Here is a 288,358-nt window from a genome sequence, read left to right on the forward strand (position 1 = left end):
TGTGAAGGATGTATTTTGGGTAAGATGCAGCATTCAAAGTTTCCAAAGGATGGTTTAGTTAGGGCCACATGTAGGTTGCAATTTGTGCATAATGATGTTTGTGGGCCCATGCAAACTCCGTCCTTGGGAAATTACCTTTACTCGTGACTTTTATTGATGATTACTCTAGGTATGCATGGGTGTTTCCCCTCAAGGCGAAGTCCGAAGTGTTTTTGTGCTTCAAGCAATTTCGGGTTGTGGCTGAAAATGTCTCAAAATGTACTATGGACACCATCCGTTCCGACCGGGGGGGGGGGGGGGGAGTATATGTCTCATGAATTTAATGCATTTTTGGCTAGTTGTGGGATAAGACACCAATGTACACTTTCATATACACCTTAGAAAAATGGTGTTGTTGAGGGGAAAAACATGTCTCTTGCGGAAATATCAAGATGTATGGTCAAAAATCAAGCTTTACCACATTCGTTCTGGCTAGGCTATTATGTGTGTCACTTATGTACTTAACAAATGTCGTACAAAAGCTTTGCAGTCTATGATTCCATATGAACCATGGCATGATAGAAGCTTTCGATTGAGCTCATGCGTGTTTTTGGCTATTTGGCATATGCTTTGGTGCCACAAACGCAGAGCAGAAAATTGGATGATAAGGTTGTCAAATGTATTTTTGTTGGTTATAGTGTTGAAAGCAAAGGTTACAGGTTGTATTATCCACAGACAAAGCGTATCTTGGTTTCACGACATGTTGTGTTTGTGGAAGATTCTATTCAACCCTTATTGTCATGTACTAGAAACAATAATGTAAGCTCACATGACATTTATGACACTTTGTTGCCTCTTTTCAACGGTGTGGATGTAAATTTCAATGAGGCAAATGTACAGCCTATGGAAGTTTTTGAAAATGTTATAGATCAGCCTATTATTGATGCAAATGTACATGATATACTTGATGAGGAAAGGGCTGAGAATGAGCAAGCTAGAGGTATGCCTAAATGGCTGGTGTATACTTTGCGTAATAGTAAATTGGATGCACCTTTTTCTAGTCCTACTCGTTCAAGTTCTCATCATGCAGCTTATGCATCACATTGTTATGCTTTGGCTGTGTCTAGTTTATGTGATGTTGAGGAACCTATCTTTTGATGAAGCACAAAATTCAGAAAATTGGATGGTTGCCATGCAATCAGAATATGATGCACTTATAGAAAGTGACACATAGACTTTATGTGATTTGCCTCGTAGAAAAAAAGTCATTGGTACAAAGTGGGTTTACAAGTTGAAATGCAAGCTGGAAGGTGAGATTGATTGCTATAAGGCTTGACTTGTTGCAAAGGGTTATGCACAACAAAAAGGCATAGATTATGAAGAGACTTTTGCTCCCGCTTGAAGTATGACTACTGTGCATTTTCTATGTGCATTGGCAGCTCATTTTGGTTGGGATGTACATCAGTCAGACATTGTTACTGCTTTCTTGAATGGCGACATATTTGAGGAGGTTTATGTAATGCAACCTCACAATTTTGTCAAGAAAGGACAAGAGGATAAAGTGTGCAAATGTAAGAAATCTTTGAATGGGTTGAAGCAATCTCATCGTGCTTGGTATGAGAAGGCTAACACTCATCTGGTCAAACGAGTCTTTCGTAATAGTCCAACAGAAAGCACATTGTATGTAAACCATGAGGGTGATATACTTCTCATTGTCGTTCTCTATGTGGATGATTTGTTGATCTTGGACCAAAAGAGAAACATATTGCTGAATTTAAGGCTGATTTGAATGCTATTTTCAAGATGAAAGATTTGGGGTTGTTGCATCATTACTTGGGCATACAATTTAAGCAGTGTGATGGTGGTGTTGCCTTGTGTCAAACAAGTTACATAGAGACATTACTATGTAAGTTTGGACTTGAGGATTGCAAACCTATTGCCACTCCCATGTAAACAACTTTGAAATTGAGTCTTCATGATGCTGGTGATCCTGTCGATGTCACTCTTTACCAAACTGCTATTGGCTGCCCTATTTATGTATGCAATACGAGGCCAAATATTCAGTTTGTAGTCTCAAAGGAGCAGATTTATGTATAGCCCAGGGTCTAAGCATTGGCAGGTTGTCAAGAGATTTTTTTGCTACTTGAGTGGCACTTTACATCTTGGCTTGTCTTATCCCAAGGGGGGATCATTGCCGCCAGACTTACATGCTTGTTCGGACATAGATTGGGCTGGTTGTTTTGACACATGAGTGTCCACGAGTGGGTTTTGTTTCATGCTCGACAGCTCGTGCATATCATGGTTGAGCAAGAAGCAACCTACTGTGGACATTTCTAGTTGCAAGGATGAGTACAGGGTAGTCTTCACAGCTACGGTTGAGTGTGTATGGCTCAGGCGCCTTATGGCTGATTTGGGTGTTAGACATGACACTGCCACCAGCGCATTGGCAGCTATGAGGAACCCAATTTTTCATGCTCACACAAAGCACATTGAGGTGCATTACCACTATGTTAGGGAGAAGTTCAAAGCTTTTCGCAAAGCTTTCGGCTTACTCCCCTTTATGGACTGATCATGTCCTCATAGGGCATGGCACTTCCCTATACTCTATGTGCCAGCTCTCGTTCACTGCATCACTCCGAGGGGGGATTTGTTACCATATAGATGTGGTAGTGATGTGTGTGAACACACTTAGGACCGTCGGGGCATTTTTTGCCTCACTAGGAGGTTTTTTCCCCCGTGCATTGTATATACGCCCATCACTCTAGGGCTATCTATCTTTCCATTGCACACTAAGTAATACTCTCTCTATTGTGTGCCTTGAGCTTCCTTCGTCTTCTCCAAGCTGTGTGTGTTTTCTTGCAACCCTAATTCTAACAGAATGGCACAACTGTTGTAAGAAGGAGAGGGTGATAGGGTTGACTTGAGCGAGAGAACTGCAAGATGGGTATGTAGACAGTATAGTTGGAGACCCTTCCTCTCCCAAAATTCCTTGGCGGTAGTACTTTAAGGGAACACCGATTACTTTGTCAACATGAGGCTTCTCATTATAACTAAAGAGAAGGCTTTGCTGGCATTGTTGTAGGGTTGAATCAAGCTCAACATAGATGTCCATAGATGCAACACCTTGTTGTAGAAATCTAGTTAGCATGAGGTGTCATAGGACACACTCCTCCATTGATGGTTACTAAATGCTCACTTGTACCAAAAGCTAATGAAACAAAGTTAAAGAAGACCTTAGGTGCCATAAAGGAACACATAGAGTGTAAGGAAAAAGTGGTCGCCAACGGGTGAAGGTTCTTTAGCGCACGCGCACACACACACACACACACACACACACATACAGAGAGAGAGAGAGAGAGAGAGAGAGAGAGAGAGAGAGAGAGAGAGAGAGAGAGAGAGAGAGAGAGAGAGAGAGAGAGAGAGAGAGAGAGAGAGAGAGAGAGAGAGAGAGAGAGAGAGAGAGAGAGAGAGAGAGAGAACTTTTTGGCTATTGTGCTGATTGCCCCTTGCCCCTCCTCGTTTAAGTAAGATAATGCAGAGGTAATTTTGACCTTTAGGCTTGAGTCAACAATGGTTGAGGTTGTGGAGGCTTGTAGATGGTGTAGATTGCAACTTGCAAGCCTAATCACCTTGCAATTTGTATGGCGATGCAACAACCTAGTCCACATTGCGCCATAGGGAGGAGAGCACTTTTGGAAATATAGTTGCAAGAATGTATGCAAAGATGGAGGAGATAAAGGAGAATCTCAAGAACACACAACATTGGAAGTAGTATTAAGTACTACGTGTACCAACACAAAGATGAGGCTTGCCCTAGACTGATAAGCAAGAAGACGGAAAAAAATTCTCCTGACGAGGGAAAAAAGTGTCATGGTAGGCCTAAGTGTGTTCACACATATCACTAGGGACATGACATACCCTATGTATTAGTCCACAAAGGGGAGTAAGCCCAAAGCTTTGTGAACGCTTCAAACTTCTCACAAGAAAAAGCCTTTGTAAAAAGATCAACAAGGTTGTCTTGCATAGGCACATAATTCAGGCTAACCTCTCTAGTGCACCTCTATGTGCTTTGTGTGAGCATGGAACATTGCAACTACCAAAGCACTCTAACTATCAGTAAGGATGGTGGTGGTAGACTATTATCCAACAATAGGTGTCTGAGCCAAACACACTCAATCATAGTTGTGAACATTGCCATGTACTCAACCTCAGAACTAGAAGTGGTTGTTGTAGGCCACATCCTCCTCAACTAAGATACGCATGAGGTATTGAGCATGAAACAAAGGACACTTGAGTGTCATATCAAACATCCCAATGCGAGTATGAAAAAGGACGTAAATGTGGCGGCAATGATCCCCCTTGGGATAAAACAATCTAAGATGTATAGTGCTAGTCAAGTAGCAAAATATCCGCTTAACTGCCTTCCAATGTGTAGACCCTAGGCTATGCATATAGCCTCATGAAGACTAAGCTCTAAACATGTCCCTATAGAAGCAGCAATAGGCATGCGATTGTCAAGGCTAAATCTATAGAGGAATGTATTAATATACTTTGTTTGACTCCAAGCAATACCTCCATCAACCTGCTTTAATTGTATGCCCAAATAATGATGCAAGAGCCCCAAATCTGACATCTCAAAAGACGCAATTAGCTCAGTCTTAAAATCAACAATATGTCCCTCATTTGATAGTGAGCAACATGTCATCCACATAGAGCACAATGATCCAAAATACATCATCCGCATGCTTGACATACAAAGAGATCTTAGTTGGAATTCTTTAAAAACCACATGCAATCAAATAAGCATAAATATTCTCATACTAAGAACGTGGAGCTTACTTTAAGCCTACGGGTGTGATGCAGCAAGCAATTTTGTCCTTTTGTGCTTCTACCATAAATTTATGCACAACAAGTCTTTTATACTATGCTTAATGATTTATAGCACGCACAATTTCCCTTCAGTTTCTACTTACTTTGGGCATTTTCTACATCAAGTTTAGTCTTTCATTGTGGCTGAGAGCAATGATGTTTTTAAGATGTTTTCTGTTGATGACTTTTCAAGCGGCTTGGGTCGAGAATAAATCTCGCATGAGAAGGCAGCGTGCCTCTTTCTATGCGAGTTTGAGAGACAAAAACAATCAAAGTACACACTGACAAAGAGCTCTGTGCTTTAAAACCCTAAAGACGCTCTGCTTTTATACGTCAATATTCTGAGCCATATCCCAACAAAATTGTTCCCTACTTGGTGGCCTTGTCGTGCAAACCCTCCTTTCTTGAGTGCCCCTCTTCACGTGATGCTTCCGCACTCAATGCTTCCATCCTTCCCTTCCCTTTCCTTCATTGGGTGAATTATTGCCTTTGAATCTTAGTTCTTGATGCTAAGTTAACATGGTTGGATTTTTGTAGGGAAATGCATCTCCCAAGGTGGGTGGAGCCTAGATAGTTTTAGAAAAATGGGCTATTAAAATTCATTTTTTTTTCTATTATTCTTTTTGTGGATGATAGCTTTATGTGTATGAATGCATACCCACATGGACATAACTAACAACTTGGATATATACCTTGTCGAAACAATTTCCAAAAAGCTTGGATGGAGAAAGCTTAAAGTGTTTTTGCTTACATTCCTAAATGTAAATCCTCCCACATTGTATATCTGCACTTCTTTCAAGGAGCCCCCATGCACGTATGCACTCAAGTCTAGCATGTGTATTTGACTATAGCCCTAATCTCTCTTATGTGTTTTGGCACTTCTACATCCCTTTTGCAAAGTTATTCACCTCCTCCAATACATTTGCACCTTTTATCCTCCCTCTTGTCAAGCAATAACGTCTTTACCCGCCCAGAAGGGCACACAAGTGTTTCAAAGCAGGATTGAGAACTTGGAAAGATGTCTACAAGGATGGGGTCTAGCTCTCGAACTGTTACAACATTTCCAAATCTCTCAAGGGTGTCCTGACCTGGTATTGGACAAAATTCAAAGTATGCAAGTTAATATGCAGCGCTATTTAAAAGGACAACCCTTTTCTTAGTATGCAATAACATCTATGCAGCTAAAGGAGATATAGGCAAGATGGATCCACTTTTGATTGCTAAGGTTAATAATAAATTGAGAGTTTCTTGGAATGCCAAACAATGGTCCTATAGGTTTTAAATCCATTTGGTCTTACCATGTATCTTTCAAGCCGAGTTGCCTCATATGGCTCATTTTGCATCAAGGTTTATGGACACGGTCAAAGGCTAAAAGACTTAGTGTTTCTGATGGATGTTGTAGAGCAGGTGCAAAGTTCAAGAGGAGACCCTGCCTCACTTGTTTGTTAGTTGCAAACATAATATTGTTTTCAAAAGAGAACTTCTAAAAGAATGTTCTGTTGGCTCTACAAAGATTACTTGGAGATCTCTCTTACTGAGAGAATGTAGCTTGACACATGTTCCACTTTGGGTCTTCCTCAGAGGTGCTTTCTTGTGGCAGATTTGGCTGGAAAGAAACAAAGTAGGCTTTTGGTCTTCCCCACTCTCCATGAGCTATTCCTCTTGCTTTAAGCTTCATGGCTGTAATGAAAGAGCTATATGGTCTATGGTCTTGTTTCTCTGATGCTTCTCAAGGTTATGTAAAAGATTTGCAAAAGGTTTTGAGGTTGTCATTTTTTCCTTTTATGACCCCTTAAGGCGGTATGTAATTCTTATATACTTTTTCTCCTTTTGTAACGTCCACTGGTGTTTCTCAAGCCTTTAGGCCATCCCTAGTATGGCCAGGATAGCCCCTAGGGGCATTTGTACGTGTTTCCCCTCTTTATTTTTAATCGATTCAATTTTTATCCCGAAAAAACAACATCTTTACCCTCCTTTTTAATTATTCGACACTATCATCTTTGTTGGCACTGTCTTTCGGTAGAAAGGGAGGGTAAATGCTAGGGGATTTCAGCCCGTATACTACAGAACACCCTTCCAATTTTTGGAAGGTATGCTTAAGTTTTCTCCTCTTTAATCTATAGTCTCTCTTCTTCTTCATTTCCTCTCTCTCTCTCTCTCTCTCTCTCTCTCTCTCTCTCTCTCTCTCTCTCTCTCTCTCTTTAGTCGGAGTGAAAGGCAGTGCCAACGTTTGTTTTGAGACGCCTTGTTTGATAAGTAGTGTCCAATCACCTTTGGGCCTATAAAGAATGTTCTATTTTTGCCACTGGAGTTGAGGGACACTGGCCCCGACCGCCACACGTGTGTATGTATGTATGTACAAATGGGATATACACATGTGCATGCAAGCTCACACATGTTAATGCTTTCCACTTCATTCGAGTGAGGTGCGTGGGAACTTCAGGTTTAAAGGAGATCCGCCACTATGCAAACGAACTCGGTGCAGGTGGTTTCAGTTGGAAACGATAATTATGCAAATTAAGATTAACTTTATTTTAAATTATCTTTCCAGGATCCAGCTCTCTCTCTCTCTCTCTGAAGATGCTACCATGCAGACTTTTCTCTTTCTATTCACCCCACCCTCTCTCTACTCGGGCGTGTCATCCTTATGAGTTTCTCTCTCTCTCTCTCTCTCTCTCTCACACACACACACACACACACAGGCGCCCGCGCGGACGCACTCGTTACATAACTTTCCATCACGATTCACGCTCCCAAGCCCCACCTTCGCTGCAAGTATTTTGTTCCTTCGGGTTTCAGATTCTCTGTATAGGTACCGCAGCTCTATTTTGCCCGCCTCTTCTCTTGTATCGCATAATTGGCTAAATACTTTCATTCGCCCCAAGTTCTTGCAGACTATAGCAGTGGAGGTCTCCATAGCCAGAGCCACGCATTACTGCAGCTTGGCAAGGTCACCGCGAACCATTCTGTCGGGGGGGATTCTATTCTCTTGCGGATGTACCTGGCATGGCTGTTTTCTGGCTAGTATTACATCGATGTTCCCATAGCCTGGCAAATTGTAGCTGTGGCTGGGCTCAGAAATAAATTGTCAGCTCCTGTTTAACAAGGTGTACATTGAAATGTCATTTGCCAGAAGGTCGTCTCTGCCATGTCGCCACACAGTAATTTTCTGCCAAACCTGAAGCTTACCATAGCCTGGGGCTTCCGTTTGCCTTGTCAAGGTTTCGCTATTACAGAAAATCTATTTTCTGCAGGAGGTTGTTATATCGAGGCTCCACACAGACATCAATATTCAAGGATGTGTGGCAAAGATATGCACGTTGTGCTGATATGCAGAAGGCACACACACATGCGACCACTGAAAGCCTATGTGCAGGATAATCTCGACTGAGACAGGATGTACATTTCTTTTGTTTGTTTTAGTCGCGTCTATGCAGGCAGGAGGGCCAGACCGCTGTCACAACAGAAACAAATGCGGTAGGCAAGCAATATGAGGAGCAGTTGCACCAGCTGTTTTGGCTTACATGGAAGGTCACATGTGCCAGCAGGTGTTTCATCTTCTGATGTAGCTTTCTCCGAGCATTCGTCAATCGATATTGGGCATATTGAGGACCATTCAGACGATTTTTCAGCAGAAGCAGCAAGGAATAGAAAGAGCTTGCGTGCTTCCATCTGCCTCAAGCTTACCGTCTTTGTTGGTTTCCTGGTAAATACATCTGCTTTGACAAGAGCTTCTTTTATTTCAGTGCCTGCTACTTTGTTTGGGTGTGGAGGGCTGGTTGGTCCGCTTCGACAAGCTTTCAAGAGTTTAGCGAATTGTAGATGATTGTTCAGGGTCATTCTTAGGAACTGCTCTAGTGTGCTATGTTCATTCTGGGCTTATGAACACTTGACAGTTCTTGGACGTTATCTCATTAATATTAATCCATTCAATATTGTAATTGATGTGGATGCAGGTCGTTCTTGCGTCTGGAATTCCTGCATTGGTTCTTTGGTTAAAGGCACATGAACAACTTGTAGAAGAGATAGATCGCAGGCTTCTTACCGTCTCAACTCTTCGTCAGGAGCAGCTGAAAGACTACTTGATCAGTGAAACTGACAAGGCAGGATTGATAGCAACCCGCGTTTTAATCAACAACTATCTATCCAATAGGGCAGGAAGCAACAAGAGCTTAGCAGAGTTTGATTTGAAGTCCGCAGTTTCAGTGATATCTGACTTTTTACATGCGGCTGTGTATGACAGTGAAGGAGAGCTTGTGATCTCCACAGGAAAACTTGAATCTCAGAATCTTTTACGTCCGGGAGACGTTGCTGCCCTTCAGTCCAAGAAATTGTTGTTTGGGTATCCCACTCAAACTTCACGCGGATGGGTTTACAACATTTCGACTGCAATCTACCGGGTACTGTGGCGGCTTTTATCATGTGTTTTGCAGTACTTGAGCTTCGATTTTTACAACAACTCTGTTCTTTTAATTGCTTTTCTAAAAAAGCCATGCACAATCGGATGTTAGTGTAACTTTGTCAAGACGTGTATCATGTGGCAGCTCGTAAGTGATCATTTTGTTGTCACTGAGAACCTTTACCTTCTAGAAGGCTAAGATGTGTATTATGTGGCAGCTTGTTAGTGATCACTTTGTTTTCACTGAGAACCTTTACCTTCTAGAAGGCTAAGATGTTGTCCACTTGCAGTTCCTTAGAGTGTAAGGTTTGTGATTTTCTAGTGTGTCTTGATTTTTTGTTTAGTGCAAGTGAGTTCTTCTTGGGAACAATGTATGCAAGGGTGTGGGTGCCAGCTCATAAGTGTTATGTAATATAATCCGCCACCAGCTTCTAGTACAGTTGCAGATGGTGAAGACAACATCTGCAATTTGAACTGGAAGTAAATCGAGAGGGTTAAGGTAAGAGAGAAGAGATACACCGCTTGGTGCTAGAGCTCTCCAATGCAGGAGAGAGTCGACGGACGTGAATTGCCACAGCTAGCCCCCACGTTATTGGAATTTGAGCATGTAGCCACCGCTTGTGCGATACACTTTGGGGATGGCCCAACTTAAGAGATGATTGTTAATTTCTGGCCTTGAATTTACCACAGCTAGCCCCTGTGTAGGTGTTTTTCCAATTTCCATGTTTTTTTTTTATAACACTTGAGAGGGCTTAGCGACTAGATGCCCCCTTGTGCCATGCTCTCTGGATAAGGATTTAAAGTGACACCATGGGTCTTTCTATAGGGCCTAGGCTCCCTCTTCTAAAACATAAGTGAAAAGATAAAGCACAGATCAGAAGTTTCGCAAAAAGAGTCCTAATAGCTATTTTCTGAAGATCGAAGCGTTTTGACCCTTTGGCATGTTACGGTTTGTCGCTTTTTGAAGGTGGCACATTTTCAAGAGGTAGCCGAGTGGGCCAAGAAATTCAAACAACCCCTTTCTTTTTTTCCCCTTGGTTTTGAGAAGGCCCTGATGTGGCAGAAGCGGTTCCATAGCAGTGGCTCTTGATGAGGCAGGACTGTCACATGGCACACAGGGGGCAGCTCAAGTGAAACTGGCTGGCCTGTAGATGTGGTGAGAGTACGTAGAGGACTTGAAAAAAAAAGAACCCGACTCTTAGTGAGCTCGCACAATTGCCGTCCTTGATGTTACATTCCATATAGGAAGCATCTCCCTTCTTCTATGCTAAGTCTTTAGCTAAGAGGCTGCCACCTTCTACTTTCGCATCCTCGCTTTGTTGGAGATCTTCATAAAAGCATCATCCTGAGCATTATGAACCAATACTTATCCAAATATGCGGTGACCTTACCACTCTCCTTCTGGAATAGCCTATCCTGTTCCGTTCTTTTGTCCTTTTTGAAGTGCAAGCTATCTCTTCGAGAAACATACCCATATGCTTCAATGTGGACTTATCTAAGAAGCTGCTGTTGGCAAAGGTGACTTCAAACTTCCTTCTTTTATTGTCATAGTCGAAAGCAATGCCCCTATCTCTAGACTTAAGTATCTTCTTAAGAGGTCAAGGTTACTCAAGGAGAGTGATTAGGAGGAGTAAAAATTGGAGAATAGGATGCAAATCAGAGACTTTGTTTTGGCTTCTCTTGAGCATTCCGCTCTTAGAATTCCTTGAGCATCTTGCTCCTAAGGCCGCATGCAAGGATTCAATCTTCTGTAATTTTGGCGGAGAGAAGTTGTTGCATCTATGCAAGCTAACTCTTCATATCTTGGACCTCTTCTTTCCTTGTTATGTCCCTAGGCATAGGATGGACACCTGACGTAGGTGACATCATACATGTGTGGCCTTTGGCCAAGGCAATTGGGGGATTACGAGCTGTGATCACCACTATTGGGTATAGACCTTTGGTAGTGCTTGCCCGGATACCCTAGGTAAGGTGTGAGCTAGTGGTATGGGACGCCAATCCTTGAGGTATGGCACTAGGTTGAAGTAGATGGGTGAGCCAATTAGGCTATAAGGGAGGCGATGTGGTAGTATTTAGTCAATCCTTGAGGTATGGCACTAAATTAGGCTCTATGGGAGGCAATGTAGTATTTAGTCAATCCTTGAGGTATGGCACTAGGTTGAAGTAGTTGGGTGAGTTAGTCAGGCTCTATGACGAGGTTAGTGGGGATGTCTCAGTATTTAGTCAATGCTATGCATGATGGAGCTGGTGGATATATTGTCTTGTGGGTCTACCATGAAGGTGAATCTGGGCTTATCGTGGATTGATCCAGGTATATTTTTTACTCGTATAGCGAACATGCAGACTTTAAAATTGAAGGATTTAGTCAATGCTATCCATGATGGAGCCGATGGATATATTGTCTTATGGATGACTACCATGAGTCTATACCATGAAGGTGAATCTGGGCTTATCGCGGATTGATCTAGGTATATTTTTTACTCGTATAGTGACATGCAGACTTTAAAATTGAAGTTTTCGTCAAAGTTACGACCAGTTGATACCGTGTTCATTTTTTCTATCTTTCGTGGTGCATATGCCTTATCAACTACCTCTTTTGTGCAAATGTTTCCTATTCAATGCTTCTTTTAGTGCTAGGCTTGATAATGGCTGAGTCTGCCCAACATCTCTAGAGTTATGACGGAAACTTAGTACCTGTATCGATGTATGCTCGTGTGTGTGTGGTGTGGGGGCATATTTTAGTACCTAGTGCTACACCCACTACTGGGTACTGACGGTGTTACTGGGGATGTCCTAATATTTAGTCAATTCTATGCATGATGGAGCTGATGGTTATATTGTTTTAAGGATGATTTTACCAGGAGTCTATACCTTGCACTTTCCTTTAAAGGTGAATCTGGGCTTATCGTGGATTCACCTAGGTATATCTATGGGAGGTGAGTTAGATGACTATCCCTTATACTTTTTTTTGTGCATGTTTGGCTTGAGTCATGTCATGTGTGCAAGAAGGATCCTTTGGGAGCAATAACACTAGCATCAAAGAAACTTTCTACCCTTTCCTGCGTGGCATGGCGACATGCACCAAACCACTAAAGCCCATGGAGCGGTGATAGCAAGTGTGATAGGCCCACTCTACTCCCAAATAGGGTGTCGTGGAATATAAGTAGCGAGAGAAGTGGGTAAGGGGGGTATGTGCAAGCTGGTGGTGGGAGCCTGTGATATGTCTTTTCTTTTTTATTTCCCTATGGATTCTATGTGTGGTAGTTGATGTTCAAATCAATCTCAGCTTGGATGGGCCTCCACTTTGGTTGTGAAAGGTCCTTTGCACCGAAAGAGGTCTGGCTGTGAAAGGTCCTTTCCACCGAAAGAGGTCTGGTTGTGAAAGGTCCTTTCCACCGGAAGAGGTTTTGTAGCCTTGACGACCGAAGGCACAATTTACCTGTAGTGAAAGGTCCTCTCCACCGAAAGAGGTTTTGTAGCCTTGACGACCGAAGGCACAATTTACCTGTAGTAATGCACTGTGCATAGCTGTTGAGACAGCCTTGTAGTACCTTGAGTATGCCAATCTTTGACACGTGATAGATGAGCTTCTTCTTCAGCTATCACCTAGCAACTCCATAGGTGTGAGTTCTGTCTAGGAGCTGAGAGGGGATGTTAAGAGTGTCACTTCTTTGGTTGTCCTATGGGTGGACCTGTTAGTGGCCTAGTATCTCTTAGGGGCGCGGTTAAGGTAGTTGGAGCTGATTTATGGCTGTGCCCAACCTATGTGAGGTAGTTTCTCTCCATTGGGTCATTTCTAGAGGCCTAATCCGGGGCTGTCAAAATGTGGACTAAATTTCACCATCGAATGCAACTTGGTGATTTAGCATGTTGGCATCGGACCAGAAGAGAGGATGAAGAACCGAGCTGGAACTGCAATGGATCCACCTCGGGCGGCAACAACTTGCAAAATGGCGTGACGACGTGACAACGGGACTGTGTGAGCTTTTGGGTGTCAGTTTTAAAAAGAGTTGATTTCTGGTACTTTTGCTGAGAAAACGCTGGGAAGCCCGAGGGTGCTTGTCGGTTTGCTGCAATGCTTGCCCTTCTGTGTCCCTGCTTCTTCTGCCTTTACTGAGTGCCCAGTGGGTTTCTTTCATAGATTCTTTGGCAATTTGCCCTACCTACTTTCCAACAAAAGTCACTTATTAATAAATAAGTGAAAAATCATTATTAAATAAGTGAAAAATGTGCACGTTGGCAAAAAGGGTTCAATGCTCTGAAAAATGCTTATGCTAACTAACTGTGCAAGAGAGGGTATGCAACTGCGACTGGCTTGGGCATTCACGTCATGTTAGAGGCTCACAAAGTGCCAAGCTAGGTCCTACGCTAAGACTGACACTAGACTATGGCAGAAGCATGTACACGTGAGTTGCCTTCACCACTACAAGAGTATTTCCTTTCCAAACATGGAACCACTATGCAAATGCTCATGGACCACGCGGTGTCACAAAGTGATGATGTGGCTGCCCGAGAGCATTATGGAAACCCTAACCCTAACCCTAACCCTAAAAGGGCAGCAAGGCAGAACCTGTGTTGATGACGTAGCACCGTACAACCTCATTCCGGAAATTGCGGCGCAAATTACGGACTGCGGCAGATCTGCTTTTTCTCTACGCAAAAAGAGAGAGAGAGAGAGAGAGAGAGAGAGAGAGAGAGAGAGAGAGAGAGAGAGAGAGAGAGAGAGAGAGAACTCCATTGCTTTATTTTCTGAAAGCTCAAGAGAGCGCTTGTGAGAGAAAAGACCTTTTGCTTTTGATTTGAAGCTTTTGGGGCACTGTTTTTTGGCATCCCTTGTAAACAAATAACTATGTGGTTTGGGCTCCCACTCGGTAGAGCATCTGGACGCAGAGTCTGAGAGTGAGACCCGAACCACTCTTGTACTTTGAACACTGATAAATACAAAAAGAAATACCGAAAGGGGCGCCAGTCTTTGGGGCCAATATCTCTAGGCACGGAACTCCGCCGGGCCAGTGCAAATGTATTGTGAGCTGTGAACTGTTTTGAAGTGGTTATTTGGTGCTGCTGTGATTGATTCTTGACTTGGAGTGTCAAAGTCTGTTACAGTGGTATTAGAGCACGGCCGATTTCTCTTCTATGGGAAATCCGATCCCAATTTTTTTTTCCGTAGCACCTATGGCTTCACGCTAGGATCAGTCGACTCCCTCTGCATCCGGAGGTGTGGGCAGGGATCACAACGAAGATTCCGGCAAAGAGTATGGCCCGCCTCGGCCTACTCAGGCGGAGCGTCGAGAGATGGAGCGTCGTCAATTGATCGGCGATGCAACAAAGATGATGCTCAATTTTGCGAAGGACCCAAAGTTTGCAAAATATATGAGCGAGACTTCTTTTCAGGAACTGCGTGCGCAGTGGCAGAAAACCACAACCCCACCCCCGATACCCGCTCTCAAGAAACCTTCTGCTCACAAGAAATATTCAGAGAAGGAATTAGAAGAGGTGGTTGATGCACGGATTGCTCAGCTTTTTGACGCGCAGAACAAAGCTAAAAAGCACAGCAAAAAGCAAAAGAAAGGCACTGATAACCCGAGTTATTTGGGTCGTCAGTGGACATTTGATAAGGCAAAGAAACTGAAGAAGCGTGTTCGATTTGAAGGAGTACACAATTCTTCTTCTTCTTCTTCTTCTGACAGTTCTTCGAGCGAAGAAGACCGCAAAGGCAAAAAGCGAAGCAAGAAACAACGTTTCGGAAAGGGCAAGAAAAAGACAAAGAGGTCTAAATCTCGCCCAGTGAGTGATAGTTCTAGAGAGGACTCGTCTAGCTCAGACTTTGATGACAACAACTTTTATGCAAAGAAGAAGAATTTTTATAAAGCCAACCAGTATGACTTTCTGGAAGATAAAAGCAAGAAAGTCCGAGAGTTTAAGGAAGGTGGACAGTCAATTAAATTTGACACTTTTTCTGGTTATAGAGATGCTTCGAAGGCTTTGTCTTTTGTACAGCAGTTTGACATTGTTTTCGCGGGAGGACACTACTCAGAGCACTCTAAGATTCGGAGATCTGCCTCTTACTTTAAGGGGAATGCTTGAACTTGGTGGTCCACGCTTCTATTAAACAGGACTACGCCAGTTAAATGGCTGAAATTCAAGAGGATTTTTTATTTCTTCTTGGCTGACTCGAGAGTATGAACGTGATATACGAACTGCTTGGAACCATCTTCGGATGACCAAGAAGGATACAGTGGACTCTTATTGCGAGAGATTCTGGAGCTCTTTTCACCCGCGTCTTCATTTAAGAAGATCTCGATCAGGGAATAGATTGAGCTGTTTACCTTGGGTCTACCTACAGAGATCCGAGATCACTGCTTGGAACAAAAGTCAGCTTCCATTCAGGAGTTGATGAGTCATGCGAAACCGGGTTTTGCCATTCACTCGGGCAGTTTGACCTACCCCCCAGATGAGATCATGACACAAAGAGTCAAACAGACTTCGAAAAATGAAAGTAGAAAGAGAAAGAGCAACCTAGAAAAGAAGGATGCACGACCCAAGCTTACTCCTCAGGAGAGAGCTCGCTACATAAAGGAGGGGAAGTGCTTTGAATGCGGAGAAACTGGGCATATCTCCGCGAAGTGCCCTAACAAGGCACCGAATGAACAGGATGAAGAAAGGCCAGAAAGTTGTAAAGCAGCTGAGAGACGTGGCAGAAAAGGCAGATAAAAAGCAGAACTGGTACCACATTGCGTGGGGCCTAAACCGAATCAAATGAATGAAAGTACAAATTTGCTCTTTTTAGGGCAAAAAGGAAAGATCAGGAAGCTCTTTCGATTTGGAATTACTCCCGACAGGCTGAGGCCACAGGCGGAGGTAGTTCGAGTGGCACCCGGACGGGATGTTGCCATTACACCAAGCATTGGCAAACTTTGTTTGCAATGACATGGGTGTTTTGGGCACGCGGAGTTTTACGTAATTGCCTTGGAAGGTTGTGATGTTCTACTCGAAATCCCTTGGTACCACAACAACAACGTCGTGGTTGACTACCGGGCTGAGAAAGCGACTTTGACAAATGAAGGGCTCAGAGATTATACTTGATGAACTTCAGTTTCTTTACTCATTTTTTCATTTGGGAGAGAACGGAACGATGGATGAAGGTCGAATATGTTTTGACCTGAACAAAAGAACGCCAAGATTTTTCTCCACACTCATGCCGATTGCTTTTTCAGAGGGCGTGTTAGGCGAGTTACCACCCGCTCATCCCGAGGATCATTTCATTGGTCTAATACTTGGAAGCACAACACCGAACCGGCCACCTTACCGTGTGAGCCGAGCCCAGAACGAAGAGATTATGAACCAAGTGAAAGACCAATGGTCTTGTCCAGCCTAGTACTTCACCGTATTGCTCTCCAATTTTGTTGGTTTTGAAGAAAGACGGATCTTGGAGAATGTGCATCGATTATAGAGCTCTCAACAAAATCACCATCAAGAACAGATTTCCGATTCCTAGGATCGATGATATACTCGACAGATTACAGGGATCCTCGTGTTTTAGCAGGATTGATTTAAAGAGTGGATATCATCAGATCCGAATCGCGTCGGGAGACGTCTACAAGACAGCCTTTTGGGTTATTTGAGTTTTTGGTGATGCCTTTTGGCCTAACCAATGCTCCTGCGACATTTAACTGGATGATGGACAAGTTTTTTCGAGAGTACAGGCTATTTGTTGGCACTTTCTTGGACGATATCATTGTTTTCTCCAAGAATGAGGCTATGGCGGCTATCCATGCTCTTATTCAGTGGCGACATTACCTTTCGGAGCCGATTTTACTATTTTCACAAATGAAGGGAGTTTACGCTACTTCTTGTCACAGAAGCAGCTATAAGAAAAAGCAGATTCGGTGGGCAAAACTTCTTGTCACGGTTTACTTTCGGATCGTTCATGTGCAGGGACGGAAGAAATTGGTGGAAAATACTTTGTCCCGAAAGCCGTTGGTTCTGGCTATTTCTGCGATACATCATAGGAACTTTGAGGATATGGTCGGTCAGTACGCCACATAACAGATTTTGCAGATGTATTCATTTGAATACAGAAAGGGGAGATAGTAGCGGATTATTCCATTCAGGATGGCTACTTGATGAAGAAAACCATGTTGTGCGTTACACAGCCGTTGAGGGAAAAGGTTCTAACCGAATGCAATTGGCCGCCTTTTACGGGTCATCGCGGCATTGCTACCACCTTGGAAGGGGTAGAGGGATACTTCTTTTGGCCGAGACTCAAGAAGGATGTGGTCGAGTTTGTGCGCAATTGCTTGGTATGCCCGAAGGTCAAGTTTGACAGACATAAAGCACAGGGATTGTTACAACCTTTTACCCATACCCACCCGCCCTGGGAAAGTATTGCAATGGATTTCATCTCCCAAGAACACAGCGTCGACACGATTGTTTATTGCCCAGGTCTTCAGATTACATGGCATGCCTGAGACGATTGTCTCCGACAAGCACCCCACCACGTTCACGAGTTTGTTTCGGATGGCTATTTGGGAGAACTTAGGCACGTGGTTGCAGTTCTCGTCATCGTTCCACCTGCAAACTGACGGGCAATTAAAGATTGCTAATTCGGTGGTATTGGATTTGTTGAAGTCTTCTTTGTTGGATCAGAAGACTACTTGGGAAAGGTTTTTACCTTTGGTGGAATATGCCTACAGAAACACGTTTCACTCTTTGATGGGGAAGGTGCCATTTGAGATTCTTGAATTTGCTACGAAGGTTTTACTCTTGAAACCCTTTCGTAGCACGAAAGATAAGATTTTTCTTTGAAGCCGACCAGCTCACGAGGGACTTGGTTCGGAAGGCTTTGCAGAAATTTCGGGAAAGACAGAAAAAGACAGTAGATTGCCATTGTCGCGATTTGAAATTGAAGGAGAATGATTGGGTGCTCTTACATTATGGGAAGGCACTCTCGAGAAAGAAAAAAAAAAGGGAAAGGAGGAGCTTCTTTGAAAGCTTAGCATGAGATAGTGTGGACCTTTCCAGATATATGATATCTCCTTTGGACTGAAGCTGCTAGAATACTTGGAGGATACACAATGCATTTCATGTGAGTCTCTTGAAAGCCTTTTGAAGGTGATGTGCCCGATGATGGGAAGAACCCGAATTGGACGAAAATGAGCAGATACTCGTTCCAAAACAGAAATTGGCACTGAAAGAAAGAAAGAAGGTAAAGCGAATTGACGGTTCTTGGTTAAATTCAAGACCTACTTCGCAATGGATGCGAAGCGAATGGAGGAGGAAGACCTAGCAGATATTCCTCGGAATGTGAATCTTTACCTTGAAGCTTTTGGTTTAGCATAGTCTATTCCAAATGGAACCCCGAAGTCAGCTTGGCCGGAGGTCTGGTGCGGCGGGTTTGCACAAGAGGGGAGTTACTCCGCTCCTTTGTCAACAGATGCCTCGAATTTTTGAATTCTAGAGTCACTGATGTCTCTTTGAGCTTCAGGGATACTGATATTTGACAGTATTCTACTGGATGATTTTATGAAATGGAATTCTTGAATATGATACTGATTTGTTCTTGACTTCTTTTTAAGTACAGGAACTGATAGACGAAATGACTGCAGCATTTTGGTCTGATTGATCTCGAATAGACATGGTTGCAATAGGGGTTAGTCAATCGGACATCGCTGAGGTCTCGATTGGAAATAGATGCGATTGCTAACTACATTGCCGGTAAATCACGGTCTAAGATTTGAATGAATGTTGAATGTCATGTGATGTCCTGTGATGTTGTGTGATGTGACTGTTGATTGGTACATGCGCTAGATGTGTGTTTCCTAGTACGTAGGTACTAACAGTCAATGTCTGCTAAGACGGTTTATGGCCTCTGTCTTTTTGCAGGCGTAATCGAGGGCGATTACAATGCTTTCAAGAGGGGGGTATGCCACAAAGTGATGACGTGGCTGCTCGAGAGCATTATGGAAACCCTAACCCTAACCCTAACCCTAAAAGGGCAGCAGGGTAGAACCCGTGATGATGACGTGGCACCGTACGGCCTCATTCCGGAAATTGCGGCGCAAATTACGGGCTACAGTAGATTTGCTTTTTCTCTACGCAAATTGCAAGGAGAGAGAGAGAGAGAGAGAGAGAGAGAGAGAGAGAGAGAGAGAGAGAGAGAGAGAGAGAGAGAACTCCATTACTCCATTGCTTTATTTTCTGAAAGCTCAAGAGAGCGCTTGTGAGAGAAAAGACCTTTTGCTTTTGATTTGGAGGTTTTGGGGCACTGTTTTTGGCATCCCTTGTAAACAAATAACTATGTGGTGCTTCCACTCGGTAGAGCATCTGGACGCAGAGTCTGAGAGTGAGACCCGAACCACTCTTGTACTTTGAACACTGATTAATACAAAAAGAAATACCGAAAGGGGCGCCAGTCTTTGGGGCCAATATCTCTAGGCACGGAACTCCACCGGGCCAATGCAAATCTATTGTGAGCTGTGAACTGTTTTGAAGTGGTTATTTGGTGTTGTCGTGATTGATTCTCGAGTTGGAGTGTCCAAGTCTGTTACACGCGGCACTCAGCCAGAAGCTTATGAAGGATAATCTTGTTTTTTAGTCTGAAAAGATCCAAGAGATTTTTTCGAGAGATAAAAACGACAAAACCTATCTACTTCTAGAGTTTGAACGAGTCAACTTCAACAACAACATATACGATTTACTCCAAACCAAAGGGACTCCCAAGTAAAAGGCTCGATGTTTTGGATGTTTTTAGACACGCCACAATCTCAACAAAATGCTAATAGATAGACCAGCTAGAGAGCAATCTCTCACCAAGAAAGAAAAGACTATGGTTAGATTAGTTCTAGAAATTTGTGCACCAACTCTTTCAGACTCCTCATAACAGTTATGCAGGGCCTATGGAAAAATTCAAAGCGAGGCGGCTGAGCTTGTTACTAGAGACACTACTAAAGTTACATTGCTTTTTGCTTCTGACTACTATCCAAGGATACCACAACAAAGTGGACTTCCAGGTGGGACATTGTGATACATTCTTGGGCATGCAGTGGCATCATTAGAATGACACTACCATTGCTTTTCGACAATGAGTCATTTTACTACAACAGGTTGGAAAATCAGTCACACTTTGAGTCAGATTGATGGAGGGCTCCTTTGAGTGAACTTGTCTTTGGTTGTATTATGTATATAAAGACACCTTGTTTGAGAATACTAGAAGGCATTGTCTGAACTTGTCTTATCTTGTTTGGACCTGGTTGAACCTTGTTTGAGTACTTATTTGAGTAGTGTTTGAAGATTTCGTATGGATTTGTTAAGTATCTAGTGAACCTGTTCGAGCTTGTTTGGACTTCACGAATTTTTGCTTTGAGCTGAGGGAGTAATGGTGCCTTGAGCAGATTGACAAGGTTATTTTTTCCTACTTTGAGCAAATGCTTCGAGCTGCTACCGATCAGACAAGAGCTTAGGCTCCATACAATGGAGCTGTTTGTCACAAAGTGTAGATGTGGCAACCCTAAAGATTTGACCAACTTACTGAAGTCGACAGAGGGGTCTAAAACCTGGAAGCAAAAGAAAACCTCTCAACTTACAGAGCCTGGCCAAGGGGCCTTGAAACATGATTGAAGACTTCGGGGTTAGGATTTTTATTCTAACTCTACCAACTTGCAGATCAGCATTGGAGACTATTTTACCTTCTCTTTAGGGTTGGTGGGTGTTTCTTGACCCTGGCTTGGGAGTCACGATTGTTGCGTAGCAAGGGACTCTAGTTTTGAGCATTGCTGAGACTAGCCATCATGGACGTCGCATAAGATTGGAGTTAGAGGGTGAGGCACCACGTGACCAGCAGTTGAGTGCTAATTGGCAGCCTCCTAGAGTGGTAGGCTCTTTTTACAGGAGATCCTGTGTTGACCCTAGCTTCACTACTAAGGAGGCACCGCTTTGGAGATTTGGATTTGGTAGGGAAAGCCCCTTGTTTAGTTGGATGAGGAGCCTGGTGAGTGGCAGCGGCCTTCATTGCCCGATGATGGTAGTATGAAACCGGCCTGTTTAATCCAAAAAGGGCGGTAGACCTTAGACTTAAACCTTATTTGCTTTCACCCATTTAATTTGTCGCCCACTTTACCTGTACTTTCAAGACACAACAAAGGGGAAAGGGATACAGGTTGCTAGATTGCACCTGTATGAGAAGACCGACACCAGATTGGCCCCTAAATAGGTGCCCCTTTCGGTATTTCTTTATTCTTTAAAAGAGGGAATAAACGCTGTGGTTCCCTACAAGCTGCCCCGCACAACCTTGGCTGAATTTCAACTGTTCTGGTCCGATTTCGGCAACATAACTGTACTAGGACCCTTCACAGTCAGTATTTCCACGCATTGGATGACTTTCCCGACGCATACGGACACTTTGCAAAACCTGGCGAGAATCTGCAGCACGCTGAATTCTCTGTTTTCTGCCCCGAAAATGCGCTAGATCACTTGTACAGCGGTCCCCTCGCGTCCCCGAACCTCTTGGGGGTATTAGGGTCCGTTTAGGGCCAAAACCCTAAACCTGCAAAAATACACAGCAGGCTGTAATTCACTGTTTCGGGCTCCGTTTTGCGTGCCGGTCGCATCTGTAGCAAGTTCTCGAGCTCCCGCACCTGTAGGGCTACTTGCCCTTTGAATCGGACGAGATTTTGCACGTGAAACCTCTCCGAATCACCTGTACCTGCGGGGGATTAGCCGCTAGCTAATCCAACACCTGTGCAAGAGGCTCTTGCCTCGGCAATCGCGCACGAACCCACACCATTGTACATTGGTCAATTGAAAAGCCCACTAGAGGGGCATAACATACTGCCATAGGGGAGAGAGAGAGCAGTGCGTAGCGTGCAGGGCATCACTCCTGGCACCGCACTATACATAAGAGGGAAAGGAAGCACTCCATAGCTCTCAACCTGTGACAGACTGAAAATGAGCCTCCCTTCTCCTAAAATCAGCACCACTTCTTCCTGCACGAGGAAAGTGCACAGAAATATGCCACTTGGCACATTTACAGGCTACTTCCTGTTTCGGGGTTGCCACTTAAAAATCTCCTGACCGGTTGCCTAGTTGACCTCACGGCAGAGTAATAAAATGTTCCCCTTGTCATTCCGGAGGTAATGACGCGAACACTTTTGTCCCAAAATAGCAGTTTCCTAAATTTTAGGAGATGCGGCCATTGTATCTTTCTAGGTCATCTGACCCTCTTTGTACAGTGCAGCCACACCAAGAATTGAAATGTAGCCTCTGTAGCAAAGGATTCCACTTTGGCTAGTCAATGACCCCACTTTGGCTAACCATAGTCCTTGTCCAACCTTAGGGCTCTCTTGTCCTCGGGCCTGGACTCCCTCTGAACAGTTCCACACTAGCTATGCAATGCAGGGCAGTTAGATTTCCAGAGGGGTGTTTCCAAAAAGTGAAAACGAATAAATAATAAGAAAGAAATCAACAAAAAGGATAGATAGTAGTCACACGCTGGTGACATACCCCCCCCTTGAAATCTCAAACGTCCTCGTTTGCATCTATGTCGTACATGCTCACAGTCAACAGTGGTGTATTCAACACATGTACGACACATACATGCTCATTGTCAACCCTGATGTATTCAACACCTCGTCGACACATGTATTGCCTGCGTGTGAACCCTGTCCCAATGACATAGTGGTAGCTTCGCACTCTACCATTGCTTTGAGTCATTAACTTTCCAATTACAAAATGGTAGCTACGCATTTTGCCACTATCTTTTAGTACACGTTGGATCCAGTAACACTTTCGAGCATACCGAAACCGACAGTTTAAGAATGCAGTTACATATGTACCCTTTAATAGAAGCAATTACTGTATCCTTGACAAACCGACAAGAAATACTCACTTCTATAGCACTAACTACACTTTTGGACATTCCGTAAGAGCAATTGCCAAACTGACAACCTGTACAGCTCTAACATTCATGTAAGATGTACTTGATTTGAGCTCACTTTAAATACCATGTACATCATTTCTTTCAGAAGCCATTGTCACACTGACAATCCATGTAGCTTTGAAACTCAAGGGGTCAAGGTAGGTTGCAAATCGAAGGCTTCAAGGTAAAGTGATACACAATTGGTGACTCTGCAAGTTCACCTTCTTCCATCCACTTAGCATCCATTGGTGGATAGTTTCTGAACTTCACCAAGTAACGCCTAGCAACCTTTCCTTTCACTTTTCTTTCTTTATGTGCCAAAATCTGTTTCAGGACCAAGATCTCGTCAAGTTCCTCGACTTCTGGCTGATCTTCAGCTGACATATCCTCTGGCACATCACCCACATAGGGTCTGAGAAGACTCACATGAAACGCATTGTGAGTCTTCCAACTCTCAGGCAATTTCAGCCTATATGCAACATCATTGATTATGTCGGATACTTGAAAAGACCCATAGTAACGCATGCTGAGCTTTGGAAACAGTCTTTCCTTGCTCTTCATCTTCTCTAACCTTGCCTTTTCAAAGCGTAGAAGCACCCAATCACCAAGTGAAAATACCATTTTACGACGGTGATGAGCAACTGCTTTCTTTTGCTTTGCCTGACTCTTTTCTAAGGCCACTTTGACCTTCTTGTACATTTCATCCATGTCCTGAACATACTTGTCTGCTTCAAATATCTTGTCCTTTGTATGCAGTATGGGAGGAACTTTCTTGCCACCTTCAACTATCTCAAAAGGTGCCTTGCCAGTTGATGAATGCACTGTATTATTGTATGCATACACCACCAATGGCAAATACTGCTCCCACTTTCCTTTATGCTATGACACGTAGCACTTCAGCAAATCTAGGACAGTAGAATTTGCCTCTTCTGACTGCCCATCTATTTGAGGATGAAACGACGAAGAGAATTTGAGCGTTGTGCCCATATTCTCAAACAAGCCTCTCCAGAACAAACTTGTCATGTGTGGATCACGGTTGCTAACAATCGACTGTGGCATGCCATGATACTTGAAAATATTGCTCATAAACAAGTGTGCCATCTGATCTGGCTTTATCTTCTTCCTGACATGAATAAAATGAGCCTGCTTGCTGAATCTGCAAATGATGGTCCAAATACCATGGTTTCCTGTCTGCGTTCTCGGAAGATCAAAGATAAAATCCATAGCAATACTTTCCCATGGTTTATCTGGAATAGGTAGTGGTTGCAATAACCCTGGTGCCTTTTGTCTATTAAACTTGACCTTCTGGCATATTAGGCATTCTCGCACAAAGGCATCCACATCTCTTCTCAATGTAGGCCAGTAGAAGAATGTCTCAACTGCTTTAACCGTAGCATCGATACCACGATGCCCTGCATACGGTGGGACATGACTTTCTTCCATAACTTTGCGTCGCAATGGCTTTGTGACACACAATCTGCCATGCATCATCATGAACCCATCTTTGAGAAGATAGTGTTCATGACGTTGTCGATCCATTAGCTGCTCGAAGACCCTTGCAAAATCTTCATCATTTGCAACTTGTTCCCTCATATCATCAAGTTCATGATGATAAGGAATTGACACAGCTGAAATTTGTGGCTTCCTTGACAAGGCATCAGCCACAACGTTCTTCTTGCCTTCCACATGCACAATCTAAAAATGGAACATGGACAAGATATTTGCCCATCGCATATGCTTCTGAGATAACTTTGCCTGTGTCAAGAAGTATCGCAAGGTCTGATGATCGGTTTGGACAATGAAATCTGCACCTAGCAGGTAGTGTTTCCAACTTAAGAGCGCATGAATCACGGCCTACAGTTCTTTTTCATAGACTTGCATAGTGTTTTCTGGCCCTTGCAAGATTCTACTCTCATAGGCTACTACCCTGCCATCTTGCATTAGCACTACACCAATGCTACTACCGTAGGCGTCGCACTGGACCACAAATGACTTCCTAAGATCTGGCAACACAATGACTGGATTTGAAGTCATCTTTTCCTTTTAAGAGATTAAAAGCTGAAATCTCTTTTTGTGTCCATCTAAAGGTGACTGCCTTCTTTTGAAGAGCATGTAAAGGTGAAGCAATCTCAACGAAATTTCGGATAAACCTTCTGTAATAGGAGCATAGTCCCAAGAAGCTTCGGACATCGTGCACCGTCTTCAAATCTGGCCATGACTTGATCGCTTCAACTTTTGCAGGATCCATTCTGACACCATCGTTTGAGACAATGTGTCCCAGAAAGTGAATCTCTTCCAGAAAAAATTCACTTTCCTTTGCATTGATGAGCAACCTATGGCTGCGTAGCTCTTTGAACACAATGGCCAAGTGATGCCTATGCTCCTCTTCATTCTTTGAGTAGACTATCATGTCATCAAAGAATGTACCAACAAACTGCTGGTGTGGACGGAAAATTCTTTCCATCATCCTATTGAACGTAGCAGGAGCATTTGTGAGACCAAAGGGCATCACTAAAAATTCGTAAAGGCCAAACGTTGTTCTAAAAGCAGTCTTGTGCACATCCTTTGATCTAATGCAGATCTGATGGTACCCACTCTTTAGATCTATCCTGCTAAACATAGTTTCTCCTTCTAATTTGTCCAGAATATCATCAATTCTAGGTATAGGGAACCTATTCTTGATGGTATTCTTGTTCAGTGCACGGTAGTCGATGCACATACGCCATGAGCCATCCTTTTTCTGCACCAACAACACTAAAGAACAGAATGGAGATAAACTGGGCTGAATCAGCCCCTTTTCTAAAAGCTCATGTACTTGGGTCATTATCTCTTTCTCCTGAGCCGCACTGACCCTGGACGGAGGCTTATTTGGTGGGCTACTGCCTGACACCAAATCTATCGCATGGTCCTCGGGTCTCTCTGGCGGTAATTGAGACGGCAATGAATCGGAAAAACAGTCACTATACTGTTGTAAAAACATTCACCTTTCTTTATCTAACACAAATAAATTTGATTCATCACAATCTGACACTTCACGTGCAAAAACCAAGTACGCAGAAAGATGCTTTTTCATTACAGAAGTAATAGCAGAAGCTGATACAGTGAGAATAGACTCCCCTTTAAGCTTTACATCCAGAATGTGATTCTTTCCCTTGCTCTGTACAGTGATCTTTTTGTTGTAGGCATCCATGATTCCCTGTACACGAAACAACCAAGGAATACCTAGCAACACATCACATCCGTCCAGTGGCATGATGTAAAATTCTTTAGCATCTACATATGACTGGATATGTAGGCGCAACTTTCCGATGATGGGTGTCACAGCCTCTGTATGGCCAGGACATGCCAAACCTGCCTCTGCTGTATAACCCATCTCTTTAGGTCTGATTCCCAACTTTGAAGCCAATTCTGGGGAAATGAAGTTGGCTTTGGCACTTGGATCAAAGAAGATAAGGACTGTTTGATCCCCGACCTTTCCCCATGCTGTGCAAAGCTCACTTGCATCTGAATTTGGCTTGTCGCCCACCATATCTCCAGCCATGGGCCTCTTTCCTTTCCTGTCCTCCTTGTCTTCAGAATCAGCTGGCCTTTTCTTTTGAGGACAATTCTGAGCAATGTGGCCAGGCTGCTCACAGATAAAGCATTTGTTTTCTGACCTTAGGATCTTCTTTTGCTCTTCCGACTTGCAAGGAAAATATCTTTTCCATTTCTTTGCTGGTCCCTTTTCTGATTCAGCCGTAGCTTTGCCTTTCCCTGCATTGGCTGGCTCGTGAGTCCCTTTAGGAACCTCATTGGGAATGTACTTCTTCGCTGAATTTTTCTTGGCTGATCCTTCCTTGACGCCAATATTAAATTCACAATCTTCTCCCTTGAGCAAACCATTGCCAGTGTTTGCTACCTCGATGAGCTGCGTCAAAGTAGGTCTTCGTGCAGTACTTTCTCAATCCTTTGGGTAGGCCACAACAATATTTTTCAATTTGTTCTGTCAATGGCACAAACCTATAGGAAGTTACTGGAAGTAGAGCTTTCCAAAACTTCCGATTGTAGTCATCCAGATTCTTGCAAGTGGCAACATTAAGCTGGTGCCATTCTGTCATGACATCTGCTTCAAAGTCATCAGGTAACCATGCTGCTGCAAAAATCTGCTTGAAGTAAATCCATGTGGACGGAGCTTGCCCTTGAAGCAATAAAGTTGTCCACCATTGTCCCGCATTCCCTATCAAGAAAGTGGCTGCCTTGTGGACCTTTGAAGCCTCTGTAAAGTTTCCCCCTGCATAGGCCTTCTTCCTGTCATCAAACCCTGTAAAGGTCACGAATGCCACACCTTTGCCACCTTCTTTGTACGGAGTTGGCTTCTCCAGCGGTGTTAAGTTGTCATATGGAAGTGACTGAAACATGGGAACACTGTTAGGGTTCATCTGTGTTCCTTGACCCTATTAAGTTGACTTGGAAATGCCATATTTGGCTGTTGATTTGTAATTCCAGCCATACCAAAATTTGCCTATGGCATCCCAAATTGGCCCTGAGCGCTTTGAAACCCTGATAGCATGCCCGTGACACCATACATGGGGTTAGGCATCATTGTTTGAGCACCCCCGAACATTGTTCCTGGCGTGTAAAACTGATTTCCAGGTGCATGACCAACCATGCTGTGGAATACCGATCCACCTCCAAAATAGCCAGGGCGTACTGAAGGTGGTGGGAAGACTTGTTGCATAGCCTGTAGGTTGCTTCCCTGCCCATTAGAACCAGCTATAGGCTGCTGAAAGGTGGTTGGTTGACCTGGTACAGCTTGAGAGACTGGCATTTCAGCCACCTGTTCTTGCACCTTAGGCATAGGTTGTGGAGACTGCATGTTCTCCGTCAAGTGTACAGGTGTTTCCATTGACTCTGTAGTATGAATCACCTGTGCTTGAGCCTTAACAGGCTTTTAAATATAATCCAGTGACCCAACTTGCTGAGACGGAAGAGGAGGTTGCAGAAAGGCTAAAAACCTCGGGTTCTGCATTACTTGTGTGAACATAGCCACAACAGTAGCCAACTAGGTCCTGAATATATCATCATCTGTCTGTGGTGGTCTTGAAGACTCACCCACTTCATGTGTCTGTTGACCCTGCGAAGAGGAAACCTCTTCAGTCACATCATCTGGTTTGTCAGCCATAATTGCAATTTCCTGTGTCTGGTCTATGATCTCCTGTGTCTTCAAGCCCAAACTGACCAAGGCTCACTTCTATGGGAAAAAGTGATATAATCCCGGCGATGGAACCATGAAACTGGCCTGTTTAATACAAAAAGGGCGGTAGACATTAGACTTAAACCTTATTTGCTTTCACCCATTTACTTTGTCGCCCACTTTACTTGTACTTTCAAGACACAACAAAGGGGAAAGGGATACAGGCTGCTAGATTGCACCTGTATGAGAAGACCGACACCAGATTGGCCCCTAAATAGGCGCCCCTTTCGGTATTTCTTTATTCTTTAAAAGAGGGAATAAACGCTGTGGTTCCCTACAAGCTGCCCCACACAACCTTGGCTGAATTTCAACTGTTCTGGCCCGATTTCGGCAGCATAACTGTACTAGGACCCTTCACAGTCAGTATTCCCACGCATTGGATGACTTTCCGACGCATACGGACACTTGCAAAACCTGGCGAGAATCTGCAGCACGCTGAATTCTCTGTTTTCTGCCCCGAAAATGCGCCAGATCACCTGTCCAGCTGTCCCCTCGCGTCCCCGAACCTCCTGGGGGTATTAGGGTCCGTTTAGGGCCAAAACCCCAAAAATACACAGCAGGCTGTAATTCACTGTTTCGGGCTCCGTTTTGCATGCCGGTCGCATCCGTAGCAAGTCCTCGAGCTCCTGCACCTGTAGGGCTACTTGCCTTTTGAATCGGACGAGATTTCGCACGTGAAACCTCTCCGAATCACCCGTACTTGCGGGGGATTAGCCGCTAGCTAATCCAGTACCTGTGCAAGAGGCTCTTGCCTCGGCAATCGTGCATGAGCCCACACAACTGTACATTGGTCAATTGAAAAGCCCACTAGAGGGGCATAACATACTGCCATAGGGGAGAGAGAGAGAGCAATGCGTAGCGTGCAGGGCATCACTCCTGGCACCGCAGTGTACATAAGAGGGAAAGGAAGCACTCCATAGCTCTCAACCTGTGACTCGAACACATTTTCAGGTCCCAAAATAGCAATTCCCTAAATTTTAGGAGATGCTGCCATTGTGTCTTTCTAGGTCATTTGACCCTCTTTGTACACTGCAGCCACACCAAGAACTGAAATGTAGCCTCTGTAGCAAAGGATTCCACTTTGGCTAGTCAATGACTCCACTTTGGCTAACCATAGTCCTTGTCCAACCTTAGTGCTCTCTTGCCCTCGGGCCTGGACTCCCCCTGAACAGTTCCACACTAGCTATGCAATTTAGGGCAGTTAGATTTCCAGAGGGGTGTTTCCAAAAAGTGAAAATGAATAAATAATAAGAAAGAAATCAACAAAAAGGATAGATAGTAGTCACACACTGGTGATAGAGTCCCTTTCCTTATTCGTGTACACTGTATCCCTTGGGAGGAGGCTTCTATTGTGGACCCGACACCCACCTCACCGTCGATGCGAGTCAGAGGTATGGCAGGATCTGGGCATCCTCCTGCTTTCGAGCGATAGTGTTGGTCATGCATATGGACCCTTAGGATCAGCCGCAAGATATTTTAGTTCATGTGGATGATAGTGCACACAAGATTGCTTGTTGGCACTTGGGCTGCAATCAATAGTCATGATCCGACTTGTCAGGGATGGAGTTTAGAGCCCAAGTGCTAGAGACAGTATTTTTGGGTTTTTCCATTTGTGCAACCAATGTGGATGGTAGTTTGTTGTTTGTTGATAAGATTGCGCATACATGATGGGTTCGTGACGTGGGGGGCAGTTGCATGACTTTTGCAATCGCTGGGAGGGCACACCATTTTTCAAGGCTTGCCGTAGATCCAGTCTTCATGCTTGCTTACTTAGGGTATAGACCGGGCACTTTACAGATGATCCCACGTACAGGTCATCGGTTGGACTTCTACTTGTAGGACACAATCTTCACTACGATATGCAACATCACTCTTTGGACCATGTGGAAGGATCGTTCACATTCTTGGCTCACAGTCTTCCCCTACATCCACAATTTTGACAGCCCCATTCGGATTGAGCTATGGCATAAGCTTCGTGGCTAGTGGGATACTAGTATGCTCCTATAGGGCAACAGAGTAGCGTAGATGCGCCTTTCTCCACTCATGGGCGAGATGATATCTTCAATACTTTTTAGTCGGGACCATGCGCCTCACCAATGGTTCATTTTACCAGTGATAGGCCATTGGGCATGTCCAGAGGTCTCTTTTGTACAGAGAAAACCTTCTCCTCCCAAAAAAAAAGTAAAAAAGAAAAGAGAGAGACAGAGAGAGAGGTCGACAAGTGGTGGAGTTTTGCTTTAAATTGCATTGGCCCTAACACTTTGGTATTTCTTTCTTTCTTGATGATCACAAACACAACTACCGGGAGGTGTGCTCTACGACTGCTACCAAGCTGATCTGCGAGAGTCTCCCCTGGGCACACTTAAATAGGTTACATAGGCCCCTAAACTGGGCGCCCAAAAACTGTTTTTTTCACTGTTAAGAACAAGGCTTCGAAAAGCTCACGCAAAACCCCCGTGCAAATCAGCTGTAGCGGTAGCCCACAAATTGTGGCGTGATTTACGCTAGGCAATCCCATGCCACACTTGTGTAAGTTTTTGGTTCAGCTGGGTTTTGTCCAGCCTCTTCACTTCAGTGGTCCAGTTAATGGACCTAGTCCACTTACGGACATGCCATCACACTTGTGAAAAGCCTCCTGAAGCGTGTTGCATGGTTTCCAAGTATGCCTCAACCTTCTTGCTCTTATACCATGAAGGAACGATAAAAGACCACACAAGAGAGGAGATGAACAGGAAGAGAGGGAGAGAATGAGAGAGAATGACCCAAGAGCAATAAGTCAAGATTGCTCACACAAGATGAATGAGAATGAGGGCCAAGAGTCACTTATATAATAATGCCAGTGACTTAGAATTGTGGAACGTGGGTAGCCTAAGTTTAGGGCTCCCATATCATCAAAATATGCCCACATCAGAGAAAATATATGTTAAAAAACTTAAAGATTTATCAGATTAAACCAATATTCAAAACTAATAAATAGGTAGCATGGGCTAAAATGCATATGCAGGGCCAATTGGCCATACAACCATGAGATGTAACCTAGACGCCACCATCCGGAGATGACATATCTCCAAAACACCACGCATGCACTTCGGTCTTTCTCATAGGCCTTATTCGGCCCAGCCACTAGAAGTTCAGAATTTCAGGATTTAAATAATTTTCAGCATTGATAGAAAATTGCAGGAAATTGCAAAAATTGCAGAAAATCCAAAATGTATGATTGATATGGGGAACACACATGTATGCATCATGCGGGACAGGGATGTATGTGTGATGTGGACATAGTGGGTTGACTTGGCAGAAGTGCAGATTGTATTTTTGATTTTTGATGGACGTAATGACTGCTTCGCCGGTATGTAAGCCCCATCCGAAGGAAACTTTTGTGCTTACAAACAAGCGGATTACACAAATGGAGGGGGAGATGAAAGACTGGAAAGCAGATATGGAGGGATGGTGGAAAGACAAGGCCAACCTTCTTCAAATGTTTCTCAACGAAGGCGCGCAGTGGAAGAAAGAGAAAGAGGACCTGCACGCAGAGCTACAAGCACTTAAGGCGGACTCCAAAGCACTTAAAGAAGAGGTCTCAGCTCTCAAGCGAGAACTTGCCGATAGAACGAGCGGTGGACTAGAGGAGGGGGAATTCCAGCCTTCGGTAGTAGAGGAAATCAAGGTCATCAAAGAGCAGGTACGGATGATCAAAGAGGAGGAGAAACAAAAGATGGTAAAGACGTCTTCGTGGATGGATGTGATCACTAAGACGCAAAAGAGGGCGGATGAGGCCGAGAAGTGGATAGAAGTCGCTAAGAAAGACAAAGGGAAAGAAACCACATCTGTCCCCACCCCTACAATCATCAACATGACTCTAGAAGAAGAACAACGAAGGAAAACTAGAGCTTTGCATATAAGAGTAACCGGTCTTAAAGACCGAGACGCATGATGGGTAGTGAGGCTACTCATACAAAGGCATGGAGGGTGGGTAAGAAGACACAAGGCAATGGGGAGACTTCAAAAGGGAGAGCTCTAATCATCCGTTTCCCATCCATGGAGGCAAAGAAGGACTTCTTGAAGAAGCGTCCTACACTAAAGAAAACGGGCATATTTCTTGGAGATGACCTCATTCTCACACAGCTTGCGCATATGAGAGAGGTAATGCCAGAGATTCAAGCGGCAAGGGAGAAGGGAAAGACGGCCTTCTACAAAGATGGCCGGGTTGTGATTGTAGAGCGGCGCTTCACATGACGGTGCGAGACCTGTGGGACCACCCTCAAAGTTGCCACGTGGAATTGTAATGGATCTATGCGACTTGATGTGGGCGCCTTTGAGGATAGTTTCAGGGGAAGAGACATCGTCTTCTACTCTGAGACACATCAGGCCCATGGGCAGTCTATGCCTCACATCAGTGGATAAAGATGGGAGATTGCCTATAGACAGGAGACACGATCAGAGCGCAGAGGGCGGGGATCAGGAGGAGTGGCAGTGTTATTCAGGGAGGAGTTGCAGCCATTGATACATATAGCCCGCAGAGATGAGCAAGCTAGGTACATGTGGGTGAGACTGAGAGGAGAGACAGACAAATATCTTTACATTGCTATTTGCTACTTTCCCCCGAGCACGTCAGTGTATGCACCACCCAAAGGACAGTCCCCTTTCTCTATTTTGGATGATGACATATGGGAGTTCTCTAGAGATGGTGACATCATCATTCTAGGGGATTTCAATGCTAGGACTGCCCATCATCAGACAGTATTTTATGATACTTCAGAGGAGATGCTGAGAGAGCTGGATGCTGCACAGACAGGCCTATCCAGACTATCACAAGATGGAGAGCACACTGAGTATGGACGACACTTGATAGACATGGGGACTGCACATGGATTGGCCATCTTGAATGGCCTACAGAGATTTCCCGCCTCAGGGGGTTTTACATGCTTTCCACACAGACATAGAGCCAGCACAGCGGACTATGTCATGGCACAGCCGAGCCTCATCTCTAGTATCCAGGATCTCACGATTGGACCGAGACCTGTTGGTGTGGCAGTGGATCATGCTCTTGTGTCAATGACCATCTCTTTTCAGTTCAGTGTAGCACACAGGCTATGGACAGCAGCCCCTACTCGCTACACCTACACGCGGGAGACAGACTCTGTATACATAGATGGGATCTACAGACGCCTATGCACAGAGGAGCCAGGGCGACCTCTGGAGGAGCTTACTACTATATTGACACAGACACTACATGATGCAGCGGCAGAGGCATACCCACATACCCAGCCTGAGCAGAGACGCTGTTCGGGGAGCATGCCCCAGAACAATTGGTATGATGAGGAATGCCGGGCCACTAGAGCTAGACTTCAGAGGGAGGTGCTTTGGGGGGACATCACTCATAGACAGTCACAGATTGACTACCGACGCCTAGTGCAACGGAAGAAGAGGGCATTTTTGGCTCGGCTAGAGCAGGATTTATATCAGCTGTTCTTGAGTCAGGACTCACATGAGGCATGGCGGCTCTTTCAGGAGCACTCTCCCCCCCCCCCGCCATCACTTCTACAGAGGACTGGGGCCAGTACGCATCATCTCTGTACACAGTTCCTGAGCAGCCCCCCCTTCCGGACCCTCCCGATCCATGCCCACACACATGTGCTTTTTTCACTGCGGAGATGGTGAGGAAGGCCATTGATAGGATGAGGACTGGGAGAGCTTACGATCATGATGGTTTAGTGGCTGAGCATTTCACACATGCCAGAGATCTACTAGCAGAGCTTCTAGCAGTGATGTTTAACCGTGCCATGTGTGAGGGCTTGCATGATACTTGGAGCCTATCTACTATTGTACCTATCTTCAAGTCGGGAGACCCTATGGAGCCTGGGAATTATCGCACTATCATGATTGGACACACATTGGCACGGTTGTACGCATCTATTCTTGAGTAGCAGCTGAGTAGATGGGCAGAGAGGGAGGGGATACGCGCAGCCAGGCAGACAGGGTTCAGGAGGGGTTTTTCTACTCTTTACCATATCTTGACACTCAGAGCCATCATTGAGGAGGGTAGATCACGTGGGAGACGGATCTATTGTAGCTTTGTGGATTTCGGCAAAGCATTTGACACAGTGCCTAGAGCTAGATTGATGCGCATATTACAGCAGATGGGAGTACCCACAGAGCTCATTTGGGGGGTCATGGCATTATACAGGTCAGTAGTGGGGCAGGTACGCACCTCAGAGGGTCTATCCACACCGATTCACTCCACTATTGGGGTGAAGCAGGGCTGCCCGCTCTCTCCTACTCTATTTGGTATGTATGTGGATGAGGTTTCTGACTACATTGAGAGAGATGGTGATAGAGGTGCACAGCTGGCAGGGACATGGATTCCATTATTGTTATATGCTGATGATATTGTGTTGATCTCCGACTCTCCGGAGGGGATGCAACGCCACTTGGATGCTTTGAATAGGTTTGCTCAGGAAAGTTGTTTGTCCGTCAACCTTGGTAAAACCAAGGTCATGGTATTTAATACCACCCCACAGTGGATCAGGAGGTTAGCACCAGCATTCACATACGGCCAGGAGACTGTGGAGTATACACTTACCTCGGAGTGGTTTTTAGTGGGCCAGCATTTTCATTGAGGAGGGTAGCAGAGACTAGACTGACCAGAGCCCATGCAGCATTGGGTAGATTGGAAAGGATGTGTGCACAGGTTCAGTTTCAGGAGCCTAGGACGAAGCTCTGGCTGTTTGACACTCTAGTGGCTTCTGCATTACTTTATGGAGCTGAGATTTGAGGACCTTCATTAGATCATCACGGGAGGACAGGCCGCAATGATGGATGGGGGGACATGGAGAAGCCTCTTGTCTCTATGATCTCGTGGCTCATTAGAGCCAAGGCCTCAATACCACGTGCTATTGTTCGAGCAGAGCTAGCTGCCCCCCCACTAGTGGTTGAGGCGCTCACCAGATCGGTCTCCTTCATACACCGCATGTGGGAACTTCCCAGAGACAGATATGCCCGCCTTGCACTTGAGTCCTCTCAACAGTTAGCCATGCAGGGAGATACAGCATGCTGGTATGGGGAGATGACATCATGGTTTCAGGCGCATGGGTTCAGCATAGACAGATTGCCTCCCTTCCAGTACTCACTGGATGGATGCTCTCTGACTCTTACACAGTCCGAGATCTCCAAGCTCATCCGCGAGGACTTGACTCAGCTAGACACCAGGAGGACATGGATACAACCAGCACAGGAGCTGGGCACGAAGATGGCTTTCTACAGAGAGCATCTCCTCCAGCTTACGGTTGATGGCTTTGTGACGAGGCCGAGATACATGGACACCCACTTGTCTCATGGGATACGATTTGCTATCGGCCAGATACGTACATCTTCACACCAGCTGTGGATCGAGACTGGGAGATACAGCAGAGGACCAGCAGAGGCCAGGACATGCCCCCTGTGTGACATCGAGCCTGAGACAGAGTTGCACTACACATGCCACTGCCCCGTCTACTACGAGATACGAGGCCGCTTCCATTGCTTGTTCAGAGAGGGCTTTGGACCATTCTCAGAGTCATGCAGTACGAGGATCAGAGATGCTTGGGTTTGTTTTTGCTCGAGCTACGCAGACACAGAGAGAGCCTGATGATAGGAGAGGCTAGCCAGTCCCAGAGACAGATCACAGATTTCTTTAGAGCTGCCACTGGACACCCGGAGGAGTTACTACCACAGTAGAGCTCGTCGTCTCACACCAGAGGCACACTGATCGACCGAGTGATTGAGCTTGGAAGATCCAGACGCCCACGACCGCGGAGGACTACACAACATCGACGGAGGCTGCATCAGAGGATTCGGATCACTTTGGCTCGACATGCACGACGCCCGGTCAGACTACTGACCATGGAGGAGATTGATTAGATCCGCCAGCGACCGATGCTGGATCTCTTGTGATCTAGCTATCCCGGCTAGCTGCTGTTCACACCTAGTAGTTTAGGATTCCATAGTATTTTATTGTGACCTTTGTCATTTCATTTCATTTCATTTTTGTCATTGTTGTCATCTTGTTACTCTGACTTTGACTTTGTATCAGATCCACCACATTGTAACTTTCTGGTCTCATAGGTCACTTTGGCCTTTTGAAGACGTTAATATAACATTTCATTTCATTTCATTTTCTCTCTCTCTCTCTCTCTGTCTCTCTCTCTCTCTCTCTCTCTCTCTCTCTCGCCCCGGCGGCCCAATCCCCCATATTTTACTGCTGTGGTCTTGTCTCTACTCCCTCTCCCTTCTCGCGCAATCTCTGATCTCCTCCTTTCCTTGTGCAGGGCTGACGCTCTTTGCTGGCGTCTGCCGTCTACGTGTACCTACTATGTCCGATTAGCACTCCGCCCCATGCCATGTAAGCCATCCCGGGTCTCCTCATTGCCGGGGTTTTTCCATTTTTTGTAAACCTGAGCACCCGCCCGTCAAATGGCCTTGCAGATGGCGCTCTTGTTTTGCGCCCCAGTTCGGCAGCCTGCTCTGTGCATCCCATCACATGGATTTATCTAAAGAACTTAACAGATAGTTTGGAGGCTAAGCATGTGTAAACGTCCAGGAGAATCTCTTAGAAGGGTGAGATATCAGGGCTTTGTGTAGAAGAGTAGGTTGCATGTTCAAGAGGGGGGCATGCTGCGAGCATGTTTGCGAGAGGCAGGCTGGCTATAAGTGGCTGGTACCACATTCAAGCGCAAAAACCACTGGAAAGGAAACAGATAAAAAATTACTTCACACTTGAGACTTTGAGCCGACAAGGAAGAAGCGAAGTTCCCCTTCGAGAGTGTTGGCCCCCAAATAGACGTCCTTTCTGGTATTTCTTTATTCTATTAAACTATTCAGAGTGCATCTTCCGCTGCCACTTTACAGCTTGTGCAATATTTGAAAAAAAGTTGTGTGGATAGAAAGGCTTCCTTTTAGGTTAGGATGCAGTCCTTTAATCAAATTTGACTCGTGAATGTAATGTAAATAAAAAGAGCTTTTGTTTGAATCCAAGTGTTTATCTAGCTGTTTGAGCATGCATGCATGCTTAAAGTGTTTCTTTTGATTTTGATTTTGCAGAAACAGAGGCTTATCGGAGTGCTATTAACTTGGGTCAATGCCACAAAATTAGAGCGGCTAGTGTATGATGGAACTGGGCTTCAAGGGACTGGTGAATTATTGGTGGGTGTGCCCCAGGACCCAAAGACCGTTCGATTACTGTTTCCACCATTGCAGAATCCAGCTGTCGCAGAGTTGCCATTTGGTGGAGCAATGGCCCGAGCAATAAATGGGGAAACAGGGATTAGGAGAGAACGTGACTATAATGGGGTCAAGACTATTGCAGCCTATAGACCTGTTGGATTTATGCGCTGGGGTTTGCATGCACTCTAATACTTGTTTTTCTTACAACTGCTATACGGGAAGTATCAAGGTTAATACCTCGCAACCGTTGCTGCAGGTTTGCTGGCCAAATTGGAAGTGCGGGAAGCATATGCCCCAGTTCGCAATGTTCGACTTGTGATTATTATCACTATAGTAGTTCTTGTATCTTTAGGTGTATTGGCCTCACTAGGACTTGCAAAGGTAATTTATATGCTTAATGCATATGAAAATTTGTGTGGGTCCTTCAACCTCTTTTTTTTCTGTTCAGTGACTGTATGTAAGAATTGTTTTTGGCCTCCCGTGGGCCATGAAGAAGACTAAAACTACTAAAGGTACTATTGTTTTTTCATGTGCTTGCATGCTGAGACTTATTAAAATTGCCTGAGCAGCACATATAAAGTTGAGTTGACTACTTATCTGATGCATAATATGGTGCTAGTGCAAAGATTCTATTGGCTCTGACAGCAGCTTTACTGACCATGCAATAGGTTTACTGATCTTTAGAAAGGATTCTGCATAGTGGAGAACTGCTTTGCAAAGGTCTCATGCAAAGTGCCTTTGAGGCTTAGATAGGAGCAGCAGTCATCTTTAGATAGCATTCACTACTGAGTTGTTGAATGACGTGGGTGCCAGCATGTATCATCTGGTGTACAGGATGGAAGAGCCGTGTGAAAACTTTACTTGAGTTTGGGTAGGCTTTGATCTCTGCATTTGCTGTGCACCAATTGAGATTATCTTACACTTCAAGGATTCAAACTTTTAGTTTATAATGTATTTGATGATGGTGCTCAATAATATGTTATATATCGTCCTTGCCTATAAACTGCTTATAATTGAATGGATTGTACAGATCTTTACGTCACCCATTGTAGAATTGGGAAGAGCTGCAGCTTCTCTTGGTCAAGGAAATATGCACACAAGAGTGCGGAAAGGAACTATTCTCCTTCGCGATGAGATTGCTGATCTGAAGGACATTTTCAATAGCATGGCACAACAGATTGCTAGTCATCAGTTGATACTAGAGCACAAGGTTTTCTAGGCTCCTTTTCTCTTGCTAAAAAAGAAAATTATCGCATTGTAATCTACTTCTCTATGCAGGTGAGGGAGAGAACTTTGGATCTAGCTCGTGCAAATGACGGCCTTGCTAAGGAAGTAGAAGAAAGAAAGAGAATTGAAGGGGAACTGGAGAAAGCCAAAGATATCGCAATTGCGGCAAACAGATCGAAGTCAGAGTTTCTAGCAAACATGTCCCATGAGATTAGAACTCCTCTAAATGCAATCGTTAATTTTACAGAGCTTTGTTTAGGCACAGACATAACTCCCGAGCAGCACGAGCATCTTGACTATGTATGGTCAATTTATTGATTCTTTTCTTTGAAGATACTAATCTGTGGTGCAATCCCTTACATTAAGTGTGAAACTGTCGATCAGGTACGCTTTGCGGCACAGCATCTGCTCCGCCTCATCACTGATATACTCGACTTCAGCAAGATTGAAGCAGGGAAGCTGGAGATGGAGGAGATGCAATTTTCTTTGTTTGACCAGCTAGATCATGCTGTCACAGTGCTGGCTGCTCGTGCCTCTAAAGCTGGCCTGGAGCTTTGTTGTAGCATTGATGCTAATGTTCCTGACCTGATCGTAGGGGATCCTGGGAGGCTTCTTCAAATATTTGTTAACTTAATTGGTAAGACTTCTCTGTGGATTGCAGTTGCAATATTGAACAGATACCTGTCTGTGGCAAGTGTTGCGCCAGCCTTTATGATTTTTCAATGAGTCACACATTGCCTTGAAGGAATCATTTTGCAACTTGAGAAACATAAATCTCAAGAGTGGGAAAGAGGCTGCATCTGAGCAGTTTGGCCCCCAAGTGATTGGTGTGTTGCTTGTTGTAAATATGGATTGTTCAAACAGATTAGGCAGCTTTTGTGTGATTCCATGATGTAAAGATAACATTTTTGGGGCGCATACTTCACATATAAGTTCAGAATGACCTATCTTATACTGAGATCAAGGTCATGTACTAGAACTTAAAAGGGCTATATTGTGTGGGATAGTGAGGGTGAATGGAAGGGTAGTGCAATCGGCGTGGGATATGGCAAACTCTTAAGATAAATAGGGTGTTAGCTCCAGAAACTCTAATATTTTTCAGGAATTGTAAAGTTTATCCTACAAAAAAAAAAGGAAGGCATGCTTGTGCGCTCGCTGCTGCTGTCCGTACGCCCTCGCCATCGCTGCATTCCCAAGCTCCCCCTCGCGCTGCCCTCAGCCTGCCATCCCCCCCCCCCCCCCCCCCCCCCCCCCCCCCCCCCCCCCCCCCCCTTCGTGCTGCCTGGTGCTGGCCGCCGCCCTGAGATTGCCCGCCAGTCACGCTGCGCGGCACTGCCCGCCCCTCATCCTCACCCCCCCCCCCCCCCCCCCCCCCCCCCCCCCGGCCCTTTCCGCTCTCTAGGTTGCCTTGTTGGTGTTTCCCAGCGGGAGCAACTTGCCCTATCGCCTCACTTAGCTTTCTTCGACGACCTCGATCCACCTTTGCTCGTCTTCCACAGCAACAGACACAAATGGAGGATTTTGCTCTGCCACAGAGGGACTTGATGGAAGCCCCCTCGCCTGACCGCGGAACCCACCATCCGACTTGATCTTTCACCGGCAGAGCAAGCGAGCTTAGAGGCAGAGGTGGCATGCCTTCAGGCCACCTCTGTTATCTGTAAGATCATTGGCACCCGACCTAGTAGAGGGGAGGTGCGTGATCTCCTCCAGGCTTTCCTTTTAGCAGAGGTGGGTAAGATCATCGATGTTCAGCTTCTCGGACGCGGCTACTACCAGATAGAGTTTGAGACTTTTGAGATGGCGTCCAAGGTCATTGCAATGAGCCCCATGACCATCCAAGTAGCTAGAGCTCATTTTTGATAATGGTGTCATGGATTTGATTCGGCTACTGATGTTCTTGTCGAGGAGGCAAACCTACCCATCTCAGTCTGCTTCCCTGGCCCGAGGAGAGAGTACTTGCAGCTCCTTTCTAGGATTGGTTCAGAGATTGGGAGTGTCTTGGAGACACCTCGCACGACTGCTTCTGTCGTTGCCAAGGTAGCTGGCATACCTACAATACGCGCTCTAGTTCAAGACACCCACGCCCTCACGAAGGTCGTTTTATTGCCTCGGGTGAGTGGTGGTTGGCTCTGTCAGGGTATGGACTATTCGGGCTTCCTGGATCGATGCTTGATTTGTCTACAGATGGGCCAACTTGCGAAGACCTGTCCACGGAGGAGGCCCAGACCCGCGATAGAGACACAAACCCAGCCTCCCAAGGCTGGCCAGACACAAAGACCTAGGAAGCTCAGGCAGGTTCTTCCTCCGAGCCTGTTCCTCTGGCAGAGGAGGGATGGCAGCAGGTCCTTGCTCAACTTCGCCAAGGACCACCACGCCAGTTCGGCCCTCCTAGTGGTCGTCCTACCCCAGACCAGTAGCAGTGGGTTCCCACAGGGAACGATTCGACCCCTTACAACAGGATGAGCCCACAGATGCCCCCTCTTCCTCCCTTGACACCCACCGCCCCGTCTCCCCCGCCCCCATCTCCTCCACCTTCCCCCATTCCCCAGTACTTCACCCGTCCCCCCCAGTCCACCCACTAGCCCTCTTGCTCCACCATCCTCTTCCTGCTCTTGCCTCACTCAGGGGACAGGGCCTTCTTCGTCTGCTAGGAGGTCTCTTGGTAGTGCTTTTGCCATGAGCCGCCTGGCGCGAGGAGCAAACCTTCCCGCGGACCCCCCTTTTGGTGCAGACGTCACCTTTGGCCGTAGTCCCTAGAGGACTCGGGAGTTTCAACATCCGTTGTAGGGGGGACTTTTTTGCCTATGACTTTACACGTTTCCTCGACGATTCTTCACCAGACTTAGAGGCGGCTTGCTTCAGAGTCCATGTGTTGTTTCTAGCAGCTAGAGGGACAGAGGCCCTAGACATAGTGGTAGGCTTCTCTTTCCATCTATGTGGCAGGGACCACACTGAATGGACTTTGGACTCAATGATGGACTGGCTTCAGGCTCGGGCTCTGAAGTTCTCTCACCACACGGGGGACTTGGGGGTGATAGATTTGATAGAGACTCTGTGGCCGTTGTCCAAGTTCTCGGTGATGCCTCATTCCAGACACAGCAGGATGTAGACACATTGTGGTGCACTTTTTTGTTGACACGCAGAGTCCACCATGCTATGTATATGTATATGAGGACTCCTGGACAGAGGAGGTAGCCCGACATACAGCACGCTCTGCATGGCCTGGGATGGACTATCTCGGGGTCGCTCGGATGCGGATTACCCTCCAGCCAAGCCGGCCTTGAAGATAGCGAGGTTGGTTGCTATTGCAGCATTGGTTTTTTCTGACTCCATGAGTATCATCTTATGGAATGTGTAGGGATTAGGTGGACCCCAGTTTCAGCGTCAGCGGGGTTGCTTGTGTCGTGCTTCAGAGATGCCTTGTGGCATCATCTTTGTGAGAGCCGCATTAGACGTTGTGGTCAGATTTTGCGTGGTCGGTACGAGACATTTTGGTCAGCTACATTTGGGCTTGGAGTGGAGGCATTCAGGGAGGCTCTTCCCGTCATGTTAGTGTCTTCTCTTTTGGTCCCGTCACTCGGAGGTTTGAATCCTCGCTTCAGCCACTTTTACCCATATAGTACGTTGTTTACCTTTTAATCTTAATCCAGGCTCTCTGTTGGCGAAGAATGAACCGGAATGTGATTTGGAACACGATGGGCCTCTGCATGGCATCAGGCGATAAAGGAATAAGTTGCAGCTATAGGTGAGGAGCATTATGAGACGGCACAAGGTTTGCCCTCTCCGTAACTTATTTCTACTGGGGTATGTATGACTATTGCGGACTCATGGCAGGAGGCCACTGTGGGCAGAGGTATTATTGTGCCAGGCAGGGCCCAATGGATTACTATGCAGGTTCAAGGTTGCCTCATGGGCTTCCTGAACATCTATGCGCCCAATGTGGCAAGTGCACGAGCTGAGTTTTGGTCACATATTGTAGAGTCCTTGCGGCATGCAGAGCAGTGGTGCGTTGGGGGACACTTCAACATGTTGGAGGACCCCTCATACAGGATTGGAGGTAGCCATGCTACTGTGCACGGGCTGAGTTGGCAGCTTGGGAGCGTTTATGTATGACCTTGAGGGTTTCTGATGCTTGGCAGCATATAGGCTTTGTGGAGCCACCAGACAGCTTGTCCTTTTCTTGCTCTGACCGCAGAGTAGGAGGAGTGAATCTATCTCGAATAAATCGCTTCTACGCCAGTGACCACACAAGATCCTCTCCTCGAAGACGTACGAGAGCATACGCCTCCCAAAAGGTGAAAATGTTGTCAAGGATACTACGCTCCTTGACAAAACCTGTCTGAGTCCCATGTATAATGCTCTCGAGAAGTGGCTGGATCCTCAAACTCAGAGCCTTTGCTAGAATTTTGTAGGCTGAGTTGAGAATGGTGATGGGTCGCCACTACCGAATCTCATCCCATGAGCCTCCCTCCTTGGGAATAAGGTAGATCAACCCCTCGCTCATGCTGTTAGGCATCTCTCCAGTGTGCAAGATGTAATGATAGCCGCTACACAGATTCGAACCAAGGGAGTCCCAGTACTCTATAAAGAGGCTAGGAGTCGAACCATCCTCCATTGGACAGCTACCTTGGGGGAGTGCTTTGAGAACCTCATGGAGCTCCTCTAGCTGAAGAGGAAGCTCTAGTCTCTGAAACATCTCCTCAGTAACAAGGCTAGGCATCTGTGCCCAAACTTGCTCTTTGCATGCAACCTGACGCTCAACTAACAGCAAAACACGGTAGAAGTCGGTAGCAACTGCACGTATATCCTCAGACTCTGAAGTAACAGACCTGTCGGGTCTCCTCAACTGGCTAACACTGGTGTGCGCAAGGCGGGGCCCCACCGTCTCAAAGAACTCCCCGGTAACTTTGTCACCCACCTGGGTCCACTAAGATGCCTGTCAAAGGAAGGCAAACTCATACCGCCACTCCTCAATGCTAGCCAGCTCTTGTTGAGCCTGCTGCATCTGCTCCTCCAACCAAGGACTGTCTGGGTGGTGCTCCTACATCCTCTATAAGGAAGCAATGCCCCGTCGGAGCGCTTCTCCTCCTCCCTGGCTGTAGCTGGCTGCAACCAAAAGCGAGCTGCAGAATCCTGGAGGAAGAAACGACTAAGCTCTATGAATCCAAAGGCCACTCTACCAGCAGGGGACTCGTGAGTGTCCAGACTCTCTCTCCAAAGTGCCATCACCCGCTCTTTGAGCTCCAGATCAGCAGGACCCTCTCAAGGATGTGCGGCATCGTACTTCCACTCCTTTGCCCTACTGTCACAGAGAGAATCACAGGTGCATGGTCAGAAGATGTAGTCCTTGCCAAAATGCAAATAGATCCACCCATGTCGTGCTCCTCGACTTTGAGAAGGCTTACGACAGAGTTGACTTGGACTTTTTGGAGGGCACATTACGCAAGATGGGGTTCTCAGATGCTTGGATCAGAGGTGTGTCAACTCTCTAAATGTGTGCACACAGTAAGGTGCTCTTTGTCTAACCAAATGCGTGAGCATGAAGCGTTCCCCTCTTCAAGCCCCCTTCCTCTTTCTTTTCTATGCTAAAGCAATAGAGCTGATTTTTGACTTCACAGCAGGGTGGCTTGAGTGGTTTAGAGCTCCCTATTAGGCGAGGCAAGCTATTGGACGCTGAGTTTGCTGAGGACTCAGCCATGTACTTGGAGGGCCAAGAGGCCAATGTACAGAGGTGTGAGCAAGCTCTCGAGGTGTTTTGTTGTGTATCAGCAGCATTGATCAACTGGAGGAAGATAGCGGCCTTCTGGGTTGGCAGTACTTCTACACTTGATTGGTTGCAAGGTGAGGGCTTTCGGTCATAGTTACAGGGAATGGCCATTTTCAAGTCTCCGTTCCTTGTTCCCATCCTGTTTTCCCGTTCCGGATTTCCGTTCCGTGTTTCAGACGTGAGTATTCGAAACAAGGAATGGCGTTGACACTGCCCCCCCCCCCCCCTCGCGTAGCTCTCCCCCTTGTGCGCAGCCCACGTGCCCGTCCCTTGCGCGTCGCCCGTCGCCTGCCCCTCCCGCTGTCCACTGCACTGCTCGGACGAGGTCCCTACTCTAGCCTCCACCTTAGCCTCACCCTCGACAGCCCCTCCTCCTCCCGAGTTCGCCCCCTCTTCTGCCCCCCCTCCCCTCTGCCTCTCCATCTCGCCCTCCTACCTTTGTCGATCCCCCTCGCCCCCCCTCTTCTCCCTCCCCCCCCCGCTCCCTCACCCCCTCCTGTTCCAGTCTCGCAACCGTCCCAGGGGGCACGGCCTTCCTCGGCTGCTAGGAGATCTCTTGGCAGCGCCTTTGCCAAATGAGTCGCTTAGCGAGAGAGGGACAACCTTTCTTGCACCCCCTCTTCTGGTGCAGACGTGTGCCTTTCCAACAGTTCCTCGTGGTCTGATGAGCTTCGACATTCGTCGCCGTTGGGATTTCTTTGCCTACAACTTTACACGGTTTCTTGGCGACCCCTCACCAAACCTTGAGGCAGCCAGCTTCAGAGTTCACGTTTTGTTCCTTGCAGCTAGGGGGATAGAGGCCTTGTATTCAGCGGTTGGCTTCTCTTTTCCCCTATGCGGCAGGGACCAGACTGAGTGGACTATAGACTCTGTGTTGGAGTGGCTGCAGACATAGGCCCTGGAGTTCTCTCATCACATGGGAGACCTAGGGGTTACGAACTTGCTTCAGACTCTTTGGCCATTGGCCAAGTTTGTTGTGACACCTCCAGGCGCAGCAGGTTGTAGACACATTGTGGTTTACTTCTTTGCTGACACGTAGAGCCCGCCATGCTATGTACACATATATGAGGTCTCCTGGACAGAGGAGGTTGCTTTACGTACGGCTCGGTCTACTTGGGCTTGGGCTAGACACTATCTGCAGTCTCGCCTATCTCGAGGACGCTTGGATGCGGATTACTCCCCATCCAAGCCAGCCTCGAAGATAGCACGGTTAGCTACTGCGGTAGCATCAATTCTTTCTCGCTCCCCATGAGGATAGTCTCATGGAACGTACAGGGATTAGGTGGGCCCCAGTTTCAGCGTCAGAGGGACCGACTGCGTTAGGAGCTTCAGCGATGCCTTGTGGGAGGAGACATTGACATTCTTATGCTACAGGAACATCATCTGTGTGAGAGCCGCATTAGACGTTGTGGTTAGCTTTTGCGTGGACGATATGAGACTTTTTAGTCAGCTGCATTGGGACCTGGTGGCATCCAGGGCGGGGTATGTATGACTATTGCGGATTCTATGCAGCAAGCCATTGTGGGCAGAGGGATTATTGTGCGAGGCAGAGCTCAGTGGATCACTATGCAGGTGTAGGGTTGTCTCGTGGGCTTCCTGAACATCTATGCGCCCAATATGGCGAGTGCACGTGTAGAGTTTTGGTCTCAGATTGTTGAGTCTCTGCCGCAGGCAGAGCAATGGTGTATAGGGGGTGACTTCAACATGTTGGAGGAACCCTTTGACAGGATCGGTGGTAACCATACTACTGTGCATGGAGTTGAGTTGGCAGCTTGGAAGAGGTTATGTATGACTCTGCGGGTTTCAGATGTGTGGCAGCATTCCAGCTTTGTGAGGCCCCCCGACAGCTTGGCCTTCTGTCGTACGGACTGCAGAGTGGGAGGCGTGAATCTATCTCGAATAGATCGCTTCTACGCGCGTAGTGACCACTTCTGTGACTTGAGTGGGACAGTTAGTATTTTGGCAGGAACTTCCTTTTCGGACCATGCTCCAGTGATCCTTACAGTGACTGATAGGCAGAGGAGGGGGAGCACGATGCTTCGCATCCCAGAGAGGGTCTTGCTGGACTCGGCGCTTGGAGAGCGAGTGGAGGCTCTTTGGACTGAGAGCCTACACATGCAAGATTCTCCTGCTGACAGAGTGGCCTCGGGATTTGCTCAGCTTAGTCTCTTTCTTGAGGAGTCTTCGGCTCGCCTGGCTGCAGCGAGAGGAGGAGCAAGCGTCTCCGGCGGGGCGTTTCTTCCTTACAAAGGATGCGGAGAAGCATCCAGACAGTCCTTGGTTGGGGGAGCAGTTACAGCAGGCTCGCCAGGAGCTCGTTAGCACAGAGAAGAGGCGCCATGAGTTTGCTTTCCATCGAAGGCATCTCAGTGGACCCAGGTGGGTGACAGAGTGATAGGCGCTTTCTTTGAGGCAGTGGGACCTCGGCATACGCATGCCAAGGTCAGTCAGTTGAGGAAGCTCGACGGGTCAATTGCTTCAGAGCCAGAGGACATGCGTGTAGTTGCTACTGACTTCTACTATGATTTACTGTCTGCAGAGCCTCAATGAAAGCGTCAGTATGCATGCACAGAGCAGGTTTGGGCACAGATGCCTTGTCTTGTGACTGAGGAGATGTGCCAGAGGCTTGAGCTGCCTCTTCAACTAGAGGAGCTACACACGGCTCTTAGCGCACTCCCACGTGGTAGTTGTCCAGGTGAGGATGGCTTGACTCCCAGTTTTTTCTTGGAGTACTGGGACTTGCTCTACTCAGATCTCTGTAGTGCTTTTCAGTACATCTTGTGCACAGGAGAGATGAATGACAGCATGAGTGAGGGCCTCATATACCTCATTCCCAAGGAGGGTGGCTCCTTGGATGAGATTCGACAGTGGCACCCCATCACCATCCTCAACTCAACCTACAAAATTCTTGCCAAGGCTCTGAGTTTGAGGATTCAGCCACTTCTAGAGAGCATTATACATGGGACATAGACAGGTTTTGTCAAGGAGCGTAGTATCCTTGACAACATCTTTACTTTTTGAGAGGCTTCTGCCCTCGCGCGACTTTGTGGTGAGGATCTGGTGATTCTTCTTCTTGATTTTGAGAAGGCCTATGACATAGTTGACTGGGACTTTTTTGAGGGCACTCTACGTAGGATGGGCTTCTTTGATGCTTGGATCAGAGGGGTGTCAGCTTTGTAGAGATGGACACACAGTCAGGTACTTTTGTCAGGAGGTAGAGGTGATCGTTTCATGCTCACACGTTCGGTCAGACAGGGCTGCCCTCTTGCCCCCTTCCTCTTTCGGTTCTATGCTGAGGCGATGAGAAGGTTTTTGGTTTCAGAGAAGGTTGGTTTACGTGGCTTAGCGCTCCCTATTCGGGGAGATGAGCTACTGGACACTGAGTTTGGAGACGACTCAGCCTTGTACTTGGATGGCCAGGAGGCCAACCTTCAAAGGTGTGAGCAGGCTCTTGAGACCTTTTGTTGTGCATCTGGCGCACTGATCAACTGGAGAAAGATAGTGGCTTTCTCGGTTGGTAGTGCTCCTATGCCCGATTGGATGCCAGGTGAGGGTTTCAGGTGGATTCCCCCAGGGATTGCAATTTTGTACTTGGGATGTCAGGTAGGATTAGACTTGTCTCCCAAGCAACAGATTGCTCCCCTCCTCCTGTCTATCAGGAGGAAGTTGTTACATTGGAGCTCCGCACGACTTTCTCTGGCAGGCAGAGTTGTAGTGGCCAACCAGGTGTTGTTGGTTACTATGTGGTACATCACTTCTTATTGGATCTTCTCGAGTTCTTGTATCAGCCAGGTAGAGAGGCTGATCATGAACTTCCTTTGGTCTGGGCGTGACACTCAGATAGCCCGGGCCAAAGTGGCATGGCAGGGCATCACTCTTCCTTGTTCGCAGGGAGGGTTGGGGATCATAGACCCACCATAGCAGAGCAGAACCCTTCTTGGGAAGTTCCTCGTCAGAGGACTTCTTCTAGGTGAGGAGCCCTGGAAGGAGTTCTTGCTTCAGCAGAATAGTGCTAGGGTGCCTCAGGCTGGAGGCCCCTAACGACCCTCGACTAGATGGATTTTCACAGAGATGCGTAGAGTTGGCTTGAGCAGGAGATTGGAGGACCGCTTTGCTGTGAGTCTGCTCCGATCTTGGGAGCAACTGCGGAGAGGCTTGGAGCAGCGTCAGCCTACTTGCACGGAGGAACGCCTGAGACAGCCCCTTGTTTGGAACCCCATGGTTAGTACGCAGAGAGGCCACTTGGTTGGTAGTTGGCCTCATGTTTCCTGGGGTCCCATGGCAGAGGGTCCAGCACGCACTGTAGGTGACTGGCTACAGTTTTCAGGCTTGTCAGAGGAGCTTCAGGGCATTCAGCTACAGGGCATGAGAGGGGTGCAGAGCATGTGTCGGGACATCTCAGAGGCAGTACCAGTTGAGTGGCTCACACCTCTCGAGTCAGCATCGCCCAGATGGATGGGGGCCTTCACGCGACTGGAGGTTCTCATCTCAGTTCGGGCTTGCTCAGAGACTATACCCTCCCTGTTTTTCGAGCTACAGGGTGAGGGACGCTTACACCGAGTTGCAGTAGAGGCTCCACATGTGGCAGAGTGCTGTTTTCAGAGGATCCGAGTGGTGGGCATCTGTGGGAGGACTTGTGTCATAGACCGCGACCCAGCAGCTCTTGAGATTGTGGGCTTGGGAGAGCTGTCCACTCGCACGAGTACAGTTGGATCTTGCAGAGTGGCTTTGGAGAGACCCTTTCTCCTCAGCAGACCATCCAGGTGTCCCTTTCTTTCAGTACACTATTCGACTGGGACGTCACATACTGGCAGCGCAGAGAGAGGCTAGTCATGCTGCAGCACCTCATTGGCAGGAGGAGAGTTGTGAGGCACCCATTGGCAGCTTTTTGGGAGAGGTTGTGGGACTCCAGACAGCCGAGGCGAGTCACTTTGTTCGAGTGGCTGGTTGCACACCGAGCTACAGCAGTTGGGAGCTGGCTTGTACATAGTGGTCTCTCGGCCGCATGTGCAGCTTGTGACCATCTTGTGGAGAGTCAGCATCACTCTCTGTGGGACTGTCCTTTGGCACAACAGGTGTGGCTTCGTGTTCTTCGGCTGATGCCAGCTCTTTCCACATCTCGGCAGTACACTTGGGGGGCAGCTGCTTGGTCCACTCTCACGAGCCCGGCACTTCAGTTTGAGCTATCCTCCACCAGCAGGATGATAGTGATGCAGGGGGGGTCGACCTACACTCCAGCCTGCTACAAAGCTTACTCCACAAGAGTGGTGCAGTGAGAGAGAGGAGTGTTGGGAGCTCATCAACGGCCTCACACTCTGGTTTATCTGGTGGGCCCGCTGCTTCCACATCTTCAAGGTTCGCCTTGCACCACCAGCAAAGACTGTTTGGGATCTTTGACCTAGAGCTGATCCATACTCTCAGAGGACAGTTTGAGAGACTTCAGGACAGCTCCGACCGCATGTGGGAGCGCAGAGAGGCTTTCCTTCGACTCTGGCTTCCTGGGCCTTTTTTCACCATGGTCCAGGGTGTGCTCAAATGGCACTACCGTCCACCTATGTGGCTTTTCCCTCCTCCCATCTCTTGATTTAGCCTCATTGTTGGGAGAGTCTCCCCATCATGATTGTTGTAGCCCTCTCTTGTAGAGATGGTTGTAGCCCTATGGACTGTTTCATTAACTAATAGAAATATCTTTTTCTCGGGGGGGGGGGGGGGAACAAGGAATGGTGTTCCATGCATGTTGTCGTTCCGCGTTCCCCGTTCCAATTTCCCGTTCTCGGTAACTATGCTTTCGGTGGATGCCCCCCAGGGACTCCAATACGCTATCTAGGTTGTCAGGTTGGCTTGGACTTGTTCCCTGGGCAGTAGACTGCTCCCCTCCTCTTGTTCATTAGGAGGAAAGTGCTTCACTGGAGTTTGGCATGGCTTTCTTTGGCAAGCAGAGTTGTAGTGGCCAACGAAGTGCTGTTGGCTACTATGTGGTACATCACGTCCTGTTGGATTTTCTCGAGTTTCTGTATTAGCCATCCAGAGAGGCTAATCAGGAACTTTCTGTGGTCAGGGTGTGACACACAGTTAGCCCGGGCCAAAGTGGCATGGTAGGTCATCACCTTACTATGTTCTCGGGCCGGGGGGGGGGGGTTTGGGGATCATTGACCCAGCATAGCAAAGCAGAGCCCTCGTTGGGAAGTTTGTGGTTAGAGGATTTCTTCCAGGGCCCTGGAAGGAGTTGTTGCTTCACCGGCTTCGAGCTCGAGTCGCCCATGCGGGCGGCCATTGGAGCCCTTCCATCAGGTGGATTTTCATAGAGATGCGCAAAGGCGGTTTGAGCAGGAGGTTGAAGGATCGATTCGTAGCGAGCCTGCTCAGGTCTTGGGAGCAGTTGAGGAGTGCCGTGGAGCAGCATCAGCCCACTTGCACGGAGGAGCGCTTGAGGCAGCCCCTTTTTTGAAATTCCATGATTAGCACTCAGAGAGGCCACCTGGTTGGTAGTAGGCCTCATGTTTCTTGGGGTCCCATGGCAGAGGATCCAACTCACACTCTTGGCGACTGGCTTCAGTTTTTAGGATTGTCTGAGGAGGTTTAGAGCATCCAACTACAAGGCATGAGGGAGGTGCAGAGCATGTGTCAGGATATTACAGAGACTCTACCAGCTGAGTTGCTCACCCCTCTAGAGACAGCAGCTCCCAGATGGATGGTGGCCTTCATGCGACTGGAGACAGCTCGAGCTTTCTTGGAGTCGGTACCCCACATGTTCTTTGAGGTTCAGGGAGAGGGTCGTCTTCACATAGTCTTAGTAGAGGCTCCACAGGCTGCAGAGTGCTGCTTTAAGAGGATATGAGTTGTGGGCATCTGTGGGAGGACCTGCGTCATAGATCCTGAATATCAGAGCTTGAGACAGGTCGCTGGTGTCTTTGGGCATGGGGAAGTTGCCCTCTGGCACGAGTACAATGGGACCCTGGAGAGTGGTTCTGGAGGGATCCCTTCTCTTCAACCGATCACCCTGGGATCCCTTTCTTCCAGTACACAGTTGGATTGGGGCATCACATACTGGCAGCACGGAGAGAGGCTCGTCCTGCTGCAGCACCTCATTGGCAGGAGGGTCTCACAATTGAGTTCTTGTCAGATTTTTGGGGGCGGTTATGGGATTGCAGGCAGCCAAGGAGAGTTACTATGTTCCAGTGGCTAGCTGCACACAATGCACATAGCTACAGCAGTTGGGAGCTGGCTAGTACAAAGTGGCTTCTCGGAAGCCTGTTCAGCTTGTGGCCATCCTTTGGAGAGTCATTATCACTGTCTGTGGGACTGCCCCATAGCACAACAGGTTTGGCTTCGGGTCCTTCGGCTGATGCCAGCTTTGTCCTCAGCTTGACAGTACACTTGGGGTGCTACAGCCTGGCCCACTGTTTTCGCATCTTCGAGGCTCGTCCTGTCCCACCCGCAGAGACTGTTCGTGACTTTCTGCGACTCTGGCGCCGAGAGCCCTTCTTCACCATGGTCCAGGGTGTGCCTAGATGGCACTACCGGCCACCAATGTTGCTTTTTTCTCCTCCCATTTTGTGATTTAGCCCTCATTGTACATATTTTGTTTACTTACCGGGAGAGTCTCCTCATTCATTGGATGTAGCCCGCTCTAGTAGAGGAGGTTTGTAGCCCCATGGGCAGTTTTATTAACTAATAGAAGGATCTTTTTCTCTGAAAAAAAAAAGTTTATCCTACAGACTTCGGATTCCTCCTTGTATCATTTTGATTATTAAGTTAAGGGAATTCCCTGGCCTTGAGGAGTTACCTCCCATAGTGCGGAATAAGGGCAACAAAGCTAGCTTTAAAAATAGTCCACCATACCCTCAGGACTTTGGCTTTGTTCTTATATTTTTGTAGATAACTAACTGAATGGCAGGCGCAAGCCTTGAGAAGTTACCTCCCATAGAGTGGAATAGGATAAACAAAGATAGCTCCAGCTCCAGAAAACAGTCCGATGTTATTCAGCCATTTTCTGTCAAGCTGAAAGAAATCAAGACACACAAATATCCCGAATGGGGGGGCCCTTCCCTCAAAACTTCTCTTTATTTATGGGGGAATCGTACACAGTATCATGGGGAGTACGTTGTAAATTTCCATACAGATGCAAGTGAAAAGTCAGCTTTGCTGACAAGTGAAGGTCGAAGATGATTCACCATGCCCTTTGTTCCTTCCCTCTACTCTCTCAAACGCCCACATTCTCTTCCATTGGCTCACAATTGTCTTCCAAACACGGAAACTACAACCTTTGCAAGCAGCAAAACATGAGAATGCTCCACAAGAGCACATTGAACAAAGTCTTTGCGATGAAAACTCTTGGATAGCTGAAATCTTTAATTCTATTGCAATTCTTTGCGACGAAAGACTTTGGTTGCAAATATAAGTTAACAAGAGAGCTTCTCCTTGATTCAGACCAAAGAGGTTAAATTTAGAGAGAGAAGCTGAAAAAAACAGAAACTTAAGCAACTAACGAATTGTTTTGATGAAGAACAACCACATGTAGTGTGAAAAGTGGTGTAGGCTTGGACACTCCAAGCAAGAAATCAATAGCAACACACGAAGAAAGTCTGCAAATAACTCTATATATATATATACACACACACACACACACAGAGAGAGAGAGAGAGAGAGAGAGAGAGAGAGAGAGAGAGAGAGAGAGAGAGAGAGAGAGAGAGAGAGAGAGAGAGAGAGAGAGAGAGAGAGAGAGAGAGAGAGAAAAAGAAGAAAGAAAGAAAGATTTTTAACGTCTATGTCAGGCCGAAATCGGCCTATGAGACAAATCAAATGTACATGGTGTGTATGTCATCCGTCTATCGGAAAGACAAATGAAACAAAACTGATACAAAACTGAACTGAATGTAGGTAGTGGAGTATCTGAGGAGGGATGGAGCTCTATCTCTAGGGGTATATGCATGTCTATATGCTCAAGGGAGTACAATCATGAGAATGCATCAAGCTATCTAGCTCCATCCTGTACTAATGGGGGGATGTAAGATGTGGTACATGGGCGGGTCTGGTGCCAAGGCTACCCGGATGAAAGCTGTCGGGTCGGCCCTCATCTGAGCCACTCGCTCCTCAGTGGCACGGCGCTCTCGGGCTCGGATCTCCTCGATCTGTCGGTGGTGGGAGCTCGCGCCCCTGTAGCCTGTGACTCGTGGTCGTCGTCTAGCTCGGCTCACCTCCGCCTGTGGGAGTGTCACTCCCCTCTGAGTGTCTGGTGAGGGAGGGGCGGCAATCCTCTGAAAGAAGTCTGTGAGCTGCGACTGTCTCCCCTCTGTCTGTGTAGCTGTGTGTGGCTGTAGTAGTGCGTCCCGATGGCTCTGTATCTCTAGTAAGAAACGTCCGAGCTGTCTCTGATCTCGAGAGTCCATGATCTCTCGGAGAGTGGGCTGTCCTCTGAATAAGGCCTCATACTTGCCTCTGATCTCAGTGTATGCTCTGCATCTACATACAAAGTGCTCCTCACTCTCCACCTCCTCTGTGCAGGCTCTGCAGACTCGCTCCTCCCTGGGAACACCAGTATGTCTCCCGATCTCAATCTCTAACCTGTGTGAAGCCACTCTCAGTTGACCAATCGCCACCCGTGAGCTATGTGGCATATATGTGTCCATGTAGCGTGGTCTCTGTATGAACCCCCCAGACAATATGGTGAGAAACTGGTCTCTGTAATCTGACATCCTCGTCCCCAAGCCAGGTGACTCCCAGACTCTCCTAGTGTATAGCTGCCACAGATCCTGTCTCAATACCAAGTTCCTCTCACTGCGAGAGAGGTGAACATATGGTGAGTGGGGGTCATACTGGAATGGTGGTAGGCTCTCCATGTCAAGACCGTGTCCCTCAAACCATGCTCTGACCTGTGAGTACCATGCTCTCTCATGCCCACTCTCTGATAGCTGTATAGCTGCCTCAAATGCTCTACGAGTAAGTCTGTCAGGAGGTAGCTCTCTCATCCTCTGGATGAAGCAGACTGTCTGGAATAGTGCCTCTACAACCATAGGTGGTGTGGCGAGCTCGGCTCTAATAATGTCATGTGGCACTGTCTTCTTGCTGCGGAGCAAGCGTGAGATCATACATACCTGTGGCCTCTCAAGCTGTGTCCACTGGTCAGCTGTCAATCCTGGTGCCCATACTGCCGCCGAGTACATCAAGGCCGGGGTGACTAAGGTGTCGAAAAGCCACCCCTTCGTGCGGGGCTCCTGAAAGTGTGCCTGGTGGCATCTCCGCTCTAGCATGGCCAGAGCTGCATATCCTCGGGTGAGCCTGTCAGCAGCAGCCTGCCTCATAGTGAAGGGTCCTGGTAGGCTGGTGAATGTGATGCCAAGTTAGACATAGGAGGTGACTACATCAACCTGTCCTCCTGCTGCTGTGAAGGTGGCAGCGCTCCTCACTGCACTGGATGTGTGAAAGATCATAACCTTGGTTTTGCCAAGGTTCACAGTCAACCCCCTGTGTGTGCTGAATTCGTCCAAGGCCTCAAGATGGCGTTGCAAGCCCTCGGGTGACTCTGAAATCAACACAATATCATCAGCATATAACATGATGTGGACCGGAGTACCTGCCAAGTCGCTCCCCTCTCCTCCTGCTCGCAGTATGTAGTCGGAGATCTCGTCGATGTAGAGCCCAAAGAGTGTCGGGGAGAGTGGGCATCCTTGCTTAACACCAATGGTGCTAGCAATGGTCTCTGAAAAACCGCCTGGGCAACGAACGAGAGAGAGAGAGAGAGAGAGAGAGAGAGAGAGAGAGAGAGAGAGAGAGAGAGAGAGAGAGAGAGAGAGAGAGAGAGAGAGAAATGAAATGATATATTAACGTCGACAAAAGGCGAAAATGACCTATGAGACCAAACTGATTACAATGGTGAGTCTAGTACCACCAAGTCTGGGTACAAATAAAGAAAACTACAAACTAGAAACTGAGATAGGAGTGCTACCGACTCCTATGGGTGGTTGGTAAGCTGAGCAATAGTATAATGTTATAAAGGTACAAATTGGGGATAAGTGTCACCATGATACAATATAGCAATAGCGTGAAGCCTATCGTGATCGACACTCTGGGTGTTGTGCTAGAATCCTATGGATCCTCTGCCGCAATCTCCGTCGGTGTTGCGTGGCTCCCCCCCTCAATCGTGGTCGTCTCGATCTCCCCAACTCTATAGCTCGGTCAATGAAAGTACCACTGGTGTGTGTATGGGTGGGAACCGAGCTCTGTGGTGGTGGTGGCCCTTATGCCTCTGTGGTACTCGGACTGAAGAAATCTGAGATGCGTCTCTGGGACTGTCTCTGTCTATGCCCTCTCAATAGAGAGTCTCTATGTCTCTGTATCTCAAGTAGAAATAATCCGAGACATCTCTAATCCTGATATCTCATGACTCTATCTAACGAGTCAAAACCATCTTTGAATAAACAGCGAAAGCGTCCCCGTATCTCATAGTAGACTGTGCAGTGACATATGTAGTGAAACCCTGTCTCTAGCTCTGCATGGCATAACTGACATATCCTACTGTCTACTGATATGCCTCTGAATCTACCTGTCTCAATCCCAAGCTGGTGTGAAGATGTGCGTATCTGGCCTATGGCACATCGTAACCCATGAGATAGATGTGTGTCCATGTAGCTGGGCCGTGTGACAAATCCGTCTGTCGTGAGTTGGAGAAGATACTCTCTATAGAAAGCTCTCTTCGTACCCAACTCCCGTGATGGCTCTATCCATGTCCTCCTGGTATCAATCTGGATAAGATCCTGTAGAATGAGTCTAGTAATCTCCATCCGTGTAAGAGCCTGGTCTGGTAAGTGCCTCAATCTCCATAGGTGGGGCAGCCAGCTCCGCTCGTATGATGTCATGTGGCTCTAATCAGCCTAGAAATCATAGATACCAAGGGACTCTCCATATTACTCCATCCAGCACTGTCAACAGATGGTCCCCAAACCTGAACCCCGTAGTGCATAATTGAAGTGACCAAAGTGTCGAAGAGCCAGAGCTTTGTTCGAGGTTCCTGGAACTGAACCTGTGAACAAATCCTCTCTAAACCGCCTAGGGCTGCATAGGCACGAGTCAATCTTGTGTCTGCTGCCACTTTCAGTGTGAACCTCGGTCCACTAAAGACCACCCCAAGATATGTGTATGCATCAGTGTACTCCATACAGTCCTGACCATATGTGAATGTAGGTGCTGGTCTCCTTACCCACTGTGGCGTGGTATTAAATACCATGACCTTGGTTTTACCAAGGTTTACAGGCAATCCACTATCCCCTGCAAAACTATGCAATGCGTCCAAATGTCTCTGCATATCCTCTGGTGAGTCTGATATCAATACGATGTCGTTAGCATACAATAAAAGAGGGATCCATGTCCCTGCAAGTTGAGCACCTCTATCTCCTCCTCTGTCAATATAATCAGAGACCTCATCAACATACATACCAAATAAAGTAGAGGACAATGATCATCCCTGTTTCACTCCGATAGTGGAGTGAACTATGTCAGATATCCCCTCTGGTGTGCGTACATGACCCATCACTGAATTGTACAATGCCATAATCCCTCATATGAGCTCTGTGGGTAACTCCAATTCCATAAGTCGGCGCATCAATCTGGCCCTCGGTACTGTGTCAAAAGCTTTGCGGAAGTCCACAATGTTGCAATATATCCGTCTACCATGTGCTCGACCCTCCTCAGTAATAGCTCTGAGTGTAAAGACATGATCGAGTGTGGAGAAACCCCTCCTGAAACCAGCCTGTCCAAGTGCCCGTATGCCCATAGTCTCTGCCCGACTGCTTAACCTATGCTCAAGGATAGATGCATACAACCGTGCCAATGTGTGTCCTACCATGGTAGTACGGTGATTCCCTTGCACTGTGGGGTCTCCTGTCTTGAAGATAGGTACAATAGTAGACAATCTCCAAGACTCAGGAAAGCCCTCACACATGACATGGTTGAACAACCATGCAAGCATCTCTGCCAACAAGTCCCCAACATCTTTAATGTGCTCTGCTACCAAACCCTCATGATCCTGTGCCCGTCTGGTCTTCATCCTGTCAATGGCCTCCTTTACCATCTCAGTGGTAAAGAAGGTGCTCGTAGCTGGACATGGTTGTTGTGGATCTGGTAGTGGTGGTTGTCCAGGTGCAGTGTATAATGATGCTGCATACTGCCCCCATATCTCCGTAGAAGTAATCACTGGTGGGGGAGATTGCTCATGGAATAGACGCCAAGCCTCTCCTGAATCTCTACTAAGGAAGAGCTGATATAAATCCTGCTCCATCTGGACCAAGACAGCTCGCTTCTTCCGTTGTACTAGTCGTCGTGTAGCAATACGAGACTGTCTATAGGTGATCACTCCCAATGCAAGCTCCCGCTGGATCTGAGCTCTTCTCTGTCGACACTCTTCATCATACCAGCTGTTCTGAGGCATGTGCCCAGAACGACGTCTCTGACCAGGTTGAGTGTGTGGGTATGCCTCTGTCGCTGCCCCATGTAATGTCACTGTCAGCATAGATGTGATCTCCTCCACTGTGTATACTGGCTCTGATGTGCATAAAAGTCTATATATCTCCTCTGCATAGACCGAGTCAGTCTCTGGTGTAAAAGTATAGCGTGGATGTCTACCACCCTGTGAGGCACGAGATGTATTACTCAAAGGAGACTGATAATGTAAGAAGTGCATGATCTACTGCCATCCCAACAGGCCTAGCCCCACTGTAAAATCCTGAATATGAGAGATAAAGCTCCGGATGTGTCAGAACATAGTCTACAATATTGGCCCCATGTTTGTGTGGAGAACAAGTAAAACCTGTAGATGATGGGAAGGTCGGTAAACCATTCAATATGGCTAAACTGTTAGTAGTCGTCATCTCCTTGAGGTATCTCCCATACTCTATATGCTCTCTATCGTGTGAGCATCTCTCAAGCCCCATCTCCTCTAGTTCTAGCTCTCTGAGCATCTCCTCTGAGGTGTCATAGAAAACCGTCTATGAACTGCCTGTATGGGCATTGAAATCCCCCAATAGTATGATGTCTCCATCCCTGGAGAACTCCCAAATATCATCATCAAGTAGAGAGCTAAGAGTAATGAGATTGTCCTCTGGGTGAAGCATATGCCATATACTGAAGTGCTAGGAAAATAGCATATGGCGAAGTACAAGAAACGTCCAGTCTCTTCCCTTAGCCTCACCCACATATATCTGGCCTGATCATCTCTCCGAACTATGTGCAGTAGTGGTTGGAGCTCCTCTCTGAAAAGAACCTCTACACCTCTTGATCCTCTAGTCCCATGCTCAGATCTGGTGCATGTCCGACAAGCTGTTTCCCATCTGTATCCTGATATATGCGGCATCAACTGTCCTGCAGCCTGATGAGTCTCTGAGTAGAAAACAATGTCTCTGTCTCCGAAGGTCCCCACATCAAGTCTATACGAACCATTACAGTTCCAAACCGCCATCCTGAGAGTGGTCCCATAGGTCTCACACGTCATGTAGAGCGGCGCTCTGTAATCACTACTCGCCCATATCTGTAAAAGGCTAACTTTCCCTGCTCCCTTGCTGCTATAATCTCCGGCATGACCTCTCTCATATGTGCAAGCTGTGAGAGGGTAAGGTCATCTCTCAAAAAAGATACCTGTTTTCTTGAGGGTTGGCCTCTTCTTTAAAAAGTCTTTCTTTTCTTCCATGGAGGGAAAGCGCAAAATGAGAGCCCGTTCTTTTGAACTCTCCCCATTACCTTCATTCTTCTTGCCCACTCTCCAAGCTTGTGTGTGCGAGGGCTTCTCCACCCCCATCATTGACATGAGGCTCTTCACCTCTTGCTCCACCTTATTTGAATCTTTTAGGCCGGTCGCTCTCACGTGTAGAGCGCGTACCCTTCTTCATTGTTCCTCTTCAAGTGTCTTGTTGATGATGTCGGGTGTAGCCGGAATGTCCTTGCCCTTCCCCTTCTTGACAACTTCAATCCACTTTTCAGCCTCTTCCACCTTTTGCGTTTTGGAGAGAACCTCCACCCATGAGGTCTTCTTTTCTCCCCTTTATCTCTTTGACTTGCGCTCGTATAATATTCAGCTCATCTATCGTTGATGGTTGAATTTCTCCATCTTGAAGGCGTCCTCTCTCTTTAGTTTCGGCAAGTTCCTTCCGAAGGGTTGAGATGTTACCTTTTAGAGCTTAAATTTCAGCCCGGAACTCTTTGCGCTCTAGGTCCCTCGCCTTTTCCTCCCTCTTTTTCCATTCAAGAAGTGAGCTCTTCTCTTTATTCCACTCATCCAAGTGAACTTTGCGTTCTTTCAACTCTCTTTCAATGGCTGTCATCCTCTTGCTTGTGACCATGAAGTGCGCCGCCATCTTTCTTGCTTGTTTGTTTCACTTCCTGAGAGAGAGTGAAACCGGCCCGTGGGGCGGTAGGCGTTGGCTTTCACCCGAAATTCTTTACTTTAGACACACACACAAAGTACTTTGCAAAGAGCACATACACACACAGCTCGGAAGCTAGAATGCCCCGAGCAAACGTCGACAACCTGTAGGCCCCAAAATTGGCGCCCCTTTCGGTATTTCTTTATTCTTTGAGAGGGTAAATTACAAAGTAAGGTCCTGGGAATCCTTTACCTGTATCACACTAGATACCACTTGATTTGGCCAAATTTTGGTAGCATAACAGCCCCAAAACTTGCGCAAAACCAATTCCCCTGCTGGAACTCACTTCCACTGGCATAAACCCTCTGATTCTTGCCCAAAAACAGTAAATTCAGCACGCTGTATTTACTGGTTTTTGCCCTGTTTTCAGCCCCAAACAGTCCCCGAGCTGTTCTTTGCTAGTGGGGCACGATTCCCAAAGGTTCTGGCGTCCGTATGGCTGAAAAACAGTCAATTCACAGCGCATACACAACGCTGAAAACGCACCTGTAAGGTGAGGTTATGACCCTCACCGGTGCCTGCTTTGGAGTAGTAGTTAGCTAACCCTGTTCCTGCTCTAGGAGGCTCTTGCCTCAGCACAAAAGCATGAAACCACACAGCTATACATCAGTCAAATGAAGAGCCCTCTTGTGGGGCATCACATAACTGCACTTAGGGGAGAGAGAGAGCAGTGTGTAGCGTGCAGGGCATAACTCTTGGCACCACACTGTACATGAGAGGGAAATAAAGCACTCCATAGCTCTTAACCTGTGGCAGGTTCTCAATGAAGCATCCCCTCAGCATAAATCAAGCGCTTCCCTTTGCTGCCCTTGACTTGTAATGCATCTGTGAACAAATAGATGCAAAAAGGGGAAGATTTCCATGTCTGTCAAAACCTGCGTATCGCTGAAAACGTAGCAAAACAGCCCTGTAAACACACATCTGATGCCTTCTAATGCTGAAAATGAGCTCCTTGGACCTCGACAAAGTCATGGAAAGCTAAAAAATGGAGAGAAATGGCTGAAAATCAGTGTTAACAGCCTGCGAAACTGCTCCAAAAAATGTCAGTTACGAGTTCTCCAAAAAGTGCCACTTGGCACTCATGCATGCAATTTCCCGCATTGGGCTTCCCGCTTAAAAATCTCTCAATTGATGCATCAGTTGACTTTGAAGCAGAGTAATAAAATGTTCCCCCGGTCATAGCGAAGGTAATGACGCGAACACATTTCATGTCCCAAAATAGCAGTTCCCTAATTTTTAAGAGATGTTTCTGTTGGGCTCCCACTGCTCATCTGACCATCTATCCTCATTGGGACCGCATCCAAAAGTGCAATGTGGCCCAACTGTCGGATACTTTTTGTTGGTGATCCCACCTTGACTTTATGCCTTTATTGAGTTCACTTCCTAGTATCCACCAACTTGCTAAGTGCGACGAGGGGACCTACATGATCTTGAACTGAGCCTAGACATCCTTTTACTTTATGAGTTCCAGTGCCGACCAACTTCCTGTCTGTGGGTGAAACTACTGTTCACATTGGCCATACAATGTACGACCATTTGCAACTTCAAAAAGAGGGTCTCAAAAATTAAACAAAAATCATTGGAAAGAAACCAACAACCAAGGTTAGCAGTTGCCACGTCCTTGTGAGAGAGAGAGAGAGAGAGAGAGAGAGAGAGAGAGAGAGAGAGAGTTGAAAAGGAATATAATGCAAACTATTGATGCGTTGTGTCTGCTCATGAAGGCTCAAACCCCTTCCAAAGCAGTCGACCGCCACTTTGAAGGTGCTATCTTAGATGAGCAAAGCGTGCGCCTCAAGTTGGAAAAGCATCCATCACAAACTACCATTAATGGCGCATAGACCTCCAGCTCACTCGCTACGTTGCCCTTTCTGTTGTACTGTTCACTCCCCAGACCTGCGCACGCTGCCTGCTGTAACCCTACTCCAGTGTGCGCTGCTCTATGACCTACGCGTGCTACCTGCTGTATCCTCTAAGACTCACTCCCCAGACCTACGCGCGCTGCTTGCCTGCCTGCTGTTCAGAGATGGCGATGGGGCTGCTCACCAGCTCGTCACCTGGCCACCAGCTGCTCACTTGAGAGAGAGAGAGAGAGAGAGAGAGAGAGAGAGAGAGAGAGAGAGAGAGAGAGAGGAGTCGACAGGGGATTTCTTTGTTATTTCCCGCAGAGTTACAACTCCCGAGGGTCTTCTCCAAGACATTGCATCTAGAAGCTCTCTCGAGGGAGTGAGGCCATAAGGGTCCTTATAAACAATACAAGGGATGTCCAAAACAGAGCCCCGAAAGCTCTTATCCAAAAACACTTATTCCCAAAAGCATCTGCTCTCAAAAAGCTTGCACAAATCTGCCAAATCAGCCAGCGCAATGCACAGAAATCCGTACAGCCTGCCATGTCATCATGCCTGTGCAAATCATGGAAATTGCAGCAGTCCTTACACTTTTTTGTCTTTAAAGGACCACATCTTCTGGGTTTAGTTCTTTTGGTTAGAGTTTTTTAAGCTCTCCTCTCGGCTAGCTCTTTCCACTTCGGCACGCCACATCACCAACTTGTGACATTCCCCCCTCTTGAAAGAATTGTAATTACCCTCGATTACCCTTGTAAAACTGCCAAAGGACAGAAACTTTCTTCACTAGCAACTGACTCGATGTGCCCATGCACACTACTTCACAAATCCAATACTTCTACAAAGACATCAGTCACTGATCAATCACATTTCTGTCGGGGGTCTTAGATAGAAACACAATCATTGTAACCTATCAAGCAATCACACCTAGATCACACTGATCTTTTCACGGATGTCTTGATGCACTAAATCTTGCTACAATCAGATTCATCTCCTTTCTTTTCAAATTTCAAGCTGTTTCAAACTTATCTCACACTGTTTCAATAATTTGATCTAGCCATCTCATCCCGTCCAGAACTCTTGATGCACCTAGATCCATGTGTAGTCATCTCATCCTTGCGGGACTCTTGATGCACTCAACAATATCTAGTCATCTGATCCACATAGAAATCTTGATGCACTAGAATCATATTCAGTTCTCATTCACTTAGCCATCACATCTAGATCTCGTTGATCTCTAACAAATGTCTAGATGCACTAAGTTCAAATCATTCATCAGATTAAATGCTGTAGACATTTCATCTTTCCAACACATACTCTAACAAGACACACATGAAAGAGCATGTTCAATTCTAGGAAATTTCCAATTGAATGTGCATATTTTAATAAGGTTATTCCGCAAAGTACTATCAGCCTGTGAGTATCCCTAAAATCTTAAGGAAAAATTAGTGACTTTATTCAATCTAGGCAATCTGTGATGAAGGACTGGAGTGGCCCCCCTCTTGTGTAGTCCGCACCGCACCAGATTCAACCACTGATTTATGGGTAACTTTCAGCACATACACTTCTAATAATCCAAAAGCTTCAAGGTATAGCTAAAAATTGAAGAGAATTTGCGAAGTTAAAAGTGCCCTCCGCCAAAATGGTTGAACTTCTTTTGTAGACAATACCGTCAAATCTCTTTTCGCAATCCATAGTAGAACCGCTCAATCTGGTCTTTCAAAGTGATCCTTTGAAACGAGGGTATTGGCAAATAGGTATCCCAAAACCTTTGGGAGCAACCATCCAAAGTGTCTTCCTTGTTCATTTGCAAATGATGCCAAGCGTGATGGCATCTTTATATTCTTCTATTATCCAGGTAGAAATGAAAACTCGCTTGAATGTTACCCACTTCTTAGGTGCTTCTCTGCGTAGCAACATAGTAGACTACCATGTCTGTGCATTTCCTTTTAATTAAGATGCCGCCCTTCGTACCTTGGAGTATTCCGAGTAACAGCCTTCTGAGAAGCTGACATTAAGCTGCTATATGACTTCAAGGGCTCGATGGATAGCTTGAAAACGTGTCAAACTTGATTGTTTGACCCCTGTCCTTCTTTTTGTTTTTTTGATTGTCTAAACTCTTAGATGTTAGGTCTAGCGGAAGAGAATAAGGGTTTTGCTTGGATCTAGTACTCTGCACAAACACAAGGGACACTTTGCTTTACTGGAAAGAACTGAACTGAACTAAAAGAAAGAGAGAGACAAGAGAGAGAAAAGAGATGACACAGGGATGTCGGATTCCAACCCTCAAGGGCCCCCTTTCTCTGTTGCCAGAGCAAGTACTTTCTTTATTCTTGCACAATTGCTACTACAATGACTAAATGCTGAGATGTTGATGCTAATGGGTACAGTTGCGACTAATGCTGGGTACTGGTACTGACATACTAAAGGGCACTGAGGTACTGAAGGGGACTATGTCGAAGACGATGATGTTGACGACGGGTACTACGGGTTCTATGTCGAAGACGGAGATGTCGACGACGCAGAGGCCGACGACGAGGTCTATGTCAAAGACGATGAAGTCGACGATGGTTCTGTTGCCGAAGATCGGGAGGTCGACGATGGTCCTATGGCCGAAGACCAGTAGGTTGACGACGGTCCTGTGCCGAAGACCAGTAGGTCGACGTCAGTACTGTGTCGAAGACCGAGTAGTCGACGACGGTTTTGTTGCTGAAGACCGAGAGGTCGACGACGGGGTACTGTGACGAGGATGACGATGGTGTTGTCACCAAGTCCGGGACTGCGATGACAATGACGATGACGATGACGTCGTCGATGATGGTGTCGACGATGATGACGTCAAGGCTAAAACTGAAAACACTGGGGATTCTGCTATTGTCGCACCGTGATGGGTTGATCTGCAACTCTTGATGAAGGTGCGGTTTTGCAATGCAAAAACACCAGGCTAATTTGGCTCAAAATTGCAAAATACTGACTAGTCAGATCTGCTGAAGTTCGTATGTCTTGTGCTCCTACTAGCTCCCAGGTGATCTTCCTTTTATTGGTGTCCAAGGGGCGTCATTTATAAGTCCGTAGCAATTTGCCCTACTTACTTTTCCAACAAAAGTCACTTATTATTAAAAATGTGTATTTTGGGAAAAAAGGGTTCTATGCTCTGGAAAATGCTCATGCTAACTGACTGTCCTGAGCAAGAGAGGGTATGCAAGGAGTGCAACTGATGCTAGACTATGGCAGAAGCGTGTCCACGTGGCGCAAGTGAAGTGCGCACGTGACATTAGAAGAGGACAAGATCTCCTCCTTCGACTTGCTAGATTGCTTCTTGTGCCTTCTAGACTTTTTCAAGAATGTGCTTTTCTTGCTTTTCTACCATTTTCTCCGCTTCTTCCTCTTTTTCTCATCCTCTCTGGAGCTAGAGGACGACAACTGTCAGAACTCTTTGAAGACGAAGAAAAATTTGGGTCATCCTCGAAATGAACACTCTTCTTGGATCTGCTTATCACCTCAAAAGTTGACTTCCAGCCTAGATAACTGGGGAAATCCGTTGATTTCCTCTTCTTCTGAGATTTTTATCAACCAGCTTGTCTTCTTTTCAAGAGCATCGCCAAACTCTTTTTGCGACTACAGTTTTTGCTTTTCTACACTTGGCTTTTGTTTTTCCACTCTATTACCATCTTGAGAGGAGAATCGACGGCCTCTCGCTATCTCGAGTGAATCTCATCAATCGGGTAATTCTTCATGTGATTTACATATGGGTTTTGGGAGTATTGATCAATCTTTGGAGCACTGATCAATCTTTTCACACACGTGTCAACCTGCAGTTGACGTTTGCACTTCGCTCTCTCGAGATTACCCACCAAAAATTTGCCAAAATCTTTGCTGGTTTCTTTTGTTCCCATGCTAGGACTCAACTTTTCTTCATCTCCTTGCAGACCAAAGGTTAGAGGGGTATTGTCTTTGTGAGATTCTCCGCAAGAACCCATGCTTGCTATAGAAAGGATTGGATCCTCCGAAGAAGAATCGTTCTGAGCTCTGATACCACTGTTACAGGTTTGGACACTCTAAGCAAGAAATCAATAGCAACACACGAACAAAGTCTACAAATAACTGTACTTGGGTTGGGGGGGGGGGAGAGAGAGAGAGAGAGAGAGAGAGAGAGAGAGAGAGAGAGAGAGAGAGAGAGAGAGAAGAGCAGTAGACATGGAAAGGTGGAGTTCTGTCCCCAGATGTAGCGATCCTAAAGACTTGCACCCCTTTTGGTATTTCTTTATTATTGCTTCGCAAAGTTACAACTTCGGAGGGTCCTTTTTTCCAAGACATTGCATCCAGGAGCAGGCCCCAAGCGTCCTTATAAACAATACAAGGGATGCCCAAAAACAAAGCCCCAAAATCTCTTATCCAAAAGCACTTATCCTCAGAAGGATCTGCTCTCAAAAATCTTGTGCAAGTCTGCCAAATCAGCCAGCACAATTCGCAGAAATCCGTACAACCTGCCACATCATCATGCCAACGCAAATTACGGAAGTTTCAGCAGCCCTCGCGCTTTTTGGTCTTTTAGGGTTGCCGGTGTCAATAATTTGGCAGGGGGTCAGGGTTTAAAAACCTAATCCTTAGGCCCCTCAGCCACATCTCCTCTATTCAGTTTTAAACTCTCACCTCTTGTCGTCTCGGCCAGTTCTTTTCAGTTGGACACGCCATGCCACCTACTTGTGACATGTCGGATGATGAAAAGAGACCCCCCAAGGTTGCATATGGCTATGAGAAGCGTGAAATGCAAAAAAATGCTGCAAAATCTGAGTTTTCAGCCCCCAAAAACACCGTAGAATCTTAAGCTCAAAAATTCATACTTGGCAAAATTCTTAGTTTGGTAATTTGACTTTAATTTAAGTCCTTGATGTCCACTTAAAAATTTAGACTGAATGTGAGTACATTTTTATTAATGCTTCTAGCGATAGGATTTTCTGATCTGGAAAAGATTTATCTACCACATCTGAGTTTTCAGCCCCAAAATGTGCCATAGAAGCTCAAACTTGCAAATTCTCTCATAAGTCATTCATTTTTCTTCTTGGATTTTCTGGCTACCTTGAAAGTAGATTTCCAGCCCAAATAGCTGGGAGTTTGCTGATCGACTCTTCTTCCAAGAGCTCTTCGTAGTCTTCATCAATTTATTGACCTGTTGTTCAATAGCATTGTAAAATTCATCTTGCGAGTACAACTTTTGCTTGTTTGCTCTCGACTTTACTTTCTGTTTCACGGCTGACTTGAGGTGAGTGGATGGCGGCCTGCCATAAGTGTCAACTTGAAGTGGATGCTGAAACTCTATCCTGTTGAGGTTACTTAGCAAGAAAGGGCCATGCTTTCCCCCAATTCCTCAGAAAGAGGCTGGCTCCCGCTCGAACCTCTGTTGGTTTCTTCTCTCGTGCGAGTAGGTGTAACAGTTTCCTCCTTGCCGGATTCACTACCTGAATCCATGTGTGCTGCCAAAAAAGGGATTGGATCCTTTATAGAAGAAGAATCATCTGAGCTCCAATACCACTGTAACACTCCAAGCCAAAGATGTAACAGACTTGGACACCCCCAATCGGGAATCTGGTACGACACACAAGAAACTACTTAAAATCACTTCACAAACTTTATCACAATTCAATAGAGAGACGACATGGCTTGGCGTAGTTCCGTGCCTTGAGGTATTGGCCCCAAAATCCGGCGCCCCTTTTTGGTATTTATTTATATTAATGCTTGAGCAAAGTACAAAGTCCAAGGGTCCTCTCTGCTAAGTACTCCGAGGCAGATCTGAGAGAGGGAGTGAACCGAATTACATCTTTATAGGTCCCATGGCCTTGCAAAAGCAATACATGAAAAGCTTCAAGTCTCAAAAGCATCAAGTCCCAAAAGCATCTGATTTTTTTAGCTAGCGCCCAAAAACAGCCAGCACAAAACGCGGCATGATTTACGAAAATCCATACGAAATGCCACATAAGCAATCCTCCGCAAATTACTGGGCGTCCGTACAGCTCTGTCATGTCGACGTTATTTCGCGCAATCTTCTTTTGTCCATTTGGCCCCTTCGGATGGGGTACCATAAGTTGGTTAAACTTATAAGGTCATGCCATGTCATCACTTTGCGACATACGCCCCTCTTGAAAGAATTGTAATTACCCTCAATTACCCCTGCAAAATCAAACATAAGCTAGAAACCAGTTTAGTAGACACTGATTCTAAGTACTGACGCACTAGACGACACAAATCCAACACTTGCACAAAGACGACAGTCAGTGAACATTTCAAATCAAATCACATAAAGTCCATCGAGATATCGGACCATGATCTATCAGCAACGTGTTTAGCAATCACATCTAGATCTATCCTAGATCTCATTGATGTCTCGATTGACTAATTCTCATTGCTATCATGTCCATCTCATATGGAATCACAAGACCGAAATGCTGCAGTCATTTCGTCTTTCAAACATGCATTCAGACACTACTCACATGAGAGAGCACACATAAATGAGATTCATTTTGGGAATTCCCATTTCGAAGTACTTTCATAAAGTCATCCAGGAGAATACTATCAGCCGAGCAGTATCCTTGAAATCCAAAGGAAAATCAATGACTTTATTCCATCTGGGTAACCTATGACAAAGGAGCGGAGTAACTCCCCTCTTGAGCAGTCCCGTCTGCACCAGATTCAACCTTGTTGATCTTTGAGATCTCTCGGAATAGTCGAAGCTAGACCAAAAGCCTCAGGGAAAAGTAATATTATCTGAGGAGTATCTGCTAGGTCCTCCTCCTTCATCCATTTCGCATCCAATGCCGGGTAGTTCTTGAATTTAACGAAGAACCGCCGTATCACTTTAGCTTTCACTTTCCTTTCCTTGTGAGCCGGTATCTGTTGTGGATCGAGAATCTCCTCGCTCTCTTCTACTTCAAGTTCCCTGTCGAGTGGCACCTCACCCTTGAAAGGTTTCAAGAGACTCACATGAAAAGCATTGTAAATCTTCCAAGTATCAGGCAAGTTCAGTCTGAAGGATACATCATTTATCTTCTCTTGAATCTGGAAAGGGCCATAATACTGTATACTTAGCTTTGGAAAAAACCACTCCTTTCTCTTTCGTTTCCTCAAGCATGCCTTCTCAAACTGTAAGAGCACCCAATCATCTTCCTTTAGCTGCAAGTCGCGTCGATGTTTATCGTCTGCCTTCTTATGCCGTGCTTGAGACTTCTCAAGAGCCTCGTGAACCTTGGCAAAAGCAGTGTCCAAATCTCTTCTATACTTATCCGCTTCAAAAATCTTATCTTTGGTGCTTAGAAATGGAGGAACCTTGTTACCACCCTGGATTACTTCAAATGGCGCCTTCCTCGTCGATGAATGAACTATGTTGTTGTAGGCAAACTCCACCAAGGGCAAGTACTTTTCCCATTAAGTCTTATGATCCGAAATGTAAGACTACAATAAATCTAAAACCACTGAATTGGCTATCTCGGATTGCCTATCTGTCTGTGGGTGGAATGAGGATGAGAACTGCAATCGCATGCCAATGTTCTCCCAGATTGCCCTCCAAAACAAACTAGTGAATTGGGGGTCTCTGTGTCCGAGACTATGGACTCAGGCATGCCATGTAATTGAAAAATCTGTGAAACAAACAATCTTGCCAAATGAGCAGGCTTAATTTTCTTCTTTACCGGAATGAAATGGACCTGCTTACTGAATCTCTTGATGACTGTCCAAATGCCATCATGCCCACTTTGAGTCTTGGGAAGATCAAAAATAAAATCCATGGCAATGCTTTCCGAGGGACGAGAGATTATGTGTAAAGACTATAGAAGTCCTGGTGCCTTATGCTTGTCAAACTTGACCTTTGGGCATACTAAGCAACTGCGAACAAACTTGTCCACATCCTTTTTGAGCCTCGGCCAGTAAAAGTAACATCTCAACACCCTGCAAGGTGGTGTCTATGCCGCAATGGCCCGAAAAAGGTGGACAATGGCACTCTGTCAAAACCTTTTTCCTCAAAAAAATTTGTAAGACACAACATCGTTTTCCGCATCAAATAGCCGTCCCTATGTAATAGCCTGTAATTGTCTTTCCACTTTGTATCCAGTGAAAGATATCTGCAAAATCAGGATCTGTAGCGTACTGATCTAACATATCCTCGAAACTTCGATGATGTATCGCAGAAATAGCGAGAACCAAGGGCTTGCAAGCCAACACATCTTTCAGTAAATTCTTTTGTCCTCGAACATGGACTATCTGGAAATGAAACTGTGAGAGAATGTTAGCCCATCTCATCTGCTTTTCCGAAAGCTACTTCTGCGACAAGAAGTAGCGTAAACTTTGATGGTCTTTGAAGACAGTAAAGTCAGCTCCGAGTAGGAAATGTCGCCACTGTGTAAGAGCATGGATAACTGCCAATAGCTCTTTCTCATAATTTTGTGCAACCAGTTTAGGACGTGAAAATATCTTGCTCTCATAAGCAACGACATGGCCTTCTTGCATCAAGACTGCTCTCATAATGCGACCACAAGCATCACAGTAAACTTCAAATGGCTTTTGCAAGTCTTGCAAGGCCAAAGTTGGTCCTGTTGTCAACTTTTTTCCTTGAGAGTTTGAAAGGCTGCAATCTCTCTCGGTCCCTAAGTAAAAGGAACCCCTTTCTGAGTGAGCACATGCAAGGAAGAAGCTATCTCTGCAAATTTCCGAATGAACCGCTGATAATATGAGCACAAGACCAAAAAGCTTCGAACTTCATGAACATTCTTTAAATCGGCCAATCGCGAATGGTCAACCTTAGCCTGGTCCATCATTACACCTTCCGTTGAGACGATGTGTCCCAAAAAGTGTATCTTTGGCAAGAAGAACTCGCTCTTTTTCGCATTTATGAACAATTTATGTTTCCACAGTGCCTGGAAAACCTGTAACAGATGGTGTCAGTGCTCTGCCTCACTCTTGGAGAAGACTATTATGTCGTCAAAGAACTTACCCACAGACGATGGGTGCTCTTTGAAAATCGTATCCATCATATGGTTGAATGGCAACATCCCATCTGGGTGCCGCTAGAACAGCTTTGCCTGTGGCCCTATTTCCTCGGGTATAATTCCAAGTCGAGCCGCCAATTGCTTTATTACAATGTTGGAGAGTCCTCTCTCTTGTAGTGCTCCCAAGCTAATCTACCAAGAGGAGAGGCCCTAGCACTTATTTAAAGGCCCCTGGTCAAAAGCATACAATGAAAAGCTTCGCTCTAAAAGCTCTGGGTCCCAAAATCTGTCAAACTAAAAGCTAGCGCCCCCTGGGCAATTTCAGTAAACGTGGAATTTTCATATTGCCACGTCATCAGTCTGCGCAAAGCGCGGGGGCTACAGCACCGCAGCGTGCCACTTCTATGCAATTTGGGTCCCTGCTTCTATTCTCAAAGAGTTTAGGCCCCTCGACCAAGCTCTGGTAAGTTGGTAGGGTTAGGCTGTTAATCCTAACCCTCTTTGGGCCACTCGACCAGAATCTGTTCTATCCTTCCAAGGGGAGACTCCCAGTGAGAAAACAAAATATGTACAATGGGGCTAAATCACAAAATGGGATGATGAAAGAGCCACACTGGTGGCCGGTAATGCCATTTGGGCACACCCTGGACCATGGTGAAGAAGGGCTTGGGTGCCAGAGTCGTAGGAAAGCCTCTCCGCATGCGGTCGAAGCTGCCCTGAAGTCTCTCAAACTGACCCTTGAGAGTATGGATCAACTCCAGCCAAAAGTCACGAACAGTCTCCGCCAATGGGACATGGCGAGCCTCGAAGATGCGGAAGTAGCGGGCCCGCCAAATGAGCCAGAGTGTTAGGCCACAGACGAGCATCTCTCTCTCACTGCACCACTCCTGGGGGGGTAAGCTTTGTAGTAGGCTGAAGTGTAGGTTGACCCCCTTGGATCACTATCATCCTGCTGGTGGAAGTTAGCTCAAACTGGAGCGTAGGGCCCGTGAGGGTGGACCAGGCAGCAACACCCCAAGTGAACGACGTCGCACTATGGAAAGAGATGGCATCAGCCGAAGAACCCGAAGCAAAACCTATTGTGCCATGGGGTAGTCCCACAGACAGTGACATTGCTTTGCAAAGGATGGTCACAAGCTGCACAGGTTGCTGAAAGGCCACTATGTACTAGCCAGCTGCCCAATGCTGGAGCTCTATGTGCAACTAGCCAGTGGAACAAAGCGGCTCGCCTCGGCTATCTTGAGTCTCACGAGTCACAACCTCCCAAAACCCTGACAAGAACTCAGCTATGAGACACTCCTCCTGCCAATGAAGTGCTGCAGTAGGACACGACTCTCTCCGTGCTGCCAGTATGTGACGCCCCGATCAAACAGTGTACTGAAAGAAAGGGATCCCAGGGTGGTCGGTTGAAGAGAAGGGGTCTCTCCAAAACCACTCGCCAGGGTCCCACTGCACTCGTGCCAGAGGGAAGCTCTCCCAAGCCCAAAGCCTCTAGTGGCCTGCCTCAAGATCTACTGGGCCAGGATTTGTGACACAGGTCCTCCCACAACTGCCCACTACTTGTATCCTTTGAAAATAGCACTCTGCAACCTGTGGAGCCTCTACTGAGACTGTGTAGTCGACCCTCGCCTTGGATCTCAAAAAACATGGGGGGCACGGACTGTGATGAGGACCTCCAGTCGCGTGAAGGCCCCCATCCATCTGGGAGCTACTATCTCTAGAGGGGTGAGCCTCTGTAATGTCCTAGCACATGCTCTGCACCCCTCATGCCTTGTAGCTGGATGCTTTGTACCTCCTCTGGCAAACGTGAAAACTAAAGCCAATTGCCGAGAGTGCGGGCTGGGCCCTCTTCCATGGGACCCTAAGAAGCATAAGGCCTACCACCAACCAAGTGGCCTCTGTGAGTGCTAACCATGGGGTTCCAAACAAGGGGCTGTCTCAAGCGCTCCTCCGTGTAAGTGGGTTTGTGCTGCTCCAGGCCACTCCGTAGCTGCTCCCAAGAGCGAAGCAGGCTCGCAGCAAATTGATCCTCTAGCCTCCTGCTCATACCAACTGTGCGCATCTCTGTAAAGATCCACCTGATGGAAGGGCTCCAAGGGCTTCCCGCATGAGGCACTCGAGCTCGAAGCCGCTGAAGCAACAACTCCTTCCAGGGCCCTTAACCCTCATCCCCCCCCCCCCCCCCCCCCCCCCCTTGCCCTGGAACTTGGAAGCAGTCCTTTGAACACAAATTTCCCAAGAAGGGCTTTGCTCTGCTGTGTTGGGTTGATGATTCCCAGCCCCCCCCTGAGAACACGGTAGGGTGATGACCTGCCAGGCTACTTTGGCCTGGGCTAACTGGGTGTCGCGCCTTGACCAAAGAAAGTTCCTGATCAACCTCTCTAGTTGGGTGTGGAGTCTTACAGGATGCCGAGCGAGTTTTTTTGAGCAACGAAAAAAAAGAGCGAGTTTGTCAATAAAATTATTTGTGAACATTATGTTAGGCGACATTGATTTTCCCAAAGCTTCTCCCTCATCGACCACATCCGTCGACATGGATGCCTTCTCTCTCCCTCGCTTCATGGGACAAAGCAAGGGTTGCAAGTAAGTAGAAGCAAGTGCATCATTAAAATCCAAAGAGGCAATTATGGCTAGTGGCCAAACATCCTACCAAAATGGGAGTCGTCCCACATCCAAACTCGAGACACAACCCCATGGGATGACACAAGAACTTGAGAAAACAAACCATAAAGGTATGGCTCTTATGTGCAGTACCTCTCCATGCCACTCCAGAGTCCATTAGTGCTTGAGTTGAGTCTGGCACATAATGTTGCATTGTACTTTTTGTAGGAGTCATCCCCTGTCCACAAAACATTGGGGGTTCACTCTCTGCAATGTAAAGTGGAGGGAGTGATCCGCATCTATGTACTAAAAACATGATAGAAGTTTCACATTACAAGAAAACAAAAGACATCAAGCATTAAGTTAACTTTGGTCCAAAATAGTTTCTTGCCTAGGTGTCTCTGGATTTTTAGGCAATCACTGAACTAGCCCAATGTTTGTACTCTCACTCTCATCAACATGATTATTAGAATCCTCAATATCTTTGGTGATAGACACAAAACTAACTTGACAATTTTAGAGAGAATTATGAGTAATGTAAGCCTTTCCCCATCTTTGGGAACCATGATCAATTGGACTTATACATAATTAAATGCCCTAATGATTTCAGTATTGAATTTTCGTGTGTGTGAGACATACACTTTCAATTGGCTAATAAAGTGAGCTCATGATACTCTCATAAACCTATAAAATACATAGACTTTTCTTCACTTAAACTACAATGATTTTTTTAATAAATGTATTGAACTTCATCCAACTCATTTTAATACTAGCTACATATTGGCTCAAGATTTTTAAAAAGATAACTAGTATCGAATATAGACCTTACCCCCCCCCCCCCCCCCCCCCCCCGGGCCCCTTCTTCTCGCCCCCTACACCTTACTGCAAGCAGACTCCTTGCCTACTTCTAATCCACATCCACGAGTGCTCATAGCCCCTCCTATGATGAGGCTATTGTGAGGATCTGATTATGTTACCAAGTCCTTCAGTCTAACAGTGATTTTGACTAAAGAAGGTTGGATGGCTATTGCCCTAGCATTGTTATCTCTCTGCTCACAAAACAACATTCTACCATCAATCCCTCCTACGTCCTCAATCTCTACCCCTCCCTTTTCAGGACTCTCAATCTGCTTATCATTCAGTAAGACCACAGAATCCTCAATCTCCATCTCGTATAAGCCTTGAAGGTGATATGTGCAACTAATTGCATCTGGAATGAGAAAGCTACATGGTCTTGCCAAAGAGCTACCTAGGGCTCTTAGCACATGGCTTGAAGCTAGGACACACACCCAAGGATTGTGCAAAGAGAGAGAGAGAGAGAGAGAGAGAGAGAGAGAGAGAGAGAGAGAGAGTGATGAAAAAAAGGTAACAAAATGTAATATAGAGAAAAGATTTCCACCAGAGAGAGAGAGAGAGCCTTGGACATTTCGTGCATGTTTGCATGAACTTCCAATATAGTGTACAAATGGATGTACATAAATTTGGTTCCATCAAGATGAAAATTTTTAAAAAAATCCTAGAAACATACTTGATTACATTTATATTAAATTAAAAAAGCCTTTTTTAAAAATAGAAATGTGGTAGAGTTAATTTTAACGAGCTTTTAATCTTATATAAAAAATTGACAAATTTAGAGCAACAGCGCTCGAATCTGCCACCGAAGGCAATGGCGCAGCCCCATGCTCGAACCGGTCCGCGTCGACGCAGACTGCTTCAAAGTAGTTTCAAGCTTTAAGGAAAGTCTGCTGAAGACGATTTTATATTTTTCTTTAAAAAAAAAACCTTTGCAGGTACACTGTACACAACACAATATAACTTTGCTGAACTTGCTCGAACCAGTCCGCGCCGGCGCGGACTGGGTTTGATAGCTTTTAGAAATGCTGGAGAGTGGTAGGTCTCGCATGAGCTTCTTGTGGGAGTATATAAAACCTTTGGCGGAACACACTGTAATAAAGCATTGATTAATTTGCTGAACTTGATCGAACAGGTTCGCGCCGGCGCGGACTGGTTTCGACAGCTTTCACTTTTCAGAAATGCTGGAGAGCAGTAGGTCTCGTGTGAGCGTCTTGTGGGAGTATAAAGAGAAGCCTCCCTTTGGACAAGTGGCTTGCCCAATAAACAGTCGACTACTTCTGTATTGACCTATCTCTGCAGACATTTGTATTAAGGGCGTAACTGGCAGTGGCGCAAAAGGTGTTGCAGATTAGGGTAGTGATATGAGCTGAGGATGAAGCGTCAAGGCAAGAATAGGAAGCCGATCAGCGGTTGTTGTCGGAGAAAGTATGGGCAAGTGACGATAATAATGCTAACTAGCTAGAAAGGCTGACGATAATGTGAGTGCAAGGCTTGGTGGTGATAAGGGAGGGCAAGAGACGGAGTAGGCCGTGCTGCTGCATAAAAGCGGTGAGAAGGAATCGCAGGTCGGGCACCGGGACAAGGTTGAGGAAATTGAACGTCGGTTTAGGAATTAAATGTCTACAAAGAAATGGTCGGTTTCTGCTATCTCCTCTCCTGTCTTTAAAGAAAGAATCATGTTTTGCCATCATTAGCTTTTGCTAGGTGTCCCTACGTGGTTACTGCATCTTTCAATAGAGATAAAGTATGCTACGAGACAATGGCGAAGGTGAAATCCAGGTGCACAACACGGCAGTACAGCAACAGAAGTAGCAACCATGGTATCACTCCAACACCATGCATCGCTCCCTGCAGCAAGTACAATAGCGAGTTAAGCTTTCATGTCACCGTGTAGCTTTGCACGCCGCCAAGGGCTGTCAAGCTGCCGTCATGGTTCTGCAAAGTGAGCGCACCTTCAAAGCCGGAGTATCTTCATGCGACAACCATCTTCCCGAACATTGTCCGCAACCTTGTGGTGGGACTTGGCTCTGATTTTGTGAGCTTCGATATCATCCTAAAGATTTTTTCTTTAAAAATTTCCCTAGCCGCATGCTACAAAAGCTCCCTGATCTACTGCTGCAACCATTCCGCGCCGGCGCGGACTGGTTGCAACAGTAGACCAAGGAGCTACAGAGAAAGGGGTCCATGCGACGATTTGCAAAGGGACCAGGGAAACGTGCATTAGTCATCGTCCTCTTGTGCCTCAAGCTGGTTGCAACAACCACGACACTACAGCGATGACGATGACGTCGAGCTTGTGTTGGTGGTGGGTGGCCAAATGAGGGCGAAGGTGCTCGAGAAAAAGCGTTACCACCTGCAACCTCTCCAGAGTCTCATCTACGCCATCTGTTTGCTAGTGGCTACTCTGCCACCTACGTCCTCTCGAATGCATTACCTTGTGAGATTCCGCTTACTAAGCCTTTTTCACAATGTGTGTGACCTATTGTGGCGAAGATATATAACGGCCGTACAAGCATGAGCAAAACCTGCTCGAACCAGTCCGCGCTGGCGCGGACTGGTTTCGACAGGTTTCAGGAGGGAACAGCCCGCATCGAAGTGTAGCTGGAGAGTGGCTGGTAGCGAAGTTTATAAGCTGGAGAGCGGTAGTCTATGCTTGCACACTTGGCTACAAGGGAGCTTCACAGAGCAGAAGGGACGATCAGAGCTAGTTATTTAAGCTACGCTGAGCTAGGACAATCTCATTAATAGGGCCGAGATGATCCGAGCATTCAGATAATTGTCGAGAGCTTGGGAAAGTAGGTGAAGAATATGGGTGCCACGCTAGAGGAAATTGCTTTGCTTCTATATTGAGCCCATGGCCATGGCAGAGACTTTAAACTGTCTCGCCTCTAACTTCGCTCTTTCCTCTCATTCTCCGCCCTTCCTCCTCCTAGCCCTCCACTCCTCCCACCGTTTCATTCTCCACCCACTTTCTCCACATCAAGGTTTTGTAGTAGTGTTGGATAGAATTTTTCAAATACAAAACTTGGGCAATGCTGTATCAAGTAGGGAGCCTTTTGGACTCACAACCCATGTTTGTAAGCATACTTCTGAGCAATGAGATGTGCAGTGAAGCGTTCATACGAAGATTGGAAAACTTCCTCATTGGCATGCTAAAAAACGAGGCCATCCAAGTGGGACGGCCAGGAATTAGCCTGAAGATGGTGTCGGTCGTAGTGTTGTTCACCACCACAAATGTTCCTTTGACGTACCCCATCACGTCCGACCCATGTGGTGCTTCCAAAGGAGGAGAAGAATTCAGTTGTTAAAGAGACAGTGTTCTTTGGCCTGCAAAAATTTCCAAAAGGGCCTAATTTGATAGTGTGCCCTTGAATGAAAAAGACAACCTCATAGGCCTCTTGAACGTGTCACCGAGATGAGAAATGTTGTTGGTTTAGGGGGTGGTTGAACCACCATCCAGAAGGCCCCTCGCCTTCAAAATTGCAGATTGCCCGTTCAATCCCAACTTTTTGAATTGAAGACAATGCATACTAGTTGTAGTCATTGAAAATGAGTGGTATAGGGTTGCGCTGTTGATTTTAGAGGGCTTCCAAACGACAGGCTAGCCATCAAAAAAGTAGTTTTGGTAGCCATATGGAAAGGCGTTCTTGCTACATCCATCGATCTTGAGTCTGCTCAAACTCAAGTGTAAGAGTAGATATCCCTACTTGAATAATGTTATTTTCCTTGGTCAACTAGGTATTGGCCATGAGCCTCGTGTTTCCAAGATGTCTACAATGGGCCATGGAAGTGGGGTGGACTTGGCTAACCATATGCGTCTTGGAGAAAACATGCATTATATGTGGGTGCATTTTGAGCATGTGCATCGAGTGGAAGGATGGCTGACTATGTCAGCCCATGTTTATGATTGTTAGCCCATGTTTATGATCCTTACATTTGAGAGCTTTTAACTTTGCCTATGTGTCAGTTTACAGTGGAGAATAGACATGCTCAGATTAAGTTTTGGAATGTGCTTAACACGATAGTCATAGACTTGATAGGTACTCGAGTGGCCTCATAGACTTGCTGAAAGTTTGTTAGTTCTAACTTTTTTTGGTATTTTTGGTGCATTTATAATTAATTTCTTTATATGTACGTGCTTGACTTGGGAATTTGTTAGGGCCTCTATTGCTTTGTGGTAATTTTAGATGTACGACCCTTTTGTGAAGAGGTACTGGTCAAGTTATTTTCTTCAATATACCTTGCGCTTGCATCAATTGCTCAAGGGTGCTGCTCATATTTGCTCGAAAATTGGCTTCGCTCGGTTTTCTTTGCTCGTTGATTGGAAAGCCCCGTTGGCTGATACAGAAGCTCGAGAAGATCCAGCAAGACGTGATGTACTACATAGTAGCCAACAGCACCTGGTTGGCCACTAGAACTGTGTCTGCCAAAGAGAGCCGTGCCGAACTCCAATACAACAACTTCCTCCTAATGGAGAGGAGGAGAGGAGCAGTCTGTTGCTCAGGGGACAAGTCCAGGCCAACCTCGCAACCCAAGTAATGGACTGCAGTCCCATCTAAAACCCTCACCTAGTGACCAATTAGGCGTAGGAGCATTGCCAACCCAGAAAGCTACCGTCTTCCCCCAGTTGATCAGTGCGCCTGATGCACAACAAAACACCTCAAGTGCCTGCTCACACCTGTGCAGATTGGCCTCTTGGACCTCCAAGTACAAGGCTGAGGAGTCAGCAATCTTAGCGTCAAGAAGCTCATGTGCCCTAATAGGGAGCTCAAGACCACGCAAGCCAACCTGCTAAGAAGTCAAAAATCTGCTCATCGCCTCAGCATAGAACAAAAAGAGGAAGGGGGCAAGAGGGCGATCCTGTCTGACCGAACGCGTGAGCAAGAAGCGCTCCCCTCTTCTTCTTGCCAAGAGCACCTGAATGTGCGTACGCCTGTAGAGGGTTGACACACCTTTGATCCAAGCATCTGTGAAATTCATCCTTCGTAGAGTGCCCTCCAGGAAGTCCCAGTAAACTCTGTCGTAGGCCTTCTCAAAACTGAGGAGGAGTATCACCAAATCCTCTCCTCGAAGACGCGCGAGGGCAAACGCCTCCCAAAAAGTGAAGATGTTGTCAAGGATACTACGCTCCTTGACAAAATTTGTCTGGGTCCCATGTATAATGCTCTCTAGTAGTGGTTGGATCCTCAAGTGCAAAGCCATTGCTAGAATTTTGTAGGATGAGTTGAGGATGATAATGGGTTGCCACTGTCCAATCTCATCCAAGGAGCCTCCCTCCTTGGGAATTAGGTAGATCAAGCCTTCACTCATGTTGTAAGCATCTCGCTAGTGTGCAAAACGTACTGGAATGCGCTGCAAATATCTGAACCAAGCAAGTCCCAGTACTCCAAGAAAAAGCTGGGAGTCAACCCATCCTCCCCTGGACAACTACCTAGGGGGAGATGGAGCTCCGCTAACTGGAGGGGAAGCTCAAGTCTGTCGCATCTCCTCAGTAACAAGGCAAGGCATCTGTGCCCAAACCTTCTCTCTGCATGCATCTTGACGCTCTGACTGAAACTCAGCTGACAACAGATTGCAGTAGAAGCCAATAGCAATTGCACGCATATCCTAAGGCTCTGAAGCAACTGATCCGCTAGGTCGCTTCAATTGACTAACACTGGTGTGCGTATGGCGTGGCCCCATTGTCTCCAAAAACTCCCAGTATCTCTGTCACCCACCTGCGTCCACCGACATGCCTATCGATGGAAGGCAAACTCATGACGTCGCTTCTCAATGCTAGTCAACTCCTGCTAGCCTGTTGCATCAGCTTCTCCAACCAAGGACTGTTTGGATGCTGCTCTTGTATCCTCTGCAAGGAAACAATGCCCTGTCAAAGATGCTCTCCTCCTCCGTGGTTGGAGCCAAGCGAACTGCAAACTCCTGAAGGAAGAAGCGACTAAGCTCTGCCGATCCAAAGGCCACTCTACCAGCAAGGGTGTCCTGCGTGTCCAAGCACTCTGTCTCACAAAGCTTGAGTGCTGCCAAACATCAGAAACCCTCATAGTCATACATAGCCGATCCCAAGCTACCAAATCAGCCCCGTGCACCGTAGCATGGCCACCTCCAATCCTGTCAGAGGGGTCCTCCAACATGTTCAAGTCCCCCCCAACACACCACTGCTCTGCATGCAACAAAGACTCAACAACATGAGACCAAAACTCTGCTCATGCACTTGCCACATTGGGTGCACATATGTTCAGGAAACCCGTGAGGCAACCTTGAACCTGCATAGTAATCCTACGAGCTCTACCTTGGCACAGTAATACCACTGCACACAATGGCCTGCTACCAAGAATCCGCAATAGTCATACATACCCCTCCCTAGATACCTCCAAGTCCAAATGAGGCTGAACAAAATGTCTCATAGCGACCATGCAAAATCTGACCACATCCTCTAATGCGGCCCTCACAAAAATGATGTTCTTGTAGCATAAGAATATCCTTCTCACCACCCACAAGGCATCGCTGAAGCTCTTGACGCAACCAACCCCTCTGACGCTGAAACTGGGGCCCTCCTAATCCATGCACATTCCATGAGACGATCCTCATGGAGTCAGTGAGAAAAAACCAATGCTGCATCAACAACCAACCTCGCTGTCTTTGAGGCCCGCCTTGGATGAGGAGTAATCCGCATCCGAGCGACCTCTAGACAAACGAGTATGAAGTGACTATCCCACCCAAGCCCAGGTGGAGCGTGCAGCCCTTAGGACTACATTCTCTGTGAATCCTCATGTACAAATACATAGCAAGGGGGGCTCTGAGTGTCAGCAAGCAAATGCACCACAATGTGCCTGCAACCTGCTGCATCTGGCGGTGTCACACCGAACCTGGCTATAGGCCAAAGTGTTTGTACCAAATCTGTCACCCCTAGGTCCTCTGTGTGGTGTGAGAACTCAATGGCCTGGACTTGGAGCCAATCAAGAACTGTGTGCAGGGTCCAATCTGTAGGATCCCTGCCGCACAACGGAAAGGAGAAACCTACCGTTGCATCTCAGTGCCTCGGGCTGCTAGAAAGAGGACGTGGACTTGAAAGCAAGCATCCTCTAGGTCGGGAGAAGAATCACCTAGGAAGCGTGTGAAGCTATAATCGAAGAAGTCCCATCGTCTGCGAATGTCAAAGTTGGTCAAACCCCGAGGGTCTGTTGCAAAAGGAGAGGTCTAAACCAGAAGTCGCGTCCTCAGGTAGGGTTGTCCCTCCCGAGCCATGCAACTCGTAGCGAAAGCACTACCAAGTGATCGTCTCCTTGCAGATGTGTGTCCAGTCCCCTGCGTCTGAGGAGTGTGGGATTGGTCGGGAGATGAGGCTGAGGGCCCCATCGGGGAGAGAGGAGTGGGAGATGGGGGTGAAGGTGGAGGAGGAGCGGGGGGGAGGCGGAACGGTGGCGTCTAAAGGTGGAGGGGGGAGGCGGTGGAGCTGGTGGAGCTGAGGTGGAGGGAGCCTTCTTAGGGGGGTCCTGTCGAAGGGGGTCAAAACGGTTCCATGTCGGAACCGAATGCTGCGGAGGTGCAGGAGGTCGGCCACAGGGGGGACAACGTGACGTGCCCGTCCCTGTAGGTAGCGGTCGAGCACTTGCTGCCAATTGTCAGTTGTCTGATCGTGGCCTCTGTCGAGGTACCAGCTTGTGTGTCTTGGGTACCTGTCTGTCAGGCATGCTCAGCCTTGGGAGGCTGCGCATGCATTGTGGGTCGAGATCTCCTGCGAGGACAGGCTCATATGTCGGCAAATGAAACACTGATTCGGGAGACCCGAATACTCCATACTCTGTTTGATCCAACCGCCGCTCACATGAGTCAACAGTATCACCTTCGAGAGGGAGTGTGCGAACAAGAACCCGCACAGTATATAAACCTGCGGCCTTTGCCACACCTGAAGCTGCAATGCGCGGTGACTCCGGAAGTATCCCGGACATGGAACCAATCCTGGGAAGTAGAGGGACGTACTCTCTCCTCAGGCCTGGGAAGCAGACCAAAATAGGCAAGTCGGCCTCCTCCTCAAGCACATTTGTAGTAGGGTCGAAACCATGATGCCATCTTCTAAAGTAAGCTTGAGTTGCTCGGATACCAAGTGGGCTCATCGATATCACTTTGGCCGTCATCTCTGGAGATTCAAACTCTATCTGATAATACCCTCTCCCGAGGATCTGGACATGGTGATCTTGCCCACATCGGAGAGGAGTTGGGCCTGAAGTAATTCCCAAACCTCGCTTGTAGATGACCGAGGAGGCTTGCAAGCATTCCACCTCAGCCATCAAGCTCTCTTGCTCTTCTGGCGAAAGAGCAAGTCGAAAGGTCGGCTCTGCGGGATGGGAGGAGGGGGCTTGTAACAAACTGCTGACGTGTCAAAGCCTAAAGAATGGAATCAACTTATAGATGTGGCCGAGGGGCCTAAACCCTAATTTCTACCAGAAACCCTAACTGCTGAAACCCTAATGCTGGAAACCCTAACCCTAAAACCTGCAAACCCTAATTCTGAAAACCCTAACCCTAAAACTGCACAAACCCTAACCCTAAGAGCAACAGACAGATTCCGAAAATTGCACTGACATGATGACGTGGCAGATTGTACGGATTTCCATGTTTTGCGTTGGCTGATGACGTGGCAGGCTGTACGGATTTCCGTAAATTGCGCTGGCAACTTTTTGGCTTTGCTTTTGAACCAAAAGCTTTTGAGTTTTAAAGGCTTTTTACTATAACTGCTTTTCAGGCCAAGGGCCTTTAAATATGAGGCTAGGGCTCATTCTCTGGCATGCTTCAATACGAAGGTGCAGAGTCTCGAGTACCGGCTTGTACTGTGTTGATGCAATATAAAGAAATATCAAAAGGGACGCCAAGGTTTGGGGCCAATACTCTCTGGGGTGGAATTCCGCCACTCCGTGTCCCGTGCCGTCTCTCTCTCTCTCTCTCTCTCTCTCTCTCTCTCTCTCTCTCAGTTCTGTTGTTATTGAAGTGCTAAAAGTCTGTTCAGTCTGTTCTTTGCTATTGGCACGCGGTGCCGCCTTGTGACAGTGGTATCAGAGCATCAGGCGTGTGCTTTTCTGAAAGCATACCGGTCCTACAAAAGAGCAGACAGATTTTATTCGAGGTATCGTCGCCCTCCAACCCGAACTTATTAGCCACTCCCACCCTTACTTCATTGCGCATCGGGCGCGCTCCCGTCTTCACCGCAGTGTCCTACAGGGCATAAGCCAATTAAGAACCCGATACTTGGAATTCATGGATTCAACAGAATATTTGCAGTTTCTGCTCAACGAGCTTCACGACATTATTTCGGGGCATCCTCAGCAGAATCTTCCAATGTTGCAAGGTTTTCAACAATTTTTGAACTATATGTTACCCCCTCTGATGCCCCAAGTGGTACCTCCTCCTCCGGCATCAGAAAGTACGAGAGCTTCCAACCGGCAACCTTCTCAGCCGTCTGTCTCGATCGGGGAGTCTTCAAGAATATGGTGCAGCCATCTGACCCTGATCCAGTGCAACCGCCTTTGTCACAGCCATTCCCCCCACCTCCACCACCACCACCACCACCGCCACCAGGCTACAATGGTTGGAGCCCATATGGATACTCTTATTATCCATACCCGGGATATGCGCCAAACCAACCCAAAGATTTCAAAGATGGTGGCACTACAATCAAATTTTTCACTTTTTCCAGGGTGAAAGATCGCAACAAAGCATTGTAGTTCCTACAACAATTCGACACCATCTATGCTTTAGGGAACTATACAAAAGAATCCAAGATTTGTCGAGCAACGGGATTTCTTAAAGATAATGCTATGCAATGGTGGAGTTCAATCGCGACACAACCGCATGCTCCAAGGACCTGGCAAGCTTTCAAGATAGTTTTTGCACGTAGTTACATGACTTCTATGTTTGAAGTGCGGATTTTGGCAGAATGGGGCAACTTGAAAATGCTTGCCACTGAAACCATGCACGAATATAACCAAAGGTTTCTCGATGTGTACCTTCCGGTGTCCTTCTTTAGATCTGTTCCCTTGGAGGCCCAATGCGAGCCATACACCATTGGACTACCATCACCATTGCAGGAATATTGTCTATCCAAGCAAGTCTCTACCATGCAAGAACTTATGGACCATGCCACGGTCGGCTACAAACTGATGAAGGGAAAGCTAGAGTTTACCGCAGAAGAATCTCCGGCCACTAACCACAACTCTCGGCAACGACGAACAAATTCTCGAGAGTCTCGTGAAAATCAACCGCAAAGGCTTCGTTTGACGCCTCAACAACGAGACACCTTACTACAAGAAGGCCGATGCTTTGGATGCTTTCAAACAGGGCATAATCGTTCTAATTGTGCCAAACGCACTGATAGACCAGAGGAGCCGACGCCCGCACCAACGGTCGACAGAACCCGAGCGCCACCTCCTGCTAAGAGAGCTAGACCCGCTATTGGACTAGTTCCGGATATTTATGGCATACACCTTGAGAGTATAAACGAATTGTATCGAGCATATGGCAAAGTCAATGGTTTCAAAGCCCTTATTTTCTTTGACCCCGAAGCTACAGAGAACTTTATCCATCCAGAATTCTTAAAGCAGATGCACTTTGATTATGATGCAGAGGGTGGAGAAATTGAAGCTGAGCTAGCCACAAGGCAAACTCAGAAAGTAGTACCGCTCATTGGTGCTCTTCCAGTGACTATTCAAGATTATTATGGAAAAGCTGATTTCCACATCATGAAGTTTGGCAATTGTGACATTCTATTAGGCATGCCTTGGCATGACAAGAATGATGCGACTCTCCAAGTCCGGAACCGAACCATCACCGTGATGCAGAAGGGCAAGCCAGTCGTCCTCAAAGTTCGGTTGTCCGAACAAAATTCTCTAGTTGTTTTATAGTTAGATACTTTTAAACTTTGTTTAAGAAAGTATTGTTTGAAACTTTGTTTGAAATGGATGGTATCAGTTTTGAACCTGTTTTGGTACCGGTTTGAATTGTTTGACTTTGGTTTGATACTGGTTTCAATGATTGGTGATTTTACTCTCTGGTGGAGAAGTAAGAAATACTGTTTTGGTATTGTTTTGAGCCTGGGGAGTGTTTCCTTGTATGTTTGAAAAACCTCCGAACGACGCAGGCCGATGCCTGTGGAGCGTTTCGTTGTATGTTTGAAAAACCTTCGAATGACGCAGGCCGATGCCTGGGGAGCGTTTGGTTGTATGCTTGTAAAATAATTGTTGTTGTGACTCCCGGCCCGGACCTGGATGGTTATGCGAGAGAAGTATTAAGAAGTCTGAGCAGTGGTTACTCTTAGCACATCCAAACGACGCAGGCTGCGGTTTGGTGGGCGTTAGGTTGTAAAAGGCCTCTATTTCTCCCGGCCGGGGCCTTTTTAGGTTATGTGGGAGAAGTGATGAGGGAGTCGTTGAATATCTCCCGGCCCGGACCTTGTTAGGTTATGCGGGAGGAGTGTTCATCGGCGGCTTTATGTTTCTATGTCTTGTAACATGCATATGTGAGCATTTGTGTTGCATTGTGATGTGCCAACCACTGAATATTCCTAATTGGATGAGATTGCTTGGCTATGTAATTTTAGTGCATCAAGACACCCGTGGAAGATCAGTACGGTCTGGGTGTGATGGCTAATTTTTACTACGCCGGAATATCAAGAGTTCCGATTTGGAGAAAGGAGAAGCTAACTCCTTGATCAAAACAGCCGAAAAGAGAAGCTAACTCCTTGATCAAAAGAGCAGAAGGAGAAGCTAACTCCTTAATAAAAAGAGCAAATTGATTGTCCCTTGGAACGTCCCTTCGAACTACGTTGAGTTGTTTTTGCAGATATGCTGTAATCGCGGACGATTACTCTCTTTCAAGAAGGGGAGATGTAACAAACTGCTGACGTGTCAAAGCCTAAAGAACGGTGTCAACTTACAGATGTGGCTGAGGGGCCTAAACCATAATTTTTGCCAGAAACCCTAATGCTAGAAACCCTAACGCTAAAACGTGCAAACCCTAATTCTGAAAAACCTAACCCTAAAACCTGCAAACCCTAATTTTGGAAACCCTAACCCTAGCCCTAAGATTAGCAGACACATTCCGAAAATTGTGCTAACATGATGACGTGGCAGGTTGTACGGATTTCGCGTTTTGCATTGGCTGATGACGTGGCATGCTTTACGGATTTCCGTAAATTGCGTTGGCAGCTTTTTGGCTTTGCTTTTGAACCAAAAGCTTTTGAGTTTTAAAGGCTTTTTACTATAACTGCTTTTGAGGCCAAGGGCCTTTAAATATGAGGCTAGGGCTCATTCTCTGGCATGCTTCAGTACGAAGGTGCAGAGTCTCGAGTACCGGCTTGTACTGTGTTGATGCAATATGAAGAAATACTGAAAGGGGCGCCAAGGTTTGGGGCAAATACTCTCTGGGGTGGAATTCCGCCACTCCGTGTCGCGTGCCGTCTCTCTCTCTCTCTCTCTCTCTCTCTCTCTCTCTCTCTCTCTCTCTCTCTCTCTCTCTCAGTTCTGTTGTTATTGAAGTGCTAAAAGTCTGTTCAGTCTGTTCTTTTGTATTGGCACGCAGTGCCCGCCTTGTGACAGGGCTTCTGAGGAGTCCCTATGGGGTGGAGCAAGGGCCGCATTCTGTGTCTGCTTTTGTCGAGGATGGGGCGAATGTGTCGACTCCGTTGCCAATAGGCTACAAATCAACCCACAACATAGGAGGCGGGTGAGCAGGTCGAGGGAGCGTGAGGCGGGAAAGGGGCTGGTGGGCTGCCGAGGGCAGCGTGAGGTGGGAGAGGTGGGGTGGCGGGCTGCCGAGGGCAGCGCAAGGAGGGGGGGGGGGGGGGGGGGGGGGGGGTGGGGAGGCGGTGGCGAGCAGGGGGGATCAACAGTAGCGAGTGCGCCTGAATCTGTTAGCTGTGTGGGTTAGGCTTTTAATCCCTAACCCCCAACTGTCCTCTCGGCCAACATCTGCAAGTTTTGGCGTTCCACGTCATTAGTTTGTGACAGATAAAATGTCTGGTTCGTTTTTTTATTTTTTTTTCCTTGACCCGTCTCACTATAGGTGGTGGTTAACCTGTTGCTGAAACATTTTGGGCGCTTCACGCATTTCGTGTTTATGAGGCACTGAAATGCGATTCACAGTTACACTAGTTGCTACAGACATTCATACCCTCATCCTATCTCCTACGACTTAGCTGCCTTGACATGCTTCATTTGATGTGTGCTTGGTAGAAAGCCTGATGTCTCTCATGTCTGAACTTTCGTTGAGCGCAATGCCCATGTCTATGTTTCAAAGAAGTAGAGGGGGAAGTTTAATTTCAACTCGTGTAGTTACAGATAATGGCCATTTTCAGGCTACCGTTTCTTGTTCCCATTCCAACTTCTCGTTCCGAATCCGCATTCCATGTTTTAGAAGCAAGTATCCTTAATAGGGAATTTCCTCAATGTAAACATCACATGTAAACAACACATGAGGTCACCCTGAGGGAGTGAAGCCAGCTGGTATGGGATGTACTCTTCGAAGAAGCAAGGCCAAGTTCTTTGGGATGACTCGCTTACGGTTGTTTGCCTCCTTGGATGCTAGTTTGAGCTAGGTGGTGTTGGCGATTCGTTCAATGCTTGTCCATGGGCAGTCCAAGTAGCCGAGAGATCCTCCCTAATATGTAGCACTTGCTATGAAATGTGGTTCTAGTGTCCATCAAAACCTAGAACACTTCATAAGTGCGCCCCGCCCCCAAAACGCCCCCCGTGTCGCGGCAGGCCCCTTTTCGGACCACCGCCATTTACAGGACACGGGCACAATTATAAAACAAATGCCTAAAAATGTTCTACAGTCTACCATCTCTATGTAGGTTGTGACTCTTCCAATAATACAACTAGCCAATGGGACATTTTGATAGATGATTTGTGATTTCTTCGTACTCTCATGGTTTATGGTCACTGGTTTTTTGTGCTTCTATTGTTATTGGCACTTGAAAGTTGAGAGACATATCCTTTTCAATCTCATGGTCCACTTGCTTTAGCTTTCTTGTCATAACTTGTATTGCAAATGTTAATGTCATTGGGTGTTTTGGTGCTTTAATTCACACTTATGGGGAGCGGAAGGCGAGGGTGAGGAGCGGAGAGTAGCATGCATCTTTCTCAAACATTCAATTATATTCTGCAGTTTAGCTGGATAACCTAAAAAATCAAGCTCTGAGGTGCCCAGAAGAAGCCTTGCATTAACAGTTGCAGTCCTCATAACAGGCACCTTATTATTGTTTCTTTGCTCGTAGGGAGGAGGGAGAGTTACTTACAAGGCAAGTGTTAAAATGTATGTTTCAAGTATTTCTGTCGATAGATGTTGTGAAGAAGGCGTGTGCTGTAGAAAGCTAATTCCTCTGCTCTACAAGGAGTGATGCTTAATGGAACATTTTCTGAGACCATAGTTCAAGATACAGTTGTGTTGTCAAACTGTGACCACAGAATCGATAACTGCCTCTGTAAACAAGCGAGATTAATCCCAAAGCTTTTGCAGTTTCTGAGCAGGAATGAATGCCGAACATTGTAGGTATCATCGAAGTGTGAAAGCACAGCAGTCTAGTTAATGCCTCTCAGTTTGCAAGGGAGTATTTATGATTACTGATGAGATCTCTTTGGCTTGTAGGAAATGGCATTAAGTTCACAAAGGAAGGTGAAGTTGTTATTTCTGCATCAGTAAAGAACAGAACTGAAGACTTTATTGAACTTCTTTTCGCAGTTAAAGATACCGGTATTCAGCACATATTCAACTTCTATTGCAAAAGCTTACTCTTGAGATTGTATGCTTTTTTCCATGTGACAAAGAGCAGCAGTTCTTATTCTTACTGCAATAATTTCACATGTAGGACTTGGTATTCCTGAAAGTAAACAGACTCTCTTGTTTAAAGCATTTTCGCAAGTGGACTCTTCTACGCAAAGGTGTTGATGCTTACAAGAAGCCAAAGACACTGCCTTTTTCATGCGCTAGGCTCTTCTGCACTCAAAAGTTATTGATACAGCTGTCTGTTTGCTGCAGAGTCTATGGAGGGACAGGATTAGGTCTTGTGATATCAGCAAAGCTTGCTGCTGCTATGGGGGGAAGCATGTGGGTGGAGAGTGAAGGAGCAGAAAACCAGGGGAGTACCTTTTGGTTCACGGCACGTTTCCGCAAACCTCTAGCATCCACACCAACGGTTCCGTCTTTCAAGGATGCGTATGCTCTTGTAGTTGATGACAACTTGACCAGCCAAGGGATCCTGGTAGACCTACTAAAGGTGATTTGGGCTGATCATTTTGTTCTCAATACTATTTAGAAATGTAGTGTGCTTGTGCGTGGGGGGGGGGGGGGGGGGGGGGGGGGGAGAGAGAGAGAGAGAGAGAGAGAGAGAGAGAGAGAGAGAGAGAGAGAGAGAAATGAAATGATATATTAACGTCTACAAAAGGCCAAAATGACCTATGAGACCAACTGATTACAATGATGAGTCTAGTACCAAGTCTGGGTACAAATAAAGAAAACTACAAACAAAGGACTGATAGGAGTGCTACCGACTCCTATGGGTGGCTGGTAGGCTGAGCAATGGTATCATGCCATAAGGGTATAAAGTGGGGATAAGTGTCACCACGATACAATATAGCAGTAGCATGAAGCCTATCCTGATCGACACTCTGGGTGTCGTGCTAGAATCCTGTGGATCCTTTGCCGCAATCTCCGCCGGTGTTGCGTGGCTCCCCTCCTCAGTCGCGGTCGTCTCGATCTCCCTAACTCTATAGCTCGATCAATGAGAGTACCGCTGGTGTGTGTATGGGTGGGAACTGAGCTCTGTGGTGGTGGTGTCCCCTCTGCCTCTGTGGTACTCAGACTGAAGAAATCTGAGATGCGTCTCTGGGACTGTCTTTGTCTTTGCCCATTCAATAGAGCGTCTCTATGTCTCTGAATCTCAAGTAGGAATTATCCGAGACATCTTTGATCCTGATATCTCATGACTCTATCTAAAGAGTCAAAACCATCTCTGAATAGACAATGAAAGCGTCCCCGTATCTCATAGTAGACTGTGCAGCGACATATGTAGTGAAACTCTGTCTCTGGCTTTGCATGGCATAACTGACATATCCTACCGTCTGCTGGTATGCCTCTGAATCTACCTGTCTCAATCCCAAGCTGGTGTGAAGATGTGCGTATCTGGCCTATGGCACATCGTAACCCATGAGATAGATGTGTGTCCATGTAACTGGGCCGTGTGACAAATCCGTCTGTCGTGAGTTGAAGAAGATGCTCTCTATAGAAAACCCTCTTCGTACCCAACTCCCGTGATGGCTCTATCCATGTCCTCTTGCTATCAAGCTGGATGAGAGAGAGAGAGAGAGAGAGAGAGAGAGAGAGAGAGAGAGAGAGAGAGAGAGAGAAATGAAATGAAATGTTATATTAACGTCTTCAAAAAGGCCAGAATGACCTATGAGACCAAACTGATACAAAAGTGGTGAATCTGTTACAAAGTCTGGGTACCTTAGTACTAAAGTACTAAGTGTGAAAAGTGTGAAAATAAATGTGACAAACTAAATACAAAGTATTGAATAAACTTCTTAGGAGCATTCTGGGTGTCTGGCTAGAATGCTTCTAATCCTTTGTTGTAGTCTCCTCCGGTGAAGTGTGCTTCTGCATCTCGGTCGTGGTCGTCTCAATTTCCTAAGCTCAATCGCCCTGTCAATGAGAGAGAGAGAGAGAGAGAGAGAGATGAAATGAAATGAAATGTTATGTTAACGTCTTCAAGTGACCTATGAGACCAGAAAGTTACAATGCGGTGTCTCTGATACAAAGTCAGATTGACAAAAAAAAAAAAAACTAAGATAACAAAATATAAATACTGCGGAATCCTAAACTAAGCTGATAGGTGTGAAAGGTGAAAGGCGTGAAATGTGTGAACTAAGCAGTACAATGTGTACAATGTGTAGACAATATGGGAGGGAAGTAGAGATCCATCTTCATAGAGATTCATCTTCATCTGCGCTCTGGTCGACAAAAAAGTATGGCTCGAATCCTTTGCTGTAGCCTCCTTCGAAATTGTGTAGCTCCTCTTCTCCATCGGGGTCGTCTAGATCTCCCTAGCTCCAGTGCTCGGTCTATGAGAATGCCAGTAGTGCGGGCAGACCTCTCCACTGTTGGCTGCTCCTCTGTCTATTCTTCTGGGTGTATATTATCCAATGTAAAGAAATCTGTGATATGTCTTTGACCTCTCCACTGTTGGCTGCTCCTCTGTCTATTCTTCTGGGTGTACATTATCCAATGTAAAGAAATCTGTGATATGTCTCTGGGGTTGTCTCTCTTCAGCTCTTCTCAGTAAAGTTTCTCTATGCCTGTGTAACTCGAGTAGATATAGCCCAAGACATCTCTGATCCTCATGACTCATGACCCTAGATAGAGGCCCAAAACCTTCTCTTAATAGACAATGAAAGCGGCCTCGTATCTCATAGTACACTGTGCAATGACATATGTAATGTACCTCTGTCTCTGGCTCTAGATGGCATAAGCGGCATATCCTGTTATCTGCTGGTGTCCCTCTGAATCTGTCAGTCTCAATCTCGAGCTGATGTGAGGACGTGCGTATCTGGCCAATGGCACAACGCAAACCATGAGAAAGATGCGTGTCCATCTAGCTAGGTCGGATCACAAACCCATCCCCCGTGAGGTGGAGAAGATGCTCTCTATAGAAAGCCATCTATGTGCCCAACTCTTGTATTGGCTCTATCCATGTCCTCCTCGTGTCCAGCTGGATCAGATCCTGACGAATGAGTCTATTAATCTCTACCCGTGTCAGAGACCTCAAGGGTGCTTGTAGAGAGTATTGAAAAGGAGGCAACCTGTCCATGGTGAAACCATGTGTCTGAAACCATGATGCCATCTGTGCATACCAGCATGATGTATCCCTATTAAGAGCTAATTGTCTGGAGGACTCTAGAGCCACCCTGGCATATCTGTCTCTGGTAGTATCCCACAGACTGTGTACAAAGGAGACTGATGTGGTAAGCGCCTCAATCTCCATAGGGAGGGCAACTAATTCCGCTCGAATGATATCATGCGGTACAGAAGCCTTGGCTCTAATCAACCGAGAAATCATAGATACCAGGGGCTTCTCCATACGCCTCCAACCATCTTGGCGTACAGAAGGTCCCCAAACCTGCACCCCATATAACATAGTAGAAGCAACCAAAGTATCAAAGAGCCATAATTTTTTCCTTGGTTCCTGGAATTGAACCTGCGAACACATCCTCTCCATTCCTCCTAGAGCCGCACCAGCTCTAGTTAGTCTAGTCTCTGGTGCTCTTCTCAAAGAGAGAGAGAGAGAGAGAGAGAGAGAGAGAGAGAGAGAGAGAGAGAGAGAGAGAGAGAGAGAGAGAGAGAAATGAAATGATATATTAACGTCTACAAGAGGCCAAAATGACCTATGAGACCAACTGATTACAATGATGAGTCTAGTACCAAGTCTGGGTACAAACAAGAAAACTACAAACAAAGAACTGATAGGAGTGCTACCGACTCCTATGGGTGGCTGGTAGGCTGAGCAATGGTATCATGCCATAAAGGTACAAAGTGGGGATAAGTGTCACCATGATACAATATAGCAATAGCATGAAGCCTATCCCGATCGACATTCTGGGTGGCGTGCTAGAATCCTGTGGATCCTCTGCCGCAATCTCCGCCGGTGCTGCGTGGCTCCCCTTCTCAGTCGCGGTCGTCTCGATCTCCCTAACTCTATAGCTCGATCAATGAGAGTACCGCTGATGTGTGTATGGGTGGGAACCGAGCTCTCTGGTGGTGGTGTCCCCTCTGACTCTGTGGTACTCAGACTGAAGAAATCTGAGATGCGTCTCTGGGACTGTCTCTGTCTTTGCCCATTCAATAGAGCGTCTCTATGTCTCTGAATCTCAAGTAGGAATAATCCGAGACATCTTTGATCCTGATATCTCATGACTCTATCTAACGAGTCAAAACCATCTCTGAATAGACAATGAAAGCGTCCCCGTATCTCATAGTAGACTGTGCAGCGACATATGTAGTGAAACTCTGTCTCTGGCTCTGCATGGCATAACTGACATATCCTACTGTCTGCTGGTATGCCTCTGAATCTACCTGTCTCAATCCCAAGCTGGTGTGAAGATGTGCGAATCTGGCCAATAGCACATCGTAACCTATGAGATAGATGTGTGTCCATGTAACTGGGCCGTGTGACAAATCCGTCTGTCGTGAGTTGAAGAAGATGTTCTCTATAGAAAACCCTCTTCGTACCCAACTCCCGTGATGGTTCTATCCATGTCCTCTTGCTATCAAGCTGGATAAGATCCTGCCGAATGAGTCTAGTAGTCTCCATCCGTGTAAGAGCCAAGGATGGTGCATCAAGAGAATACTGGAAAGGGGGCAGCCTGTCCATGCTGAAACCATGCCTCTGAAACCATGAGTTCATCTGTGCATACCAACATGATGTATCTCCCTGTAATGCCAGCTGTCTGGATGACTCGAGAGCAAGCCTGGCATACCTGTCCCTGGTGGTGTCCCATAAGCTGTGTACAAATGATATTGATCTGGTGAGTGCCTCAACCTCCATAGGTGGGGCAGCCAGCTCCGCTCGAATGATGTCATGTGGGACTGAGGCCTTGGCTCTAATCAGCCTAGAAATCATAGATATCAGGGGTCTCTCCATATTAGTCCATCCAGCACTGTCAATAGACGGTCCCCAAACCTGAACCGCGTAGTGCATAACTGAAGCGACCAAAGTATCGAAAAGCCAGAGCTTTGTTTGAGGTTCCTGGAACTGAACTTGTGAGCAAATCCTCTCTAAACCACCTAGGGCTGCATAGGCACGAGTCAATCTAGTGTCTGCTGCTACTTTCAGTGTGAACCTCGGTCCACTAAAGACCACCCCAAGATATGTGTATGCATCAGTGTACTCCATACTGTCCTGTCCATATGTGAAAGTAGGTGCTGATCTCCTAACCCACTGTGGCGTGGTATTAAATACCATGACCTTGGTTTTACCAAGGTTGACAGACAATCCACTATCCTCTGCAAAACTATGCAATGTGTCCAAATGTCTCTGCATACCCACTGGCGATTCTGATATCAACACGATATCGTCAGCATACAATAAAAGAGGGATCCATGTCCCTGCAAGCTGAGCACCTCTATCACCTCCTCTGTCAATATAATCAGAGACCCCATCAACATACATACCAAATAAAGTAGAGGACAGTGGGCATCCCTGTTTCACTCCGATGGTGGAGTGAACTATGTCGGATATCCCCTCTGATGTGCGTACATGACCCATCACTGAACTGTACAATGCCATGATCCCCCACATCAGCTCTGTGGGTACCCCCAATTCCATAAGCCGGTGCATCAATCTGGCCCTCGGCACTGTGTCAAAGGCTTTGCGAAAATCCACAAAGCTACAGTATATCCGTCTACCATGTGCTCGACCCTCCTCAATGATAGCTCTGAGTGTAAAGACATGATCTAGTGTGGAGAAACCCCTCTGAAACCAGCCTGCCCAGGTGCTCGTATGCCCATAATCTCTGCCCAACTGCTCAGCCTATGCTCGAGGATGGATGCATATAACCGTGCCAATGTGTGTCCTACCATGATAGTACGGTAATTCCCCGGCACTGTGGGGTCACCTGTCTTGAAGATAGGTACAATAGTAGATAATCTCCAAGACTCAGGGAGACCCTCACACATGACACGGTTGAATATCCGTGCAAGCATCTCTGCCAACAAATCCCCAGCATGTATAATGTGCTCTGCTACCAAACCCTCATGATCCTGTGCCCGTCTGGTCTTCATCCTGTCAATGGCCTCCTTTACCATCTCAGTGGTAAAGAAGGTGCTCGTAGCCGGACATGGTTGTGGTGGGTCTGGTAATGGTGGTTGTCTAGGTACAGTGTATAAAGATGTTGCATATTGCATATCCTGTAGAAGTAATCACTGGTGGGGGAGACTTCTCATGGAATAGACGCCAAGCCTCTCCTGAATCTCTACTAAGGAAGAGCTGATATAAATCTTGCTCCATCTGGACCAAGAAAGCTCGCTTCTTCCGCCGCACTAGTCGTCGTGTAGCAATGCGAGACTGTCTATAGGTGATCACTCCCAATGTAAGGTCTCGCTGTATCTGAGCTCTCCTCTGTCGACACTCCTCATCATACCAGTTGTTCTGAGGCATGTGCCCAGAACGACGTCTCTGCCCAGGCTGAGTGTGTGGATATGCCTCTGTCGCTGCCCCATGTAATGTCACTGTCAGCATAGATGTGATCTCCTCCACTGTGTATACTGGCTCTGATGTGCATAAAAGCCTACGTATCTCCTCTACATAGACTGAGTCAGTCTCTGGTGTAAAAGTATAGCGTGTATGTCCACCATCCCGTGAGGCCTGAGATGTATTGTACTCAAAGGAGACTGATAATGTTAAAAGTGCATGATCTACTGCTATCCCAACTGGCCTGGGCCCCACTGTGAAATCCTGAATGTGAGAGATAAAGCTCGGATGTGTCAGAACATAGTCTACAGTGCTGGACCCATGTCTATGTGGAAAACAAGTAAAATCTGTAGACAATGGGAAAGTCGTTAAGCCATTCAATATGGCTAAACTGTGAGTAGTCGTCATCTCTCTCAGGTATCTCCCATACTCTGTATGCTCTTTGTCGTGTGAGCATCTCTCAAGTCCCAACTCCTCTGGCTCTAGCTCTCTAAGCATCTCCTCTGATGTGTCATAGAAGACTGTCTGTGAGCTGCCTGTACGGGCATTGAAATCCCCCAGGAGTATGATGTCTCCATCTCTGGAGAACTCCCAGATATCATCATCAAGTATAGAGTAAGGAGACTGTCCTCTGGGTGAAGCATATACTGAAGTGCTGGGAGGAAAATAGCATATGGCGATGTACAAGAAACGTCCAGTCTCTGCCCTCAGCCTCACCCACAAGTATCTGGCCTGATCATCTCTCCGAACTGTGCAATAGTGGTTGGAGCTCCTCTCTGGAAAGAACTGCTACACCTCCTGATCCTCTAGTCCCATGTGCAGTTCTGGTGCATGTCCTACAAGCTGTCTCCCATCTGTATCCTGATATGTGCGGCATCAACTGTCCTGGAGCCTGATGAGTCTCTGAGTAGAAAACAATGTCTCTGTCTCTGAAGCTATCCTCAAAGGCCCCCACATCAAGTCTATACGAACCATTATAGTTCCAAACTGCCATCCTGAGAGTGGTCCCATAGGTCTCGCACCGTCATGTAGAGCGGTGCTCTGTAATCACTACTCGTCCATTTCTATAGAAAGCTAACTTCCCCTTCTCCCTTGCTGCTATAATCTCTGGCATGACTGTTTCTTCTCCTAAAAAGATGCCTGTTTTCTTGAGGGTTGGCCTCTTCTTTAAAAAGTCTTTCTTTTCTTCCATGGAGGGAAAGCGCAAAATGAGAGCCCGTCCTTTTGAACTCTCCCCATTACCTTCACTCTTCTTGCCCACTCTCCAAGCTTGTGTGTGCGAGGGCTTCTCCATCCCCATCATGGACATGAGGCTCTTCACCTCTTGGTCCACCTTATCTGAATCTTTTAGGCCGGTCACTCTCACGTGTAGAGCGCGTACCCTTCTTCGTTGTTCCTCTTCTAGTGTTTTGTTGATGATGTCGGGTGTAGTCGGAATTTCTTTGCCCTTTCCCTTCTTGACAACTTCAATCCATTTTTCAGCCTCGTCCATTTTCTTTTGTGTTTTGGAGAGAACCTCCACCCATGAGGTCTTCGTTCCTCCTTCCTCCTTTATTTCTTTGACTTGTGCTCGTATACTATTCAGCTCGTCAATCATTGATGGCTGAATTTCCCCATCTTCAAGGTGTCTTCCCTCTTTGGTTTCGTCGAGTTTCTCCGACAATCCACGTCCCAGCCAATTGAGCTCCTTTGTCACCTCCCCTCTTAATGTAATCAGAAACCTCATCGACATACATGCCAAATAGCGCTGGAAATAGCAGGCATCCCTGCTTCACCCCAATAGTGAGTGAACTACATCAAATAACTCCTTCGGGGTGTAAACCTGTCCTCTCACTAACCTATAGAGTGCCATAATCCTCCAAATAAGCTCTGTGGGTACCCCCATCTCCTGTAATCTGCGCATCAACTGTCTCTCGGCACTGTGTCCCACAAAGCTACAATACATCCTCCTCCCATGTGATGTACCCTCCTCAATAATAGCTCTAAGCGTCAGAATGTGACGAAGAGTAGAAAAACCCTGCCGAAATCCTACCTGTCCCACTACTCGCATGTCGGCTCTCTCTGACCATCTGCTGAATTGTTGCTCAAAAATGGATACATACAACCGTACCAATGTGTGCCCAACCATAATAGTACGATAGTTCCCAGTCTCTGTAGGTCCTCCTGCCTTGCAGAGAGGCACTATAGACGACTAAGCTCCAAGTGTCAAGTAGACCCTCACACATTGCACTGTTGAATATCACTGCTAGAAGCTCTACAAGCATATCCTTGTCATGCATAAAATGATCTGCTACTAAGTCCTCATGATCATAAGCTCTCCCAGTCCTCATCCTGTTAATGGATTTCCTTACCATCTTTGCAGTAAAGAGAGCACAAGTATGTGGGCATGGCTCTAGGGGGTCTGGAAGTGGTGGTTGTCCAGGGACTATGTACAAAACCGTCCATACTGACCTAGACCTTCGTAGCAGTGATGGCAGGAGGGAGTGAGTGCCGATGGAAGAGTATCCATGCCTCCCCTGAGTCTTGGCTCAAGAACAATTGGTAAAGATCGTGCTCCAACTAAGCCAAGAAGACCTGTTTCTTCTATCGCACTAGGCGTCTGAAGGCAATCTATGATTGTCGATAGGAGATGACTCCCAATATTACCTCTCTTTGGAGCCGTGCTCTCATGTCTTTGCACTCTTCGTACTAGCTATTCTGGGGCATACTCCTTGAAGGCTGTCTCTGATAAGGTTGAGTGTGGTGGTATGCTTCTCATGCTGCATCATGCAAAGTCTCTGTCAATATGGAAGTGAGCTCATCTAGAGGGCAATGCATAAGCGTCTCTAAATCCCATCAATGTAAACAAAATTAGTCTTTGAGGTAAATATTTATCGAGTAGTTGCTTCACCTTGTGGCCGCTGGGTAGTAGTGGATTGAAAGGAAATGGTCCATGTTAATGGGCGTGGGTCCAACTGTGAAATCGTGTATATATGGGATAAAGCTTGACTGAGCCACGACATAGTCCATTGTGCTAGCTCTATGTCTATGTGGGAAGCAAGAAAATCCAGTTGCTATGGGAAATTGTTGCAAGCCATTAAGTATGGCCAATCCATGTGAGGCCCCGATCTCCATCAGATATCTCCTGTACTCAGTGTACTCATCCTGTGAGCATCTGTCAAACCCCATATCATTGCTATCTAGCTCTCTCAATACCTCATCTGAGGTATCATTAAAGTCATCCGATGATTTCTCGTGCGGGCATTAAGTCCCCCAAGAGAATGATGTCACCATCCTTGGAAAACTCCCATATGTCCTCATCTAATACAAAGAAAGGAGACTGTCCTCTGGGTGTGGCTTACACTGATGTGCTCAGGACAATGCAACATATAGCAATGTACAAGAATCTGCTTGTCTTAGCTATCAATCTCACCCACATGTATCTGGCATGATCATCTCTCCGAACAATGTGCACAAGCGCCTATAACTCCTCTTTGAATATGAATACTCCTCCTCCTGATCCTCTGCTCGTGATTTCGTCTGTGCTCGACAAGTTGTCTCCCACCTATATCCAGTCACATGTGGGATAAGCTGTCTCGGTGCCTTTTGTGTCTTTGACTAAAAGATGATGTCTGTCCGTAAAGCTTTCCTCAAAAGCCCCTACATCAAGATGAAGTGACTCATTGCAATTCTACGCTGCCATCTTTAGGGTGGTCCCATAGGTCTCGCACCGTCATGTGGACCGTTGCTCTAATAACACCACCCTTCCATCTCGGTAAAAAGAAATTTTACCTTTTTCCCTTGTCTCTCTAATGTCCGCATTACCTTTTGCATATGAGCAATCTGTGAGAGCGTGAAGTCATCTTGAAGAAAGATACCTGTCTTCTTAAGAGTTGGTATGTTCTTCAAAAAGTCCGCCTTCGCTTCCATGGAGGGGAAATGAAGCATAATTGCCCTTTCCTTTGAGGTTTTCCCCTTGCTTCCACTTTTCTTCTTACCCACTCTCCAAGCCATCGTATGCGTCGGCTCATTAAATGATTAACCCCCATCGTAGTCATGAGTTATTTTATCTCTTCATCAACATTATCTTGGTCTTTGAGGCCACAAATCCTCACATGCAAGGCACGCACACGCCTCCTTTGCTCCTCAAGGTAATGATGGTGGGTGTGGGGGTTGTTTCCTTGCCTTTTCCTTGCTTTGCGATGTCCAACATCCACCCAAAAAGTCGTAATTTCTTTGTGTTGCTCCTCCAATGCTTTGATGGCCCGCATTTTTTCTTCAATCGTGCTGAGTTCTTCAATTACTGATGGTTGAAGCTCTCCCTCTTCGAGTGTGTTTTGTGATCGAACCTCTACAAGCTCCTTCTTGAGTAGCGTGATCTCCTCATCTTGGGCCGTCACACGATCCTCAAGTGTGTTTATCGTGCTTTCCTGTACCAACGCGCGTTCTTCGAGCGTCTTTATTGTGCCTAGGAGGTTGCGATTAATCTTGTTAATGGTCTCACGTAGTTCTTCTTTGCATTTTTGAATGGTATCCTCCAGAGGATCGTCCTTGTCACTTTCCTTCATGTTTGAGAACCGCAATAGGAGAGGGAGAGAGAGAAAGACAGAGTTCTTGAGAGAGAGAAATCCACACTATGTATATAGGTGTCTCCACATTATTCATACATGTTTATTCCACATTTGTCTATCACTGCAGTTCTGAACCACACTATACATAAAGGTGTTCCCAAATCATGCATAAATGTTTATTCCACACTTGTCTACAATCTTTGCAATTCTAAAAGGCTCCCGCACCTTTTCCGAATTTTCGCACTTGAAATTTCTACAATTCCTATTTCTGCTTCCAACTAAGTTTCCCAAAATTGAAGCAACACTTGTGCTTTTTGAAAGCAGGCACCCTCCTTGCTTAACGAGCACAAGCAGGCCCTCTGTTTAAGTTTCTTTCAATGCAATCCTTGCTAAACCCTAAAAATTCTCAGGTTCATGTAACCTTTAAGAGTAGCTAGTGCGTGACCCTTCAAAGTTGCTCGCTTATTCATTCCCAAAAATTCATGACTTGGTACGCAAGAGCTCGCGAAACCAAAAGAACCAGCTCGCTTGCCTTGCGCATCCGAGCACACACGTGCGGGTGCTCACACATACACACGCACACACAAAAAGAGAGAGAGAGAGAGAGAGAGAGAGAGAGAGAGAGAGAGAGAGAGAGAGAGAGAGAGAGAGAGAGAGAGAGAGAGAGAGAGAGAGAGAGAGAGAGAGAGAGAGATAAGATGAGAGAGATTCATCATCTTTATAGATGCACCCTTGGATACGTCTCATTTGTCATCATTTATGCGGTGCTTGCTACGGATTTGGAAGGAATTGCATCTTACTTTGATTCGCCACTTGCCTTCGTTTGCTGAGGAGATAGCGAGGTTGCCACTTGTATGGAATGCATATGTGACATATTCAGAAGGCCGTCAGCTAGGCGAGAGGACACATATTGACTGGGCTAGATGGTATGACGCGCTAGCAAGCTCTCTTTACTGTTGGTCAGATGCTTCCTTAGTTGGGGCACTGAAACGAAAGCGCAGAGAGGATCTCCCGGCTACACGGAATGCGTATAGACACGTGTGGGACGAACCACCCGACCATAGCCACCATAGCCACCTATCACCAACTCCCCCATTCTGGGCAGCGTCCATGGACGTAGGTGTGCACTCGTAAGACTGAGCATCCCATACCACCCGGCCTCACCTCCCCGAGGTGACCTCGCACACGCCTAGCCTCACGGGCTAACCACTGGCACTCTGCCAGTGGGGGTCGCTAGTTACAAATGAGGCCTTGGCCTCCTTTTGTAAAAATGTCCGATCACACTGGTCGAGTTCACACTACGTCCGCCCGGACACTAGACACCCATCCAGACAGTGTCATAGACTCGATCCCCTCTCATGCAAGCGGGACATGACATACTTCCCCCCTTAAGAACCATTGATGTCCTCGTCAATGAAGTGGGGGTACTGAGCCATCAAAGCTCTAACTGGTTTCCAAGTAGCAAACCTTTCAGATCGACCCTTCCATTTAATTAAATATTCATCATAAGCACGTCGACGCGAATGACGGGTACGATGATCTAGAAGAGCCTCTGGTTCTCGAGGAATATAGTTTGGATATCTTGCCATACATTTTCCTCAATATGCACAACAATGTCAGCTTCACCTAATTTTTCTTTAAGGCGGTTGACATCAAACACTGGATGCACACCAACATCTGAAGGAAGAGCCAAGTTATAGGCAACTTGTGTCACAAAATAATGGCGTGGCATGTCTACCCAGAAATTGACTACAATAAAGTATAAGTTGTTCCAACTTATAGGGTCCCGTCCGATGGGACCCTGAGGACTCTAGAGAAATAAAGAGGGAGAGCGAGATCGCGGAAATTGTTGACATGGCAGCTGTACGGGCGCTCCCCGTTTCGCGTTGGCTGATGATGTGCCAGCTATACAGTATTCCACGATTTGCATTGCAGCCTAAAGGAGGTACCTGCTTTTAGAGATGATGCTTTTGAGTTTGAAGCTTTTCATGTATTGCTTTTGAGAACCCCATTCGGCCTTTAATTATGAACCCAGGACCACCCTGTTTCTCAGTTTTGCTGACAAGCGATAGAGCAGAGGGGACTCTCGGGCCTTGTAACTTTGCTCAAGCATTAATACAAAAAATAAATGCCAAAAGGGGCGCGAGACTTTGGGGCCAATACCTCAAAGCACGGAACTACGCCGGGCCGTGTTGACTCAAGTGAATTGTGATTAAGTTTGTGAAGTGTTTTTAAGTGATTCTCTCGTGTCGTGCTAGATTTTTAACTTGGGGTGTCCAAGTCTGTTACAAAGTTCAGTCGATTTTCCTTTCATCGGAAAATCGGATCCCTTTTTCCACGACACACATGGATTCAGGTGATGACTCTTGCAAGAATCAGATGAACCCACCTGACAATTGGATCAAGCGAAAGCACGGAAAACTCTAATGGAACAAGAGACAAAGAGTACGGGCCACCTTGGCCTACGGAGTACGAACGAATGGAGATGCAACGTCAACAACAAGTTGATGCTTGTGCGAAGGAGATGCTCCAATTTTCGAAGGATCCCCAGTACGCGAAATTTTTGATCCGGCACTGGATTGATGAGATGCATTCTCGATGGCATACGGCCATCGATTCATCCTTGAAGTCAGCCTTGAAGAAACCTCTTGTTCCACGGATGTTCACCGCAGATGAACTCGCAACGATGTTGTTGAAAGACGAGTCAACCAACTTCTGGGGGCCATGAAGCATTCGAGAAGACGCTACAAGGGAGCAGAGTACTCTGGTTACTTGGGTCGTTTAGTCTTCTTTTGCTAATGCACAAAAACAAAAGAAGCATGTACGCTTCGAGGGTGTCTAGTTCCTCCTCATCTTCTTCTTATAGTTCCGACAGCTCTTCCTCTTCTGATTCCAGTGATGAGGACAGAAAGGGCAAGAAATGACGAAAGAACCAGAAACATTGAAAGAACAAGAAGGCCAAGAAAAAGCAAATCCCACCGAAGATCCCGACAATTTTGTGACAATTATGATGAGGATTCATCCTCTTTTGAGAAGTCTGACTTTGAGGAATAGATGTTTTATTCAAAGAGGAAGCACTTTTATAGAGCCAATCACTACGACTTTCTTGAAGATAAAGAACAAAAAGACAAAAGAAATGGAGGGTGGACAAGCAGTAAAATTTGACACCTTCTCAGGTTTTAGAGATGCTCACAGAGCCCTCGCTTTTATTCAACAATTTGACATAGCTTTTTTTGGAGGGCGTTACTTAGAGGACTCAAAGATCAGGAGGGAGCATCTTATTTGAGAGGAAATGCACGGACATGGTGGTCCACTCTTCTCTTACGAAAAGAAGCACCAACAAAATGGCTAAAATTCAAGCGACTTCTTATTTGCTCTTGGCTCACTCGTGAGTACGAACGTGATGTGATTACAACTTGGAATCATCTTCGGATGACCAAGGGAGACACTTTGGATTTATATCGCGAGAGGTTTTGGGATGCTTTTCTACCTACCTCTTCTTTCAAAAAGATCAATTTTAAGGAGCAAATTGAGCGATTTTGCTTTCCCGAAGAGATCCGAGATTACTACTTACTACACAAGTCCGAGTCCATACAGCATTGGATGGGACATGCGAAGCAATGGTTTGCTATGCATTCAGATAATCTGACCTGTCCAACTGATTAAGTTTTGACACCAAGGACCGGACAAAATTCGACAAATGATAACAGAAGAAGAGGGAAGTTTTAGAAAAAGAAGGATGCACGTCTCCGATTTATAGAAGAACAAAAATCTGAGTATCTCAAAGAGGGGAAGTGTTTTGACTGTGGAGAACAAGGGATATATCCGCACGGTGCCCCAAAAAGGCACAGAGAGGACAATCAGAAGATAGGCCACAGATTTCCAGAGCAGTCGAAGAACGGGGAAGAAAAGGAAAGATGAAAGCAGGACTGGTATCAGATTGTGTAGGGGCCGACCCAGACCAGATGGACGAAAGCATTGAAATTTGTCGTGCATGGGGCAAAGTATGAGATCAAGAAGCCTTCATCTTCTTTGACGGAGGAGCGAAGGCGAATTTTGTTTCACTTGAATTGACGGCTGGACTTGGAATTACACCCGACCGAATGGGGCCATAGGCAGAGGTTTTTCTAGTGGCACCTAGACAAGATGTTGCCATTACATGTGTCATTGGCAAGCTTCGTTTGCATTGTCAGGGGTATCTAGGACACGAGGACTTTTACATCATGCCTTTGGAAGGGTTTGAAGTCCTCCTAGAAATCCCTTGGTTCCACAAGAACAGTGCTACGGTTGATTATAGGGTAAGGAAAGCGACTTTGAAGAATGAGAAGGGTAGAGAAATTGTACTTGATGTAAAATTGAAGGGCGAGTCCATCCCACTTGTATCGGCTTCGGTCATTTCCAAATTAATGAAACCGAGTCTTTTTGTTTACTCTATCTTCTTGAAAGAACTGAAAGATGAACAACGATCAAATATGTCTGAATTGGAACAGGAACGACAAGAATTTCTAAACGCACATGCTAATTGTTTCTCTGAAGGCTTACCAGGCAAGTTACCTCCTTCTCGTCCTGAGGATCACTGAGGTGATTTGATTCCCTGTAGTACACCACCGAACATGCCACCTTATCGAGTTAGCCGAGCCCAAAATGAAGAAATAATGAACCAAGTAAAAGAACTTCTTGAAAAGGGTCTCATTGAACCTAGCACTTCACCTTTCTGTTCTCCGGTGTTGCTAGTACTAAAGAAAGATGGATCTTGGAGGATGTGCATTGACTATAGATCTCTCAATAAAATCACCATCAAGAACAGATTTCCTATTCCAAGGATTGATGATATACTCGGGGGTCCTCTTGTTTTAGCTGAATTGATCTGAAGAGTGGATATCCTTAGATCCGAATTGCTCTGGGGGACGTCTACAAGACAGCTTATCATTGTTTTCTCCAAGAATGAAGCACAACACAAACACCATCTATTGCAGGTCTTTCAGGCATTGCGGAAGTATATATTGGTTACAAACACAAAAAAGAGCGAATTTTTTTTTGCCTGAGATACATTTCTTGGGACACATCATCTCAGCAGAAGGAGTAAGGATGGACCCGCCCAAAATTGAGACTATTTGTGATTGGCCTGATCTAAAGAATGTTCGTGAGGTTCAAAGCTTTGTGGGCTTGTGCTCGTATCATCGGCAGTTCATTCGAAAATTTGGATAGCTTCTCTTTTGCATTTACTCGCTCAGGAAGGGGTTCCTTTCACTTGGGGACCAATAGAGATTACCGCTTTTCAGACTCTCAAAGAAAAGTTGACTACAAGACCACTGTTGGCCTAACCACACTTACAAAATCAATTGCACCAAAACAAGTTTAAAACTGATACCATCCATTTCAAACAAAGTTTCAAACAATACTTTCTCAAACAAAGTACAAAAGTATCTAACTATAAAACAACTAGATAGTTCATTCAAGGTTTTGTTCGGACAACCGAACTTTGAGGACGACTGGCTTGCCCTTCTGGATCACGGTGATGGTTCGGTTCCAAACCTGGAGAGGCACATCATTCTTGTCATGCCAAGGCATGCCCAAGAGAAAGTCTCAATTGCCCAACTTCATAATGTGGAAATCGACTTTTCCATGAATATGCCAAAAGTGATTCTCCCATTGTCATTCATAGAGAGGACATTGTTCATTCTCCATCTCTCATTGCTAATATGCAGGACAAGATTGAACGGATTCATGCCTCATATTTAAAGGCCCTAGGCCCAAAACCAGTTTACATGAAAAGCCTTCAAACTCAAAAGCATCTGGTTCAAAAGCAATGCCCAAAAGCTTCCAACGTAATTTACGAAAATCAGTACAACTGCCTCGTCGGCAGCGCAAATCCAGACAAGCTACCACGTCAGCATGTCAACGCAATTTTCGGAGCGTCCTTACTGCTGCCACATCATTAGTTGCGCAAGTCTTTGTATGTGTGTGTGTGTGTGTGTGTGTGTGTGTGGGGGTCCTGCTTTATTTTAATCCCTTTTTGTCACTTGGGCCCCATCGAACGGGGTCCCATAAGTTGGTAGGACTTGTTCTTCTATTGTTGCTTGTTCTTCTTAGGTTTTAGGCCCCTCGGCCGTGATCTGAAGGTTGGCTCTGCTCTTCATTGACTTGATACTTGAGTAATTTGTGACACTCATCACTGAGAAAGAGGCCCCTTAAGGCTCCACCACATGTAGACAAGCGGCCTAGCATAAGCCAATTGAATGCAAATCTTATCTCTGAGTATTTGTGCAAGGACAAGTTGCTCCTCTTTGAGAACTCGTGGCACACTTTTTGATGGTTGAGCACAAAGGACACAATTTGATTGGCGTCACTAATGGTGGGTGAAATCCATGACAAGCTCCCTATGTCCTTGAGGAGGTTGTTGAGACAATGCGCCATGCAAAATGTGACATGGATAGTGGGATACATGCCCTCAATGATAGGCCCGGCTGCCCTATTTGACGGCTCTCCATTTGCAACCATACAAAGGACATTCTCCGGGCCAATGATCTCTATGGTGCTTGTCCACTCCGCAGCAAGCATCTCGGCGGCCTTGCCAGTGTCGGATGCATTATCTGACTCCACAAAGTACATCTCTCCCCGAGAGTAGGCCACCACTCCATGGATGGACCGCTTGCGGGTGTCGCTGGACATTCTCGGGCCAATGATCTCTATGGTGCTTGTCCACTCCGCAGCAAGCATCTCGGCGGCCTTGCCAGTGTCGGATGCATTATCTGACTCCACAAAGTACATCTCTCCCCGAGAGTAGGCCACCACTCCATGGATGGACCGCTTGCGGGTGTCGCTCCATCCATCTACGAGGAGAGAGAGGCCATTGGTCTCTCACAAATCCTTCATTGCTTGGGCCGCTTGCTCCATGGCAAGCGTCTTCTTGTCAAGGAGGGTGGTGCGAAGCCTCTTTGATGAAGGTGGCACATAAGAGGGGCCATATTCCCCTGTAACCATGGTTCGAAAGTATGGAGACCTATCAAAAAAGAGCATGTTGTGTTAGTATGGAGACCTCATAATGAAATACAAAATGAGAGATTGCATAAGTCACAATGCACACTCACCGTGAAGCATGGAAGGCAATGTGGTTGTGGAAGAAGAATCGGGCAACCGACCTATCCACCTCTTCCCTCAATTTAGGATTCCAATTTTCGTTGAGGGTGCTTTGGCGATGCGCAATGGAAGCCCCCGATGGTGTTTCATTTGACTTGAAAGCTTGAGAGGTGGAGCCAAAGTTGGCTAAGCCTTGCCTTTGCTCTTGCTGTGTCTCCGTGGCGGAGGGATCAACGGCAACAAAACAGCCTTTCTTGGCCGCTTCGGGGACCTCATACACCGCGAGCTTCTCAAGAAGCTCCGCCCTCGTCTCGGGTGTAATGTGTGGGCAAAACTTCACCTCGTGGCCGGGTTCATGAAGAAGGTGGGCTCGCACTTTGTTTGCACCACCCATTCTCTTGTACGGGCATAGCTTGCATGTCCATGGTCTTGAACCGCCACCTTGACCACGCTCGGTAGAGTCGACTTCATCCACCATGATTATGTTTGCACGGCGGGCCTCCTTCGAGAATAGCTTGAGATGACATGATGGTGGAGAGTGTAGAGGAGAGGTTACTTGTGAGGGTGAAGGTAAAGAGGAGACTCGAGAGGTACTAGGTAGACCGTAGAGCCTTGAGACTTGGGAGAGTAGAGGAGAGCTTGAGAGGGTAGAGGAGGGAGAGATTAGGTGGAGATCTTGAGCCTTGAGGATAGAGGTAATAGTAGAGAGGAGACTCGAGGGTAGACCGTAGAGGTGAAGGTAGAGAGGAGAGGGTAGACCATAGAGCAATTGGCTTTAGGTGGAGATCTTGAAAAATGAGAACCCAAAGGGTGGCTTTTATAGCCATGGGGTGCAGCCCCTTGAGGCTTGAAAGCTTCAAAGTTCAAAAATATGGCTGTTGGAGAGAAATCGACCTTTAGAAACGGTTTGTTTTTTTTATTTTGAGAATTCTTGACCATTGACTGGCCGTCCCTTGTTGTCCCCGGGACGTTTAGGCTGCATCCTCAGCAGCTGGCAGCCTGGCTGCCATCCATTCCAGTGCATCCCCACCTGTCCCCATCCCAGATACAGGTGTCCCCCGTCTCTAGCGGCCATCCCCTCCGGCCCCTGTAACTATGATTGTACTCCCTGCTCATCTTGTATCAGCCTTTGTATCAGCTCTCACCCATTATATTCCCACACACACACCCACATTGTGTTGTACTAGCCGCCAGTCACTACTTTCACCCTCCTACTCATGTCCTACACAGTTTCAGCTAGCTGCCTAGTTCACATCTAGTAGTTATGATTTTAGTTTTTCGCTTTACTTCATTTTATTTTTGTACCCAAACATTGTAATAGATCCACCAAGATTGTATCAGTTTGGTCTCATAGGTCATTTTGGCCTTTTGAAGACATTCAATATAACATTTCATTTCATTTCATCTCTCTCTCTCTCTCTCTCTCTCTCTCTCTCTCTCTCTCGGATCGGAGGCGACATTCTGGGAGCATGCCCCAGAATAGTTGGTATGATGAGGAGTGCAGAGAGATGAGAGCCCAGCTTCAGAGGGATCTTCATTTAGGAGTCATCACCTACAGACAGTCGCGGATTGCTTTCCGGCGCCTTGTGCGAAAGAAGAAACGAGCTTACCTGGCCCAGATGGAGCAGACTTGTATCAGTTGTTCTTGAGCCCACCTACGAGCACCTTCTTTACCACTGAGATGGTAAAGAGAGCCATTGACAGGATGAGGACCAGGAGGGCTTACGATCATGACGGTCTAGTAGCGGAGCACTTTATACATGCTAGGGATATGCTGATGGAGGTTCTTGCAGTGTTGTTCAATCGTGCCATGTGTGAGGGATTACCTGAGACTTGGAGGTTGTCTACTATTGTGCCTATATTCAAGGCAGGTGATCCTACAGAGCCTGGAAATTACCGCACTATTATGGTTGGACACACACTGGCACGATTGTATGCATCCATTATTGAGCAGCAGTTGAGTAACTGGGCAGAGGGTGAGGGTGTACGGGCAAAGAGACAGGCAGGTTTCAGGAGGGGTTTCTCCACTCTTGACCATATTCTGACACTCAGAGCTATCATTGAGGAGGGCAGGTCACATGGGAGACGGATTTATTGTAGCTTTGTGGATTTCCGCAAAGCATTTGACATGGTACCGAGAGCTCGACTGATGCGCAGACTGCAGGAGATGGGGGTGCCCACAGTGTTGATTTGGGGGATTATGGCTTTATACAGATCAGTGATGGGACATGTACGCACCCCAGAGGGGATATCTGACTTAGTTCACTCCACTATCGGGGTGAAACAGGGTTGCCCATTGTCTCCTACTCTATTTGGTATGTATGTTGATGAGGTGTCTGATTACATTGACAGAGAGGGTGATAGAGGTGCCCAGCTGGCAGGGACGTGGATCCCATTGTTGTTATATGCTGATGATATTGTCTTGATCTCTGACTCACCAGAGGGTATGCAGCGACAGTTGGATGCATTACACAGTTTTGCAGAGGATAGTGGATTGTCTGTAAACCTTGGTAAAACCAAGGTCATGGTGTTTAACACCACACCGCAGTGGATCAGGAGATCGGCACCGACCTTCACGTATGGTCAAGAGATTGTGGAGTATACAGATGCATACACTTACCTTGGGATAGTCTTCACTGGGCCGAGGTTTTCTTTGGGGAGAGCAGCAAAGACTAGACTGACCAGAGCTTATGCGGCCTTGGGAGGCTTGGAGAGGATGTGTTCGCAGGTTCAGTTCCAGGAACCTCGGACAAAGTTATGGCTCTTTGATACTTTAGTAGCCTCAGCTATGATGTATGGGGTACAGGTATGGGGACCTTCTGTAGGCCAGGATGGTTGGAGAGGTATGGAGAGGCCCTTGGTATCTATGATCTCCCGATTGATTAGAGCCAAGGCCTCCGTACCTCACGCGATCATTCGAGCAGAGCTAGCTGCCCCCCCCATGGAGATTGAGGCGCTTACCAGATCAGTGTCCTTTGTGCACAGCCTATGGGATACTACTAGAGACAGATATGCTAGATTGGCCCTTGAGTCTTCCAGACAGTTAGCTCTACAGGGGGACACTTCATGCTGGTATGCACAGATGACTTCATGGTTTCAGACGCATGGCTTCACCATGGACAGGTTGCCCCCTTTCCAGTATTCTCTTCAGGCACCCTCGCTGTCTCTTACACGGGTGGAGATCACTAGACTCATTCGTCAGGACCTGATCCAGCTCGACACCAGGAGGACATGGATAGAGCCGCCTCAGGAGTTGAGCACAAAGATGGCTTTCTATAGAGAGCATCTTCTCCACCTCACAGGAGATGGGTTTGTGATTCGACCCAGCTACATGGACACACATATGTCTCATGGTTTGCATTGTGCCATTGGTCAGATACGCACATCCTCACATCAGCTCGAGATTGAGACCGGTAGATTCAGAGGGATACCAGCAGACAGCAGGATATGCCGATTATGCCAGAGAGAGCCAGAGACAGAGTTGCACTACATATGTCATTGCACAGTGTTCTATGAGATACGGGGGCGTTTCCACTGCTTATTCAGAGAGGGTTTTGGTCCTCTATCTAGGGTCATGAGTTATGAGGATCAGAGATGTCTTGGACTATATCTACTTGAGTTACACAGGTATAGAGACACTTTACTGGGGAGAGCTAGAGAGAGGCAGTCCCAGAGACACATTACAGATTTCTTTTCACTAGATATGGGACAGCCAGAGGAGCAGCCACCACTGCAGAGCTCGTCCCACACTCATTCGACCACTACTGGCACTCTCATCGACCGAGCATTGGAGCTACAGAGATACAGACGACCGCGACTGAGGAGAGGAGCTACACAGCATCGACGGAGACTACAACAGAAGATTCGAGCCATACTCTCTCGACATCCAGAGTGCAGATGAGGATGGATCCTCACCATTTCTTCCATCTTTGTTTCACACACTGTTACATCCAGTTTACCGGGTACCTATTGTATCAGCTGCTACACCCACGTAGTTTTAGATTGTAGTAGTAGTAGTAGTATTTTGTTCCACTTCTAGTTCTTTTCTAGTTCTTTTGTACCCAGACATGGTATTAGATTCACTATTTTGTAACTGATTGGTCTCATAGGTCATTTTGGCCTTTTGAAGACGTTAATATAACATTTCATTTCATTTCATTTTCTCTCTCTCTCTCTCTCTCTCTCTCTCTCTCTCTCTTAAAATTCAATAATTTTGGAGTTTCTGTTCGCTTGTTGCTATTGATTTCTCGCTTGGAGTGTCCAAGCCTGTTACAACCCTCACCCCAGAGCCACCCATGTACCACAAACTACACCCCCAATTTAGCACAGGATGGTGCTAGATAATCCGATGCATCTTCATGATTGTACTACCCTGAGTGTATAGCTGCATTTACACCCCCAGAGATAGCGCTCGATTTGTATCATAGGCTGACTTCGGCCTCTAATAGATACAAAAAGATCTTTCTTTCTTTCTTTTCTCGCAAACTTATTCGTCCACTGCCCTCTTACAAGTTTTTGGGTATGACTAGTCAGGGACCTGATGTCTAGTAAATTTGGTCTATTCAAGGGAAGGCTACTCTTTCATTTTAGTACTTCAGCTATTCCTTCTGATAATTCTATAACTATCATTCACAGAGCTGGGGAATGCTGGCAGACGGTGCAAGTAACGTGGAATCTGCCAAATCAGCCCTAGAAAAGGCGTCAAACTGTGGTCGGCCATATAACGTGGTATTGCTGGACATGTGGCTGAATGGTACAGATGCATTTGAGCTGGTTCATTTTCTACGCATGAATCCTAGCTTGCTGCTAAGGTATTGTACTGCGGCCTCATCTGCCCCAGGCCGAAGGGAGCAGAGTGAGAATGATCTTCTCGGAACGGTATCAACCCAAAGTGAGAAGATGGTGAGTTATATCTGGTTTGGTTTGGTTTTCCAGATAAAATTTCTTTTTCAATGGCTACCAACAGTGTCGCATAACTTCATGTACCTAAACAAGGTGCTGTCGCAAACAAAGGTTCCAATGTTGGCTTTACAAGAATCACCTTCTGTTGCTCAACAAATTCCAGATGCCCCACTTGCTGTGATAATACTTACATCTCTCAATTTAACAGATGTAACTAGGTAAGTTCAAACATGAAGTTGCCTTGACAGTGAAGTAGTTTTTGAAAGTTGACTTAGTTCTACTACAGGTGCAAGGAGCTTGGGACAAAATTTTATACCACAAAGCCTGTAAAACGCTCTTTACTTGTACGGGTGCTACAATCTGCTCTTGGTACACAAGATGAAGCTTCAGATTTAGAGGTAACCCTGAAAGTACTGTTCTTCTCCTTACTTATGTGTGCCTTAAGAATGCTCATGTGTGTGACTAATTTGCTCATTATAAATGTGTCATAGGGCCAAGCATCAAGTGGTGGTGAGAACCTAGTTAGGAGCCTCCATATTCTTGTTGCAGAAGATAATGTTGTCAACCAAAAGGTGGTAGTCAAACTACTGCAAAAATGGGGGCATACATTTGTCTTAGCTTGTAATGGAGCAGAAGCTGTGGAGCAGTATACGAAGGAAGCTTTTGATCTCATTTTGATGGATGTGAGTAGCCTGCATGTAGTCAATATTCAGTGGTTTTTTGGCTTAACATTGTAGGACAAATGTAAGCATTTTTCTTTAGCCAATCTGCAGGTTTTGTGATCAGGCTTTTTGGTTTTGAAATGGCTTGATTCTGTTGTACACGACCTTCATTTGAAATATAGGAGATAGAGAGATTTTGTGCCTCCTAGATGTATCATCCAATCATTATCAATGCATTTGGTTTACTTGCAAGATTAATTGTTCTGATGTGTCTATTGCTTTTGAAAACCTTCAAGCGTGCAAGTTTCTTGCTTTAGACAAGTTGTGGTTCTGCCATAGGTGATAACCAATAGAATGTACCTTTAAAATGGAAGCTTCATTGATTTGAAGCACCATCCTCCATACAGGCCAAGCCTTCCACAGTCCCAAGGGGCACAGGTGGTGAATAGTAGTTGCCAAAAAGTGTGCTGACTTTCTGTTGTCTCCATGTGCTCCATTTTGCTACCAGAATTGCTGCAAGGCGGGTGCCACATGGGTGAACTGACTCTCTGTAGTCTCCATGTGCTCCACACACATGCAAGTTATCTGCCACATGAGCATGCTGACTTTTTTTGTTATCCATATTTTTTGCCAGATCAACTGCATGACATCTTCTGTTGGATAAAACTTGGACAGTGACTGTTATAAAAATTCAACCGTATGTAAGTCACTGCCGTTTCAGGCCAAATTTATTCTCCTGGGTTCTGCACGTCTGTGCTATTAACAGACAAGTGGTTCAGTAGCAGGAACTACCTGACAAGTGGCACGATTGTAATCTCATTCTTCTAGAAAGGCCTAATGCCTGCTCTACATAGGTTGGATTGCAAAATTCTGGGGCCATCTCTTATTGGAGCTTTCTTGTACTCTGCTGATCTTCAAATAAATAAAGATATACCGCTAGAGGCGCCTATTTAGTGGCCAATACTGTGTGACAGGGTACCTCCCATCCCATCTACCCCCCTCTACCACCACCACCACCGCCCCCGCACCCCCCCCCCCCCCCCCCCCTCTCTCTCTCTCTCTCTCTCTCTCTCTCTCTCTCTCTCTCTCTCGCGGACCTGCTGCACCAGCGCCCTCCTCCTGCTGCACCAGCGCGCGGACCTGCTGCTGTGCTGCCCCAGGCACATTACTACTGTGCTGCGCGCTGCTGTGTCACCCCAGTGCTCAGCGCGCCCACCCCACCTGCACAGCACCCCCGGTATCCGCCTGTTGCTGACGCTGTTATACCTGCTGCTGCTGCTGAACTGCCTTGCTGCACACGTACTCCCTCTCTTCCCCTCGCGCAGCCCCCCTCCAGCTTCCCCCTCACGCAGCCCCTACCCGCTCCCATCACACAGCCATCTCTCTCTCTCTCTCTCTCTCTCTCTCTCTCTCTCTCTCTCACACACACACACACACACACACACACACACGGATACATACCCACACACATAATACACACATATACGCATACACACACATACTCCCTCTCTTCCCCTTCTCCCCTCTTCTTCACAATATGAAGAGAGGGTAGCTTCGAAGACAACCATGTCTTCCCCCACCATCAAGACGCCGACACCGACAATGAAGACAACCTTCATGCTCACGAACAAGAGGCTTGCACAATTGGAGAAGGACATGAAAGAATGGTGGATGGAGAGAGAGATATGGAGGGAGGAGAAAGCCACCTTCATCAAGCTATGGAACGAAGAGAAGGAGGACATGAGAGCGGAAATCCAAAACCTCAAAGAGGAGAAGGAGAGAAGGGAACGGGAGAACGAGAAGGAGAGGGAGAGATGGAGGAAAGAGCAAGAAGAGATGAAGGCACAAATCGATCTCCTTCATGCTTCCATCACATCCCTCACCCCCGAGGAAGGAGAGATTAAAGAGGAGGCTAAGGAAGCCCTCAAGGAGGAGATCACCAAAGCCCTCACCGTAAGCATTGAGGACAAATTAGAGGCCACCAAAGAAGGATGGGTCGAAGTGGTCAAAAAGAATATCAAGAAGGTAGCAAGAGAGGAAGCCCAAAAAGATGAGGTACTCATAGTACACACAACCATCGAGGAGGAGAAGATGCGACACACTCGCCGTCTCAATGTGCGAGTGACCGGCATCAAAGAAGAAGAAGGGTCTACACCCGAGAGCGATGGGAAAGCTTTATGCAAGAAAGTGGGATACAAGGAAGAAGAGATCCCTTTCTCCAAAGTTTGGAGAGCCGGCAAAGATCCAAAGAAGAGAGCTCTCATCCTCCAATTCGCCTCCGAGGAGTCTCGAACTTCTTTCCTCCGAAAGAGGGTCATCTTGAGAGGACTAGAAGGCCCCCCGATTTATCTTGATGATGACCTCACAAAGATGCAACAAGATCACCGTCGTGCGTGCATGCCTAGAGTCCACCAAGCCCGCAAAGAAGGGAAGAAGGCAGTATATCGAGATGGCAGGGTCATCATTGATGGCAAGACCATCGCATAGGGACTCGCGGCCTGTGGGACACACGAGGAGATTCATGTCACGGTTTGGAATTGCAATGGAGACCTATGGACACACCCAGAGAGACTTGAGGAGGTGATGAGAGGTCGAGACATCATTCTACTTACAGAGACACACGAGAGCCCAGAGAGAGGGCTACCACGGATACATGGATTCCAGTGGGAGTCTCTACATCGGGGATGTATGCGCCAGCACACCACTCGCGGTTCAGGAGGAGTGGCCATACTCTTTAGACAGGGGCTTCACAACAGACTACAGATTGTTGCCCGGGACCCACAGGCCCGCTACATGTGGATTCGCCTCGAGCTCTCACGAGACAGGATCGTCTACATTGCCCTTTGCTACTTTGCTCCCACAGGCTCCAGATTCGCCCCTACTGAGCAGGAGTCACCGTACGCATGCCTCACGGCGGAGATTATGGAGTAATCCACACTGGGTGAAGTCTTCCTTATGGGAGACTTCAATGCTCGTACGCGTAGTGAGCAGTGTGAGGCATATGACCACGAGGACCCAGAGGCACTACACACTCTAGATGAGGAGGCTACTATGAGAGATACAGCAGACAGAGCTCCAGTCACAGCCTACGGACGACATCTACTTCGACTTGGCTCCCAGCACCGTCTCGTTATTTATAACGGGATGGCCCAGTGGCCCACCTCAGGGGGCCTGACTTGTATGCCACATGGAGTTACAGAGGGAGGGGGGAGTACAGTCGACTATATTCTGGGACACAGGGAGGCTACACACCTTATCACATCCTTCACCATTCCACCCATACCCATCGGAGCCGACCACACATACCTCTCTTTCTCCATCACCGGAGATACCATCCCACACAGCTCCACAGCACACACTCCACACACCACCATCCATTTCACACATGAGCTAGCCCCTCTTTACTCGGCCGAGGTCGAGCATGGCCTATGCCTCCTCCACCCATCCACACCACTCTCAGTTCTCACATCACATATCTCTTCCGTTCTCCACACTTCAGCTATTAGCTCTTTTCCACATACCACTCACACAGGACGCACTCCCCCTCCCGGGACTATGCCTCAGAACCGCTGGTATGATGATGAGTGCAGAGAGCTATACCGACGCCTCCGTGCACGGCAAGCCTTAGGAGAGATCATAGAGAGAGAGGCCAGACGGCATATGAAGACGCTGACACGCCAAAAGCGGCGAGCATTCGAAGAGGCATAGGAGCTAGAGCTATACCGCCTATTCATGAGCATGGATAGCGCGACGGCATGGCGCACCCTGCGCGAGCCACGTCCGACTACAGCTATTGAGGATCCACAGATATGGCATGATTATGCAGAGCGACTCTATGAGGTGCCAGGGCAGCCTCCTATCCCACAGCCACACGGGCCACGCCCCACGTGCTCTTCCTTCTTTACAGCAGAGATGGTAGAGAGGGCCATACACCGCATGCAGCACAGACGATCAGCTGACCATACTGGATTACAGAGTGAGCACATCATTTATGCGGCCTCCACTATAGCCCCGTTGATTGCACATGTCTTCAACCGGGCTATAGGGGAGGGCTTCCCAGAGGAGTGGACACAGCACACCATAGTGCCTATCCACAAATCTGGCGACACCCTGGACCCAGGGAACTACAGGACTATCATGATTGGCCACACGATGGCCAAGCTATATGGAGCAGTACTTGAGGCACAGCTCAGCCGCTACGCAGAGACCGAGGGTTTACGAGCTCCAGGCCAGGCAGGTTTCAGACGAGCTTTCTCCACCACTGATCACATCTTCGTTCTGCGCTGCCTCATTGATGGGGCAAAGGCGCAGAAGAAGAGGCTTTACTGCTGCTTTGTGGATTTCCGCAAGGCCTTTGACACAGTCCCACGCGAGAGACTCTTCCAGCGCCTTCACAACATTGAAGTACCAACAAAGATGATTTGGGCCATATATACTCTCTACGAGAGGGTGACGGGTCGGGTTCGTTGCCCAGGCGGTTTTTCAGAGACCATTGCTAGCACCATTGGTGTTAAGCAAGGATGCCCACTCTCCCCGACACTCTTTGGGCTCTACATCGACGAGATCTCCGACTACATACTGCGAGCAGGGGGAGAGGGGAGCGACTTGGCAGGTACTCCGGTCCACATCATGTTATATGCTGATGATATTGTGTTGATTTCAGAGTCACCCGAGGGCTTGCAGCGCCATCTTGAGGCCTTGGACGAATTCAGCACACACAAGGGGTTGACTGTGAACCTTGGCAAAACCAAGGTCATGATCTTTCACACATCCAGTGCAGTGAGGAGCGCTGCCACCTTCACAGCAGCAGGAGGACAAGTTGATGTAGTCACCTCCTATGTCTACCTTGGCATCACATTCACCAGCCTACCAGGACCCTTCACTATGAGGCAGGCTGCTGTTGACAGGCTCACCCGAGGATATGCAGCTCTGACCATGCTAGAGCAGAGGTGCCACCAGGCACACTTTCAGGAGCCCCGCACGAAGGGGTGGCTTTTCGACACCTTAGTCACCCCGGCCCTGATGTACTCGGCGGCAGTATGGGCACCAGGATTGACAGCTGACCAGTGGACACAGCTTGAGAGGCCACAGGTATGTATGATCTCACGCTTGCTCCGCAGCAAGAAGACAGTGCCACATGACATTATTAGAGCCGAGCTCGCCACACCACCTATGGTTGTAGAGGCACTATTCCAGACAGTCTGCTTCCTCCAAAGGATGAGAGAGCTACCTCCTGACAGACTTACTCGTAGAGCATTTGAGGCAGCTATACAGCTATCAAAGAGTGGGCATGAGAGAGCATGGTACTCACAGGTCAGAGCATGGTTTGAGGGACACGGTCTTGACATGGAGAGCCTACCACCATTCCAGTACGACCCCCACTCACCATATATTCACCTCTCTCGCAGTGAGAGGAACTTGGTATTGAGACAGGATCTGTGGCAGCTATACACTAGGAGAGTCTGGGAGTCACCTGGCTTGGGGACGAGGATGTCAGATTACAGAGACCAATTTCTCACCATATTGTCTGGGGGGTTCATACAGAGACCACGCTATATGGACACATATATGCCACATAGCTCACGGGTGGCGATTGGTCAGCTGAGAGTGGCTTCACACAGGTTAGAGATTGAGATCGGGAGACACACTGGTGTTCCCAGGGAGGAGCGAGTCTGCAGAGCCTGCACAGAGGAGGTAGAGAGTGAGGAGCACTTTGTATGTAGATGCAGAGCATACACTGAGATCAGAGGCAGGTATGAGGCCTTATTCAGAGGACAGCCCACTCTCCGAGAGATCATGGACTCTCGAGATCAGAGACAGCTCGGACGTTTCTTACTAGAGATACAGAGCCATCGGGACACACTACTACAGCCACACACAGCTACACAGACAGAGGGGAGACAGTCGCAGCTCACAAACTTCTTTCAGAGGATTGACGCCCCTCCCTCACCAGACACTCAGAGGGGAGTGACACTTCCACAGGCGGAGGTGAACCGAGCTAGACGACGACCACGAGTCACAGGCTACAGGGGCGCAAGCTCCCACCACCGACAGATCGAGGAGATCCGAGCCCGGGAGCGCTGTGCCACTGAGGAGCGAGTAGCTCAGATGAGGGCCGACCCGACAGCTTTCATCCGGGTAGCCTTGGCACCAGCCCCGCCCATGTACCACATCTTACATCCCCCCATTAGTACAGGATGGAGCTAGATAGCTTGATGCATTCTCATGATTGTACTACCTTGAGCATATAGACATGCATATACCCCTAGAGAGATAGAGCTCCATCCCTCCTCAGATACTCCACTACCTACATTCAGTTCAGTTTTGTATCAGTTTTGTTTCATTTGTCTTTCCGATAGACGGATGACATACACACCATGTACATCTGTTTTGTCTCATAGGCCGATTTCGGCCTGACATAGACGTTAAAAATCTTTCTTTCTTTCTTTCTTTCTTTCTCTCTCTCCACACTATGTTCTAGGGTTTTGCCACCTTTATTGTTTTTAGGTTTTCGTCACTGTTTTTCAGGTTTTTGAAACTGTTTTTTGCTTGCGAAGTTCGAAGAGAGAATGAGAGAGAGAGAGAGAGAGAGAGAGAGAGAGAGAGAGAGAGAGAGAGAGAGAGAGAGAGAGAGAGAGAGAGAGAGAAATGAAATGAAATGAAATGTTATATTAACCTCTTCAAAAGGCCAAAGTGACCTATGAGACCAGAAAGTTACAATGCGGTGTATCTGATACAAAGTCAGATTAACAAAATAAATTAAACTAGGATAACAAAATATAAATACTGCGGGATCCTAAACTAAGCAGTACAATGTGAAGACAATATGGGAGGGCAGTAGAGATCCATCTTCATCTGCACCCTGGACGACGAAAGAGTATGGCTTGAATCCTTTGCCATAGCCTCCTTCGAAATTGTGTAGCTCCTCTCCTCCCTCGGGGTCGTCTAGATCTCCCTAGCTCCAATGCTCGGTCTATGAGAATGCCAGTAGTGTGGGTAGACCTCTCCACCGTCGCTGGTTGCTCCTCTGACTGTTCTTCTGGGTGTACAGTATCTAGTGTAAAGAAGTCTGTGATCTGTCTCTGCGGATGTCTCTCTTCACCTCTCCTCAGTAAGGTTTCTCTATGCTTGTGTAACTCAAGTAGATAAAGCCCAAGACATCTTTGATCCTCATAACTCATGACCCTAGATAGAGGCCCAAAACCTTCTCTGAATAGACAGTGAAAACGACCTCGTATCTCATAGTACACTGTGCAATGACATATGTAATGTACTTCTGTCTCTGGCTCTAGATGGCATAAGCGGCATATTCTGTTATTTGTTGGTGTCCCTCTGAATCTGCCAGTCTCAATCTCGAGCTGATGTGAGGACGGGCGTATCTGGCCAATGGCACAACGCAAACCATGCAAAAGATGCGTGTCCATATAGCTAGGTCGAATTACAAACCCATCCCCCGTGAGGTGGAGAAGATGCTCTCTATAGAAAGCCATCTTTGTGCCCAACTCGTGTAACGGCTCTATCCATGTCCTCCTTGTGTCCAGCTGGATCAAATCCTGACGGATTAGTCTATTAATCTCTACCCGTGTCAGAGACCTCAAGGGTGCCTGAAGAGAGTATTGAAAAGGAGGCAACCTGTCCATGGTGAAACCATGTGTCTGAAACCATGATGTCATCTAAGCATACCAGCATGATGTATCCCCGTTAAGAGCTAATTGTCTGGAGGACTCTAGAGCCACCTTGGCATATCTGTTTCTGGTAGTATCCCACAGACTGTGTACAAAGGAGACTGATCTTGTGAGCGCCTCAATCTCCATAGGGGGGGCAGATAATTCCGCTCGAATGATACCATGCGGTACAGAAACCTTGGCTCTAATCAGCCGAGAGATCATAGATACCAGGGGCTTCTCCATACACCTCCACCCATCCTGGCCTATAGAAGGTCCCCAAACCTGCACCCCATATAACATAGTAGAGGCAACCAAAGTATCAAAGAGCCATAACTTTGTCCTAGGTTCCTAGAACTGAACTTGTGAACACATCCTCTCCATTCCTCCCAGAGCCGCACCGGCTCTAGTTAGTCTAGTCTCTGCTGCTCTTCTCAAAGAAAATCTCGGCCCAGTGAAGACTACCCCCAATTAAGTGTATGCATCTGTATACTCCACAATCTCCTGACCATATTTGAAAGTAGGTACTGATCTCCTGACCCATTGCGGTGTGGTGTTAAACACCATAACCTTTGTTTTACCTAGGTTTACACCCAGTCCACTATCCTCTGCAAAACTGCGTAGTGCGTCCAAATGTCGTTGCATACGTTCTGGTGAGTCAGATATTAGTACAATATCATCAGCATAAAGCAACAATGGGATCCACGTCCCTGCCAGCTAGGCACCCCTGTCACCCTTTCTGTCAAGGTAATCAGACACCTCATCAACATACATACCAAATAGAGTAGGAGACAATGGGCAACCTTGTTTCACTCCAATAGTAGAGTGAACTAAATCAGATACCCCTTCTGGAGTGCGTACTTGTCCCACCACTGATCTGTACACAGCTATTATCCCCCAAATTACCTCTATGGGCACCCCCATCTCTTGCAGTCTGCGCATCAATCGAGCCCTTGGTACCATGTCAAATGCTTTGTGAAAATCCACAAAGCTACAATAGATCTGTCTCCCATGTGCTCTGCCCTCCTCAATGATGGCCCTGAGTGTCAGAATATGATCAAGAGTGGAGAAACCCCTCCTGAAGCCGGCCTGACCCTTTGCTCGTACACCCTCGCCCTTTGCCCAGCTACTCAAGTGTTGCTCTAGAATAGATGCATACAATCGTGCCAATGTGTGTCCAACCATAATAGTGCGGTAATTCCAAGGCTCTGTAGGGTCACCAGCCTTGAATATGAGCACAATATTAGACAACCTCCATGTCTCAGGTAATCCCTCACATGGCACGATTGAACATCACTGCGAGAACCTCCATCAGCATATCCTTGGCATGTATAAAGTGCTCCGCTACTAGACCGTCATGATCATATGCCTTCCCGGTCCTCATCCTGTCGATGGCCCTTCGTACCATCTCAGGTGGACAGAAAGTGCTCGTAGCTGGGCAAGGCTTGGTAGGGTCTGGAAGGGGTTCCTGTCCCGGAACCGTATATAATGATGTCGCATATTGGCCCCACACATCAGGTGAAGTAATCACTGGGGGAGGAGAGTGCTCATGGAATAGTCGCCATGCCTCTCCTGAGTCCCTACTCAAGAACATCTGATATAAGTCTCGCTCCATCTGAGCTAGGTAAGCTCGCTTCTTCCATCGCACAAGGCGTCGGAAAGCAATCCGAGACTGTTTGTGAGTGATGACTCCTAACAGAAGATCCCTCTGAAGCTGGGCTCTCATCTCTCTGCATTCCTCATTATACCAACTATTCTGGGGCATGCTCCCAGAATGTCGTCTCTTACCCGGCTAAGTGTGTGGGTATGCCACTGACGTAGCCCCATGCATTGTCTCAGTCAGTATATTGGTGCACTCCTCCAGTGAGAGGCCTGTACCATTTGTGCCAGCTGTGCCTTCCAGTAGACGGTCCCATATCTCCTCTGTATAAACGAAATCAGTCTCTGGTGTAAATGTATAGCGGGTGTGTGGCCTGCCTCCTGGTGTCTAGGTTGTACTACATTGAATTTAACGGTCAATAGAGCATGATCTACTGCTATGCCCACTGGCCTGGCTCCCACTGTGAAATCCTGAATCCAGGGGACAAAGCTTGGTTGTGTCATAACATAATCCATTGTACTGGCCCCATGTCTGTGTGGAAAGCATGTGAAACCGGCTGCTTCGGGAAATCGCTGTAAGCCATTAAGTACGGCTAATCCATGTGTAGTCGTCATTTCCATGAGGTATCTTCCATACTCCGTCTGCTCTCTATCATCTGAGCATCTGTCCAGTCCCAGCTCACCCACATCCATCTCTCTGAGCATCTCATCTGAAGTGTCGTAGAAGACTGACTGCGAGTTGCCCGTTCAGGCATTAAAGTCCCCTAGGAGAATGATATCACCATCCCTAGAAAACTCCCATATGTCATCATCTAGAATAGAGAAAGGTGACTGCCCTCTGGATGCAGCGTACATGGATGTACTGGGAGGAAAGTAACATATGGCAATATATAGGAATCGACCTGTGTCAGCTCTCCGTCTCACCCACATATATCTAGCATGATCATCTCTTCGTACAATATGCAGTAATGGTTGTAGTTCCTGTCTAAATAGCACTGCTACTCCTCCTGAACCTCCTGAGAGAGAGAGAGAGAGAGATGATATGAAATGAAATGTTATATTAACGTCTTCGAAAGGCCAAAATGACCTATGAGACAAAAAAGTTACAATTGGTGAATCTGATACCATGTCTGAGTCTGAGTACGGTAATTACAAAGTTACAAAGAACTAACCTAAAACACTAAGGGCTGCTTTCTAGGGTTTTACCACCGTCCTTTTCTGTTTTTAGGGTTTCAAAACTGCTTTTTGCTGTTTTGTATGGTTTTGCCACTATTTTTTGCTGTTTTTTAGGGCAAATTGATTTTTGTTGGTTTTGCTTTTCTTAGGGTTTCAAAAAATTCTCTTCTTCTTCTTCTTCTCTCTCTCTCTCTCTCTCTCTCTCTCTCTCTCTCTTAGGGATGCCCATTGTCCCCTACTTTATTTGGTATGTATATAGATGAGGTATCAGATTACATTGATAGAGAGGGTGACAGAGGTGCTCAACTTGCAGGGTCATCGATCCCTTTGTTGTTATATGCAGATGATATTGTATTGATAGCAGAATCACCAGATGGAATGCAGAGGCAGTTAGATGCATTACATAAATTCGCAGAGGACAGCGGACCGTCGGTAAATTTGGGTAAAACCAAAGTTATGGTGTTTTACACCACACCGCAGTGGGTTAGGAGATCGGCACCTACATTTGCATATGGCCAGGATACAGTAGAGTACACAAATGCATACACATACCTTGGTGTGGTATTTACAGGACCGAAGTTTACTCTTAAGAAAGCAGCGGATGCTAGATTATCCTGAGCCTCTGCGGCCTTGGGAGGGTTGGAGAGGATGTGTTCACAAGTGCAGTTTCAGGAACCACGAACAAAACTCTGGCTCTTTGATACTGTGGTGGCTTCGGCTATGCTTTATGGGGTCCAGATTTGGGGACCATCTGTGGATCAGGATAATTGGAAGTCAATGGAGAGACCTTTGGTATCTATGATTTCCCGAATGATTAGAGCCAAGGCCTCCGTACCACACGCGATTACCCGAGTGGAACTAGCTGCCCCTTCGATAGAAATTGAAGCTCTTACCAAATCAATGTCCTTTATACATGGTTTATGGGATACAAATAATTGCCGATATACTAGATTGGCCCTCGAATCCTCTCGACAATTAGCAATGAAAGGAGATACATCATGCTGGTATGCGCAACTGTCCTCCTGGTTTTAGAGACACGGGTTCAGTGTGGAAAGATTACCCCCCTTCCAATACTCTCTTGAGGCTCCATCACTGGCAATCACACGAACGGAGATTAATAAAATCATCCGCCGGGATCTTATACAGCTAGACACTAAGAGGACATGGGTAGACCCTACACAAGAATTGGGCACGAAGATGGCCGACTACAAAGGAAACTTCCTACAACTATCTGAAGATGGTTTTGTGATTCGCCCGAGCTACATGGATACCCACCTGTCTCATGGTTTGAGATGTGCTATTGGTCAGATTCGTACATCCTCACACCAGCTGGAAATTGAATTTGGCAGATTAGGGGAATCCCATCTGAGAGCAGAATTTGCAAGTTATGCGGAATGGAGCCGGAGACAGAATTACACTACATATGCCATTGCACCGTATACTATGAGATACGTGGGCGTTTCCATTGCCTATTCAAAGAAGGCTTTGGACCTCTAGATAGAGTCATGCAATACCAAGATCAAAGGTGCTTAGGCTTGTACCTACTGGAACTACATCGGCACAGGGATAATCTAATGAGAAGACAAAGAGCACTACAGCCTCAGAGGCAGATCACAGATTTCTTCGGATCGATAGAAGCAGGAATGGAAGGAGAAGCAAGAGGCCAGCAGCTAGCACAAAGGAGTACCCACATTCATACCAAAGGCACCCTCATTGACAAGGCGATTGAGCTTAGGAAATCGAGACGACCACAACCGATATGTAGAAGCACACTTCACCGGAGGAGACTACAACAAAGGATTAGAAGCATTCTAGCCAGACACCCAGAATGCTCCTAAGAAGTCTATCTATTACTTTGTATTTAGTTTTTCGCATTTATTTTCACACTTTCACACTTTTCAGACTTTGTAACAGATTCACCACTTTTGTATCAGTTTGGTCTCATAGGTCACCCTGGCCTTTTTGAAGACGTTAATATAACATTTCATTTCTCTCTCTCTCTCTCTCTCTCTCTCTCTCTCTCTCTCTCTCTCTCTCTCTCTCTAAACCAAGAAGGAGAATGTCTGCCTCACTCACACCAATGGCTAGAAAGGCGGAATTCGCTCTCACAAACAAGTGCATTTCCACATTTCCACATTGGAGGAAGGAGATAGAAGAAGAATGGAGAGAAGCGAAAATAATTTTTCTTTGTGAGCAAGAGGAGAGGGAGAGAAGATGGGAAGAGGAGAAAGTCTCCAAGAGAGAATCTCTCGTCTTGAAGGCACTATTGTTACCCACTACCGCAAGGTTAGGAAATGTAGATCTACGGGAATTATTAAAAGCCATCAGGAACGGACAACTCTGATGTGTCATATGATGGGTGACACTAAGCATCGGGAAGGGGTTGTACGGTTAGTTCGATACGAGAGACGGAGAAACGGCTATTCCTAATGCGTCACATGATGGGTGATGGGAGTATCGGAAAGGGAATATTTTGTTCGTCTGTCAGGAAACCGAATTGGAAAAAGAAACACGCGTAAAGACACAAGCACAAGAATAAAGATGGGTTCTGAGAAGCTTTTTCTAATAAGCGGAATATTTTAAGTGTTTTTCCGAGAGGAGCAGATCCTCTCCCGCAAGGAATCTGTGTTTGCATTGCATATGTGCCTGAGAACTGCACCTGGGGACAGCTAGAATGTGATTGCATAGCATCAATTTTCAGTTCACTGAGTTTTATGGAGTTTTGTCCAGGTTCACATTTTATTAAAAAAAAAGGGTGGCCTGCCGCCCACTCTACTTAAAATAAAAGGCAATGCTGAATAAAAACCCAGCGTTGGCTGCCTGGCTGAAAAAGAAAACAGCGATCTCTCTTTCTTTGCGTTGGCTAATTCACCCGCCAAACCTCTCTTATCACCAGCGCTCCCACTTGCCCCTATTCCAGCCAGCTCCACACCGGCTATTCCTGCCGGGTGCGAGAGCCTATAAAAGCAGCCCACCCTCTCTCAGCCGCCGCAGAGAAGTGCCAGTGCTAGCAGCAAGAGTCTACTCGACAGAAAATCTGCAAGTGAAGGAGCAAAGCCAATACACAGGAGTTCGCTTTCTCGTACTCGGAGCGACAAGTATCAATCGTGAATTCACCATACGAGTTGTTGTTTTGTGTTTGTGTCTTTGCAAGGACTCCATCATAGAGAAGGAGCACCAAGGGCTTGGTATATGCTTAGGGATTCCGGGAACGGAGACGGGAACAGTCTGCAGAGCTTTTCATTCTAGGAACAGACGGAAAAAGGAATTGAGAGCTTGTCTCTTAGGAATTTCGCACGGGAAGGAATTGACTATCGAGTCGGAAGAACTAGAACGGAAGAAGTCACTCCGGTTCTTGTGCTTGTAAAAAATTTCTCCCTAATAAACATTCTCTTGAAGGGGGGAGACCAGCACTGTGTCGATCTTCCCCTCGACTCTTTTAGTTGAAAGCAACTTGACTATCAATTGCTGCCATTCTTTCTTCGGCCGCCAAGCGCGCAAGCACAAGCGCGCTTGCTTGCGCGCTCACGCTCTATAGATGCCATTCTTTCTTTGTGTTCTGCCTTTCTTTCTGCTTGTCTTACTTCGCGTTATAACTTCCTGTTCATTATCCTCTTGTCGAAAGCCTCCATAGGAGTTAGTGCAATCCTTGGCGTAGATGGGGAAGGAGGAGGGTCCGAAAAACCTCCTGGTGGGGAAAATTCTTCTTCGCCTCTTCCATGCTCACCACCTCCGTGCGAAGTATCCATTCCACTTCGGGTGATGACAATCCACTGACATCTTGGGTTCTTAAGTTCACGAGGAACTTGGGTTCTTGTGGGTCTTGGGGTATTGCGGTTCTTGAGGTTCTTCTTTAGCTTGCAATCTGTGTTAGAGAAGGATCTTCTCTTCACCCGAGTTCTGCTCTCTTCCGCGGGCGCACCCCTTGGCGGCCTTGCGCTCACACCAAGGTTGCTTTTTCCCACCTCACGTCGATTGGCCGGCCGCTAAGTGCACAATCCACTCTCAATGAGTGAAAAGAGAAACAAGGGGAGGCTGGACAAGCCCTTCTTTCTTGGGTTTCCTGTCACTTTTCAAAAACACGATTAGGAATCGACACGCCCAAGTGGACTTGGGTTACGTGCGACCGCAACAAGCGAAAAAAAAAGTGTGGTTTTTCCTTGAGTGATACAGAACACTGCCAAAGCTCCGATACCAATGTAAGCTGCTGCGGAAGTGAATGTTGAACTTTGCTCAAGATGAGTGCTCCGAACTGTGCTTAAGGGTTCCTTTTACTTACGGAAGGGGGAGCCTTCCATTCCTTTAGCGAGAGAGTGCAAATGATCACAAACAAAGTGGATAAACACTGTGAATGACGGTGCTGAGACTGAGAGATAGAAAGAGAAGAATACGACACCAAAATGTTGTCAAACCCTCCTCCGAAGGCTCCACTCTCTATGGCGAGAGCGGTCTACTATTGATTGCACAAATCTCTACAATGCTTGGACTTGCCGACGATGTCGACGACAATGAGGGCGACGACGAGATGGGCTGAAATCTGCAAATCTTGTATATGCTGAATTCTCACTCTATGTCGGTGACGATGATGCGACGATGACACGCTGAAAACACAGATGCTGAAATCTGCGTTTTCTGGGCTGAAACCGCAAACTACATTGGATCTGACCGTGCGGCGAGAATCTGCTGCGAGAAGGTGAGATCTACGAGGTTCGGGACTTCTACTGCGGGTCCTAACTGCTGAAACTGAAAAGGCTGATGCTACTATTGATTCTGTCGCGATGGAATTGCACAACGCCGGGGCTGATCTGCAAGCCAAAAACGCTAGGGCTGAAACTGTCTGCTCCTGGAAATCTGCTAACGCTAGGGCTGATCTGCTGTGTCTTGTGGTCGCTGAGGCTGATCTGCCATGCAAAAACGCCAGGGCTGGTCTGTAGATGAAAAACACTAGGCCTGCTGGGGGTCCTGCTGAGAAGGTGCCTGTTGAATTGAAGTTCCTGCTGCCTCTTCTGCCAGAAAGTGCTAGCGCTAGGTTTTTTTTTATACTTCCTTGCAAAATTGCCCTACCCAGTTCCCAACAAAAGTCACTTAAAAATAATAAGTTAAAAATGTCAAAAATAGGAAAAATAGGTCTATGCATTGTAAAAATGCTCCTCATGGGTTCTAATGGAAATTTGATGATCATGTTGTGTGCAACCATAGGATATGCATCTAATCTAAGTGCCTGGACATGCACGGTCTGCGAACAGACTCACAAAAGTGCCAGGGCGTTTTCAGCCCTTGCCAGGTTTGGATAGCTTTGTGAAAGCTTGTACTAAGTGCTCGGATCCTCTACTTTAAATTGAATTGAATAAAGAAATACCGAAAGGGGCACCGGTCTTTAGGGCCTACAAGGTGTCGATCTCGTGTGCGTAGTGACATTCTAGTCGTTGGACGCAACTGTGTTTTCTTTCCTTCTCAGTGCTCTGTGTAAAGTTAACAGGTAATTGAAATAGTATCGCCCTATATGTTGTACAGGCCGGTTTTACCAGTCAAGTGAAAACATTCGCAGCCGCAACCAACTGAGTCCTAAATGCATCATCTTCAAGTTGCCCATTTATAAAGCCTTGCATTGGAGGAGCATTCACACTAGAAAGAGGTTTAGACAGGGGTGCCCGTGAACTCTCGCCAACCTCAAAACTGTGTATGAATTGCCTACCTGTCCTGCAGAGAGGAACCCTCTTCCACCTCTTCCATGATGCCTTTCCCTTTGTCGGCCATAGTGTAATCCCACGTTCATGTACGCTGTGTCTTCACCAAAAACCAACCGAGACTCACTCTTGAGGAAAAAGTGATTCTGGCCCGGCGACACAACCCGGTAGACTTTGGCTTTCACCCGAAACTTTACTTTCGACTTTAGGACACAGAGAAACTTTGCAAATAAAAACCTGTTGTTGGAATTAACACTTCAAACACACACGGCTTGGAAGCTAGAGTGCTACCAAGCAGACGCCGACAACCTGTCGGCCCCAAAGAGTGGCGCCGCTTTTGGTATTTCTTTATTCTTTTCAAAGAGGGAATAAAACCTGCAATTTCCTACAAGATGCTCCGCATAATCTGGGCTGAAAAAGGCCTATTCTGGCCCGATATCGGCAGCATAACCTTACTAGGAACTTCATAGACAAAATCCCCACTCATGGATGACTTTCCCAGTGCATATGGGCACTGTCCAAAACCTGGCGAGAATCTGCAGCACGCTGAATTCTTTGTTTTTGGCCCCGAAAATGCACCAGATCGCATGTACAGCGATCTCTCTTCCCTAGACCTCCTGGGGTATTAGGGATCAATTAGGGCCAAAACCCTAAACTTGCAAATTTACACAGCAAGCTGTAATTTCCTGTTTTGGACTCCGTTTCGCGTGCCGGTCGCATTGGTAGCAAGCTCTCGAGCTCCCGCACGTGAGGGCTACTTGCCCTTTGAATCGGACGAGATTTCTCACGTGAAATCTCTCCGAATTCACCTGTACCTGCGGGGAGACTAGCAACTAGCTAATCCAATACCTGTGCAAGAGGCTCTTGCCTCGGCAATCGCGCATGAACCCACACAATTGTACATACAGACAAAAATCCCTCGAGCGGGGCATCACGTTTTTGTATTCAAAGGGGGAGAGAGATGCACGAGATAAGACAAGGGAGAAGGCAAGCTTATCATTGAAGCTATGAAACCTACACCCACTACTCACCCACACTCTGTAGTCACTTATGGAGCAAAATTCAGCCTCCTCTCTCAAAATGGACGCCCCCTCTTCATGCTGGACTTGGCAAATAGCTTACAGACCGCCATGTGTCCAGTTTGCCTCTTTTGAGTTAATTTCCTAGCACCCACCAACTTATAAGTGTAGCGAGGGGCCTGATTGACTATGAACTGAGCCTAGACACCCTTTTACTGCTTTGATTCCAGTGCCGACTGGCCCGACCATCTCATGACGATCTGTCCTTCCCAATTGTGGGTGAAATTCTCAGCCGTCGACCGTTTCACACTGGCCATACAATGTCCGGCCATTTGTGACTTCAAAAAGAGGGTCCCAACAATTAAATAAAAATCATCAAAGAAACCAACAACTAAGGTTAGCAGTTGGCATGTCCTCGTGACAGTAATTAGCAGTTGCCACATCCTCGTGACACGTGGCAACCTGTAGTTGACATTTGTACTCCGCTTTGACAAACTTCTCCATCGAAAATTTGCCCAATTCTTCATTCTTTTCTTCAGTTCCCACTCCTGATTTCAACTTTTCTTTGCCTGCCCGAACCCATGTGTAGTCTTGTGTTCTTTATGGCTTATGCCCCTTAAGATAGAGCGATGAAGATGGGAGCGCGCCCGATGCACGATGAACTAAGAGACGGAGTAGCTAATAAGTTTGGGGTCAGGACACGAAGATTCTTTCACAAACAAAATCTTGTCTGCTCTGTCGAGAACCTACGTGTGTTGGAGAAGGGATGCAATCCTCTGTAGAAGAAGAATCTTTCTGCGCTCTAATACCACTATTACAGGCTTGGACGCTCCAAGAGAAATCAATAGCAACACAAATAGAAACTTCAAAATCATTGAACTTTAGAGAGAGAGAGAGAGAGAGAGAGAGAGAGAGAGAGAGAGAGAGAGAGAGAGAGAGAGAGAGAGTCGACACGGCACGGCGGACTTCTACGCCTAGAAGCACTGGCTCCAAAGACGGGTGCCCCTTTGGTATTTCTTTATTATTGATCACATCAAGGTACAACTCCCGAGGGTCCTTTGCTCTCAGACTTTGCGTCCAGATGCTCTACAGAGTGAGAGGCCCAAGGGCTCTTATAAACTTACAAGGGATGCCCCAAAAGCAATCAGTTCAAAAGCTTAGTACCCCAAAAGCTCTGGTCCCCAAATGTTGCCAGTGTAATTTACGGAAATCCGTACAATCCTGCCACGTCAGCACAGTAGCATAAAACCCGGGATTCCATAGTCTTGCCACATCAGCAGTCCCTCTACGGGCTAATATTAAGGAGGGCAGATTTCATGGGAAGAGGATTTATTGTAGTTTTGTGGATTTCCCCAAAGCTTCTGATACAGTCTTGAGGGGCAGATTGATACGTACACTGCAAGAGCTTGGAGTGCAAGTAGAGCTCAGATGGGGGATCGTGGCCTTCTACAAGACAATTGCAGGACGAGTGCATACGTCCCAGGGATGTTAGAGATATTCACTCCACCATTGGGGTGAAACAAGGCTGCTCAATATCCCCCAGTTTATTGGCATGTATGTGGATGAGGCTTGAGACTACATAAAGAGGGAGGTTGACAGAGGAGCACAGTTGGCAGGGACATGGATACCCCTATTGTTGTTTGCACATGATATTGTGCTTATTTCAGATTCACCTGAGAGGATGCAACGCCATCTTGATGCTTTACACACATTTGCACAGGATATTGTTATGTCTGTTAACCTTGATAAGACCAAGGCTATGGTGTTCAATACTACAGCGCAATGGGTTAGGCGATCAGCACCAAATTTTACTCAGGACCGAGTGGAGTATACGGATATGTACACTATCCTTTGGGTGGTTTTTAGTGGCCCGATTTTCTCCATGAGAAGAGCAGCAAAGCCTAGACTCACTAGAGCATATGCAACTTTGGGAGGTTTGGAGAGGATGTGGGCACAGGTTCAGTTCCAGGAGCCTCGCACCAAACTATGGCTTTTTGATACATTGGTTGCCTCAGCTATGCTATATAGAATGCAGATATGGGGACCCTCGCAGGTTCAGTTCCAGGAGCCTCGCACCAAACTATGGCTTTTTGATACATTGGTTGCCTCAGCTATGCTATATAGAATGCAGATATGGGGACCCTCAATAGATTATCATAGTCGTCATCATGGACGTACAGATGGGTGGCGAGACATGGGGAGGCTACCTATCTCCATGATCTCTAGGAGGATCAAGGCCAAGGCCTCAGTTCCCCATGCGATCATCCGAGCAAAGCTGGTTGTCCCTTCTTTGGTGGTTGAGGCTCGTACGAGATCAGTGGCATTCACACATAGCTTATGGGATCTCCCACGAGATCGCTATGCTTGGCTGCCCTGGATTCCTCTCTGCACAGATGCATACACTTACCTTGGGATAGTCTTCACTGGGCCGAGGTTTTCTTTGGGGAGAGCAGCAAAGACTAGACTGACCAGAGCTTATGCGGCCTTGGGAGGCTTGGAGAGGATGTGTTCGCAGGTTCAGTTCCAGGAACCTCGGACAAAGTTATGGCTCTTTGATACTTTAGTAGCCTCAGCTATGATGTATGGGGTACAGGTATGGGGACCTTCTGTAGGCCAGGATGGTTGGAGAGGTATGGAGAGGCCCTTGGTATCTATGATCTCCCGATTGATTAGAGCCAAGGCCTCCGTACCTCACGCGATCATTCGAGCAGAGCTAGCTGCCCCCCCCATGGAGATTGAGGCGCTTACCAGATCAGTGTCCTTTGTGCACAGCCTATGGGATACTACTAGAGACAGATATGCTAGATTGGCCCTTGAGTCTTCCAGACAGTTAGCTCTACAGGGGGACACTTCATGCTGGTATGCACAGATGACTTCATGGTTTCAGACGCATGGCTTCACCATGGACAGGTTGCCCCCTTTCCAGTATTCTCTTCAGGCACCCTCGCTGTCTCTTACACGGGTGGAGATCACTAGACTCATTCGTCAGGACCTGATCCAGCTCGACACTAGGAGGACATGGATAGAGCCGCCTCAGGAGTTGAGCACAAAGATGGCTTTCTATAGAGAGCATCTTCTCCACCTCACAGGAGATGGGTTTGTGATTCGACCCAGCTACATGGACACACATATGTCTCATGGTTTGCGTTGTGCCATTGGTCAGATACGCACATCCTCACATCAGCTCGAGATTGAGACCGGTAGATTCAGAGGGATACCAGCAGACAGCAGGATATGCCGATTATGCCAGAGAGAGCCAGAGACAGAGTTGCACTACATATGTCATTGCACAGTGTTCTATGAGATACGGGGGCGTTTCCACTGCTTATTCAGAGAGGGTTTTGGTCCTCTATCTAGGGTCATGAGTTATGAGGATCAGAGATGTCTTGGACTATATCTACTTGAGTTACACAGGTATAGAGACACTTTACTGGGGAGAGCTAGAGAGAGGCAGTCCCAGAGACACATTACAGATTTCTTTTCACTAGATATGGGACAGCCAGAGGAGCAGCCACCACTGCAGAGCTCGTCCCACACTCATTCGACCACTACTGGCACTCTCATCGACCGAGCATTGGAGCTACAGAGATACAGACGACCGCGACTGAGGAGAGGAGCTACACAGCATCGACGGAGACTACAACAGAAGATTCGAGCCATACTCTCTCGACATCCAGAGTGCAGATGAGGATGGATCCTCACCATTTCTTCCATCTTTGTTTCTCACACTGTTACATCCAGTTTACCGGGTACCTATTGTATCAGCTGCTACACCCACGTAGTTTTAGATTGTAGTAGTAGTAGTAGTATTTTGTTCCACTTCTAGTTCTTTTGTACCCAGACATGGTATTAGATTCACTATTTTGTAACTGATTGGTCTCATAGGTCATTTTGGCCTTTTGAAGACGTTAATATAACATTTCATTTCATTTCATTTCATTTCATTTCTCTCTCTCTCTCTCTCTCTCTCTCTCTCTCTCTCTCTCTCTCTCTAACATGGAGGGAGGTCACTAGACTTATACAACAGATCTAGTTCAATTGGATACACAGAGGACATGGATACAGCCTATATAGGAGCTGGGCACATAGATGACTACATATAGAGGGCATTTTCTCCAGCTCGTAGAGGATGTGCTCTTATCAAAGCCTGCGGCGTGCCTACATGGACACTGACTTGTCCCACAAATTACGATGTGCTATTGGAAAAATTCGGACATTGAGAGTTGCCGTTATCGAGGCATTTGGAGATTGAGAGTTGCCGTTATCGAGGCATTTCAGCCGAGGCCAAGTTGTGCCAGTTGTGTCAGAGAGAGCCAGAGAAAGAGCTTCAAATGCCATTGTATAGCATACTATGAGATACGTGGCCGCTCTCACTACCTCTCTAGAGAGGGTTTTGGGCCTCTATCTTGAGCTATGAGATACCAGGATCAGAGATTTCTTGGCCTCGATCTTTTGGAGATTCAGCGATATTGAGCAAGCCTAGAGAGAGATTTGATTTGATATTCACGTCCACGGGGGGCCAAAATGACCCATGGGACCTTTTAGACATTCTCCTCTTTCGAGGGTGTGTTACTCGTGTGACTTTTTGTGTCTTCTGTGAGTGTTTTGTGGTGTTCTAGTATGCGGGCAAGATATGTCTCGAGAGCTGTAGGGGAGGGGTCCGTTTTGGAGAGCAACTCGGCGAGAGTATGGCATCCGTGTATGAGCTGCTGAAAGTCAGCTCGAATATGTGCGTATGCTGGGCATTCTAACGTCACATGTGCTTCATCTTCAAGGGCTCGCATAGTACATGATGTGCATATTCTTTTCTGAGCATCAATTTTCAGCCAGCCGCCTGTTTCTATCTTAAGCAAGTGTGATCTTGTACGCATCAGAGTTATGGCTTTTCTTGCCATATGGGGCATAGGCGTTTGGATGTGTACTTGGGCTTCCGGCTTGCTTGTGCTGTAGAGCTCCCAGTATTTTGTGTTGACATATCCATTCTCAAGTACATAAAGCTGTCTACTCTTTCAATTTGCTTCCCTTGGTACATGAGAGTTGGTTGAATTTCCTGTTTTTTTTGAGTCCTCACTAGCATAAACTTTGTCTTGTTTACATTGATTGAGAGCCCCGTGTTTTCACAAAAGGTATGCATGGCATCTACCAATTTTTGAAGAGATACTATATCATGTGCAAAAAGAGCAACATCATCTGCATATATGAGTAGCAGAAGTGTGAGCATTCCGATGGCCGGTCCATCTGGTTCTTCTGCGAGTGCTTGGGGTATGAAGTCCTCAATCTGGTCTATGCATAGCCCAAAGAGAGTTGGGGATAAAGGGCATCCTTGTTTAACTCCCATGTTGCTTGAGAATTCCTTGGACATACCTGCATGTGTTTTCAGCTGGCATAGAACTCTTTGGTAAAGATGTGCCACTGCAATTCTGAGATGGAGTGGTACCCCAATACTTTCCATTCTTTTCCATAGGCCAGTTCTTGGGACCGTGTCGAATTCTTTTGTGAAATCAACAAAACAACAGTACAAGGTTTTCCCTTTTAGCCGGCTCTCTTCCATTAAGACCCTGAGTGAAATAAGGTGGTCAATCGTACTATGCTTGGGTCTAAAACCTGCTTGTCCTATTGCGCGCTTGCCATTTGTTTCTGCCCATGAGCTTATGGCTTGTTCTAGAACACTCCCCAGAAGTTTAGACATACATGATCCAACCGTGATGGTTCGGTAATTAGTGGGCTGATTTACATCCCCTTTTTTGAAAAGTGCTTTTATCCAATTTCTTTGCCAGTCTGCTGGCAGCCCTTGTGTGATTGCCTTATTAATTAATCCATGTATCCATTCCCGTGCAATGTTGCCTGACCATTTGAGCATTTCGGAATTGAAGTGTAGCGTATCGGGTGCTTTACCATTGGCTAATTTTTGTATGCCTTTGGTCACCGTTGTGAAATCGAAAGGCTCTTTTATTGGAATTTCATGGCGCATATCTGGCATCCCCTGTGCGTCTTCATGTACATACAATTGTTCCACATATGCATACATGTCTTCTGGACTTATGTCTCCGATAGTGTCCTGCCGCTTTCCTTTCATTCTCAGCCATTCCCCCTTGGGGTTCTTTTTGAAATTCGCTATGGCCTGTGTTTCAGTGTGCAACTCATATTCTCTTCTCTTCCTTCGCTTGAGAGTATTGTAGATCTTTGCTAAATCTACCATGCATTGGCTGTTTGGGGTGTTAGCCGCAACTGTTTCTTTGCATTTTTGCATTCCTCATCGAACTAGGGGTTGTGTGGTAACCCTTTCCTGCTCTTCCCTTTTCTGTATGTTTTCCCCATTGTTTCCTCTACTGCTTCGCATAATGCATGTTTGAAAATTTGCCAGGTGTTTTCAATGTTAGATGGCATACAGTCTTGAGCAAGTTTCCTGTCTAGGCATGTTGCATATGCTTGCTTCTTATCTATTTGCATCTTATATGTCCATGATCGGGGTTGGGGCTGTTTTTCCTCAATTCGAGCAGGTATGTGCAGCCATACATGTATTGGTGTGTGGTCTGAGCTTGGTGATCTGTTTCCAATAGCGAGATTATGCACTATGTGGGACGCCTCATAGGAAACCAATACATAATCAATAGCACTCATGCCCTTATTGGCTGTATAGCATGTACATTCCCCTGAATTAGCAAATCTTTGTGCTCCGTTTAAGGCTAGGAGTTGCAGTGAGGTCATCATACTAAGCAGAGCCACGCCTTGCGGGTTTGTCATTGGATCTCTTGAGCATCGTTTCCATATGGGGTCTATTGCATCATTCTTATGCTCCGTTTCCTGTGTTGTCATGAAATCGACCATTTGCATTTGGGCATGTGCTATCCAGGCATTCATATCTCCAATAAGCATAACCATTCCTTCCTGTGTATATTGATTAATGTCTGCATACAAATCCTTGTTTTTCTCAATGTTGAAAGCACCATAAAATGGTGATTCCCTGTGTGGGATATAGCACCCTGCGATGAACACGGGTTTGCCCCCTGTTGCAATTTTAATCCATATGTACCGTTTATGAGCATCCTTTTTGCATACGGTGATCACTTTTTGGAGCTCTTCTCTGTATGTCACTGCAACCCCTCCTTGACCTCTCATTTTTGTACATGGCATCCATAAAGATTGTGTTACATACCTTCGATGTGTGGGATTCTACAGGTCTCGTGCTCCCACGTTTCCAACAAGAAAAGTACATCTGCTTAAAGCAAAACTTCTGTAAGGCCTTCCCCTTTATGCCATGGAAAACCTCGGCAGCTCCAGCTTGTCACTTGTAATTTCGTAGTCCCATAGGTCCCGTCTTGTCATTTTTCTTTTGCTTTTTCCTCGGCTGAGGGTTCTTTCTTTTTAGTGCGTGCTTCATAAGCTTCCCTCCTTGCTTGTTGTTGACTAGGTGTTCTATCTTCACTAATGTAGAGGGTGCTCCCCTGTAGGTAAATGCGGGCGTTATCGAGAATTATAGTTCTCTTACGTGCATCCAGTAGTGTGCATACGATTTCTCGGTTGGTATCGGGCTTCTTCTTGCCGACTCTGTGTGCCCCATATACTACTACATCATGCATGCCAAACTTGGTTGAAATCAAGTCCGTGATGTCCGTGTTCAAGGTGAGAACCTTTTCCGTGTCAGATTCGGGGATACCTCGAATTACTATATTCATTTTCCTCTTCTCTTGCTCATTGTACTCTTTGTTCTCTTTATCCTCCTCATTGGCATACATTTCATCACCCATGTGCGTAGCAATCTGGTTGGGTTGCCCGCTTCTCACCATGTTTGCCCAAGAAACCACAGTTCCGGATACATTCTGTGGTCTTTCACATATGCGAGCAATTTTCTCATCATGTGTGGTCAGAGCATCCTGTGTCGTGAGTGTTTGTTTAGTGAAAGCTTCTTGCAGTTCTTGTATCTGTTCGTCTTGTCGAATGAGCCGCATGTCCTGAATATGAAGTTTATGTTCCAAATCTTGATTTTGTAATGCAAGAGTTTTAATCTCCTCGCTTTGCTTCATGATTGTGTTTTGCAGGGATGTGAGAAACCCCAAAATGTCCTGCATTGAACACGTGATCGTGTTTCCACCTGTTTCTTTACCTGTACCCGGGTTTGTACCTGTTTCTGCTTTCGGAGATGCTCCCTTCATAGGTGCCATGGTGCGTGTTGGTGATGACCGGACCGAAAGCCCGCTCCTAGATATGCGGAGATTAACTGTTTAGAGAGAGAGAGAGAGAGAGAGAGAGAGAGAGAGAGAGAGAGAGAGAGAGAGAGAGAGAGAGAGAGAGAGAGGCTACACACCAGGACACACCTAGAGACAGATCACAATGTTCTTCCATCTAAATATTGAGGAGAGACAAGACCATCCAGAGAAGACGGATACAGTTCACATCACTAGAGAGTTATACTGAGTGATCGAGTTGTAAAGCTAGGGAAATCCAGAAGGCCTAGGATGAGGGGATGCTCCCATTGACAGAGGAGGTTGCAGAAGAGGATCAAATCTATATTGGCGAGACATGGGAGACGCCGTGTGCGGACTCTCACCTTGGAGGACATAGACACAGTGACCGATGCGAGCCATTTCCGGATTTTGATACACATAAGCACCATTTTGTATCTATTCTTTGAGATACACACCCACTTTTTGTATATGTACCTCTGAGGCTCTTGATACCCACCTTTTACATCTCTAGTAGTGTTTCTGTTTAGTTAGACATTAAGGTTCAAAAGATCTTGTGGAAGCAGAGGGCTTGCTTGAAGGACCCCTTGCTTGTAGCCACAAAGAGCAATAAACTCTTTTGTAGCTTCTATAGTTGAAAAGCGTAGAATAAGAGCTCTAACCTTCAAGCTCTCCCCACTTTCATTGCCATTGCCATTTCTCCTCCCCACTCTCCAATTGACTACGTGCATAGGTTTCTGATTGCCCATGAGCTTGCAAACCTCCTATGCGTCTTCTTCTATGCTCTCCCTTTCCTTTAGCTCGGTTATGTTCACCTCTGAGGACCTTGTCCTTCGATGTTGCCCCTCCTCTAAAGTGGTGTTAATGATCGAAGCCAATGAGACGAATGCATAAGTTGGCTTTTACCCTTCTCAGCTACTTGAATTCATTGGCTTGCTTCCTCTAATTGTTTTTGGGTCTCATTTAGTGTCTCTTGAGTGAAGTGATCTCCTCTTCTTGCTTCGATATCCTGAACTTCCAATTTCATTACCCTACAACTTTGTTCCATATTAACCCATTCCTGAAATGTCTTTTCCATGGTAGTGTGCATTTTGTCCTCAAGACCAGCGTACAAGCCCAAGCCTACCACACCTTTTTGTAGGATATGAATATTTTGCTCATGAGATTTGCATATCTTCTTTATTGTCAACAAGCTTTCTTCCGCATGTATGTCCGCAACTTTGTCCACATGGCTCCAAGTATTGCCTTACTTGGAAATTTCTTTCTATGTGTAGACAATTGCATCATATTTGTAGGAACCTCTATACTTATACGTAAATGTCCTCTATGAGCATCCATTAGGCATGATTCTCTCTGGTGCCTTAACTTTGAGTGACAAGCCATAAATATGCATGTGCAAAGGTTATTTGTGTAACGCCTTGATGCAGAGATTACTTATAAAAGACTAGGAGAGAGTCCAAAAGCTCGCCTTGAGTTGAAAGCGCAATAAGTGTGTAAGACCATGTGGCATAGAGACTAGTAGGAAGCAATTCACCGGCAAAACCTTAGAAATGTTTTGTAAGTTTCTTCCTTTAAAGAAAGAGTTTCTTGGCAACTATGTTCATGGCTTTAGCATGGACAAGCTAGATGAACCATCTCTTACTCTGAACCACCCAAAGATTAGCAAGATCATTAGGCAGGATCTAACTTAATTGGATACCAAGATGACATGGCTTGCTCCTTCAAAGGAGTTGCTAATCTCTGAGCCAACTTAATTGGATACCAAGATGACATGGCTTGCTCCTTCAAAGGAGTTGCTAATCTCTGAGCCACCAGAGATTAGCAAGATCATTGGGTAGGATCTAACTCAATTGAATACCAAGATGACATGGCTTGCACCTTCAAAGGAGTTGGGGACAAAGATAGCCTTGGAGCACTCTCTTCATACCACAGAGGATGGCTTCATCGTGCAACTGAGATACATGGATACCCATCTCACATGGTTTGAGAAGCACCGTTGCTCAAACACGCACCTCATCACATCTGCTGGAGATAGAGATTGGAAGATACAGATGCATAGCAAGAGCGTGAGGGAGAGGAGCATTACTTAAGCTGTTGCACTCATTATGAGATCTAAGGACGATTTTATTCTCTCTTTAGAGAGGGGTTTTGACCACTCTTTTGGATTTTAGCCTACACGAACTAGAGGTACATTTTGTGTAGAGATATGCTGGTTTAGAGAGAGACTCTTGAGGAGCAGAAAGTCGATACATAGCGCCAACCCAAAGAGAGCTTAGGGATTTCTTCACAGCACCACCCATGACGATGCTATTACCAATATTCCATCTCGACACAGTATATTGTCTTATTGAGCAATCCAACTTGTTGTTCGAGACGCCCGAGACCTCGGAGATCTATGCACAGGCAGCGTGCAGCATACAAGGTACCATCACTCGAGACCGGGTGAGACCTCCTTGACTTTTCACAATGGAGGAGATTGATGCTATCATGTAGGGGCCCATGCGAGAGTTCATGGGATGACTCTCCATCATTCCCCCCCCCCCTCCCCCCCTTTGCTTAGTGTGTCCTCTTCATTGCCATACCCCCATTCTACAATTTGTAACAAATGATTGTATCCTACGTGGCTACCAGCTTCATGACCTTTCCTACTGGGATTGTTTTAGGATCTCCAGGATTCGGGATGTTTTCGTTTTCCTTTTATGCTTTAGCTCAGATGATTGTATCACAAGATGATTCTATCACATCCAATACGGTTGTTACCTTTTGGTCGCATGGGTTATTTGGGCCTTTTGAAGACATTAATATAGCATTTCATGTCATGTCTTCTCTCTCTCTCTCTCTCTCTCTCTCTCTCTCGATGGGAAATCAAGTCTGGCATTTGATGTATGCGTGGTCCAAACAATACTTTACAGTGTAGAGGTAGGGGGGGGGAGTATCCCCGCTAGCACTTGGAATGACATTGAAAAGATATAGAAATAATTCCTCTGTAGACACATGGGGCTCAAAACTACCACCCCATACTCAGTGATGCTTTTGAAGACAGGCAAGAGACCATTGGAAATGCAAGCCTTACAGAGGGTACACAGATACCTCATGAAAGTTAAGATGATGTCGGAGAGCCATCTACCCCACATGGCATGGCAAGCCGGATGTAAACCGCAAAAGAATTACAGGAGTAAATTTCTCACATCCAGTCTCGTAGAAGACATTCGGAAATGGTTCTCTAGATGGAATGTGGGAGACCATGTGGATATGCATATAGAGGAAGGCACTGAACATGAGCATGGGCTGAATTTTGACAGAAGCATACTTGAAGCCTTACACACTAGATGGAGTACAGCAGTACACAGGTCCAAATTTGAATACTACGGCAAACACATTAATACACGATATTGGGAGACCTACAAGACTGGGGACACCAAGATGCATATGAGGACACCTATGTCCCACCGGGCAAGACGGGCCATTACTTTGATGCGGACGCGATCACACATGCTCAAGATTGAAACGGGAGGGTGGCTGAATATTAAGGAAAATAGAAGGACATGCACACAATGCAATTTAAACAAAGTGGAAAGCGAGGCCCATGTCACCATCGAGTGCCCAGCATACGCACACATCCGTGTTGATTTCCCACTGCTATTGCAAGGGGATGTCACCTTTGAGGAGCTTCTCTCGGACACACTCCTCCCCAGTAGCTTTAGGCATCTACTTTGCCAAAGTATTGGATCATCACACAACACTAACACACAAGAAAGCTACTAGCTTACTACCCCCTCTACACACGAGGGGAGCATCTTGTAGATCTTTTTTTGGTCCCATGGGTCATTTTGGCCCCCCGAGGACGTAAATACAACATCATCATGTGTGTGTGTGTGTGTGTGTGTGTGTGTGTGTGTGTGTGTGTGTGTGTGTGTGTGTGTGTGTGCGCGCGCGCGCGTGCTCAAGTAACCCTAGTTTCTCTATTGTGACTTCTCTATGCTCCATTGTGGGCGCAACGGCGGCGCCCTTAGGAGGAGGTTAAACACAAAGCCGCCCCACCCACCAAGTCAACTTACGGCCCTGCGCTTTTGCGTGATCTATCGGATGTTGGTAATCTCCTCGCTCTGCTCGACAACTTACGACACCGGCACGAGGTGCCCGTTGCTGGCAAACTTTGTTTATGCTCAACGACTTGCAACACAGAGCTGCCACTCTGGTTTTGCTCGGCTACAACGCTGGCTTAGTCAAGTGGGCACTTCGGGGTGGTTCTCCTGGTTCTGCTCGGTTGCCTGCTTGTGACAGTCGATCGTGGCCATGGCCACTCGAGCCTCATCCCGAGGCAAGCTCACTTTCGTCGGGTTGTGGCAACACCCTCAAAGCTAGACAACATTACCCACCCTCAAAACGAATCCGAGAGACTTTGCAAGGAAAACAAGGAAGAGAAAGAGAGAATCGTTGCAATCAAAGCTGTCTCACTGGAGTGGAGGAAAGCAAAAACGAAACAGAGCACACTCATTAAAGCAGAAGGGGAAGTAGCGACCATGCTCACAAAGGAGTTAAAGATTCAAGTACATGAGGAAATCTCTTGTAAAATTGAAGATGGTGTGGCATCCACGCTACGCGAACGAGTACGGCAAGTTCTCAATGTTCGCATTAGTGGGCTCCCAATTGATTGGAAAGGGGAGGGGGACCTAAAGTTCAATGAGTTCCTTGCCTGAAGTACAATGGAATCAAGCAACAATCACCACCCTCATGCATGAACACCGCACAAACCATGCGATCTTCACTTTCAAGACCAAGGCTTCTCAAAGACACCACACTTTGATTTGCAGAAAATCTTACACCCATCCAACTCAAACAGAAGAATGTAGAACTGCCAAAAGGTGCGTGAAGTGCGCACAATAGGAAAATGGGCGTTTATCAAGGAGTTTCGAACTCCGAAACTAGCTACCCCCTCGCTTTCCCTCCTTAGGTTTTGTTCCCTTTTTTTTAACCCTTAGTTGGGCCCTCAGTCCTTAAGTAAGATGTATTTGTTTTTCGGTCCTATAAGTCATATCTGACCTCCGTCGACGATAATTCATCCTTTCGTATCTATGATTTCCCGAATGATTAGAGCCAAGGCCTCCGTACCACACGCAATTATCCGAGCGGAACTAGCTGCCCCTCCGATAGAAATTGAAGCTCTTACTAGATCAGTGTCCTTTATCTATGGTTTGTGGGATACAAGTAATTGCCGATATACTAGATTGGCACTCGAATCCTCTCGACAGTTAGCAATGAAAGGGGATACATCATGCTGGTATGCACAACTGTCTTCGTGGTTTCAGAGACACGGGTTCAGTATGGAAAGATTACCCCCCTACCAATACTCTCTTGAGGCTCCATCATTGGCAATTACACGAACGGAGATTAATAAAATCATCCGTGAGGATCTTATACAGTTGGATACTAAGAGGACATGGGTAGACCCTACACAAGAATTGGGCACGAAGATGGCCGACTACAAAGAAAACTTCCTACAGCTATCTGAAGATGGATTTGTGATTCACCCGAGCTACATGGATACCCACTTGTCTCATGGTTTGAGATGTGCTATTGGTCAAATTCGTACATCCTCACACCAGCTGGAAATTGAATTTGGCAGATTTAGGGGAATCCCACCTGAGAGCAGAATTTGCAAGTTATGCGGAATGGAGCCGGAGACAGAATTACACTACATATGCCATTGCACCGTATACTATGAGATACGTGGGCGTTTCCATTGCCTATGTAAAGAAGGCTTTGGACCTCTAGATAGAGTCATGCAATACCAAGATCAAAGATGCTTAGGCTTGTACCTACTGGAACTACATCGGCACAGGGATAATCTAATGAGAAGACAAAGAGCACTACAGCCTCAGAGGCAGATCACAGATTTCTTCGGATCGATAGAAGCAGGAATGGAAGGAGAAGCAAGAGGCCAGCAGCTAGCACAAAGGAGTACCCACATTCATACCAAAGGCACCCTCATTGACAAGGCGATTGAGCTTAGGAAATCAAGACGACCACGACCGATATGCAGAAGCACACTTCACCGGAGGAGACTACAACAAAGGATTAGAAGAATTCTAGCCAGACACCCAGAATGCTCCTAAGAAGTCTATCTAATACTTTGTATTTAGTTTTTCGCATTTATTTTCACACTTTTCACACTTAGTACTTTAGTACTAAGGTACTCAGACTTTGTAACAGATTCACCACTTTTGTATCAGTTTGGTCTCATAGGTCATTCTGGCCTTTTTGAAGACGTTAATATAACATTTCATTTCATTTCTCTCTCTCTCTCTCTCTCTCTCTCTCTCTCTCTCTCTCTCTCTCTCTCTCTCTCTCTCTCTCTCTCTCTAGTTGTAGTATCTAGTTCTTTTGTACCCAGACATGGTATTAGATTCACCATTTTGTAACAAATTGGTCTCATAGGTCATTTTGGCCTTTTGAAGACGTTAATGTAACATTTCATTTCATTTCATTCTCTCTCTCTCTCTCTCTCTCTCTCTCTCTCTCTCTCTCTCTCTCTCTGTGTGTGTGTGTGTGTGTGTGTGTGTGTGTGTGTGTGTGTGTGTGTGTGTGTGTGTGTGTGTGTGTGTGTGTGTGTGTGTGTGTGTGTTGTGGCAACCACTAACCTTAGTTGCTGGTTTCTTTCTCTTGATTTTTATTTGATTTTTGGGACTCTCTTTTTGAAGTAACAAATGGCCGGAAATTGTATGGCCAATGTGAAACTACCGATGGCCAAGAGTGTCACCCGCAGCAATGAAGGCCAGGTCGCCACAAGCTGGTTGGGCCAATTGGCACTAAAATCCGAGTAGTAAAATGTTGGCTAGGCTCTGTTTAAAGTCATTCAAGCCCCGCGACACTTTATAAGTAGGTGGAGCCACGAGCTTCGGGGAAGCTAGGGAACTGCGAAACAGGTGATCTCATGCATTTTAGAGGCGAAAAACAAAGATTTCAGCATGCTGTATTTTCTCGCCAGGTTTGTCAAAGTGATCTTATGCGTGCGGGAAGTCACCTAGGGAATGGGGATTTTGTCTCTGAAGCCTCCTATTGCAGTTATGCTGCTAGAATTGGGCTAGAGTAGGTCATTTTCAAGCCAATAAAAGTGGGACAACTTGTAAGAACTTACAGGATTTTCTCCAAAGTTTAATCGAATAAAGAATTACCGAAAGGGGCATGATGTCAAACCCCATTTATGGTAATATTGGCCTCCAACAAGGTTTCAGTGCAATTAGGGCCAGTTTAGAGTGCCGCATGCCACTTTTGGGGCACGAGTCTATTGTTTGAAAACATGGGCACTAAACTCAAGTTTCCCTCATCATTTCATCCACAAACTGATGGACAGCCAGAAGAGGCTAATTGTACTGTCTTAGGTCTGCTTAAATGCTATGTGTCATATAATAAGGGCAAGTAGGAACAGTATTTACCCATGCTTGAGTATGCATACAATAATACTTTTCATTCGTCAACAGGCAAGGCACCTTTTGAAATTGTTGAGGTTGGCAAAAAGATTCCTCCCATTTTGCACACAAAGGACAAGATTATTGAAGCAGGTCGATAGTGGAAAACCTGGATGAAATGTATAAGAAAATCAAGCTTGCCTTTAAGAAGACTTCAGCACAACAAAAAAAGGTTGTTGATTGTCACCGACGTGAATTGTTGTTTTCACCTGGTGATTGGGTTCCCACGTCGAAGATTCATAATGGATTTTACGTGAGTCTTCTAAGACCCTTTGTGGGTGATGTGCCAGAAGATATGCCGTATGAAGATTAACCAAAAGTTGAAGAACTTGATGAGATCTTGGTACCTGAGCAGATTGAGGCACATAAGGAAAGAAAAGTTAAGGGAAAAGTTGCACGAGGCTATTTGTAACAAACTGCTGGCGTGTCAAAGCCTAAAGAATGGAGTCAACTTACAAATGTGACCGAGGGGCCTAAACCCTAATTTTTGCCAAAAACCCTAATTGCTGAAACCCTAATGCTTGAAACCCTAACCCTAAAACTTGCAAACCCTAATTTTGGAAACCCTAACCCTAAAACTGCAACAGCGTGGTTGATTTCCGAAAATTGTGTTGACATGATGACGTGGCAGTTATACGGATTTCCGTAAATTGTGCTGGCAGCTTTTTGGCTTTGCTTTTGAACCAGAAGCTTTTGAGTTTTAAAGGCTTTTTACTATAACTGCTTTTCAGGCCAAGGGCCTTTAAATATGAGGCTAGGGCTCATTCTCTGGCATGCTTCCTGGAGAAGGTGCAGAGTCTAGAGTACCGGCTTGTACTGTGTTGATGCAATATAAAGAAATACTGAAAGGGGCGCCAAGGTTTGGGGCCAATACTCTCTGGGGTGGAATTCCGCCACTCCGTGTCGCGTGTCGTCTCTCTCTCTCTCTCTCAGTTCTCTCTGGGGTGGAATTCCGCCACTCCGTGTCGCGTGTCGTCTCTCTCTCTCTCTCTCAGTTCTGTTGTTATTGAAGTGTTAAAAGTCTGTTCAGTCTGTTCTTTTCTATTGGCACATGGTGCCCACCTTGTGACAGTTGTATCAGAGCATTAGGCGTGTGCTTTTCTGAAAGCATACCGGTCCTACAAAAGAGCAGACAGAGCTTTTGGAATTTTATTTGAGGTACCTTCGCCCTCCAACCCGGACTTATTAGCCACTCCCACCCTTACTTCATCGCGCATCAGACGCGATCCTGTCTTCACCGCAGTGTCTTACATTGCATAAGCCAATTAAGAACCCAATAATTGGAATTCATGGATTCAACAGAATATTTGCAGTTTCTGCTCAACAAGCTTCACGACATTCTTTCGCGGCATCCTCAGCAGAATCTTCCTATGCTGCAAGGTTTTCAACAATTTTTGAACTACACCCTATGATGCCCCAGGTGGTACCTCCTCCTCCGGCACCAGAAAGTACGAGAGCTTCCTTCTCAGCCGTCTGTCCCGATCGGGGGAGTCTTCAGGAATATGGTGCAGCCATCTGACCCTGATCCAGTGCAACGCCTTTGCCACAGCCATTGCCCCCACCTCCACCACCACCGCCACCAGACTACAATGGTTGGAGCCCATATGGACACCCTTATTATCCATACCCGGGATATGCGCCAAACCAACCCAAAGATTTCAAAGATGGTGGCACGACAGTCAAATTTTTTCACTTTTTCCGGGGTGAAAGATTGCAAGAAAGCATTGCAGTTCCTACAGCAATTCGACAACATCTATGCTTTAGGGAACTATACAGAAGAATCCAAGATTTCTCGAGCAGCGGGATTTCTTAAAGATAATGCTATGCAATGGTGGAGTTCAATCTCGACACAACCGCATGCTCCAAGGACCTGGCAAGCTTTCAAGACAGTTTTTGCACGTAGTTACATGACTTCTATGTTTGAAGTGCGGATTTTGGCAGAGTGGGGCAACTTGAAAATGCTTGCCACTGAAACCATGGACGAATATAACCAAAGGTTTCTCGACATGTACCTTCCGGTGTCCTTCTTTAGATTTGTTCCCTTGGAGGCCCAATGCGAGCGATACACCATTCGACTACCATCACCATTGCAAGAATATTGTCTATCTAAGCAAGTCTCTACCATGCAAGAATTTATGGACCATGCTGCGGTCGGCTACAAACTGATGAAGGGAAAGCTAGAGTTTACCACAGAAAAATCTCCGGCCACTAACCACAACTCTCGACAACAACGAACAAAATCTCGAGAGTCTCGAGAAAATCAACCGCAAAGGCCTCGTTTGACGCCTCAACAAAGAGACACCTTACTACAAGAAGGCCGATGCTTTGCATGCTTTCAAACAGGGCATAATCATTCTAATTGTCCCAAACGCACTGATAGACCAGAGGAGCCGACGCCCGCACCAACGGTCGACAGAACCCCAGCGCCACCTCCTGCTAAGAGAGCTAGACCCACTATTGGACTAGTTCCGGATATTTATGGCATACGCCTTGAGAGTACAAATGAATTGTGTCGAGCATATGGCAAAGTCAATGGTTTCAAAGCCCTTATTTTCTTTGACCCCGGAGCTACAGAGAACTTCATCCATCCAGAATTCTTAAAGCAGATGCACTTTGATTATGATGCAGAGGGTGGAGAAATTGAAGCTGAGCTAGCCACAGGGCAAACTCTGAAAGTAGTACCGCTCTTTGATGCTCTTCCATTGACTATTCAAGGTTATCATGGAAAAGTTGATTTCCACATCATGAAGTTGGGCAATTGTGACGTTCTATTAGGCATGCCTTGGCATGACAAGAATGATGCGACTCTCCGAGTCCGGAACCGAACCATCACCGAGATGCAAAAGGGCAAGCAAGTCGTCCTCAAAGTTCGGTTGTCCGAACAAAATCTTGAATGAACTCTCTAGTTGTTTTATAGTTAGATACTTTTGAACTTTGTTTACAAAAGTATTGTTTAAAACTTTGTTTGAAATGGATGGTATCTGTTTTGAACCTGTTTTGGTGCCGATTTGAATTGTTTGACTCTGGTTTGATACTGGTTTCAATGATTGGTGATTTATTCCCGGGTGGAGAAGTGAGAAATACTGTTTTGGTAGTGTTTGAACCTCGGAATGACGCAGGCCGATGCCTGGGAAGCGTTTCGTTGTATATTTGAAAACCTCCGAACAACGCAGGCCGATGCTCAGGGAGCGTTTGGTTGTATGCTTGTAAAATAATTGTTGTTGTGACTCCCGGCCCGGACCTGCATGGTTATGCTGGAGGAGTATTAAGAAGTCTGAGTAGTGGCTACTCTCAGCACCTCCAAACGACGCAGGCTGCGGTCTAGGGGGCGTTTGGTTGTAAAAGGCCTCTATATCTCCCAGCCCGGACCTTTTAGGTTATGCGGGAGGAGTGATGAGGGAGTCGTTGAATATCTCCCGGCCCGGACCTTGTTAGGTTATGCGGGAGGAGTGTTCATCGGCGGCTTTATGTTTCTATGTCTTGTAACATGCATATGTGAGCATTTGTGTTGCATTGTGATGTGCCAACCACTGAATATTCCTAATTGGATGAGATTGCCTGGCTATGTAATTTTAGTGCATCAAGACACCCGTGGAAGATCAGTACGGTGTGGGTGTGATGGCTAATTTTACTACGCCGAAATATCAAGAGTTCCGATCTGGAGAAAGGAGAAGCTAACTCCTTGATCAAAACAGCCGAAAGAAGAAGCTAACTCCTTGATCAAAAGAGCAGAAAGGAGAAGCTAACTCCTTAATAAAAAGAGCAAACTGATTGTCCCTTGGAACGTCCCTCGGAATGACCCTCGGAAATTTTTTTGAACTACCTTGAGTTGTTTTCGCAGATATGCTGTAATCGCGGACGATTACTCTCTTTCAAGAAGGGGAGATGTAACAAATTGCTGACGTGTCAAAGCCTAAAGAACGGAGTCAACTTACAGATGTGGCTGAGGGGCCTAAACCCTAATTTCTGCCAGAAACCCTTACTGCTGAAACCCTAATGCTGGAAACCCTCACCCTAAAACTTGCAAACCCTAATTCTGAAAATCCTAACCCTAAAACCTGCAAACCCTAATTTTGGAAACCCTAACCCTAAAACTGCAACAGCATGGCTGATTTCCAAAAATTGTGCTGGCATGATGACGTGGCAGGCTGTACGGATTTCCACGTTTTGCGTTGGCTGGTGACGTGGCAGGCTATACGGATGTCCGTAAATTACGCTGGCAGCTTTTTGGCTTTGCTTTTGAACCAGAAGCTTTTGAGTTTTAAAGGCTTTTTACTTTGACTGCCCGGGACAATCACTTATCAAAAGCTTCCTATATCACGTGCGTTCAAGAAGTTATTAATAATACCTCAATATACATACTATATTTACACTACGTGCCTATTTAAAAAAACCCCACCCCCCTCTATATGTATACATTTTGATACATTTTCATCTCTTAATAATCCTCTCCGGTTAACTCACGTGATAGCATACACATTCTAAAAAGTGACCGCCCCGGGTATAACTGCTTTTTAGGCCAGGGGCCTTTAAATATGAGGCTAGGGCTCATTCTCTGGCATGCTTGCTTCTTGGAGAAGGTGCAGAGTCTGGAGTACCGGCTTGTACTGTGTTGATGCAATATAAAGAAATACCAAAAGGGGCGCCAAGGTTTGGGGCCAATACTCTCTGGGGTGGAATTCCGCCACTCCGTGTCGCGTGTCGTCTCTCTCTCTCTCTCTCTCTCTCTCTCTCTCTCTCTCTCTCTCTCTCTCTCTCTCTCTCTCTCTCTCTCTCAGTTCTGTTGTTATTGAAGTGTTAAAAGTCTGTTCAGTCTGTTCTTTTCTATTCGCGCGTGGTGCCCGCCTTGTGACACTATTAGGTGAAATTCAGGAACTATCTATGGATGCAAAGTAGATGGAAGAAAATGAATTGCTAGTCACTGAATGTATTGCAGCTTTACCTTGAGGCCTTTGGGTTACAACCTATGTATGCCACAACTTAACGTGTTCAAAAGGGGAGTGATGATGGAGCTAGCACATCATATGTACATACGCATTCAGTGCAATTTCATTAAGTCATTTTTATCTATGTTCCATGAACTTTCTTGCGGATACATGTGATGATAAAAGGGTGCTAACCGCACTAAATCATCTATGGCATGTATATCTGGCATGCAATCGAGGACATCTGCGATTTTAAGAGGAGGGTATGTGACAACCACTAACCTTAGTTGTTGGTTTCTTTCCCTTGATTTTTATTTGATTTTTGGGACCCTCTTTTTGAAGTCACAAATGACCAGATATTGTATGGCCAGTGTGAAACGGCGGATGGCCGAGAGTTCCACCCGCAGTAGCAGTGCAGGCTAGGTCAGCACGAGCTGCTTGGGCCAATCGGCATTGAAATTTGAGTAATAAAAGGTTTGCTAGGCTCCGTTTAAAGTCATTTAGGCCCCGCACGACACTTTATAAGTTGGTGGGTACTAGAAATTTAACTTAATTGGGCATAGAGGACACATGGAGGCTCCATAGTGACCTCCATGACATCTCAACTAACTTGGGTGCCCCAAATCGATCGAGAAGAGACAGAGGGCTGATTTTGGTTAATTGTGAACTACTATGCGTGTGAGTAGTGGGTGTAGGTGATCACAGCTTTTATGGAAAGCTTGCCTTCTCCCTTGTTCTATGTAGCATGATGATTGCGCTTTTGTGCCCCTCTCCCCTTTTGAATACAAAAACGTGATACCTAGCTCAAGGGCTACTCATCTGTATGTACAGTAGTGTGGGTTTATGCGTGATTGCCGAGGTGAGAGCCTCTTGCACGGGTAGTGGATTAGCTAATTGCTTATCCCCCACAGGTACATGTTGATTTGGAGAGATTTCTCGCGAGAAATCTCCTCCAAATCAAAGGGCAAGTAGCAATATAGGTGCAGGAGCTCAAGGGCTTGCTACAGATGCGACCGGCACGCAAAACGAACCCCGAAAGATGGAATTATAGCCTGTCGTGTTTTTCTGCAGGTTTAGGGTTTTGACCCTTTTTTATCACTAATAGTCCCGGGCATAGTCATAGGGGACATCCATTTTTGGGCTTCTCGTCCCCACCTGCCCTCTTTTTTACACTAATAATTCATTTGAGCCCCGTCCCCCATCCCCACTCCTCGGGACGCGTCCCTTGTGACTATGGTCCCAGGAGCTCCGGGGCAGATAGGGAGCTGCGAAACAGGTGATCCAATGCATTTTAGAGGCGAAAAATAGAGATTTCAGCGTGTTCTATTTTCTTGAAACCGTTTGTGGTTGAAACGGATGCTAGCGATTATGCCATTGGTGCGGTGTTATACCAGGATGGACGTCTTGTTGCGTTTGAAAATAAGAAACTTTTCGACATTGAGATGCGTTATCCAACGTATGAGAAGGAGCTTTACACTGTAGTCCACGCCTTAAGGAAATGGCGGCACTACTTGTATGACTCTATGTTTGTTGCGTGGACAGATCATCACTCTTTGCGCTATGTCTGTGATCAGGGTGATCTCAGAGGTCGGAAGGCTAGATGGGTTGAACTTATGCAGGAGTTTGACTTTGAGATCAGATATAGAAAAGGATTCAGCAATTGAGTTACCGATGCACTCAGCAAGATTCCTGAGGTTAATGCCTTGTGTATGGCTGGAATCACAACGGATTTCTATCTCTCTCCGAGAGCTATGTCAATCCGATAGCTATTTTGGCAATATATGGAACGAGGTCGAAGTGGGGCGTGACTCGCGTACGTACATGCTTGGGTGGTCCGGAGACCCAAGTGAGTCGTGCTGGAGAGACGAGACAGCGACAATATTCCATTAGAGGTGGACTATTGTTCAAAAATGGAAAGTCTGCGTGCCAAAATCGATGAGATTCGACAAAGGATTTTGTTCGAATGCTACGATGTTCCTAGCGTTGGGCACCCAGGCATCCAAAGAACTTTAGCTTTGGTCAAGCAATATTTCTATTGGCCAAGGATGCGTGCGCTCTTACATAGAGAGCTATGTGAAGAGATGCACTCAGTGTCGGGTCAATAAGACGGAGCGCCATAAGAAAGCTGGCCTGCTACATTCATTGGAAATCCGCCAAGTGGCAGAGTATTTCATGGACTTCATCGTTGGTTTGCCAAATACTAGTTGGGGCAATGACGCCATTTGAGTTGTGGTTGATAGACTTACAAAAATGGCGAAATTTATATCAACCAAGTCGACAGTAAAAAGCCATGAGTTGGCAGTTTTACTTGTGGATCAGCTTTACAAGCTGTATGGTCTGCCAAAAGATATCGTCAGTGATCGAGATACTAAGTTCACTTGCCGATTTTGGCGAGATGTGTTTGCTCACCTTCAGACGAAGTTGAGCATGTCGTCTTGTGACCATCATGAGTCCGATGGACAAACTGAGAGGATGAATCAGACGTTAGAGGACATGTTGAGGGCCTATGTCTCTCTCAGGCAGTTTGATTGGGAAAGGTATCTTCCACAATTAGAGTGCGCCTACAATAGTAGCAAGCATTCTGACTGGATTTAGCCCATTCATACTGATGTATGGATTTGAGCCTAAATCCCCGATTGCTATTGGCTTAGAGAAAGTCAAGGAACACCAAGCTCGTGATTTCTTGTATGACAGGGAAAGGTATCTTTCACAATTCGAGTTCACCTACAATAGTAGGAAGCATTCTGCTATTGGATTTAGCCCATTTATGCTGATGTATGGATTTGAGCCTAAATCCCCGATTGCTATTGGCTTAGAGAAAGTCAAGGAACGCCAAGCTTGTGATTGCTTGTATGACATGGATGATGGAAGAAATGCTCGAATTGGCCAAGGATAGTATAAGAACGGCTCGTGATTGAGTCACTACTTATGCTAATCAAAGGAGATCTCCCAGGACTCTAGAGGTTGGACAAGGTGCCCTCCTGTTATAGTCGTATTAGAGCTCCAATCGTGTGCTTTTTTGAAAGCATACCGGTCCTACCAAGAACAGACAAAGCACATTGGCGTTTTTGGGTTCCACTTCTTCTTGAGGAGCTTCGCGACATACTTTTGCGGCATCCTCAATCGAATCTCTTGATGCTACAAAGTTTTCAAGAGTTCGTGAACTACATGGTCCTCCCTCTGATGCCCCATGTGGTACCCCCTCCTCAGGCACAAGAAAGTGCAAGAGCCTCTAACCGGCAACCTTCTCAACCTTTGTTTCGATTGGGGGAGTCTCTAGGAACATAGTGCGTCTGCTTGACCCTGGTCGACGAGTGCATCCGCCACCGCCGTTGTCACCGCCGCCACTTGGGTCCAATGGTTGGAGCCCGTATGGATATTCCTACTATCCACATCCGGGGTTTGTGCCCAACCAACCAAAGGATTTCAAGGATGACAGCATGACAATCAAACTTTTTACCTTTTCTAGAACGAAAGGTCTGAAGAAAGTCTTGCAGTTCCTGCAACAATGTGACAACATCTATGCTTTGTTGAGTTGGAGGATTTCTATGCTATGCAGTGGTGGAGTTCAATTGCGACCCAACTACATGCTCCAAAGACTTGGCGAGCTTTCAAGACTATTTTTGCATGAAGTTATATGACCTCCCTGTTTGAAGTCTAGATTTTGTCAGAATGGGGAAACTTGGAAATGCTTGCCACGGAGACCATGGAAGACTATCTAAACAAGTATCGACAATGCAAGAGCGTATGGACCGTGCCGCGGTTGGCTACAAGCTTAAGAAAGGGAAGCCGGAGTTTTCTACAGAAGAAACTTCGACAAACAACCAGAACCCAAAAGGGCGCCAGGGTTTGGGGCCAGTGCTCTCTTGGGGTGGAACGCCACTCCGTGTCTCGTGTGCCACGCATCTCTTTCAGTTCAGTTGTTTTGAAGTGCTTAAAGTTTGTTTCGTCTGTTCTTCTCCATTGGCACGCAGCGCCGTTCCCGTTACAGAACTCAGCTGAACACTAGCAAATGCCAAAATCAGTCACGAGATAATTGCTCAGAAGTAGCTTGTCTTAAGCCCAAATCATCAGCCTCTGAGATCTCAGAAATCGGCAAAGAAGAGGGCATTTGGGATCCAGATCTTGCCCTAGGCTTCATCAGCCCCGCAGGTACCTACACGTATAGGAGTGACATGGAGTGAAGGAGTGGAATGGAGCAAATGAGAGCGGACAGCTGGTGTGTCAAAGTTCTCTCTCAGTTTGAGCCATTATCAATGGGATGTCCTTACACGAGTGTCGAGCATAAGGTACTGTGCCTGGTATGATTCGTGTATGCAATAAAGAAGCAAATACAACTTCGGCAACAGATTGGATGGCCCTTAAAGAGGGTTGGTTGGGACCCCTGTCAATTCTTTTGCCCATATCATGGTCTTGCATAGTGCCATATGCCTTCAAGATGCAAGGGTAGGTGAATGCATTCGGAGAGATGCCCTCGCTTCGCATATCTTCTCTCCCTCCCTCTCCTTCCCCCTCCCAAAACCAGCCCTAATTTTGATTATGTTTGGCATGTTTTTAGTAAGAACTGCAGAGGTAGCTTGAATTGTATGACTTTACCTGTGCTGATGGAACCAATGCATAGTTTTGCCATCTGTCGGACTCGGAAGGGTACGGTAGTATGAAGTACGTACAGAACAGATCCCTTGAGGATTCCACGTTGGATTTCATACAGCTTAGTAACGGTCTACATATGACACTTGAAACGATACAGAGGAGCACGAAAACATCACCCTAGAAATTCTAAAATTGAGCTCAATCCAAGGTCAATCATCATAGTACATACCAACGATCATCATGACTAAGTCTCATAGTAGATAGTAGATACTAGAGAAATGTGACTGTCATGTAGTCAAAGAAAGGAATGAGGAGGCTGTATTTTTTATTGCTGGGAAAGTCCGAAAAACCAATCAATCGGACTTCAACACATCCAGAAGTATGGTTCCCCAATGGGAAGCATCCGGGAAAAACAATGAACCAATGTGTATCTAGTGTATGGCCGCAAGGCTTGGGCCTTTTTTACAGTTTTTTCTAAATGGAGGTGCATTCTGATATTGCAATGTTTTAGCATGTGAGAACTGATTTTTTGTCTTGCAAATGAAGATTGTGGATTAAAAGGCGAGGGTATATTTGCCTTTGCAACGTTTTGTTGGAGTCAAGGGGTACCAAATCAGTGTTCTTTTATATTGTAGGTTCAAATGCCAGTTTGCGATGGATTTGAAGCAACTTCTCGTATCAGAGAAATTGAAAAAGCCAGTACCTATGGAAAGCATACTCCAATTGTTGCAATGACTGCCCATGCAATGTCTGGAGACGGAGACCGCTGCATATCTGCTGGAATGGACTACTACATTAGCAAGCCCTTAAATTCAAAGAAACTCCAGGATATACTCCAGAGTGTGGCCACAGGATCTATAAGGGAATGCACATATTCTTCACCATTTCTTTTGTGAGATGGTGGTCAAGTTTATGTTGTCTCATTAGTTCAGCCTCCCTTTTCAAATGGTCAACATCGGGTTGGTGCAGATGAAGATGAAACACTCCTTTGCTTGTGCATGCTACATATCATGATGCTAATGGACTAGAGATCTCGGGCCCCTTTAAGTCTGGTTTTTTGCATTCTCGATTATAGCAGATGATTGATCGTTGGCAAGCGACTCCCATTTGTGTGAGGAAAGAGAATGCAACAGCAGCATTAGTTTATTGCAAAAGACGAAGTGTAAGATAGCTTTTTCAACAAGGTCCTGCACCAGTAATTCTCAGAAGAGCAGGTACACCTTGTTAGTATCTAGAGAGAAACTAGCCAAAGCGCATGAGCCGCTTTTCATGACTGCAGTAATGCAAGTCATGCATTATTTGTATCTATACTAGCAAGAGTTTGCCTTTAATGATGGCCATGAAAACACTGTTCTGAGCTATTTGCATATTCAGGAAAGATTCAAGGCTTTCTGCTGACATGTTACCGACATGTCCCAAAACCCCATAGCGACTTGTATCTTTTTTTACCAAATTTGCATGGAATACAACAGTGCAGTGCCCCTTCCCTTCTTTTTTGTTTTGTGCTTACTCATAATTGTAACTTCTTGGAGGTTCTCTCTCTCCAGCAGAAGAAGAAGAAGAGAGAGGATGGATATGTGATCAGACCCGCCTATATAGACACTCATTTATCCCGTGGGAAACGATGTGCTATTGGTCAGATGCGCACATCATGGCATCAGTTAGAGATCGAGACTGGCAGATTTAGGAGAGTACCAGCGGAGGCCAGGATTTGCCAGTTATGTCATATAGAGCCAGAGAGAATTTCCAATGTTCATGGGCGTTTTCCATATCAATAGTATTGTGGGACAGTATAATACAACATTCCAGTAGTATTATAATAGTATTTTTGAGAGATTTGAGTGTCATCGCATACTTGGAAGGTCATGAGAAAGAGATAATGTTCATGGGCGTTTTCAGTATCAATAGCATTGTGGGATGGTATAATACAACATTCCGGTAGTATTGTATCCATGCAATAGTAGAGACCTCAGATTGTATAGGTCAGTAGATTGCTTTGTGTTGTCAAATGGAAACCCATATTTGCAGGTCTTTCCTCTCCCATGACCACAAGGCCATGCACACAAGATAGCACACTTCCAAAGCATGCCCTAACACATCCTAATACACAATGGATTTCGGATAAAAAATATTAGCCACACTAACATCTCGCTCTGCATTGGACTTCTAATGTGTCACTAATCCACACTATATCTATCTAGACATCACATGGAAGGTAACGCTTACCTTTATACAAATGTCTCCAATGCACTAGAATCATTATCATCCCCACACTGATGATTAGAGATAAAATGCTGCAAGTGTAAATACGTAGCATGAAAGAGTAAATATCTTTGTTTGAACAATTAATTTTATATATTTTAGACATAGAAGTCACTAAGCAATGCTCTATTAGCTTGGTATCTTCGAAAATGTCAAAGACATAGTTGGTTGACTCTATTCATAATCCTAGTTGATCTCTTTACAAAGGGTAGAGTTGCCCTCCTCTATGTAGCAGGCACTGCATTAGACAACCATTAAACTAGCACAAACTCTTGGAATGGTCTCTAGAGGTCTCAAGTGAAACTTGTAGCACCTGAGGAGTATTTTCCAAGTCTTCCTCCTACGTCCTCTTTGCATCAAGGGCAGGGTAGTTTTTTAACTTTAGCCAAATATTTTTGGACGTGCTTTTTCTATACTTTCCTATCCTTGTGTACCAAGGTCTGCTTATATTGTAGGATTCCCACCTATGGTTGCTCCTCATGCACCATATCCTATGGTAATGTCTCTTGAAAGCTCATAGAACACTCATGTGAAGTGCATTGTGAATCCTTCATTGGTCTAGCAACTTTAGACTTCGAAGGAGGCATCAACTAATCACCTAAAAAATCTGTAAAGATCCATAGTATTGCATACTTAGCTTTGGGTTAATCCTCTCCTTTTTCATTACCTTTTAGTCTAGCCTTTCCAAACTTGAGTAGCTCCCAATCTCCTTAGTTCAATTGCAAGCCGTGTCTATGCGTATCTCGTGCTCTCGTATAAAATTCCCAAGAGTTCTCCAAAACTCTTTGACATTGGTAAGAGGCGTAGCCATATCCTCAACAAAGTGATATGATTGAATGATTCCACAAGATAGGCAAAATCTTCTTGCCATAGTCATTGCAACTTCTCCTCTCTCTCTCTCTCTCTCTCTCTAAAAGAACATGAGTGTGCTTGCTCATAGCTCCCAAAGGATTATGATGGAGTAGAGATCTACTTTACACGGTGCCAATGCAGTGAAATGCAAGGGGTGTATATAATAAGGCTTATCAAGGGTCACACATTTTCAAAGTTGACAAAGGATCCTTGGATAAGTACCAATTCTTGCAAAGTATGTAAAGTTTGTGTATTTTTTCCATGAATGACTTAGCTTTTTTAATTTTGAAATTAGAAGGATTCTTTATTAATCATATCTTCTTTTAGTAGATTCTATAAATTCAATAACACTGGAAACCGTAACTAGTACCTCCAAAAGAATCATTTGTAAGTTGCTAATCAATCGCTTCGGAAACTTAATTCTGATGCATTTCATCAATGTAAGCCACAAGTATGGATTGGATGCTCTTGGAAGAGGTAAAGTGTCATATTGCAATCGAATTCAATTATGCATTCAAGAAACTCACACTATATTTATCTTTTGATACCGTACATCTTTGTCTTCATGTTTGATTTCCACAATGTGTATTGCAAAAGTCAATAACATGGAATTGCATGGGCATTATGTCTACAATATTTGAATGACCAAGCCTCAGGGAGATATAATCAATCACTTAGTGGTTGTTGCAAACCAAGAACCAACTAAACCAAGATGGACATTCAAATGTGGAACCAAACCTCAACAACCAAGAATCAGTTGAAGGTGTATGTTGAAGTTACAACAAAGAAAGGTGCCGCAAATGAAAGGTAAAACGAAGGGGCCAAAAAGGTGGAGCAATAGAATAAAAGGGAGGAATCCTTCATCATGGTGGTGGGAGAGAGACATAAGAGCCTATCTCTGTTTTTCATGTACTGAACACTGAAGCAGACAATTCATATGCTAAGCCAAAGGTCTCATGTACATTGGGCTCGTGTACTTGATTAATGCAATACAGTCTTTATCATCTTACAATAGTCATCTCTTTACTTGCTTTGCTCTTTGACATTGTTTTGAAGTACATTGTGTTGTCATTCAATTAGTGTTTAATTGTGTGTATTTATCATGAAAGACTAAAGTTTCTTCCACTTTCTAAGCCCCACAAAAATTCGTGTCGAGGCTCATGTCAGCCAAAAACTCTTGTAGCTGGCATGTATCTATACATAATTATATGTCAACAGTGACTAGTGAAAGGTTGGTCACAAGGCACCATAAAACAAAGGAAAGCTCATTATTGTTATCTATAAATAAATGGCATATAAATCTAAATGTGGACATGACATGTGTGGTTGCTAATAGTACAATCAACCTTTATAGAATTAAAAAGAGAATGGGGTATATGAGGGCCTCTTTATAGAGAAGTTTAAGGAAGTACTTAAAAACTTAATCAATTTTTGACCAAAGGATAGAATAGTGGGGTGTGTTAACACTAGTCTTAGGAGTATGTATAAACAAGTTAGTGGTGGCCCTTAGAACATATGCACAAAAGTGTCTTGGATTAGCTTGGTGGCTTGGGTCGCTAAAGTAGCTTATGGCAGATTTTGATCATTTGACTATAGCTTTTATATACAATATGAAATAGTCATGGAAGTATGGTTTTAGGATGTGAAATTTGTAATAATTCATGTTTGACTTCAGAGGATCCAAAAGAAGGATTTTTAAAAAATAGAAGTTTATGCATTAATTTGCAATTAATTGCTGAGGTAAACAAGTATTGAATGCCATCAATCTTGATTAAGATATTTTAAAAGCTTCACAAGTGTATCGCATATCTAAAAATGAAATTTTCAAATAGATTTGAGCGAGCTTAAGAAATATATGACATACATTTATGACTTAGTAAAATTTTCTACAATTTCACAGTTTGCCCTTAAAGATTGATATGAAAATGTGCTAAGTATGGAGCCTGATTTATTTGCGACACTCGCCGAAAAACCACTTGCAAAAGGCATGAGGAGAAGCCATCGTGCTTGGAAAAAATCACTCTCGAGCTTTGGAATATTTTCATTGGTCGAACAGTGGCCGGAGTATGGCCGGTAGATACATGGCTAACGGCCATTGGGTGGCAAGCAATGGCCGGTGGCAAGATGTACCCAAAAATCACATGCGATGGGTTAGTTGAGTCTTTGGGAGGATCAAGGACAGTTAGTGCATCATGGCACAAGTTTGAACTATTTGATGTATTTTTCGGACCTTAAAAAGGAATTTTTCATGTGATGTTTTCGGGGAAAATTATGGCCAAATTAGGTGACAAATGCACAAAGAAACATGCCAAGTTGGTTTGCAAGTTCCGAGGAGACTAGATGGTGGCCCATACTCCACGGCGCGCAGATGGCCAGTTTGAACCCCATGCTTTGATGACTAATGTGCCCAATGCAACACATTGTTGTGTATCTTTTTTCAATTGATCCCATTTTCCAAGATAAGTAGACTTATTATAGTGAGGGCACGTAAACTAGATCCTCGGTAAGAAAGATGTCCTTGCATGGAAATGGAAACCACCTCCTCCCCACCACCAAAGAGTAAGAAGAATGGGAAATAGAGAGCCAGCAAAGTGGCCTTGCGTGATATACAAAATTATTAAAAGAGCACGAATCCCATTATTCCCAAAGCTCCATTCTTCTCGAAGTCCGACAGTCTTTGAAATGTTGTTGAAAGAAATTGATCACCTTCTATTCCCATTGTATGCAAAGTAAGTAGATGGAAGTTTAGAACCTCCTCCATCATGTCATCTCCATCTAGTACTCAATCTATGTTTTCCAAGGCCAGAGTCTTGTAGGAGCACAAGTACCATGGAGGCCTCTTCATGCTCACTTATGTCTTCAACCTCTCCATCTCTCTCATCAACAAGGATTACGGAGAATTATTGCTTTCTTTTTTCTTTGTTCTTACCCCTCTTCGTGCCCTTAAGCACCAACAAAGTTAGGACCATATTCCAATCAAGGAACTGGGTGTCTATACACCCCATGCCCAAGTCGATGAGGTCATCATCATCCTCCACCTTGTAGTATCTCTTAGCAAATCCTTTGATAAATCTCAATAGGCAATATCAAAAATTCTTGTCAGATTTGCACATATATTTTAGAAAATCAATCTACAACCACATGGTGTGAGTCCCTTTTTTAAAAATTCATATTCATACATGTGTGCCTACATGTACTCTACAAATTCTTTGACTACATCTTCGTGAATGGCTAATGTTGCCCTCATGTCAATTGTGCCCTCAAACACATAAGCTAGTTCATCCGTGTGATAAGTAAGGCCCACCTTTGCCAGTTACCTAAGAAGTGCCTCATAGTGTGTCATCATGGAGGCAAGTGGGAGAAACTATCATAGAATGTAGGAGAGCTAGAGTTTTATGAGAAGGAGAAATGAAATTTAAAACTTCACAAATGACTTTTAGAGTTGACACATTCACAATTCAAAAATTAATGAACTACCAAAAGCATCACATAAATTGATTAAAAAGCTAACAAAACTTGGATTTTACAATCCACAGTTATGCATAGAGATGAGATGTAAAATAAAAATTTTATTAAGATAGGGTCCTATGGTTAAGTTTGTACAATGATACATCACGAGAATGAGATGTCCTTAGAAGTGAAACCCTTCTCTTTACTTTGCTATTCACACAAAATGAATATAAACAAACATGTACACAGGAGTAGGGTCCTGTGGTTGAGTTTGTACAATGATACATCTCGAGAATGAGATGTCCTTACAAGTGAAACCCTTCTCTTTACTTTGATATTCACACAAAACGAATATAAACAAACATGTACATAGGAATAGGGTTGCTTTGTGTGACTCATAGATACACTTAAGTGCAGCGTACAGATCCACCTCCGCCCTTCTTTTGGCTACTGGTCTCAATGCATTGTCTGGTTTAGGCCATTGCAGACTACCCAAGCTTGTGAAGTTAATGAGAGACATATTACCGCACCTATTTCATCTTGATGTGACATAAGCATGGTTATAGAAGAATATCTCCTATGAGGCAAGCTCTCAAGGTAAACAAGTGAGCAAAATTATGAGAAACTATCATAGAATGTAGGAGAGCTAGAGTTTTATGAGAAGGAGAAATGAAATTTAAAACTTCACAAATGACTTTTAGAGTTGACACATTCACAATTCAAAAATTAATGAACTACCAAAAGCATCACGTAAATTGATTAAAAAGCTAATAAAACTTGGATTTTACAATCCACAGTTATGCATAGAGATGAGATGTAAAATAAAAATTTTATTAAGATAGGGTCCTATGGTTAAGTTTGTACAATGATACATCACGAGAATGAGATGTCCTTAGAAGTGAAACCCTTCTCTTTACTTTGCTATTCACACAAAATGAATATAAACAAACATGTACACAGGAGTAGGGTCCTGTGGTTGAGTTTGTACAATGATACATCTCGAGAATGAGATGTCCTTACAAGTGAAACCCTTCTCTTTACTTTGATATTCACACAAAATGAATATAACATAAACAAACATGTACATAGGAATAGGGTTGCTTTGTTTGACTCATAGATACACTTAAGTGCAGTGTACAGATCCACCTCCGCCCTTCTTTTGGCTACTGGTCTCAATGCATTGTCTGGTTTAGGCCATTGCAGACTACCTAAGCTTGTGAAGTTAATGAGAGACATATTACCGCACCTATTTCATCTTGATGTGACATAAGCATGGTTATAGAAGAATATCTCCTATGAGGCAAGCTCTCAAGGTAAACAAGTGAGCAAAATTATGAGAAACTATCATAGAATGTAGGAGAGCTAGAGTTTTATGAGAAGGAGAAATGAAATTTAAAACTTCACAAATGACTTTTAGAGTTGACACATTCACAATTCAAAAATTAATGAACTACCAAAACCATCACGTAAATTAATGAACTACCAAAAGCATCACGTAAATTGATTAAAAAGCTAATAAAACTTGGATTTTACAATCCACAGTTATGCATAGAGATGAGATGTAAACTAAAAACTTTATTAAGATAGGGTCCTATGGTTAAGTTTGTACAATGATACATCACGAGAATGAGATGTCCTTAGAAGTGAAACCCTTCTCTTTACTTTGCTATTCACACAAAATGAATATAAACAAACATGTACACAGGAGTAGGGTCATGTGGTTGAGTTTGTACAATGATACATCTCGAGAATGAGATGTCCTTACAAGTGAAACCCTTCTCTTTACTTTGATATTCACACAAAATGAATATAAACAAACATGTACATAGGAATAGGGTTGCTTTGTGTGACTCATAGATACACTTAAGTGCAGCGTACAGATCCACCTCCGCCCTTCTTTTGGCTACTGGTCTCAATGCATTGTCTGGTTTAGGCCATTGCAGACTACCCAAGCTTGTGAAGTTAATGAGAGACATATTACCGCACCTATTTCATCTTGATGTGACATAAGCATGGTTATAGAAGAATATCTCCTATGAGGCAAGCTCTCAAGGTAAACAAGTGAGCAAAATTATGAGAAACTATCATAGAATGTAGGAGAGCTAGAGGTTTATGAGAAGGAGAAATGAAATTTAAAACTTCACAAATGACTTTTAGAGTCTACACATTCACAATTCAAAAATTAATGAACTACCAAAAGCATCACGTAAATTGATTAAAAAGCTAATAAAACTTGGATTTTACAATCCACAGTTATGCATAGAGATGAGATGTAAAATAAAAATTTTATTAAGATAGGGTCCTATGGTTAAGTTTGTACAATGATACATCACGAGAATGAGATGTCCTTAGAAGTGAAACCCTTCTCTTTACTTTGCTATTCACACAAAATGAATATAAACAAACATGTACACAGGAGTAGGGTCCTATGGTTGAGTTTGTACAATGATACATCTCGAGAATGAGATGTCCTTACAAGTGAAACCCTTCTCTTTACTTTGATATTCACACAAAATGAATATAAACAAACATGTACATAGGAATAGGGTTGCTTTGTTTGACTCATAGATACACTTAAGTGCAGTGTACAGATCCACCTCCGCCCTTCTTTTGGCTACTGGTCTCAATGCATTGTCTGGTTTAGGCCATTGCAGACTACCCAAGCTTGCGAAGTTAATGAGAGACATATTACTGCACCTATTTCATCTTGATGTGACATAAGCATGGTTATAGAAGAATATCTCCTATGAGGCAAGCTCTCAAGGTAAACAAGTGAGCAAAATTATGAGAAACTATCATAGAATGTAGGAGAGCTAGAGTTTTTATGAGAAGGAGAAATGAAATTTAAAACTTCACAAATGACTTTTAGAGTTGACACATTCACAATTCAAAAATTAATGAACTACCAAAAGCATCACGTAAATTGATTAAAAAGCTAATAAAACTTGGATTTTACAATCCACAGTTATGCATAGAGATGAGATGTAAAATAAAAATTTTATTAAGATAGGGTCCTATGGTTAAGTTTGTACAATGATACATCACGAGAATGAGATGTCCTTAGAAGTGAAACCCTTCTCTTTACTTTGCTATTCACACAAAATGAATATAAACAAACATGTACACAGGAGTAGGGTCCTGTGGTTGAGTTTGTACAATGATACATCTCGAGAATGAGATGTCCTTACAAGTGAAACCCTTCTCTTTACTTTGATATTCACACAAAATGAATATAAACAAACATGTACATAGGAATAGGGTTGCTTTGTGTGACTCATAGATACACTTAAGTGCAGCGTACAGATCCACCTCCGCCCTTCTTTTGGCTACTGGTCTCAATGCATTGTCTGGTTTAGGCCATTGCAGACTACCCAAGCTTGCGAAGTTAATGAGAGACATATTACCGCACCTATTTCATCTTGATGTGACATAAGCATGGTTATAGAAGAATATCTCCTATGAGGCAAGCTCTCAAGGTAAACAAGTGAGCAAAATTATGAGAAACTATCATAGAATGTAGGAGAGCTAGAGTTTTATGAGAAGGAGAGAAATGAAATTTAAAACTTCACAAATGACTTTTAGAGTTGACACATTCACAATTCAAAAATTAATGAACTACCAAAAGCATCACGTAAATTGATTAAAAAGCTAACAAAACTTGGATTTTACAATCCACAGTTATGCATAGAGATGAGATGTAAAATAAAAATTTTATTAAGATAGGGTCCTATGGTTAAGTTTGTACAATGATACATCACGAGAATGAGATGTCCTTAGAAGTGAAACCCTTCTCTTTACTTTGCTATTCACACAAAATGAATATAAACAAACATGTACACAGGAGTAGGGTCCTGTGGTTGAGTTTGTACAATGATACATCTCGAGAATGAGATGTCCTTACAAGTGAAACCCTTCTCTTTACTTTGATATTCACACAAAATGAATAAACAAACATGTACATAGGAATAGGGTTGCTTTGTGTGACTCATAGATACACTTAAGTGCAGCGTACAGATCCACCTCCGCCCTTCTTTTGGCTACTGGTCTCAATGCATTGTCTGGTTTAGGCCATTGCAGACTACCCAAGCTTGCGAAGTTAATGAGAGACATATTACTGCACCTATTTCATCTTGATGTGACATAAGCATGGTTATAGAAGAATATCTCCTATGAGGCAAGCTCTCAAGGTAAACAAGTGAGCAAAATTATGAGAAACTATCATAGAATGTAGGAGAGCTAGAGTTTTATGAGAAGGAGAAATGAAATTTAAAACTTCACAAATGACTTTTAGAGTTGACACATTCACAATTCAAAAATTAATGAACTACCAAAAGCATCACGTAAATTGATTAAAAAGCTAATAAAACTTGGATTTTACAATCCACAGTTATGCATAGAGATGAGATGTAAAATAAAAATTTTATTAAGATAGGGTCCTATGGTTAAGTTTGTACAATGATACATCACGAGAATGAGATGTCCTTAGAAGTGAAACCCTTCTCTTTACTTTGCTATTCACACAAAATGAATATAAACAAACATGTACACAGGAGTAGGGTCCTGTGGTTGAGTTTGTACAATGATACATCTCGAGAATGAGATGTCCTTACAAGTGAAACCCTTCTCTTTACTTTGATATTCACACAAAATGAATATAAACAAACATGTACATAGGAATAGGGTTGCTTTGTGTGACTCATAGATACACTTAAGTGCAGCGTACAGATCCACCTCCGCCCTTCTTTTGGCTACTGGTCTCAATGCATTGTCTGGTTTAGGCCATTGCAGACTACCCAAGCTTGCGAAGTTAATGAGAGACATATTACCGCACCTATTTCATCTTGATGTGACATAAGCATGGTTATAGAAGAATATCTCCTATGAGGCAAGCTCTCAAGGTAAACAAGTGAGCAAAATTATGAGAAACTATCATAGAATGTAGGAGAGCTAGAGTTTTATGAGAAGGAGAAATGAAATTTAAAACTTCACAAATGACTTTTAGAGTTGACACATTCACAATTCAAAAATTAATGAACTACCAAAAGCATCACGTAAATTGATTAAAAAGCTAATAAAACTTGGATTTTACAATCCACAGTTATGCATAGAGATGAGATGTAAAATAAAAATTTTATTAAGATAGGGTCCTATGGTTAAGTTTGTACAATGATACATCACGAGAATGAGATGTCCTTAGAAGTGAAACCCTTCTCTTTACTTTGCTATTCACACAAAATGAATATAAACAAACATGTACACAGGAGTAGGGTCCTGTGGTTGAGTTTGTACAATGATACATCTCGAGAATGAGATGTCCTTACAAGTGAAACCCTTCTCTTTACTTTGATATTCACACAAAATGAATATAAACAAACATGTACATAGGAATAGGGTTGCTTTGTGTGACTCATAGATACACTTAAGTGCAGCGTACAGATCCACCTCCGCCCTTCTTTTGGCTACTGGTCTCAATGCATTGTCTGGTTTAGGCCATTGCAGACTACCCAAGCTTGCGAAGTTAATGAGAGACATATTACCGCACCTATTTCATCTTGATGTGACATAAGCATGGTTATAGAAGAATATCTCCTATGAGGCAAGCTCTCAAGGTAAACAAGTGAGCAAAATTATGAGAAACTATCATAGAATGTAGGAGAGCTAGAGTTTTATGAGAAGGAGAAATGAAATTTAAAACTTCACAAATGACTTTTAGAGTTGACACATTCACAATTCAAAAATTAATGAACTACCAAAAGCATCACGTAAATTGATTAAAAAGCTAATAAAACTTGGATTTTACAATCCACAGTTATGCATAGAGATGAGATGTAAAATAAAAATTTTATTAAGATAGGGTCCTATGGTTAAGTTTGTACAATGATACATCACGAGAATGAGATGTCCTTAGAAGTGAAACCCTTCTCTTTACTTTGCTATTCACACAAAATGAATATAAACAAACATGTACACAGGAGTAGGGTCATGTGGTTGAGTTTGTACAATGATACATCTCGAGAATGAGATGTCCTTACAAGTGAAACCCTTCTCTTTACTTTGATATTCACACAAAATGAATATAAACAAACATGTACATAGGAATAGGGTTGCTTTGTGTGACTCATAGATACACTTAAGTGCAGCGTACAGATCCACCTCCGCCCTTCTTTTGGCTACTGGTCTCAATGCATTGTCTGGTTTAGGCCATTGCAGACTACCCAAGCTTGCGAAGTTAATGAGAGACATATTACCGCACCTATTTCATCTTGATGTGACATAAGCATGGTTATAGAAGAATATCTCCTATGAGGCAAGCTCTCAAGGTAAACAAGTGAGCAAAATTATGAGAAACTATCATAGAATGTAGGAGAGCTAGAGTTTTATGAGAAGGAGAAATGAAATTTAAAACTTCACAAATGACTTTTAGAGTTGACACATTCACAATTCAAAAATTAATGAACTACCAAAACCATCACGTAAATTGATTAAAAAGCTAATAAAACTTGGATTTTACAATCCACAGTTATGCATAGAGATGAGATGTAAAATAAAAATTTTATTAAGATAGGGTCCTATGGTTAAGTTTGTACAATGATACATCACGAGAATGAGATGTCCTTAGAAGTGAAACCCTTCTCTTTACTTTGCTATTCACACAAAATGAATATAAACAAACATGTACACAGGAGTAGGGTCCTGTGGTTGAGTTTGTACAATGATACATCTCGAGAATGAGATGTCCTTACAAGTGAAACCCTTCTCTTTACTTTGATATTCACACAAAATGAATATAAACAAACATGTACATAGGAATAGGGTTGCTTTGTGTGACTCATAGATACACTTAAGTGCAGCGTACAGATCCACCTCCGCCCTTCTTTTGGCTACTGGTCTCAATGCATTGTCTGGTTTAGGCCATTGCAGACTACCCAAGCTTGTGAAGTTAATGAGAGACATATTACCGCACCTATTTCATCTTGATGTGACATAAGCATGGTTATAGAAGAATATCTCCTATGAGGCAAGCTCTCAAGGTAAACAAGTGAGCAAAATTATGAGAAACTATCATAAAATGTAGGAGAGCTAGAGTTTTATGAGAAGGAGAAATGAAATTTAAAACTTCACAAATGACTTTTAGAGTTGACACATTCACAATTCAAAAATTAATGAACTACCAAAACCATCACGTAAATTGATTAAAAAGCTAATAAAACTTGGATTTTACAATCCACAGTTATGCATAGAGATGAGATGTAAAATAAAAATTTTATTAAGATAGGGTCCTATGGTTAAGTTTGTACAATGATACATCACGAGAATGAGATGTCCTTAGAAGTGAAACCCTTCTCTTTACTTTGCTATTCACACAAAATGAATATAAACAAACATGTACACATGAGTAGGGTCCTGTGGTTGAGTTTGTACAATGATACATCTCGAGAATGAGATGTCCTTACAAGTGAAACCCTTCTCTTTACTTTGATATTCACACAAAATGAATATAAACAAACATGTACATAGGAATAGGGTTGCTTTGTTTGACTCATAGATACACTTAAGTGCAGCGTACAGATCCACCTCCGCCCTTCTTTTGGCTACTGGTCTCAATGCATTGTCTGGTTTAGTCCATTGCAGACTACCCAAGCTTGCGAAGTTAATGAGAGACATATTACCGCACCTATTTCATCTTGATGTGACATAAGCATGGTTATAGAAGAATATCTCCTATGAGGCAAGCTCTCAAGGTAAACAAGTGAGCAAAATTATGAGAAACTATCATAGAATGTAGGAGAGCTAGAGTTTTATGAGAAGGAGAAATGAAATTTAAAACTTCACAAATGACTTTTCGAGTTGACACATTCACAATTCAAAAATTAATGAACTACCAAAAGCATCACGTAAATTGATTAAAAAGCTAATAAAACTTGGATTTTACAATCCACAGTTATGCATAGAGATGAGATGTAAAATAAAAATTTTATTAAGATAGGGTCCTATGGTTAAGTTTGTACAATGATACATCACGAGAATGAGATGTCCTTAGAAGTGAAACCCTTCTCTTTACTTTGCTATTCACACAAAATGAATATAAACAAACATGTACACAGGAGTAGGGTCATGTGGTTGAATTTGTACAATGATACATCTCGAGAATGAGATGTCCTTACAAGTGAAACCCTTCTCTTTACTTTGATATTCACACAAAATGAATATAAACAAACATGTACATAGTAATAGGGTTGCTTTGTGTGACTCATAGATACACTTAAGTGCAGCGTACAGATCCACCTCCGCCCTTCTTTTGGCTACTGGTCTCAATGCATTGTCTGGTTTAGGCCATTGCAGACTACCCAAGCTTGTGAAGTTAATGAGAGACATATTACCGCACCTATTTCATCTTGATGTGACATAAGCATGGTTATAGAAGAATATCTCCTATGAGGCAAGCTCTCAAGGTAAACAAGTGAGCAAAATTATGAGAAACTATCATAGAATGTAGGAGAGCTAGAGGTTTATGAGAAGGAGAAATGAAATTTAAAACTTCACAAATGACTTTTAGAGTCTACACATTCACAATTCAAAAATTAATGAACTACCAAAAGCATCACGTAAATTGATTAAAAAGCTAATAAAACTTGGATTTTACAATCCACAGTTATGCATAGAGATGAGATGTAAAATAAAAATTTTATTAAGATAGGGTCCTATGGTTAAGTTTGTACAATGATACATCACGAGAATGAGATGTCCTTAGAAGTGAAACCCTTCTCTTTACTTTGCTATTCACACAAAATGAATATAAACAAACATGTACACAGGAGTAGGGTCCTATGGTTGAGTTTGTACAATGATACATCTCGAGAATGAGATGTCCTTACAAGTGAAACCCTTCTCTTTACTTTGATATTCACACAAAACGAATATAAACAAACATGTACATAGGAATAGGGTTGCTTTGTTTGACTCATAGATACACTTAAGTGCAGCGTACAGATCCACCTCCGCCCTTCTTTTGGCTACTGGTCTCAATGCATTGTCTGGTTTAGGCCATTGCAGACTACCCAAGCTTGTGAAGTTAATGAGAGACATATTACCGCACCTATTTCATCTTGATGTGACATAAGCATGGTTATAGAAGAATATCTCCTATGAGGCAAGCTCTCAAGGTAAACAAGTGAGCAAAATTATGAGAAACTATCATAGAATGTAGGAGAGCTAGAGTTTTATGAGAAGGAGAAATGAAATTTAAAACTTCACAAATGACTTTTAGAGTTGACACATTCACAATTCAAAAATTAATGAACTACCAAAAGCATCACGTAAATTGATTAAAAGCTAATAAAACTTGGATTTTACAATCCACAGTTATGCATAGAGATGAGATGTAAAATAAACATTTTATTAAGATAAGGTCCTATGGTTAAGTTTGTACAATGATACATCACGAGAATGAGATGTCCTTAGAAGTGAAACCCTTCTCTTTACTTTGCTATTCACACAAAATGAATATAAACAAACATGTACACAGGAGTAGGGTCCTATGGTTGAGTTTGTACAATGATACATCTCGAGAATGAGATGTCCTTACAAGTGAAACCCTTCTCTTTACTTTGATATTCACACAAAATGAATATAAACAAACATGTACATAGGAATAGGGTTGCTTTGTTTGACTCATAGATACACTTAAGTGCAGTGTACAGATCCACCTCCGCCCTTCTTTTGGCTACTGGTCTCAATGCATTGTCTGGTTTAGGCCATTGCAGACTACCTAAGCTTGTGAAGTTAATGAGAGACATATTACCGCACCTATTTCATCTTGATGTGACATAAGCATGGTTATAGAAGAATATCTCCTATGAGGCAAGCTCTCAAGGTAAACAAGTGAGCAAAATTATGAGAAACTATCATAGAATGTAGGAGAGCTAGAGTTTTATGAGAAGGAGAAATGAAATTTAAAACTTCACAAATGACTTTTAGAGTTGACACATTCACAATTCAAAAATTAATGAACTACCAAAACCATCACGTAAATTAATGAACTACCAAAAGCATCACGTAAATTGATTAAAAAGCTAATAAAACATGGATTTTACAATCCACAGTTATGCATAGAGATGAGATGTAAACTAAAAATTTTATTAAGATAGGGTCCTATGGTTAAGTTTGTACAATGATACATCACGAGAATGAGATGTCCTTAGAAGTGAAACCCTTCTCTTTACTTTGCTATTCACACAAAATGAATATAAACAAACATGTACACAGGAGTAGGGTCATGTGGTTGAGTTTGTACAATGATACATCTCGAGAATGAGATGTCCTTACAAGTGAAACCCTTCTCTTTACTTTGATATTCACACAAAATGAATATAAACAAACATGTACATAGGAATAGGGTTGCTTTGTGTGACTCATAGATACACTTAAGTGCAGCGTACAGATCCACCTCCGCCCTTCTTTTGGCTACTGGTCTCAATGCATTGTCTGGTTTAGGCCATTGCAGACTACCCAAGCTTGTGAAGTTAATGAGAGACATATTACCGCACCTATTTCATCTTGATGTGACATAAGCATGGTTATAGAAGAATATCTCCTATGAGGCAAGCTCTCAAGGTAAACAAGTGAGCAAAATTATGAGAAACTATCATAGAATGTAGGAGAGCTAGAGTTTTATGAGAAGGAGAAATGAAATTTAAAACTTCACAAATGACTTTTAGAGTTGACACATTCACAATTCAAAAATTAATGAACTACCAAAAGCATCACGTAAATTGATTAAAAAGCTAATAAAACTTGGATTTTACAATCCACAGTTATGCATAGAGATGAGATGTAAAATAAAAATTTTATTAAGATAGGGTCCTATGGTTAAGTTTGTACAATGATACATCACGAGAATGAGATGTCCTTAGAAGTGAAACCCTTCTCTTTACTTTGCTATTCACACAAAATGAATATAAACAAACATGTACACAGGAGTAGGGTCCTGTGGTTGAGTTTGTACAATGATACATCTCGAGAATGAGATGTCCTTACAAGTGAAACCCTTCTCTTTACTTTGATATTCACACAAAACGAATATAAACAAACATGTACATAGGAATAGGGTTGCTTTGTGTGACTCATAGATACACTTAAGTGCAGCGTACAGATCCACCTCCGCCCTTCTTTTGGCTATTGGTCTCAATGCATTGTCTGGTTTAGGCCATTGCAGACTACCCAAGCTTGCGAAGTTAATGAGAGACATATTACCGCACCTATTTCATCTTGATGTGACATAAGCATGGTTATAGAAGAATATCTCCTATGAGGCAAGCTCTCAAGGTAAACAAGTGAGCAAAATTATGAGAAACTATCATAGAATGTAGGAGAGCTAGAGTTTTATGAGAAGGAGAAATGAAATTTAAAACTTCACAAATGACTTTTAGAGTTGACACATTCACAATTCAAAAATTAATGAACTACCAAAAGCATCACGTAAATTGATTAAAAAGCTAATAAAACTTGGATTTTACAATCCACAGTTATGCATAGAGATGAGATGTAAAATAAAAATTTTATTAAGATAGGGTCCTATGGTTAAGTTTGTACAATGATACATCACGAGAATGAGATGTCCTTAGAAGTGAAACCCTTCTCTTTACTTTGCTATTCACACAAAATGAATATAAACAAACATGTACACAGGAGTAGGGTCCTGTGGTTGAGTTTGTACAATGATACATCTCGAGAATGAGATGTCCTTACAAGTGAAACCCTTCTCTTTACTTTGATATTCACACAAAACGAATATAAACAAACATGTACATAGGAATAGGGTTGCTTTGTGTGACTCATAGATACACTTAAGTGCAGCGTACAGATCCACCTCCGCCCTTCTTTTGGCTACTGGTCTCAATGCATTGTCTGGTTTAGGCCATTGCAGACTACCCAAGCTTGCGAAGTTAATGAGAGACATATTACTGCACCTATTTCATCTTGATGTGACATAAGCATGGTTATAGAAGAATATCTCCTATGAGGCAAGCTCTCAAGGTAAACAAGTGAGCAAAATTATGAGAAACTATCATAGAATGTAGGAGAGCTAGAGTTTTATGAGAAGGAGAAATGAAATTTAAAACTTCACAAATGACTTTTAGAGTTGACACATTCACAATTCAAAAATTAATGAACTACCAAAAGCATCACGTAAATTGATTAAAAAGCTAATAAAACTTGGATTTTACAATCCACAGTTATGCATAGAGATGAGATGTAAAATAAAAATTTTATTAAGATAGGGTCCTATGGTTAAGTTTGTACAATGATACATCACGAGAATGAGATGTCCTTAGAAGTGAAACCCTTCTCTTTACTTTGCTATTCACACAAAATGAATATAAACAAACATGTACACAGGAGTAGGGTCCTGTGGTTGAGTTTGTACAATGATACATCTCGAGAATGAGATGTCCTTACAAGTGAAACCCTTCTCTTTACTTTGATATTCACACAAAATGAATATAAACAAACATGTACATAGGAATAGGGTTGCTTTGTGTGACTCATAGATACACTTAAGTGCAGCGTACAGATCCACCTCCGCCCTTCTTTTGGCTACTGGTCTCAATGCATTGTCTGGTTTAGGCCATTGCAGACTACCCAAGCTTGCGAAGTTAATGAGAGACATATTACCGCACCTATTTCATCTTGATGTGACATAAGCATGGTTATAGAAGAATATCTCCTATGAGGCAAGCTCTCAAGGTAAACAAGTGAGCAAAATTATGAGAAACTATCATAGAATGTAGGAGAGCTAGAGTTTTATGAGAAGGAGAAATGAAATTTAAAACTTCACAAATGACTTTTAGAGTTGACACATTCACAATTCAAAAATTAATGAACTACCAAAAGCATCACGTAAATTGATTAAAAAGCTAATAAAACTTGGATTTTACAATCCACAGTTATGCATAGAGATGAGATGTAAAATAAAAATTTTATTAAGATAGGGTCCTATGGTTAAGTTTGTACAATGATACATCACGAGAATGAGATGTCCTTAGAAGTGAAACCCTTCTCTTTACTTTGCTATTCACACAAAATGAATATAAACAAACATGTACACAGGAGTAGGGTCCTGTGGTTGAGTTTGTACAATGATACATCTCGAGAATGAGATGTCCTTACAAGTGAAACCCTTCTCTTTACTTTGATATTCACACAAAACGAATATAAACAAACATGTACATAGGAATAGGGTTGCTTTGTGTGACTCATAGATACACTTAAGTGCAGCGTACAGATCCACCTCCGCCCTTCTTTTGGCTACTGGTCTCAATGCATTGTCTGGTTTAGGCCATTGCAGACTACCCAAGCTTGCGAAGTTAATGAGAGACATATTACCGCACCTATTTCATCTTGATGTGACATAAGCATGGTTATAGAAGAATATCTCCTATGAGGCAAGCTCTAAGGTAAACAAGTGAGCAAAATTATGAGAAACTATCATAGAATGTAGGAGAGCTAGAGTTTTATGAGAAGGAGAAATGAAATTTAAAACTTCACAAATGACTTTTAGAGTTGACACATTCACAATTCAAAAATTAATGAACTACCAAAAGCATCACGTAAATTGATTAAAAAGCTAATAAAACTTGGATTTTACAATCCACAGTTATGCATAGAGATGAGATGTAAAATAAAAATTTTATTAAGATAGGGTCCTATGGTTAAGTTTGTACAATGATACATCACGAGAATGAGATGTCCTTAGAAGTGAAACCCTTCTCTTTACTTTGCTATTCACACAAAATGAATATAAACAAACATGTACACAGGAGTAGGGTCCTGTGGTTGAGTTTGTACAATGATACATCTCGAGAATGAGATGTCCTTACAAGTGAAACCCTTCTCTTTACTTTGATATTCACACAAAATGAATATAAACAAACATGTACATAGGAATAGGGTTGCTTTGTGTGACTCATAGATACACTTAAGTGCAGCGTACAGATCCACCTCCGCCCTTCTTTTGGCTACTGGTCTCAATGCATTGTCTGGTTTAGGCCATTGCAGACTACCCAAGCTTGCGAAGTTAATGAGAGACATATTACCGCACCTATTTCATCTTGATGTGACATAAGCATGGTTATAGAAGAATATCTCCTATGAGGCAAGCTCTCAAGGTAAACAAGTGAGCAAAATTATGAGAAACTATCATAGAATGTAGGAGAGCTAGAGTTTTATGAGAAGGAGAAATGAAATTTAAAACTTCACAAATGACTTTTAGAGTTGACACATTCACAATTCAAAAATTAATGAACTACCAAAAGCATCACGTAAATTGATTAAAAAGCTAATAAAACTTGGATTTTACAATCCACAGTTATGCATAGAGATGAGATGTAAAATAAAAATTTTATTAAGATAGGGTCCTATGGTTAAGTTTGTACAATGATACATCACGAGAATGAGATGTCCTTAGAAGTGAAACCCTTCTCTTTACTTTGCTATTCACACAAAATGAATATAAACAAACATGTACACAGGAGTAGGGTCCTGTGGTTGAGTTTGTACAATGATACATCTCGAGAATGAGATGTCCTTACAAGTGAAACCCTTCTCTTTACTTTGATATTCACACAAAATGAATATAAACAAACATGTACATAGGAATAGGGTTGCTTTGTGTGACTCATAGATACACTTAAGTGCAGCGTACAGATCCACCTCCGCCCTTCTTTTGGCTACTGGTCTCAATGCATTGTCTGGTTTAGGCCATTGCAGACTACCCAAGCTTGCGAAGTTAATGAGAGACATATTACCGCACCTATTTCATCTTGATGTGACATAAGCATGGTTATAGAAGAATATCTCCTATGAGGCAAGCTCTCAAGGTAAACAAGTGAGCAAAATTATGAGAAACTATCATAGAATGTAGGAGAGCTAGAGTTTTATGAGAAGGAGAAATGAAATTTAAAACTTCACAAATGACTTTTAGAGTTGACACATTCACAATTCAAAAATTAATGAACTACCAAAAGCATCACGTAAATTGATTAAAAAGCTAATAAAACTTGGATTTTACAATCCACAGTTATGCATAGAGATGAGATGTAAAATAAAAATTTTATTAAGATAGGGTCCTATGGTTAAGTTTGTACAATGATACATCACGAGAATGAGATGTCCTTAGAAGTGAAACTTACTTTGCTATTCACACAAAATGAATATAAACAAACATGTACACAGGAGTAGGGTCCTGTGGTTGAGTTTGTACAATGATACATCTCGAGAATGAGATGTCCTTACAAGTGAAACCCTTCTCTTTACTTTGATATTCACACAAAATGAATATAAACAAACATGTACATAGGAATAGGGTTGCTTTGTGTGACTCATAGATACACTTAAGTGCAGCGTACAGATCCACCTCCGCCCTTCTTTTGGCTACTGGTCTCAATGCATTGTCTGGTTTAGGCCATTGCAGACTACCCAAGCTTGCGAAGTTAATGAGAGACATATTACTGCACCTATTTCATCTTGATGTGACATAAGCATGGTTATAGAAGAATATCTCCTATGAGGCAAGCTCTCAAGGTAAACAAGTGAGCAAAATTATGAGAAACTATCATAGAATGTAGGAGAGCTAGAGTTTTATGAGAAGGAGAAATGAAATTTAAAACTTCACAAATGACTTTTAGAGTTGACACATTCACAATTCAAAAATTAATGAACTACCAAAAGCATCACGTAAATTGATTAAAAAGCTAATAAAACTTGGATTTTACAATCCACAGTTATGCATAGAGATGAGATGTAAAATAAAAATTTTATTAAGATAGGGTCCTATGGTTAAGTTTGTACAATGATACATCACGAGAATGAGATGTCCTTAGAAGTGAAACCCTTCTCTTTACTTTGCTATTCACACAAAATGAATATAAACAAACATGTACACAGGAGTAGGGTCCTGTGGTTGAGTTTGTACAATGATACATCTCGAGAATGAGATGTCCTTACAAGTGAAACCCTTCTCTTTACTTTGATATTCACACAAAATGAATATAAACAAACATGTACATAGGAATAGGGTTGCTTTGTGTGACTCATAGATACACTTAAGTGCAGCGTACAGATCCACCTCCGCCCTTCTTTTGGCTACTGGTCTCAATGCATTGTCTGGTTTAGGCCATTGCAGACTACCCAAGCTTGCGAAGTTAATGAGAGACATATTACCGCACCTATTTCATCTTGATGTGACATAAGCATGGTTATAGAAGAATATCTCCTATGAGGCAAGCTCTCAAGGTAAACAAGTGAGCAAAATTATGAGAAACTATCATAGAATGTAGGAGAGCTAGAGTTTTATGAGAAGGAGAAATGAAATTTAAAACTTCACAAATGACTTTTAGAGTTGACACATTCACAATTCAAAAATTAATGAACTACCAAAAGCATCACGTAAATTGATTAAAAAGCTAATAAAACTTGGATTTTACAATCCACAGTTATGCATAGAGATGAGATGTAAAATAAAAATTTTATTAAGATAGGGTCCTATGGTTAAGTTTGTACAATGATACATCACGAGAATGAGATGTCCTTAGAAGTGAAACCCTTCTCTTTACTTTGCTATTCACACAAAATGAATATAAACAAACATGTACACAGGAGTAGGGTCCTGTGGTTGAGTTTGTACAATGATACATCTCGAGAATGAGATGTCCTTACAAGTGAAACCCTTCTCTTTACTTTGATATTCACACAAAATGAATATAAACAAACATGTACATAGGAATAGGGTTGCTTTGTGTGACTCATAGATACACTTAAGTGCAGCGTACAGATCCACCTCCGCCCTTCTTTTGGCTACTGGTCTCAATGCATTGTCTGGTTTAGGCCATTGCAGACTACCCAAGCTTGCGAAGTTAATGAGAGACATATTACCGCACCTATTTCATCTTGATGTGACATAAGCATGGTTATAGAAGAATATCTCCTATGAGGCAAGCTCTCAAGGTAAACAAGTGAGCAAAATTATGAGAAACTATCATAGAATGTAGGAGAGCTAGAGTTTTATGAGAAGGAGAAATGAAATTTAAAACTTCACAAATGACTTTTAGAGTTGACACATTCACAATTCAAAAATTAATGAACTACCAAAAGCATCACGTAAATTGATTAAAAAGCTAATAAAACTTGGATTTTACAATCCACAGTTATGCATAGAGATGAGATGTAAAATAAAAATTTTATTAAGATAGGGTCCTATGGTTAAGTTTGTACAATGATACATCACGAGAATGAGATGTCCTTAGAAGTGAAACCCTTCTCTTTACTTTGCTATTCACACAAAATGAATATAAACAAACATGTACACAGGAGTAGGGTCCTGTGGTTGAGTTTGTACAATGATACATCTCGAGAATGAGATGTCCTTACAAGTGAAACCCTTCTCTTTACTTTGATATTCACACAAAATGAATATAAACAAACATGTACATAGGAATAGGGTTGCTTTGTGTGACTCATAGATACACTTAAGTGCAGCGTACAGATCCACCTCCGCCCTTCTTTGGCTACTGGTCTCAATGCATTGTCTGGTTTAGGCCATTGCAGACTACCCAAGCTTGCGAAGTTAATGAGAGACATATTACCGCACCTATTTCATCTTGATGTGACATAAGCATGGTTATAGAAGAATATCTCCTATGAGGCAAGCTCTCAAGGTAAACAAGTGAGCAAAATTATGAGAAACTATCATAGAATGTAGGAGAGCTAGAGTTTTATGAGAAGGAGAAATGAAATTTAAAACTTCACAAATGACTTTTAGAGTTGACACATTCACAATTCAAAAATTAATGAACTACCAAAACCATCACGTAAATTGATTAAAAAGCTAATAAAACTTGGATTTTACAATCCACAGTTATGCATAGAGATGAGATGTAAAATAAAAATTTTATTAAGATAGGGTCCTATGGTTAAGTTTGTACAATGATACATCACGAGAATGAGATGTCCTTAGAAGTGAAACCCTTCTCTTTACTTTGCTATTCACACAAAATGAATATAAACAAACATGTACACAGGAGTAGGGTCCTGTGGTTGAGTTTGTACAATGATACATCTCGAGAATGAGATGTCCTTACAAGTGAAACCCTTCTCTTTACTTTGATATTCACACAAAATGAATATAAACAAACATGTACATAGGAATAGGGTTGCTTTGTGTGACTCATAGATACACTTAAGTGCAGCGTACAGATCCACCTCCGCCCTTCTTTTGGCTACTGGTCTCAATGCATTGTCTGGTTTAGGCCATTGCAGACTACCCAAGCTTGTGAAGTTAATGAGAGACATATTACCGCACCTATTTCATCTTGATGTGACATAAGCATGGTTATAGAAGAATATCTCCTATGAGGCAAGCTCTCAAGGTAAACAAGTGAGCAAAATTATGAGAAACTATCATAGAATGTAGGAGAGCTAGAGTTTTATGAGAAGGAGAAATGAAATTTAAAACTTCACAAATGACTTTTAGAGTTGACACATTCACAATTCAAAAATTAATGAACTACCAAAACCATCACGTAAATTGATTAAAAAGCTAATAAAACTTGGATTTTACAATCCACAGTTATGCATAGAGATGAGATGTAAAATAAAAATTTTATTAAGATAGGGTCCTATGGTTAAGTTTGTACAATGATACATCACGAGAATGAGATGTCCTTAGAAGTGAAACCCTTCTCTTTACTTTGCTATTCACACAAAATGAATATAAACAAACATGTACACATGAGTAGGGTCCTGTGGTTGAGTTTGTACAATGATACATCTCGAGAATGAGATGTCCTTACAAGTGAAACCCTTCTCTTTACTTTGATATTCACACAAAATGAATATAAACAAACATGTACATAGGAATAGGGTTGCTTTGTTTGACTCATAGATACACTTAAGTGCAGCGTACAGATCCACCTCCGCCCTTCTTTTGGCTACTGGTCTCAATGCATTGTCTGGTTTAGTCCATTGCAGACTACCCAAGCTTGTGAAGTTAATGAGAGACATATTACCGCACCTATTTCATCTTGATGTGACATAAGCATGGTTATAGAAGAATATCTCCTATGAGGCAAGCTCTCAAGGTAAACAAGTGAGCAAAATTATGAGAAACTATCATAGAATGTAGGAGAGCTAGAGTTTTATGAGAAGGAGAAATGAAATTTAAAACTTCACAAATGACTTTTCGAGTTGACACATTCACAATTCAAAAATTAATGAACTACCAAAAGCATCACGTAAATTGATTAAAAAGCTAATAAAACTTGGATTTTACAATCCACAGTTATGCATAGAGATGAGATGTAAAATAAAAATTTTATTAAGATAGGGTCCTATGGTTAAGTTTGTACAATGATACATCACGAGAATGAGATGTCCTTAGAAGTGAAACCCTTCTCTTTACTTTGCTATTCACACAAAATGAATATAAACAAACATGTACACAGGAGTAGGGTCATGTGGTTGAATTTGTACAATGATACATCTCGAGAATGAGATGTCCTTACAAGTGAAACCCTTCTCTTTACTTTGATATTCACACAAAATGAATATAAACAAACATGTACATAGTAATAGGGTTGCTTTGTGTGACTCATAGATACACTTAAGTGCAGCGTACAGATCCACCTCCGCCCTTCTTTTGGCTACTGGTCTCAATGCATTGTCTGGTTTAGGCCATTGCAGACTACCCAAGCTTGTGAAGTTAATGAGAGACATATTACCGCACCTATTTCATCTTGATGTGACATAAGCATGGTTATAGAAGAATATCTCCTATGAGGCAAGCTCTCAAGGTAAACAAGTGAGCAAAATTGAGAAACTATCATAGAATGTAGGAGAGCTAGAGGTTTATGAGAAGGAGAAATGAAATTTAAAACTTCACAAATGACTTTTAGAGTCTACACATTCACAATTCAAAAATTAATGAACTACCAAAAGCATCACGTAAATTGATTAAAAAGCTAATAAAACTTGGATTTTACAATCCACAGTTATGCATAGAGATGAGATGTAAAATAAAAATTTTATTAAGATAGGGTCCTATGGTTAAGTTTGTACAATGATACATCACGAGAATGAGATGTCCTTAGAAGTGAAACCCTTCTCTTTACTTTGCTATTCACACAAAATGAATATAAACAAACATGTACACAGGAGTAGGGTCCTATGGTTGAGTTTGTACAATGATACATCTCGAGAATGAGATGTCCTTACAAGTGAAACCCTTCTCTTTACTTTGATATTACACAAAACGAATATAAACAAACATGTACATAGGAATAGGGTTGCTTTGTTTGACTCATAGATACACTTAAGTGCAGCGTACAGATCCACCTCCGCCCTTCTTTTGGCTACTGGTCTCAATGCATTGTCTGGTTTAGGCCATTGCAGACTACCCAAGCTTGTGAAGTTAATGAGAGACATATTACCGCACCTATTTCATCTTGATGTGACATAAGCATGGTTATAGAAGAATATCTCCTATGAGGCAAGCTCTCAAGGTAAACAAGTGAGCAAAATTATGAGAAACTATCATAGAATGTAGGAGAGCTAGAGTTTTATGAGAAGGAGAAATGAAATTTAAAACTTCACAAATGACTTTTAGAGTTGACACATTCACAATTCAAAATTAATGAACTACCAAAAGCATCACGTAAATTGATTAAAAGCTAATAAAACTTGGATTTTACAATCCACAGTTATGCATAGAGATGAGATGTAAAATAAACATTTTATTAAGATAAGGTCCTATGGTTAAGTTTGTACAATGATACATCACGAGAATGAGATGTCCTTAGAAGTGAAACCCTTCTCTTTACTTTGCTATTCACACAAAATGAATATAAACAAACATGTACACAGGAGTAGGGTCCTGTGGTTGAGTTTGTACAATGATACATCTCGAGAATGAGATGTCCTTACAAGTGAAACCCTTCTCTTTACTTTGATATTCACACAAAATGAATATAAACAAACATGTACATAGGAATAGGGTTGCTTTGTGTGACTCATAGATACACTTAAGTGCAACGTACAGATCCACTTCCGCCCTTCTTTTGGCTACTGGTCTCAATGCATTGTGTGGTTTAGGCCATTGCAGACTACCCAAGCTTGTGAAGTTAATGAGAGACATATTACCGCACCTATTTCATCTTGATGTGACATAAGCATGGTTATAAAAGAATATCTCCTATGAGGCAAGCTCTCAAGGTAAACAAGTGAGCAAAATTATGAGAACATTGGAAATAGGAATGAAGTTCATTGTTCTTACCAACATATATTCTAAAAAAAGCCTAATTATCTTACCAAACAATACTCCTATGTATAATCTTTAAAACATTGTTGACGAGTGCGGGGAGATCATTTCGGTCTAGATTAGGAAGGACCAAGGAAGGTGCTGAGGAAAATACTTTAGAAATGTCCAATGCTTCCTAAAGCTTTATGTAGATGTGTGAAGGTGCGGTTGAGTGATTTATGGAGAAGGGAAGTTTCAAACCTCTATTGCAAGTGGTATTTGGAGGGAAAATGGACTTGAAGAAGGAGATGCAGGTTTCATAGTTGCAGAGAGGAGAGGATAGAGGTAGCAGCCTTTTTGAGAGAAGAAAAGATTATTTTTTTTAGAGAATATGTGTATTTTATGACCTTTGGAAGGCTTGGTTAGGCCTCGAGGCCATGGTAATTAATCTTAGAGCTCTTTTTATATATGTGAGAAAGGCAAAAGAGAGAAAAAGTTAGTTAACAATTGAAAAGAGAGTCAAAAAAAAGTTTTTGTTTTGGAAGCATGTGAAAAGTGATGATTTGCAAGTTTTCATGTTTTGCATGCACCAATTTTCTATGTACCTTTGCATAAAACCTATTGGCATCAATTTTTCATCTCCCTTTTCACAATCTTTTAGAATGCCAAAAGTCTTTTCATTTTAAGAACTAAAATACAAGAGAAACATCTTATGTCTTTAAGCATTGGATTCTCCTTTTTTTTTTTTTTTTTGTTGCCATACTCACAATTGTGAGTTCAGAGAAGAAAACAACAGCTCTCAAGCACTACATGTGTCTTGAGGGGTTGGAGCCCATATGGACACCCTTATTACCCATACCCGGGATATGCGCCAAACCAACCCAAATATTTTAAAGATGGTGGCACGACAGTCAAATTTTTCACTTTTTCCAGGGTGAAAGATCGCAAGAAAGCATTGTAGTTCCTACAACAATTCGACAACATCTATGCTTTAGGGAACTATACAGAAGAATCCAAGATTTCTCGAGCAGCGGGATTTCTTAAAGATAATGCTATGCAATGGTGGAGTTCAATCGCGACACAACCGCAAGCTCCAAGGAACTGGCAAGCTTTCAAGACAGTTTTTGCACGTAGTTACATGACTTCTATGTTTGAAGTGCGGATTTTGGCGAAGTGGGGCAACTTGAAAATGCTTGCCATTGAAACCATGGACGAATATAACCAAAGGTTTTTCGACATGTACCTTCCGGTGTCCTTCTTTAGATTTGTTCCCTTGGAGGCCCAATGCGAGCGATACACCATTGGACTACCATCACCATTGCAGGAATATTTTCTATCCAAGCAAGTCCTCTACCATCAAGAACTTATGGACCAGCCGCGGTCGGCTACAAACTGATGAAGGGAACTCGAGAGTTTACCACAAAAAATCTCTCCTGCCACTAACAACAACTCTCGACAACAACGAACAAATCTCGAGAGTCTCGTGAAAATCAACGCCTCATTTGACGCCTCTACAAAGAGACACCTTACTACAAGAAGGCCGATGCTTTGGATGCTTTCAAACAGGGCATAATCATTCTAATTGCCCAAACGCACTGATAGACCAGAGGAGCCGACGCCCGCACCAACGGTCGACAGATTCCCACCGCCACCTCCTGCTAAGAGAGCTAGACCCGCTATTGGACTAGTTCTTGATATTTATGGCATACGCCTTGAGAGTACAAATGAATTGTGTCGAGCATATGGCAAAGTCAATGGTTTCAAAGCCCTTATTTTCTTTGACCCCGGAGCTACAGAGAACTTCATCCATCCAGAATTCTTAAAGCAGATGCACTTTGATTATGATGCAGAGGGTGGAGAAATTGAAGCTGAGCTAGCCACAGGGCAAACTCAAAAAGTAGTACCGCTCATTGGTGCTCTTCCAGTTACTATTCAAGATTATCATGGAAAAGCTAATTTCCACATCATGAAGTTGGGCAATTGTTACGTTCTATTAGGCATGCCTTGGCATGACAAGAATGATGCGACTCTCCAAGTCCGGAACCGAACCATCACCGTGATGTAGAAGGGCAAGCAAGTCGTCCTCAAAGTTTGGTTGTCCGAACAAAATCCCAAATGAACTCTCTAGTTGTTTTATAGTTAGATACTTTTGAACTTTGTTTACAAAAGTATTGAACTTTGTTTACAAAAGTATTGTTTGACAAGGGAATGGTTTCTAAGCACCTCTCAAGGTTTCCGTGTCTCTCGTAGAGCTTGGGACCTAACACAAACATAATACACAAACCCCAAACAGCAACACTCGCAAACACCCCACACAAATTTGACAAATGTAATAGCACCACCTAATTTTTATAGATCACGAACTGAAATGTGAAGAGAGGAGGGGAGAGTGGGAAAGAGATTTAATTTCTCAATCTTGATTTTTGACCAAAAATCAATAACTGTGTCATCCGTTAGACAGTGACAAAGAGAAAGAGAGAAGTACATTAGGAAGAGAATCGGGTATAGGAGGGCTTCTTTATTTTGCAGTTGAAGGAAACACTTAAAACATAATCAAGCTTTGATCAAAAGCTAGACAACCTAAACATAAGTTGAAGATTATATGTAGTTTTACTAGAGTTGGTTGAAGTTACTCTCCCCTCCTCCACCCCCCCCGCCCCCCGCCCCCCCAAAGTACTTTTTCAATTTTTAAATATTAAAAGTTTCATTCTCTTATTCCCCTTTTGTATCCTTTCTCTCGCTCAAAAGTTTCCCAAGCTCTCTTTCTCTCACCTCAACTGTTGAAAAGTGCAAAATCTATCATCTTTATCCATGCCCTCTCTTTAAAACGTCTTGACATCTCTCTCCTCTCTTATTCTCGTGCTAGGACACCTTTTTGTAAAGTAGTCTACCACACATCATTTTAGCTTTGTTATGTCTCTTTCTAAATTTGCAATCTCTTCTTCCATAGCTATAACACCTCCTTTTAGATCTACAACCTCTTTCTGCATAGCTATAACCTCTCCTTCTAGATCTGCAATCTCTTTCTTCATAGCTCCAACATCTCCTTCTAGATCAACAACCTGTTTCTCCATAGCTCCAACATCTCTACTTGATCTGCAAAATCTTTCTCCACAGTTCCAACACCTCCTTCCTTGAAGAAGATTCCCTACCCCAGTTTCGCTCTCTTCCCAAGCCTGCATCTCTCTTTCGAGTTTTGTAACTTCTTTCCTAATCTGCAATATCAATTCCCTACTCTTGTTTCCTATCACTTTGGAGATCTATTTCCACATGTGTTGCAACCCCCCCCCCCTCTCTCTCTCTCTCTCTCTCTCTCTCTCTCTCTCTCTCTCTCTCTCTCTCTCTCTCTCTCTCTCTCTCTCTCTCTCTCTAACTCTCTCTCTAAAAGAACATGAGTGTGCTTGCTCATAGCTCCCAAAGGATTACGATGGAGTAGAGATCTAATTTACACGGTGGCAATGCAATGGAATGCAAGGGGTGTTTATAACAAGGCTTATCAAGGGTCACACATTTTCAAAGTTGACAAAGGATCCCTGGATAAGTACCAATTCTTGCAAAGTATGTGTATTTTGTGTATTTTTCCCATGAATGACTTAGCTTTTTTAATTTTTAAATTAGAAGGATTCTTTAATAATCATATCTTCTTTTAAAGACCATATTAGGTAAAGTGGGAAAATCCCAATTCCCAGGTTGGACAACTTTCAATATATCAATGTATAAAATATAGAGATTTTGTCAAATTTGAGTTTTCTTAAGGTCTCATCCACTTTATGCACATACAATACACAATGAAAAAAACTAAAATATCATGTTTCAATCAATTGGATTATTTGAGAGGAGTATATTGCATCCATTATCGTTGTCTATGTTCTACTGTCCTACCTACAACTTATCTCAACATGAGAGCTTGGTTTCTAGGTCCACCACTTGTCCAAGTTAATGTAAAAGTGACTCAAGTTCACAACTTGTGAAAGCAAGGATCCATTGAGGAATACAATCCACTTGGCTATTTTTTCCTTATTTATTGCATGTGACATTAAGCAAGGTCCACTTCTAATCTATAACTTCTTAAATTGGAGGCATGGGGCATACATAAAATATGTAGCATATGCTCTATTGCCTCATAGGAAGGTTGGTTTCAAGGTGCACTTATCCATGCTAGCCTATCTTGGAGAAATGGTGGAGCTTCTTCTCTCCTTGTTTCAATGGAGACTAGCTTGGACAAGTGGTGGACCTTTGCTTCTCTCTATGTTTCAATAGAGTTAGCTTGGACAAGTGGTGATCTTGGAACAAAACCCCCATGTAAAACATATCATGGGGTATTACAAGTGATTAGAAAAATACCATTTAAGATATAACCTTATAGGTTGGACAAGTAGATCTTGGATTGGAGAAATGGTGGACCTTTGATTCTCTCCATGTTTCAATGGAGTCTATCTTGGAGAAATGGTGGAGCTTGCTTCTGTCCATTTTCAATGGAGCCTAGCTTGAATAGTTGTGGTGAACTTTGCTTCTCTCTATGTTTCAATAGAGTTAGCTTAGACACGTGGTGGATTCAAAATAACCAACTACTATCAATGTTTCTAGCTTGACAAGTGGTGGGAGTGTTTCTCTACTCCATGTTTCAATGGTCTTAGCTTGGACAAGTGTTGGACCTTAAAAACAAAAACCCCATGTACAACATAGAATTGATTTTCTAGATTTCAATGAGTCTAGATTTACAAGTGGTGGAGCTTGTCTTCATCCATGTTTCAATGAAACTAGCTTGGACAAGTGGTGGACCTTGGAACAAACCCTCCCATGTACAACATATCATTGGTTTTTCTAAGTGATGGAAGGAATACCTTCAGATATAAACTTATAGCTTGGATAGTAGTTGACTTAAAACCAAGTTACTAGGGATCCTAGCTTGGACAAGTGGTGGACCTTGGAAAAAAGTCCCCCTATACAACATAGATGAGTTTTTCATGTTTTAATGGAAGAGAGATTCGACAAATGGTGGAGCTTGCTTATCTCCATGTGGATTTTAGAACTAGCTTGGACAAGTGGTGGAGCTTTGCTTTTACTCTTCATAATACAATGATGTATAGGTTGGTTACATGGTGAATCTTAAGGCCAAACCTCCCATCTTACTAGAGATGATAGGTTGGACAAGTGGTCAACCTTCTATCATTTCTCCATGCCTATAATTAGACAATTAGTAGAACTAGCATCTTTCTATGTTGTCTAGAGCTGAGCTTGGACAAGTAGTGGACCTTGCTACTCTCTTCCCTTGGATTATTAGTTTGAAGACTCATTATATATACTTGCTTAGATCTATATAATTACTCATTAGTTAGGTTACAAGTGGGTATGTAATTTGTTAGCCTCAAGGGACTTTGAATATTGAATAGTAAGAAAGTCAAGTGCTGGTTTGAAGATCTTTTGCTTATCTAAACTAGACTCTAACTCAATAATAAGTTTCATAAGTTCCACGAATTGTCCTATCTAGGCTCCAAAAGAGTCTTAATTGGTTTGTGCTAGATTCTAACTTCCTTGATGGGGTAGAATCCTAGAAAAATGAGGCACTATAAGTTTTACCTTAGCTCAAATGGATTTTTCACTTAAACTCGACTGCAATTTGGCTATCTAGTCTTTGTCTCGATGGAGTTTAACACTAGATACATAGTAGTGATATTTAAGCTTCATGTCTCTTCACTTGATCGAGATATGAGACCATACTTTCAAGGTCACCACTTGTCTTACCTAAAGACCAATGTGAGACATGGGAGCAAGAAAGCCATCCGATATTGTTTTAAGGACTATTACATAGGCAATCAATAACTTAAGTAAAGCAAAAAGACTTGGATCTTTCACAATTAATAACTTAAGTAAAGCCAAAAAGACTTGGATCTTTGACAGTTTTTTTCAAACTAAAAAAGCACAATCTCATGCTAACAAAACTATAAATCACAATTGAAAGGTTTGAACAAGAAAAAGATCAACAATCTTAATAAAAGGATACTTTTCATTTCATTTGATGATTACAAACTAAAATAAAGTCTCTCAAGAAATTGATAAACAAAAAATGTAGGTGACTGCTTCATTATTTTGAGCAAAAATATCAAAATCTCTATTGATTGAGCTCCATCTAGTAGTATCCTTTGTAAGATCCTGCAAGAAGGAATAAAAAGAAAGATTTGTTAGATACCATGCACATGAGTGTTCAAGCATGTGTATCAAGAATATATGACATGTCACTAGTACCTTAGGGTTGCTTTCTATCCAGCCTTAGAAGATTGTTCTCAGCTTTCACCTTATTTATATAAGCCTTTGCTGTGGTTGCCTTCAAAACTCCTTTTGTGTTACAACCCAATTGCCTAGCTAAAGTGGTCAATTGTGACGCCTTCATGCTTTCAATGGGTGTACGCTCCTTTGCCAAGATCTCTTGTATTTGGGCTCTTCTCATTTCATTTGGTGGCTTGTGTCACTTGCATCTTCAATGATAGTTTCATCTCTGTCACCTTTTGCAGGTGGTATTCTTCTTGTAAAGAACACCTTAGCTGACCAAACATCATTTTTCTGCTTCCAATACTCCATGATTTGTTTGTATTCACTATCATTTGTCACTATAGGTTGTCCATAACGATTAGAAGCAATTAAATCACGCACATCCCTTCTCTCATCAAGCTGAATCAAGTATGGCAGTAGCTCCTCCAAGAGCATATTGTCAACCATCTTCTCAGCATCAAATTGTGGTGGAAAAATGCAATTGTTTGCTGGTGAAATACATCCCTTGTAAGGAGAGTCATCAATAAGCACTGTTCTTTGTGGATCACATTCAAACCCCATGGCAATTTTGGCTAGAGGCTTGAACATTGCCTCAACGTTTGGATTGTCGGGTCTAAAAAACAATTTTTGAGTTTGAGTTGTAGCAAACATCTTGCGATAAATTGCAAAGAAAGGCAATGTATCCCTCACTAAGTTGATTATGCTGCAAGGAATTTGATCCGACATTATTCCTAGTAGCTGTCGACCAAATTGCAACATTAAACCTTTGTAAAATAGTCTTCAAGAATTGGTGCAACCTGGCCTGAGTATAAATATCTTTTTGAATCCATTTGCACTGAGTTTGTGGTGTGAGGATGTTTGATGGGAACGTTTCAACAATAGACCATTTAAATCCAATATAATTGTAAGCATGGATTTCTCAACATCTACGCTACATGACGTAGTACCAATTGGCAATAGCTCGTGATGGACTTTTCAGTCTCTTTTGATGTATGTTGCATTTTTGAAGCATCGATTTCTTGGTTCTCATTATTGAAGCTTGCTCAAGTTGCACAACACTAGACTCTAGTATAGAAATATCATCCATCTTGGGCACTTTAGAAACCATAGAATCTATGGATTCTATAGTTGTTGACTGAACCATAGGAGCATTTATCCATCCCAGTTTGTGAATCTAAGAAAACACACACACAAATGGTATCTCAAAACCACTAGAATTTTATTCACCATATTTATATGTAGAACTCCTAGTAAGAAATTTATTTAAGGTAAAGTCGTTGTTAGAATCCTTGCAACCATTTTCAGCATTCGTACACCAAACACCACTTGTCTAAAATACAATCTACTAACTCAACATTTTCCATCCTACACTTTATTAAAGATGAGTACTTAAAGTGAAAACTAAAAGCCACCCATGTTGAGGAAACATGGATACAAGGTCCACCAAATGTCCACCTAGACTACAAGAAATAATTAGAGATTTGGCTTAGATTTGGATTCAAAGGCCCACCCTTATTCAAGTAAGATAACTCCACTTGTTTAAGACAGTAATGTTTGAAGCCCCACCACTTGTCCAACCTAGACATTGATTAAATTTTGGTAAGATTTATCACAAATCTAAGTAGAATCAGAGTCAAGATTCTATGGCCAAGGTAGTCAAATATGTTAGACAACACACAAAGCATAAGAGCACTCTAGATTCTCGTTGAGCATAAACTAAACAATAATCAAATGTTATATTCACTTGAGATTTCATCCATGAAAAAATGAAAATGATGCATGTACTTGAGATTTCCATCCATGTACAATACTTTACAATGTCAAGTAAAGTTATAGTCAGCAAACAACTCTTCTCCTCTGCTTCAACTTGACAAATAGTCTCAATGCATACATGGCCATATTCTTCTGACTTGATGTGAAGAGGTGCATTTATGCCAAGGTGGCAAATTTGGATCAAATGTATAGCGTACGTTGGGACAGACATTTGTACTGTGAGAACTATTTATATAGCCCGACACGTTTCCTTCTTCTACACAACCAATAATGTATGATTGATCTTCCTCTTCTCTATGTTTGGATCCTCTAGAAGAGAATATTTATATAAGCTCTTGGAAATATTTGCATATCTTTTTCCAGTCTTGAAATCTATACTTATGCCCTCCATAGTTTAGAATAGTCAAACCACTTTCCAGGGTAGTATGCACAAATAGCCCATAACCAGCTCCTTCAATACATGAAAGTCGCACTTCAAAATCCACACCGTTAATATGGAAAATTACATCTTTGGGAATAGGAAAAGTTGGTGTCCCAAAAGGATCTTCATGCCAATCATAGTGTGAAATACATCTAGTTTTTATATCACTTAACTCCTTTGTGTCTGCAAAAAGAAGAAAATATTATGCATAAAATAATGACAATATCAAAGAAAGATATCATTATTTTATAGTCCAATAGGTCCATTGTATGGAAGACTTAGAGTGCCTCTTACATGGTGCCTCCAAGGTTTCCAAAAAATAAAATCATTGGAAAAAAAAGGCCACTGTGTCTCCAATCTATTGCCCATTTGAAGCATAGAGAGAACCAAGGTCCACCACTTGTCCAAGCTAGACATGGAGCATTGACACAAGATCCAACACTTATCCAAGAACCCTATAGTATATGTGGTAACATGGGATGCATTGATGCAACAAAAGTAGTCTAGCCTCCTCATCCATCTCTTTTTTCTTGTAGCCTAGAGGGATTAGTTTCAAGGTCTATCACTAGTCAAAAACTACACATAGAACATTGATACAAGGTTCCACCACATGTGAAACCTATCATCTCTAGTAGCATGGATGGTTTGATATCAAGGTTCATCGCGTGTCCTACCTATACTCTATTGTAGCATATAGATTCTGTTTGGTGGTACTACACTTGTCCAAAACTTGGCTTGTTGTTGATATCTGGAGGTAATCAAGGGTCCTCCACTTGTCCAAGTTAGGCATATAAAACAATTGCAAGGTCCACCATGTGTACAACATATGATTGATTATAGCATGCATGGTCTTATTTCATGGGCAACCATCTTCTCTCCAACATGTGTCCAACCTCGGCTCCATTGAAGCATGGAGAGAAGCAAGGTCCACCACTTATCAAAGCTATTATTTTCTCCCAGTGCTTTCAAAACCCATAATACGTTGTACATGGGGGGGGGGGATTCTTGTTTCAAGGTCCACCACTTGGCTAAGATTGGATCCATTGAAACATAAAGAGAAGCAAGCTCTACCATTTGTCCAAGCTAGGAGCCATTGAAACATGAAAACCCCCAAATATGTTGTATACGGGGGTGTTTTTCAAGGTCTACCACTTGTCTAAGCTATGGTCCATTGGAACATGGAGAGAAGCAAAGCTCCACCACTTTTCTAAGCTAGGATCCATTGAAACATGGAGAGAAGCAAGCTCCATTGTTTGTCTAAGCTAGGCTCCATTGGAACATGGAGAAAACAAGCTCCACCACTTGCCTATTATTGCATAGAGATTCTGGTTTGAAGGTCCACCACTTGTCCAACCTTGCCTTCATGTATGGAGATAATCAAGAGTGCAATGCTTCTCTAAGCTAGGGACATAAAAGAGTTTCAAGGTCCACTACATATACGATCTATGATGGGTTGTAGCATGGGAGGTTTCATTTTAAGGTTGACCACTTCTCCAGCTCCGCTTGTCCAACCTCAGATCCATTGAAGAATGGAGAATAAAGGTGTACCAACTCTCCAAAATAGGCAAGACAATCTCTATAAAACCCATGAATTGTTAATATATGCTATGCTGTGGAGTTTTGTTTGAAGTTCCACTCCTTATCCAAGCTACAATCCATTGAAGCATGGAACTAAGTAAGATATATCTCTAGTCCAAGATAGGATCCATTGAAACATAGAGAGAATCAAGGTCCACCACTTGTCCAAGCTATGCATGGGTAATTGATATAAGGACCACTACGTTTTCACCTATACTATGCTCTATCATGGATGGTTTCATATCCCACCAATTTTCCAACCTATTTAGTAGGTTGTATTATGGGGGTTTGGTTTCAAGGTACTTCACTTGTCTAAGGTGGGTTCCATTGAACCATGGAGAGAAACTATGTCTACCACTTGTCCGAAATATGCTCCTTTAAAACATAAAAACAAGGTCCACCACTTGTCCAAGCTAAAGTTTCTCTCCATTGAAGCATGGAGAGAAACAAGGTCTACCACCTGTCCAAAATATGCTCCATTGAAACATAAAAGCAAGGTCCACCACTTGTCCAAGCTAATATAACAAATGGGTGTTGGTTACAAGGTGTACCACACTTGTCTAAACTAGTCTTCATGCAAGGTCTACCACATGTCCAAGCTATATGAGCTTGTTTTGAAGGTCTACCACACCTCTTGAAATTAGGATCCATGTAAGGTCCACCTTTTGTCAAGCTATGCATTTAATGAGTACTAAAACTAAGTAAATTGCAGTACTTAAATACCTTTCCAAGCTCATTAAGATTTTGGTCTCTAAGGCCGCCACCACCACATGTCTAATCTATGCTCTAATTGATTACTTATGCTAGTTCTCAAAGTCCAAACATAAGCTCCCTTCTAGCAAGGTTAGTTTAAATTTAGGCTCCAGCACCTGTCTAAGCTAGGTTCAATTTATGAAGCATCACCATTTAACCATGCTACGATCTAATGTATCATATCAAGGGGGTATTGATAAAAGGTCCAAAACTTATTGAGTTCAAGCTCTTAAGTAATTAAGTCTTTGTGAGTATTAAATGTTATTAGTTTTAGTCTACAGATCCACCATTCAAAAACTCAAGTAATTTACTATTTACATTCAAACCTTGAATGCTTGAGATAAAAAATACAAACTCAATCAATACTATATAAAGCAAAATCTAACATTAAGAGTATCAAATCAGTAACAAGAAACACTAACATGCACAAGAAACTCAAACATACGTGTCTCCATTTCCAAAAAGTCCTCCATTGACAGAGAGGTGTTGTTGTTGTTGTTCTTCTCTCTTTGTGGAGAGCACTCCTCTGTAACAGGCACAATGTCGCCTGATTGCGAAGTGGATTGTTGAAGTCCAGCCCATTTTTCTATATCTTCATGAGACTTAACAAAGTCTAGCAGCATGGTCTCCATGCTTTTTGCCTCCTCCACACTATCAATTAAGCAGATAACTTCTTTTTTCTGTTGTATTCCTTCTTGTGCAACCAAGGAGCCATCACCAAAAACATCAACAAGCTTGCGGTCTTCAAAACAATATGTACGAATGTAGTGCTTGACCAAAGCTCTTTTTTTGGCCTCCAAATATTGCAAATCTGACATATCGTTATCTGCTACTTGAAGAAGAGAACAATCAATTGGCATGGGATGTTCCTCTGATCTTCTTCTCAGGTCTTCAAATGCATTGCCTTGTCCCAAGAAGGCAATAACTGTTAGGAATTGAATTGCTCCTTTGCAAGGAGCTGATGGAAAGTGATGCAATGCACCACAACAATGGTAGCTCAAGATTATCTCCCATGGCGTGAAAGGCACATTGCAATTTTGTGAAGTTAGTGAAATCCACAAATGCAAGAAAGACAAATCCAGGATCTGTTGACCCTCCAGCAATAGCCAAGATCCCATCCAAAGCATTGTTAAATGTCTCCTCACTCCACTTCAAATTGCCTCCAACGTTTTTTGTCATATCTAAAACACATAAGCCAATAGGCACTTTATTATTGAAGTGGCGCATCAAGTAGAGATTGCCTTCCATTTGTAGGCTCACCACATAGATTGACCATGGCAAATCTCTAGGCTCAGTTTTCTCCTTTTGAAGGTGAATTGCCCATTGCATGTATTTTATTGCTCCATCTGGAAAAGCCATTTTCTTTGTTCCACGCGTCAAACTAGATCTGATCCATTCCTCGCATAGCATTAAAAATTGTTTTATAAACAACATCATTGATGTTATACATTTTGACCACCTCCTCCCAGTCTTTACATGGTGAAGACTCATTCAAATTGTTGAAGCCTTCAAGAAGTGCATCTTGAATCAATTTGTCTTGCTTCAACTGCTTGATTCGATCATACATGTCAGTTGCATCACCATCCTTTGCACTCTTTGACAGTAAAATCTTCTCATCTCTAATCTCTTCTTGAATAGTCTTTACCTCTGATTCCTCAAGGCCACAAAGGTATCTAAATACAGTTGTTGGGGGTTTCTTATTCTCCTCTTCTAGATTTTCAATGATTTCTATCCAGCAATCATAAACTAAATCAGAGTACGTGACCATGTGTGCCTGTTTAGCAATCCAACTTGCTGCTGCACTCATTCTTGCCAATCGAAGAAAAGCCTAAAAAGAAATAGAGAAATAATTAAACTATTGAGCAAGATTTGTTAATTAAACACTATCAAAAAGACAAAGAAAATAACTTACATCCCATCCGGCACGAGATGCATGTCCCTCTGCAATTCCACTTGCTGCCTTTGGTGGTCGTCCTGAGAAGATCCATTGACTCCGTAAATGTCTCAATATTTGGCTGTAAGGTTGCTTGACATACAATGCCTGAGCCTCCTCATTTGCAATGGCAGATATAGCAGTTGCAACAAATGGAGGAGCATTCACAACAATGCGAGCCTTTCTAAATTTATACACGCTAATCAGTCTTTCAAAGATCTCTTTGTTGTTTTGTTCATTGTGAAGCAAAACTTTTGCAGCATAGATTGAATGCTGCCCATCAAGAATCCAATAATGATAATCTTTAATTTTTTGCTCCTCTACCTCTCTACTACTGCCAAAGGAGTCCCCTTCTTTGATTTTGCATTTCGAACAGGCATCAAATATGCACATGCTGCAGGCTTGGTCGTACTCCGTGAAAATCCAAATAACACACTTTCAGCGTGTTTTTTATCCATAATACGTGCATTATAGTGATCAGGAGCAAGCCAACAATTTTGAATAGGGATATCAAATTCCCTATATTGGAAAGGAAAATAATTTATGTACTTATTCATTCCACCTGTATCTTTTTCTTGTCCTTTCATGGCCTCAGCTTCTAAAACATCTGGATCCACAATTCTCATCTTTGACATTGAACCCTCTGTTGATGAGGATGCCAAAGATGCCTTGTCTACATCCAAAATGGAACTAGTTCGCTTAGCTTCTACTTTCTGCACTTTTGCTTGCTTCTTTGTGGATGGTGGTCGTGAAGCTTTCACCTTTTTCGTTGTAGTGTGGCAATGATGGAGCTTTGAAGTTGATCTGCTGTGATATTTGGATTTGATTCTGCAAACTTCCATCCTCGAGAAAACATTGTCTCTTCTTTGTTTCTAGACATGCGCTCCAATGCATATGCTCCTGGAGATAGTTGAAATTCTAGATTCATTGGAACTAGAATGTCAATGCATTCCACCTCTGGATGACTATCAACTACAGAGACAGATGCTTCCACAACTTGTCCAACATCTTCAAACAAGCTGTCATTCTCCTTTTTGGCAATAAATAGATGCACCTTATGAAATTGTGCACCCTCTATACCATGTATGTCCAAATACCATTTCCTAAGATCATTGCAAGTATAGTCAACTGAGACAGCAACCCTTGCAACCTGTTTTTTTGGAGCCATCTTTCCTGAAACAAAAAAAACCAAATGTTATTTTAACATATACTTTTTTGTAATGGATTAAGTTTGTGTGAATACAAGTTCCACCACTTGTTCAAGCTAGATCTAAGCAAGTATACATAGTGATCATTTAAGCTAGTAAACTAAGGGAAGGGAGAAGTAAGGTCCACCACTTGTCCAAGCTCAGCTCTAGACAACATGGAGAGATTCGAGGTCTACTAATTGTCTAATATAGGCTAACTATATTGAAACATAGAGAGAAGCAAAGGTCCACCACTTGTCCAATCTAGGGTCCATTGAAACATGGAGAGAAGGATGCTCCACCATTTGTCCAAAATAGGCTCCATTGAAACATGAAGAGAAGCAAGATGCACCATGTCTTTGAGATGCTAGGCTCCATTGAAATACCTTAAAACCCATGATATTTTGTATATGTGGGGTTTAAATTCAAGGTCCACCACTTGTCCAACCTATTATCCCTAGTAGCATGAGTGGTTTGGTCTCAAGATTCACCACTTTTCCACTCTATGTCATTATATTAAGAAGATCTGGGTGTTAAGGTCCACCACTTGTCCAACCTATAAGGCTATATCTTAAATGGTATTATTTACCACCACTTGGAATGCACATGATGGGTTTTACATAGGGGTATGGTTCCAAGGTCCACCACTTGTCCAAGCTAACTCTATTGAAACATAGAGAGAATCAAAGGTCCACCACTTGTCCAAGCTAGGCTCCATTGAAACATGGAGAGAAGGATGCTCCACCATTTGTCCAAGCCAGGTTTGATTGAAACATGAAGAGAAGCAAGCTGCACCATGTCTCCAAAATGCTAGGCTCCATTGAAATATCTTAAACCCATGATATTTCGTACATGGGGGGTTTACATTCAAGGTCCACCACTTGTCCAACCTATTATCACTAGTAGCATGAGTGGTTTGATGTCAAGATTCACCACTTTTCCACTCTATGTCATTATATTAAGAAGATCTGGGTGTTAAGGTCCACCACTTGTCCAACCTATAAGGCTATATCTTAAAGGGTATTCTTTCTCACCACTTGGAATGACCATGATAGGTTTTACATGGGGGTTTGGTTCCAAGTTCCACCACTTGTCCAAGCTAACTCTATTGAAACATAGAGAGAAGCAAAGGTCCACCACTTGTCTAAGCTAGGGTCCATTGAAACATGGAGAGAAGGATGCTCCACCATTTTGTCCAAGATAGGCTCCATTGAAACATGAAGAGAAGCAAGCTGCACCATGTCTCCAAGATGCTAAGATCCATTGAAATACCTTAAACCCACGATATTTTGTACATGGGGAGTTTACATTCAAGGTCCACCACTTGTCCAACCTATTATCTCTAGTAGCATGAGTGGTTTGGTCTCAAGATTCACCACTTTTCCACTCTATGTCATTACGTTAAGAAGATCTGGGTTTAAGGTCGACCACTTGTCCAACCTATAAGGGTATATCTTAAAGGGTATTCTTTCTCACCACTTGAAATGTCCATGATATGTTTTACATGGGGGTTTGGCTCCAAGGTCCACCACTTGTCCAAGCTAACTCTATTGAAACATAGAGAGAAACAAAGGTCCACCACTTGTCCAAGCTAGGCTCCATTGAAACATGGAGAGAAGGATCCTCTACCATTTGTCGAAGCTAACTCTATTGAAACATGGGGGGTTTACATTCAAGGTCCACCACTTGTCCAACCTATTAACGCTAGTAGCATGAGTGGTTTGGTCTCAAGATTCACCACTTTTTCACTCTATGTCATTATATTAAGAATATTTGGGTGTTAAGGTCCACCACTTGTCCAACCTATAAGGCTATATCTTAAGGGTTATTCTTTCTCACCACTTGGAGTGACCAGCATAGGTTTTACATGGGGGTTTTGTTTCAAGGTCCACCACTTGTCCAAGCTAACTCTATTGAAACATAGAGAGAATCAAAGGTCCACCACTTGTCCAAGCTAGGGTCCATTGAAACATGGAGAGAAGGATGCTCCACCATTTGTCCAAGATACGCTCCATTGAAACATGAAGAGAAGCAAGCTACACCATGTCTCCAAGATGCTAGGCTCCATTGAAATACCTCAAACCCATGATATTTTGTACATGGGGGGTTTACATTCAAGGTCCACCACTTGTCCAACCTATTATTCTAGTAGCATGAGTGGTTTTGTCTCAAGATTCACACATTTTTCCACTCTATGTCATTCTATTAAGAATATCTGGGTGCTAAGGTCCACCACTTGTCCAACCTATAAGGCTATATCTTAAACTTTATTCTTTCTCACCACTTGGAGTTACCAAGATAGGTTTTACATGGAGTTTGGTTCCAAGGCCCACCACTTGTCCAAGCTAACTCTATTGAAACATAGAGAGAAAGCAAAGGTCCACCACTTGTCCAAGCTAGGCTCCATTGAAACATGGAGAGAAGGATGCTCCACCATTTGTCCAAGATAGGCTCCATTGAAACATGAAGGGAAGCAATCTGCACCATGTCTCCAAGATGCTAGGCTCCATTGAAATACCTTAAACCCACGATATTTCGTACATGGGGGGTTTACATTCAAGGTCCACCACTTGTCCAAGCTATTATTCTTAGTAGCAGCATGAGTGGTTTGGTCTCAAGATTTACCACTTTTCCACTCTATGTCGTTATATTATGAAGATCTAGGTTTTAAGGTCGACCACTTGTCCAACCTATAAGGCTAGATCTTAAAGGGTATTATTTCTCACCACTTGGAATGACCATGATATGTTTTACATGGGGGTTTGGTTTCAAGGTCCACCACTTGTCCAAGCTAACTCTATGGAAACATAGAGAGAAGCAAAGGTCCACCACTTGTCCAAGCTAGGCTCCACTGAGACATTTAGAGAAGGATGATCCCCCATTGGTGGAAGATAGGCTTCATTGAAACATGAAAAGAAGCAAGTGCACCATGTCTCCAAGATTCTAGATCCATTGAAATACCTTAAACCCACGATATTGTTTACATGTGGGGTTTAACGTCAAGCCAGTCACTTTCCAAGCTATTATCCTAGTAGCATGAGTGGTTTGGTCTCAAGATTCACCACTTTTCCACTCTATGTCATTATATAAAGAAGATCTAGGTGTTAAGGTCGACCACTTGTCCAACCTATAAGGGTATATCTTAAAGGGTATTCTTTCTCACCACTTGAAATGTCCATGATATGTTTTACATAGGGGTTTGGTTCCAAGGTCCACCACTTATCCAAGCTAACTTTATTCTTCTCATAGAGAGAAGCAAAAGGTCCACCACTTGTCCAAGCTAGGCTCCATTGAAACATGGAGAGAAGGATGCTCCACCATTTGTCGAAGCTAACTCTATTGAAACATGGAAGGTTTACATTCAAGGTCCACCAGTTGTCCAACCTATTAACGCTAGTAGCATGAGGGGTTTGGTCTCAAGATTCACCACTTTTTCACTCTGTGTCATTATATTAAGAATATTTGGGTATTAAGGTCCACCACTTGTCCAACCTATAAGACTATATCTTAATGGTTATTCTTTCTGACCACTTGGAGTGACCATGAAAGGTTTTACATGGGGTTTGGTTCCAAGGTCCACCACTTGTCCAAGCTAACTCTATTGAAACATAGAGAGAAGCAAAGGTCCACCACTTGTCTAAGCTAGGGTCTATTGAAACATGGAGAGAAGGATGCTCCACCATTTGTCCAAGATAGACTCCATTGAAACATGAAGAGAAGCAAGCTGCACCATATCTCCAAGATGCTAGACTCCATCGAAATACCTTAAACCCACGTTATTTTGTACATGGGGAGTTTACATTCAAGATCAACAATTTGTCCAACCTATTATCGCTAGTAGCATGAGTGGTTTGCTCTCAAGATTCACCACTTTTCCACTCTATGTCATTATATTAAGAATATATTTGGGTGTTAAGGTCCACCACTTGTCCAACCTATAAGACTATATCTTAATGGTTATTCTTTCTCACCCCTTGAAAGACTATATCTTAATGGTTATCCCTAGCTATTATTGCTAGTAGCCTGAGTGGTTTGGTCTCAAGATTCACCACTTTTATTAAGAATATGTGGGTGTTAAGGTCCACCACTTGTCCAACCTATAAGGCTACATCTTAAAGGTTATTCTTTCTTACTACTTGGAGTGACCATGATAGGTTTTACATGGGGGTTTGGTTCCAAGGTCCACCACTTGTCCAAGCTAACTCTATTGAAACATAGAGAGAAGCAAAGGTCCACCCTTGTCTAAGCTAGGGTCCATTGAAACATGGAGAGAAGGATGCTCCACCATTTGTCCAAGGTAGGCTCCATTGAAACATGAGAGAATATTCAAGGTGCACCATTGTCTCCAAGATGCTTGGACCCTCCAATCAAAATCATTTAACCCAAGATATGTCGTAGATGAGGGGTTTACATTCAAGGTCCACACTTGTCCAGCTATTATTGGTTAGTAGCCTGAGTGGTTTGGTCTCAAGATTCACCACTTTTCCTACTCTATGTCATTATATTAGGGAATTTCGCGTGTTAAGGTCCACCACTTGTCCAACCTATAAGGCTAATTCTTAAGGTTATTCTTTATCACCACTTGGAGTGACCATGATAGGTTTTACATGGGGTCGGGTTTTCAAGGTCCACCACTTGTCCAAGCTAACTCTATTCAAACATAGAGAGAAACAAAGGTCCACCACTTGTCCAAGCTAGGGTCCATTGAAACATGGAGAGAAGGATGCTCCACCATTTGTCCAAGATAGGCTCCATTGAAACATGACGAGAAGCAAGCCTGCACCATGTCTCCAAGATGCTAGGTCCATCCAAATACTTAAACCCATGATATTTTGTGATGGGGTTTACATTCAAGGTCCACATTGTCCAGTTATTATTGCTAGTAGCCTGAGTGGTTTGGTCTCAAGATTCACCACTATTATTAAGAATATGTGGGTGTTAAGGTCCACCACTTGTCCAACCTATAAGGCTATATCTTAAAGGTTATTCTTTCTTACTACTTGGAGTGACCATGATAGGTTTTACATGGGGTTTGGTTCCAAGGTCCACCACTTGTCCAAGCTAACTCTATTGAAAACATAGAGAGAAGCAAAGGTCACACCCTTGTCCAAGCTAGGTCCATTGAAACATGGAGAGAAGGATGCTCCACCATTTGTCCAAGGATAGGCTCCATTGAAAACATGAGGAGAAGCAAGGTGCACCATGTCTCCAAGATGCTAGGCTCCATTGAAAATACATTAAAACCACGATATGTTGTACATGAGGGGTTTACATTCAAGGTCCACCACTTGTCAAGCTATTATTGCTAGTAGCCTGAGTGGTTTGGTCTCAAGATTCACCACTTTTCCACTCTATGTCATTATATTAAGGATAAGGGTGTAAGGTCCACCACTTGTCCAACCTATAAGGCTATATCTTAAAGGTTATTCTTTATCACCACTTGGAGTGACCATGATAGGTTTTACATGGGGGTTTGGTTCCAAGGTCCACCACTTGTCCAGCTAACTCTATTGAAACATAGAGAGAAGCAAAGGTCCACCACTTGTCCAAGCTAGGGTCCATTGAAACATGGAGAGAAGGATGCTCCACCATTTGTCCAAGATAGGCTCCATTGAAACATGACGAGAAGCAAGCTGCACCATGTCTCCAAGATGCTAGGCTCCATCCAAATACAATTCCTTAAACCCACGATATTTTGTAGATGAGGGGTTTACATTCAAGGTCCACCACTTGTCCAAGCTATTATTGCTAGTAGCCTGAGTGGTTTGGTCTCAAGATTCACCACTTTTATTAAGATATGTGGGTGTTAAGGTCCACCACTTGTCCAACCTATAAGGCTATATCTTAAAGGTTATTCTTTCTCACCACTTGGAGTGACCATGATAGGTTTTACATGGGGGTTTGGTTCCAAGGTCCACCACTTGTCCAAGCTAACTCTATTGAAACATAGAGAGAAGCAAAGGTCCACCACTTGTCCAAGCTAGGGTCCATTGAAACATGGAGAGAAGGATGCTCCACCATTTGTCCAAGGTAGGCTCCATTGAAACATGAGGAGAAGCAAGGTGCACCATGTCTCCAAGATGCTAGGCTCCATTGAAATACCTTAAACCCACGATATGTCGTAGATGGGGGTTTACATTCAAGGTCACCACTTGTCCAACCTATTATCCCTAGTAGCATGAGTGGTTTGGTCTCAAGATTCACCACTTTTCCACTCTATGTCATTATATTAAGAATATCGGTGTTAAGGTCCACCACTTGTCCAACCTATAAGGCTATATCTTAAAGGTTATTCTTTCTCACCACTTGGAAGTGACATGATAGGTTTTATGGGGGTTTGGTTCCAAGGTCCACCACTTGTCCAAGCTAACTCTATTGAAACATAGAGAGAAACAAAGGTCCACCACTTGTCCAAGCTAGGGTCCATTGAAACATGGAGAGAAGGATGCTCCACCATTTGTCCAAGATAGGCTCCATTGAAACATGAAGAGAAGCAAGCTGCACCATGTCTCCAAGATGCTAGGCTCCATTGAAATACATTAAACCCACGATATTTCGTACATGAGGGGTTTACATTCAAGGTCCACCACTTGTCCAACCTATTATTGCTAGTAGCCTGAGTGGTTTGGTCTCAAGATTCACCACTTTTATTAAGATTATGTGGGTGTTAAGGTCCACCACTTGTCCAACCTATAAGGCTACATCTTAAAGGTTATTCTTTCTCACACTTGAAGTGACCATGATAGGTTTTACATGGGGGTTGGTTCCAAGGTCCACCACTTGTCCAAGCTAACTCTATTGAAACATAGAGAGAAGCAAAGGTCCACCACTTGTCTAAGCTAGGGTCCATTGAAACATGGAGAGAAGGATGCTCCACCATTTGTCCAAGGTAGGCTCCATTGAAACATGAAGAGAAGCAAGGTGCACCATGTCTCCAAGATGCTAGGCTCCATCGAAAAACATTAAACCCACGATATGTTTGTACATGGGGGTTTACATTCAAGGTCCACCACTTGTCCAACCTATTATTGCTAGTAGCATGAGTGGTTTGGTCTCAAGATTCACCACTTTTCCACTCTATGTCATTATATTAAGAATATCGGGTGTTAAGGTCCACCACTTGTCCAACCTATAAGGCTATATCTTAAAGGTTATTCTTTCTCACCACTTGGAGTGACCATGATAGGTTTACATGGGGGTTTGGTTCCAAGGTCCACCACTTGTCCAAGCTAACTCTATTGAAACATAGAGAGAAACAAAGGTCCACCACTTGTCCAAGCTAGGGTCCATTGAAACATGGAGAGAAGGATGCTCCACCATTTGTCCAAGATAGGCTCCATTGAAACATGAGGAGAAGCAAGCTGCACCATGTCTCAAGATGCTAGGCTCCATCGAAATACATTAACCCACGATATTTGTAGATGAGGGGTTTACATTCAAGGTCCACCACTTGTCCAAGCTATTATTGTAGTAGCATGAGTGGTTTGGTCTCAAGATTTACCATTTTATTAAGAATATGTGGGTGTTAAGGTCCACCACTTGTCCAACCTATAAGGCTATATCTTAAAGGTTATTCTTTCTCACCACTTGGAGTGACCATGATAGGTTTTACATGGGGGTTTGGTTCCAAGGTCCACCACTTGTCCAAGCTAACTCTATTGAAACATAGAGAGAAGCAAAGGTCCACCACTTGTCCAAGCTAGGGTCCATTGAAACATGGAGAGAAGGATGCTCCACCATTTGTCCAAGATAGGCTCCATTGAAACATGAGGAGAAGCAAGGTGCACCATGTCTCCAAGATGCTAGGCTCCATCGAAAAACATTAAACCCACGATATTTCGTAGTGAGGGGTTTACATTCAAGGTCCACCACTTGTCCAAGCTATTATTGCTAGTAGCTGAGTGGTTTGGTCTCAAGATTCACCACTTTTCCACTCTATGTCATTTTATTAAGAATATCGGGTGTTAAGGTCCACCACTTGTCCAACCTATAAGGCTACATCTTAAAGGTTATTCTTTCTTACCACTTGGAGTGACCATGATAGGTTTTACATGGGGGTTTGGTTCCAAGGTCCACCACTTGTCCAAGCTAACTCTATTGAAACATAGAGAGAAGCAAAGGTCCACCACTTGTCCAAGCTAGGGTCCATTGAAACATGGAGAGAAGGATGCTCCACCATTTGTCCAAGATAGGCTCCATTGAAACATGAAGAGAAGCAAGCTGCACCATGTCTCCAAGATGCTAGGCTCCATCGAAATACATTAAACCCACGATATTTCGTAGATGAGGGGTTTACATTCAAGGTCCACCACTTGTCCAAGCTATTATTGCTAGTAGCCTGAGTGGTTTGGTCTCAAGATTCACCACTTTTATTAAGAATATGTGGGTGTTAAGGTCCACCACTTGTCCAACCTATAAGGCTACATCTTAAAGGTTATTCTTTCTTACCACTTGGAGTGACCATGATAGGTTTTACATGGGGGTTTGGTTCCAAGGTCCACCACTTGTCCAAGCTAACTCTATTGAAACATAGAGAGAAGCAAAGGTCCACCACTTGTCCAAGCTAGGGTCCATTGAAACATGGAGAGAAGGATGCTCCACCATTTGTCCAAGATAGGCTCCATTGAAACATGAGGAGAAGCAAGGTGCACCATGTCTCCAAGATGCTAGGCTCCATCGAAATACATTAAACCCACGATATGTCGTAGATGAGGGGTTTACATTCAAGGTCCACACTTGTCCAAGCTATTATTGCTAGTAGCCTGAGTGGTTTGGTCTCAAGATTCACCACTTTTCCACTCTATGTCATTATATTAAGAATATGCGCGTGTTAAGGTCCACCACTTGTCCAACCTATAAGGCTACATCTTAAAGGTTATTCTTTCTTACCACTTGGAGTGACCATGATGTTTTACATGGGGGTTTGGTTCAAGGTCCACCACTTGTCCAAGCTAACTCTATTGAAACATAGAGAGAAACAAAGGTCCACCACTTGTCCAAGCTAGGGTCCATTGAAACATGGAGAGAAGGATGCTCCACCATTTGTCCAAGATAGGCTCCATTGAAACATGAGAGAAGCAAGCTGCACCATGTCTCAAGATGCTAGGCTCCATCGAAATACATTAAACCCACGATATTTCGTAGATGAGGGGTTTACATTCAAGGTCCACCACTTGTCCAAGCTATTATTGCTAGTAGCCTGAGTGGTTTGGTCTCAAGATTCACCACTTTTTATTAAGAATATGCGGGTGTTAAGGTCCACCACTTGTCCAACCTATAAGGCTACATCTTAAAGGTTATTCTTTCTTACACTTGGAGTGACCATGATAGGTTTTACATGGGGGTTTGGTTCCAAGGTCCACCACTTGTCCAAGCTAACTCTATTGAAACATAGAGAGAAGCAAAGGTCCACCCCTTGTCTAAGCTAGGGTCCATTGAAACATGGAGAGAAGGATGCTCCACCATTTGTCCAAGGTAGGCTCCATTGAAACATGAGGAGAAGCAAGGTGCACCATGTCTCCAAGATGCTAGGCTCCATCGAAAAACATTAAACCCACGATATGTCGTAGATGAGGGGTTTACATTCAAGGTCCACCACTTGTCCAAGCTATTATTGTAGTAGCCTGAGTGGTTTGGTCTCAAGATTCACCACTTTTCCACTCTATGTCATTATATTAAGAATATGCGCGTGTTAAGGTCCACCACTTGTCCAACCTATAAGGCTACATCTTAAAGGTTATTCTTTCTTACCACTTGGAGTGACCATGATAGGTTTTACATGGGGGTTTGGTTCCAAGGTCCACCACTTGTCCAAGCTAACTCTATTGAAACATAGAGAGAAACAAAGGTCCACCACTTGTCCAAGCTAGGGTCCATTGAAACATGGAGAGAAGGATGCTCCACCATTTGTCCAAGATAGGCTCCATTGAAACATGACGAGAAGCAAGCTGCACCATGTCTCCAAGATGCTAGGCTCCATCGAAATACATTAAACCCACGATATTTCGTAGATGAGGGGTTTACATTCAAGGTCCACCACTTGTCCAAGCTATTATTGCTAGTAGCCTGAGTGGTTTGGTCTCAAGATTCACCACTTTTATTAAGAATATGTGGGTGTTAAGGTCCACCACTTGTCCAACCTATAAGGCTACATCTTAAAGGTTATTCTTTCTTACCACTTGGAGTGACCATGATAGGTTTTACATGGGGGTTTGGTTCCAAGGTCCACCACTTGTCCAAGCTAACTCTATTGAAACATAGAGAGAAGCAAAGGTCCACCACTTGTCCAAGCTAGGGTCCATTGAAACATGGAGAGAAGGATGCTCCACCATTTGTCCAAGATAGGCTCCATTGAAACATGAGGAGAAGCAAGGTGCACCATGTCTCCAAGATGCTAGGCTCCATCCAATACATTAAACCCACGATATGTCGTAGATGAGGGGTTTACATTCAAGGTCCACACTTGTCCAAGCTATTATTGCTAGTAGCCTGAGTGGTTTGGTCTCAAGATTCACCACTTTTCCACTCTATGTCATTATATTTGAATATGCGCGTGTTAAGGTCCACCACTTGTCCAACCTATAAGGCTACATCTTAAAGGTTATTCTTTCTTACCACTTGGAGTGACCATGATAGGTTTTACATGGGGGTTTGGTTCCAAGGTCCACCACTTGTCCAAGCTAACTCTATTGAAACATAGAGAGAAGCAAAGGTCCACCACTTGTCCAAGCTAGGGTCCATTGAAACATGGAGAGAAGGATGCTCCACCATTTGTCCAAGATAGGCTCCATTGAAACATGACGAGAAGCAAGTGCACCATGTCTCCAAGATGCTAGGCTCCATTGAAATACATTAAACCCACGATATTTCGTAGATGAGGGGTTTACATTCAAGGTCCACCACTTGTCCAAGCTATTATTGCTAGTAGCCTGAGTGGTTTGGTCTCAAGATTCACCACTTTTATTAGAATATGTGGGTGTTAAGGTCCACCACTTGTCCAACCTATAAGGCTACATCTTAAAGGTTATTCTTTCTTACCACTTGGAGTGACCATGATAGGTTTTACATGGGGGTTTGGTTCCAAGGTCCACCACTTGTCCAAGCTAACTCTATTGAAACATAGAGAGAAGCAAAGGTCCACCACTTGTCTAAGCTAGGGTCCATTGAAACATGGAGAGAAGGATGCTCCACCATTTGTCCAAGATAGGCTCCATTGAAACATGAGGAGAAGCAAGCTGCACCATGTCTCCAAGATGCTAGGCTCCATCGAAATACATTAAACCCACGATATTTCGTAGATGAGGGGTTTACATTCAAGGTCCACCACTTGTCCAAGCTATTATTGCTAGTAGCCTGAGTGGTTTGGTCTCAAGATTCACCACTTTTCCACTCTATGTCATTATATTAAGAATATGGGTGTTAAGGTCCACCACTTGTCCAACCTATAAGGCTACATCTTAAAGGTTATTCTTTCTTACCACTTGGAGTGACCATGATAGGTTTTACATGGGGGTTTGGTTCCAAGGTCCACCACTTGTCCAAGCTAACTCTATTGAAACATAGAGAGAAACAAAGGTCCACCACTTGTCCAAGCTAGGGTCCATTGAAACATGGAGAGAAGGATGCTCCACCATTTGTCCAAGGTAGGCTCCATTGAAACATGAGGAGAAGCAAGTGCACCATGTCTCCAAGATGCTAGGCTCCATCGAAAAACATTAAACCCACGATATGTCGTAGATGAGGGGTTTACATTCAAGGTCCACCACTTGTCCAAGCTATTATTGCTAGTAGCCTGAGTGGTTTGGTCTCAAGATTCACCACTTTTCCACTCTATGTCATTATATTAAGAATTGCGCGTGTTAAGGTCCACCACTTGTCCAACCTATAAGGCTACATCTTAAAGGTTATTCTTTCTTACCACTTGGAGTGACCATGATAGGTTTTACATGGGGTTTGGTTCCAAGGTCCACCACTTGTCCAAGCTAACTCTATTGAAACATAGAGAGAAACAAAGGTCCACCACTTGTCAAGCTAGGGTCCATTGAAACATGGAGAGAAGGATGCTCCACCATTTGTCCAAGATAGGCTCCATTGAAACATGACGAGAAGCAAGCTGCACCATGTCTCCAAGATGCTAGGCTCCATCCAAATACATTAAACCCACGATATTTTGTAGATGAGGGGTTTACATTCAAGGTCCACCACTTGTCCAAGCTATTATTCTAGTAGCCTGAGTGGTTTGGTCTCAAGATTCACCACTTTTATTAAGAATATGTGGGTGTTAAGGTCCACCACTTGTCCAACCTATAAGGCTACATCTTAAAGGTTATTCTTTCTTACCACTTGGAGTGACCATGATAGGTTTTACATGGGGGTTTGGTTCCAAGGTCCACCACTTGTCCAAGCTAACTCTATTGAAACATAGAGAGAAGCAAAGGTCCACCCCTTGTCCAAGCTAGGGTCCATTGAAACATGGAGAGAAGGATGCTCCACCATTTGTCCAAGGTAGGCTCCATTGAAACATGAGGAGAAGCAAGGTGCACCATGTCTCCAAGATGCTAGGCTCCATCGAAAACATTAAACCCACGATATGTCGTAGATGAGGGGTTTACATTCAAGGTCCACCACTTGTCCAAGCTATTATTGCTAGTAGCCTGAGTGGTTTGGTCTCAAGATTCACCACTTTTCCACTCTATGTCATTATATTAAGAATATGCGGTGTTAAGGTCCACCACTTGTCCAACCTATAAGGCTACATCTTAAAGGTTATTCTTTCTTACCACTTGGAGTGACCATGATAGGTTTTACATGGGGGTTTGGTTCCAAGGTCCACCACTTGTCCAAGCTAACTCTATTGAAACATAGAGAGAAGCAAAGGTCCACCACTTGTCCAAGCTAGGGTCCATTGAAACATGGAGAGAAGGATGCTCCACCATTTGTCCAAGATAGGCTCCATTGAAACATGACGAGAAGCAAGCTGCACCATGTCTCCAAGATGCTAGGCTCCATCGAAATACATTAAACCCACGATATTTCGTAGATGAGGGGTTTACATTCAAGGTCCACCACTTGTCCAAGCTATTATTGCTAGTAGCCTGAGTGGTTTGGTCTCAAGATTCACCACTTTTATTAAGAATATGTGGGTGTTAAGGTCCACCACTTGTCCAACCTATAAGGCTACATCTTAAAGGTTATTCTTTCTTACCCTTGGAGTGACCATGATAGGTTTTACATGGGGGTTTGGTTCCAAGGTCCACCACTTGTCCAAGCTAACTCTATTGAAACATAGAGAGAACAAAGGTCCACCACTTGTCTAAGCTAGGGTCCATTGAAACATGGAGAGAAGGATGCTCCACCATTTGTCCAAGGTAGGCTCCATTGAAACATGAGGAGAAGCAAGGTGCACCATGTCTCCAAGATGCTAGGCTCCATCGAAAAACATTAAACCCACGATATGTCGTAGATGAGGGGTTTACATTCAAGGTCCACACTTGTCCAAGCTATTATTGCTAGTAGCCTGAGTGGTTTGGTCTCAAGATTACCACTTTTCCACTCTATGTCATTATATTAAGAATATGCGGGTGTTAAGGTCCACCACTTGTCCAACCTATAAGGCTACATCTTAAAGGTTATTCTTTCTTACCACTTGGAGTGACCATGATAGGTTTTACATGGGGGTTTGGTTCCAAGGTCCACCACTTGTCCAAGCTAACTCTATTGAAACATAGAGAGAAACAAAGGTCCACCACTTGTCCAAGCTAGGGTCCATTGAAACATGGAGAGAAGGATGCTCCACCATTTGTCCAAGATAGGCTCCATTGAAACATGACGAGAAGCAAGCTGCACCATGTCTCCAAGATGCTAGGCTCCATCGAAAATACATTAAACCCACGATATTTCGTAGATGAGGGGTTTACATTCAAGGTCCACCACTTGTCCAAGCTATTATTGCTAGTAGCCTGAGTGGTTTGGTCTCAAGATTCACCACTTTTATTAAGAATATGGCGTGTTAAGGTCCACCACTTGTCCAACCTATAAGGCTACATCTTAAAGGTTATTCTTTATTACCACTTGGAGTGACCATGATAGGTTTTACATGGGGGTTTGGTTCCAAGGTCCACCACTTGTCCAAGCTAACTCTATTGAAACATAGAGAGAAGCAAAGGTCCACCCCTTGTCCAAGCTAGGGTCCATTGAAACATGGAGAGAAGGATGCTCCACCATTTGTCCAAGATAGGCTCCATTGAAACATGACGAGAAGCAAGCTGCACCATGTCTCCAAGATGCTAGGCTCCATCGAAATACATTAAACCCACGATATTTCGTAGATGAGGGGTTTACATTCAAGGTCCACCACTTGTCCAAGCTATTATTGCTAGTAGCCTGAGTGGTTTGGTCTCAAGATTCACCACTTTTATTAAGAATATGTGGGTGTTAAGGTCCACCACTTGTCCAACCTATAAGGCTACATCTTAAAGGTTATTCTTTCTTACTACTTGGAGTGACCATGATAGGTTTTACATGGGGGTTTGGTTCCAAGGTCCACCACTTGTCCAAGCTAACTCTATTGAAACATAGAGAGAAGCAAAGGTCCACCCCTTGTCTAAGCTAGGGTCCATTGAAACATGGAGAGAAGGATGCTCCACCATTTGTCCAAGGTAGGCTCCATTGAAACATGAGGAGAAGCAAGGTGCACCATGTCTCCAAGATGCTAGGCTCCATCGAAAAACATTAAACCCACGATATGTCGTAGATGAGGGGTTTACATTCAAGGTCCACCACTTGTCCAAGCTATTATTGCTAGTAGCCTGAGTGGTTTGGTCTCAAGATTCACCACTTTTCCACTCTATGTCATTATATTAAGAATATGCGCGTGTTAAGGTCCACCACTTGTCCAACCTATAAGGCTACATCTTAAAGGTTATTCTTTATTACCACTTGGAGTGACCATGATAGGTTTTACATGGGGGTTTGGTTCCAAGGTCCACCACTTGTCCAAGCTAACTCTATTGAAACATAGAGAGAAACAAAGGTCCACCACTTGTCCAAGCTAGGGTCCATTGAAACATGGAGAGAAGGATGCTCCACCATTTGTCGAAGCTAACTCTATTGAAACATGGGGGGTTTACGTTCAAGGTCCACCACTTGTCCAAGCTATTAGTGCTAGTAGCATGAGTGGTTTTGTCTCAAGATTCACCACTTTTTCACTCTATGTCATTATATTAAGAATATTAGGGTGTTAAGGTCCACCACTTGTCCAACCTATAAGGCTATATCTTAAAGGTTATTCTTTCTCACCACTTGGAGTGACCATGATAGGTTTTAAATGGGGGTTTGGTTCCAAGGTCCACCACTTGTCCAAGCTAACTCTATTGAATAATAGAGAGAAGTAAAGGTCCACCACTTGTCCAAGCTAGGGTCCATTGAAACATGGAGAGAAGGATGCTCCACCATTTGTCCAAGATAGGCTCCATTGAAACATGAAGAGAAGCAAGATGCACGATGTCTCCAAGATGCTAGGCTCCATCGAAATACCTTAAACCCACGATATTTCGTAGATGGGGGGTTTACTTTCAAGGTCCACCACTTGTCCAAGCTATTATCGCTAGTAGCATGGTTTGGTCTCAAGATTCACCAGTTTTCCACTCTATGTCATTATATGAAGAATATCTGGGTGTTAAGGTCCACCACTTGTCCAACCTATAAGGCTATATTCTAAATGATATTTTTTTTGACCACTTGGAATGTGCATGATATGTTTTACATGGGGTTTTATTCCAAGGTCCACCACTTGTCCAAGCTAGATCTATTACATATATATTATACATACAATATTCAACTAGATTCCCTACCTATCATGTCCAGTAGCATGGATGCTCTAGCTTGAAGGTCCACCACTTGTCCAACCTATACTCTCTTATGTAAGGGAGATCTCGCTATAAATTCAAAACCTTCCCGCCTAAATTTAAAATATCCCTCCCAAATCTTAAATATCCCGCCTAAATTTTAAAACTATCCCGCCCAAATTTTAAAATTCAAACTTTTTTATAAAAATTTAAATTTTACTACTTAAATTTAAAAATTCCACGCAAAATTGATTTTAAATTCAAGTTTACCACAAAAAGATATCATTATACCACCTAAATTCAAATATGCAAACCTCAAATCATTATATTGTACATAAATTCAAACAAATTCAAATTAACAAGCCTAAACTGATATTAGTTTGCATAGATATGAATTTATCACACCTAAATTATGTCACCATGTTAGAGAGAGTGGTTAGAGAATTTGAACAAGGTCCACCACTTGTCCAACCTAGATACCAAGAAGGATTGAGTGTACAAGGTATTGTTTGGAGGTCCTTATAGTCCATTGGTCTCAAGGTCCACCACTTGTGGTAAGGGTCACCAAAAAGTGTATATATTCATCCAAAGAAATACACGTATTTTTGGTCTACATGTCCTAGTTTAAACCATTTATGTCCATTAGGTGTATCACTAAACAACACTACTATTTTTGAGAAACAGAAGTTACAATCATATCTACAAATGGATTAGAGGAAAATCAGCTCAGCATACATCCAGAACTCGCTACAAGAATCGACTTTAACAGATCACGCAAGTAAGTCTTCCATTCAATTTTACTAGTATTACAATGTGTTAGTTATTTGTGATATTTATGTATGTATATATACTATGTGTGCATATCGTAATTAAGTGTAATTGTGTATCTGCATTATGTATGAGTATTACAATGAAATAACACAAATATACATACATACACATAGATAACACAGACGCACACATACATGAGCATGTATTTTCAAGAGAGAGATAGCAAATACAGAGATAGATAGATAGAGAGAGGAGAGAGAGATAAATACCTGTTTTTTAGAGAGAGGAGAGAGAAAGATAACAGATTTCACTGTGTTTATGTATGTGGAAGAGAGGAAGACGAATGTATTGGAATATGTATGCACGTATTTTCAAGAGTAGAGACAACAAGATAACAGATTTCATTGTGGTTATGTATGTGGAAGTGAGGAAGACGATGTTTGGGAAAATGCATGTATTATTTCAAGAGAGAGACAGCAAGATAACAGATTTCACTGTGGTTATGTATGTGGAAGAGAGGAAGACGATGTGTGGAATATTGTATATGTGTGGGGATACTTTTAAACTATGTATCTCTGTCTTTTGGACGAGAGAGTGGTGTGTGCAAGAAGAGTTACAGAGAACCATCTTCTCTATATGGAGAAAGACAGAGAGTGAGAGAGAGAGAAATACCTGTTTTTTCTCTATTCGTGAGGTGTGCAATGTCTCCTGAGAAGACTGCCCGATCCTGCCCTTCTGGAAAGCGTTGTGTACCTGCTGTTTCTTTGTCTTGTGCGCGAACTTTCAATTCTGTGCACTCCACCTGTGTGTTGTGTACAATGCCGAGCTTGCTCTCTACGCACGCGTATACTCCAACTGTGTGCGATCCGTGTGGCGCTTTCTGTGTTTTTGCTGCTTGCCTGCTTTCTCTGTGCGTTTTCACGTGCGCTCTCTGTGTGCCTAATCTTGATAGGGTTTATAAGAATGCCACGTATGCTACAAGTCCATGTTTTATCATAGGATTAAAAAAAACAAAAGCAATATAAAAAAATTAACCAATTCACACGGCCAAAATTAAAGAAAATCATGGTTGAAAATATGAAAAACATGCGTAACTCTATACTAGGAATTCACTTATAAAAAAAAAAATCTTTGGGCGCTGCCCTAGCCCTAGCGGTGGGGCTGCCCTCGACCCCGCCCGGCAGTCGCGCCGTGAGGCGACAAGGGCTGCCGCCCCTTGACCCCGCCCGGGGCGCTGCCCCGGACCCCGCCTGGGGCGCTGCCCAACCCCGCCCAGAACAATATCCAAAATCAACCTCCCAAGCCCCGCCATCGAGAGCGCTATATTCCACATCCCCATCAAGAGCGCTACCCCCAAACCTCACGTGGAAGCGCTGCCTTGTCACCCCATTGTGGCATTGCCCTAAGACCCCGCATCTGGAGTGCTAAATGGGAACATTCTTCATTAGTGAAATTTTGAACATAAATTATATTAGCATATACTTAAATATAATACAAATATTAACATATTAGCTATATTACTAATTTACTATAGCAGTTCTAGATTATGTCCCATACTATATTTAAGGTGCCAAAGGTTTGGCCTTATGGTCCTAGATTTAGCCAAGCGTCAACACATATAGGACCAAGTGCACACTGTGCCACAAAACTTGGCCACCACTTCACTTGCCAAAGTTTAGGCCACATGGTCAATCCTAAGTTTCCAATGTTCTTATTATGTCACCTTTGGCCTCGTGGAAAAACCTAGGCTTGTTTTCACATACTCAGGCACTTCAAGCACCACAATAAATTTCATTACTCTTTGACAACCCTTTTGTTCAAGTCTTTGAAAAACATTTGTTTAAGGCCACCCTAAACCATTTTCATTTAGGGGTCTAAAACTAGCTTTTTGGCAATTCGAGAAGAAAATGGTCAAAGTTTTATACTTAGTTTTAACCACTTGACCAATTCAAATATTGGAAAGCAAGGTCTTGTAATACTTTGCTTTGGACATCACACATTAAAACTAGGTCCCTCACTTGTCCAAGCTATGCTCTAATACAATAAAGGGCTTTTGGTTTCAAGATGCACCACTTTCCCAACCTTGATTCCATTAAAGAAGCTAGCTCTACTTAGACATTTAATAGCAAGGTCTTGCAGCAGTTCAGATTGAACATTTTCCATGGCAGCTAGGTCCACCACTTATCTAAGCTATGCTCTAATAGAGTAAGGGGGTTTTGGTTTCAAGATCCACCACTTGTCCAAACTTGATTTGGGAAGCAAGGTCCTATAATAGTTTGCTTTGGACATTCACCATTACAACTAAGTCCACCACTTCTCCAAGCTATGTTCTAATACACTAAGGAGGTTTTGGTTTCAAGGAGAACCACTTGTACGACTCTGTTTTTGGAAGTAAGGTCTTTACATAGTTCACCTTGGACCTTGGACATTGGATACTACAACTAAGCCCACCACTTGTCCAAGATATCCTCTATATATAGCCAAAGGGTTTGGGTTTCAAGATTCACCACTTTTCCAACCTTTCTTCCATTAAAGAAAGGAGGGGCTTTATAACTAGGTCCACCACTTGTCCAAGCTATGCTCTGATATGGAAAGGGGATTTTGGTTTCAAGGTCCACCACATGTTCAACCTTGCAAGACTCAAGGGATACTTGGACATTGGAAAGCATAGTCCTATAGTAGTTGATAGGTGGCAGTGGGTATTACAACTAGGTCCAACCTATGCTCTCATATAGCAAAGAGGCTTTGGTTTCAAGGTCCACCACTTGTCCAACCTTGCTTCCATTAAAGAAATGAGGGGCTACGTAAACATTGGCAAGCAAGGTAGCAAGGTTCTAAGGTGTTTCACCTTGGATATTGGGCATTATAACTAGGTCCACCACTTGTCCAAGCTATGCTCTGATAAAGAAAGGGGATTTTCATTTCAAGGTCCACCATGTGTTCAACCGTTCTAATATAGAAAGGGGATTTTTGTTTCAAGGTCCACCACGTGTTCAACCTTGAAAGACTCAAGGGATACTTGTCCAAGCTATGCTCTGATAAAGAAAGGGGATTTTCGTTTCAAGGTCCACCATGTGTTCAACCTTTCTAATATAGAAAGGGGATTTTTGTTTCAAGGTCCACCACGTGTTCAACCTTGAAAGACTCAAGGGATACTTGTCCAAGCTATGCTCTGATAAAGAAAGGGGATTTTCGTTTCAAGGTCCACCATGTGTTCAACCTTTCTAATATAGAAAGGGGATTTTTGTTTCAAGGTCCACCACGTGTTCAACCTTGAAAGACTCAAGGGATACTTGGACATTGGAAAGCATAGTCTTATAGTAGTTGATAGGTGGCAGTGGGTATTAAAACTAGGTCCAACCTATGCTCTTATATAGCAAAGAGGCTTTGGTTTCAAGGTCCACCACTTGTCCAACCTTACTTCCATTAAAGAAATGAGGGGCTACGTAAACATTGGCAAGCAAGGTAGCAAAGTCCTAAGGTATTTCACCTTGGATATTGGGCATTATAACTAGGTCCACCACTTGTCCAAGCTATGCTCTGATATAGAAAGGGGATTTTGTTTCAAGGTCCACCACGTGTTCAACCTTGAAAGACTCAAGGGATACTTGGACATTGGAAAGCATAGTCCTATAGTAGTTGATAGGTGGCAGTGGGTATTACAACTAGGTCCACCACTTGTCCAACCTATGCTCTCATATAGCAAAGAGGCTTTGGTTTCAAGGTCCACCACTTGTCCAACCTTGCTTCCATTAATATAGCAAGGAGGATTTGGTCTCAAGGTTCACCACTTGTCCAACCTATGCAAACCTTTTCATGTTGTAGCATGATTTTTGGTTTGAAGAGTATTTTTCTATAACTATGGATTTAACAATGTAATCTTTTTACTTACAGGATGGACTTCGAATCTGGGGAGAAAGTACATATGATACTTGACAATGAAATCGTTGGTATTGGTTGTGTGTGTAGAACAGATCCAGATTCCACTTGTGGTGGTACAAAGATAGGGCTGGGAAATGTCTCCATACTAGTGGAGGAATGCTTGAAGGATGTGGTCCTACCTTTTCCTACAATGGATACTTCATCTCTCCAAGGCTCATTATGGAGTGCTGTTCGATGGTCAAAGCTTCTTTTGCAATCTTTTGTATTAAATGGGAACTTAATTGATCCACACGAAAGCTACAATGGTGATGAAGAACATGATCATTCTGATCCTCTAGTTACAGATGCAATACCTATGACAAGCCCAGAATTTGAAGCAATGATTCGAGAGTCTTGGAGAAATCAGAGGGTCCTTTTAAAAGATGACACAATGATGCAAACCATGAATGAAGGGACCATCTTATATGTATTTCCACATGATTATGTCAACTTTCAGGAACTTGGTCCTGATTGTGTGGGTGTGGGTATTGAAAGAGAAAATGCAAGCATTGATGATGTGGTTGAAGTGGGTAGCATCACTTTGCTAAAGTGGCCCATCAAGCAGACAACAATGTTGAATGGGAGCCCATTACAACGCTTTGTTCCTGTTGATGGCATGCATGCTACATATGAGGATGTATCCAACGATGGCAATGTTGGAAAAAAACTTGATGGGAGTAATGTTGTCCAGTTGTCAAGGAAGAGACGATACACTTTCATGAACAGGACTCAAAAATCAAAAGCAGCACCAGCTTCGACTTTTTACCTTTCAAACAAATCAATTCAAAGGGTATCATGCATTGATTGTTGTGCACAAAAATGCTGCCAATTTTGCAGATCGTGATATGGTGACAAGGTTACGACAACAATTTTGGGGAGAGTCTCAAAAATCACGCACTAATTATGTTTATGATGTTCTTTCTATATGTTATCAGAAAGATGAGAAGTCACGATACCAATTCAGGCTAAATGGCTCTATTGTTTGTTGTAGAGCATGGTATGAGCTACATGGAATACCAAAGACATCATTTTATCGATACAAGGAGAACTTTGAAAATGGTGTGCGCCAATATGTACATGGGAACACATGTACATTGAGAAGGGGACTTCAACATACTAGTTTAGCAAGAGCACTACTAAATGAGTTTGTGGAAAACAACTCTGAGAAGATGCCACATAGAAGTAGAACACTGCTAGATGGCTCAAGAGAGACTCAATTGGTGATTCCATCAACATACAAACAAGTGGATATTTTATGTGAAATCAACACGACACTTGACCAAATGGGCTATGAGAAGAAGCTATCCCAATCTTCTTTTGGTAGAATTTGGAACAAAGAGTACCCACATGTCACTTTAACAAAGACGAGTGAGTTCTCTAAGTGCAATATTTGTAGCTCAATCAAGGCAAGGTTAAAAGCTAAACCTTCTCTTGAAGAGAGAGCTCTTCTCTTGAGGGAGAGAGAAGTTCACATGGCACAACAAAAGAGTTGCAGAAGCCTATATTATGCATGGCGCACGTATTCAGAAACTCACCCACAAAAATATGTATGCATAATCCATGATAAGATGGATCAAAAGAAGACTGCCATTCCTAGATTACGCATTGTTCCCAAGGGTGTGGATTCAGGATATAATCTGCAGGTGGCATTGATTGGCATGATCACTCATGGACATGGAGAAGGTCATTACGGACACTTTGTCTTGAATGGTTTGTGGCCAGCTGATCCAAATCTTACAATTGGCTCAATTGCTAATTGTTTACATAACCTCGAGAGGATAGATAAGCATCCTCTTGGTGATCTAGTAACAATGGACTTCCAAGGAGCAATATTTCACTACTACATGCTTTGAACTCAAGGGATGCTTTGGACTACCATAACTTGAGTGATGGAAAAGAGCCCATTGTGCAGTCGTCAGAAATTGCCGAAGAGGAATTGGGGTCAACATTTCGCAGATTGCCAGAGAACTTGTTGCTACAATTGGATAATTGTGCAGGGGAAAACAAAAATCGATACTTATTTGCCTATTTGTCAATGCTTGTTGCAAGGGGTGTTTTCAAAACCATCCAGCTGGGATTTTTAATGGTTGGGCATACACATGAGGACATAGACGCCATGTTTAGTAGGTTTTCAGAGAAGTTGAGAGTTACACAAACCTATACTTTGCCACATTTGATGGATACATTACGAAACAGCTCATCTTCATCTCCAGCTCCATTTTTTCTCACAAAGATCCCCGATTTCAAGCAATATTGTGATGGCTATCTTTGTGATGGACAAGACATACTTGTTGGACATTCCAAACCGCTTCAGTCCAGGTTCTTTATGCAGGATGAGACACCAATGATGCAATATAAGGCACATGTAGGTGTATCAAGTTGGAGTGGAAGTATTCGCCTTTGGAAAACAGACACAGAAGGCAAGCCAATGTTACCACATGGAGATCCACCTCTAGTACAAATGGCGGAGTATGTCAAGGCCCACGAAGAAGTCATTTTGGGGCTAAAGAACTATATAAAATTTTGGAAAAATTTAGGAATGGTTCAAGTATTCCGCGATATTATAGACCCGTGATAGATTATTGGAGTAAGGTAATTGAAGAGATTGGAAAAGCAATCATATCAGAGGGAGTCTTGTATGAAATGTTTTGGCCAAAAACTCAAGAATATTCTCACCTACAAAGCACTACAATGAATTTGCAACAAGGAGCAGAAAGATTCCTAGGCCTTGAAGAGTTGAACGATCATTTTTGTGGGCCTCAACGAGATAGGCCAAGGGAAGAGTTTGACCCTATGTCTGATGTGCACCAAGGTGACTTTCTTATGCTTGTTCCAAGTGACACAGAAATCTATCCAGTGTGGCTTGCAATGGCTTTATCTGACATTGATAATGAGCCTACATCACCAAACTACAGAAAACTCTTGATTCAATATTGGGCACCTTGCGCGAGAAAAAGTGGGATGACAGATACTCAAGCTTACAGTAATTGTTGGAAGGGTTATTGGGCTGTCAACTATAAGGACCCACAAGTGTGGGAAACTATAGATGCAATTGTTTGGTCCTAGAGACCCAACAAAGAAGGACCATTTTCTAGAATAAAGATTCCAGAAAGACATGCTCTAAAAGCCAAAGAAGGCCTCACTCGTGCACATCAGCCACACTTGGATCAAAGTTCAGATATGGTATCAAATGTGGAGTAGAATTATGTGGAGCTTCTATTGTGACTATACTAGTCATTTTGTAAACAAAATCTTTTTTGTATCTTCCTTTGTTTTATGTAATTTATAGTTATTATTCAAATCCATGTGTTGTACATCCTCTTGACTTTTGGTGTTTATCAACACCACAATCCTATGAGATTTTCACTTTATTTACTAGCCACACACCTCAATTTTTCCCACTTTAAGTGGAAAATTCCCAAATTACATGAATTCGGTCGATTTGGAGATTCCCATAATGTGAGATTTTTACCAAAATACCTAATATGGTCTTTTTAGTAGATTCTATAAATTCAATAACACTGGAAACCGGTACTAGTACCTCCAAAAGAATCATTTGTAAGCTGCTAATCAATGGCTTGGGAAACTTGATTCCGATGCATTTCATCAATGTAAGCCACAAGTATGGATTGGATGCTCTTGGAAGAGGTAAAGTGTCATATTGCAATCGAATTCAGCTATGCATTCAAGAAACTCACACTGTATTTATCTTTTGATACCGTACATCTTTGTCTTCATGTTTGATTTCCACAAATTGTATTGCAAAAGTCAATAACATGGAATTGCATGGGCATTATGTCTACAATATTTGAATGATCAAGCCTGGGGGAGATATAATCAATCACTTAGTGGTTGTTGCAAACCAAGAACCAACTAAACCAAGATGGACATTCAAATGTGGAACCAAACCTCAACAACCAAGAATCAGTTGAAGGTGTATGTTGAAGTTACAAAAAATAAAGGTGTCGCAAATGAAAGGTAAAACAAAGGGGCCAAAAAGGTGGAATAATAGAATAAAAGGGAGGAATCCTTCATCATGGTGGTGGGAAAGAGACATGAGAGCCTATCTCTGTTTTTCATGTACTGCACACTAAAGCAGACAATTCATATGCTAACCCAAAGGGCTCATCTACATTGGGCTCGTGTACTTGATTAATGCAATACAGTCTTTATCATCTTACAATAGTCATCTCTTTACTTGCTTTGCTCTTTGACATTGTTTTGAAGTACTTTGTGTTGTCATTCAATTAGTGTTTAATTGTGTGTACTTATCTTGAAACTAAAGTTTCTTCCACTTTCTAAGCCCCACAAAAATTCGTGACTAGGCTCATGTCAGCCAAAAACTCTTGTACTTGGCATGTTTCTATACATAATTATATGTCAACAGTGACTAGTGAAAGGTTGGTCACAAGGCACCATAAAACAAAGAAAAGCTCATTATTGTCTCTAAATAAATGGCATCTAAATCTAAAATGTGGACATGACAGGTGTGGTTGCTAATAGTACAATTAGCCTTTATAGAATTAAAAAGAGAATGGGGTATATGAGGGCCTCTTTATATAGAAGTTTAAGGAAGTACTTAAAAACTTAATCAATTTTTGACCAAAGGATAGAATAGTGGGATGTGTTGACACTAGTCTTAGGAATATGTATACACAAGTTAGTGGTGGCCCTTAGAACATATGCACAAAAGTGTCTTGGATTAGCTTAGTGGCTTTGGTTGCTAAAGTAGCTTATGGTAGATTTTGATAATTTGACCATAACTGTTATATACAATATGAAATAGTCATGGAAATATGGTTTTAGGATGTGAAATTTTTGATAACTCATACTTGATTTCAAAGGATCCAAAAGAAGGATTTTTTTAAAATTAGAAGTTTATGCATTAATTTGCAATTAATTACTGAGCTGAATGAGTATTGAATGTCATCAATCTTCATTGAGATATTTTAAAAGCTTCACAATTGTATCACATATCTAAAAATGAAAATTTTAAATAAATTTGAGCGAGCTTAAGAAATATATGACATACATTTATGATTTAGTAAAATTTTCTACAATTTCACAGTTTGCCCTTAAAGATTGATATGAAAATGTGCTAAGTATGGAGCCTGATTTATTTACGACACTCACCGAAAAATCACTTGCAAGAGGCATGAGGAGAAGCCATTGTGCTTGAAAAAAATCACTCTCGAGCTTTGGAATATTTTCATTGGTCGAATGGTGGCCGGAGAATGGCCGGTAGATACATGGCTAACGGCCATTGGGTGGCAAGCAATGGCCGGTGGCAAGATGTACCGAAAGATCACGTGCGATGGGTTAGTTGAGTCTTTGGGAGGACCAAGGACAATTAGTGCATCATGGCACAAGTTTGAACTATTTGATGTATTTTTCGGACCGTAAAGAGGAATTTTTCATGTGATCTTAAATTATGGCCAAATCAGGTGACATATGCGCAAAGAAACGCGCTAAGTTGGTTTGCAAGTTCTGAGGAGCCTAGATGGTGGCCCATACTCCATAGCACGCAGATGGCCAGTTTGACTCCCATGCTTTGATGGACTAATGTGCCCAATGCAACACATTTTTGTGTATCTTTTTTCAATTGATCCCATTTTCCCAGATAAGTAGACTTCTTATAGTGAGGGCACGTAAAACTAGATCCTTGGCAAGAAAGGTGTCCTTGCATGGAAATGGAAACCACCTCCTCCCCCACCACCAATGAGTAAGAAGAATAGGAAATGGAGAGCCAGCAAAGTGGCCTTGCGTGATATACAAAATTAGTAAAGGAGCACAAATTCCATTTCTCAAAGCTCCATTCTTCTCGAAGTCCCACGGTCTTTGAAATGTTGTTTAAAGAAATTGATCACCCTCTATTCCCCTTGTATGCAAAGTAAGTAGATGGAATTTTAGAACCTCCTCCATCATGTCATCTCCATCTAGTACTCAATCTATGTTTTCCAAGGCCAGAGTCTTGTAGGAGAACAAGTACCATGGAGGCCTATTCATGCTCACTTATGTCTTCAACCTCTCCATCTCTCTCATCAACAAGGATTACGGAGAATTATTGCTTTCTTTTTTCTTTGTTCTTACCCCTCTTCGTGCCCTTAAGCACCAAAAAAGTTAGGACCATGTTCCAATCAAGGAATTGGGTATCTATACACTCCATGCCCAAGTCGATGAGGTCATCATCATCCTCCACCTTGTAGTATCTCTTAGCAAATCCTTTGATAAATCTCAATAGGGAATATCAAAAATTCTTGTCAGATTTGCACATATACTTTAAAAAATAAATCTACAACCACATGGTGTGAGTCCCTTTTAAAAAAAATCATATTCATACGTGTGTGCCTACATGTACTCTACAAATTCTTTGAATGCATCTTCGTGTCAATTGTGCTCTCAAACACAAGAACTAGTGCGTCCGTTTGATAAGTAAGGCCCACCTTTGCCAGTTACCTAAGGAGTGCCTCATAGGGTGTCATCATGGAGGCAAGTGGGAGAAACTAGCATAGAATGTAGGAGAGCTAGAGTTTTATGAGAAGGAGAAATGAAATTTAAAACTTCACAAATGACTTTTAGAGTTGACACATTCACAATTCAAAAATTAATGAAGTACCAAAAGCATCACCTAAATTGATTAAAAAACTAATAAAACTTGATGCATAGAGATGAGATATAAAATAAAAATTTTATTAAGATAGGGTCCTATGGTTCAGTTTGAACAATGATACATCGCGAGAATGAGATGTCCTTACGAGTGAAACCCTTCTCTTTACTTTGCTATTCACACAAAATGAATATATACAAACATGTACACAGAAATAGGGTCCTGTGGTTGAGTTTGTACAATGATACATCTCGAGAATGAGATGTCCTTACAAGTGAAACCCTTCTCTTTACTTTGATATTCACACAAAATGAATATAAACAAACATGTACCAAGGAATAGGGTTGCTTTGTGTGAGTCATAGATACACTTAGCTACAGCGTACAGATCCACCTCCGCCCTTCTTTTGGCTACTGGTCTCAATGCATTGTCTGGTTTAGGCCATTGCAGACTACCCAAGCTTGTGAAGTTAATGGGAGACATATTACCGCACCTATTTCATCTTGATGTGACATAAGCATGGCTATAGAAGAATATCTCCTATGAGGCAAGCTGTCAAGGTAAACAAGTGAGCAAAATTATGAGAACATTGGAATAGGAATGAAGTTCATTGTTCTTACCAACATATATTCTTTAAAAAACCTAATTATCTCACCAAACAATAATCCTATGTCTAATCTTTAAAACAGTGTTGACGAGTGCAAAGAGACCATTTCGGATCTAAATGAGGAAAGACCAAGGAAGGTGCTGAGGAAAATACTTCAGAAATGTCGAGTGCTTCCTACAGCTTTATGTAGAGGTGTGAAGGTGTGGTTGAGTGATTTATGGAGAAGGGAGGTTTCAAACCTCTATTGCAAGAGGTATTTGGAGGGAAAATGGACTTGAAGAAGGAGATGCAGGTTTCATAGCTAGAGAGGAGAGAGGATAGAGGTAGCAGCCTTTTTGAGAGAAGAAAAGATGATTTTTTTTAGAGAGTATGTGTATTTTATGACCTTCGGAAGGCTTGGTTAGGCCTTGAGGCCATGGTAATTAATCTTAGAGCTCTTTTTATATGTGTGAGAAAGGCAAAAGAGAGAAAAAGTTAGTTAACATTTGAAAAGAGAGTCAAAAAAAAGTTTTTGTTTTGGAAGCATGTGATGAGTGATGATTTTCAAGTTTTCATGTTTTGCATACGCCAATTTTCTATGTACCTTTGCATAAAACCTATTGGCATCAATTTTTTCATCTCCCTTTTGAGAATCTTTTAGAATGCCAAAAGTCTTTTCATTTTAAGAACTAAAATACAAGAGAAGCATCTTATGTCTTTAAGCATTGGATTCTCCTTTTTTTTTTTTTTTGGCCATACTCACAATTGTGAGTTCGGAGAAGAATACAACAGCCCTCAAGCACTACATGTGTCTTGAGGGGGCTAGGGTTCCATCAGAGACTTGTACACAGAGAAGACCATATGTGTTACTCCTATCCTCTTGGGTGTTCTAAATAGCTCAAAGCATGCATCCAACCTTCATCTTTGTCAACTACTCCTCTTCTTGTTCCTACCATGTGAATGAGCTCAATGCTTAATCGCACAATATCATTAAAGAGAGCTACCTCCGGTTTTCCCTCAAAGACTTGAATGTTCCTGGACTTCCATACTTGGTTCAGATAGCAGAATCTGACCATTTGAGTGCATACCATAACGGCCTGGCTTTGGAAACTACGGACTCCCAAGATCAGGTCATCCGTAACAAAGGTGATCTTCCAAGTTCTTCTTACCCACTTGCACACTCTCTAGTGGCTAGTCTCCGCAAAGTATGGAACTTGCAAAAGAGATGAAGGGGATCTTCCAAGGCTGCCTTGCAGCCTGAGCAAGTGCCTGAGCCAAGACCTTGAGCTTGCACCTTAATCCCAGTGGGCAAAGATCCATAAAGCACATTCCAGATGAATACCTTTATGTAGTCAGGCCCTTTAGTCTCCCAGATGGTAGTAGCCCTCTTTTACTAGCGTTCATCTGACCAGTTTCTCTTCTAGATTCTGTTGAGTGGGGAAAACTAGTTAGCTTGGTACACGAGCACATTATATGTACTCCGGGTCTTTGGAAGCAAGAACACTTTGTCTTTCGGCCAATGCCAGGATCTCTAATCTATTTTTTATCCGCATACAGAAATACATGAGGATGCCAGCACTTCCAAGAGTCTACCAATCAGAAGCCTTTCATAGATCCCCAATTTATGTTCCAACACCATGAGCTCCCCATCCTTTCAGTATAAACTTCTATCATCCCAGAGATGCAAAATCTTATAGATTCCTTTATTGCTCACTTGTCGTGCAACTTCCCTCCAAAAAGGGTCCAAGGAGCCCCTTCCAAGTTTGAAGAGCCATGGGGACCAATTGCAGGGGGAATCCTTGAAGTATCTAAAATTCTCTCCCCATTCCAGAGTTGAGGCTACTTTGTTACACTTACGTGCTAGTTCCCCTGTGCAGCCACCAAGCTTGAGGGTTGTCCACCAAGGTGCAAGAATGGCATCGTGGCCATCTTCCATGCGTCCCCTCTTGAGACAAGCTTTGCGTTGTTTATCATATCCCAGGCCATAATAGCCCATTCCTATTTCTGGTTCGTCAAAGAAACCACGAGTTTGGCACACAAAGCTTTTGCATGCACCATAGGGTCGATGATCCCGATTTTGCCCTAATTGTTAGGTCTTGCCACCCATTCCCATTTCCCCCATTGGTAAGGGGTTGAGGCTTTCATGTTACTTTTCCATTAAAACTGCTTGATAGGCTTCAAGAATTCTTTCCAATTGGATTTGCTCATTTTAATCAACAGCGATACAAATGAAATGTACAGTATCATGAAAGCATTAATCACCGTGATTTTACTATGGAAGGGGAGGAGTACAAACTTCCATCTTCTCATTTTGTTGTTAAGTTTAGTCAAGCTACAATCAACTCTCTATTTATCTCTAATGCCCGCTCCAAGAGGAGCACCTAGGTGCTTGAACACAGTGCCCTTGCCTATAACCTCTCCGGGCCCTTCTGCGACATTGAAGGTGTTGCTTTCTGAGAGAGATATTAGTCTTGATTTCTCAATATTGCACATTGAGCCGGATTCATAGGCAAAAAGTTGGACAATCTCAAGGGCTCTTCGTAGGTGTTGTTGAATCATCTTTGAGAAAAAGCAAAGAGTCATCTGCAAATAGATTTGCCAGTACTTACTTTCCTCCAGGCAATGAAATACCTTGAATTTCCCCTTTCGTTGCACTATCCTCAAGTGTTGTCACCAGCAGGTGAGAGCCAATAGTAAAAAACAGCGGGGCAAGGGGGCAGCCTTGCTTGATCAAGCGCTTGACCTCAAACCCTCCCACTATCTTGTTGTTGAATTGGAGCTCATAGTAACTCCCTTCCCCCAACATTCGGACAATTGCACACATTCTAGGCCCAAATCCCCGAGCCTTCATGACTACCTCAAACATGAGATTCTATCATAAGCCTTATCCAGATCAAGCTGAAGGAGGACACATTCTTGCTTGGTGAAATAAGCATATTCAATACCAACCATCGCAGCCAAGATGTTGTCATAAATCGACCTATCTTTTATGAATTCATGATGGTGGGGCGTGATGATTCTATTCAAGGTTGGAGCTAGCCTTAGCGCAATCAATTTAGCAATGATCTTGTACGCAGCTGTCATCATAGAGATAGGTAATGCTTTAGCAAAGAGTACCAAACCAACTTGGGGATGGGTTTGATCGACCCTCTTTTCATGCTGGCATCCAAATGCCCCTCTAGTAGAGCCCTATTGGCTAGTTGCGCTATCGGGAATTGAATATCCTCCCAGAATTCTTTCAAAAAATTGGCAATTAGCCCATCCCACCCAGGGGATGTTTCTTTCCCCATAGCCTATAAGGCAGTCCAACATTCATCGACAGAGATAGGCCTCTGCAATGCTTTTGCTTTAGTAGGTAGAAGGTCATAGTTAATCGTACCAAGCAGCAAGGCTCTAGCCTCCCCGACCCCCTGTGAGCACAGTCTTTTGGTTGACCAATAGTTTGACTGAGATGGTCGAGAGCATGAGCTTGGCCATAGCATTCTAGTCTCTTACAACATTGCCCCTCTTGTTAGTAATTGCAATAATATTGTCCCTTCTTCTTCTAATTTTGAGAGCTCCGAAGAAATGTGCCTGGTTAGCGGGCTCGGGTTTGAGGGCAAGCTCTCTGGCTAGTATTCCGGTCTTGTTAATCTCCTCATCTTGCAGATTGGCAAGACTTGCTTTTGCCTCCATCCATCTTTCGTGCTCCTCTTGAAGAACTCTTCCTTCTTTCTTTCTTTTGGCTAGTTCTTCGACCTCTTCCTTCAGCTCCCTGTTTGCGTCCTCTCGAGCCTTTTACACTTTTGGCCCTGCTCGTTTTACTACGGATTGGATTCTACACACCAAAGAGGGCCAGGCTCTAGAATCAACGGGCCCCACATCTTGTCTTAATTTGTATAGGGCCAACTTCATTAACGACCTAAAAAGGGGGTCCTTAAAGAAATGATTCCCTGATACTAGCTTTTTCTTCTTCCCCTCCGGGGAACATGCTTCTTTACTTGCCCTGGCTATGTGTAGCTTAAGAGGAAAGTGATCCGACATGCTTTTGGAGGTGTCGACACATAGCATCGCTAGATGAGGGAAGCCAGTCAGCTAGATGGGAGACGTAACATCTATCCAACCGGGACGCCGTGTTGGCATATTGAAGGCTCGTGTATTTTATGCCAAGGGAGCTACTCCATGGACCTGCATTGTAATGGAATTGACCTATTAACTTGAGAGTAGCGGAAATTAATGAGAGTACTTTTGAGAAATTACTTTGTGAGCATAGCGAGTGAACATAATTGAATATAGCAACATAAACATAGAAAATAGTTAACTTGTCATGAACAATACTTTTGCAAGAGAGAGAATTTAGAGAACATGACAATAGTTGAGGACCAGATTTATATAACTCCGAGAAAACCTTGTCACCCCAGGGAGCTCCGGTGGGAAGCGGACCCAAAAGCCAACTGAGGAGTCTGCTAACACGCCAAAGATACGAGTCGCCAATTCCTAGGTGTGCCTAATGTATGGCCACGTAAGCAAAATCGCCGCGTCGAACAAGCAGGCCCGTCTTGCAAGTGCAACGTAGGTCGCACCTCAAGACCCTGAGTTCGAGAGTGACTGCAGCTTAATAGAGCGAGTAAATATTGCACATAAGACACCCGTAGCACACATAAGATATATTACCTGTGCTTTTAAAAAAACACAGCGCATAAGATAGTGTGCATTGAAGATGACACGGGCGCAATAGAGCCACAACCTAAGCTATCAAAAATACTAAAGACCCTTGTAGAGGTAGCTCAGAGCACCGAAGGATCAGCCTTTCCAAGGTGGGGAGGGGCGAAGGGCAAGCCGCAAGCCCCAAGAGCAAATTGAGAAGTTGCCTTCAGTGAGGCCTTCAAGATCAAGATGCACATACAAAGATAACAAGCCAATCTCAGTAGCACGGCGTGTCATCTAGCTAATGTTCTTTGTTGCTACGCAAACACTCGAAGTCAGCATCGCTACAAAACTTCCTTAATTTCATTAACACGAGAAGCTTCTTAATTCTCCTTGTTTCTTATTGAGAGTAAACATGTCCATTGAATAATTCATGTGAAAATAGCACCATTTATATTTTTTTCTTAACAATATTTACAATAAATAGCATAAACATGTTAAAACAAATAAACAGTAAAAACATCTTTATTTACTTGAGACAAATCCCAAACCATGAAATAATTATTCAAATTCATACTTATGTATAACACACACTTAGAATTTAGATAAAGTGCAAAAAGAGGATTCCACGAGGAAGTTTGATGGCACGTTTTGGCCATCCTCAATTCATTTATGTTAAAATAAGCTTATGAGAAATATCGACACGTTTGATTTATTTAAGGCTAAGTTTAGGGTTTTTTTTTTCTTCTTCTTTTATGATAACTTGATCAAAAAAAAATTGCTAGTACTTTGTTGTTATAGAAAAACTTCACCAATAGCTAATGCTTGTTCCACTTGAACATGATTAAAACCATAACACTTCAACAAAGTCAAATACAATTGAATAAGAACTCTCTGATTGCCCATCAATCTGTGGATAAAATGACAATGAGTGTCTAACCCAAAATCTCACAAAATTACCTCCAAAAGATCTAGTCATCTTGGGATCTCTATCTGACACAGTACACTTTCGCATCCCATCATATCTAAAGATCTGCACAATGAGAAAATTAGCTTTGATTATCTTCTTCACTGGTACAAAGCAAGTGTGCTTATTGAATCTATTGACAATAGTTTAGATATCATTATGCCCGATATGAGTCTTCAGGAGTTCAAAGATGAAATCCATATTGTAAAGGTTGTAGGAGCCCAGCAGCCTTGTGTCCACCATTCCTATCTCTTTTGATATAGCAAAAAATTTGCACAAATGCATCCATATCAAATTTGAGATGGGACCAATAAAAGTAGTTTCCTTCTTCCTTAAGGGCCACCTTAATGCATCTATGCCAAGATAAGGTGGATTTTCTAGCACCATTGGAAAGCTCAAATGATATCACCAAACTCATACAATTTAAAGGACATCTTGAATGTCATCTTGTGTACATCTCCAAAAGTGCTCCTAATTTAATAGTACCACTCTTCATTTGATCCTACTAAACAAGTAGAACCCTACCAAATTTTGAGTAATCATCAATCTTGGGTATTGGAGTTGTGTCTATGATTGTAATCTTACTGAGAGATCCCTATATTCAATTCATATTCTCCAAGGCCCATCCTTCTTTTGAACAAGAAGCACTAGTGAACAAAAGATAAATAAATTTAAGTGAACCTAGCTTCTTCCCGATGAATCTTTTTTCTTTCTTGTCTTTCTTATGTCCCTTGTCTTGTGACTTCTCATTGAATTCATCAGTGCATGGACCATCGTCCCCTATATACTAAAGGACAACCCACAATAGTCCCTCTCCATGTGCTCATCAAGATTGACCATCCAAAACAAAGCCAATACAAGAAAAGCATCCCAAAAAAATTGGTTGTAAGACTAAAGAGTGTCGTTCTACCTGAAGTACAAGTGGTTCTAGGCACTTAGGATATTTGACTCGTAAAAGATAGCAAATTGAACTAAAAATGGAGACTTTAGTCAAGGCACATAGAGTGGTGGAGTTCCATCCTTAGAGAGATTGGCCCCTTGACAAGTGTCCCTTGAAATTTTTTGTTTATATCAATGAACTATCATGGTTACAAGTGTTTTTTGTGAGTCCACTCACATAATAATAAGTGCTAATGGCACCTTGCACCTGTTTTATAGGGGGCCTCGCTTCAATCTACTATTTATAATTGTGCAACAAAAGCATGTAAATTGTCTATTATTTACATAACTAGCCTAAACAAAACAGTCGAGATTATATCTCAGAGTAAATTTTCACTTCATCATTGTCGTGTATATTTGCCATGCAATATGTCCCTTGCTCTCCCATTGGCTTTGCTCAATTGTGCAAGTACGATCATACCATCATTATTTCGTGATAAGAAATCAAAAGGAAAATATATGTTCTCAATTTTGTGTTCTTTATCATATTAGATGATGCTCAATGTCTCCTAGAATATGCCTCTAGTTGGTTGTGTGCTGGTTATTTCAACTCATATCATAAACTAAAACCCAATCTCTCTCTTCAATAGCACATGGCCTAAGGTTGTGCCACTTGTCAAAAATGCTTTTTGACAAGTGGCCTAAGGTTGTGCCACTTGTCAAAAACGCTTTTATTTTTTAAACCAACATCTTTTAACTTTGTCTTTGTGCTTTGATATCTTCACTTCTCTTCTCTACCTAATGAATCCTTAAAGCAAGCAAATCTTCTCTATTCAACCCTACATCCTAAGGAAATACAGTCCAAGTAGCCACTATCTTTTTTCTAGGCATAAAAAGCTTCCATACATACATTAACTTTGTTGGTAAACAATCTATAATTGTGTGTGTGTAGTGCACAATCCTGCCATAGAGCATAAGGCAACAATCGAGGCCAATCCTCAATTCAATCTTTACATACTTTAGTCGACACTTTGATGAGTGGAGGATGACAATGGGGTCTAGGTGTACTTACATAGTCACCTTAGCAAATTGCCCTACCCAGAGTTTGACAAATAAGTAAAATAAGTACCTAAAAGTCAAAATAAATATGGGATCACATTGGGCTATTCACTTTAGATGCTATAACTTTTAACACCCTCTCTGCAACTCATAGTGGATATTAATATTGAGAACAAGTTGATGGAGAGGCTACCATGGACACTCCATTAGTTACCCCTACTTGATACACCTCGTATTTGCTACCTCCAACTTTTAACCTTAGAAGAATGACATCTTGAGCATTGGTGGCCCTATAGAAAATTAATTGTAGAACACACAATGTCCAAGAAACCCCATTTGTGAACCGTGAACCCATCATGTCTAAATACTCCTAGATAATGAGCTAAGAAACACATCATGTCCATAGTTTGGCCAGCAACAATGGATTGGTGTACTCATCCATAGTGTTTTAGATACCTTTAATTGATTCCTTGCTAGATGCATGTGCATTGAGCTCCGACCCATGGGCTCAAACACCAATAACTTTAACTCTAACACATCAGTCCAAATCATTTATAGGGAGATTCTCTTGCCTCGATCTTCCACTCACAAGCCTCTCCTTGGCTGTCTCCTTGGCTGAAGCTAGGTGCTGCAACTACCAACTGACTAGAAATCTGGCATCGTGGTTGCCACCACATGTGCCATGTCGATCTCCTCTGTCAAATCATTATCGCAATTATCTTTGTCGAGCTTGCCTTTGACTTTGTCTTGCTGTGAGTTTTTGATTTTGCCTTTGGCTTTGCATTCGTGAGCCACATGTCACATTTATAACATCAGTTGTTGAACCTGGTACCAAGGCATCTAGCTGAGCACTGGTTCTGTCATCCTTTTCAAGCTTTCCTTTGCCTCTGTCCTCTAGTAAACTTGTGTTTTTGGCTTTTGGCTTCACAATCTTGAGCCAAACAATTCGGTGATTTTTTTGAGAACTTTGCTTGAGCATAGACTGCTAACCGGATGCTGGCCAATCCACTTCCCATAGCCTTTAGTTGATGTTGGTGGTCACTCAAGGGTGAAATTTCATCATGATTCACCTTTGAAAATGGGGATAACGTGGGAACAAGCCTACAAGACTTGGCACACTATGGGAATTTGAAAACTCTCCCCAAGGAGCCTAGCGTCTCAAAACGCTAGTCCAGAGGGACTCCTCTTGTCTGAAGCACACCCCGCATTGGTGCACCAAAATACAGCAGAGGAAGTCTACTATCGTCCAAGCATTTCAAATCGCTCCCTTGCCAGAGCGTTTAAGAATGCCATCTCATCAAGGCAAAAAAATTGGAGTGCAACTGTCCAAAGCATCTCAAAACACTACTGAATTGGCTTCTCTTTTGTAGCATATATCTAACCAATAGCACTATGAAGGAGCACCTCTGTCAGCATTTCAAAACGCACTACCTACAAGTTGGTAAAGCTTCCAATGGCCACTACCACAAAACGGGAAGCATTCCAAAACGCAATCATGGGACAAAGTGTAGACGATGGATTTCAACAGCATTTTAAAACCCTCACCGGCAACATCCAACTCTCGCCGCCGTGGTGCTCAACCAAAATGCCCGTGTTTTGCAATGCCACTTGCAAGAGACTCCGAGATTCACCACCTCCTTCCAATCGTCTTCTTCGTGGCGATCTCCTCCCTCCTTGCAATAATTGAGCCAAGTGCTTTGATACCATGTCAACAATGCAAAAGCGTAGAGAGCAATGGGGAGAATATACGCATACGCGTGCGCGAGAGAGAGAGAGAGAGAGAGAGAGAGAGAGAGAGAGAGAGAGAGAGAGAGAGAGAGAGAGAGAGAGAGTCGATCTCCTGAACCAATCAACCTTGGCAATGAATAATCGAATGTGTAATACAATGGAGGCAAGGGGTTGCATATATACCAACCTTAGTAAATCGCCCTACCTAGACTTTGACAAATAAGTAAAATAAATACCTAAAAGCCAAAATAAATAATGGGATCACATTGGGCAGTTCACTTGAGATGCCAAAACTCTAACATGCATTTATCAATGGCTTCTTCTTCTTACTTCTCTCTTCCTTGGTCTCCAATACCACCTTGAGACAACCTTTAGGAGCAACCACACACTCATGTAGTCACCTTCTAGCAAATTGCCCTACCCACAGTTTGACAAATAAGTAAAATAAGTGCCTAAAAGCCAAAATAAATATTGGGATCGCATTGGGCTATTCACTTGAGATGCTATAACTTTAACACCTCTCTGCAACTCATAGTGGACATTAATATTTAGAGAAAGGTGAGGAAGAAGCTACCATGGACACTCTAGTAGTGGCCTCTATTGGATACACATCGGATTTGCCACCTCCAACTTTTTGCCTTAGAAGAATGTCATCTTGAGCATCGGTTGCCTTATAGAAAATTAATTCTAGAACACATCACATCCAGACTTTCCAGACGATAAACTTTGAAACACATCTTGTCCATAATTTGGCCAACAACAATGGATTGGTGCACTCATCCATAGCGTTTTAGATACCTCTGATTGATTCCTTGCTAGATGTTAGTGCATTGAGCTCCGACCCATGGGCTCAAACACCAATAACGTTAACTCTTGACACATCTGTCCAAATCATTTATAGGGAGATTCTCTTGCCTCGATCTGCCGCTCAAAAGCCTCTCCTTGGCTGAAGCTAGGTGCGACAACTACCAACTAACTAGAAATCTGGCATAGTGACCATTGTGGTTGCCACCACATGTGCCATGTCGATCTCCTCTGTCAAATCATTATCACAATTATCTCCGTCCAGGTTGCCTTTGCCTTTTTCTTGTTGTGAGTTCCTACTTTTGCCTTTGGCTTTGCATTCGTGAGCCAAACAAAGCATCGTGTTACATTTATAACATCAGTTGATGAACCTGGTACCAAGGCAGCTAGCTGAGAGCATTGGTTTTGTCATCCTTGTCAAGCTTGCCTTTGCCTCTGTCCTCTAGAAAAACTTGTGTATTTGGCTTTTGGCTTCACAATCTTGAGTCAAACAATTTGGTGATTTCCTTGAGAACTTTGCTTGAGCATAGACTGCTAACCGGATGCTGGCCAATCCACTTCCCATAGCCTTTAGTTGATGTTGGTGGTCACTCAAGGGTGAAATTTCATCATGACTCACCTTTGACAGTGGGGATACTGTGGGAACAAGCCTACAAGACTTGGCACACTATGACCCTGGCATATCCCATGTTGCTGCACCAAAACACAGCAGAGAAAGTCTACTACCGTCCAAGCATTTCAAAGTGCTCCCTTGCCACAATGTTTTAGAATGCCATTTCATCAAGGAAAAAAAAAATGGAGTGCAACCGCTCGAAGCATCTCAAAACACTACTGAATTGGCTTCTCTTTTGTAGCACATCTAACCAACATCACAATGAAGGAGCACCTCTGTTAGCATTTCAAAACGCATTGCCTGCAAGTTGGTAAAGCTCCCAATGGTCACTACCACAAAATGGGCAGCATTTCAAACCGATGTCATGGCGCAAAGTGTAGACAATGGCTTTTGACAGCATTTTAAAACCCTCGCCGGCAGGTTCCAAAGTTGGCTAATGTGGTGCTCAACCAAAATGCTAGTGTTTTGCAATGCCACTTGCAAGACTCTCCAAGATTCACCATTGCCTTCCAATCGTCTTCTTCGTGGCAATCTCCTCCCTCCTTGCAATCACTGAGCCAAGCGCTTTGATACCATGTTAAAGTCGACGATGTGGAAGCATGGAGAGAGAGAGAGAGAGAGAGAGAGAGAGAGAGAGAGAGAGAGAGATGAACCAACCAACCTAGGCAATGAATTGATTATTATACAATGGAGTCTAGGTATACTTATATGGTCACCTTAGCAAATTGTCATATCCAGAGTTTGGCAAATAAGTAAAATAAATACCTAAAAGCCAAAATAAATATTGGGATCACATTGGGCTATTCACTTATGATGGCTATAACTTTAACAACTAATGGATGGCCCGTGGAAATCGGAAAAGATCAACAAGTGAGGTGGTGATCGAGTGTGTGTAATAGCTCACACAATACTCTTATGGTTGAGGTCAATGTTTCTTGCTACTATAAAAGACTACTTCCAGGTGGCCTTTGAACTCTTTGCATCTAAAGACATTAGTAACATGCATGTAGATTATCTCCTCAATTTTGCATTTATGGGTAATGCAACGTGGCCATGAGCCGATTTCTTGCCACAATTGATGATCTCATAGAGGATGGTCAATTAGCTGGAGAAGAATGAGCTCCATCAATGATGCTTAAATGTCTTTGTTGACATCTTCATATTTGTCGGGCTTGGATTATCCCCTTTTGTAGCTTCTCTTGTGTGCCAAAATCCCTTCCTCGCTTGAATTTTCCCCTCTCCATTCTCTAGCAATCGTGTTAATGATGTAACTTTGTGGTGGTCTCCCACTCTTAACTTCAATCTCTAGAAACTTATTTGTAGTTAATCTAGTTGCATTTGAATGTAGAATGAACTTCGAGTTGATTGATGATGAACAAACTAATGTTCACATGCTTTCACTTGAAATGTAAGTCCCAACCAAAAGGACAACTAATCCAAAGTGCACGACATAGAATACAAAGCAAAATGCCAAGGCTCCATGGCCATACACTTAACTTAGGTCACACTGTAAAAGTTAAATCATGGATAGATGTAGTAGGTGCGCCAATTCATATTGAGATCTCTTTAAAAGTGAATGACAGAAGGTTAGAGACCTTACCAAGTGAATACTTTGCAAAGAGTCAGATCTAGTATGAAAAATCAATGGACTTGACGATGTGGACAGCTGAGTGTGTGTGAGAGATGAAAGGTGAAAAGTTATTCAAAGATATGTTAAGTCAAACAATGTAGAAGAGAGAAAATGAGGAGTCTCATTCGCCTGTGAAAGAAAAACCTTGCTCGTGATTCTCTCTCTCTCTCTCCCTCTCTTCTTCCCTAGAGGAATCATCTAACAAATTAATTCATTTTTTTCATGACAAGCTTAAATGAAATTACAACCAATGTATCTGTAGTGACATCCACTACCTTGCCCACCAAGGCATTAGCATGCTCCTCAAAGCTACAATGCCGCTTTATATATATATATATATAGAGAGAGAGAGAGAGAGAGAGAGAGAGAGACACACACACCCCTTCATAAGATCATAATAATCTGAACTTACGAATTATAAGAGGGGATAGAATGCTCAAGAAAAGACAAGCAAGGAACAAAAGAGAAAAAAAAACTAAATCACTTTATTTGTTATTAACAAAATCACCGAAAGAAGAAACTAGTCATCGGCAGACTAAACTAAAGAAGCTTATACGTGACTAAAACTTGAAACAAGTACTTAACTTTAGACTTACAAGGACGACATCTCACAAACTTAATCTAGAAACAAGACTCCACACTTACTTCTAAAGAAACAAATCCTTAAATTCTAATGTAAACTAAATACTGTAAATAAATACGACTACAAACTTGCTTCGAATAGACAAATAACAAGGGAAATTCAAGGTCCATTCTCAAATGGCACGCCCAAGATAATTGATGCAAAACCTACACCAATCAAGAATGCTTGTGTACATCCAAGAAACAATACTACAATTGAGAAAGGGTAGGTTCTTACTGTCAAATGAGCAAATCCTATCCTCGTCACTGGCAACCACCACTACCAATGGCAATATGTTTCGGATCAAGATCTGCATATTTTCATCTACTTATCAACTGTTAAAAGGTCCATAGAAAAAATCAGCACATAATTGAAGAGGACGAGCCGTGACACCTTTGAAATGTTCCTTTGAAATGTTCCTTTTAGAAACTCACATAAACATACGCTTGCAAAAGAGATACATAACAGAGAACAACCATTTCACTAGGATGTGCTCATCTCTCCCCAAAACGAAAGAGATGAGTAGTCAAAAAGGTCATTCTCCGTCATAATCGATCAATGGGAACCTCCATCACATTTCAGGTAGCAGCAGTCCCAACATCTTATGGGCACACACAAATCAATGCACAAAACCCAAACACGTGCTGCTTTCACCATCGGCATTATTGGCAAGAGTAATTCTAGGTTGGAAGTGGGCCATCACAATGCACACATCAAAATCAGGTGCACAGTGGCAGCCAGGTAATACCTAAATCCGTACCATAACTCAAAATGAAATATTTACATCCAAAAATCTACCAATCAATCAAATTAATGGAATATTTACATCCAAAAACTTACCAATCACTCAAATTCATAAGTCGCCCGACAGTAATTGCAAAAAATAGCAAAAATGCTCATGTTGCTGACAGAGAGAAGAAACCACAGAAACAAGATCGCATTCAAATGTATGTATGCAACAAGAACGCATTCAAATGTCTGTAACCTTATAATCTCTGTGTCTCACTAGAACAAGACCCCGATAACACATGAATTTGATTCTCATCTTCAACCATAATCTGGACTTTTAAGTTCAGAACAATATGCAGGGGGACCATTCTTACAAAGCTATAAGCTATCTTGAGCAAAGCAAAGTCAGTAACAGAAAGCCCAAAACTATATGCAGTGGTCATAAAGCTATGAGCTCCCTTAAGCAAAGGGAAGTCTGTAACAGAAAGCCCAAAACTTCAAGTAAAAAAAGCGTCTTTTCTTTCCTCAATCCAGTACCAGGTATACAACCGCACATGTTTGAGGCCAGTTTCTGTCTATACAAACCAAAGAGTTGCGACTATTGAGGAGGTTCAAAATCGTCTCAATCATAAAACCACTTACCCAACCAAAACCCCCTGTATGTATAAGAAAAAATCACATTTTAAAACGGAGTGGCAAAACCTTTACAGGTTTTGTGGCACAAGATTGCGCCGCAACAAACCATTGAAGGAGATAATCAGCAGAGTGGTACATGTTGTAGTTAAGACACTTCAGCTGTTACTCTCATTACCTGCTTGTAAGTCCTATCCAAGCCAGCAGATCATCATCACTGGCCGAAACACTTGCGCTAGCACCAGGCCTCGAACTTGCTTTACCCATTACGTCGCTGCCTATTCTTGCTCTACAGTACGGGCATTGGCCATGGCTTTCTAACCACGGAGTAAGACAATCAGGATGAAACCTGTGCTTACACGGGAGATGGATAAGGAGCTGCCCTGCTAAAAAGCGCTCCAAACAAACCGAACAATCATCCTGTTCCATTGAGGTGTCCCCAATTTCCTTGTCTCTCCTGCGTACTTGAGGCACAAATATCTGTTTTGGTAGATTTCTTATCGCAGACTTGCTTAATCCTGTAATCACACGGAACTGCTCAGCTGATGAAAGTAAGTCAGATTGCCATCCGTCCCCATAACCCCATGCTGCCAGCCAATCCTGGATACCAAGCTCCCACATCTCATCATCACTCCATTCATCCTCTTCATCATCGAAAAGAACACTGAAGTTATCCATAAAGCCTCCTGGAAGAGCTGTATTGTTGTGCCTAAGCAGATAAGTAAACAGAACAGCAAACAAGTTAATAAGATGACCAAGGTAGAGGGATTTCACTTCCACAAAAGCAAGAAGCCAGTGACAAATACGAAACCTGTGGCTAAGAATAGCAGCACCCCTCAGCCTCTCCTCCAAACGATCCCTTGCCTCAATCGCAACATTACGTGAATTAGAGGCTACATTTGAGTTGGTTGTAATCGGCATTCGCCGTTGATTATGTGAAGACAGCCTTCCAACAGTGTTCCTTCGATAGGAGCGACTTGACGAAGCCGTCCCAGAGGCAGAAGGCCTTCTCAAAACTTGATCCTTGAATTAAAAACATGGATTTACAGTTGCAATCATCCAATATGTCCTCATGTCCCAATCTTTTCAGCATGGAAACAATACCTAGTGACTAGAAACCTGATGCTCACCTGATTTTCATTTAGACGCCTCAGGGTTTGATGATAGAGATGATGATAATGGTAATGATGGTGGTGATGATCATGGTGGTGGTACTGTTGATGATGAGCTATCTGTGCACTCGGCCTAGGTGCACGATCAAGAGACCAATCATCTGATGCTTCCAAAGATCTATCTAGCGAAGCCCGCCATCTGCTAGTAGACTCACTTGAACGTAGAGCCCCCTGTTCATCAGCAACCGATGTTCTTCCTTGTCTATGGCTTCCTGATTCAATACACTATCATCATTCAGGCGCTGCTCTTTAAACAAGTGAAAGCCTTTTCAGGCAACATGCCAACTTGATCCTATAATCTTTAAGACAACTATCCCGACAAAAGTAACACCGATTCAAGCATTACTCTAATTTCAGAAGACTCCATTTCCACTTTATGTACTAGAGGCTGGGTTAAGGGCAGATCAAAGTTGAAAGTTTTCTTCCTGTTAAAAACAATAAGCTTCGTATGACATATATGAACAATAAGCTTTGTATGACATATATGTGCCTTTGCAGGGTCAGAAAGTTATATACTTAAGAACTACAAGAGGGGTCAGAAAAAACCTAAAAACAACAAACACAAGATCGTTCAGATAATCAATTGATAGAATTAATATGAAAGGAGTTCAAATTCAAACAAGGCATAAAATCACATGCCCTACATAAAAGGATGAGAAAGAGTGTGTGTGCATTGTGACCCCCTACTCAATGCCCCTCGTCAACTAGCTCCACTGTCACATGAAAACGTGTTTCGTCCCTTCGAAACAAAAACAAACACAAAACGCTCAAAACTTTTCGAAACAAGCTCGAAACAGGGGGATACATATCTCAGGTTCTTCTTTAAGAGGGTCTGACTTTCAAAGTTCAAAATTAGCCATATAGTGTATGATGTGCAACATATTTTACCACTTGTGTGACTATGGATGTATCCACCTACTAGACTCCTAAACATTAGGTTTCCTATGACCTCTAGAAACATATGTATCTAGTAATGTGTTTTGTCTTGGCATTTTCGATGCGACGAAACAGACAAAATGTTTCTTGCTACATTGACTACATCTTAGGCCTCCATAAGACGATGCTTAATTAAGACCCCTATTACAAGATATATGAAGAAAGAAATTTCGCCATCATTAACTTGCCATGTGGCACTAATCAACGAGCATTATACAATGGTCCACAGTTGCTCCCAGCAGTTCAGTGCTTTACGAAGGCCCTATGTAGGCCAAAGTTGAAGAGTACCATTGGAACAAATAACAAAAAAAACGAAAATGATACAATCAACAGAAGTAGGCAAAATACATGAACCAAGCTTCTCTACCAGAACAATCTAGCCTTCAAGAAAATAACAACATGGACATGCTACAAACTGCAGAAAAGAACCTAAAAGGAGGTGAGCATATCTGACCTTCACGAAGTCTTTGCTTGTGATCTCTGCAAGAAATATCTCCTCCCTTACGAGATGATTCGCTTGATCGGGGATGTCCAGAACCTCTGCTTGTTGCTAAACCCACCCTGGCTCCTTCAGTGTAATTTCGTACGGACTGGGATCGGGGAAGCTGGGCTGAAGTTGACTCGTGTGGAATCCGTGACCGCACCCGCCCACTGAACAAGTTCCAAGACCGCAAGGGTGCCCAATGCAAGCTCCTGCTGTTTGACTCTGTCCGCTCTTCCAGGGCCATGTGCGGCTCAACAAAGAAAATCTCTGGATGACATGGAAAGTTGCACTTACAATCAAACCAATTTGATCGAAATGGCATGCAAAGCAAGCAGAGACTCTAAATCATATCACAAAGACTACCATGGTTCTATCATCAAGCACAATGTGAGATCAATAGAAAAACTTCTGCTCGGCCTCAAAAAAATTCCTAATTTTGAGAAGATCAGAACACTTATTCACATATTCTTGAAGTAAACCTAAAGAGTTGATGGTGAACACCAACAAAGCTACGCAATGCTCGGAAACCCTAGCTTCCACTTGCAAAGCACGTAGAGGCATGTCCTGCGCAGCACATATAATCTTTTACCAGTAAAAAACTACTCTGATCAGGGGCGGGTGAGTATGAATGGCAAGCTTCTACCGCAGAAGAGAGAGTTGCAGGGCAGCGCAGGTATGACGAAGACGAAAATGATAATGAACGCCGGAGGAGGCCGGCATGCAACTCTGTGTCTTCAGAGTTACCCAGACATTGTCGGAAATCGGAAATGGATAGAAAGGAGATACTTGAGCTTCGTGGTGAAACTTAATTGTAGGTAGTGGGTGTTCCTCCCACAGTCTTCACATGGTACGCATAATGAGCCACCACATTTGTCTCACTGTCACAATGAATACCCCCCATTTCGTCTATGAACATTGAACAATGAACATCCGTTTGAATTTTGTACAAGTCTACAGTGTACACACACACATGCTCCTCACAAACCATCTCTCAAGGCGCCCATCTTTACTGCGGGGTGGAGTAAGGCAAAAAGCTAGGCGTAGTAAACCTGCCAGTGGGAAAAACGAGGCGTGGTGACGGGATTTGAACCGGTAACCTTGAAGTCTAGGTTTAGGGTCACATAGGCTAACCACCTCACTCGCGCACGCATCATGTGTGCACAATTGTTTTTATGACCTTATATTGTGAGGTGACATGTATTCTCCAGGTTGTCCAGATTTAGGGCCCATCCAGGCTTAGTTTTTTATTTGACTCTTGCGACTGCGATTTCCCCGGCTTTCATGCTTGAACTTCCCCGCCCTTCATCCCATTACCCCACTCTCTTAAATATAGGTGTTACTTAGTGTTGAGGCTCACCGTCCTCGCTTTGATACATTCTATGGTAAAGGGGCCACTAAAAAGACGCCCTGTTTAGGGGCTCGTCTACCCCCGGAAAATAAAGTTGGGTTCAAACGAGTTCACGGAAGGAATTTGCACAGGGTCGTGGTTCTTTCATGTTCAGCGCTCATTAGAGCAAAAGCAGAGATATGGCTTCCGGACCCATAGAAATTTGGGGGAGCCCCTCCCCCCCCCCCCCCCCCCCCCCCCCCCCCCTCCCCCGCGGGAAGAACACTGCAGGTTGAATAGAGATTGACCGTGTGCAGATCACGCAAGAAAAAGAATTACAGCTTACCTCCGCCTCTTGTGAACGAGGGGGAAGGCAGCCTTCAAGAAGCTGAAAGTCTATTGTCGGCTCTGTTTGAACCCAACCTAAGTCTCAATTGCTCCAACTCCAACAGACAGCTAAGGCAATGGTCACGCGAGGCTTAGTTATCAATTATTTGAACAAATAACTAAGCCACATTCTTGGTCACACACAAAAAGGAGCATTAAATGAGCTACTATGCCTACCCTTTGTAACTATGACTATTTTGGCATAATTGTGAAGTTCAAAGCATAGTTAAGCCTAGTGTGACCATGCAAGAGACTTAGTTATTCATTTAATGCTTTGTCTAGGCATATTTGGCATGGTTATCAATAACTGATAACTTAACCACGCGTGACCATGCCCTAAATTAGCATGGACCCATGGATTCCGAGTTCGATCCTAATTGGCAAAAATGGCTCTAAATACCCCCCTGACAGTTATGTATCTGGTACCACAAATTTTTACACGGGGCAAAACGCCATCTCCCTCGTTGGACTACCATTCGCGTTGGTGCTTCTCTTGCAAGTACCAGTTGCACCTCTTCAAGATCAAAACAATCAAGTAAAACTTGCGGAATTCCTTGCCCAAGTTGTGCGCCTCTAAATTGGCCCCTTCGCCCTACTCAATCCTTTCTAGTTGCTCTAATTAACGGCATCTTCCAATGATTCCTCCTTTTTGCGATTTTCTCAAAATCCAGTGCACATACTCATTCATACATATTTTATCCCCCACATTGGGGGTGCCCACACGGAGTGGGGTAAGAGCACTCCCCCATAGATCGGTGAAAATTGAAGAGGCCTCAAGGATTTCCTAGGCAATGGATAGATATAGCATGGCCCAATACACCCAATGCGCTCGTTGTCTCTTGTTTCAAGTTTGCAAAAACACCATGATTGCCTTCATTTTTTATTGCTTCACATTCAAATCTACCTGTTGTAGCTCGTGAAAGAAGCGATGCTTGCTTCTGGAGGGTGGTTAAAGTGCCCTCCATCAAAGCTACACGAGCTTTTCAACGGTTCAAATTCCCAATTGAAGAGAGTAGGTTTTGAGTGTGTGGGGCTATCGTCCCAAGGCTAGAGGGCCCTCCATAGGCACCTCTAGAGGGCCTCTTGGGAAGCCCTCTAACTATTTTGAATTACCCCTACACTAGGACAACTTCAAGCAAGTACATAGATATTGAAAATGTGAAGGGTAAATCTTGAGCATTCATGAAAATTTTGAATTGTAGGGGGCACAAAAGATGTGCAACAAGAAGGGCTAGAAGGCGAAATAAGCAACTCCCCTTGAAGTGCTCCATACTGCAAATTAGCACTACACCCGAGGCAGAATGAGTGTTGGGGGAGCGAATCACACCACCTATAAAGTGCATGCAACACTACCTAGATCAATATAATGTCAATCAAGGACACATATGACAAGATAGGCACACGGAGGCAATCTCTTTAGCTTGTCAGACTGAGACCATCCCACACATACAACACTCTGGAAGGCTAACTAAACCACAATCAAGAATCTCACTGCTCTCAACTATACCACCCAACCCATATACACACAAATGGAAGGAAACTCACTAAACCATACCAAAATCAGACAAAACTTAAGGACCACCATCCCCTCACTAGGATACACATGTCCCAAAGCCTCTACACTCAAAATCCTCACTCCAAACCCATATGCGAAAAACGTGTATGAAGACAGAGCAACATTTGGAAAGTGCTCGAAACTGAAATCTACGAGTACCTATGTGTAGCTTATGTCGCCATGATTCTAATGACTACTTGCATGCATTAAATAGACATTGTTTGATACACGTACGACCACAAATAGCTCGTAGATGCGTAAGTGCGCGTGCTCCGTCTTGCGTGGAATGCTTGGCGTTGATGTGTAGCTCTCTCCAAGCCTATCGTGATGGTGTGATCGAATCTCCAATGTGATGAGCGAGCAGGAAGTAGCATCAGGATGAAGCTCATGTTCTCTCTTTCTCTCTCACACACAGTCGGTGACAGCTTAAAACTTTGATTATGATAAAGTTCTCTTCACAAAATGACTTAGGTACTTTATATACTAAGGCTACCACACGTTAAACCTAAAATAGAGTTTAATGGGTCAAATGGCTTTGTATGTAGTACAATCTAGAAGTGCCATTTCACCCCGCTTCTACAACTAAACTAACTACTCATTACTAAAAATGTTTATTAGCCATAATCTGTAGCATTTCATAACTCTCAAAAAATAAGGCTTTGTTGAGTTGTGTCGTATTGTTGACCCACGGATCAACACTCCCCCCTTCTAAATTCATGTCGTCCAAGACATGACCTGGTTGTCAATGCGGTGCGGTCTTTGTTGTCATTTTGCTTTCGTGTGCAAGATGTGGGTATAAGCAATTTGCTTATTGGCATTTGCTGGCAGGCTTCCTATTCTAAGCAATGTGATGATCTTTGAAGCTCATGTGCCGTTTTCTTGATTGAAGATTGTAGACATTTTTTGAAGGCGTACTTATCTATTTGATGCTTCTTTGGAATCCATTTTAGCTTTGTTGTTGGTTGTCGTATTTGGCATTGTTCCTCAGTAGTGGGTTCTGGATTGAACTGAGCTTTCTTCTAATTGTACTGTAATCGTAGGAGGACCCACTTCTTTGTTATTACTGATTGTCTTGTTGATCATGCTCGTTTGGGAACCCATACTTGCCCCTGCTTCGTTTGTGTTTGAAGAGGCTTCTTGGGGATCCACTTTGTCTTCGTGTGAGTTAGTGATGGTCTTTGCTTCAGCCCTTGTACGCTTGGTTGGGGACGAGGTTTAGACTTTGGGAGGATACTTTAATCGTTTTGGAATCCAAATAAACTCCTGACCTCTTTGTGTTCGAATCAACCTCTTTGGAACCCAAATCTGATTTGCAAAAGCTTACGACTTTGTGATTTTCTCAGTCGTTCTTGCGTGCTTCGACTGTTTTTCTTTTGGCGTTGGATGTTGTGACTTTCATCAGATATCTTCATCTTCTTGATCCATACCTACTTTTGGCTGAATTGGCTCTTTGGTATCCAGATTTGTCAAACTTTTTGGCTCTGACTTGATCTTTTCTTTTGGCCTTTCTTTTTACAGAAGCTGCTAGTGAGAGTGATGACCTGAGTTCCTGGTAGGGTATGTCATAAGAATCATCATTGTCACTAGTATCCTCAGCAAGGTTGATATCGAGCACTTTCCGTTTGTGGTTTGGCTGGTTATGGAAAGTTACTATTTGTTTGCTCTTGGATTGTTGTTTCTAGGATGACTTTTCTATCCAATTGATTAGAGCGTTATTAGCCCGTTGACATGGTTGTGTTCTTCTTGGTTGGGTCTTTTCTCCCTGTATGGGAGCCACGTATGAGGATGCTTGTTGTAGTTGCGTTTGCACCGGACATTTTGGAATCCACTTTTGATGCACTTTATTCTTGTAGCGGTGACATTGGTTTCTGGGTCTTTGATCTGGACAATCATAAAACCGTGCATAAGTTAAAGTGTCATTTATGTCACCTACTGGGTTGTGCAAATTTCCATTGTCGACATTTTCTTGAAGCTCCAAGTGTTCTACGGAGTCATAGAACTCAACTTCTTCTTTGTCTTTTGATTCATGATATTCCTTTGATTGCATGCCTGGTTCTCTTCATTTTCTTGGATCACACTCACTGCAAAGTAAGGAACGACATCATAGCCACCTTTATCGCAAAAATTCGTTGTTGGACCGTCCTGAATAGCACACACATGCATAGTAGCCAAGATGTATTCCCATTCGTGTGGCTCTAAAGCTTCTTTAGGAAAGGATTCTGGAATATAATGCTTATCTTCGATTTCCCTTTCTAGGATACATTCCTCTCGCTTTAAACTTCCATATTGCGAAGCTCCACACATCCACAGTTCTTTAGGCTTACCCAACCATGCTGGAAGTTCTGATCCTATTATCGTAGCAGAATCAAATTCTTCTATAGGGGTACAATTCACGTCCTTATAACTATCAAGTTTATCCTCGTAGTGGTTCCCATGTGTCTAAGGTATATATGGTTGGATCCCCAATCTTGGACCATTTTCAGTTGTCGCATGAATGGTCTTCCTAAAATATTTGCCAAAGTCAACAATAGCAAAGGTTTGTTCATATTCAATGCCACAAGAAGTAACAATTACTTTTTCTAGCGATCCTATGAGCCCATTATTTTACAATCATCTCTCTCTCTCTCTCTCTCCCTCAACTAAAATCTATTTTAAGGCTTGCCTACTCTTCTCATTCTCCATCCAATTATAAGCTCATCTCCATCAACATGTCAATGCTCATCCCCACCAAGATCTCCAACATCTTCTCCATCAAGCTCTCAATGCATATCTCCACCAAGCAATCCATACTCTAGTCTCCCAATGCTATCAACACTCATCTCCACCAAGCTTCCACTTCATCACTCACTTTCTCTCAAGATATAAGACTATGTCCATCTCCACTCTCTCTCTCTCTCCATAATTGTTAACCCTCGTGGCTCACGGGCACCCTATCGCCTACGACGGACACTGTAACCGTATTATTTATTTAAGTAGAGTCAGGCACCGGGCTTGTCGGTCCAATAGGGAAAGGTAGAGTGATCGCCGATGAGAGGCGCACTCTAACACGAACATGCTAGGGTTAGTTGGCTAAGCATGGGCGCCCAAGTGTGAATGGGGTGAGCTCACATAAAAGCCAATTAAACCTAAAATTGAGTCATTCTCTCATGGTGCAATAGAAGCTGCTCTTGCTCCATCTCCACCTTCTCCTTCACCATCTCCTTGTGTGTGTGCGTGTGTGTGTGTGTGTGTGTGAGAGAGAGAGAGAGAGAGTGAGAGTGTGTGTGCGATCGAGCGTTGCGGCGGCACGACGGCGGCGAGGCGGTTGAGCGCGACGTAGCTGCGTCTCCCTCTTCTTCGCGGCGAGGAATCCTCTACGGCAGGAGCATAAGGCGGTGAGTGACACACCATTGCCCTCTTTGAGCTTACTAGTTAAACTAGTTGTGTGCTTGGAGCCGTCTGCGGCTCGTACACGGTGTATCGGCAAGTCCCTTGCTTCGATAGTGCGGCAAGGAGCACACATTTTTGGCGCCGCTGCCGGGGAATAGCCCTGCACTAAGCCCAAGAGGCACTTTGTGCTTCTTGTATGAGTGGTTTGCAGTAGGAAAGAAGAGGGAGAGGAAGGCGTATTTTTTCTGCAAGTTGTTAATTCTGTTTTTCTGTTGCGCACAGTTTGCATTTTCTGTTTTTCTGCTGCGTACATTTAGTATTAGTTAGACAGTTAGCAAAATTCTGTTTTTTTGTTTACACACAGTTAGCATTTCTTGCGTTTTTTTGCATTTTCTGTGTTTTCACTGCACAGTTCTGTCAAGTTTCAATTTCTGCATTTTCTGTGTTTTCTGGTTTGTGCACAGTTAGGCGCACAGTTAGTTAATTAAGTAGGTTAGTAATTAGGTGAACCACTGATTAGCAGGTCAGTAGGTAGGTGGGACAGTAAATAGTTAGGTGAGGTCAACGCGCACCAAAACGCGTACCAAATAATATCTCCAAAAAATATATATATATATATTTTTTTAAAAAATAATAAAATATTTTTTTAAAAAAATAATAAAATATTTTTTTAAAAAAATAATAAAATATTTTTTTAAAAAAATAATAAAATATTTTTTTAAAAAAATAATAAAATATTTTTTTAAAAAAAATAAAATATTTTTTTTAAAAAAATTAAAAATTAAATTATTGAAAAAAAAAATCGAAAAATAAAAACGTGAGCGAGGGGGAGGTTAGATTTTCGAAAATAAAAAACGTGAGTTATAAAAACGGACGGGTTGGTTTGTATAAAAGTTAGATCGGGATCAGGATCATTTGCCCAAGCCCAAGCCCAAGCCCAAGCCTCAATCTTATGATGTGTACTAAACTCACTCTTATATATATACCCTACCTCCTCAAGAGGGAATGAGAGCATGTGGGACAAGTCCTCCACTCTCCTCCCTTCTCTTCCCACTTGCACCTTTAGACTTGCTATTTGGAGCCTAGTTCCCCAGCTAGGAAAAGACTGTTTCGGGCTTTTCTGGAGCAAAATAGAACCAAACGGTGGGCTGTAAAGAACAGCGCGTCCCTCCTAGCGATACGCTCGTTTCGAGCTATCACACGGCCCATTCCACGACACGCTCTAAAAAATCTAGCAAAAAAACAAACAAAAAACACGCTAAAAACTAGTCACAAGGCCTCCTAGAGCAGCTTTTTGACACCTTAGGGTATCAAAAGCACATGCACTTACGCTCTGGGCGGGTGCTAGAACACGAGCATATTGAGGGTGCCTCTGTTCATACGGACACCCATTACCCATCCACGATAGGCTCTAGACCCTCAGCGGGGACACAAGGTAGCACCACCCAAGACCCTAAAATAGCCGCCAGTGATTCCTCCTCCGACTCAGAAATCATGGAAGCATACCCTACCCAAAACACTGAGAGAGAAGGCCATGCACCTCCCGAAGCTCCACGGCCTAGTACTAGTATGTTTAGCCGTTTCATGGAAACATTAGGTAGAGCTACTCGCTCGGAACCTGATGCAAATGAAGCACACGAAGGGGGTGGGGAAGTGGACTCTCCTTTCACATCGCACGTGGACCCCACACCCCCAAAGAGTGTCCATGTGGATATCCTGCCAACTTCTTACCAAGAAGGCCCTGTTGAGCTGCCTCCTTCAGAAGTTCCCTCTAGAGTACCGTTGGTGACAAGTAAAACCACGGGGAGCAACATTGCTTCTACCTCACAAGAAACCGTTAACACGTCGACTCTAGAAGGATTGTTCATTAATGATCATTGGACATACGACCTCCACACTGAGGTGTTGACGGATCTACACTCTGGCCACGCCTCCATGTAGGATGGATAGAGATTGTACAATCCACCTCTAGTGCCACGAGCATCGAAGATCAACAGAAAATGATCTGTAATGTTATCCATGGCATTATTCAATCAGAAAGGCAAAACCGAGGGGTAAATATACTCTCAACTGGCCCCATGAGATTTTTGGATACGAGCAAGGCTCAACAGCCTACTCTATCACAAATGGAGACTCCTCTAATGAGCCCCATGGACCCATCTTACGTCATTTCACCTGGGGTCTCTATGCAATCTGAGCCTCCGAGCGACAACTTTAGCTTTCCTAACTTGGCTCAACCCTCTATTAAGGAAAACACAGTGCTCACTCCAGGGATAAGCCTGACAGAGAATGTACCGATGACATCTACGGTTAGCGCAGTGCCACTACCTAGTGTCGTAGTACCTAATATGGGGCCTCAACCGTATGTGCCTCTAGCCCCTTATGCACACATGGCCCCCACACCTCCAATTGTACCACTTGTTTATGCTCCTCGAGTGCCGCTCCCTAGCCCTTATCCGAGTGGACCTATGCCCGGTTATGTTCCATATCCTGCATCATCCACACATATGCCAAGACCGGTACCCGTCCCTCTCCCACATATGATTCCAAGAGTACCTCCACCGGCCCTACCTCCTCACATAGGTGACTTGGCAGCGTTTGCTCAAACCATAGGTCGATCTATCGCGGAAAATATGCGTCATGCATCTGATAGAGAGCCTAGAAGTAAGGCAGTACAAATTGCCAAACTCACGCAAAAATTCAATGGGGACGAAGATGCTAGGAAACACATTGAAGTGTTTGAACAAGTATGCGATTCCTTAGGGGAATGCAACGAACTACATAAGTGCAATGCCTTAAGCTTGACATTAAGTGGGAAGGCTGGAGATTGGTATAGGACCCTAAGGGTGGACGAGAAAACAATCTACCCTACCCTTCAAAGGTTGTTTCTAAAGGAGTACATACGAGAAGGTGTGCTTTGGGGTGTAGCATCTCAGCTACAGAAGGCCGAACGTACGGAAGGAGAGTCAGTAAGGGACTTCATTAGTCGTCTAAAGCACTTAAACTCTCGCTGCCCTGTAAATGAGCGCTTCAACAATAACCAACTGCTTGATCGATTCATTCGAGGATTGAGGAATGAAGGAATCTATAATGGACTAGTGATTAGAGGTATCACAACCTGGGAAGATGTCACTGCCAATGCAATCAAATTAGAGGACAACTTGATGATAGCAGGCATGAGGGTGTCTACTGACACGAGATCCACTAGCTCACAAGCCATTGAGTATGAACCCATGACTGCAAAGCCCATTGCCAATGAGCCAAAGGTATTTGAGACATTCTTGACAGACCTCACCAAGGCAATCCAAGAGTCTCTTAAGGATAATCGACCCCCTCAAAATAGTCACATGTATCCAAGAAGGGAGCAACAATGGTGTTCCATTTGCTTAGGTCCACATAGCACTAGTGAGTGCCCTACGTTTAGAGTAAAATTTAATGGAACTTGCAACGCATGTGGTAGGTATGGTCACCAAGCTAAGGATTGTTTAATGATCAAACGTATTATGGCAAATAGACCACCTGTAGCTTGGACGGATGCACCTCGAGCTCCTGTATTGATGCCTGCTCCACCTGTTGAGCAACTACCGCAACACATGGTCCCTAGATCTCAAAATGTTGTACAAGCTACACCGCTACCACCTCCTGTGCTAGGACCGCAGCCCCCGCATCCAAGAGTCGCCCCTATGAACCAAGTGGGTTGCGAGCCATCAAATGCTTATGCAGATGGCTGTGAGGAGGAAATAGACACTAGTATTGCCTACGGACTTGATACATTGGAAGAGTGTCCTATATACTACATGGAAGATTGTTGGGGGCAAGTCAAGCCGGTTTATCAAGCTGCTGCTCTCGCATCCAGAGGTCAAAATATCAACACCCAGGCTAGGAGGCCACCTCTTCAATGCTACGAGTGTGGTGGACCACATCGGGCAGCGGAGTGCCCTATTAGGCTGCAAAAGAATGCTGCACAGATGCAAATGAATCAAGGGAGCACGTCTGCAATGCCAATACTCACATGTAATCGTCGTGGCATAGATCACTTGATTGCCCAATGCCCCTATAACCCAAATGCGCCTAAAATCACACCCCTAAATTTGGTCGAAATTGCTAGTGTGACATCGCCAATACCACCCGTCGCACCCGCTTATGCGATTACACGGTCCATGCTTCAAGGGCCAGGCCATATCCTCGAAGAGAGAGATACCGCGTCAGTTATCCAAGCAAAGAAAAAGAAGACGCGAAGGAAGAGGTCGCAGAATACGGGAAATTCAAAGCCAAGTTCCAAAATAAACATAGGAACAGGAGATGACCCCGTGTATATGAATGACCTCGAGGATGATTCAGATTCAATCGAGATAATGGAGACTAGAACCAATACCACAAAGGGAAAGACCGACAAAGAAAACCGTAACATGGAACCAAATGAAAACCGAATAAGAGAAAACCATAAAGAGCCTCTGAAAACACCACAAGTGTTTCCAAATCCAATCCAAGACCCCCAAGATAAACCGCAGGGGCAAAAAGGGAAGAATCGTAAAAAGAAGATTGGGACGTATCCAAACCCAGTAGACGAGATTGAGCAGGTGAAACATCTAAGAGGTTTAGTGGAGGAGACTCAAAGGAAACTAGAACCAGAACCCATGCATGTCAAAATTCATGACACAGTGTTTCCCACGCAAGTTCATCCACCCCACATGAACCATAGACCGTTAGCCATATCTAGTATCATCCAAGAAGGGAGTGAGGACGGGGCATCAGAAAGTGAGCATACACCTTTCTTGTTGGAAAGGATGTTTAACGAAGGAATACCTGATCCCATTGAGGAATATGAGATTCCATCCTCACCAGTTCCTAGTCAAGGACCTACACCTTGCAAAATGCCAATGAATGTTGCCAAACTAGTGGACTTCATGTCTTCTGAGGTCCGAACCACGATCATAGCAAAGCTGTATGGAGATCCTGAGTTATTCCTTGCACTTCGAGCATTCCTTAACGGAGAGCTACGAACGGGATTACCGCAGTTTGCGCAACCAAATAGGCCTGACTCGATTATGATTGATGAGGAAAATCATGTGCAATCACTTGACTTAGATGGACACGAGTCTGTGATCGAGGTACCCATTAACGAATTAGGGCAGTATTTTGAAGGCGACGAGTCTAATGCGACCCTACCCATCACTACCAAGGGATTAACTATAAAGGGAATTCTTGATGGTGGTGCGGGAGTTAGCATCGTTACAAAAGATTGTTGGGAATCCATGGGAAAACCCCGCCTCAGTGTTACTAACATTGTGGTAAAGATGGCAAATGGTACCATAGCCAAACCTACGGGGATGCTCAAGGATCTTAAGATCAAAGTTCTAGGACACAAGGTAAGATATACGTTCATTGTAATGGATTTCTCTAAACACCTTATGTCATATGAAATGATTTTAGGATGACCATTCATGAGGGAAGCACAAATGGTTCATGATTGGTCTAAAAATCATGTCTATTTGCAATTCCAAGACTCTGTCCTTAGAGTGGATTTGGTGACTGGTAAGGTACACCCCTTAGGGAGTAAAACCATTATTGATCATCGCTCTGACACCACAGTTCACTCGGCCCCACTACAATATTGTTACACTTGTAAGAAGGATACAGACATTGGCCAAGATTCTCCTTACATGGATGTGTTACCGGGTATGACGGAATCAGACAACGTAGACTGGGTACACCTAGCTGCAACCATAGATACCTGGGGAAATAGAGGAACCACTTGGGTCACACCAGAGGGGGAAGAGGTACCACAAATTGCACCTCTGAACATGATAAGTGCCATACATGCATCTTCTAAGGGCAAGGCAATTGTGGACCAATCTGACATTGACACCGATAGCTCAATAGAAGACTTTGACCAACACGACTTGGACACTGACTCCCAGAGTGAAACGGATTCTGAATCTCATGAATTAGAGAGTGGAGCAAGTTCAGAGTCAAAACATTCGGAAGGACCGAGCACATCAACCGATGATAGCTCCCCCGAGAGTGAAGAGGACACCAACGAGGACTCCTTTAGTGAGCCATATCTAAATGCAAATCAAAAGCAGGTCTCAAATAAGAAAAAGAAAAACCTTAAGAGGCGTCGATATCGAGCCAATGTACGTGCTAGGATAAAAAAGAAGAGATCCTCAGCAGAATGGCTCAGTTATATAGGGGCATGTGATGCTCATCGAAAATTGGTAGACAATTGGGGTGAATATCTCCAAAATGTTATGTGGTGTAGACCACGACCCCATGACATAGCCCAATTAGAGATCATAGACAAGCCAAAGTTGCCGCACTGCAAGGAGGCGTCAAAACCAAGAGTTAGCTCGACAACACAAGAAAGCAGAAATGGAAGCACAAACCAAAGCACAACCAGAATCCACAGACTTGCATCCTGCACCAGAACATTTCAAATCTTACACCACAGGGGAAGCAAAGGTTGTGTACACAAAAGCCCAAAGAATACCTATCGATGGGAATAATGGAATCTATGATGGTCCGGCAATAGTTAAAGAAATAGAATTAGCTGACCCCGGTGAAGAATCAAAACCTGTTTTTATTGCCCAAGACCTCACAGAAGTTGAAGAGGCGGTCCTCAAAGAGCTTCTCAAGGAATTCAAGGACGTATTCGCTTGGACATACCATGATATGAAAGGTGTTCCACCTTCTGTGGTCCAACATACAATCCCTATGATTAGCACTGCGAAGCCCGTACAACAAAGACCCTACCCGATGAATCCTAAGTACGCAAAGATCATTCAAGAAGAACTAGAAAAGCTTATCAAATGTGGGTTCATATATCCTATTGAACACTCTGAATGGGTGTCTCCAATAGTTATCATGCCAAAAAAGAATGGGAAACTCAGGGTGTGCGTGGACCTCAAAAAAGTTAATGCAGCTACTAGAAGAGACCATTACCCCCTACCATATTCCGAACATGTACTCGAAAGAGTTGCAGGCAAGGAAGCTTATAGCTTTCTAGATGGGTACTCAGGCTACAACCAAATCACGATAGCGCTAGAGGACCAAGCTAAAACTGCCTTCATCACAGAATTTGGCGTGTTTGCATTTCGTGTGATGGCTTTTGGCTTAACAAATGCCCCTGCTACATTGCAACGATTAATAAACACTGCTTTTAAAGAATATTTGAGAGAGTTTTGTGAAGCTTTCTTAGACGACCTTTGTGTTTACTCTTCTTGGAAAGAACATCTATCATGTTTGCGGAAGGTGTTTGAAAAGTGTAGGTTATATCGTATCTCATTGAACCCGTTCAAATGCCAATTTTGGGTCAAGCATGGAGTTATTTTAGGGCATATAGTATCCAAGAATGGTATCTCAACCGATGAGAGCAAAATTAAAGTGATTCTAGAGTTACCACCACCAACCAATTACAAGGGAGTTCAAAGGTTCATGGGACACGTGGGTTATTATCGACGGTTTATTTTATTTTTCCCTGAGATAGCACGTCCTTTGTACAAGCTTCTCATTGAATTTAAATGGACTGAAGAGTGTGACCAGGCCTATGAACAATTGAAGAAAACACTAGCAAGTGCTCCGATTTTAAGGACACCTAACTGGGATGTCATTTTCCATGTGCATATTGATGCATCGAACTTTGCTATTGGGTGTGTTCTCACTCAACCAGGAGAACATAAATTGGACTATCCCATTAGCTTTGCAAGCCGTCAATTGAACGATGCTGAAAGGAACTACACCACTACAGAGCGAGAAGGTTTGGCAATGGTTTATGCAGTAAAGAAATTTCGCTACTACCTTCTGGCAAACAAGTTTGTATTTTATGTGGACCATCAAGCGTTGCTGTATCTGGTAAACAAGCCATGCTCCACAGGAAGAATCACACGATGGTTGTTAATTCTTCTGGAGTTTGATTTCACGATTGTAGTGAGACCCGGTAAAAGGCACGTCATGGCTGATCATTTGTCTCGCATACCCAATGGTGAAGCCCCTACAGGAGTTGATGATGAATTACCCGATACTTCCCTATTCATAGTTGAGACTATGCCTGAATGGAGTGAGAACATTGTTAACTTTTTAGTTAATGGTTTTCCACCCAAGGAACTTCGTAAGGATATCGCTCGAAGGCTAGTAAAAGAATGTGAACCCTATTGTTTGATTGCCAGAACTCTGTATAGATTAGGCAAGGATGATATTCTTAGGCGTTGTGCCCGCGAGGATGAATATTTGTATATCTTGCAAGAAGCACATATGGGCATAGCAGGAGGACATTTTTCAGGAGACCTGACTGCTAGAAAGGTGCTGCAATCAGGCTATTGGTGGCCAACTTTATTTAAGGATGCATCACTTTTTGCAAAAGGGTGTGATGAGTGCCAACGTTACAAGACCACACAGCGCAAAGACAGAATGCCCTTACATCCTATTAAAGTAACCCAACCATTTGAAAAATGGGGCTTAGACTTTGTAGGTCCAATTAGTCCTGCAGCTCGCAACACTCAATCTCAATATATTCTAGTTGCTACGGACTATGTAACAAAGTGGGCTGAAGCTAAGGCTTCACAAAAAGCTGACGCGAGGACAACAGCTAAGTTTCTTTTTGAGAACATTATCACAAGATTTGGTTGCCCTTTTGAAATTGTTAGTGATAATGGTGCCCATTTTATAAATGAGGTAATAAGAGAGCTTACCACGACCTTTATGATATCCCACCATAAGTCTACACCTTATTACCCGCAAGCTAATGGACAAGCCGAGAGCACCAACAAGACTCTAATCTCTATTTTAACCAAGACGATAGAAGCTCATCGCACTGATTGGGATTTGAAGTTGACATCTGCTCTATGGGCTTATCGTACTGCTTATAAAGTGGCTATTAATTGTACGCCATTCAAAATGGTATACGGCCAAGAAGCGGTTATGACTTGGGAGTTTGTCATTCCTAGTCTTAGGGTAGCTTTGCAAGAAGGATGGAATGGTAACCCCTTAACCGAGCGTTTGTATATCTTAGAAAAACTAGACGAAGAGAGACAGTTGGCTGTGCAAAATGCTCTTGTGGAAAAGGATAGGAGAAAGAAGTGGTTTGATCGCCATGTGAAGGACAAGGACATCAAAGTTGGTGATAAATTCCTTATGTATGGAGTACGTAAAGAGAAGAAAAAGTTGAAATATGCTGGTAAAGGACCATATAGAGTATGTGAAATTACCCCACAAGGTACCCTTCGTGTGGAAACTCTTGATGGAGTTGAAACCATTGGATTCCTCAATGGGAGTAAATTCAAAAGATATTATGATCCTTTAAGCCAAGAAGAACTATGGGCCATTCATCAAAAGAAGGCCGCCAAAGCACAAACCGAGTTAAACAAGATACAACCTCAAGCTGAGGCTAAGGAGCGACAACAACGTATAATACAAAAACGAGAGGCTAACCTTGGAGTCACAAATGCATTTCACGTGGAAATCGAAGAGGATGGGTTGGACTCTGACACACCTCTACGATACCCCATTGAGTTAAATAGTGCCTATGGAAAAGTGCTATATAACGCCTTATTGGACACGGGTGCTAAATATAATCTGCTATCCTATGGGGTGTGGTGTCAGTTAGGGAAGCCACCTCTATCTGAGAGTATTATCCAAGTCAAGGGTGTCAACAAGAAAAAAACTACGGTTTTTGGAATCTGGCACACTTCTGTCAGTTATGACAATGGGATTGTAGCTCAAGACTTTTTGGTCATGCCTACTGGAACTATGGAGGGTAATATAAACCTAGGCCGCACGTGGATGATAGCCACCAAATGCACTATTGATTGGGGGACTGGGGGTGTTACAACGCAAAAAACCAACTCTTAGCCCTACTACTCAAGCCATAGTCCCTGAGATATTGCCTAAGGAAATAAAACCCAAGACATTGCATGTCCAGGAGGTTGAACCATACGTCCCCATAGCCCAACTCTCTAGAGCTTCAACTGATGTAGTTGAAAGAAAGCTTAAGACACACAAGAACCATCCTAATATAACACAGAAAACATACAAGTGGGTCCCTAAAGCCTCTGTAGTGAGCATGGTTGATGCAAAAAAACAAAAACCTAGTAAGAACCGTCCCACTCACTCCAAGAAATGTAAAGAAACGTTGCGTTGGATTCCTAAACGACTATTGGAAGCCCAAGGATACTATGAAGGAAATGATCAAATCTGGGTGCCCAAACGTAAAGTGTACTCTTACCTGTCACCTGGCCCATGTAAACCCAATCCTGTGGCTCCAAAACAAATTGAAAATCGCGGAAAAGAAAAAATCATGGAATGTTACACACCCGATCTAGAGCTAGTTTGGGTACCAAAGAAAGAACGATTTGTTCCACCTAGCTCAGGAACAGGGAAATCAAATGAAGCTTCTTGCTCTTCATGTAGTTCCTATACGCAAATAGAAGCTTCGACACAACCTCCACCTACCACTGTACATATCCATACAAGCACGAAAGAGTTTGCACCTCCCGGGGTAAGTTCACCACCTACAACAACGTTACAAATAAAATCATGGGAGAGTACCTTACCACCCTTGCAACTAGATGAAACGCATAGGGCGGTCGAAAACTATTGGTTAAAACCTTCACCCATAACAACTTGGAACAATTGGTTTCAAAAGGTGACGACTTCATTCCAAAAGGTATGATCTACCCAAGGAAGGGGGGAGTGTTTGCTAACATCAATCATTCACTCGCTCCCCTCTCAACCTTCCTCCCTGACCTTTCAATTCCAATCTTAGGGAATGTATATATATAGCCTTATACTCACAAAAAACAAAAATAGTAAAGAGCAAGAGCGACTAGCAACGAGAGAGCACCCTATCAGATCTTACATATAAGTCCAAATTCACCGTGTCAATTCAAGCAACACACAAAAACAACTCTTATGTTTTAAAGGCCTAACCAAATCTATCTGTCTTGTCAGAAATGGCTACTTCACCAGAGGCATGCACTTCTATTTTTGATGAAAGGTACCCTTTGTCTTTTCCTCAAGTGTTCTACGTATGCTACCCTATACTTTCTTGTGAATGGGATTTGATAGAGAGCCTTGCATGTGAGAGAAATTTTGAGGAGTTAGAATGGCTGATACGTCTATGGCTAACTAGTGATCCCTACCCAGTAGCGAATGTGTCTCCAATGGCAAATGCTTATTCTTTTGCACAAGATGAGTATCCACGCATCGCGAGGTTCTTGATTAGCATGCTTGCACAAGAAAATGATGAAGAGGAACTAATAGAGACCGAGGAAGACTATGGCCTCACGGACAACGATTTTATTTATCTAGATGATGAGGATAGAGGCCTAGCCTTAGGGTGGCCACCCGGTTTATATAATATCCTCTTTCCTTGATTCTAAAAGGGGTGACAGATAGGTAGGTTAGGGGTCTAGATTGTGTTTTGAGTTTGTTTTTTAGGAGTTTTAATTTTTCACACTGACATGCCTCCTAGAGGTATAGTGCCTGTTTTTGGATGTGTTAGGTAGGACTTATATGGATCTCCATCCACATGGCTGAGGACATCTGCTTCAACGAAATGAGCCACCCCATACCTCCGGGTGTACTACTTTCCATGATTCATGTTGGTGGATATGTGTAATTGCTAATAATGATTTTTCATTCTTTGTTTGAGTGCAATAGTTATGATTGTTATCTGCCATTATAGATGTATAAATTTGTCTTTGCTTAAGTTGATTGAACTCCAATTTAATCTTATGGATGAGCCTGGAGATTAGGAGACCGTGACTTTAGGTTAACTCATTTACTTGACCACTAGGCCTAGCTAATAAAATTATCCGAGTATTTGAGACCTTAGGAATGTTTTAGGCAGAGAAAGGCTTGCTCACTCAAACAACAAAAAACACTAGTGCGAATACCAAGGAAATGGAAGCAAAAAAAAAAAAAAAAACATAAGTGCCACAAATGAAGAATCTTACGCTGGAAGAGAAATCCTGGCTTGAATTAGTACTTCACTCACATGTATTGTCTATGGTACTAGAGCCCTAGAGGTTCCCAGTGTGGGCGCTTTTCCTTGAGAAGCAAAAAACCCCAGACATACAAAATAAGCACACACGTCACATGATTGTGACCCAAAGTAAAAAAGTATTTAAAAAAATAATAAAAAAATAAAAATAAAAGACTTCCATTGAGCTTACAGTTAACATTTCAAGCTTTTGTTTGCAGTTGTGAGAGCGAGTTGGCTAATCAAAGCTAAAAAGCATAATTAGGGAATCTTGCATTTAGATAATCTTCTTAGCTTAGCTAGTACTAGAGTAGTTGTTTTAACCTTAGTCATAGCTAACTAATTGATAGACTCACCCATAAGCTCAAAACTCTTGATTAATTAATTTACTCAAAGTGCAATTTATTTGTCCTTAATGGCAGTCTAACATTTCATAAACATTGCATTTACTCATTTCCACATGTACTTTACATTCCCCTCATGATTTATGGCAATATAATTCCGCTTGCTAAAACAGTGACTTTGCCTTGCAGATTCAAATCTAGATGCTCTACAACATGGACATACCAAGCTTCAACTCAATAGCTTCCGAGGACGGAATCTACATCAGGAAGGGGGGCAATGTTAACCCTCGTGGCTCACGGGCACCCTATCGCCTACGACGGACACTGTAACCGTATTATTTATTTAAGTAGAGTCAGGCACCGGGCTTGTCGGTCCAATAGGGAAAGGTAGAGTGATCGCCGATGAGAGGCGCACTCTAACACGAACATGCTAGGGTTAGTTGGCTAAGCATGGGCGCCCAAGTGTGAATGGGGTGAGCTCACGTAAAAGCCAATTAAACCTAAAATTGAGTCATTCTCTCATGGTGCAATAGAAGCTGCTCTTGCTCCATCTCCACCTTCTCCTTCACCATCTCCTTGTGTGTGTGCGTGTGTGAGAGAGAGAGAGTGTGTGAGAGTGTGTGTGCGATCGAGCGTTGCGGCGGTACGACGGCGGCGAGGCGATTGAGCACAGCGTAGCGACGTCTCCCTCTTCTTCGCGGCGAGGAATCCTCTACGGCAGGAGCATAAGGCGGTGAGTGACACACCATTGCCCTCTTTGAGCTTACTAGTTAAACTAGCTGTGTGCTTGGAGCCGTCTGCGGCTCGTACACGGTGTATCGGCAAGTCCCTTGCTTCGACATTGCGGCAAGGAGCACACAATAATCCATTAGTCCTCATCTCCTTCAAGCCGCAAATACTAGTAACTACGATGCCACCCCCTCTTCATAAAGGCTTTGAAAAGCTTTGCCGCTACTTTGAGCAGGTGAAGAGAAAGCAAAACATTTGCAAATGGTTTTGCAAATATTGTTGCAAAACAATGACTTCAAGCGTTACCCAGCTTATCATCCACTTGACAAGGTTGGAAGGTCGAGCTAGTCCATGCAAGGATATTCTTGCTGACAATTTGGCACAATGCAAAGAAAATTTTCTCGCCTTGAAGACACGCAAGGGTGCTTCAAGGGCTTCGGAGGAGGTAGTGCACCTAATTGTGATCTCTCCAATTTAGGAGAGGAGACCTCTCCATCAAACTCCCTTGCATCCGATGTCGTAGCCTCCATCGATGGAGGTACTACCTCGGGCTCAAAGTAGAGGCCGACTAGTCAAGGTAGCCATCCTCCCAAGCAAGACACTATTGCACAAATGGTGGGTGGTTGCTCTGGACCTTTGTTTTTCCCTAAAGAAAGGCAAAGGCTAGCGAGGATAGAGATTGCACGCACAATCATTGAGTGCAATCTCTCCTCTAATATCCTTTGAATCAATCAATGGAAGCGTATGGTGAAGGCCATTGTCGTTGTCTGATCATGTGATGGGTGGGCTGGAGTGTCCTACCATGACATGCAAACCAAGAAGCTTGATGAAGAGAGGGTATGCATTGACAAATCCCTTGAGCCACTAGTGCATGCTGGATGAAAAAAATATGGATGTTCCATTCTCTTCAATAAATGTACCATAAGAAGAGGGGAATCATCAATATCCTTATTTCATGCCCACTTGGCACCTACTGATCTACATCTACTTATTCTCTTCATCTCTCTAACTCTACCTCTCTATATATCTATCATTGTAGCGATGTGCTTGATGTGGGAGTTGCAATGGGTGAGTGCAAGAGAGGGATGGAGAGAAGGGGGAAGGAGAGGAGCATTACACAGTAGCTTGGTGGAGCTTTAGAGAGTATCAACTCTTTACTCCTTATTTACATTATGAACAAAAGAATAGGAGTAAGTGGGCGGGTGTCGGGCCAAAACCGGCCACGGGCCTGAAACCTAACAATCTCCCACTTGAAGGACAACGTGGCCCAATCCTCTTCAAGATCCCCATGAAGGAATGTTGTCTTCATATCCATTTGGACCAATTCCATGTCCTCAATGGCTACTACACCAAGCACAAGACGCAATGTAGTCATCTTGACCACTTGAGAAAAGATTTCATGAAAATCCATGCCTTTTGTTTACTTGAACCCTTTAGCAACCAATCTAACTTTATACTCAGGCTCGAGATCATTTGTGATATACTTCTTCTTGTACACCCATTTTCATGGCAATGCCTGTTTACCCACATGTAACTCTATCAATTTCCAAGTTTCATTTGCTAAGATCGAGTTATACTTAGATTTCATAGCCTCTTCCCACTTTACACTATCGTCCATTTGAATGGCCTCTTTGTAGCAAGTGGATTCACCGCAATTAGTGACTAGCAAGTAGTATAATCCTACCTCAAAACTCTCAAGTGCATGATATGTATGAGTAGATCTCTGAAGTGCCTGCTGACTACTAGATTTTTCTCTCTCTGGAGCAACATGTGTGTGTGTGTGTACTAATGGAAGGTGCATCACTAGCATGTATAATTGGTGGTGGGGCAACATCCTCAAACCGTACTCTACTATACTCAATGTCTTTCACTGGTTGTCTATGCATCTTAGACTCATTGAATATCACCTGTGAGCTGCATATAATCTTCTTAGATTTTGGGTGCCGGAGACGATATCCCATCTCTTTGTCCACACCATATCCAGTGAAGATGCACTTGTGTGATTTGGGGTCCAGCTTTTGTTTAAGCTCTTTCGGCACATGTGAGAATGCCTCACACCCAAACACGTGTAATCTGTCATAATTGGGCTCTTTGCCCGTCCACATCTCCTGCGGAACCTTGTACTTCAATGGTGTACTAGGTGATTGATTGATCAAATAAGAATCCGTCGTACCAGCTTCTCTCCAAAACTCTTGAGTTTAAGTTGGCCGTAGACAACATAGAAGTGACCCGTTCCTAAATGGTTCTATTCATTCTCTTAGCCACACCATTTTGGGTGGGTGTGTAACGCGTGGTAAATTGTCTTTAATGCTTCGTTTACTGTAAAAGTCCTTGAACTCAGAGGAGATGTACTCGCCTCCATTGTCACGATTGGTTCTCAACCAAGGCTAAGAACTTTTGAAAGACACTAAATACATCGCTCTTTTGCTTGAAGAGATAAACCCACACCTTTCTAGTAGAGTCATCTATGAATGTCAGAAAGTATAATGCTCCCCCTAGAGACTTGACTGGCATAGGTCCCCACAAGTCGCTATGAACGAGATCTAGAGGACTCCCTAACTCCTTGTGCAGAGGTGTTGATGTCAACCTAGTCTATTTGCCATAGATATAATGCTCACATGAAGAGAAGCTAGAGTAGTCTAGCACATAGATATAACTAGAATGTTGTAGACTTTCATTCCCTTCTGACTCATATGACCTAGCTGGCTATGCCACAACTTTGTAGACGGCAACTCGGTTACACAATAGTATTCTCTTTCACGAAAGAGACATAAAGTGAGTACAATGAGCCAGACTTTTGGCCTTCAAGCATGACCAAATTTCCCTTCTTGATAACCAAGAATATGAGCAAATATGGTAGTGTAACCCAAATCATCCAGCTGTAAATTCTTTGTCAATGGATACATGTCTGACATTATGCAGAATAAAATCAATGTCATTTTGTATAGAAAACTTGGTGCTTCCCACACCGCATATATCAAGCTCATAAGAGTTGCCTAGCTTCACTATGCCATGTGTGGCAGTGTATGTAGAAAACCACTCCTTGTAAGGAGTCACATGAAAGCTAGCACCTGAGTCCACATTCCAATTCTACGCATAACACTCCTCAAGAGCTAACAATGCATCAGGACTCATATCCAATGTGAAAATCAACACATCATTTGGCACGTTAGAAACTGTCTCAATGGCTAGAGACTCAACCACATTAATCTCTTCAATTTTTACGTTGCTTTTAGGTTTGTCAGTCTTCGCTTTCTCCTTGCCCTTATCACACTGGAATCTTTCTTCAAGCGTCCCTTCTTATGGAAATAGTAACACACAACATTTCTCATGTCTGTGCCGCGACTCTTTCTACAACTTTGCATGCGATCCAGAGAATGACCGCGGCTATGACCACACTACCTTTGTTTGTCACGATTTCCACTAGCCACATACGCATCACCATGCGCACTCGCATCAGGAGATTGACATCAAATATCCTCAATGAGAAACACACTAGCAACATTGCTAAAAACTAGCTTGCCATTAGGTGCAGAATTTCTTATGGTTGTGTTGAAGGTATCCCATGCCGATGGTAGCAAACATAGCAAGAAAATGGTCTTCATTTCATCACCAAAAATGAGACCTTTTGAAGTAATCTATGAAAATATGTTGTTGAACTCGTTCAAGTGAGAAATAACATTATTGCCCTCTTTCATGCTCATGCGCATAAGGTTCATCATCAAGAAAACTTTGTTCAAGGCATTGTTGCCATCCCATGCTGCACATAGAGTGTAATGGAAATGGCCTATGAACTTTGAGAGTAGTGGAATTAGGAAATTAGGTGAAGCACTTTTGAAAGATTACTTTGTGAGCATAGCGGGTGAACTTAATTGATGGTAGCAACATAAACATGGTACTTAGTTAACTTGTCATGAACAATACTTTTGCAAGAGAGAGAGTTTAGAGAACATGACAATAGTTGAGGACCGGATTCATATGGAGCCGGTCCCCCCTCCAATAGGCATTTGTATTATAGTTTCTCCCATCAAGAGAGACTTGGTACAATACAATCTTTGTGTTCCTTGTGACCTACGTGATGCAATGAAGATGGAAAGCTTCATGCATCACAAGCATAACATAAACTTGTAGGCATTTGTATTATAGTTTCTCCCATCAAGAGAGACTTGGTACAATACAATCTTTGTGTTCCTTTTGACCTACATGATGCAATGAAGATGGAAAGCTTCATGCATCACAAGCATACCATAAAATTGTAGAAAGCATTAACTATCCCAAGCCTCAGTCCCAAGGCCTCAAAAACCTTCGAAGGTGGAGAGAGCTAGCAGGAAATGAGGATAGGGAATAGGAAGAAGAAACATTCCATAGGAGAAAGAAATAGTTCCTCACTTATCATTACTCTTCTTGATAGCATATATAATAGCATAGTAATGAAGATGGAGAAGATGGCAAGCCTAAGCATTGAAGCATGACTCTTGGTTGGATTTGCATTCCATAGCCAAGAGTGTTGGTGTAGGCTTTCACTCTCACAAGCTTGGAGAAGGAGGTGGTGTTCCTCAACTTTCACCAAGTGAGAATGGCCTTGTAAATGAGTGTGTGTGTGTGGAGTATATCCCCCTAGCACCCCCCTTCCTTGCTTTGGGCGAAATTTCTACATGCTACAAGCTCATTGGACCCCTCTTCCCTTAGCCAATCACATGCAGCATGCAGTCAAGCACATGGGTAGTCTTTTAACAAGTGTCCTCCTTACCCCTTAGAGAGAGAGAGCTTGAAAATATCTAGATATTTGTTAGATGGAAGTAGAAGCTCATTGGACCCCTCTTTAGCCCAACCAATAGCATTCAAGCACACCATGTGGTTAAGCTTAGTGAGAGTCTGACATGTGTCCCATGTGCTCTTTTAAAATCCCCCTAACTTTGAGATTGTTATGCATAGGAAGTTTCTCAAGCAACTTTCTCATTAAGTGAGTAGGTTCTCTTTTTGACTCAAGCATCTTACCCCCCATGCATACAAAGCTTCCAAGCAACTTCCTCATTAAATGTGACAAGTACCTCAAGTACGTTAGTCATCAAGGATGACAAGCACCTTAGGTGGAGTTCCCACCTCAAGCACAGCCCTAGCTTGCCTAAGTTTAGGTCAAGTTCCCACCTCAAGCACATCCCTAGCTTGCTTAAGTTTAGGTTGGGTTCCCACCTCAAGCTCAGTCCTAGCTTGCTTAATGTCAAAGGACTTTCAACACTAACCATTGGAGGTCTTTAATGAAGCTAACCCTAAGGTATTTTAAGCTTCATTAGTTAACCTTGCTCTATGGCAGACCATCTCTCATTTGGGCCCTTTTACCATTGGCCCCGTGTTGAGATAGATCCGTAAGCACATGTCTATATCCCTTGTTCCCATTTATTATCCCATATTAAATGATCATTTTAATATGAGAAAATCATTTGGGTTGGTTAGATATTAGATATTTAATGACATTACCTCTCTCTTGAAATCATAGTCGTCCTCGACTATGAGGTAAAAGAGATAAAGTCATAGTCACTAGTCAATTTGTCTTAGCGGGTAGAGGATCCCTTTTTACCCTACGGCATCATTCTTAGATGGATGACTAATCCATTTGGTGCTTGGGAGACATAGCTGCCGCAAGCATGTCTGCTCTTTAGTCCATTTCATCTTCCCAAGTAGAGTGACAAATTCTACATAGTGTTTGAGAGACGTCGTCATCCCAAACATGATTTTAAGCATGCATACTTCTTAAATTTGTGCACAATAAAAAGAGAACTAGTCTTATAAGACAAAAACATTTTTCATTTAAAATGCATTTTCATATGCTTACTCTAGTGTAGCATTGTAAGCATTCACAAGGTTCATATTATCCTTAAGCTAGGTTCCTTGCATCCATTTAGCATCTTAAAAAGGATAATTCTTTAACTTAATAAGATATCGTCAGATAATATTACCATTTCTTAATACCTTGTCTTCATGTCATAGGATGGACTTAGATTGAAGTACTTCTTCTTGATCTTCGATTTTTGGAGGGTCTGCAACAACTTTTGCTTCTTTTGATGGCGCTCCTTTGTAAGGCTTACGTAGGCTCTCATGGAAAACATGGTGCATGAGCCAATGGTTGGGCAACTTTAATTGATAAGCTATCTCATTGATTAGCTTAAGAATTCAAAAAGGACCATAATATCTTTTTGCTAGTTTAGCATCATATTCTTGGTGGTCCATAGGACTCTTGCCCGTAGTATGCCTCAGATGAGCCTTGAGGAACTTTAGCAAGACCCAATCATTTTCCTTAAAGGCTAAGACTCTTCTGTGCTTATTAGCAGCAACACTTTTTGCTTTTCCTGTTAGATGGATATAGCCCCTTTAATCTTTGGAAAAAGCTTCTTGTAGGTCTTGGCTATATTCATCAGCAGCGAAGATCTTCCCATGTACTTTAAGTAGTAAGGGACTTTTGGATCTTCCTTCTTTAACCTCAAAAGGTACTCTCCTCATAGAAGTATGTACAATATCATTATACGCATACTCTATAAGAGGTAGGTACTTCTATCATTGAGAACATTGATCTAGTTCCTTGACATGGGCTTTTAGGAGATCAAGAATCGTTAGATTAGTTATTTCACTTTGGTCATCTGTTTGTGGATGATAGGCCGAAAGAGAAATTTAATCTACTTCCTAGATTCTCAAAGAGACCATTCTAAGTTCTTTTTCCGACACTATGGGTGTTGGAAATCCATGATGCTTGAAAATTTGAGATCTGAAGAGGGTTGCGATTTGATGTGCCTCAATAGTCTTTTTGACAGGCATAGAGTGTGTTTTCTTGTTAAGCTTGTCGATTGAAACAATCCAAGTTGCTTCCCTCGATCAAATTTCAACTTTTGGTATACCACGCATTTTGAAACATACTCTTGTATGTTTACTTTTCATGGTAGACCAACAAAAATACATTTCTACTCCTTGAAGTGTAGATTATGGATTTCCTCTTTGCCCCACATAAGGAGATGTATGGGATTCATACATGACGTTCTTATTGTATGGGTGATTAACACATAGCCTATTGCCATTTGGAAGATAACCATCCTTCAAGGTGAATGGTTCTTGTTACTTCCCTATTGCAAAGGCTGTAATTACGTACTTAAAGTCTCGGTCAGTAGTAGCAGACTCATCTATCATAAAAGATAGATCATTGTGAGTTGCCATAGACATCACATTGACCCATGGTCGTTGTGAAAGTGCATCGACCACTTGATTGTGCTTGCCAACAATGTGAGCAATATGAAATTTAAATTTCAAAAGAAAATTTGCCCACCTCATTTGTTTGTCGGGAGCTTGGTTTGCATCATGAAGTTCTTGAGGCTTTGTGATCCATTCGTAGGATGAATGGAGTCCCCAAGAGATAGTGTTTCCACGTGTTTAGGGCATATAGAATAGCTAGTAGCTTCTTTTTGTATTTGCCCAATACTCACTTATTGAAGTTGAGTCTTTGACTCTCATATGCTATGGCATGCCCTTCTTGAAGCAAAATAGCTCCAAGGCAATCACCACAAGCATCAGATTGGATCTCAAATGGCTTTGGGAGATCTAGTAGTGTGAACACACGTTGAGAGATAAGATTCTCCTTAAGCTTCTTCAAAGGCTTCTTGCACTTTGGCAGTCCATGAATACTTAACGTTCTTTTTTGTTAAGTCATGTAATGGGCACACATACCTACAAAGCTTCATACCTCTTGTAGATTCCTTGGATTAGACCATCTTTTTATTACCTCTAACTTTGTTGTATCCATACGGGTGCCATCTTTAGAGATAATGTGACCTAAGTATTGAATCTCTTGTAGAAAAAAATCACTTTTCTTTTGATTAATGAAAAGCTTATTCTCTCTCACAACTTGAAAGATTACCTGGAGGTGTCGCTTGTAGTCCTCAAGAGAATTTGAATGGCCTGAAGATTTTATTCCATCATGAGTTTGAATGCGTCTGGAGCATTGGTCAGGCCAAAAGTTGTAAATTATCAAATAGATCTTCTACGCACGGCATGGGAAATCTATTTTTGATAGTAATCTTATTTAGTGCTCTATAGTCGACACACATGTGACATGTGCTGTCTTTCTTTTGCACTAAAAGCAATGGTGAACAAAATGGAGAGGAGCTAGACCTCACCATCCCTTTTTCCACCAATTCATGCACTTGCCTCATGATCTCCTCTCGTTGAGCTTGTGAAACTCGATAAGGAGGCTTGTTAGGCGGTGAGCGTCTTCGTAGGAGCTCAATTGCATGGTCATCATCCCTCTTTTTAGAGGTAGCTCAGTAGGAATGTCATCAAAGAAAACATCTTGGAATCCATTTAGAAAAGTAGACAACTCTACTTCCTTTTTATTCCCTTTATTGCAGGGATATGGTGTTCCCCAACTCATGAACATGTATGTACATGCTCTTTTCCCTGTAGGTAAAGTAGATTCTCCTTTCAAGGAAATTCATGTTGGAAGCCATACGGTTAAACCATGGTGCCCCAACGATAACATTCTCATGTTTGAGAGGGGAGATGAAGAAATCCTCTTTGTCCAAATAGCTTTGGACATGAAGCCTTAATTTTCCAATGAAAGAAGTAACTAAGACGTCTTGCCCCTTGATAGCTCCATTGGCTTTCAATGCATCTCCCATCTTGTGGGCTTGTATGCCTAGCTTAGTGGTCAACTCCATGGATATGAAGTTGTGAGTTGAACTAGGGTCAAACAAAATAAAGGCATCATGCTCTTGCATCTTTACCCAAGCATAGGAAAGGAGAAATCCTTGGCAATGAGCATCCTCTTTTGGAGCTTCAAACATAGAGACTCTAGGAGTTTCATTGCGGGCAATTCTCTTGGGGCAAGGACGATAACCATGGCCTTGCTCCCCACACTTAAAACATTTGTGGTCCTTACTAAAAGCTTCTAGCTCTTTAGGAGAGAGTTTATATTTACCTTTGTAAACTCCCTTCTCCTTGGACCAATTGTTGTTGTTGTTGGAATAGCCTTGGTAAGAATTTTGGGCATTGGTTTTCCCCTTGGCATCATTTTTGTCTTTATTTTCCATGGGCTTGACATTCCGTATAGCCCCTTGTTGGAAATTGATGCATGAAGCAACCATGGTGTGGTGGATTACTTTGGTGACAGAACCAGACCATTGAGAGTTAACATACTCGGCCATCTCTTTGAGTAATCCCGCATAAAATTGTTGCTTTTGCTCGACAAAGTCTATCTTTTGAAAGATTGTAGCCTTGAGATGTAAATCCTAAAACTTGTCCACATATTTGTGGATAGACTCATCAGAGGGAAGCTTTAAACTTCACCATTTAGTAAGCACTTTTTCCTTTGCATCACTTGCAAGGAATTGCTTCATGATGGAAACTCGTAGAGTTTTCCATGTCTTTGGGGCTTTGCCGTTTCCACGAAGGCTAGCCCACCATTGACGAGCCAATTTTTGGAAGTGCATAGCTACATGGTGTAGCTTGGAGGACTCCGTGAAGCCCTCGTCTCCAAAGGCCCATCAAATTGTTGGATGAAGGCCAATACTTTGTCGGTAGCACTAAAGGTGCCATCATAAGTGAGAAAAGAGATACTCTTTCCTCTCTCTTTGAACTTTTTTAGCTTTTGTGACCTTCACCATGTAGGGTAAGATTTGCGATTTCCTCCCCTCTTGTATTCTCTAGGAGAATAGCCATAGCTTTCATCGGTAGAGGAGGAAGGTGAAGAAGAAGGAGAAGAGGGTGACCTCTTTCTTGCCCTTTTCTTCCTTTGTTTCCTCTCTTCCCTTTTGGCGTGACGAGGAGAAGGACTATGGATTAACCATTTCCTCTCGGGAGGAGTTGGCGATCGTCTAGACCGTCATCTTCATGGAGCCACATCTTTTGAGGAACCTAAGGAGTCATTACTTTCTCGTTATTTGGATTCCTCCTCTTGTATGGGAGAGAGTCTTCTTTTGGAGGTCTCACCAAGAGGCCTCCTAAGCTCTCTCTCCTCTTTGATAGGAAAGAAAATCCCATAAGCACGAAGTTGTTGAGTAACTTCGTCTTGCAAAGAGGGGTTGCCCATAGCTTGTTGCAACCTAGTAACAAGATAATTAACAAACATGGGGGCATCATCATTAGCACCTTCATGTGCAAAATTAAAGTTATCAATGTTCATTCTACTCTCTTGGTTATTGTCAGCCATGTTAATTGAACTTATGTGTTTACTTAGTGTATGCTTTGGCAATTCAAAACCTTAGTTGCTACTCCTCTTAGCATTTGAAAATAGGCACTTAAGTATCTACACCCACGGCTCGAATTCGTTAATTATAGAGAGTAGTGGAGTGAGTCTAACATAGCGAAGTTGCCGAGGGATAGCTCCTTTCAGACTTCTCTATGGCTCAATAATGGAAAAGCCCTAGGCAAGTCTAAAAAGACTCCATTATTAAGACCAAAGCTCCTGAGGTGTGCACCATATCCCACATAGTGGGCTCAACAAAATCTATAATAGATCCCAGTCCCACTTACCCTAATATAATTAACAAAATCAACCATTAATAGACTACTTAAGGACCTCTCTTCTTAAGCAAGAAAAGAGAAACCTAATGCTCTGATACCAATGTAATGGAAATGGCCTATGAACTTTGAGAGTAGCGGAATTAGGAAATTAAGTGAAGCACTTTTGAGAGATTACTTTCTGAGCATAGCGGGTGAACTTAATTGATGGTAGCAACATAAACATGGTAATTAGGTAACTTGGCATGAACAATACTTTTTCAAGAGAGAGAGAGTTTAGAGAACATGACAATAGTTGAGGACCGGATTCATATGGTGCCGGTCCCCTCTCCAATAGGCATTTGTATTATAGTTTCTCCCATCAAGAGAGACTTGGTACAATACAATCTTTGTGTTCTTTGTGACCTACGTGATGCAATGAAGATGGAAAGCTTCATGCATCACAAGCATAACATAAACTTGTAGGCATTTGTATTATAGTTTCTCCCATCAAGAGAGACTTGGTACAATACAATCTTTGTGTTCCTTGTGACATATGTGATGCAATGAAGATGGAAAGCTTCATGCATCACAAGCATAACATAAAATTGTAGAAAGCATTAACTATCCCAAGTCTCAGTCCCAAGGCCTCAAACACCTTCGAAGGTGGAGAGAGCTAGCGGGGAATAGGAAGAAGAAAAATTCCATAGGAGAAAGAAATAGTTCCTCACTTATCATTACTCTTCTTGATAGCATACATAATAACATAGTAATGAAGATGGCAAGCTTAAGCATTGAAGCATGACTCTCGGTTGGATTTGCATTCCATAGCCAAGAGTGTTGGTGTAGGCTTTCACTCTCACAAGCTTGGAGAAGGAGGTGGTGCTCCTCAACTTTCACCAAGTGATAATGCCCTTGCAAATGAGTGCGTGTGTGGAGTATATCCCCCTAGCACCCCCCTTCCCTGCTTTGGGCGAAATTTCTACATGCTACAAGCTCATTGGACCCCTCTCCCCTTAGCCAATCACATACAGCATGCAGTCAAGCACATGGGTAGTCTTTTGACAAGTGTCCTCCTTACCCCTTAGAGAGAGAGAGCTTGAAAATATCTAGATATTTGTTAGATGGAAGTAGAAGCTCATTGGACCCCTCTTTAGCCCAACCAATAGCATTCAAGCACACCATGTGGTTAATCTTAGTGAGAGTCTGACACGTGTCTCATGTGCTCTTTTAGAATTCCCCTAACTTTGAGATTGTTATGCATAGGAAGTTTCTCAAGCAACTTCTTCATTAAGTGAGTAGGTTCTCTTTTTGACTCAAGCATCTTACCCCCCATGTATAGGAAGCTTCCAAGCAACTTTCTCATTAAATGTGACAAGTACCTCAAGTACCTTAGTCATCAAGGATGACAAGCACCTTAGGTGGAGTTCCCACCTCAAGCACATCCCTTGCTTGCCTAAGTTTAGGTCGGGTTCCCACCTCAAGCACAGCCCTAGCTTGCCTAAGTTTAGGTCAGGTTCCCACCTCAAGCACAGCCCTAGCTTGCTTAAGTTTAGGTCGGGTTCCCACCTGAAGGTCAGCCCTAGCTTGCTTAAGGTGAAAGGACTTTTAACACTAACCATTGGAGGTCTTTAATAAAGCTAACCCTAAGGTATTTTAAGCTTCATTAGTTAACCTTGCTCTTTGACAGACCATCTCTCATTTGGGCCCCTTTACCATTGGCCCCGTGTTGAGATGGATCCGTAAGCACATGTCTATATTCTAACCCTTGTTCCCGCTTATTATCCCATATTAAATGATCAGTTTAATATGAGAAAATAATTTGGGTTGGTTAGATATTAGATATTTAATGACATAGAGCATTCCCATAAATATTTGGCATTGGTCTTATCCATTATGGTAAAGTAAATGGATGCAACAAGGTGCAGACGAATGGTCGTCATGGCACGCTCATTCAAGTTTTCCCACCGATCATCAATGTACACATTCTCTCTTCTTTCATGCAAGGGTGCTATCTAGCCTTTGTTGATCAAAAAATCTTGCATATGTTGCTGCCAAATAGCAAAGTTTGTGCCATCAAACTTTTTGATGTAGTATTCCTCCCTTTTGGAAGCACTACTCACAGCCATGACTCAAGAGAATGTGGCCAAAAACTTATGGCAAATTTCTTGAGATAATTTCAACAAAGTTTCCCCTATATTAGGAGCAAAAACTCAAACCAAAAGTAGTAAAATCACTGTGTAAGAACAATTGAATGTGCCAAGAATGCATAAAATGGACTCGCGGGAAAAATCTGGTAGAGTCTCCTCTGTACGGGGAGAAAACTCTCAAACCCGACATGAAAAAAGTAAGTGCATAAAGTGCTCAAACAACCACAGGGCATTGTGCGCTCCTTACCGCACTGTCGAAGCAAAGGACTTGCCGATACACCGTGTGCGAGCCACAAATGGCTCCAAGCACACAACAAGCCTAAACTAGCAAGCTCAAGAGAGCAAAGGGTGTGTCACTCACCGCTCTACGCTCGCCTTCGTGGTGGATTCCTCGTCGCGATGAAGAAGAAGCTGCAATCGTGCTGCGCTCAACCGCTTCGCCGCCGTCGTGCCTTCGTAATGCTCGATCGCACACACACTCTCCCTCTCTCTCTCTCTCACATACACACACACACAAGGAGGTGAAGAAGAAGAAGATGGAGATGGAGATGGAGCAAGAGCACTCTTCTATTGCACAAATGAGAGAATGACTCAATTTTAGGTTTAATTGGCTTTTATGTGAGCTCACCCCATTCACACTTGGACGCCCATGCTTAGCCAACTAACCCTAGCATGTTCGTGTTAGAGTGCGCCTCTCATCGGCGATCACTCTACCTTTCCCTATTGGACCGACAAGCCCGGTACCTAACTCTACCAAATACATAATACGCGTCCGTCGTAGGTGATAGGGTGTCCGTGAGCCGTGAGGGTTAACATGCCCCCCTTCCTGATGTAGATTCCGTCCTCGGAAGCTATTGAGTTGAAGCTCGTTCGTCGAGGTGGAAGAGCATTTGAGATGAATGTCCTTAGCCTTCTTCAGTCACTGCAAAATCAAACAACATTGGCACAGTAATTGCATTCTCATAAGTGATTAAAAAGCATATGCAGTTTTAGGTAGACACATTGATTGGTAAAAAAATTTCAAACAATTTGTCAGCAATGAACATTAAATTGCAATGTAATCAAATGCATAAACAGATGTAAAGGTAAAAAATTAAACAAGTCTGGGGTCGCTAATTTGACGGTCGAAAGACACTAGAGATCGAATATTAATACCATGGGTAAGCTTCTTAATTTTCAGTGGTCAATTAAGTTGTTTAATCGCGAGAGCCAAGTATTCATGTTCGAGGGCTGACTAGAGGCTATACCTAGAAGACTTTGTAGTTAAGCTACGATAAAAGGAATTTCTCATGAAATCATCGCCTGACTGATTACCTTTTCGTTGACCCCCCAAAGTCTTTTCACATTGATTCAATTATGATGTGTGTGCTTATTTTGTATGCCTTGGGTTTTTTGCTTTTCAAGGAAAAGCGCCCACACTGGGAACCTCTAGGGCTCTAGTACCATAGGCGATACATGTGAGTGAAGTACCAATTTAAGCAGGGATTTCTCTTTCAGCTTAAAATTTTACATTGTGGCACTTTGATTTTTTGTTTGTTCATTTTCAGCATTTTAATTTTGTAACTTTGGGGGGTCATATAACACTATTACCCTCCCCAGGCTCATCACATTAGTAAACTCCCTTTATAATACTTAAGCTAAAGGTCAATAGGGTTAAGCCCACTAGAAAGCCCTAGTACATTTCATACAATGCTGCCTAAATCGGATTAAGAACCTAAGTAACCATTGCTTATTAGGAAGGCATTCCCCATGGTATTAAGAGAAGATTTCTAATACCTAGCTTGGTCAAACTAGCTTAGTCGGACTGCTTGATTTTTAAACCTAGACAAGTGATTATGACAAAACATTACATTGAATTAAATGTTTGATACTAAGCCAATGCGCTGAATATTATGCTACCAATCACAATCAAAGCAGACAAACATGGATGCAAAAAGATAAGGGCAATGCTAATGGACATAAAACACCTGTTTGTGTTGATGGTCGCGCTTGATTTGAAGTGTGAACGAGAGAAAGGTTCCATGAAGGTCCAAATCCTATCAATAGCAACACGCTCCTGTACACACTAGGAAACAAAAGGAATACCTCCAAGAGGCACATTAGTGGGAAAAGAGAACTTCGCTAATCTCTCAACTCTAAAACAGAAACACTCCTATCGTACTAATCTTACCTACCCTCCATCACTCAAGTGATGAGGATCAAAGGTGTTTTATGGCATAGGTTTTTGTTTCACTGTACCAGATGTGACATGTGTAGGTCTGAGTCAATGTTTTGACTTTTAATGTGCATACTCGTTTGCTAATTGCTCTTGCTCTTTTTTTTAAATTATTTTTTTTGTGAGTATAAAGCTTTATATGTACATTCCCTAAGATTGGGAGATATAGAGGTCAGGGAGAAAGGTTGAGAGGGAAGCAAGTGAATGATGGATGTCCACAAACACTCCCCCCTTCCTTGGGTAGATCATACCATTTGAAATGAGCTTGTCACCCTTTGAAACCAATTGTTCCAGTTGGTAATAGGTGAGGATTTTTGCCAGTAGTTTTCTATTACCCTAGGTGCCTCGTCAAGCTGCAAGGGTGGTAAGGTACTCTCCCAGGATCGAACTTGAAGTGGTTCATCAGGTGATTCTTGAACACTGGGAGGTGTGGATTCTTTTGTAGCTTCATGGAGGTCCACTACTATAGATGGAGGCTGTGTAGAAGCTTTTACCTCTATGGATGTATTACATGAGGATTTAGAGATCTTCGATGCTCGTGGCACTAGAGGTGGATTGTACAATCTCTATCCATCCTACATGGTAGGCGTGGCCAGAGTGTAGATCTGTCAACACCTCAGTGTGGAGGTCGTATGTCCAATGATCATTAATGAACAATCCTTCTAGAGACGATGTGTTAACGGTTTCTTGTGAGGTAGAAGCAATGTTGCTCCCCGTGGTTTTACTTGTCACCAACGGTACTCTAGAGGGAAATTCTGAAGGAGGCAGCTCAACAGGGCCTTCTTGTTAAGAAGTTGGCAGGATATCCACATGGACACTCTTTGGGGGTGTGGGGTCCACGTGTGATGTGAAAGGAGAGTCCACTTCCCCACCCCCTTCGTGTGCTTCATTTGCATCAGGTTCCAAGCGAGTAGCTCTACCTAATGTTTCCATGAAACGGCTAAACATACTAGTACTAGGCTGTGGAGCTTCGGGAGGTGCATGGCCTTCTCTCTCAGTGTTTTGGGTAGGGTATGCTTCCATGATTTCTGAGTCGGAGGAGAAATCACTAGCGGCTATTTTAGGGTCTTGGGTGGTGCTACCTTGTGTCCCCGCTGAGGGTCTAGAGCCTATCGTGGATGGGTAATGGGTGTACGTATGAACAGAGGCACCCTCAATATGCTCGTGTTCTAGCACCCGCCCAGAGCGTAAGTGCATGTGCTTTTGATACCCTAAGGTGTCAAAAAGCTGCTCTAGGAGGCCTTGTGACTAGTTTTTTGCGTGTTTTTTGTTTGTTTTTTTGCTAGATTTTTTAGAGCGTGTCGTGGAATGGGCCGTGTGATAGCTCGAAACGAGCGTATCGCTAGGAGGGACGCGCTGTGATTTACAGCCCACCGTTTGGTTCTATTTTGCTCCAGAAAATCCCGAAACAGTCTTTTCCTAGCTGGGGAACTAGGCTCCAAATACCAAGTCTAAGGGTGCAAGTGGGAAGAGAAGGGAGGAGAGTGGAGGACTTGTCCCACATGCTCTCATTCCCTCTTGAGAGAGTAGGGTATATATATAAGAGTGAGTCTAGTATATATCATAGGACTGAGGCCTGGGCCTGGGCCTGGGCTTGGGCTTGGGCTTGGGCTTGGGGAAATGATCCCGATCCCGATTTAAAATTTAACCTCCCCCTCACTCACGTTTTTATTTTTCGGATTTTTTTTTTTTTTTTTTTTTGGGTACGCGTTTTGGTGCGCGTTGACCTCACCTACCTACTTTCTGTCTCACCTAATTACTAGCCTGCTTAATTAACTAACTGTGCATCTAACTGTGCACAAACCAGAAAACACAAAAAATACAGAAAATTGAAACTTGACAGAACTGTGCAGTGTAAACCAGAAAATGCAGAAAACGCAGAAACGCAAGAAATGCTAACTGTGCAGTGCAAACCAGAAAACGCAGAAAACGCAAAAAACAGAAATCTCCACACAACTACACACACTCATTCCCTGCCTTTCCTATGATAGAAATTGCACCACAAGAAAGCGTAAAGTGCTTAACCGAGCTTAGTGTAGGACATTTCCCCAGCAGCGGCGCCAAAAATGTGCGCTTCTTATCGCACTGTCGAAGCAAAGGACTTGCCGATACACCGTGTGCGAGCCACAAATGGCTCCAAGCACACAACAAGCCTAAACTAGCAAGCTCAAGAGAGCAAAGGGTGTGTCACTCACCGCTCTACGCTCGCCTTCGTGGTGGATTCCTCGCCGCGATGAAGAAGAAGCTGCAGTCGTGCCACGCTCAACCGCTTCGCCGCCGTCGTGCCTTCGTAATGCTCGATCGCACACACACTCTCCCTCTCTCTCTCTCTCTCACACACACACACACACAAGGAGGTGAAGAAGAAGAAGATGGAGCAAGAGCACTCTTCTATTGCACAAATGAGAGAATGACTCAATTTTAGGTTTAATTGGCTTTTATGTGAGCTCACCCCATTCACACTTGGGCGCCCATGCTTAGCCAACTAACCCTAGCATGTTCGTGTTAGAGTGCGCCTCTCATCGGCGATCACTCTACCTTTCCCTATTGGACCGACAAGCCTGGTACCTGACTCTACCAAATACATAATACGTGTCCGTCGTAGGTGATGGGGTGTCCGTGAGCCGTGAGGGTTAACAGGCATAAACTTCTCAAAACCACTATTGTGTGATCGTTAACTCGACATCAAAAGCAAAAGAAATCATTCAGATACATATACTATGGCGAGTGTAAGAGGGGAACTCTAGCTAAATGTATCACCGAAGGTATCTCAATATTCGGAATACCCTAGCTCAAAGTAAACCTCAGACAACGACCCTCCAAAAGGGTAAAGCAGACACAAAACGACTAGCCACAATCTCAAAAAGGTCTCTTCTGAACCGAGTCTCAAAAATGGTGGGAAAACTACCAACATAGTAAAAAATGGCTCCACACGAAGTACAATAGGCAGTAACCGCAACTCAACGTACATGAATGACTATGCACAAACATGTGCCAAGAACTACTGCGTGCAATAAAAAAGGATCCCTGCAGGGATATCTGCTCTCAAAAGAGCTCAATAGCACTAAGTGTGCTCAAACAAAAAATGCATCTCTCAACGCATCTGTCCGCAGAGAATTTGCTTCCAAAATGACTGCCAAAATTACCTGAAAGGCACTGTGCCTGTAAGTGTCTTGAAACCTATAAACTGTGTGTAAACGGGCTCAAAGGCTCCCTGGAACTTGCGTGTCGATGTAGATTGGCAATGTTGGTGCCGATTTTCATCGTCCGATGGAAATACGTTAGTCAAAAAGCTGCCAAAGGAGTCAAAAGCTAAAACATTGTGTCGTAGAGCGTAATCGGTGCTCTCGGTGCCAATGCCGGGTGTCACTCCTCTATGATAGAGGTACCTCACCTGTGCATGCTGCAAGCACAACCGTCTATGGAAAAATGATCTTCCCGAGAAAGACCGACGTCGGGCCGGATGTCGAAATCCGCCCGTAATGTAAGTGATGTCGAATGCCGAGCTGCAAGAACAATGTCAAAATCGATGTACCGTGCCAAAAGCCGAGTCGATGTCAAGCCGGAGAAGAGAAATTCGATACGGAGAGTCCAGAGTCGGAGACGATGGTAAAGTCCCTATGTTCTCTCTCTCACTGCTCTCTCTATGTGTGTGTGGGATGTGTGGGGGAGGGGTCTCGAGCCGGGTTGTTGAGGTCATCATGGGAGCGAGGGCTTACGCACAGTATAGTGTATGTAAGTCACTTAAAATTTAAAAAAAAGAATCGAATTCAATTGCTACTCTAACGATTTCCTACAATCTGACAAGATCTGACGAGCATTGGCGAACGGTGGGGAGTGTGGGTCTGTGGTTGATTTTGCTATGCATAGAACTTCTCATGGTGCTTAATTTTCTCTCCCTTGCTCACTTTTGTACTTGGTGTTTCTCCTTTTGTGCACCTACAAAGTGTGTGTGCGTGTGTGTGTGTGTGTTTGAGCCGATAGCTACTGCCAAGCTCAATCTGCTGCCAACTTAATAGGGCTACTTCGATTTACTGACCGCTTTTGTTTTTATAAATGTCAAATAGATTAATGTGGATGAGTGCATGCTCTCAAATTGAGATGATTAAAAAAGTCTCAACAAAGACCATGATCTCGGGAAGGAGAAAAAATCTTTTGCAAGCTCTACACGAAGCTCGAGTAAATAGGCCGTCGTGTCTCTTGCACCTGATCTTGTAAGAAGGTCGTTGTTGAGATTTGACTGCTAGAGGTGAGGAGCTTCAACATTCATGGCTCTTGGGTGGTGGTAGATCATCGGCCTAGGCCTTGTGGACTTATGTGCATAGAGGCTCAGGTAGTTGCTCTTCTATTTTGGCCACAACTACGGAGGATGTGCCTCTTTCTAGGCCCACATAGCTTAGGGAGCCAGAGTTTGACAAGGAGGGCAATGTCCTCAATGAGGGGGATTGTGGCATTACATCGGGAGCTTTTGATTCTTGCACTGATGAGGATGACAATTCCCATAGCTCAAGCTCAAACCACGACTGTGGGTTTGAGACCAAAATGAGCACCTAGCATTTTTTTGTCCCATGTAGTAGTATGATGTAGAGTCTACTTAAGACTCAATTTTGGTCATTCTCTACTTTTTGTAGCATCTCTACTTACGTAGTTTGATCATACTTCTCTCTTTTTTAAATATTTTTGTAGCATCTCTACTTACGTAGTTTGATCATGACTTGTCACTCTCTATTATCTACCTTTTGAAATGCTTGGCACTTCAAACTTGTAGTTTTGTGACTCGTTAGTTGTGACTCTTGAGTCTTGATACTTGTAGATTATAGAGACTATTAGCCTATTACTAAGGTGTAAGTTCAAACTTCATGGAGTCTTGATGTTGATGTATCACACGTGGCATGCATAAGTGGCCAAGTCTTGTTACTTAGATGTTAGACTCTCAACTTTAAGGCTTAAGCCTTAGTCAATGGGCATTCTTACTTGTAGATGTTAACTCTAGACTCTAAAGTTAAAAAGATGCATGTTTTTTTTTGTATGTCATGTCAACGTACATCTAAATTTTTAAGTTTGACTAGCCACCGTACGTCATCGTACGTGTACACATCGTAGATTACCGTACATGTCAACCATGATTTAGCTTGACATGTATTTTCACTAAGACTTGTAAACAAATATGAAGACACTTTTCTCCATGCATGAATGTACATGGAGCTATGTAAATACAGATCATCCCATGAGAAGCAATAAAACTATTCTCATGTCGTTAGGATGATATTATAGATGAGAAAGAGACTTTGAAGAATAAGGAAGATCATTCGATGAGAACCATTCAAAAATTACTAACTATTTTCATGTTGTTACGATGACTTCATAGATGAGAAAGAAACTTTGAAGAATAAGGAAGATGATTCTTCTTGTTGTTTTACTTTCAAAGCCATAATAGACCATCACAACACTTTATCCATACTTGCATGTTGCATCATTTGTAATTTCATGAGTACAAGAATGCTGGATTTGAAGGCAACGAGTAGATCTAAGAGAGGTTTTTTCCCTCTCATTCTAAAACCTAGAAGCATACCAAAATTTCAAGAAAAAATGCAAGTTTGTTTGTTTTTACATAAGGTTCTCCCTTTCACTAAAGACTGTGGTATTTAACACCTCAAGTTTTCCCTTTGATAGGCTCTTCCATGTAATCTGATGTTGAGGTTCTCCCTTTGATCAATATTTTGCAATATTTGGTTGACATACCAAAACTTGATACAAGTTTATCGTTTGAACAAAGTGAAACATAATTGCTTATCCATTCTTGTCAATTGAAAAAGTCTAAAGCTAGCAACAATGATCCCCCCCTTGGGATAAAATGAACCAAGGTGTATAGTGCCACTATAAGTGACAAGAGAAGTCCTTCATAGCTTGCCAATGTTTAGACACTAGATTATGCATTAGTTCACTCACTACTGTCATTTGTATTAGAAATATTTGGCCTCATAATGCATACATAGATAAAGCAAGAGACTTTTGAATTAATCTAATCTCAAGTTTATTGTGCATTGTGTCTGAGAGAGAGAGAGAGAATGAGAGAGTGAGGCTTCTTCTCTTCCCTACGCAATCTACGGAGTTTCCATTGCAAAGGTGACATCACCAATGCGTTAGCAATAGCGGGGCCTTCAATCCAATGCCAAACTTGCACAAATCCGATGTCGTCTCGTGAAGCGAGTTCCTACAAGCTTTTAGGTGAGTTTTCTTGCAAATCGTATGTCCGATTGGTGATTTCTTTATACCTGTGAGTTCAGGGTGAGTAGAGCTACATATTAGGATCATAAAAACCAAAAAGTGGTGAGCTGCATTTTGCTGCATTGTCTTCATACGCAATTTGTTACCATATACATGTGGTAGTGATGTGTGTGAACACACTAGGCCCTTTTTCCATTGCACACTAAGTAACACACTCTCTATTGTGTGCCTTGAGCTTCCTTCGTCTTCTCAAACTTGTGTGCATTTCTCTGCAACCCTAATTCCAACAATTGGTATCAGAGCAGGTTGCGTCCTCCTGGGCTTAGTCGCCAGCTGCTCCAGCACACGCCTGCTCACTTTCTCCGATTTCAATGAGCTTTGGCAAGTGTTCGCAGGTCGAAATTTTTTTTGGGACTGCTCGTAGAGCTCAGTCTGCTCAGGTTTTTTATTCGGGCTCATTTCGGCCTCCGTTTCCACTACAAGCAGTACTGCATAGGCTATTTCATCATTTTGTGTAGAATTTCTGTCAGTGACGTTTTCTGCATAACAGGTGCCTCATAGTCTTCTACGGTTTGTGATATATAGCAAGTGTTGTTCCCGCTCCGTTTCTCCTATTTTCGGGCAGCTTTCACATCAGGTGCAACATTTACCATGGCTGACAACAACACAGATGTGTTCAAGATGTTTGCTGCTGAGGACAAGTTGGATGGGGACAACTACCCTATGTGGGCTTATATGATGCAACATGTTCTTGTGTCAAAGGGTGTCTGGAACATTGTGCAAGGCATTGATGTACGTCCTGGTTCTTAGGATGTAGGCGATGTTGAGGATGTTGCAGGTCTTGCTGCAAAGATTGCTGCTATTAGTGTTTTGCCTACGATAGAACAAGCTCATTGGGATGTAAAGGATGCGCAGGCTCATGCATTGATTGCATTGTCTGTGAAGCGCACCATTGTTCCTCACATTCGTTCAGCAAAATCTGCAAAACAGGCTTGAGATATTCTAGCAGGTCTTTATGCAAGCCGCAATGAGGCTAAAATTGCTTTGCTGCATAAAGAGTTGGAGTCGAAGATTATGCATGAGGAAGATGATATGGACACTTTCCTTGCTGGTGTCAAGGATATCAATGAGCAACTTATTTCTGCAGGTGAAGTCATTTCAGACAGTTCCCTTGTGCAGACTGTTCTTGATGCCTTACTAGATTCCTACCAGACTTTTGCCAGTACTTGAGACTGATGACCCAAGTAAATCCTGAAGTTGTCATGTTTGATGCATTGTGCACATTGCTGTTGCAAGAGTCACTTTCCAAAAAAAAAAGAACTAGGCAGCGTGCAATTGAACAGGCTTTTATTGCTTCTCAAAGAAAGGGTGGTAACAGCAATGTAGCCACTTCATATGGTTCTACTGCGAGTGGCAAAACTTCTGTTCCTAATGCTTTTGCTGACAGCAATTCATCTGGAAATTCTGGTGATAAGGGCAAAAAGAAGATGCGTTGCCATTATTGTAAAGCTAATGATCACTTAATCAAGTCATGTCCTAAGTTGAAGGCCAAAGAGGTTAAGAAGAAAGAGGGTGGTTCCACTGCAAATGCTGGTTCCACTGCAAATGCTGGTTCCACTACAAATGCAGCCATTGTTGAGTCTTCTATGAAAGGAGACTGTGATGTTGATTTCGATGCAGAATGGGCTTTTAGCGCAGAGTGCACTTACAATCCTGTTGTCCATAATGCAGGCTTGTCAGTTTGCTGCAGATTCACATGTGTGGTATTTCAACAGTGGTGCTACAAAGCACATTACCTCACATCATGAATTTTTCACCTCTCTCGAGTCTGTCCCTCATGGGAATTTTGTCACTTGTGCCAACAATGCCTCTTATCCAGTTCAGGGAGTTGGAAAGATTGTGCTTACTACTGCTAATGGTAGTTCCTTCACACTTGTTGATGCACTTTATGTACATGGGATCGAGTCTGTCCCTCATGGGAATTCTGTCACTTGTGCCAACAATGCCTCTTATCCAGTTCAGGGGGTTGGAAAGATTGTGCTTACTGCTGCTAATGGTAGTTCCTTCACACTTGTTGATGCACTTTATGTACATGGGATCAAGAAGAATCTCTTGTCTGTATCCGCACTTGCTAGACTTGGACTTGTAGTCAAATTTGTGGATGACAGATGTACAGTTCATGATCTCAGTTTTGGTGATGAAATTGTTTCATCTGGCCTTTTGTGCCGTGGGCTATATATGCTCACTTTGTATGACAAGTGTGGACAAAATTTTGCAAATGCTGTTGTAGATTCAAGGGTTGTTTAAGATGCAAAACTTTGGCATGCACGTTTTGGTCATCTGAATTTTGCCAGTTTGCTGCATTTGCAACAATCTGATATGGTTGCTTCTTTGCCGCCTCTTGAAGCACCTGTCAAACATGTTTGTGAAGGCTGTATTTTGGGTAAGATGCAGCATTCTAAGTTTCCAAAGGATGGTTCAGTTCGGGCCACATGCAGGTTGCAGCTTGTGCATAGTGATGTTTGTGGGCCCATGCAAACTCCATCCTTGGGCAATTACCTGTACTTCGTGACTTTCATTGATGATTATTCCAGGCATGCATGGGAATTTTCGCTTAAAGCGAAGTCCGAAGTTTTTATGTGCTTCAAACAATTTTTGGCTATGGCTGAAAATGTATCGAAATGTACTATGTGCACCCTCAGTTGCGATCGAGGGGGGGAGTATATGTCTCATGAATTTAATGCTGGGATAAAACACCAATGTACAGTGCCTTATACACCTCAACAAAATGGTGTTGCTGAGAGGAAAAACAGGTCACTTACGGAAATGGCATGATGTATGGTCAAAAGTCAAGCTTTGCCGCATTCTTTTTGGCTTGAGGCCATCATGTGTGCCACTTATGTACTAAACAGGTCTCCTACAAAAGCTTTGCAGTCTATTACTCCATATGAAGCATGCCATGATAGAAAGCCTTATATTGAGCACATGCGTGTTTTTGGCTGTTTGGCATATGCTTTGGTGCCACAAACACAGCGCAGGAAATTGGATGATAAGGCTGTCAAATGTATTTTTGTTGGTTATAGTGCTGAAAGCAAAGGTTAGAGGTTGTATCATCCGCAAACAAAACGTATTCAGGTTTCACAGGATGTAGTGTTTGTGGAAGATTCTATTCAGCCCTTGCTGTCATTTACTAGAGACAGTAATGTAAGCTCACAGGACATTTATGACACTTTGTTGCCTCTTTTCATTGGTGGAAGTTCGAATGTAAATTCCAATGAGGCAAATGTACAACCTATGGGGGTTTTTGAACATGTTATAGATCAGACTATTACTCATGCAGATGTACATGATGTACTTGATGAGGAAAGGGCTGAAAATGAGCAGGCTAGAGGTATGCCAAAATGGTTTGTGCACACTTTGCGTGACAGTAAATTGGATGCACCTTTGTCTAATCGTACTCGTTCAGGCTCTCACCATGCATCTTATGCATCAGATTGTTATGCTTTGGCTCTGTCTAGCTTACATGATGTTGAGGAGCCTCTGTCTTTTGATGAAGCACAGAATTCAGAAAATTGGATGACTGCCATGCAATCAGAATATGATGCACTTATAGAAAATGACACATGGACTTTATGTGACTTGCCTCTTGGCAAAAAGGCCATTGGTACGAAGTGGGTTTACAAGTTGAAATGCAAGCCGGATGGTGAGATCGATCGCCATAAGGCTCGACTTGTTGCAAAGTCGAACCATAAGGCTCGACTTGTTGCAAAAGGTTATGCACAGCAAAAAGGCATAGACTATGAAGAGAATTTTGCTCCCACTTGTCGTATGACTACTGTACGTTTTCTATGTGCATTGGCAGCTCATTTTGGTTGGGATGTACATCAATCAGACATTGTTACTGCTTTCTTGAATGGTGACATATTTGAGGAAGTTTATGTAACGCAGCCTCGCAGTTTTGTCATAAAAGGACAAGAGGACAAAGTGTGCAAATGTAACAAGGCTTTGTATGGGTTGAAGCAATCTCCTCGTGCTTGGTATGAGAAAGTTGACACTCATTTGGTCAAACAAGGCTTTCGTAATAGTCCAACAGAAAGCACATTGTATGTAAAGCGTGAGGGTGATGTACTTCCCATTGTGGTTCTTTATGTAGATGATTTGCTGATCACTGGACCAAATGAGAGACATATTGCTGAATTTAAGGCTGATTTGAATGCTACTTTCAAGATGAAAGATTTGGGGCTGTTGCATTATTATGTGGGTATACAGTTTAAGCAGTGTGATGGTGGTATTGCCTTGTGTCAGAAAAGTTACATAGAGACATTGCTATGTAAGTTTGAACTTGAGGATTGCAAACCTATTGCCACTCCCATGGAAACAGGTTTGAAGTTGAGTCTACATGATGCTGGTGATCTTGCTGATGTCACTCTTTACCAAACTGCTGTTGGCTGCCTCATTTATGTATGCAACACGAGGCTGGATATTCAGTTTGCAGTCTCACAGGTCAGCAGATTTATGCATAGCCCAGGGTCTAAGCATTGGCAGGCTGTCAAGAGGATTTTCCGCTACCTTAGTGGCACTTTACATCTTGGCTTGTTTTATCCCAAGGGGGGATCATTCCCACCAGACTTACATGCTTTTTCGGACTCAGATTGGGCTGGTTGTTTTGACACGCGAGTGTCCACAAGTGGTTTTTGTTTCATGCTTGGTAGTTCATGTATATCATGGTTGAGCAAGAAGAAACCTACTGTGGCCACTTCAAGTTGTGAGACTAAGTACAGGGCAATCTTCAGAGCTACGGTTGAGTGTGTATGGCTCAGACGCCTTATGGCTGATTTGGGTGTTGGACAAGACACTACCAACACTATCTACACTGACAGTCAGAGCGCATTGGCAATTGCGAGGAACCCAATTTTTCATGCTCGCACAAAGCACATTGAGGTGCATTACCACTATGTCAGGGAGAGGAGGCTCTGAGCAGGAGAGATCAGCTTGGCTTATGTGCCAACACAAGACAACTTTGCAGATCTTTTCACAAAGGCATTGTCTCGTGAGAAGCTTGAAGCTTTTCGCAAAGCTTTGGGCTTACTCCCCTTTGTGGAATGATCATGTCCTTAGGGCATGGCACTTCCCTTTACTCATGTGCCAGCTCTCGTTCACTGCACTGCATCACTCCAGGGGGGATTTATTACCATATACATGTGGTAGTGATGTGTGTGAACACACTAGGACCGTCGAGGCATTTTTTCCCTCTTTGGGAGTTTTTTTCCCCCGAGCATTGTATTTACGCCCATCACTCTAGGGCTATCTATTCTTTTTTCCATTGCACACTAAGTAACACACTCTCTATTGTGTGCCTTGAGCTTCCTTCGTCTTTTCCAAGCTGTGTGCGTTGCTCTGCAACCCTAATTCCAACACGATTGTCGCACGAGGTGGTTCTAGGTAGGGTATCGAGTCAGAGTCCATAGGGTAATGACCTTTAGATGATAAGAGTATTGCCTATGAGTTTCATGACTTTTTGAGTGAATTTGGTCTAGTTTTAGATAGCATGAACATTGTAGATTGAGTTGCATTCACAAGCGCATAGGACGTCTAGATTTGGTTTCCTTGAGTAGAGATTGTCTTAGAAGGTCGAGTAGGTGATTGACACCCATCTCCTTGTTTTCATGCGCCTACGGGTTGAGGCTTCATCCTTGGATGACATAGAGTTGTTGGTCTTGTTCTCGCTATGCTAGCATCTGCTCGCGGTGTATCCGCCAGCATTGGTGCCGCTGTCAAGGATGAGAGCCCTAGGTAGGTGACCTTAGACCAATCCTACAAGGTAAAAGTCTCTCTGGTTGACCATAATTTTACTACTTTACTGTAGGTAGAATCCAATGGTAGGACTTTTGAGACCTTAGGGAGGTGTGAGTGGGCATACGGCTTGCCCATGTCATCGACGTTTGACAGTTTTGTTGTAGATAGTGTAGTTAGAGAGTGAATGATTTGTGAGGTGTTAAAAGCGTAAACTAGTCCATGTGTGGCAGTAAATCATTTTTTTACTCATGAATTAAAAAAAACCCCATAGGATGTGTAGGAGTAGGGTAAGTAGAACTTGTGATTGAGATCTAGAGCTGATAATCATAGAATAAATTTACTTGTTTGCATTTGCAATCTTAAGAAGTGAATTTTAGGAAGAGAAATACAATAAACAAGCATTAGTGGT

The 288,358-nt window shown here is 43.6% G+C and overlaps 2 protein-coding genes across 4 annotated transcripts; one reads left to right on the plus strand and one right to left on the minus strand.

Annotated features, from left to right (window-relative positions):
• The first annotated feature begins 7,479 nt into the window (after window positions 1-7,479).
• Window positions 7,480-156,217, plus strand: LOC147433025 (uncharacterized). Of its 2 annotated transcripts, XM_086492776.1 has the most exons (16): window positions 7,480-8,554; window positions 8,805-9,248; window positions 37,474-37,768; window positions 37,853-37,977; window positions 38,627-38,806; window positions 38,875-39,123; window positions 39,208-39,460; window positions 88,910-89,014; window positions 89,130-89,202; window positions 89,300-89,537; window positions 111,770-111,887; window positions 111,975-112,036; window positions 112,130-112,254; window positions 112,323-112,434; window positions 112,528-112,719; window positions 155,649-156,217. In XM_086492776.1, exons 1-16 carry the CDS (start codon window positions 8,339-8,341, stop codon window positions 155,907-155,909), a joined length of 3,048 nt encoding a protein of 1,015 aa, XP_086348902.1. In that variant the 5' UTR covers window positions 7,480-8,338; the 3' UTR covers window positions 155,910-156,217. The 2 variants fall into 2 exon arrangements, with proteins under 2 accessions (XP_086348902.1, XP_086348901.1); XM_086492775.1 differs by having other exon boundaries at window positions 7,481-8,554; window positions 111,770-112,036.
• An 82,189-nt stretch (window positions 156,218-238,406) lies between these two features.
• Window positions 238,407-242,244, minus strand: LOC147433026 (uncharacterized). 2 transcript variants are annotated; one of them, XM_086492778.1, is made up of 7 exons: window positions 241,873-242,244; window positions 241,364-241,660; window positions 239,932-240,185; window positions 239,613-239,824; window positions 238,980-239,510; window positions 238,811-238,824; window positions 238,407-238,643 (listed from the first exon to the last, which is right to left on the minus strand). In XM_086492778.1, exons 1-7 carry the CDS (start codon window positions 241,952-241,954, stop codon window positions 238,426-238,428), a joined length of 1,608 nt encoding a protein of 535 aa, XP_086348904.1. In that variant the 5' UTR covers window positions 241,955-242,244; the 3' UTR covers window positions 238,407-238,425. The 2 variants fall into 2 exon arrangements, with proteins under 2 accessions (XP_086348904.1, XP_086348903.1); XM_086492777.1 differs by lacking the exon at window positions 238,407-238,643 and having other exon boundaries at window positions 238,665-239,510; window positions 241,873-241,957; window positions 242,037-242,240.
• Window positions 242,245-288,358: the final 46,114 nt, after the last annotated feature.

The sequence above is a fragment of the Adiantum capillus-veneris genome, chromosome 20, assembly GCF_014529385.1.
Source record: "Adiantum capillus-veneris isolate H3 chromosome 20, ASM1452938v2, whole genome shotgun sequence".
Taxonomy (NCBI): domain Eukaryota; kingdom Viridiplantae; phylum Streptophyta; class Polypodiopsida; order Polypodiales; family Pteridaceae; genus Adiantum; species Adiantum capillus-veneris.

Bases quoted from the DNA above. Each gene is read 5' to 3' on its own strand.
- LOC147433025 (XM_086492775.1), top strand. From the start codon at position 8,339: ATGAGGAGCAGTTGCACCAGCTGTTTTGGCTTACATGGAAGGTCACAT. The intron at 37,978-38,626 runs GTAATTTATATG...TGGATTGTACAG, and splicing joins CCTCACTAGGACTTGCAAAG to ATCTTTACGTCACCCATTGT. The intron at 112,720-155,648 runs GTGAGTAGCCTG...TTTATATTGTAG, and splicing joins TTGATCTCATTTTGATGGAT to GTTCAAATGCCAGTTTGCGA.
- LOC147433026 (XM_086492778.1), bottom strand. From the start codon at position 241,954: ATGCCTCTACGTGCTTTGCAAGTGGAAGCTAGGGTTTCCGAGCATTGC. The intron at 241,661-241,872 runs GTTTACTTCAAG...CATGTCATCCAG, and splicing joins GTTCACCATCAACTCTTTAG to AGATTTTCTTTGTTGAGCCG. The intron at 239,825-239,931 runs GTGAGCATCAGG...TTTTAATTCAAG, and splicing joins GGCGTCTAAATGAAAATCAG to GATCAAGTTTTGAGAAGGCC.